The following is a 243,793-nucleotide window of genomic DNA, read 5'->3' on the forward strand; positions in this document are numbered from 1 at the left end:
TTTTTACGTTTCAGCTATTTTTTTGGGGTAATAACATAGTTTTAACCTAAAATATACCTTTTATTTGTGTTCGTCATTGTCTACCGTAAATTTTAATATATTACATGTCTATATTAGGGTAATTGGGTCAGCGCTAGCGTTACAACAATGATTGGCGGGGGGAACATGTTTTTTTGGGGTGGGTATTTTATGTGTATTTATTATTTAATTTTTTTTTGCACTTTACTTTATTATTTTTTTATTACTATGGTCTGTCCCCCAAAGGTCAAAAAAGACCTTTGGGGAACTTTATATATATTTTTTCTTTCTTTTACACCATCTTTTCCACTGTAACTGGAGCTGCACAGCAGCCCCAGTTACAGGGGAAATCAGCCCTCTCATAGTGACGATTGTCACTAATAGGGCTGTGCTGGGTCTTGTAAGACCCAGCAGCAGTCTGTCACTAACGGGACCCGGCGATCATGTGACCTGTCACATGATCACCGGGAGGAATAGAGACAGCGCCGCTGCTGCTGTCTCTATTCCTATACACAGCGTTCATTGAACGCTGTGTAAAAACACATCGGAGAAGACAGAAGCAGTGAAAGCTGCTTCTATCCTCTCCTCAGGGTCCACGGCAGTCACTGACAGCCGGAGACCCGACATTCAGCTGCCCGATCGCGCGGGCAGCAAGTTAAAACCCGAGCCGTGAAAAGTCTATGGCTCGGGTTTTAAGGACTCTGACCGCAGGCCGTAAATATACAGCCAGCGGTCGGGAACCAGTTAAACCCTCAAACACACTGGAGCCCGCGATTACCGCACCAAAAACTCCTAATGCTCAGGTACACAACAATGCCACTGTCTCCTACGCTCTAATTCCTCACTTGAAACCAACCCTACGCGTTTCAATATACTTATCATCAGGGGTCTGTAGCTTGATAAGTCTGGCCAGGATGCCAGCGATATTACTTCAACAGCAGATATTCTGCTGTACACCACGGAAGCATGCTCGCATAGATATCAGCGGCATGCTTCCCTACGGGACTCTGAGTTACTATGAACACATAACTCCTCCCCCCGGCCTCGGCGGCGCACTCCATTCCAGCCAATCACACTCACCCACCAGATTCGTGACGCCTGACCATGTGACCACCGGCCGTCACTGACATACCCGGAAGCCACATCGACAGCATCAAAACGAACACCTCATTGCCGCACAGGAGCTCATTTTAATCGAGGATGGAGTTAAGCAATAATAATGGGTTTGGGTATGTATTGCGGGTCAGCTCAGGACCGCAATTGGACTACCATCGATAAAACACCATCCCTGATCTAGTTACCATTATTACTACATTCGTAGGGTGTGAACTGTGATTCAATAGAAATGCCATATTGGAGAATATTAGGGCTTCAGGGTATGTGCACACGACAACTCTAATTACGTCTGAAATTACGGAGCTGTTTTCAGGAGAAAACAGCTCCTGAATTTCAGACGTAATTGCATGTACTCGCGTTTTGCGGGGTGTCTTTTACGGACGTAATTTGGAGCTGTTCTTCATTGGAGTCAATGAAAAACGGCTCTAATTACATCCCAAGAAGTGTCCTGCACTTCTTTTGACGAGGCTGTAATTTTACGCGCCGTCATTTGACAGCGACGCGTAAAATGACAGGTCGTCGGCACAGTACTTCGTAAAGCCCATTGAAAGTAATGGGCAGATGTTTGCCGACGTATTGGAGCCGTTTTTTCAGACGTAATTCGATGCGTAAAACGCCTCCATTACATCTGAAAATAGGTCGTGTGAACCCAGCCTTATTGTAACTAAGATGGGAAACATTTCTATCAGTTACTTCTTGGAGGACAATTAACTTGACCATTTTAAAAACAGTACAATGAACATAACAGATTGAACTGTCACAGATTTGCCATGCAGGTCAATTTGACACCCTGGTTCCAGTTTGTTTTGGTGCATACCATGCTTGGCCATTATGCTGGGTGGGACCATTTCATAGGGTCCTGTCTAACATATGCCCCAGATGTATACAACTGTATGCTTTTACAGTTGCATAATGTGCGGTATTTGTATTTTGTATACACTTGTATTAAAAAGCATAGTCAAATACACTTTCAAAATAGTTGGGGCTGCAGGATGCCAATGTATACCACATGTATGTGAAATAGACAACCGTTTGGCAGTAGTTTCTAAATCAAAGTCAATGGGCACATCGGCTTATAAGTGAAGGTTCACATTGGAAAATATATTTTGGCGTCTCAATTTTAAATATATTTTTAATACTGCCTTTAGTATTCAATTGTATTTGCGTCCTGAGGACTCCACTGGTCCAGACAACTGGCATCCGTGGTCCACCAGTTGTGGTCCGTGGTCCAACAGCCTGTGGCCTACAAGAGTAAGCTGCGGGGCAGGGAGCCAATTGCTCTCTGCTCTGCCACCGGAGAGACGCATATCTCGGCCCACCAGAGGATCCTCCAGTCCTCTGGTGGGCCAGTCCCACACTGCATGTAGAAGATTTTTCTTAATCTTATTTACTTATACAAATAAGAACCCTTTATCTCTGGTTCTAGCATGTTCCTGATACATTTTTTTTATATAAGTGACTATTATTAGCAACTGATGTACAAAAAAAAAAAGAAAATCAACAGTAAAATACCAGTTAGAACATTTTTCTATGGACCATATATTTGCTTCCTAGGTCCTTTACATGCTTCTTTAAAGTATTCTAAGGTCACAGCAAAGATCTCTCAGGCATTCCAAGGAACTCACAGGTAGGTAAAGAAAACACAGCTTGTTTCACATATTATATTTTAGTCTGATATGACCTCAATTCTTCGTCTGTTTCCCAAGCTTCTGAGAGAGGACAAGTTCTATGTGCTCTGTTGACACAGTGCATTGGATTGTAAATTCCACAAGTAAATAATACATATGGTATATTGTTACTGGGTGAAATACATTTATTGATCTTCTTCAACCCCCCCCCCCCCCCTCATCCTCCAGTCTCTGTTAAATCAGAAGGTACAAAATTCCATTGTAAAGAGAAGATTTTCAAAGCACATATTTGGAATTCTTGATTTTTTTGGCACGGTTCTTGCTGAATTTAGCGGACAGCGTGATAGTGATTGCAATGTTAGGAACTTCCGGTGCTAGATCTCGGAGTTTGTCATTTCCATATTAGTCCCTTCAATAAAAGAAGAAAACCACTGAATTGACTTGCAGTTTGAATTCTTTTAGGCGACAGTCTATATGAACTCGGCCAAGAAATGAATATTTCATCTGGTTTGCTTTTAATAATTTGCTGAATATTTACCCAGCAACTGGTGCAATGTACATTTTCTATAAATTGCTGTGGAGGTGTCTCCTGACTGTCTGACAAGCCTTCCTCAGTCTGCATGTAGGTTGATAGTTTTACATTGCAGTACTGAGGATTCCTGATTTTGTTTCTACCAGGGTAAAAGGGTCTAAGAGCTCATTTACATGGCAGAGCTGTGTGAACAAAGCCTGTAATGCAGTGCACAGAGGCTGTATGGCTCCAAGGTACGGACCTGTACGACCTCCTTGTTCTACTTAACAGACTGTCAGACACCGGCCGATGGAACATGGCACAATTTTTTTCAGTCAGATTAATATGTATTCCAACAGACAAAAAACTCTGTATTAGTCTGTATGAAACTGGAGGCATATGGAGGTACAATATAGGCCTCATGCACATCTAAGACAGAATTTTTACACGTCTGTAAAAAACAGAGCCATAATACAGGCGAAAATCATTGTACAAAGAATGTTTTTGCCTACAAACTACTGCAGATTTGCTGCAGATTTGATGTATTTTTTTAAGCCCAAACCAGGAACGGAACCTAAACTGAAGATATATAAAGGAGAGGCTTATAGGTCTGCTCTCCTGGATCCATTTTTGGTTTTGTCGTAAAACAAAATGCTTGTAAAATATGCAGCAAATCTGCACTGTGTGAAAGACCAGATGGGTTACACCCTAGAATTCTTAAAGAGCTTAGTTCAGTTATTTCTGTCCCCCTTTTCATAATATTCAGAGAATCTCTAGTGACTGGTATAGTGCCAAGGGACTGGCGCAGGGCAAATGTGGTGCCTATTTTCAAAAAGGGCCCTAGGTCTTCCCCGGGTAATTATAGACCAGTAAGCTTAACATCCATCGTGGGGAAAATGTTTGAGGGGCTATTGAGGGACTATATACAGGATTATGTGACAATAAATAGCATTATAAGTGACAGCCAGCACGGTTTTACTAAGGACAGAAGTTGTCAAACTAACCTAATCTGTTTTTATGAAGAGGTGAGCAGAAGTCTAGACAGAGGGGCCGCTGTGGATTTAGTGTTTTTGGACTTTGCAAAGGCATTTGACACTGTCCCCCATAGACGCCTAATGGGTAAATTAAGGACTATAGGTTTAGAAAATATAGTTTGTAATTGGATTGAGAATTGGCTCAAGGACCGTATCCAGAGAGTTGTGGTCAATGATTCCTTCTCTGAATGGTCACCGGTTATAAGTGGTGTACCCCAGGGTTCAGTGCTGGGACCACTATTATTCAACTTATTTATTAATGATATAGAGGATGGGATTAATAGCACTATTTCTATTTTTGCAGATGACACCAAGCTATGTAATATAGTTCAGACTATGGAAGATGTTCATGAATTACAGGCAGATTGAAACAAACTAAGTGTTTGGGCGTCCACTTGGCAAATGAAGTTTAATGTAGATAAATGTAAAGTTATGCATCTGGGTACCAACAACCTGCATGCATCATATGTCCTAGGGGGCGCTACACTGGCGGATTCACTTGTTGAGAAGGATCTGGGTGTACTTGTAAATCATAAACTCAATAACAGCATGCAGTGTCAATCAGCTGCTTCAAAGGCCAGCAGGATATTGTCGTGTATTAAAAGAGGCATGGACTCGCGGGACAGGGATGTAATAATGCCACTTTACAAAGCATTAGTGAGGCCTCATCTAGAATATGCAGTTCAGTTCTGGGCTCCAGTTCATAGAAAGGATGCCCTGGAGTTGGAAAAAATACAAAGAAGAGCAACGAAGCTAATAAGGGGCATGGAGAATTTAAGTTATGAGGAAAGATTGAAAGAATTAAACCTATTTAGCCTTGAAAAAAGACGACTAAGGGGGGACATGATTAACTTATATAAATATATTAATGGCACATACAAAAAATATGGTGATATCCTGTTCCTTGTAAAACCCGCTCAAAAAACAAGGGGGCACTCCCTCCGTCTGGAGAAAAAAAGGTTCAAGCTGCAGAGGCGACAAGGCTTCTTTACAGTAAGAACGGTGAATTTATGGAATAGCCTACCGCAGGAGCTGGTCACAGCAGTGACAGTAGATGGCTTTAAAAAAGGGTTAGATAATTTCCTAGAACAAAAAAATATTAGCTCCTATGTGTAGAAATTTTTCCTTCCCTTTTCCCTTCCCTTGGTTGAACTTGATGGACATGTGTCTTTTTTCAGCCGTACTAACTATGTAACTATGTAACTATGTAATGTGAACCCACTGAAAAAGTCTCCTATTTACAAACCACAATCACTACAAAGGGGCCTGTCTGATGACATATATTTTTGCATGTCAGCTTACTCACTAAGGCATAGTTAGGGGATTCCTAAAGCATCAACGAGTATAACACTTTACTTAAATTATCACTTATAATCATGGAGTTCATTTTCTAAAGGTGGACAAACATCTCCAATAAATGTCAATTGACAGCTATTCCTCCTGACCTCCCCATACTGAGTGCAATGGATCGGATATGTTGAAATTCAACATGATCAATCCTTCTTTTCCCCTACATCTGCCGAAGGAACGTTGACCAAACATCTAAAACAGTGGTTGGCGGGTGTGGCTGATATTGGTCCAATGTGCATGGTAGATAATCATTCAGATTCAAATTCTAACGAGCGAGCGCGCACAGTAAATGCTTCATGTAAATACCGTATTTTTCGGTCTATAAGAGGAAGTTTTTAGCAAGAATAAATCTTGCTTAAAAAGTCCCTGCGTCTTATAGTCGGCAGTCAAGGGACCCAGCAGCGCCGCGTCCCCTGACCGCTTCTTACTTAACCCCTTCCAGACCCGTGATGTGCCGGCACATCATGGAGAGGGTAGGGGATGATGTTTGGAGCGGAGCGGGCTCATGTACTGAGCTCGCTTCATACACTGCAGGTGTCAGCTGTGTTCTACAGCTGACACGCTGCTCTAACGGCCAGGAACAGCGATCGCGCTGTTCCTGGCCGTTTAACTAGTTATATTTATAGAGGTCTTCCCATGAAGGACATTTATAACATATCCACAGGATATGTCATAAATGTCAGATAGATGTGGGTACCACCTCTGGGACCCGCACCTATCTCTAGAACAAGGCCACCTAAATCCCGTTCTATCTTACCTGGCTCCGCTGTCTCCCGGCCACTTCCTGGTCGAGTTACGGAAACAGCTAAGTGCTCGATGAGCTACTCTGTTTCCGTAACTCCCATAGAACTGAATAGTAGGTACGGAAACAGCGTAGCATGCTATGCTGCCTCTGTAACTGCCATTCACTACTATGGGTGTTACGGAAACAGCGTAGCTCAGCGAGTTACGCTGTTTCCGTAACTCATCCATTTATTGCAGTGTACTGTACCCTACGGGAACTAATAAAATGTGTAAAAGTTTTAAAAAAAAAACCTTTTCCCATTTTTCCCCAAGCACAATGTAAAAATAAAAAAATAATAAAAATTTGGTATCGCTGCGTCCATAAAAGTCAGAAACTATTACACTATAGCATTATTTGACTCGGAATTTTTTTTATTTTAAAACCCCAGAACCATTGTTTTTTGGTCACCATAGCGCTAAAAAGAATTAAATAAAAAGTGATAAAAAAATTGTATGTACCATAAAAATTGTGCTAATAAAAACTAATCCGCAAAAAATAAGCCCTCACACCACTCAAACGATGGAAATATATAAGTTATGGCTCTCAGAATGTGGTGAAATCAAACAAATTTTTTTTTTTAGCCAATAGTTTTTTCTTTGTATAAGTAGTAAAATATGTCATTTTTTCCTATTTTCTGTTGTCTAAAACCTGGGTGCGCCTTATTATCAGGTGCGTCTTATAGTCCGAAAAATATGGTAGGTGTAGCGGCTGAACAACTAGCGATAAAATGCTTGTTGATCCTGCAAATAATAGTTATGTGTAAAACATAAAAATAATTGTTGGTCGTTTTGACATTGTGATATACACAGTTGAGTCACATTATTATGACCCCCAGCTAATATCCAGAGTAACCGCCATGTGCAGCACGGACAGCAGCTAGACGGGCTGGGAGTGACTCAATAAGGTGCTGGTCGGTTGTCTCAGGTTTCCGGAGCCATGCTGACTGCAGTGCATCCCACATTTGCTGGAGGGTGCGTGGGGGAGGATCCACAGAGCGAACGAGATAATCAGGGTGGTCCTACATATGCTCAATTGGGTTCAAGTCTGGCAAATTAGGGGGCCAGGGAAGTATTTGGAAGTCTAGGTCGTGCTTTTCCAACCACTGTCGGACATTTCTAGCCGAGTGACATGTCGCATTGTCTTGCTGGAAGATTCCATCTGCCCCAGGGAAGACAAACAGCATGTACCCAAATCTGTTCAGAATGCCTTCCACATGGATGAGTGGCCCAGAGAATTCCGTGAAAAAATTCCCAAGACCATAACGCTGCCGCCACCAGCTTGTGTTCTTCCAGCAATGGTTGCAGGGTGTTTGTTCTCTGATGTTTCTCGTCTGACGCGCCAACGTCCATCCGTTCGATGAAGCAGAAAACGTGACTCATCGGAGAAGGCAACCCTTTGCCAATCATCGGTGGTCCAATTCCGATACTGCCGTGCAAATTGAAGTGTTTTTTCCAATGCACCTTTGTTGGCATAGGGGCAGTGACCATCCATGTGCTTCGGAGCCCCATACGCAGTAGGGTTCGCTGAACTGTTGTTTTAGACACACGTCTGGTAGCCCCCAAGTTGATTTTCACGGTGAATTGCTCCACTGTAGCGTGTCGTTCCCTCGCGCACCTTCATAGCTGACGTTCACCTCTCATATCAATGACACGTGGTGCTCCGACATTTTCGCGGAGTCGGTTATTCCCAATGGTGCCATTTGTCCACTCACGACACACTTTCACCACAGCAGCACGCGAACAGTTCACAAGCTGCGCTGTTTGAGAAATACTGCCACCCATAGCCCGAAAGTCAATAATCATCCCTTTTTGCAGCTTTGATAAATTGCCCCTTTTACCCATGGCAATAACGAGTGATATGTGTTCAGACAGCCTATCGCACAACTCATATACCCACCAAGCCATCCCACGACACATCACTTCCTTCATGGGCTACGCACTGCTGACGTCGAAAGTAGGAGGTGGACATAATAATGTGACTCGACTGTTTATAAACATGACCTTTTTTTTATTGCTAGCTGACATGGCATTTTTGAATAGGTGATAAAGCTGAATTATTTTATGATTATTGAGACAATAATATTGTGTGTTATACTTGTCAGAAATCATTATTCGATAATACCAATATCAGCTCATGTGATTGGACCTTAACCCCTTGAGGAAGCAAATATTTTAAGCCATGAGAACGCATCGATTATTTTAGTTTTTTCATCACTGCATCAGGTTTTATATTTTCTATCGACGTAGCCATTTGAGGGCTTGTTTTTTGCAGGACGAGTTATATTTTTTAATAGTACCATTGTGGGGTACATATAATGCATTAAAAAGCTTATTAGCTTTCCTGAGGGATTGAAAAAATACAATAATGCCGCCATAGTTTTTTGAGGTTTGTTTTTATGTTGTTCACTTGGCGGTAAAAATGACATGTTAACTTTATTCTGCAGGTTGTTATGATTATAGCAAAAGCAAATGCATATTGTTTTTTATGTTTTGCTACTTTTGCACATAAAAAAACATTTTTTTTTAATGAATTTGTTTTTGTGATGCCACATTCTGAGAGCCGTAACTTTTTTTTTCATACTGTCAACGGAACTGTATGAGGGCTTGTTTTTTGCAGGACAAGTTGTATTATTTGGCGTACAAATAACATATTGATTAACATTTATTTACTTTTTTGAGGGGGGGGGATTGAAATAAAAACAGCAATTCCACCGTAGTCTTTTTAGTTTAAAATTTACGCCAATCACCGTGCAGCATATATAACATGTTACCTTTAATCTATGGGTCGGTAAAATTACGGCGATATCAAATATGTATAGTTTATTTTTATGTTTTACTACTTTTGCACAATAATAGCATATTTCATGGAAGAAAAAAAAGTTTTTATGTCGCCACATTCCAAGAGCCATAACTTTTTTTTTTTGTCAATGTAGTTATATGAGGGCTTGTTTTTTGCAGGACAAGTCATATTTTTTAATAGAACCATTGTGTGTGTGGTGCATAGCATTTATTGATTAACCTTTGTAAAAAAAAATTGGGGGTGAATGAAAAAGAAAAAGCAATTCCGCCGTTTTTTTTGCACGGTGCTCACTGTTTCACTACAAGCTACAAGGGGGAGGAAATCAAAACAAGAAGACCATGCTAAACCATACATTGTATAAATTAAATTATTATGCAATTATAGTAGTCATAGTCATGGTGCCAAGCCAAGAGTGTCCCAATGTGACTCTGTTGTCTAAGGCTGGGTTCACACGACCTATTTTCAGGCGTAAATGAGGCGTATTATGCCTCGATTTACGCCTGAAAATACAGCTCCAATACGTCGGCAAACATCTGCCCATTCATTTGAATGGGTTTGCCGACGTACTGTGCCGACGACCTGTAATTTACGCGTCATCGTTTGACAGCTGTCAAACGACGCCGCGTAAAATGACTGCCTTGTCAAAGAAGTGCAGGACACTTCTTTGGACGTAAATTGAGCCGTTTTTCATTGAATTCAATGAAGAACAGCTCTAAATTACGGCCGTCAATGACGCCTCGCAAAATGTGAGGACGAGCAATTACGTCTGAATTTACGGAGCTGTTTTCTCCTGAAAACAGCTCCGTAATTTCAGACGTAAAATGCAGTTTACATGTGCACATACCCTTAGGGCTCACATGCACCTGGAGCAAACCCTGTAGGAAGTATTCATGACAGCACGTTATAGTAGGGATACAAAGCCTTCACGAAAAAAAAAATCCTCAGAAATGTTCCATAAAAAAAAAAAAAGAATTTTAACGGTCGAAAATGTGCACATGTGGGACTAATAAAACAAACATTATTTAAGGTATTGGATGTTGCGGTCTTTTTTTTTTTTTTATTGTGTACATGAACATATTCTTACAGCATGACTTTTCTGTATTGGTAGAGGATCTTTTATTTTGTGCATGAATTTCATCCAAGACAAGAAAGACGTAAAAGATTGGGAATTTATGGTCAAAAATATAAATGGTTTATGCAAAAAGCTGGCACCTTGAAAACATTATTATAGAAAACTCTTGTATTCATTTACAGACATTCAATAGTGAAACAGACATAGGCATTTATTCAAAGGAGAGCTCGATTTATGTGGAATATTCCTTATTATGAGTATAGAAGAAGCTTTCTCAAACTGCCCATACAGTATAACAATAGTTTGCAAGCTAAGGCTGTGTTCAGACGTGGTGAAAATGTTACACTGCAAAATCTGCATGGGTTACATATGATATTTGCCATGGATTTCGCCTTTTTTTTTTTTTTTTTAATCCTGAAGAAATATATAACGTATACTACATGCTTTAGACTTGAAAATCTGCAGCATACCCTAAATATTTTTTGTTATGTGTGAATGTAGACACATTTTAAGATAGAAGCCATCAAATAAAAACATGCCGGGCTGAGATGTCTAAAGATGGTCATAGAAGCAGCATATCTCATCATCTCACTTGACCAATGAGAAACATTTATGGTTCCAGACCAATTACATACAATTTAGTTGAAATCCTTTACAGAGTTAGGATATTTTTTATTTCTATTGATTGTTCGGTAATAGTGATGTTTATTTAGTTGTGAACAGTAATTCAGTATGAGGCACACTAAACATAAAAGTCATTGATATTCAACAGCAAAACATATTCTCCAGTACTGTACACCACTTGTATCCACTTACAAGCAGGCCAAAGTACACTGGGGCTGAATTAGTTGATCGTAGGGGTGCCAGGAGCAGGACCCCCACTGATTTATTTATTGATAATCTATCCTAAGGAGAGGTATTCAATATCAAAATTCCGGTAAAACCCCTGAAGGGTAACTAAACTTCTTTTAAACTTTTGACATGTCATATCAAAAGTTTTGATCGGTGGGAGTCCAAGCGGGCAGTGTACAGGCTCTTAGACTTTTTATTGAGCCTGTACACCCAGGTGGCGACCTGCTGCCTCTTTGAGGGGGCGGCGGTGCCACTGAAACCAGCCGCCGCCACCCCCTCAAGAAGAGAGCAGGTCTGCATTGCCACCAGACGGAATGGGAATGGGATTAAGGTGAGTTTGTAAAGTTGTTTTTTTTCTAATAAAAATGTGAGTGGCATTATCTACAGGGGGAGCTATATTTAGGCCACTATATATAGGGGTGGGCTATATGTGGGGCACTATATACAGGGGTGGGCTATATGTGGAGCATTATTTTCAGGGGGAGCTATATGTGGGCACTATCTACAGGGGTAGGCTATTTGTGGGGCACTATATACAGGGATGGGCTATATGTGGGGCACTATATACAGGGGTGATTTATATGTGGGGCACTATATACAGGGTTGGGCTATATGTGGGGCACTGTATACAGGTGTGGGCTATATGTGGAGCAGTATCTATAGGGGGAGCTATATGTAGGGCACTATCTACAGGGGTGGGCTATATTGTGGGGCACTATATACAGGGGAGCTATATGTTGCCAGCATCTACGAGGGGGCTATAAGTGCGTCACTATCTAAAGGGGGCTGTATGTGGGGCACTATCTACAGGGGGCTGTATGTGGGGCACTATCTACAGGGGGCTTTATGTGGGGCACTATCTACAGGGGGATCTATGTGGGGCACTAACTGCAGGGGGCTCTATGGGGGGCACTATCCACAGGGAGCACTTTGTGTGTGTGTGGGAGGGGACACAGTGTATAGTGCTATTATAATCAGGGACACAGTGTATGTTGCTATTATAATCAGGGACAGTGTATGGTGCTATTATAATCAGGGACACAGTGTATGGTGCTATTATAATTAGAGGTGCAGTGTATGGTGCTATTATATTTCGTTGCATAGTGTGTGGCACCATGGGAAATTTATCTTTGTTTATAGGTGCAGAAATGTTTGAAAAGTGAGAAGCTGAAGACATCTGAGCGGCAAACTGCAGAATTGGGTTTTGGCCAGGAGAAGTCATCATAGAGGTCTGGACCAGATGGAGAAGAAAAAGAGAAAAAGAACTAGAATCTGAAACGTCACTGGTGAGTCACTTAACGTAAATTTTTATTCTGCCTCTAATCAGCACTGTAGTCACTGTATGATCTGAAGCGAGATGATGGGTGGTATGATTGTTTTTTTGTGAAACAGCAACTCATAGCATATCCTTACCATTGGTCGGTCATGCTGGGAGCTGTAGTTTTATGCCGTACAAACCGTTTGGTTCTGGTGCTGTACATATGTGTAGCGCCCATGGCCACGGACTGTGTGGTTGTGTTCAGATGGCACTGGTTTCTTTTGGGTGCTCGAGGTAGGGTCCCAACCCGGGTATAGGTTAAGAATTTGTAGTCGGCACACCTTGCTTGTGTTACAAAAATATATATCTTTATTGGATGCGCTGCTATAGTGAGTACTGGGTGGCTTACCGCTCTAGATGGAGCGCCCATCTAGAGCGGTAAGCCGCCCAGTACTCACTATAGCAGCGCTACATACGCATTATATTTTGCACCGATCCAGTCCCCAGCACGGCTCAGTGCCCGACGAAGGTCTTATCGACCGAAACGTCGACGTCGCACATGTAGCCTCTGGCATCCATCCAATAAAGATATATATTTTTGTAACACAAGCAAGGTGTGCCGACTACAAATTCTTAACCATGGCCACGGACTGTCGGGATTACTCACCTCCTGACGGCCACAGCCATGGATCTGTGAGTGCTGGCCCGCATCTCCTCCTCAGGAGACGCCAGCGCTCACTTCCGCTTCACTCTGCTGTGTCCCGTAGAGTGCACCTGAAAAGTATGTGAAATTAGCCCATGATCACCCTGGACTATAAGAAGGGCCCTGCCCCTTCCTTCATTGCCTGAGCATTGTTGTGTTTACACGTGTCAGCCTTTGCAAATGGTCCCTTAGTGTTTTCCAGTTCCCAGTGTTCCTGTACCTGCTACCTGTATCCTGTATCCCGTGCTACCTTGTTCTTGTGCCATAGAGAGTTGGAGTCGTGTTGTGCTCTATACTACGCTTGCTGTGTTACACCGCACCTGGTGTCTGCCTGCTGCCAAGGTCCCATCCGAGCCTAACCATCGCTACTGTCTGAATTTCCACGGGTACCCTTATTCGAACTATAGACATTGACTTGGTATCCTGTTGGCCAGCTGCTATCCCGCTGTGGCGGTACGGCCCAGTGGGTCCAAACACCCACCGTTACAATATGTACTGTGCTTTGTTCTGGTGCTGTATATATATGTACTCAGCTTTGTTCTGGTGCTGTATTTATGTACTGAGCTTGGTTCTGGTGCTGTATTTATATACTGAGCTTGGTTCTGATGCTGTATATATGTTATGATCTTGGCTCTGGTGCTGTATATATGTTATGAGCTTTGTTCTTGAACTGTATTTATGTTTTGAGCTTTGTTCTGGCACTGTATATATGTATGAGCTTTGTTCTGGTGCTGTATTTATGTACTGAGTTTGGTTGTGTTGCTGTATTTATGTACTGTGCTTGGTTATGGTACTGTGTATATATATACTGAACTTTGCTCTGGTGTTGTATATATGTACTGAGCTTGGTTCTGGCGATGTATATATGTATGAGCTTGGTTCTGGTCTGTCTATATTTATGAGCTTTGTTCTGGTGCTGTATATATGTACTGATCTTTGTTCTGGTGTTGTATATATGTACTGAGCTTGGTTCTGGCAATGTATATATGTATGAGCTTTGTTTTGGTGCTGTATTTATGTATTGAGCTTTGTTCTGGTGCTGTATTTATGTACTGAGCTTAGTTGTGGTACTGTATATATGTATGAGCTTGTTTCTGGAGCTGTAATTATATAGGATATATTTATAATAACAAAATTGGAGGGCAGATAGAATTGTTTTTAGTTCTTAGCAAATTTAATGGGAATCTGTCAGGTATTTTTAACCCCTTGAAACGCCACCATGCGGTAATACATGACCTGACCATACTTCCAAACATTCACTTGTAGGTTTTTTTCAGATGCAGCAAAATCTATAAAATCAACTTTTAAACTGGCGTACACTATATGCTAATTACTCATTAAAGGGTCATGGGGCAGTGCCACTATCCTGAAGAGTCACATAGTCCTGCCCTAAACCTACCTTTCCATTTGTGATTGACATCCCCCTGGCTATTATACATCACTACCAGTCTCCTCCAACTTTCTCGGATGTGCCATTGCCTTGTACTCCGTGGGCACACACCGAGCAGCGAGGTTTACTCTGCCAGGCTGCACCGCGCATGCTAGGGGAGTACAAGGCAATGGTGCTTCCAAAAGAGTTGGAGGTGGGTGATGTAGAACAGCCAGGGAGATGTCAATCAAAATCTGGGGGGCGCCATTCCAATTCTCGCCTCAGTCAGCATAAAGAATAAAAGTACACCGATCACTAGGCTTTCCGAGAAAAGTCGCTCAGAAACAAAGCGGCACATCGCTCACCGAGCGCTTCTGCCACTTTGTTTTAGTGATCGTGGGGGTCTCAGTGGGGGTCTCAGTGCTCGGATCCTCACCAATCAAAACTTCTGACACATCTACTGTGATATGTCAAAAGTTTTTTAAAAAGCTTAGTTACCTTTTAAAAAGTCATAACACTGTAGTCTCATTGGAAGGTTTAAGGTGGGAGAATAATGTAAAACGATTTACTTTTCCCATCCCAATCTTAAAAAGTAATCGGACAAAGAAAGTGATTACTTTAACATTTTTCATTTGTTCTTCCTACGGTTTTATCTTTTTCAACCTAAAAAGTCTAACGTGTCAACGAACACAGTTAATCTGACAATCTCAAGACAGTGGTGGAAATAAATAGCTTATTTTGGCCAACCGACCAGAGTAGATGTTTTACGGATTAGCGTGATATAGCAAAAATGCATGCCAACCTTAAACATTCTATTGATTAAATTTTTTCCCTTTATGGATGTCCAGAAGATGACTGAAATAGTGAGAAAATGTTCTACATTGTTATTATTATAGCGGATGAAAATATAAGATATTCTGCCCAGCATGATTTATTTATATTATCTTTGAAAACTGGCATGGTTTAAGGACATTTAAAATACTTAGGAACTACAGCAAGATAACTGTTCTTTTTCCCAGGATGTCTGCTGCTGCATTCTTGAAATCCTTTCGCCTGCGTTATGTAATTCAGACATGTTTCATAGAAACATATGGTGATCGGAAAATGTCTGTCACTAAATTTTGTGGTCTTTATTCACTACTGGGAAACTTGGGCTTATCTAACTATAAAAAGAGCAGTGAGATAATACATCAGAAAATGGCATTAAAGATAACAAAGTTGTTTGGGTAGTGGTCTTCACAGGAATACAGGCAGGGTGGGCCCAGCATGAGAAATCACACTTGGTTTACAGGCGGTTTGGTCTTAGACTTTCTTTCCCCATAAGCCCCTGAATCAATATCATGGCCTACCTCTTTTGTAGATATGGCACTGGCAACATACAGTTATATTCTAATGAAAAATAGCTCTTCATGTCTAAGAACATTTCTAGTCAATTATATTCGTGACAATTAACAGGTATATTAACTACCCGATATTATGTGAGCAGGGGTGTAATACTAGAAGATCTAATGGCTTCTGAGCCCGTATGCATGTAACCCCATGTCACAGAGGCACCATGATATACCATTCTAATTCCACAATGATGTAGTAATGCTAATTAAACTCTTCAACTGTAGAAATTAATCATTTTACATAAGTTTATTTATTGATTAGATATGGGGGTACTCAAGGTCGGATTGCGGTTCCTTGGGCTTACCTGAGGAAAAGAACCTTAAAGAGGCTCTGTCACCAGATTTTGCAACCCCTATCTGCTATTGCAGCAGATAGGCGCTGCAATGTAGATTACAGTAACGTTTTTATTTTTTAAAAACGAGCATTTTTGGCCAAGTTATGACCATTTTTGTATTTATGCAAATGAGGCTTGCAAAAGTCCAACTGGGCGTGTTTACAGTAAAAGTCCAACTGGGCGTGTATTATGTGTGTTACATCTGGGCGTGTTTACTTCTTTTACTAGCTGGGCGTTCTGACGAGAAGTATCATCCACTTCTCTTCAGAACGCCCAGCTTCTGGCAGTGCAGACACAGCCGTGTTCTCGAGAGATCACGCTGTGACGTCACTCACTTCCTGCCCCAGGTCCTGCATCATGTCGGACGAGCGAGGACACATCGGCACCAGAGGCTACAGTTGATTCTGCAGCAGCATCGGCGTTTGCAGGTAAGTCGATGTAGCTACTTACCTGCAAACGCTGATGCTGCTGCAGAATCAACTGTAGCCTATGGTGCCGATGTGGCCGACACGATGCAGGACCTGGGGCAGGAAGTGAGTGACGTCACAGCGTGATCTCTCATCTACAGGACATGTGCAAGTCCTCTTGTAATTTCATTCTAAATGGTTGTATCATTGCCCACACAGGACATATCATCAATAAGGTAAATTAAGTTAATAGCCTAGTTTTAAGTGATTGGTTCCAAAGTTAGATCTTAATGGGTTGTCTTCTGCTGGACTTTTGGAATCCACTAGAGCAGGGTTACCCAACCTGGAGTGCCTGCATTACCAGGGTGTGCGAGATATTGGGATTGATTTTACTGTCAACAATTTTCTCTAAATAAATGAGAATCTAATTGCACATTTATATTTGCATTTTAAAATTAAAAGCCTATTTTTTTAAATTCAATTTGTTCATCCACAATGCTGTATGTGGTTCAATTTGTGGTCCAATAATTAGAAATTAGGCTTAGTTCCTTCCATCGTACATATATGTCAGGAAAACTCCAGTCGTATACCTCCAATGGAGGGCTGCAACGTATACCCCAGTATAGAGGCATTCAGTGGGATATATCGCGCAAACCCCCCCAGGCAGAGCACTACCTGAAGCTCTGTGCTCTAGGAAGCTCCTGACGTAATTGTGCATATTTGAACAGTGTTGTCGTGAGGTTTGTAATGCCGAAGTCCCCGGCTAGAGCATCAGAAGTGCTCTCTCCAGGGACTCCAGACACCACCCGCATGGCAGCCCTAAATCCCTCGCAACCGCAAGAACTTTAAAGCAACCAGAGTCCCCGTCTGCATTCAAAGGAGCCAAAGTCCCTGGCTGTTATCTCTTCCCGGGGAAGCTACGTCACTGAAGCTTCCTTGAAGTAGCCCCGGTGTTGTAACTGGCTGTAAAGGTCTTGCGGTCATAGGGCATCCATCAACCATAGGCTCCAATGTTAAAAAAGTATACCACGTAGTCTATTACGCTATATCATCCTTTAAAATAAAAGGTATACTTAACTATACCAGGCCGACAGAGGTAAAAATAACACTCTTTTGGCCCCCTTTGGGCAAATGGAATCCTATGGACACATACATGCTAAACATAGGGCCAAAACGTGATGTGAATTAGGCCTTAGACTTCTTCAACTTCAAATGGGATATTACTTTTGTAGGTGGTGCGAACATCAATCAAACATTCTCTTGGGGTTTGTAGCATAGAAAAGGTTGAGAACAACTGCATTAGAACCTAGGCCCAATGAAAGATCCTTAAGGTCTGGTGGGCCAGTCCAACCCTCGTGGTACGGTTTGCAAGAAGTGCATTTATTACCACAAGTTTCACATCTCTTCATTTTGCTCAATGCAAATTACCTATAAATTAATGCTTAGTGATGTCTTTAACTAAGCTAAACATTCATATAAGGGGATCAGGAGAATTACTTCTGATTCTTAGGCCTTTCTTCACATGGCCGTAGCTGTGTGCATGGTCCGTGATTACGCACGAAGCGTCACCAGCGGGCCACACGCAATCACAGACAGTGAACACACAAGATGTGCATTCATGTTAATGAGCCCTATTTTTTTTAGGTCTGGGCTCCGGGCAATGCAAGTGCGCAATGGCTCATAGGTTAGCATGTGTTTTATACTATTGGCAATTGCGGATAGTATACGGTCGTGTGGCTGACACCTTACTCAAGTTTATGGAAGAAGCAACAACCCTCCACATTTATGGCCTTATGCAATGATCAAGTCATGCAGCCTCTCCGAGTCTTTGCTAGATTTTTGTGAATTGTTAAACTACTATCATCACTAATATTTTTATTTTATCTTTTCTGCCGAGATTCCAACCTGTTGGCCCCTCTTCACTCACACATTATTTAGGAACAGTAAGTATTTTGAAAGAAAGACTGCAGAGTCTAGACAGTTGGATACCTGTTGATAACTGAGCATGTTGAATGAGCTGCGAAGTCATCACTACCATCAGTCTACTCCTGTTATAAAGGCTAAGATTCCTATTATATTATATTACTATTGAAAATGCTATTTCTAGAATGTTGGTAAGAACAAGGTTTGACCTTTATTTTATACAGTACTTAGGCTTCGTTCACATCTGCGTTGGGGTCCCGTTCTGACGTTCCGTCTGAGCTTTCCGTCAGAACGGGACCCTAAACAGACACAAACTGACACAAATGGAAACCAGAGGTTACCGTTTCCATCACCATTGACTTCAATGGTGACGGATCCTGTGCCCATGGTTTCCGTTTGTCTCTGTTGTGCACTGGACCCGTCGTTATGCCAGAAGTCATAGCGTAGTCGACTACGCTAGTACTTCCGGCAAAAGTATGGATCCGGTGCACAACAGAGACAAACGGAAACCATGGGCACCAGATCCGTCACCATTGAAATCAATGGTGATGGAAACGGTAACCTCTGGTTTCCGTTTGTGTCAGTTTGTGTCTGTTCAGGGTCCCGTTCTGACGGAAAGCTCAGACGGAACGTCAGAACGGGACCCCAACGTAGATGTGAACGAAGCCTTACAAGTATGTGATAACGAATAAACAAATCATACTAAAGGCAGACTATTCTTCCGTTACTTTATCCTATAATAATTGTTGTCTTATAAACAAAGAGATATACATGGAGTCTTGTACTCTGTCTCTTCACAACTTGATACTGTTACCATGTGAAACATAAACACCTGTACCATACCATTTTTTTTCAGATTTGCTGCTGCAAAGAAGAAGAGGACAGCAGAGGAGATTAAAAAAAAAAAAAAGACCAAACTCACCTCCCCTGGCAATGCTATGGGAGAGCCATGGGAGGTGTGTATTCTTTTTTACTTTAAAGTTGAAAAATGTTTGTTTTTTTTTGTCTAGTTGCAATTTTTGCTGCAGCAATGTAGCTATTCCGCAGCAGAAAATGCAACATTTGTCATTTGTAGCAGGCATTTTCTGCAACATGTAGATGAGATTTGTTAAATCTCATACCCTTTGCCGCTACTGTAAATCGCTGCAGATTTTCCTCTTGCAAATCCAGATTGAAAATCCACGGCAATTACATACCGTAACTGTGTACATTTTTTCTTTTGGATGCTCAGTTGTTTGTGTTCCAGACTTTTCCTTCTGGACAGGAAGAAGCTGTCTAACAGCTACCATGTCCATATTTACCCTCATGGAGTCTGTCTTCTGTTACCTGGTCACACAGAGAGACCTTTCCTAGGTCTCCCTGGTTGTTAATTACAGTAAAAAAAACAAAAAAAACCTCACATTTCATTTCACTGTGTAGAAACATCATCTAGTATTAGTGATCAAATATTTGTATATCAGGTTTGTGTCAGACAGACTAAAACCTTCAGCTTAATTTATAGCCTGTAGGGCTACCAAGTTTTTGACTTTTTTTGAACAAGTAAAAAGAACAATGATTATTGGAAATTATAGTTAAAACGTAATATAATTAAAGGAAGAAGTAGCTTGTTTTTTTCTTTTTTGGGATTAATAGTAATCAATATAGCAGTCAACTTAGAACATAACTACATTAAAATTAAAGGAAGCCATAGGCTACTGGTTAATTTCTGTTCTTCACATAATATGAGCTCGGTGGTATTAGAATCACCACTTATCACAAGTCACTAATGTGTGGACCCTGCTAAACATCGTATAAAATCTCAGCTATCTGAATTCCTGTCCTGGGAAACCAACAGGGAAAATTGGGGTAAACTGGAGTCAAATGAGAATTATCATGTTAAATCCTTCCGTGATATGGTGGGATAGATTCTGTGGGCCCTCTGATAGATGACTGGAGGAAGAATGGAGTATGAGGATAATAAAGTCATGACACTTTCTAAACAGGAAAAGACAAAATATATGTGAAGAGGCAAATAAGATTTATGGAAAAGTTGTGTGATCTCATTTCTAGTTGACAGCTAATAGTGTTGCCGCTCTTCATGAAAGTCTGGAAAGTAGGTTACGAACATTTCTTTCCAACAAATTCCACAAATAGCAATAGTTCCTTCTTGTGTCTCCTTCCTGGACTGAGCAAATATATTGAAACAATGTTAATTCGGTTATTTTTATCACACTTAACCATTCTGAAACTTAAGAACCACAGTGAACCTAGTTAAATATTTACATAATACATTATTTTATAATAGTACAAAACTCAGTTTCAGAACACTTGTTATAACACTATATCAAACTACACTATTGATGTAACACCAATTGATCCAAATTGGTGGTGTTATTGGATATAGTCTGAAAGTTGAACTTCAAACTTACAACAGGCAAAATAGTGTGACTGAAAAAAAAAATAAATCTCCGGCTCACAACCGCTGACACTGTACAATGGAGTGGCTACAGTGCTACCCCGTTACAAATAAGCAAAGCAGGTGCATGAAATGTTAATCAGCAGCTGCAAAAGCAAATAAGGTTTTAGGGCATATAAAAAGAGAAATAAAACCTGTGATTGAATTGTAATATTACCACTCTATAAATCCCTTGTACGGCCACATCTTGAATATGGAATTCAGTTTTGGGCTCCACATTGTAAAAAGCATTTAGAAGAACTGGAGAGGGTTCTAAGACGGGTGACTAAATTATTAAATGGGATGGGAGGTGTAATTTACAATGACTAGAGAAATTGGGCTTGTTCAGCTTGGAAAAAAGAAGTCAGGCCTCATGCACACGACTGTATTTTTGTCCACCCGTAAATACTGGCGTAACTACAGGTCCTTGGTCACACGTATTCGACCCGTATTGCACCAGTATTTACGGGCACCTTTTTGGCTGCAAAATTGCACTGCACTAATCGGCAGCCCTTCTCTCTATCAGTGCAGGATAGAGAGAAGGGACAGCCCTTTCCATAATAATAGTAAAAGAAGTTCATACTTACCCGTCCGTTGTCTTGGTGACGCGTCCCTCTCTTGACATCCAGTCCGACCTCCCTGGATGACGCGGCAGTCCATGTGACCGCTGCAGCCAGTGATTGGCCTGTGATTGGCTGCAGCGGTCACATGGGCTCTAACGTCATCCCAGGAGGCCGGACTGGAGGAAGAAGCAGGGAGTTCTGGGTAAGTATGAATGTCTTTTTTTTTTACAGCTTTATCTATATTCTGATTGGTAGCCACTGTCCAGGGTGCTGAAACAGTTACTGGACAGTGACTATTTACTGACGTCGTCTAGCAACGCTCCCGTAATTACGGGTGCACACACGTAGTCACCCGTAATTACGGGAGCCCCATAGACTTCTATGGGCTGCCCGTGCCGTAATTACGGCCTGAAATAGGACATGTTCTATCTTTTTCAACGACACAGGCACCTTCCCGTAAGCATACGGGGAGGTACCCGTGGCCAATAGAAGTCTATGGGCCCGTAATTACGGCCCTTAATTACGGGAGTTTTTACGGTCGTGTGCATGGGGCCTTAGAGGGGATCTTATTAACATATAAATTATCATAGTATAAATATATGTGTGGTCAATACAAAGAACTGGCACATAATCTGTTCTTTCCAAGGACTCTACATAGGACATGGGGACATTCATTGTGTGTGGAAGAAAGACGTTTCAGACATCAATAAAGGAAAGGGTTCTTTACAGTTAGAGTAGTCAAACGATGGAATGCCCTACCCCAATAGGTTGTAATGGCAGATACTATGTCATCATTTAAAAAAGGATAGATGATTATTTACTGACAAATGGCATTGGGGTCACCCAGACAATTTTGTGTTTTCCATGAAAACTCACACTTATATTTGTCAAATGAGTTGCAAAATGACTAGAAAATATAGTCAAGACATTGACAAGGTTAGAAATAATTATTTTTATTTGAAATAATAATTTTCTCCTTCAAACTTTGCTTTCGTCAAAGAATGCTCCATTTGCAGCAATTACAGCATTGCAGACCTTTGGCATTCTAGCTGTTAATTTGCTGAGGTAATCGGGAGAAATTTCACCCCATGCTTCCAGAAGGCCCTTCCACAAGTTGGATTGGCTTGATGGGCACTTCTTGCGTACCATACGGTCAAGCTGCTCCCACAACAGCTCGATGGGGTTGAGATCTGGTAACTGCGCTAGCCACTCTATTACAGATAGAATTCCAGCTGCCTGCTTCTTCCCTAAATAGTTCTTGCATAATTTGGAGGTGTGCTTTGGGTCATTGTCCTGTTGTAGGATGAAATTGGCTCCAATCAAGCGCTGGCCACCGGGTATGGCATGGCGTTGCAAAATGGAGTGATAGCCTTTCTTATTCAAAATCCCTTTTACCTTGTACAAATCTCCCACTTTACCAGCACCAAAGCAACCCCAGACCATCACATTACCTCCACCATGCTTGACAGATGGCGTCAGGCACTCTTCTAGCATCTTTTCAGTTGTTCTGCGTCTCACAAATGTTCTTCTGTGTGATCCAAACACCTCAAACTTCGATTCGTCTGTCCATAACACTTTTTTCCAATCTTCCTCTGTCCAATGTCTGTGTGCTTTTGCCCATATTAATCTTTTCCTTTTATTAGCCAGTCTCAGATATTGCTTTTTCTTTGCCACTCTGCCCTGAATGCCAGCATCCCGGAATCGCCTCTTCACTGTAGACATTGACACTGGCGTTTTGCGGGTACTATTTAATGAAGCTGCCAGTTGAGGACCTGTGAGGCGTCTATTTCTCAAACTAGAGACTCTAATGTACTTGTCTTGTTGCTCAGTTGTGCAGCGGGGCCTCCCATTTCTCTTTCTACTCTGGTTAGAGCCTGTGTGTGCTGTCCTCTGAAGGGAGTAGTACACACCGTTGTAGGAAATCTTTCTTGGCAATTTCTCGCATGGAAAAGCCTTCATTTCTAAGAACAAGAATAGACTGTCGAGTTTCACATGAACGCTCTCTTTTTCTAGCCATTTTGAGAGTTTAATCAAACCCACAAATGTAATGCTCCAGATTCTCAACTAGCTCAAAGGAATGTCAGTTTTATAGCGCCTTTAAACAGCAAAACTATTTACAGCGGTGCTAACATAATTGCACAAGGGTTTTCAAGTGTTTTCTAATCATCGATTAGCCTTCTAACACAGTTAGCAAACACAATGTACCATTAGAACACCGGAGTGATGGTTGCTGGAAATGGGCCTCTATACACCTATGTAGATATTGCATTAAAAACCAGACGTTTGCAGCTAGAATAGTCATTTAGCACATTAACAATGTATAGAGTGTATTTCTGATTAATTTAATGTTACCTTCATTGAAAAAAACTGTGCTTTTCTTTCAAAAATAAGGACATTTCTAAGTGACCCTAAACTTTTGAACGGTAGTGTATATATATATATATATATATATATATATATATATATATATATATATATAACCCACTACAACATCTCTATTTTGTTCAAGTCATGTATTTTACTAGACCAATCCAAAACTTTAATTTTGCATCTCCTACACCATTCTGATGTAGATTTTTGTATGTTGGATTATTGATATGCTGCATAACCCAATTATGTTTCATCTTGAGTTCACAGACAGATTATAGAACACTTTCCTAGTACAGTGCACCATTCGTGATTTCATAAACTGTGGCAAGTCGTCCAGTGTCTTAAGGCAGCATAGCCTCCCAATACCATTAGACCAGCACCACCATGTTTAACTTGTGTGATGTTTCTCACTGTGGAGTGCTTCATTTTTCCCATTCCCATTATTATCTTACAAGGTTTAAGGATCATCCAGGAGCTTAGGCAGGCATTCTGTTTTACTACTCTCCAATGAATCCCAGTTTGAGCAGTTTTCTCATTGTAGAGTCATGAACATTGACCACAGTAGAGGCTACAAAGATCGGTAGTTATTTTGATGTTTTACTTGAGGGTTTTGTAACTTCCTGGATGAGTGCGTGCTATACAACTAAAGTTAATCTTCTAGGAACATTCACCACTATTCCAAATCTTTTGAATTTGTTGATTAATGTTTCTCACTGTGGTTTTATGGAATCCCAGAGGCTTAAAATGGCTTTGTGCCTTTTTTTCAGACTGACGTAATTCAACAACTTTTTTTCCTGATCACTTTGTGAATTTCCTTTGGATATGACATAGTGTTTTAAATTTATAAAGCTTGTGCAAGACCCATAGCAAGCAAGTAGCATTTGATAGCAATTACTACTACCAAAAGATGATGCAACCAGTTAGTTAGTTTTAGGCTGTTTTCAGATCAGCGTTCCTTTCCGTTGAGAGGTTCCATCGGAGATTTCCATCAGGTTAACCCCTCAATGGAAAGGCAAACTGAAACCTTAGCTTCCGTTTTCCTCACCATTGATCTCAATGGTGACGAAACATAGCTAATGGTTTCCATTTGTCTCCGTTGTGACAGGGTTCCGTCGTTTTGACATAATCAATAGCGCAGTCGACTGCGCTATTGGTTCTGTCAAGAACAACGCGACGCTGTCACAACGGTGACAAACGGAAACCATTAGCTAGGTTTCCATCAAAATTTAGATCAATGGTGAGGAAAACGGAAGCTAAGGTTTCAGTTTTCCTTTCCGTTGAGGGGTTGACCAGACGGAAACCTCAGACGGAACCCCTCAACGGAAGGGCAACGCTGATGTGAATAGACCCTAAGGTGGCAGCCACTTATTCTCTTTTGCGCAGGTGTTGGATATCTTGTTCCTTAAAGGTATTGTCTCATGTAGATACCTTTTCAGATTGAAGCTGGCAAAGCACTCAGCTGATTGACACTGGACTAGCTTCAGAAAACTCTGTAGATCATCTAACGTCATCATTACATTGACCGGTCAGGTCTATCAAAGCAAGAACAGCTCTTTGATAGTGGATCTCTCTCCCCTTAAGTGATTGTCTTGATGAATTAACGTCTTTAAATTATAAACCTTATAGTGTCACGAAAATGCAATAATAAGCAATATCTGGAAGGGTCAAAACATTATACGTCTCTTATTTTTTAATCAATTTCCAATCTTAGATAAAATGAAACAGTACCAAAGTGCAAAGTGTGAACACAGTGAACATATATTATTGTGTGGTACAAAGTTCAAATTTATTCATGAGTCTCACTTGGGTTGTCAGATCCAACCTAGACAGACTGCTGAAATTCCAATGTATTTTAAAGTACACAGAGGCAGAACATGAGACATACAGACACTCTGTTCTATTGACAAGCCACATGGTAACCAAACTCTGCTTATTTATATACAGTCTGAGATCACAACTACAACACAGAAGCCAATGTAAAAAGTTTCACCACACATGAAAATGAATGGGTAAATAGTGAAACTGTAGTCCGGTAAATGCTAAGCTTAACACTTAGTCCTTCGATCCTCCTGTAGAATTTGGTCTTGATTGCTATTTACTAAGGTACATGATGTTACTTAGTAAAGAGCTATGTTATAGGATGGTAGAAGCCACTTTCAACACGCGTCAGTCCGAAAAACCAAAATGCACTATGTCACTGACACCACTTCCTGCTGTAAGAGTGATTATTTGAGGTGTAAATTAACTATGTTACTTATAAGCATAGGGGGAAAGCTTGTATTACTTTGTAATATCAAGAACATGTCAAGCGGCATACATTACTGTTTATATTGTGAAACTTCCTCCACAGTAGAGAAGCATACTCTAATGTACAAAAGTGGACATGACATCAGCACTTACGTAAACTAGCAAAATATGAGCAGAAACAGGTATATTTTTATTTTATTTTTTCACCCCTTCAAGACCCAGCCTGTTTTGGCCTTCAGGACCCAGCCAATTTTTTCAAATCTGACATGTGTCACTTTATGTGGTAATAACGTTGGAATGCTTTTACCTATCCAAGCGATTCTGAGATTCTTTTCTCGTGACATGTTGTACTTTATGTTAGTGAAAAAATTTTGTCGATAATTTTGGTATTTATATCTGAAAACCACCACAATTTAGAAAAAAATTTAAAAAATTAGCATTTTTCTAAATTTAAACGTATCTGCTTGTAAAACAGATAGTAAGGGCATGACCACACATGGCGGAATTCCTCCGCAACTGTCCGCATCAATGCCGCACAGAATCTGCGTTGCAGATTCTGCAGCGGATCTGCACAAAATGTGCAGAAAATTGATGCGGACTGGCCGCTGCGGACTGCAGGAAAAGTGCTTCTCTTCTCCCTATTCAGTGCAGGATAGAGAGAAGGGACAGCACTTTCCCTAGTGAAAGTCAAAGAAATTCATACTTACCGCCCGTTGTCTTGGTGACGCGTCCCTCTTTCGGCATCCAGCCCGACCTCCCTGGATGACGCGCCAGTCCATGTGACCGCTGCAGCCTGTGCTTTGCCTGTGATTGGCTGCAGCCGTCACTTACACTGAAACGTCATCCTGGGAGGCCGGACTGGAGACAGAAACAGGGAGTTCTCGGTAAGTATGAACTTATATGTTTTTTTACAGATACATGTATATTGGGATCGGTAGTCACTGTCCCGGGTGCAGAAACAGTTACTGCCGATCGCTTAACTCTTTCAGCACCCTGGACAGTGACTATTTACTGACGTCTCCTAGCAACGCTCCCGTCATTACGGGAGCCCCATTGACTTCCTCAGTCTGGCTGTAGACCTAGAAATACATAGGTCCAGCCAGAATGAAGAAATGTCAAGTTAAAAAAGCAAGACGTATCCGCAGCACACATAACATGTGCATGACAGCTGCGGACTTCATTGCGGAACTTTGAATCTCCATTGAAGTCAATGGAGAAATTCCGCCATGAGTCCGCCACTGCTCCGCAACAGACAGAGCATGCTGCGGACACCAAATTCCGCTCCGCAGCCTATGCTCCGCAGCGGAATTGTACGCATCGTGTAAACGAACACTGCTAATTTAAAGTGAAAGTCAATGGAGAAACGGCTCCGCTGCGGATTAACGCTGCGGAGTGTCCGCAGCGGAATTTAAGTGGAATTCCGCCATGTGTGAACCCGCCCTAATACCACACAAAATAGTTACCAGTTAACATTTCCCATATGTCTACTTTATGTTTGCATAGTTTTTTGAACATCCTTTTATTTTTCTAGGACGTTACAAGGCTTAGAACTTTAGCAGCAATTTCTCATATTTTCAAGAAAATTTCAAAAGGCTATTTTTTCAGGGACCAGTTCAGTTCTGAGGTGGCTTTGAGGGCCTTATATATTAGAAAATCGCCAGAAGTCACCCCATTTTGAAAACTGCACCCCTCAAGGTATTCGAATCAGCATTCACAAAGTGTTTTAACCCTTTAGGCGTTTCACAGGAATTAAAGCAAAGCAGAGGTGAAATTTACAAATTAAATTTTTTTGCCGAAATTCATTTCTAATAAAAAAAAAATTGTAACACAGAAGGTTTTACCAGAGAAATGCAACTCAATATTTATTACCAAGATTCTGCAGTTTTTAGAAATATCCCACATGTGGCCCTAGTGTGATAATGGACTGAAGCACCGGCCTCAGAAGCAAAGGAGCACCTAGTGGATTTTGGGCCTCCTTTTTTTTAGAATATATTTTAGGCACCTTGTCAGGTTTTAAGAGGTCTTGTGGTGCCAAAACAGTGGAAACACCCCAAAAGTTACCCCATTTTGGAAACTACACCCCTCAAGGAATTTATCTAGGTGTATAGTTAGCATTTTGACCACACAGGTTTTTCGGTAAATTTATCAGAATTAGTCTGTAAAAATGAAAATCTACTTTTTTCTGAAAAAACATAGAAATTTTTAATATTTACAAGAGATAATATAGAAAATGCACCCAACATATGTAAAGCAATGTCTCCCGATTACGGCAATATCCCATAAGTGGTAATAAACTGCTGATTGGACCCACAGCAAGGCTCAGAAGGGAAGGAGCGCCATTTGGATTTTGGAGCACGGATTTTGCTGGATTGGTTTTCGGTTCCATGTCGCGTTTGCAACCCCCTGGAGGGACCAAAACAGGGGAAGCCCTCCAAAAGTGACCCCATTTTGGAAACTACACCTATCAAGGAATTTATCTAGGGGTATAGTTAGCATTTTGACCACACAGGTTTTTCGCTAAATATATTGGAATTAGTCTGTAAAAATGAAAATCTACTTTTTTTCTGAAAAAGCATAGAAATGTTACATTTTTACAAGGAATAAAGGAAAAAAGAACCACAACATTTGTAAAGCAATGTCTGCTGATTACAGCAATATCCCATATGTGGTAATAAACTGCTGATTGGACCCATGGCAGCGCTCAGAAGGGAAGTAGCGCCATTTGGATTTTGGAGCACGGATTTTGATGGATTGTTTTTCGGTGCCATGCCGCCTTTGCAACGCCCTGGAGGGACCAAAACAGTGGAAGCCCCCCAAGTTTCCCCATTTTGGAAACACCCCTCAAGGAATTTTTCTAGGGGTACAGTGAGCATTTAGACTCCACGGGTCTTTTGCAGAATTTATTAGAATTAGGCGGAGAGAATTAATATCACAATTTTTTTCCACTAAAATGTTGAATTTTCACAAGGGATAAAGGAGAAATAAACAACCAATTTTTGAAAAGCTATTTCTCCCGGGTACGGAAATACCCCACATGGGGTCATACATTTTTTTCATTAGAAATGAATTAACCCTTTCAGGACTGATCCATTTTTTGCTTTCTTATTTTCGTTTTTCACTACCTGCCTTGCAAGAGCCATAACTTTTTTCTTTTTTCGTCAGTAAAGTGATGTGAGGGCTTATTTCTTGCGGGAGGAATTGTAGTTTCTATTGATACCATTTAAAGTGCCATAAAAAGTACTGGGAAACTGAAAAAAAAATAGGAAAATATAGGAATATAGGAAAAAAATCTGATTCCATTTTTTGGGGTTTTCGTTTTTACAGCTTTCGCCGTGCGGTAAAAACGAAAACTACAGCGATTTTGATGGTTTCAATTATTTAAGTTTTTTACGGTGTTCACCGTGTGAGTTAAATAATGGCATATTGTAATAGTTCGGCCTTTTACGGACATAGCGATAACAATTCTGTTTATTGTTTTACATTACTTTTGAAGAAAAATGGGAAAAGGTTTTTTTTTTAACTAAACTTTTTTCTTTCTCACTACTAATAACGTTAATTCTTCTACACATTTTATTAGTCCCCTTAGGGGACTTGTACCAGCGATCATTGGATCGCGTGCACAATATGCTGCGATACTAATGTATTGCAGTATATTGTTATTTTTACAGACTCCTGTAACCGCACGATCGCTGTTCCTGTCCGTTAGTCCCGGGTGTCAGCTGTAATACACAGCCGACACCCGCAGCGTATGGAGCGGGCTCAGCACGTGAGCCCGCTCCATACATCAACCCCCGCACCATGACGTGCTATTAAGTCATAGTGCTCAAAGGGGTTAATGCACAGCGGATGGTGTGAATATTGCAATTTTCCACTGATATGCCATTTTAGTGCATATGTCGTGCCCAGTTTGTGCCCCTGAAGACAAATACCTCATAAAGCTTTAAGCGGGTTCTCCCGGGTATGGCGATGCCATATATGTGGACGCAAACTGCTGTTTGGGCACGCTGCAGGGCTCTCAAGGTAGGGACGTCATTTTGCTTTTGGAGCGCAGATTTTGCTTGGTAGTTTTTCTGTTTTGGGTTTCGCTGGTATTTCAGTTTATAATGTGGGGGCATATGTAATCTGTGCAGAGAACATCATGGCATAATAAGAGGGTATAATAATGCGATAAATAAATAATAATTCATAGATGTGTGGCCGGTGTCGCACTGATAAATGGTGTCGGATGTTACCCGCTTTTAGAAAACACTGCACATTTTGCATCGCCATATTCCTGGGAGCCAGAACGTCTTTATTTTTTCACCACCGGAGCTGCGTGAGGGCTTATTTGTTGCGGGACAATCTGTCGTTTTCATTGGTACCATTTTGGGATACATGCGATTTTTTTGATCACTTTTTATTAAATTTTTTTGCAAGCCGGGTGACCAAAAACAAGCAATTCTGACAATGTTTTTTAGTTTATTTTTTGCGGCGTTCACCGTGCACTATAAATGACCATTATATTTTATTCTGCGGGTCGGTACGATTACGGCGATACCATATGTATATAGGAATTTTTAAGTTTTGCAGCGTTTGCGCAATAAAATCACTTTTTTATAAAATAATTTATTTTCTGTGTCACAATATTCTGAGAGCCGTAACTTTTTTATTTTTCAGTCAAAAAAGCGGTGTAAGAGCTTGTATTTTGCGGGACGGGTTGTAGTTTTTATCGGTATTATTTTCGGGTACATGCGACTTTTTGATCACTTTTTATTCTCTATTTTGTGAGGGGTGGTGACCAAAAAATAGTGATTCTGGTGTAGTTTTTTATAGATTTTTTTTGCGGTGTTCATCGTGCGGGAAAAAGAACATTATAGTTTTATAGTTTGGGTCGTTACGAACGCGGGGATATCAAATATGTGTAATTTTTTTAACGTGTTCATTTTTTTCCTATAATGAAAGACTTATTATAGGAAAAAAATGCAGTGTTTGTTTATATAACTTATAACTTTTATTTTTACACTTTTTTTAAAACATTTTTACTCTTTTTTTTACTTTTTTCACTTGTCCCACTAGGGGACACTTAGACTTGCAGCTTTGATCGCTGCTAGAGTACATTACACTACACACGTAGTGTAATGTACTCCAACTGTCATTGTGATGTGACAGTCACACTGACAGGAAGCCTCGGAGGACCGGTGGAGGCTGCTCCTCCGAGGCTTCCGTACATGGCAACCCATTGTCTGACCTCCGATTGCCGTGACAAGCATCGGTAGCCCCCACGATCACTTCGTGGGGGCTGCCGATGTGCTTCAAACCACTTAAATGCGGCGACGGCAATCCGTCGCCGCATTTATGGGGTTAATTGCCAAAATCAGCGGCGATGGTCCGCTGACCGGCAAGGCTGGAGTGTCAGCTGTCAGGGACAGCTGACCTCCCGATGCACCGGGAACTACTCCGCAATAGTACGTCCTGATGACGGAACTAAGGCTGTGTTCACACAGAGTTTTTTGCAGGAGGAAAATTCCTCCTGTAAAAACTGACCCTGGAGGTTTTCATGTTTGATGTGGTTTTTGACGTGGTTTTTGACGTGGTTTTTGAGGCGGTTTTCCAGGTGTTTTTTCAGGCTGTTTTTGCCGAGGTTTTCACATGCATGACATCCTTCTGGGGGTTGTACTTCCTATGAAAACTCCACCCATCCTCCTGCTACATGCCATTTTCTTGAGAAATCTGCTAGACATGGAGCTAAATCAAGAGCAGGGCAGCAGTGGGGTCGCAGTATTGCCCAGAATAAAGGTGAGGAGGCGTCAGATGTGCCTCCTCATGAAGGTGCTTGTTAATGTTGTTCGTCGGCGCAGGTGGCGAGAGGTAAGTTTTGACACACCGTTTTTCTACCCTCCATTACCGCAATGTAGACAAAGAATTAATTTCTGTTCAATACTTTTTTTTTCACAGGAGGAAGAACGGAGAAAACACCACCGCCGTTACTGGGTGCACCCCATTAACGAACTGTGGCCACAGAGGGGACACATTGGACAGCTGTATGCCGAACTGCGATGGTGAGTTGTTGTTTTTTTCTTATTGCAACTGTATAAAAATGTGAATACAGAGAAGTATGACCCTGTGTATTTAACCACTAAATGCCATAATTTTTGGCATCCACGGCATCCAGGCCGTTGGTAGGGGTGTCACTACCGCTGTAGAAACCATACCACCTGCTACGACATCAGGGTGCCTGTGCCGGCCACCAACACAGGCCCCCCCCCCATGCCTGGAGATGCCGCTAGCAGATGATATGGCTGTGCTATGCTACATTGAATAGTATCTGTGTGCTTGGACGCAGATCCTATTGAACAGTATGGCATAGCAGGGAGGAATCTCCTTGCTCTGCCATAGGCTGGTGGCCATGTTTGTAATGCATTTTTTATCATGTACACAGACAGTATCCCTGCGCAGGCTGGCATGATGACGTCGCTGCATCACGCCGGTCTATGCAAGGATCCCGTTGAGGTTGTGGATCAGCTCATTTCATTGCCTAGGTGAGTATAATGTTTTTTTGTTTTATATGGGGTGCGCTATGTACAAATGGCTTCTGACACTATGTACAGGGGGGCTGTTATGGTTGTTTGATGGCGGCGAATGAAAATCAAACATGTAACTAATAATACACAAGTGGCTAAACCATTTTGATGTTTCTTTACAGCTATCCTGACAAGTTTTCCGATTTCTGTCGAATGTCTGTCAGCGCCTTTGATCAGCTGGATGTGATCCTGGCAAGCCATCTGATCCGTGAGGATACCAACATGAGGAGAGCTATCAGTCCTACGGAGAGGCTGCTAATCACGTTGCGGTGAGTTTATTTTACATGTCTTTTGTGTGTGTTTTGCCTTCTTGACCATGTACTAAAACTATATGAAAAATATTACTGGTTATGGTCAAGATAGGCATGTGGTGAAGATAGTCATGTATAGCTCCTTGTACAAATTTTTTCTTTTTCTCTATCTCTTTCAGATTTTTGGCAACTTGGGAGAGTTACGCATCTCTGCACCTCCAATTCCGGGTTGGTAAATCTACCATCTCCGGAATTGTGAGGAGTACATGCCACGTGATCTGGCAGCACTTACAGCCCATTTCGATGCCCAGTCCGACCCAGGAGACTTGGTTGCAGGCAGCAGCAGGCTTTCAGTCTGTGGCCAATTTCCCAAACTGCATAGGCGCCGTCGACGGGAAGCACATACGTGTGCAGCAGCCACCGCAATCGGGATCACATTACTTCAATTACAAGAAGTACTTTTCTGTGGTCCTGATGGCAGTGGCTGATGCCTCGTACAAGTTTGTTGCTATCGAAGTCGGCGCTTATGGCAGTACTGGGGACTCCCGGGCGCTACTGACATCGACATTCGGCCAGCGAGTGCTGGTAGATCAGGTGACTCTGCCCCCTCCAAGACCTCTTCCGGGTACCACGCATCCATTCCCTTTCGTCATGGTGGGGGATGAGGCTTTTCCGCTGATGACCAACCTGCTGCGCCCATACCCACGGAGGGCACTGGATGCCCGGAAGAGAGTCTTCAACATGAGGCTGAGCCGGGCACGACGCTTCGTGGAGTGCACCTTCGGGATCATGAGTAGTAAGTGGAGGGTCTTCACCTGTGCAATGCAGTTGGATCCAGGCACAGTTGACATGGTCATTAAAGCTGCCTGTGTGCTCCACAACTATGTTCGCGACTATGAAAGTTTGGACATGGGTGTGGATCAACAGGCAGCTTTTAGTGACCTACCTGCCAGTTGTTTTTTTGGCCGTGCATCCAACCGTGCTGTACAGGTGAGAGATGCCTTTGTGGACTACTTCATGAGTCCCGAAGGTGCCGTACCTCGGCAATTTGCATGCCTCAGTGAACAGCAGCCATTCCAGGACTGATGTTTCTCCTCGTGGGTCCCATCCAACTTTGATCCACCATCCTGTTATCAGATTTCCGCTAATGGATTTATGTTAAAAATGAAATTTGTTTTGAAAGACATTGTATGTCTTTAATAAATTTTTACAGTTGCAAAAGTTGTGTTGGCTTTTTTTTCTACTTAGAATGTGTAAGGTCTTGTCCACACGTAACGTATTTTCTTGAGCAATTTTGGTGAAAGTAACAGACTTTCCACTGCTGAAACAACATTCAAATTCAGTCCACTTTCTGCAGCAGGAATTGACACCAATGGTGATGGAAACGGAAAACTGTACTTTCCGTTTGTGTCAGTCACGGATCTGTTTCGACAGAGTGCGTCGCAGCGGACACCTGGCGCAGATGTGAACAAAGCCCGATGGTCTGTTGACATCAGCGTTGGCTTTGCATTCAGGGGTTCCATCGGAGGTTTCTGTCGTGGAACCCCTCAATGAAAAGTCAACGGGTAACCTCTTCCATTGATATAAATGGGGACGGAAGCATTGCTAATGGTTTCCGTTTGTCACCGTTACGTCCGGTTTCTGTTTTTTGACAGAATCAATAGCGCTAAGGTTTCAGTTTGACTTTACGTTGAGGGGTTCACCCGATGGAAACCTCCGACGGAACCCCTGATGTGAACAGGCCCTGACTTAAGTCCAATAAAATTAAGGTCCTGTTCACATCAGCATTGGCTTTCCGTGTGAGTGCTAATGTTTTCCATTCGTCACCATTCACCAGTCGACTGCGCTATTCATTCTGTCGTTAAACCGGCAGCATGCCAGAATGGTGACGAAGGGAAACCATTAGCAATGTTTCCGTCACCATTGATATCATGGCTTCACCAGACGTAAACCTCCGACGGAACCCCAGAACGGAAAGGCAACGCTAATGTGAACAGGCCCTAACAGTAAAAAATATACACACACACACAATGCAAATAAATGTTAAATACATTATTTATTAAATTATAACATTAACAGTTTTACAACATATCTGTAAATTACACAACCAACAATACTATACAACATACAGGAAAACAGTGTCCACCTCCACCCACAGCTCAATTAATGAAAGTTATGGTAACGAGGGGGGGTGGAGGGTGTTGAGGCAGTAGGCTGTGGCCCACTGCTGGTAGGGGGGGCACGGGAGAAAAGATTGCACAAATTGTGTTCCAGCAGTGGGCAAATAAGGAGCGGGGTAAGGGGCAGGATTGCTTAAAGTTTGTCTCTGGGTGGCGGGGAAGACTGCGCCAGAAAATTGACCACGACGGGGACCTAAAGCCTGTCGGAAATGGGTGAGAAGTTCACCCACTGCCGGCAGGGCAAGGGTGTGATGGAAGTCTGCCACCGCGCCGAAACTGAAACATATAAAATCATCTTGCCTTTCCGTTGGCAACTGGCGGCAGGAAGATGCCAACGCGTGACCAAAAAGGTCAAATTGGTCATCGGCGCCCACCCTCTGTATAAAGGACAAGGTCTCAGTCTCCACCTGTAGTTGCCTGTCCGTTACCCGGGGGGTCCTTCTACGCCCCCACGTGGAAGAGGTGCAGGTAGGGGGGGCGGGATCACTGACCTGGGTGGCCACAGGGGGGGCACCGTCATGTTGGAGTGGCACTGGTGAGGAGACGTGTGTCTCCTCCCCCAGTGACATTTCAGTGGCCAACAAGCATCCCGTCAGTTCTTCTTCCCCCTCCGCTTCATAATGGGTCGAAGTAGAAGGAGTGGGTTCCCTCTCCATCTGCTGCTGTTCATCTTGGGTGGCAGGGCCCTCATCCTCTTGATAGTTGCCTTCAGTTCTGTGGAAAAAAATACATTAAGTACATAGGAAAACTCCTTTTTAAAATTCAAACATAGGCATCAACAGGGTCATAGCTAAAGACTCATGGGCCGCGAAGCAAAAGTTCTTATTAGGCACCCTCCCTCGCAAACTTCTCATGGCCAACGGTCCGCAGCTGTCAGCTGCATCGCTGGGTCTCTTAAGTGACCCAACAATGCAGCAGTAGCAGCCGGGGCATCACTAAGGGCTTAAAATGTCAGGGCAAATAGCCCCAATACATATGTGTCCGCCCCCCCAAAAAAATGTGTGTATAGGAGACAGCATAGCATATCTATAGCACTATGACCCTATAAACTATGAATAGGATTAAATACATTGGCTCAGCAGACAGTATCACACATGATCGGATTAGCTATAGGGCCCAGCTCGCTGACATTGCGTCTCCAGCGCTGGACCCAGGAAAGGTAAGAATAATAATTTTGCTTATTTATGTGTTACGGATTCCTTTTGTGTGTTTGTGGTTTTTTTACAGGTTCGGTTGATGGACTACGTCGGATTCGAAGACTTCAATGATGGCGTGTTTTTATTCTCAATAAAATGGTTAATGAGGGTTGTGTTTTTTTATTTCTATAAAATATTTTTTCGATGTGCTTGTATTTTTTTAAACTTTATTATCACCGCCTTAGTAATGGCCGCTGGCTGATTGACAACCTCCATTACTAAGGCGAGGCTTAATGTTAGCAGGTGCAGAGGCTACACTAACCCCCATTATTACCCCGATACCCACCGCCACCAGGGGTACTGGGAAGAGCCGGGTACGAACCAGTACCCGACCATCTGTAGTGACGGGCAGGCACCGGGGTGGCCGCAGGCTGGTAGTATTAGGCTGGGGAAGGCCAAAACAGTGGCAACTACCACCCTGGTAATGCTGCCTGCTGCTGTGTTGTATCTGGCTGGTTATGAAAATAGGGGGGGACCCAGACATCGTTCTTTCCAATTGTTTTTTAGTTTATTTTTTTTAAATGACGTGGGGTCCCCCCCATTTTTCATAACCAGCCAGATACAATAAAGCAGCAGCAGCCTAGCATTACCAGGGTGGGAAGGGCCACTGTTTTTGGCCTTTCCCCTCCTGATAATACCAGCCTGCGGCCACCCCAGTGGCCGACCATCACTACAGATGGTCAGGTACTGGATCGTACCCGGCTCTTCCCAGCACCCCTGGTGGCGGTGGGTACCGGGGTAATAAAGGGGGTTAGTGTTAGCCTCTGCACCGGCTAACACTAAGCCCCGCCTTAGTAATGGACGCTGTCAATCAGCCGGCGGCCATTACTAAGGCGGTAGTAATATAGTTTAAAAAAAAAAACACAAAGACATAGAAAAAATATTTTATTGAAAGAAAAAAAAACACACAGCCCTCATTAACCATTTTATTAATAAAAAAAAAAAAAAAAAGCCGTCATGGAAGTATTCCTGAAATCCGACGTAGTCCAACGACCGAACCTGTAAGAAAACACACACAAAAAACCTATTAGTAACACATGTTAGGCTTCGATTCAGGGCCCATGTGTGATACTGTCTGTGGGACCCTGTATCTAAGCCTACCACAAGGTAGGCTTAGATACAGGGTCCAGCAGACAGTAATCTTATACAGTATAAGATTACTGTGTGCTGGGGCCCTGTATCTAAGCCTACAGTGTGGTAGGCTTATATACAGGGCCCATCAGACTGGATCACACATGGGCCCTGTATCTAAGCCTACCATGTGATTGGCTTAGATACGGGGCCCAGCAGACAGGATCACACAATCTGTGTCCCTGTCTCATGGGCCCTCTGAGCCTGCTACATCGTAGGCTTAAAGGGGTTGTGCAGTCCCTAAACATTGATGGCCTATCCTCAGGATAGGCCATCAATAGCTGATGTGTCGGGGTCCGTCTCCCGGGACCCGCCAATCAGCTGTTTTGAAAAGGGCCGCAGCACTCGTACGAGAGCTGCTTCCCCTTCATTTCACTACTCGCTCACACTGTGAATCGCCGACACCGATTCACAGTGTGACCAGAATGAAGGTGAAGCAGCTCTCGTACGAGTGCTGCAGCCCCTTCAAAACAGCTGATTGGCGGGTGCCAGGAGTCGGACCCCGCCAGTCAGGGCTACTAATCTTACCTTTCTCTTCAGCCGTGGCGGTAGTTCTGTCGTCTCGATGCTGTGCGCGGCGCATAGCGCTGTGACGTCATGCGCTGCGCACATCGCTTGATATCAGGAACTCCGCTGCGATCCGGAACCAGGAAGGTAAGTACAGTCTGTTACTATAGTAACAGGGGTCCGTGGACCGAGTTACTATAGTAACTTTTTATTGATGTGGTGCGGGGGGCCATGGGCGCCCCTGGCTTCGGGGCCCGGTCGCAATTGCGACCGCAGCGACCCCTATAGCTACGCCAGTGGGCATCAATACTTACGGCCGTTGTCCCCTGTTAGGCAAGATGAACAGCAGCTCATCATGGTGAGGGACCTTGACTCTTTTAGATGGAGAGCCCCCACTCCTCTCGGTCTTTCGCAACACCTTCAGGAAGCGGTCCCGCACGCTCTTCCACCTTTTTTTCACATCCTCCTCTGCAAATTCAAAACTAAGTTACTTTTTAAAATACTAAAAAACAAACATGTTGATAAAGATTTTTAAATTAAAATGAATGGAATGAAAAAAGTGACATACTCACCAATACGCCTTTGTTCAGAGGCAGAAAGGCTATTCCAGGCCGGGTACAGGGCCTTGCATATGTTCAGCCAGCTGTTTCCGCGAGCATAACAGTCACTGTACCCAGTTGCGCCTTTGTCCCATAGATTGGGATGTGTCTGTACCTGTAATAAATTACAATAGAAAGGTCACTTAAAATTACTCTACTAAACCTTGTCCTGCATTTCCTAGCGGAAAATATGCAGCGTACAGTACAAGCAGAGTGGATGAGATTTTAAAAAATTTCATCCACACGTTGAATAAAATTCAGAAAAAACGTATGTTCACACTGGATAAGGGCCGGATAACTGTATACTACGCTATTGCTTCCAGCAAAAAGACGGATCTAGTCCACACAAGAGACAAACGTAAACCACGGTCAGCGGCTCCATCACCATTAAAATCTATAGTGATGGAGACGAAAACCTCTGGTTTCAGTTTGTGTCTGCTCAGGGTCCCATTCAGACGGAAAGCTCCGATGGAACTTCAGAACGGGACCCCAACGCAGATGTCAACAAAGCCTAACCTACTTAAATAGTTTCCATCTGCCACCGTTGTGACAGGGTTTTGTCGTCTTTGATGTATTAGTTGACTGCGCCATTCATTCCGTAAAACGACAGAACCCTTTGCACAACGGGGACAAACAGAAACCATTAGCAACGGATCTGTCACCATTGAAATGAATGGTGATGCAAACGGAACTTACTTCACACTTGCCTTTCCATTGAGGGGTTCCCCTGACTGAAAGCACGGACGGAACCCCTCAGCGGAAACCACGCTGATGTGAACAGGCCCACATTAAAAAAAACATTGTTTTCTGTTTGCATCATCATTGACTTCAATGCTGATGGATCCGTTGCTAATGGGATTCCCTACACTGCGGTATTGGTTCCGTCAAAACGACAGAACCCTTTGCACAACGGGGACAAACAGAAACCATTAGCAACGGATCTGTCACCATTGAAATGAATGGTGATGCAAACGGAACTTACTTCACACTTGCCTTTCCGTTGAGGGGTTCCCCTGACTGAAAGCACGGACGGAACCCCTCAGCGGAAACCACGCTGATGTGAACAGGCCCACATTAGAAAAAACATTGTTTTCTGTTTGCATCATCATTGACTTCAATGCTGATGGATCCGTTGCTAATGGGATTCCCTACACTGCGGTATTGGTTCCGTCAAAACGACAGAACCCTTTGCACAACGGGGACAAACAGAAACCATTAGCAACGGATCTGTCACCATTGAAATGAATGGTGATGCAAACGGAACTTCACACTTGCCTTTCCGTTGAGGGGTTCCCCTGACTGAAAGCACGGACGGAACCCCTCAGCGGAAACCAAGCTGATGTGAACAGGCCCACATTAAAAAAAAAAAGTATACTTACTTCTTGAATCAATTTGCCAACATCAATGTCCATTCGGTGGTACACCTCTGCTATCCTCATTTCTGTTCTAGAAATGTAAAAAAAAAAAAAAAAAGAGATGACATACATGAACAACTGCATAACAAAATGAATAAATGTAAAAAAAAAATTGAAACATTTTTAAAAAAAAAAAAATTTAAAAAAAAATTACAAAAAAATAAATGCACAGCTCCATACATGTATGGAACATAGGAGCAATTGCACTTACTTGTATTTGATTTGGATGCAGTACTTTGGTTTTCTGTATCCCTCAGGGGAGTTCTGTCCACGATGTTTTTCAGCCTCCACGAGCAGACAGGAAATGACAGCCCCTTTCTGGGCTGGACTAGCAGCAGGAGACGACTCCTGCAAAAAACTCCTCCAAAACACTCGGCAATATACTCGTCAGAAAACACCTCACTAGTTCGAGGTGTTTTTTGACGTGTCCCCATTGATTTCAATGCGGTTTTGGACGCGGAAACCGCATCAAGAAGGGTCATGTCCCTTCTTTTTGCCGCGAGGCTTTTTTTTACTCGCGGTAAAAAAACGCCTCCGTCTCCCATTGAAATCAATGGGAGTCATTTTGGGTCGTTTTGGCGCGTTTTCCGACGCGTTTTCTGCGTCAAAAAACGTGTCAAAAAACTCAGTGTGAACACAGCCTAACCCCTCTGCAGGACGTACTATTGCGGCGCAGCGCGGGAAGAGGTTAAATTTAGCATTACGTTGTGTTTATGGGAAATTCTGATAATAATAAAGCTTTTTTAAAATTAAAAGAAAAACACATATTCTACATCACTCCATAATGTAAATAATATATTCCAAAAAACATACATTGACAGCAGGAGGCTTAGACTACCTTTACACATGCAGTAATGGTGCCCATTACCGTACCACAAAAACTGTGATTGTGGATTTACTTAATAAACTGTTTTAGGAATATTTTGTTAGAACTATTTCTATGGAAAACATTTGTACACATGTATAAACCAATATAGATCCCTTCAACTATTTCCACTTGATGAGAATGGAAAAAGTTACACCTACATGTACACCGCCAAAGGAGAAGACAGTTCATAATTCATAGATAAGGGATAGCAGGAGAAAGATAGAGAAGAATAATACAAGGTTAAAAAATTATAAAATAATTAAAAAAACATTTAATATTAAAGAAACAGTTGTAGGAACATTTTTCCAGAACTGTGTCCATGACAAACCATGTTTCAGTGCTATTTGCATATATGGGATTTTCAATGCTGCCGTTTTCCCTGTTTAAATCAATGGGGAAAACCAGAGCAAAGAAATGACAAAAACAGTACCATCAAATCTAAAGCCAAGGAATGGGTAAGTGGAAGGACAAGGGTATTTTACAACAGTGATTTAGTAACATACCAATAAATAAGAATATAGATTATGTACGAATGTAACTAGTGGACCAGCCATTCAATACAGTACTGTGTAAATAGAAGATGGAAGGAAATTATAATAAAGATAAAGGAATAAGGACTAAAAGACCATATTAATAACTCAGTTGAAGGGGTTTTCCCATGAGGGACAATTTTGACATATCCACAGGATATGTCATAAATGTCAGATGCCACCTCTGGCACCTATCTCTAGAACGGGACCCCCTAAACCCCGTTCTAGCTTTTTGTGCTCAATCTGACTCCCGTTCACTTCCTGATTACATGGTCGGGGCATGGTCGGGAGTTACGGAAACAGCGTAACTCGCTGAGCTACGCTCTTTCCGTAACTCCCATAGCTGTGAATGGCAGTTACGGAAGCAACTTAGCATGTGAGCTACGCTGTTTCTGTAACTACTATTCAGTTCTATAGGAGTCAGTGTGATTTTGGCACTCAGGGACTCACATACACCTGGCTTTGGGCTAGTGGCTTATTTTATACTTAAAGCTTTAACCTTTTTGCAGAAAGCCCCATTCTAATCCCCTGAGGACGCTGTGTTTACAGCGAAACATGTCGGGGGGGCTAAGATACTTTTAATAGCTAAGCCAGACTAGGCTCTATATCTGGTTTCATCAACATACTCACGCATTATCAAGCAGTCTGCAGCTGCTGCCCTATGCAGTTATATCGTTGTATTCACGACATTCTATCCTGTCACAGACCGGACATAACAGATATAGAGTCAGTGCCAGCTGGCTTTGGCCAAATTTTTAACCACAATGCGACTGTTGCTGTCCCCACATGGACATTTTAAAGCATACTAGTAAAAGTTATATTTTATTGTTGGTTAAATAGTAGTTGGGAAATTGGGTGCCTATGTGCCTCCAGCACAACACATTTTTTTGTATTTTAACCTTTTTGCAGACTCAACTGCTCAGGGTGTTGACATTATCTTGAAAAAGATTTTGGTAGTTCAATGTCATAAATCCATAACTAATTTACAAAAATTGATGTCAAGAACTTCTTCAAATCTTGTGTGCAAATGGCAAGTTATACATATTCTAATATAGAACTGAAAATATTTATCATGAAGCTAATGCTCTAGACAAAATCATGTGGTTAAGGATAAAGGCCGAGCGGATTGTGTTATTAACTTGTACTGACCCCCTTTTCTGTAAAACTGGTTTTGTTCACAGGTACATGTCTGGCCCCAGGATGTGGACACATAGTTACTATTTCTAATCACATTGGTGCCTGGAGAACTACAAATTTAAGAATTCAAATACAGAAATCGATAGAGCAGTAGTAAATTTAATTATTCTAAATTATTTAACATAAAGATTCTCCCAGGGCAAACAGAATTGGAAAAAAGAAGATATTGTAAAGTACCAAACAAGCATGTTATAGGAACCTCACAATCCAGGAGAAGTTCGGCCTCATAAGAATTACGGCTGTGCAAGAACATTCGGCAAAGGGTTGTCCAAAATTAGACTGGTTGAACTACTCAAAGACTAAGGCCTAAAGTCACAAAGACTTAAAAGGCTTCATTTCACATGCAGCGATGGGAAACATCCCTAGTGGTCTAGGGTAGTCAAGGGTTAATGACAACATCCACTGGTATCTAGGACAGTGCAGGGGTTAATAGTAACATCGATTCTGATTTAGGGCAATGAAGGGGTTAATAACAACATCCATGGTGGTCCAGGTAAGTAAAGGGGTTAGGCTATGTTCACACTGCCATCAGAGGCTTAGTTCAAAGCCTTTATTGGCAATTCCGGCAACTTTGATATGAAGATAAGTGGTCAATGCAGCCCTATTCTTCCCGTCAAACTGACGGAAACTACGCCGGAACCTAGTGAGTGATATCTTTTGTACAGCGGATCCATTATGAATAGAAGCCACAACACAAATGTGAACACAGCCTTACCTCTATGTACTGAAAGCTGCAAGACTCCTATCTCTTGCTCCTCTATCTATATCTGTAGACTGCTCAGACACCCAGATACTTCGTCATCAGCTATTAGCCAATCACAGCTGATAAGAGTAGAGTCTCCGTGATTGACTGACTTAGATGATGAAGATGATGTGTCTGGGTAAACTATGAGATACCTGTTGAGAGTGTGAGCAAAGCGAGGAGACAGGAGAAGAAGGACATTTGTTTTAACCCCTTGTGACCAAAGTGTTTCCCCTCCTACCTCTGGGTCCCTGTGCAGCTGAACATGCTGCATATGCTATATTTCTGCTCTGAAAAGGTCAAGATCTAGAATAAGGTATTATCACAAGAACACAAATAGTAACTAATATATGTTATATCAAGAGCTTCGGTTACTGACCGCCCATGTGGAACATCAAGCTTCTGAACATGTGCCACCTAACAAACTACACAGCTACAGCCACGGTTCCGGCTTGGCCCTATAAATGACAATGAACCATGGAAATATAAGCTTATTGCAGAAAAATGTTAGGTATGCATGGAAATACCAAACCTGTAGATGAAAGCTTTCTCACCTAGATGTTCCTTGTAACCCTAGGGAAGCTGTAAGGCAGTATTTTCCCATAAGGGTTGTGTGGAACCCTTGTGTTACTTGGCACTTGTTATGGTTCCCCAGAGGATAAGTTAATTGTAGGGGCTACCCTGAATTTTTTTTAGGGGTTCCCTCAAAGTAAAAAGGTTTGGAAATATTGCTGTACGGGAACACCATGGGTTTTATCAACAGAGGAAATGCTATTGTTCTCTTATATAATATGTGTTTGTATTTGTTTGTGAAGTAGGGACAACCGGTAACAAGATGGATGGATACTACCAAGGTAATCTGAAACATACCATTTAGATAACTTAGGACCCCAACTCGCCAACACTTAATAATCATATTTTTTTGTGTAAGTGGCAACAATTTACTCCTGCGTCAAGTAATGACATGTTATTAAACTGTATATATTTACTTTAGGTTTCATAAAAAATAAGACTGTCCATTCAGTTTTCTATTATTCTGTCTTGAATAAGGTAGTTCCAGTAGATATCCACCATGGAAAACATGCTATATAATATATATACCCATTTACCTGTTTAAATGAATTGTGGGATTTCCAGGAAAGAACTGGTCACCAAGTATTCATCCCTAACAGAACACCAAACTAATTTCTATGAGACACTTGTGAATCTAAAGCCCACACTGTGAAAAAAAGCATAACTGACCAGAGGTATACAGGATTTGGTGATGTCTGAAGAGGTTAAGTAAATTTTCTAGTTCCCAGATTTGACAATTTAGTTTAATTTCCCAGATTTGATAATTATCACCTATACACAGGATAGGTGATAATTGTCTGATCGCTAGGGGCCCCACTGTTGGAACCCCAACTGATTGCGAGAACAGTGGTCCCAAACCCACTGTTCCTACTCACCATCTGTCCAAAATCTATGGGAATAATGGAAACAGACGAGTACAGCTCTTGGCTGTTTTCGTCATTCCCATAGACATTGAAAGAAGCATTGAGCGCATGCTCAACCACCGCTCCTTTCAAGCTCCTTCCTCACTGTGGCAGGTGCAGTAAGAAGGATCTGAGCATTTGAGACCCCCGTTCTCACAATCAGTGGGGGTCCCATCTGTGGGACCATCAGCGATCAGACAATTATCACCTATCCTGTGGATAGGTGATAATTGTTGATTCTAGGACAATCCTTTTAAAAGCTTATACATTAAAAACATATTTATGAATCTAACTTTTCTTCAGCATAAGTAATAAAAACTATCCTTGAGAAAGCTAGTATTCAAATAAAGCAATTTCATGTTTCCTTAACACTTCAAATTACTAATGTTTCACTACTAAGCAAATTGCCCATAAATTACTACTTCACACTTCACCGTATACAGGTTTCTGGTTATAAATACCTTACAAATACGTCTAACAAAGGAAAGATGACTTTATAAACAATTAGGAAAACAAGGTTGTATAATGCAGCTGGTTGTCATCAACATATTTCTACCCCGGATAAACTGGGAAACTGGTTTACAACCTGGCACAGCCTCTATTGTGTGCCTATGACTGTCTACATGCAAACATCAGGCTATTTTAGAGCAGTGGTTTACTGAAGACTACAGTAATATCCTTTGTATGTTTATCGTTCATGGTCCAACCCCGTGGGAAACACAGTAGTGAATTCTAGCTTACTAGTGACATGGTTTTCCTAAATGGTCTTTATCTAGGTCATTGGGCTACCTAAAATACATACATTATATTTATTTGTATAAAAGTGTACTACATTATCTGCTTGCTAAATGCCATATTTGTAGTCAGTGCCTCCTTGCCAATGGTGTGCCAAGACAGTCTGATGGCTAGGACATCATGTATATATGAGTTGTGTGAGCTTTTAACAACTAGTATTGAATGGTTTAAATATTTTATACATCTTCTAACTTCTGCATGAAGAAAACCGGCATGTTTAATGGAATTCCCTTTATTTTGTAGGCCTTTAGATCTTCGTGCCAACGACAGCTGTTAGAGATTGCCTTTTTATAGGCACACCCCTGGCTTCAACATTCATTTCTAGGCTGTCCTTCATTATTTTAGGGTTCTTTAATACTTTTATAAAGTATTAACTGATATAATTATTTTTGTTATAAGATTCTCTTTAATATATGACCTCTACTTTTTATACTTTTGTTTAACCCCTTGCCATTTTCGCTTTTTCCTCCCCGCCTCCCAAAAGTCATAACTTTTTTATTTTTGCATCAACATAGCTGTATCAGGGCGTTTTTTGTGTGGGATGAGTTGTAATTTTTAATGGTACCATTAATTCCTTCCTGACATTGGACGTATCCATACGCCAAAGTCGGGTAGGGGAAGTATGGAACGGGCTTACAGAGTGAACCCGCTCCATACAATGCCGGTGTCGGCTGTTTGTTACAGCCGACACTTCGGAGTAACTAGCGGGATCGCGCTCGAGCGCAATCCCGCTCGTTTAACTCGTTAAATGCTGTGGTCAATAGCGACCGCAGCATTTAAATCGTTAGAAAGATGGGGCGACCCCCTCTAACAGCTCATCGCGCCCCCCGCAACGCAATCGTGGGGGGGGGGTGATGGTTGCTATGGCTGCCATCTTTGTGCACCTATTATATTAACTATATTGTTCTTACTTTTCTTGTACAATATATCTTTAGGGATTGCAGGGTATTCAGACCTGCTTACTATTATTATGTGACACTTATATTAGTCTGTATCATGTGATTCCACGTTGATTATTTTGCTATGTCCTGCCCACCTCTTGGGGGTATATTTTACTTGTGTTTTGAGTACCTGTCTTTTTATTGTGGGCGGTATATCCGCACCAGTTTATAATGAAGATTTTGTATTTTGACTAATTAATTTTAAGAAAGCCAATTTCCCCAGGATGAGGGCTGCAATTCAGGATATGGACTGGGAAGAACTAATGTCAAATAATGGAACAAATGATAAATGGGAGATTTTCAAATCTACTTTGAGTTATTATAGTGCAAAATTTATTCCTATAGGTAACAAGTATAAACGACCCAAATTAAACCCCACATGGCTTACACCTTCTGTGAAAGGGGCAATACACGACAAAAAAAGGGCATTTAAAAAATACAAATCTGAGGGTACAGCTGTAGCCTTTGTAAAATATAAAGATCTTAATAAAATCTGTAAAAAGGTAATAAAATTAGCAAAAATACAAAATGAAAGGCAGGTGGCCAAGGATAGTAAAACAAATCCCAAAAAATTCTTCAAGTATATAAATGCTAAAAAGCCAAGGTCTGAACATGTAGGACCCCTAGATAATGGTAATGGGGAGTTGATCACAGGGGATCAAGAGAAGGCAGAGTTACTAAATGGGTTATTTAGCTCTGTATATACATCAGAAGAAAGAGCAGCTGATGTAGCCGGTGCCAGTGCTGTTAATATATCAGTTGATATACTGAATTGGATGAATGTAGATATGGTCCAAGCTAAATTAAATAAAATAAATGTGCACAAGGCCCCGGGACCAGATGGGTTACACCCTAGAATTCTTAAAGAGCTTAGTTCAGTTATTTCTGTCCCCCTTTTCATAATATTCAGAGAATCTCTAGTGACTGGTATAGTGCCAAGGGACTGGCGCAGCGCAAATGTGGTGCCGATTTTCAAAAAGGGCTCTAGGTCTTCCCCGGGTAATTATAGACCAGTGAGCTTAACATCCATCGTGGGGAAAATGTTTGAGGGGCTATTGAGGGACTATATACAGGATTATGTGACAATAAATAGCATTATAAGTGACAGCCAGCACAGTTTTACTAAGGACAGAAGTTGTCAAACTAACCTGATCTGTTTTTATGAAGAGGTGAGCAGAAGTCTAGACAGAGGGGCCGCTGTGGATTTAGTGTTTTTGGACTTTGCAAAGGCATTTGACACTGTCCCCCATAGACGCCTAATGGGTAAATTAACGACTATAGGTTTAGAAAATATAGTTTGTAATTGGATTGAGAATTGGCTCAAGGACCGTATCCAGAGAGTTGTGGTCAATGATTCCTACTCTGAATGGTCCCCGGTAATAAGTGGTGTACCCCAGGGTTCAGTGCTGGGACCACTATTATTCAACTTATTTATTAATGATATAGAAGATGGGATTAATAGCACTATTTCTATTTTTGCAGATGACACCAAGCTATGTAATATAGTTCAGTCTATGGAAGATGTTCATGAATTGCAGGCAGATTTAAACAAACTAAGTGTTTGGGCGTCCACTTGGCAGATGAAGTTTAATGTAGATAAATGTAAAGTTATGCATCTGGGTACGAACAACCTACATGCATCATATGTCCTAGGGGGAGCTACACTGGCGGATTCACTTGTTGAGAAGGATCTGGGTGTACTTGTAAATCATAAACTCAATAACAGCATGCAATGTCAATCAGCTGCTTCAAAGGCCAGCAGGATATTGTCGTGTATTAAAAGAGGCATGGACTCACGGGACAGGGATGTAATATTGCCACTTTACAAAGCATTAGTGAGGCCTCATCTAGAATATGCAGTTCAGTTCTGGGCTCCAGTTCATAGAAAGGATGCCCTGGAGTTGGAAAAAATACAAAGAAGAGCAACGAAGCTAATTAGGGGCATGGAGAATTTAATTTATGAGGAAAGATTGAAAGAATTAAACCTATTTAGCCTTGAAAAAAGACGACTAAGGGGGGGACATGATTAACTTATATAAATATATGAATGGCACATACAAAACATATGGTGAAATCCTGTTCCTTGTAAAACCCCCTCAAAAAACAAGGGGGCACTCCCTCTGTCTGGAGAAAAAAAGGTTCAAGCTGCAGAGGCGACAAGCCTTCTTTACCGTGAGAACTGTGAATCTATGGAATAGCCTACCGCAGGAGCTGGTCACAGCAGGGACAGTAGATGGCTTTAAAAAAGGGTTAGATAATTTCCTAGAACAAAAAAATATTAGCTCCTATGTGTAGAAATTTTTCCTTCCCTTTTCCCGTCCCTTGGTTGAACTTGATGGACATGTGTCTTTTTTCAGCCGTACTAACTATGTAACTATGTAACTATGTAAAATATTTGGCTTTGGCTAATTGTTGATATCTTCCTATTGGTTTATATAAACTTTTACACAGTCTGAACCGAACGCTGATGTGAACAGGCCCTTAGCAAAAAGTGGGGACAGATGGAAAGCAGTTTGACTGCAGGATCACACAACACAAAGGCGTTTTTGTGGTTTGTAACCATGCAGACACATAGGTCTGCTTAGGAGCTGTATACACAAAACGATAGCAGATTTTTAATCAAGACCATTTGCAAAGCTGCTTAATTTTTTATTTCAGATGCATATTTATTTAGAAACTGGCTTCACTATACGCCTGGAAAGGGCTTCAACAGTTAACTATCTAAAATATGTTTTGGCTGCTGTTTTGTTGTTCGGGGAGTCACAGTCATTATCTAAGGGAGATTTTACTAAGGAATATTTAGTACAGGTTCCTTCGTAAAATTTGGACTTTAGGAAGAAGTGAGAGCATTTCACCATAGTAATTTGGCTGTTTTCAGCAGCACATAAGGCTTCGCATAACAGACAGAACATTTTTTACTGATAATAAAAATGGAAAAGAACATTCTTAGCTACACAAATTGTGAAAAGGCCGACAAAGAAAATCTGTTTTCTAATAATCCTCCTTATACAGTAAAATTATGATTTGTTATTTCCTGAAAAGAAGCTCTTGCCATAAATAGAGTGATGACATATACCGTCTGAACAGCTCGGGGGCCAGAAAACTAAATGTGAGCAGTCTGGTTTGAATTAATGCAAACTCCCTCCATGTTTGTACATATACAAGGAAATTCACACAATGGAATAGTGAAAAAACGTATGTAGAAATATTAAGGACATCTAAAATTAGAATGCTTCATTATCATTAGAACCATCTGCAATTAAAAATGTATATTGATGGGACTAATGCTAATTTTATGTAAATAAGGCTAAGGCTACACTGCGAGTTTGACCAAAGATTGCTGGGTGGTGCTGCCGGCTTTGCAGGTAACAAAAGTAAATTTTGTGACCCACTAGAAGAGGCTGGACGCAGCCTGCAGGGCTTAGGAGGGAAGCCTCCATGACAGACCTAGTAGGGAAAGTGTTAACGGTGAGGGAGAGGTAGGGGGTGGAGGACGAGAGGAGGGAGGAGTTAGGGGGCCGTTACCAGGCTTCCCGCTGCTTTCGGCATTGAGCCGGAAGCAGCGGGAGGAGTAACACACATTAGTATAAGCTCCTCCGCTGTCCCGCTCTGTCTATGTCGGAGGCCGACATACTTGCGCGGCTGCGAGCCGCAGCTGTGCACCACGGTCCTGGATGGTTGGAGGAGACCGTGGCGGCACTCACCGCGATCCCGGACGCCGAATCGTCGCCACGTCAGGCACGGCACCCGAGGTCTGTGGCTGAAGGGGACAGGCTCCCCTCCCACGGCCTCCTTCCTAGCTGTAATATGGCGGCGGGGGGGGAGTCGGCAACCCCCGCTCCTAATCAGGCCGGGTCTACCCGTCGCTCCCGGCGGTCTCGCCCTCCTGAACGCCTCAGCCCTGAGGTGGTCCCGCGGACACGGCGTCGCAGAGGGAGCCCTACAAAGTACGCTGCAGGCCAGGCAGCTGGGGGGGCCGCCTCTTCCCAGGCCCTGCGTCCTGGCAGGAATCCCCGGCCGCGACAGGGTCCGGCGGCAATCAGGGAGTCGCAGGCCGGGCTCCCTGTCACCCCTCCCCATCGGATGGAAGATTTGGAGGACAATCTACGGCCGCCCCGCCTGGTGATGCTCCGGCCAGGGGGCAGGCTTCATCAGGATCGTCTAGACGGACGCCTAGAGCTGCAGCAACGACGAGGCAACAGGTCCGGTCGGAAGTCTGGGTCCCAGCGGTCGGGCGGCAGGTTGCCGGCCCATCTGTCAGCGCGTCGTCGTCACCGTGTAGGAGATGTCGGTGGGATGGCCAGTCGCCTGCGAGAGAGGAGCTGGAGGAAGGTGAACTGGACGTTTATCGGCGAGGTCAGGATGGTGCGGCTGACGGGAACACAGCGCCTGTGCAGCCCGGTGAGTGCATAACTCCGTCTTTGCCATATCCTGCGATTTTTATGTCGGGTGTCGGCGGGGGGGCTGCTAGCGTAGCGTCGGCGGCTGGTAGCGACGCGGTCGGGCGCGACGGCGCAGGTCTAGCGGATTTAGTGGGTTGCTTGCGGGAGCTGGTCGGGCGTTTAGATAAGGCGGCGGCTCCAGTAGTTACGGAGGTGTCCCCGGCGGTAGTTTGGGAAGGCCCCCGGGACGGGGGATCGTTACAGGCGCGGCCAGGGATGGCGGCGAAAGAGGCGGTCGCGGTGTCAGTACAGACCGAGGCGCAAAAGGAAGGCGATAGGGTGCGTATTGATGATCGTGCTCGTGGGGAGGTGTATGTTTGCTTCGAGGGTCCGTTGGGGGCGCATTTAAAGCAGGAGGTGCGCGAGCGAATATGGAAGGACGAATACGTCGAAATTTTTTCTCTCCTGCCGCTTGCTAAATTTAATTTGGATAAGAGCAAGCGGGACGAGAGTAAGAAGGATGAGGAGGAACGTCGGCGGAATAGGCTTATCCCGCAGACGTTTGTCAATTGGTCGCAGGCGTTTGCAATATTAGCCAGTGTGATAGGGGAAAAGGCGCCGGAAAATTGTTCGGCGTTGTTTTGCTATTTTTATGCCATTGGGGAGGCTCATAGGGTGTACGGGGGGCAGGCGTGGCTAAGATACGACGAGCAATTCCGTCAGCGGAAAGCGGTTCGGCCGGCGATTCGGTGGGACCAGAAGGATATTGCTCTCTGGTTAAGGGTTACGGCTCCGGTTAGGCAGTCCTTTCCCGGGAGCGTCGGCCAGGGAGGCCAGTCCAGTCAGGTCGGGCAAGGCGCCGGGGCAAAGTTGGGATTCTGCTGGCAATTTAACGATGGCCAGTGTAAGTTCGGGGCCACGTGCAAGTTCAAGCACGTGTGTTCAGAATGTAATGGTGCATCCCACGGCGCTGCAAAATGTATGCGAAAAAAGAAGTCAGGGAACCAGTCCTCCTCGGTTAGTCAAGGGGTCGTCACCGGTGAGGGTGGAAAGGATGGTCCCTTATCTAAATGAGTATCCGGATAGGGCGGCGGCCAAGTTACTTTACGAAGGGTTTTGTGTTGGTTTTATTATTCCTCCGCCTCCTTATGAGGTCCCGGTTACGCGCAGGAATCTTAAATCGGCCTACTTGCATGCCGAGGTCGTGTCGGAAAAATTGTTTAAAGAAGTTTCGTTGGGTCGCATGGCGGGGCCTTTTGTTGATCCGCCAATAAAAGATTTAGTGGTGTCCCCATTGGGTATTGTTCCAAAGCGCGAGCCCCGTTTGATTCAGCATTTATCGTTTCCCAAGGGTTCGTCGGTAAATGACGGGATTGATCACGAGTTGTGCTCCGTAGTGTATACCTCATTCGATAAGGCGGTGGGGTTAGTTCGTACTGCGGGTCCAGGCGCGCTGCTAGCAAAAACCGACACCGAGGCGGCGTTCAGGTTGTTGCCAGTTCATCCAGAAAGCCAACGGCTGTTGGGTTGTTTTTGGAATGGGGCTTTTTACGTGGATCGGTGCCTTCCGATGGGGTGTTCCCTTTCTTGCGCATACTTCGAGGCGTTTAGTAGCTTCGTGGAGTGGGTGACGAAGGGAGTAGCCGGGGTCGACTCGGTGATACATTACTTAGACGATTTCTTGTGCGTCGGCCCGGGGGGTTCGCCGGTTTGCGGTAATCTGCTTCATGCACTGCAGAAGGTTGCGAGGGATTTTGGGATCCCTTTGGCGCCAGAAAAGACTGAGGGCCCGGTACCGACGATTTGTTTTTTGGGAATTGAAATAGATTCGGATGGCAATGGAGTGTCGTCTTCCTGCGGATAAGTTGGGGGCTTTGATTCAGGAGGTACGTCGGGCTTGTAGGTTAAAGAAAATTACGCTGTGTGAGCTTCAGTCGTTGCTGGGGAAGTTGAATTTCGCCTGCCGGATTATGCCAATGGGGAGGGTGTTTGGTAGACGGTTGGCGGCGGCAACGGCGGGAGTGCGTGCGCCACATCATTTTGTGCGGCTCAAGGAGGAGCATCGGGCTGATCTGCAGGTATGGGATGACTTCTTGGGCCAGTATAACGGTCGCTCGCTATGGATGGCTCCAGCGCAGGATACGAGTGATTTAAATATTTTTACGGATGCGGCTGGGGCGGGCGGTTTTGGAGCTTACGGGGGGGGTCCGTGGTGCGCAGGTCAATGGCCGGCTAGCTGGGTGTCCAGTGGACTCACGTGGAATCTGGCCCTGCTCGAGCTGTTCCCTATCGTGGTTGCGGCGACCATCTGGGGGGACAGGCTCAGGGATAAGAAGGTTCGTTTTTACTGTGACAACATGGGGGTGGTGCTGGCCATTAATAACATCACGGCGTCCTCTCCTCCGGTAGTTCAGTTGTTGCGACATTTAGTGTTGGTGTGCTTGTCGTTGAACACGTGGGTGGTGGCGGTGCATGTGCCGGGGGTACGGAATTGTATCGCTGATGCTCTTTCTCGCTCGCAGTGGGACCGGTTTCGGCAATTGGCACCGGGAGCGGAACGTCTCGGTTTGGCTTGTCCGGAACATCTTTGGGATCTGGTCTCGGTCCCGTAGAACGATTGGTGGAAAGGTCTTTGGCGCGCACGACGTGGAGTGCTTATTCTGCTTGTTGGAGGCAGTGGGAGGAGTGGGTAAGAGAGTTGGGTAACGTCAACACGGATAGAGACAGGTTGGTGGCACTTTTGTACTGGTTAGGGGACGCCTGGGAGGCGGGGTTTTCATTGGCAAAGGTTAACCGTTTCATGTCTGCGGTGGCGTTTGGTTTTAAGTTGCGAGGCTTTCGGGATGTATCTGTAAAGGATCTGCCAGGCACAGCTTCGGGGTTAACTCCCTTAATTAATCAGTCAGCACCTGAATCTACATCCCTGAGACTGACTCCAGCTTCCACCACTCAGGCTGGCAGGCTTAGGAGTGGGAGAGCCTATCGCAGCCTGGCCAGACTCAGCTAGCTCCCGCCCTCTGTCTATTTATACCTGCATTTCCTGTTCCTCCTTGCTTGTTATTCTTTTTCGTGTGGTTTCCTGGCCCAGCTACAGCTCCTTCTATTTTGTTCCTGCTCCATACAGACCCTGGCTTACTGACTATTCTTCTGCTCTTCGTTTGGTACCTCGCACACTCCTGGCTTGACTCGGCTCTTTCACCACTCTGGTTGCTCACGGAGTTGCCGTGGGCAACTGCCCCTTTCCCTTGCTTGTATTCCCTTGTATGTTTGTCGTGTTTGTCGTGCACTTACTGAGTGCAGGGAACGCCGCCCAGTTGTACCCCGTTGCCTAGGGCGGGTCGTTGCAAGTAGGCAGGGACAGAGTGGCGGGTAGATTAGGGCTCACTTGTCCGTTTCCCTACCCCCCAGTCATTACATAATAACAAGCCCATACCTAGTCTACCCTGGTCCCTGACACCACTATGGACCCCCGTGAGACCCTGGCTCAGCAAATGCAGGGTCTCTCCCTACAGGTCCAGGCCCTGGCTCAGAGGGTCAACCAGCCTGATGCTACCTTGGTAGTTCCCCTCACCGCACCTCTTGAACCCCACCTCAAGTTGCCCGACCGGTTCTCAGGGGACCGGAGGGCTTTTCTCTCCTTTCGGGAGAGTTGTAGGCTTTACTTTCGTTTAAAGCCTCATTCCTCAGGTTCTGAGAGCCAGCGGGTGGGTATAATTATGTCCCGGCTCCAGGAAGGGCCCCAAGAGTGGGCCTTCTCCTTGGCTCCTGACGCCCCTGAACTTTCCTCCGTTGATCTTTTCTTTTCCGCTCTCGGACTTATTTATGACGAGACTGACAGGACTGCCTTTGCCGAGAGTCAGCTGGTGACCTTACGTCAGGGTAAGAGACCTGTTGAGGAGTATTGCTCTGACTTTAGGAAGTGGTGCGTAGCTTCTCGGTGGAATGACCCTGCCTTAAGGTGCCAGTTTAGGTTGGGTCTGTCGAATGCCCTGAAAGACCTGCTAGTTAGTTATCCCTCTTCTGACTCTCTAGACCAGGCTATGGCTTTAGCGGTACGACTTGACCGACGTCTCAGGGAACGACAACATGAACGTTTATGTGTTTTCTCCTCCGACTCCCCCATGATGCCTCCCGAAGTTCCGTTGCTTCGTTCCTCCAGGAAAGACTCAGAGATACCTATGCAACTCGGGGCCTCCGTGTCCCCCCAACAACGTAGAGAGTTCCGCAGGAAGAATGGTCTCTGCTTCTACTGTGGGGATGACAAGCATCAAGTGAACAACTGTCCTAAGCGTAAGAATGCAGCCAGAGAACTTCCGCGCCTAAGTGATCATCGGGGAGGTCACTTGGGCGCACAGGTATTTCCAGTGATTGGAAACGTACTAAGATCTTGCTTCCCTTTCAGGTCTCTTTTGGTGGTAGGTCTGCTACCGGCAGTGCCTTCGTGGATTCAGGGTCCTCTACTAATATTATGTCTGTGGAATTTGCTATGTCTCTTGCTATGCCTCTGATTGATTTGCCTAAACTTGTCCCGGTAGTGGGTATCGACTCCACTCCTCTTGCTAATGGTTATTTTACACAGCATACCCCTGTTTTTGAACTCCTTGTTGGCTCCATGCATTTGGAACAATGCTCTGTACTGTTGATGCAGGGATTATCGTACGATTTGGTTCTAGGCCTTCCCTGGTTGCAGTTGAATAATCCCACGTTTGACTGGAATACTGGGGAGCTAACCAAATGGGGTAATGAATGTTGTACGTCATGTTTTTCTGTTAATTCTATTTCTCCCCCTGAGGAGGCGAATACGCTACCCGAGTTTGTTCAGGACTTCGCTGATGTTTTCTCTAGGGAGGCCTCCGAAGTGTTACCTCCTCATAGAGAATACGATTGCGCTATCGAATTGGTACCAGGAGCTAAGCTTCCTAAGGGTAGGATATTTAATCTTTCTTGTCCCGAACGTGAAGCCATGAGAGAGTATATCCAGGAATCCCTGGCCAAGGGTTACATTCGCCCCTCTTCTTCTCCGGTAGGTGCTGGCTTCTTCTTCGTGGGGAAGAAGGATGGTGGTCTTAGGCCATGCATTGACTACCGTAACTTGAATAAGGTCACTGTAAGGAACCAGTATCCCCTTCCTTTGATTCCTGATCTCTTTAATCAGATTCAGGGGGCCCAATGGTTCTCTAAATTGGATCTACGGGGGGCGTATAACCTTATTCGCATCAAAGAGGGGGATGAGTGGAAGACTGCGTTTAACACGCCCGAAGGCCATTTCGAATACCTCGTCATGCCCTTTGGGTTGTGTAATGCCCCTGCGGTCTTCCAGAATTTCATAAATGAGATTTTGAGAAATTACCTGGGGATATTTCTTGTAGTGTACCTTGATGACATACTGGTGTTTTCCAAGGACTGGTCCTCCCACATTGAGCATGTCAGGAAGGTGCTCCAGGTCCTTCGGGAAAACAAACTGTTTGCCAAAACCGAAAAATGTGTGTTTGGGGTACAGGAGATACCATTTTTGGGTCAAATCCTCACTCCTCATGAATTCCGCATGGAACCCGCCAAGGTTCAGGCTGTGGCGGAATGGGTCCAACCTGCCTCCCTGAAGGCGTTACAGTGTTTTTTGGGGTTCGCTAATTATTACAGGAGATTTATTGGTAACTTCTCGGTCATCGCTAAGCCTCTTACGGACCTCACTCGCAAAGGTGCTGATCTCCTCCACTGGCCTCCTGAGGCTGTCCAGGCTTTTGAGGTCCTTAAGAAGTGCTTTATCTCGGCCCCGGTGCTGGTTCAGCCCAACCAAATGGAGCCATTTATCGTGGAAGTTGACGCATCTGAGGTGGGAGTGGGGGCTGTCTTGTCCCAGGGTACCAGGTCCCTCACCCATCTCCGCCCCTGTGCCTACTTCTCCAGGAAGTTTTCGCCAACTGAGAGTAACTATGATATTGGCAACCGCGAACTCTTAGCCATTAAATGGGCATTTGAAGAGTGGCGCCACTTCCTGGAGGGGGCTAGACACCAGGTAACGGTCCTTACCGACCACAAGAATCTGGTTTTCCTAGAATCTGCCCGGAGGCTAAACCCGAGACAAGCTCGATGGGCGTTATTTTTTACCAGATTCAATTTTTTGGTTACCTATAGGGCTGGGTCTAAAAATATTAAGGCTGATGCACTGTCGCGTAGCTTCATGGCCAGCCCTCCTTCGGAGGAAGATCCTGCTTGTATTTTGCCTCCAGGTATAATCATTTCCTCGATCGATTCTGATTTAGTCTCTGAAATTGCTGCTGATCAAGGTTCAGCTCCCGGGAACCTTCCTGAGAACAAGCTGTTTGTTCCCCTGCAATTCCGGCTAAGGGTACTTAGGGAAAATCATGACTCCGCACTATCTGGTCATCCAGGCATCCTGGGTACCAAACACCTCATTACCAGAAATTATTGGTGGCCTGGGTTGCCTAAAGACGTTAAGGCCTACGTCGCCGCTTGTGAGGTTTGTGCTAGGTCCAAGACTCCCAGGTCCCGACCAGCGGGCTTACTGCGTTCATTGCCCATTCCCCAGAGACCTTGGACACATATCTCCATGGATTTTATCACCGATTTGCCTCCATCCCAAGGCAAGTCGGTGGTGTGGGTGGTGGTAGACCGCTTCAGTAAGATGTGCCACTTTGTGCCCCCAAGACGTTGGCTACCTTGTTTGTCAAACACATCCTGCGTCTCCATGGGGTCCCTGTCAATATTGTTTCGGACAGAGGGGTACAATTTGTTTCATTGTTTTGGAGAGCCTTCTGTATGAAGTTGGGGATTGATCTGTCCTTCTCCTCTGCCTTCCATCCTGAAACCAATGGTCAAACGGAGAGGACTAATCAATCTCTAGAACAATACTTAAGGTGTTTTGTCTCTGACTGTCAATATGATTGGGTCTCATTCATTCCCCTCGCCGAATTTTCCCTTAATAACCGGGTCAGTAACTCGTCAGGGGTCTCCCCCTTTTTCTGTAATTTTGGGTTTAATCCACGGTTCTCCTCCGTTTCACCTGGTAGTTCCAACAATCCCGAGGTAGAGGTCGTTCATCGGGAACTGTGCACAGTCTGGGCCCAGGTTCAGAAGAACCTAGAGGCATCCCAGAGCGTACAAAAAACTCAGGCTGATAGAAAACGTTCGGCTAACCCCCTGTTTATGGTCGGGGATCTGGTGTGGTTGTCGTCTAGGAACTTGCGTCTCAAGGTTCCGTCCAAGAAGTTTGCTCCCCGGTTTATTGGGCCGTATAAGGTCATTGAGGTCCTCAATCCTGTCTCCTTCCGGCTGGAGTTACCCCCGTCTTTTCGTATACACGACGTGTTTCATGCCTCCCTCCTTAAACGCTGCTCCCCGTCCTTGGCTCCCTCGAGGAGACCTCCTGTTCCCGTCCTCACCCCTGAGGGGGTGGAATTCGAGGTGGCCAGGATTGTGGACAGCAAGATGGTCCAAGGCTCCCTCCAGTACCTGGTCCATTGGAGAGGTTACGGGCCCGAGGAGAGGACTTGGGTACCCGCCCGGGATGTTCACGCTGGGGTATTGGTCAGGAGGTTCCACCTGCGTTTCCCCAGTAAGCCAGGTCCACTTAGAAAGGGTCCGGTGGCCCCTCATAAAAGGGGGGGTACTGTAAAGGATCTGCCAGGCACAGCTTCGGGGTTAACTCCCTTAATTAATCAGTCAGCACCTGAATCTACATCCCTGAGACTGACTCCAGCTTCCACCACTCAGGCTGGCAGGCTTAGGAGTGGGAGAGCCTATCGCAGCCTGGCCAGACTCAGCTAGCTCCCGCCCTCTGTCTATTTATACCTGCATTTCCTGTTCCTCCTTGCTTGTTATTCTTTTTCGTGTGGTTTCCTGGCCCAGCTACAGCTCCTTCTATTTTGTTCCTGCTCCATACAGACCCTGGCTTACTGACTATTCTTCTGCTCTTCGTTTGGTACCTCGCACACTCCTGGCTTGACTCGGCTCGTTCACCACTCTGGTTGCTCACGGTGTTGCCGTGGGCAACTGCCCCTTTCCCTTGCTTGTATTCCCTTGTATGTTTGTCGTGTTTGTCGTGCACTTACTGAGTGCAGGGAACGCCGCCCAGTTGTACCCCGTCGCCTAGGGCGGGTCGTTGCAAGTAGGCAGGGACAGAGTGGCAGGTAGATTAGGGCTCACTTGTCCGTTTCCCTACCCCCCGGTCATTACAGTATCTAAGGAATTTCTAGTGGGACAGGCTTTGAAGGGTTTGCGCCGAGGTAGGGTCGAGGCAGATCGTAGAAGGCCTGTGTCGTTTTCTCTGCTTAGCTCTTTGGGCGGATCATTAGCATCGGTCTGTCGTTCTTCGGCCGAGATGGAGTTGTTTCGGTTAGCCTTTTCTTTGGCGTTCTTTGGGGCATTTAGGATTGGCGAGTTTGTGTCACCGAGTACCAAGCAGGCAGGGGGGTTGAGACTGGGGGAGGTGAGCCTATATGCAGATCGGCTTGAGGTATGGTTGCGTCGGTCAAAAACTGACCAATTAGGGAAGGGGAAGCTGATAGTTTTGTTCGCCCTCCCGGGTTCGGCTATGTGCCCGGTAGCATGCATGCAGGGTTTTAAGCCACAAGTGGGGTCTCCAGAGTTGCCATTGCTATGTCACGAGGACGGGTCATTTTTGTCCAGATTTCAATTTGGGGCTGTATTTAAAAAATGTTTGGCGGCGGTCGGTGTCGCGGCGGGCTCGTATTCATCTCATTCCTTCAGGATTGGCGCAGCAACAGAAGCAGGGCGCTGGGGGTTGGATGATGAAGGGGTGCAGCGCATCGGTCGTTGGGAGTCCAACAGATTTAGGTCTTATGTCCGCCCTCATCTGTTATGAGTCTTGTTGTTAGCGCTTAAAAAATGTTTGTGTGGTGGTATCTAACTTTCTTTTCCGTTTCAGATCCGCCTCCGTGTTTGGTGTGGTTGCTGGGCCACTCTTACGTGCATTGGGGGGCTTTGAGGGCGGACGTCCGCCCGGACAGTCGCCAGTTGCGCATTCCGCGACAGGATGCGGTTTTGCATTGGCTGGGATTTAGAGGTATGTCATGGAACAGGGTGTTAGCAGAATTCCAGACATATGCCCGGCTTGATAGGGTCCCAGAGGTCTTGGTATTGCACGTGGGTGGGAATGACTTTGGAGTCCGCCCCTTTCGTGAGTTGGTGCGGGATATTAAACACGATATGTTGTGTTTGTGGGTTTCTTATCCCAGGTTGGTGATAGTGTGGTCGGACATTGTCCCAAGGAAACATTGGCGGCTGGCTAGGTCAGTGGAAAGAGTCAATAAGGCTCGCATTAAAGTTAATCGGGCGGTGTCCCGTTTTGTAGCCAAAAACGGGGGCATTTGCGTGCGGCACAGGGATTTGGAGTCAGGAGTGGGGAACTACTGGAGGAGCGATGGGGTTCATTTGACCGAGGTTGGTATTGATCTGTGGAGCTTGGCAATAGCAGAGGGAATTGAAAGGGCGGTGGTGGTGTGGCGGAACTCACAGGCTTAAGGTGGTCAAGGCCTGTTTCGCTGTGGCGGGGGGAGTCCTTGAGGTCAGTCAGTACAAAATGGTGGGGGGGTCGCATCGGGGGTATGCGTCCCCCAAAAAAGGTACATGGTTGAAGACTTCATCGGGTGTTATCCCTTTGAAGTGGTCTTCTGGTGGTTGGAGCCATCTGCAGAGGTGAGCGGTGCCTCCGAGCTGGTTTACGGCTGGAGGTAATTGGTTGGTGGTGGTTGCAGATGGCTAACTCGGGTGTTTAAAAAGTAATATCAAAAATGGCTTCAAGGACTTCCCCTGCTCGGATTAATGTTAACGTTAAAATTGTTATTTATGATTCTGACCCATGTTGGGTCATGTGGATTATTAGAAGGAATTCTCTGGTTGGATTCCTAATTAGTTATCCGAATGTTTCGGATTTAAATGGTATTTTATAAACTGTGAAATTAATAAACGGCTGCTGTGGCCATTTCACATCCAACCTCGGTGTCACGTGTTTTTCTGAATGATGGGGGTGGAGGGATAGGAAGGGATAAGTGAAGGTTCACTAACACACGACTCTACTTAGGCAGGTCAAGAAGAGGCTGGACGCAGCCTGCAGGGCTTAGGAGGGAAGCCTCCATGACAGACCTAGTAGGGAAAGTGTTAACGGTGAGGGAGAGGTAGGGGGTGGAGGACGAGAGGAGGGAGGAGTTAGGGGGCCGTTACCAGGCTTCCCGCTGCTTTCGGCATTGAGCCGGAAGCAGCGGGAGGAGTAACACACATTAGTATAAGCTCCCACCCTCCCGCCCTTTGTGTGTTGATCCCCTGTGGTCTTTATGTGAGTCCGTCTATGAGTGTTGTGCTTTTACTGTGTGCTTATCTAACATGTTGTTTTTTATTTTCATTCGGAGTAGGTCCAGGTGTCATAGTAGCTGGCGGGGGGAGTCCTTGAGGTCAGTCAGTACAAAATGGTGGGGGGGTCGCATCGGGGGTATGCGTCCCCCAAAAAAGGTACATGGTTGAAGACTTCATCGGGTGTTATCCCTTTGAAGTGGTCTTCTGGTGGTTGGAGCCATCTGCAGAGGTGAGCGGTGCCTCCGAGCTGGTTTACGGCTGGAGGTAATTGGTTGGTGGTGGTTGCAGATGGCTAACTCGGGTGTTTAAAAAGTAATATCAAAAATGGCTTCAAGGACTTCCCCTGCTCGGATTAATGTTAACGTTAAAATTGTTATTTATGATTCTGACCCATGTTGGGTCATGTGGATTATTAGAAGGAATTCTCTGGTTGGATTCCTAATTAGTTATCCGAATGTTTCGGATTTAAATGGTATTTTATAAACTGTGAAATTAATAAACGGCTGCTGTGGCCATTTCACATTCAACCTCGGTGTCACGTGTTTTTCTGAATGGTGGGGGTGGAGGGATACGAAGGGATAAGTGAAGGTTCACTAACACACGACTCTACTTAGGCAGGTCAAGACTTTTTACGACTGTGGTATTGAGGTTGCAATCACTTTGACTTTCATTATCTGCGATGCAGGCAGCGCGACTCAGCGATCTTTAGTAATGCGACCTTTGTTGTGGTGAAAGTCGCCTTGTAGCCCTAGCCTAAGATGGTTTTCTGGAAAAATAAAGACGTACTGTATATGTGGTTTCATTCACACAGTTGTATTTGAGATCCATATTCTTTATGTGTAGAATAGGCCCCCAATATAGAATCATTGTTATTGTAAGGAGGTATTCACACATTCATATTTCTATACATATTCTGTATTTCTCAATATACAGCATACTCCTACTCAACTGCTTTATCAATGCCATATTCTCCCCATTAAAGCCAAGAGAGTCTAAAAATACAGATCTGTAATACAGATCCATATTTTACATTTGAAACTCCTCAATACCCATGACATATGAAAATACAGGAAACACAACACAGAGGAAACACAGAGTTTTCTGCTGCTGGGACCACCAAGGATCAGCAAGGGTTTCGTTTCCATTCAGCGCCACCACAGGAAAATAAAGAAATACATGGCAGCCATTGAAGTAAATTGGACTGTCTGTGTAAGGCCTCATGAACATGACCATAGCCATGTGCACAGCCGTGATTTTCGGGTTGGCCGGCTGCCCGCCCGCAAATCGTGGGCCGTGCACATGGCCGCATGCATTATTTTCTATGTGCCTGGACCGCAAACACGGCCGTAATAAGACATGTCCATGGGCCCATTGAAATGAATGGGGCCGCAATTCACCCATGGATTTTTTGGGGAATTGTGGCCGCAAAAGCACGTTCGTGTGCATGGGGCCTAATGCATGGACATGCCGGGTCTTCTAGAGACAGACACAGCTCTTCAATCCGACTAATGGCCTGTCCACATCAGCGTTCGGTTTCCGTTAATCCGTTGATAGGTTCCATCAGACCTTTCTGTCGGAGGAACCCATTAACGGAAAGAAAAACGGTCACCATCGTTTCCGTTTGCATTACCAATGATTTCAATAGTAATGCTTCCATGGATTCAGTTTGTCTCCATTCTGTAAGGTTTCAGTTTTTTGGGCGGAAACAATAGCACAGACAACTGGATGGAATGGTCTGGCGGAACAAATCAACGGAAACCGAACGCTGATCTGAACACACCCTAATTCATGGCCATTCCAAATGAGTAATTTGCCTCTATTATTTCACACTGTCCTAATAGGAGAATTTGAAAATAGATTTGAAAATAGAAAATGAACAAACCTTTTAAAGGACTCCCACTACTGATATAAATGCTGAGCTAAATGCAGATAAAGCGAATGGCATTTCATGTTTTCACCTTTCAGAACACTCATGTTTAGGAGGCCATATAAGCCATAAGCTTTATCCTTCGCGCACCCCTTCTTGCCACTAGTCTTAAAAAAAATGCAAACATAAAAATGAAAAATTGCAATGTGAAAATCATGAATAAATGCAAAATGTGAAGAAGTCCAAGGAGAAAAAGGAAATTCTGGTGCCCAGATACATTTATTTAACTTGGATTGCATCATCACATGAGAGCGGTAGCTAGGCTTTCCTTCATCCGGGTCAAAGGTTCAGTCTGCCCCATCTCTGTATTTAAATATCCTGGGCAAGGCAAAGTTGCTTGTTGGCACTCCCCCCGGCATGCCCCAGCAGCCTCCTCGTGAGCTTCAACCCGATCATATTTTGGCCATAACCTGGCTACTGGCATGGAAATTTGAAACTACCCATAGCTTTAACAACAAAGCTGATAAATAAGGAAAATTAGAAACATTTATTGAACATATATTACAATTTTAAATAGATTGTTAATCATAATATCTATGTTTTTGATGTCACATTGAACATACTGGTCATGGATTTTCAGCATAAAATAAACATTTTTTCACATCATTATGTTTATATGAAATGAGGCTAATTGAAAATCCTTTTGAAATTATCAGATTAAAACCAAACTCTACTCGTTGGCATACAACCTCTCCCAGCGGGCATAGCTGCCAGGTTACCTTTGATACACACTGTACAGTTCTTGAATCTCCACACTTCTGTGCACCTTCTTCTGCTGCTGGTTTTGCTGGGTCTACCCATAGGGCGAGCGCACTCTCACTTCCTGCATTTCGTAGGGCCAGCGCGGACACCCAAATGCTTCCCCAGCTAATTCCTGTCAATTACCAGGTATATTAGTCTGCTTCACTAAACGTACCCGGTCCAAACAACATTGGTGCAACCTAGTTGTGTCCTGCAAAGGTTCCTGTTTACATACTGATTCCAGTCCGCATCTGCTCTCTGTTATGAGCCAGTATCCAACTATCCACTATCAGCCTGTGTCCAGCTCTCTGTTGTCAGCCTGTATCCATGTATCCATCACCAGCCTGTATCCAGCTCTCTGCTATCAGCCTGTATCCAGCTATCTGCTACCAGCCTGTATCCATCTCTCTGTTATCAGCCTGTATCCATCTACCCGCTACGGTCGGTGTACTTTTACCCGCTGCCAGCCGCTACTCTAACCGGTGGAGTAGCCAAGTGGGTCAGTAACCCGCTGGTTGTAACAAAAACTCTGGTGAAGTCATGTCATACTCTCAGGGGTCCATCTGAGATAAAAATAATTGTTTGGTGGGATACCCACACTGAACAGCTGCTTTAGGTGTCCCTATACAAGGCTGTCTCCTTAATGCAGAGCTGAATGGCCTCCGTGTGCTGCCAAACAGACTACGTCAGGTGCCGTGTGTACATAGATATTCTCACCTAGAAGTAATGCTTCCAACCTCTGTACATAGAGCAACTGATAGTGAATGCCATGCCTTTTTTTCTGTCGGATTCATACAGAAAAAAAAGGTTGTATGTCGAGGTATGAAATTGTATGTATGAGCCCTTGAGCTGTAAAAAAAATGTTTCCACAGACCGGCAGAGCCAAAATTGTCTTAGTTGGGGAAAGTGAATCAGTATAGGCGCGGTGGCAGCTGAAGCAGCTCTAAAGTATGAGCATGTCCCAAACAACTCTGCATGTCTCAACTTTTTGGGTCCCTGTCAATTTGACTTAGAAGGAGTGATATTTGGTTTTATCGGCATTGAAACGTGAATTTTCGGGTATGAGTTTGGATTTAACAGTAGTAATCATTTACTTGGTCAGCATGATAATGGTAAACAATTCTGTATTGTTCAGAATTTCATCCTTCAAATATTAGGACTAAAAATAATTTTGGTCCATGCACCTATTTCTGTAGGTCACAGAAGATGTTTCCAACTCTCCAAATGTGGCTTTTTTGGGCAAAAATCCCTGTACATAAATACTCGTGGCTGGGGCTGGAGTCTTATGTCACTGTTGATTTACAAACATGTTTAATTTATGTTTAAAGTTTGTTTTCTTTTTGAATTAAGAAATGGACAATCAACAAAAGTAAAATTACTGGCCCAGTCTTGTAAATAGATCGAAGAGCCAAAAACCAAGATAATTTAGATCCTATTGGATAAATACATCTACAGTAAAAAAAACTTCCTGCTTGATGATTTCACCAATATGGCCCCACAGCTTTTTTTGTGTATAACATTTTCTTTCTGTATGGAGGACATTTAGGGTATATTTACATGAAGTAGATTTTACATTGTTACATACCATAGGTTGAAAAAAGACACAGGTCCATCAAGTCCAACCTTTCTCAATACATAAATTGTCATTTATTGCTTGATTAATTATAACCCTCAATGCCATTTGTAAGTAAATAATTATCTAGCTTTTTTAAATGCTGACATAGTATCTGCCATCAATACCTCTTGGGGGAGGGCAATCCATAACTCGACTCTAACTGTAAAGAACCCTTTCCTATATTGATGTCTAAAACCTCTTTCTTCCACAAACAATGAATGTCCCCTGGTCCTTTGTAAGTCTTTGGAAAGAATAGATTTGTTTCAGAAATTTCTGCCACTGAGAATCTATTTTATATATCTAAATAGAGTTGTTTCTGCAGCGTGAGTATTACAGTCTGGTTTCTAAGACATCCAGAGAAAGAACAAACCGGGCAGCATAATTTACCTATAGAACCCTCCTTTCCCCAGGACTCGGTTACGCCGAGTGTTCACGGACCCGATTCACCCGCTAAAGTGAATGGGTCAGTGAAGACGATCGGGTGCCCCTCAGATGCCGACAAAAACGCCCCGAGTGGCACAACGGTCGTGTGCATGAGGCATTGGAGTCAAAGGTACTCGGCTAGCCCAAGGACTTTGGTGCCTCTAGCTAGCTTGGTGGTTTATTCTCTGGATAACATTAGCGAAATGGGAACCAGAAAAATGAATGGGAGGTAGGAGATACGGTCAAACTGTTCAGGGTTCTGGTTGGCTGAATGTAGCAGAGTCGGGTTGGTAGTACAAAAGCCGCAGTCAGGAGAGTTTTTAGGCAATCCAGGGTTCAATAACAATAATGTAACAGACCTGAGTATGCAGTACAAGGGCTATTCTGACAGAGAAGTCAAGGGCAGAAAACAGGTCACAAAACAAAGTTCAAGTTCAGGATCTAAAAACCAGGTTGGGGAAACGAATCACTATAACTGGCACTGGGGCAAGCATGTTTGAGATCTCAATAGAGCGCTTAGGGGGTGGCCGTGTGCTCTGTGCACGTGCTGCCCGACGTCCCTGCCAGCTCCGTCAAGAGATTCATTGCGGCAGTGGCTGGCAGCCCTGGACTATGATGAGGTATGTATATTACTGTGTGTATAGATTTTTGCAAGCCCCATTTAGATAAAACTAACAGTTGCAGAAATTTCATTGAGATCAGCTTTTCAAAAAATATTTTGTTCACATTCATTTAGGTTTTTATTTCCCTACCACAAATCAATAGTTTCATGTAATAATCACAGATGTAGCTGAAGTTCCTCAGGCCTTTGACAAAAATGAGCCAAACCAGTCCTTCCCATTATATCCTCATTTACAAATTCCTTTGGCTACGACCTTCCTTCCGGCTGGAAATTCCTCAAAGTGATGTGGACATTCCATGCATCTATAGATAGAATAGATGGGTGAGTATGTCTGCTCATAGATCACAATTGAGGATGCTCAGATAGACCCCCACATAAGCACATGAGAACTTTATAAGAAACCACTGCTACTAAGGTTGAGATGGTGGAACCAGTTATTATTGGTGTGGTATAGGAACAATTGTTAACAGCCCCAATCACCTGATATCATTGGGTAATACTGCCATCAGTGACCACTGAACAATATTTATATATACTTCCCCCTACATTACTAATAAAAAACATGACTAGATTAGGTTCAAGCCTCATCACCATGGTACACATATTCTCTACCCCTTCCTTGGAAAGCCCCTTCAACATCTGAGAATCAAGACTTTCTTACACAAATGCAGACACATTTAAGTGTGGTTCCTACTTCTCTGGTAGCAATGCAAAGTCCTAAAAGTAAAAAAACAACTAATAATATCTGCACATGATGTAATTCTTGTTTTTCAACCTAAAACCTACAAAGAATTATGTTAAAGAATTTGATCATTTATCAAAACAATAGTAGTACAATTCATCACGAAATGAACAATTGTGTATCTGACCCTCAAAGTTCAACAGAATACATCATGATAGTAGTATGTTCCCATGTTGCTCTATTTATTACTGTCTGCTGCTACGATTTTCTCTCCTTTCCAGACTCTGCTATCCATTGCTATGATTGACTAATTAAGTGAGTATGACACAGAGAGATGATGATAGATAGATAGATAGATAGATAGATAGATAGATAGATAGATAGATAGATAGATAGATAGATAGATAGATAGATAGATAGATAGATAGATAGATAGATAGATAGATAGATCATACCTCCCAACTTTTGAATTCGGAAAAGAGGGACATTTTAAGCCCCGCCCCTAACCACGCCCAATATCCCGCATAAACACATCAAATCACGGCCAGATCCTTCTGCAAATAACACGCGCAAATTCTCACTGCGGATCTACAAACTGTCTGGATATCACCAATATTATGGATCAGGTTATGTTGTCTTTATGTTACTTTTCCTATTTTGGGTATAACATTTGCTCATCACGGCGGCAGCAGCTCCAGGACAAACCAAAAGGCTGAGAACAAAGAAAGTCCAGAGGGAGACCCTGAGTTTGATGACTTTTCAATTGACTGGTAGCAGAGTTACATGATGGGGATTTTTTTTTTCCAGTTGTGTAACTCTGCAACCTGTCAATGGAAAAATCATCCACCAGAGCCCCCCTGTAGATAGCTCCAGATACAGCCCCCCTATAGATAGCTCCAGACACAGCCCCCCTGTACATAGCGCCAGATACAGCCCCCTGTAGCTACAAATGAGATTTGCACAACATTGTGGAGGAATATTGGACCATTTCTGCCTGCAAATGTGTTTCAGTTCACCATTATTTCCAAGATGCATTGCATGCACAGCCCTTTTCAGGTCATGAAACAGAACCCTGATAGGGTTAAAGGGGTTGTCCCAAGTTGATAAATGGAGCTATAAAGCTCCCCCATGTAAAAATAAGAAGAATTCTAATTACCTGTCCGTCGTCCAGCGATGTCGTTTTCTTGATATCGTTGATTGAAGTTGCGGTCGGTCCCTCTTTGTATCCTGCTCGTTGCCTAGGTTCCCGGCCACCGCTATTTACATTTAGCGGTGGCCGCGCATGCGTAATGACATCCTCTGCGTCAGGAGCAGAGGATGTCATTTACTCATGAACGCGCATCTCGGCGCATCTCGGCGCATGCGATGCAAGGAGATGAAGTGGAAGGCACCCGTCGCGAGAAGTCTGCGCTCCGCTAAAGGTAAGTGTGTGTGTGTGTGTGTGTGTCTGTGTTTGTGTATATATGGGTGTGTTTGTGTATATGTGTGTGTGTTTATGTGTGAGTGTATATATGGGTGTATTTGTGTGTATATGTTTGTGTATATTTTTGTGTTTGTGTATATTTGTGTGTGTGTATATATGGGTGTGTTTGTGTATATGTTTGTGTGTGTGTTTTTGTATATGTGTGGGTTTGTGTATGTGTTTGTGTATATATGGGTGTGTTTGTGTACATATGTTTGTGTGTATATGTGTATATGTTTGTGTGTATATGTGTGTGTGCTTTTTTGGTGTGTTTATGTGTGTGTGTTTGTGTATATATGGGTGTGTTTGTGTATATGTGTGTGTGTGTGTATATATGGGTGTGTTTGTGTATATATGTATATGTTTGTGTATATGTGGGTTTGTTTGTGTACATGTGTTTGTGTATATGTTTGTGTGTATATGTGTGTTTGTGTATATGTTTGTGTGTGTGTTTGTGTGTTTATGTGTGTGTGTGTTTGTGTATGTGGGTGTGTTTGTGCATATGTTTGTGTGTATATGTTTGTGTGTTTTTGTATATGTATGTGTGTATATGTGTGTGTTTGTGTATATATGGGTGTGTTTGTGCATATGTGTATATGTATGCATATGTGTGTGTGTATATGTGTGTGTGTGTGTTTGTGTATATATGGGTGTGTTTGTGCATATGTGTATAGGTTTGTGTGTATATGTTTGTGTGTGTTTTTGTATACGTGTGTGTTTGTGTATATGTGTGTGTGTTTGTGTATATATGTGTGTGTGTGTATATGTTTGTGTATATGTTTGTGTATATATGGGTGTGTTTGTGTACATGTGTTTGTGTATATGTGTGTGTGTATATGTGTGTGTATATGTGTTTATGTGTGTGTTTGTGTAATATATGGGTGTGTGTTTATATGTGTTTGTGTATATGTTTGTGTGTGGTTGTTTGTGTGTGTGTGTAGGTGAGTATAAGTATCGGTATTGTTCACATTGCTAACTTTTTTTTAATGTTGTTGCAGATTTTGATGTACCGATTGGACTACATCTTCGATTCGTTGGACTACTGCGTAGATCTACGTTTTTTGAAAATTTTAATAAAATGGTTAACGAGGGTTTTGTTGGGGATTTCTTATTTCAATAAAAAAAAATTGTCTTTGTGTTTTTTTTTCAAACTTTATTAGTGCCTAGATAATGGCAGTTGGCTGATTGACAGCGTCCATTATTAAGGCGGTACTTAGTGTTAGCCGGTGCAGAGGCTAGCACTAACCACCAATTATTACCCCGGTACCCACCACCACCAGGGGTGCCGGGAAGAGCTTGGTACGATCCAGTACCCGACCATCTGTTGTGATGGTCGGGTACTGGGGCGGCCGTAGGCTGGTATTATGAGGCTGGGAAGGGCCAAAAACAGTGGACCTTCCCACCCTTGTAATGCTAGGCTGCTGCTGCTGTGTTGTATCGGGCTGGTTATAAAAATGGGGGGGACCCCACGTCGTTTTTTTGTAAAATGTAACAATAGACGTTGGGTCCCCCACATTTTTAATAACCAGCCATATACAAGGCCGCAGCAGTCTGGCATTACACGGGTGGGAAGGGCCACTGGTTTAGTACATTCCCAGGCTAATAACACTGTGTTGTTTGTGGCTGGTTATGATAAATTGGGTGGAACCCCATGTCTTTTTAATAAAAATAATAAATAAATAATAAAAAAAAATGACGTGGGGTCCCCCCCCATTTTTATAACCAGCCAGATACAACACAGCAGCAGCAGCCTAGCATTACAAGGGTGGGAAGGTCCACTGTTTTTGGCCCTTCCCAGCCTCATAATACCAGCCTGCGGCCGCCCCAGAGCCCGACCATCACAACAGGTGGTCGGGTACTGGATCGTACCTGGCTCTTCCCGGCACCCCTGGTGGTGGTGGGTACCGGGGTAATAATGGTGGTTAGTGTTAGCCTCTGTACCGGCTAACACTAAGCCTCCCCTTAGTAATGGATGTTGTCACTCAGACAGCGGCCATTACTAAAGTGATAGTAATAAAACTTGAAAAGAAAAGACAAAGATATAGATAAAATATTTTATTGAAATAAAGCACCCCCAACACAACCCTCATTAACCATTTTATTGATGAAAAAAAAAGCGTCATCTAAGTAGTCCTCGAAACCGACGTAGTCCAAACACCAAACCTGTAAAAAATCTAAAATATAAAAAAAAAAAAATGAAATAAAACATGTCGTAGGCTTACTTTAACTTTCATGTGTGATACTGACTATTATACCATGTATAGAAGCCTACGGCAAAGTTGGCTTAGATACAGGGCGCCAGCAGACAGTATCATACATGGCCATACAGACATATATACAAACAAACATACATGCAAACATACATGCACGTATACACATACAAACATGAAAACATACATACAAACATACATACATGCAAACATACCTACATGAAAACACATACATGAAAACATACACACATACAAACATGACAACATACATACATACATACATGCAAACATACATACATGAAAACATACATACATGCAAACATACATGCACATATACACATACAAACATGACAACATACATACATGAAAACACATACATGAAAACATACAAACATGACAACATACATACAAGAAAACATACATACAAGAAAACATACATACATGCAAACATACATACATGAAAACATACATACATGAAAACATACATACATGAAAACATACATGCACATATACACATACATGCACATACAAACATACATACAAGCAAACATACATACAAGCAAACATACAAGCAAACATACTTACATGCAAACATACATACATACAAGCAAGCAAGCATACATACATACATACAAGCAAACATACATACAAGCAAACATACATGCACATATACACATACATGCACATATACACATACAAACATGCAAACATACATACATACTTACATACAAGCAAACATACATAAAAGCAAACATACGTATATGCAAACATACATACATGCAAACATACATACAAGCAAACATACATACAAGCAAACATACAAGCAAACATACATACATACATGCAAACATACATGCATGAAAACATATACATACATACATACATACATACAAGCAAACATACATACCTACAAGCAAACATACATACAAGCAAACATACATACAAGCAAACATACAAGCAAACATACATACATGCAAACATACATGCATGAAAACATATACATACATACATACATACAAGCAAACATACATACCTACAAGCAAACATACATACAAGCAAACATACATACAAGCAAACATACATACAAGCAAACATACAAGCAAACATATATACATGCAAACATACATACATACATACAAGCAAGCATACATACATACATACAAGCAAACATACATACAAGGAAAAATACATGCACATATACACATACATGCACATATACACATACAAATATGCAAACATACATACAAGCAAACATACATACAAGCAAACATACATACAAGCAAACATACATACAAGCAAACATACATATATGCAAACATACATACATGCAAACATACATACATGCAAACATACATGCACATATACACATACAAACATGACAACATACATACAAGAAAACATATACATACATACATACATACATACCAACATACATAACAACATACATACAAAAATAAACTCACCTAAGACGTTCCCACGAAGAGCTGAACGGTCCCGTCACTTTTCTTCTCCCATTCACAATAACAGAGCGGTGGGCGCAGATGAAGTAATCACGTGTGCCTGATATGATTACGTCATCTGCGCCACAACGCATTGTTACTATGAATGCGAGCGGTGCCAAGAAGAAGGAAGATGGCAAGTGACAGGACCGTTCAGAGCGCCGTTAGAACGTCTTAGGTGATTATTATTTTATTTTATATATTTTTAGTTGTTCGCCGGGTGCTGATGAAGCACCGATGCGGCGGGTACAAAAATGTAGTGACAGGGTGGGGGAGGGAAAAGTGGCTAGCCGAAACGGGGTGAATGTAGTGTAGTGTAGTGTAGTGTAGTGTAATGTAGTATAGTGTATTGTAGGGTTGATGACATTCACGGTAAGTTCGTCTCAATCGGGCTTACCATGCCCGCTTGAGACGAACATTCTCCCGATGTTGCTAGAACTACAGTATCTAGCAACATCGGGAGCGCGCACACTGCAGAGCAGAGCGGCTTGAGTGACATCGAGCCGCTCATGCCCCTTTTTAGAAAAGATAACCAGCACTTGCTGAGTTATCAAGTGTAAAAAAAAGGCACTTAGGAAATGAATTTTTTTTTTAACACCAAATGTTTTAAAATTCATTTCCTGCTTAGAATGTATAAAAAAAAAAAATTTGAGTCAACTTGGGACAACCCCTTTAAGGTCAGGACCGTGACTTAGCCATTCTTACAACACAAATCGTATACACCCATGCTTTAGTTGATTTATTTGTGTGCTTTGCGTCACTATCCTAATACATCACCCATACCTCCCAACTTTCAAGTATTCCATTTTTTTCCCTTTCCACACCTCTAACCCCACCCATACACAACCGATTCATCACACACAATATCATGCTCCCATAGTGCCTCCCCACAGTATAATGCCCCCATAGAACCCCCCACAGAGTATAAACTGCCTATAGCTGTCCCCTACACAGTATAATGCCCCATTGTGCCTCCCATACAGTATAATAGCAAATAGCTGCCCCCATACAATATAATGCCTCCATAGCTATCCCATACAGTATAATGCCCACACAGATGCCCCCATACAGTATAATTCCCATACAAATGCCCCCATGCAGTATAATGACCCCATAGTTGCCCCCGTACAGTATGATGCCCAATAGCTGCCCCATACAGTATAATGCCCCCACAGCTGCTCCATACAGTATAATGCCCCTATAGCTGCCCCCATGCAGTATAATGCCCCCATAGCTGTCCCCATATATTATAATGCCCCCTTAGCTGCCCCATACCGTATAATGCCCCATAGCTGCCCCATATAGTATAATGCCGCCTTAGCTGCCCCATACAGTATAATGCCCTCTTAGCTGCCCCTAGTGCCAGTGCCCACATATAAAGTGCCAGTACCCACATACATAGTGCCACAGTGTTCCCTGTAGATAGTGCCCATATATTGCTACAGTGTCCATGTAGATAATGCCACAACCCCCTTCCCTCTAGGAGCAGAAGCCCCAGCCAGAGCATCGTCCATGCTGGGGCCGGAGATTCCACTCCAGGAGGATCCCCTGGCGTTACTGTCCCTCTTGGAGCGGAATTCCCAGCCAGAGCGTCAGCCATGCTGTGGCTGTGGATTCCGCTTCAGAAGGAGCCCCTGAACTCACTGTCCCTATATAAATTACGCTCCTTCAAGAGCGGAATCCTTGGCCAGAGCATCGGCCACGCTCTGACAGGGGATTACGCTCCAGGAGGAGCCCCTGACGTCACTGTCCATATATGGAAAGCAACATCAGGGGTTCCCTGTAGGAACGGAATCCTGGCCATAGTGTCAGCAACGCTCTGGCATTGGATTCCGCTCCATGAGTAGCCCCTGACATCACTGTCCTTATATTGGGGAGTGACGCCAGGGGTTTCATCTAGGAACGGAATCCTAGGCCAGAGCTCTGGCAGGGGATTCCGCTCCAGGAGGTGCTCCTGATGTCACTGTCCATATATGGACGCTCTGGCAAGGGATTCTGCTCCATTAATAGCCCCTGATGTCACTGTCCATATATGGACAATGACATCAGGGGTTCCCTCTAGGAACGGAATCCCTCTAGTTCCTGTTCCTTGCATTTCCATACCATCCTGGTCGAGCACTGTGCTGTGCCAAAGTTGTGTCGTGCTGTATCCACGTCTGACCTGTTTCACCTCGCCTGACGTCTACCTGCGGCCTTGTCCAAGCCGAGCCTGCCCTGCTGCAGTCTGAGCTGCCACAGGTACCTATATGAACTATAGACATTCACCTGCTCCCTGTTGGCCAGCTGCCTTACCAACAAGGCGGTATGGGCCAGCGGGACCACAGACCCTTCGTGACAATTAGGCAGCCCCTTTTTAGATCATGGCACAGAGCCCTCTATAGATGCTGCCACAGTGCTTTCTATATATACTGCTACAGTGCCCTCTGTAGATAATGCCACAGTGCCCTCTGTAGATAATGCCACAGTGCCCTCTGTAGATAATGCCACAGTACCCTCCATAGATAATGCCACAGTGCCCTCTGTAGATAATGCCACAGTACCCTCTGTAGATAATGCCACACACCCCAAGATAATGCCACAGTGTCCTGTGTAGATACTCCCACACACCCACCCATAGATAATGCCACAGTGCCCTCTGTAGATAATGCCACATTACCCTCTGTAAATAATGCCACAGTGCCCTCTGTAGATAATGCCACAGTGTCTTCTGTAGATAATGCCACAGTGCCCTCTGTAGATAATGCCACAGTACCCTCTGTAGATAATGCCACAGTGCCCTCTGTAGATAATTCCACAGACCCCTCTGTAGATAATTCCTCAGTGCCCTCTGTAGATAATTCCATAGTGGCCTCTGTAGATGCTGCCACAGTGGCCTCTGTAAATGCGGCCACAGTGCCCTCTGTAGATGCTGCCACAGTGCCCTCTGTAGATAATGCCACAGTGCTCTCTGTAGATGCTGCCACAGTGCCCTCTGTAGATAATTCCACAGAGCCCTCTGTAGGTAATTCCTCAGTGCCCTCTGTAGATAATTCCATAGTGGCCTCTGTAAATGCGGCCACAGTGCCCTATGTAGATGCTGACACAGTGCCCTCTGTAGATGCTGCCACAGTGCCCTCTGTAGATGCTGCCACAGTGCCCTCTGTAGATGCTGCCACAGTGCCCTCTGCAGATAATGCCACACACACTCCTTGTACATAGTGCCACAGACACCCCCTGTAGATAGCTCCATTGGGGCTCCCTGTAGGAGTGGAATCCCCAGCCAGAGCGTTGCCAACGCTTTGGCCAGGGATTCCTCTGCTGGAGAAGCCCCTGATGTCACTGTCCATACACAGTGATGTCAGGAGATCCTCCTGGACTGGAATGTGATGTCAGGGGCAACCCCAGAGCCGGTGTCCCAGAGCGGAGCACTAGTATAGGCTCTGCTCCGGAACTCTTGGGAAGTAACTGACATCAGTGTCCATATATGAACAGTGATGTAAGGGGCTTGCCCAGACCTGGAGTCCCAGAGCAGAGCCGCTTCGAGCACTCTGCCTCAGATTCCAGCTCTGCTCCTGACATCACTGTTCATATATGGACAAAGATGTAAGGGGCAACCCCAGAGCTGTAGTCCCGGGTAGAGCGCTACTCGCGATCCTACTGGGACTCCAGCCGTGCTCCTGACATCACTTTCCAGCTCTGGGGAAGCCCTAGACATCGCTGTCCATATGTGGACAGCGATGTCAAGGGATTCCACAGAGTCCTGGAGCACAACCTATACTAGCGCTCTGCCCGGGACTCCGGCTCTGGAGAAGCACCAGACATCGCGTGTCCGTATATGGACAGCGATGTCAGGGAATTCCACAGAGTCCCGGAGCAGAGCCTATACTAGCGCTCTGCCCAGGACTCCGCTCTGGGGAAGACCCTGACAAAACTGTCCATATATGGACAGCGATGTCAGGGAATTCCACAGAGTCCCGGAGCAGAGCCTATATTAGTGCTCTCCCGGGACTCAGGCTCTGGGGAAGCCCCAGACATCGCGTGTCTATTCATGGACAGTGATGTCAGGGGATTCCACAGAGTCCCAAAGCAGAGTCTATGCTAGGGCTCTGCCCGGAACTCCGCTCTGGGGAATACCCAGACAACACTGTCCATATATGGACAGCGATGTCGGGGAATTCCGCAGAATCCCAGAGCAGAGCCTATACTAGCACTCTGCTCGGGACTCCACTCTGGGGAAGACCCTGACAAAACTGTCCATATATGGACAGCAATTTCAGGGAATTCCACAGAGTCCCGAAGCAGAGCCTATACTAGTGGCTCTGTGTCCCACGGGCCGCAGATGACAGCCTCAGGGGCGGCATGCAAACCGCGGGCAGCGTGCTTGAGACCCCTGCTCTAGAGGCATGGTTTAATAGGAGCACAAAGATGGCAGATGGCAGACATCATTACTGTGAAGTGTCAGCCTGTGAGCCCGCTCCATACTTCTGCTACCCGGCTATGACGTAGCTATACATCAAATGTAGGGAAGGGGTTAAAAAGACATTGACTGCTGCCCTTTACATTCTCCTATATAATGTTTTGACACCTTTCATTTCATTGTTCCCTCAATGATCACAAGGCATCTAGCTCCCTGAGGAAACGTAGCAGCCCCAAACCATGATGCTCCCACCACCATGCTTTACAGTTGGGATGAGGTTTTGGTGTTGGTGTGTAGTGTTTTTTATACTCCAAAAATAGCATTGTGCATTTGTGCAAAAAAGTTAATCTGTTGTCTAATCTGTCAATAGAACTTTTTCCCAGGATTGTGAAACATCTGGGCAAACTTGTCTTGGGCAAACTTGAAACAGGCTGCAACTATTTTGGACAGCATCCTTCACTACATAACGCCACAGAAAAATAAGCAGCTCGCTGTGGGAGCACGGCTAAGTGACTTTCAGGTTTTTTAATTTTTATTGATGCAAATGGAGTAACTGTTAATTGAGGAGTAACTACTATATCGGACCTAACTACTGTAGGGGGACCCCTAACTACTATACAGGGGCACCAACCTACTATATGGGGAGGCCGAACTACTATATGGGGGCACTTAATTAGTTTGTGGGGCACCTTACTACTATATGTGGGCACCTAACTACTAGATGGGGGCACCTAAGTACTATATGAGGGGTACATTTAGAGAGGGATGGTGGAGGGGGTTGGGAAAAGAGGGTATAACATTAAAATACACCTTTTATTCAGTTGACTAAGATACTGCAGGGTGCACAAAATAAATAATATGGAGTGATATTCTCACTCTAAGGGCTTATTCAGACGAACGTGATATACGTCCGTGCAACGCGCATGATTTTCACGGGCCTCGCACGGACCTATGTTAGTCAATGGGGCCGTTCAGACAGTCATTGATTTTTACGCAGCATGTGTCCGCTGCATAAAACTCACGACATGTCCCATATCTGTGCGTTTCTCGCGCATCACGCACCCATTGAAGTCAATGGGTGCGTGAAAACCACGCACGGCACATGGACGCACTTCCGTGTGACGTGCATGATTCGCGCAACAGCAGTAAAAAGTATGAATGAAAACAGAAAAGCACCACATGCTTTTCTGTTTACAAACATACAAACAGAGTGTCAATGATGGCGGCTGTGCGAAAATCACGCAGCCACGCATCATACGCTGCTGACACACGGAGCTGTTATGTACCTTTTGCGCGTGCAAAATGGCGCATTTTTTTGCGCGCGCAAAAAATGCGGAGTTTTGTGCGCGCAAAAGGTACTTAACAGCTCCGTGTGTCAGCCGCATATGATGCGTGGCTGCGTGATTTTCGCACAGCCGCCATCATTATGACACTCTGTTTGTATGTTTGTAAACAGAAAGCACGTGGTGCTTTTCTGTTTTCATTCATACCTTTTACTGCTGTTGCGCGAATCACGCGCGTCACATGGAAGTGCTTTCAATGGGTGCGTGATGCGCGAACAACGCACAAATATAGAACACGTCGTGAGTTTTACGCAGCGGACACACGCTGCGTGAAACTCACGGCCAGTCTGCACAGCCCCATAGACTAACATAGGTCCGTGCGAGGCGCATGAAAATCACGCACGTTGCACGGACCTATTATACGTTCGTCTGAATAAGCCCTTAGGGATTAAAGGTTGGATATCCCCAGTTTAACAACCAACCAACCTAATTTGAAAAAGCCTCTTTTTGGGATCCAAGAATTCTTATTAATTATTTTGGCCCAAATGTATACCACTTATAGTGGATTATTTTTAGAAGAAAGGGGAACATTGTGGCAAGAACTATAGGATCAGATATGCTAGTAGCCTGGCTATAGTAGGTATAGTATACCATACAGGAATATGGTGAGTCGTTCCTTTAAAAACACCCTATCTAACTTGTCAGATCCCACTTGAATTGTTATATTATTTTGGAAAAAGTATATTTTTGAAACAAACTTTTTGATAACTTAATAAGTGGGAATGAGGAGGGATAGTGAATTAAATGGGCCTAAATTAGAGACTCAGTTGTGCAGACAGCAACTTTTCATTTACGTGCTGTAAAAAGAGAGCTAGAATATGCACTGACGATTTACAATAAAGTGGACTTCAATGATTAGTTGAAATGTCAGATAGTATTGAATTGAACTTCCAACAGAGGGTACAGCACATTGTATAGGTTTATTGCTTTCATACACTTTTATCCACTCTTGGAATCAGATGTTAATTATATTGGAACTTAAATATTGTCAGCATTGATGTTTGTAACTTAAGATTAGTGAAGTGACTATTTGGTTTGAAATGTTTCTTGCCTGTATTTCAACCACAGTCCTTCAGCTTTTTGATTACCGGAATGATACGAGACACTAAATTTGGTCACTATCGTTCATCACTTAAGGTGCTGCTGAGGGCGGGCTCATTAAAGCCTACCTGTGTGCTAGGTAGCACTCACGGCAAATCCGCTTCTCTTTAGTGGGAGCAGTGGTAGGTCAAACCACTTTCTCCCTGTGCATGATATGAGTTTGCCGATTGTCTACCGTGTTGACATGCAACTAGAAGAAGCCGAGACATACTCGGCGAAACGGGCCCCGGCTGTAGAACAGGGACAGATCTATTCAGGGATAGCTTAGAATTTGCTATATGGTTGTACCTAAGTACTATTCGGGTGCCTAACTACTATATGCGGGCACCTAACTACATTATGGGGGCACCTAACTTCTATATGGGGACCAAAAGAGCACTACTACTGTGTTGGCCCACAAAGAGGGACATTACTACTTTGGGGAATTATTACTGTTAGGACTTAAATGAGCCACTATTGCTGTTTAGGGGGCACTATTACTGTTTGAAACAGAAAAAGTGGTTACTATTACCGTGTGAGGTACCAAGATGGGCATTATCCCATCTAAGGTACTATGGATGTCGAGTTTGTGTAGAGGGTTGGAAATAGGTAGGGTGGATGCTGAAAAATCAAGGAGGAAAAGATGTCTGTGCTGAAAATTCTGCAGAGACAAGTCATGGCTGTAAGAGGTTGTCAGGGTGGTCTGTGCCAGATGAAGGAGAAAAGGGACAGTGAGTGACTCCAATCTGAGAAGATGTTTACTGTGAGTCACTGGATGTACTGTAACTACTATATTCACTTATATGGTCTGCAGAGCATCTGTGTAAAACTAGTACAGTATCTACAGATGTAGCCGTCTTTATCTTGACTTTCAACTAATTAAATACACAGTGGCAAGATCTTTTATCTTGACTTTCTCAATGACTTTTCAATGGCTTTTGTTGTGTGATATCATGCTGCAGCAAGTTATCAGAGTCAAGAAAAGATGGCTACATCCATGCCACTATATGGTCACTGTATTAATGGTAATATTGGTCTTTGAACAGTGGTTTTTATTCAGTAACAGTTTGGTGGATTCAGACAATATGTGGTGGTAATATGTGGTCATGGTGTGGTGGTTTTATTCAGTAACAGTATGGTGGTATTATTCAGTCACTATGTGGTAGTAATATGTGATTACCAGGTGGCGGTATTATTCAGTAACAGTATGGTAGTATTATTCAGTCACTATGTGGTGGGAATATGTGAACATGGTGTGACTGATTAATACCACCACATTGTTACTGAATAAAACAGTCGTCATGTGGAAGTAATATGTGGTTATGATGTGGATGTATTATTCAGTAACAGTACGGTGGTATTATTCAGTCATTATGTGATAGTAAATTATTATCACATAATGACTGAATAATATGTGGTTATGATGTGGAGTTATTATTCAGGAACAGTATGGTAATATTATGCAGTCACTAAGTGATGGTAGTATGTGGTCATGGTGTGGCAGTACTGTTTGTCCCTTGTAAAGTAGTAATATTGGTATACTGGGTTTTTGATATTTGTTCCTTGTATAGTGGATAGTAGTTTTATTTGGTGACTTAATGACTTTATTCACTGTGCAATAGTAAATATACGTGGTTTTTCCCTTGAGAAATATATGTGTTTCACTGGAGTGGTGACTTAATGACTGTATAATTTAGAGGTATATTATCATATATAGAAAATTGTCTTTTAGACTAGAAATGCCACTGGGGCCCTCGCATCCGAGCAACAGGCAGAAAGGTGGGCCGGGCAAGTGCAAAATTTGACCTGGGGCCCATAGGACTGTAGTTAAGCCCCTGATCAGTTAACAGCAACTTTTGGCTTTATTATTGTTGAATTACAACAAAATATTCCATACTACATAACAAAAAAAGAAAATCTCCCAAGTTAACATTATATTAACACGTTAGTCACTGCCCATAGTTGTTTCTACAGTGGCCACTAACGGGATTTATTTCGATGCAGTAGCCTTTTATGCATTAGAATAAATAATGCGGGGAGCAATTAAATCTCCCTGCTCTCAGCTACTGGAGGTAGCTGAGGGCTGGGAGCAGACATGTATGAACGGGCGAGATCGATATCAGTATCGATCCCGCTCGTTTAACCCCTGAGATGCGGCGCTCAATAGCGAGCACCGCATCTGAGTGGTTTTGGAGGGAGGGAGGGGGCTCCCTCTCTCACCCCACCGGCACCCTGCTATGTGATCGCAGGGGGCCGGTGTCTTCTATGGCAGCCAGGGGCGTAACTAGGAAACACTGGGCTCCATAGCAAACTTTTGACTGGGCCCCCCTCCCCTGGGTGCCTCACACAGCCCCCCTTGTAGAAAGTGCCCACCTGTAGATAGTCCAATACAGCACCCCCCCTGTATATTGTGCTATACAGCCCACCTGTAGATTGTGCCATACAGCCCCCCTGTAGATTGTGCCATATAGCCCCCAGTAGACAGTGCTACACAGCCCCCTCTAGACGTGCTATAAAGCTCCCCCTGTAAACCGTTCTATACAGCCCGCCCTCCGTAGACAGTTCTATATAGCCCGCCCCAGTAGACAGTGCTTTACAGCCCACCAGTAGACAGTGCTATACAGCTCCCCTGTAGACAGAGCAATACAGCCCCCCTGTAAACAGTGCTATACAACCCCCCCTGTAGACAGTGCTATTCAACCCCCCCCCCTGTAGACAGTGCTATACAGCCCCCTGTAGACAGTGCTATACAGCCCCCCTGTAGACAGCACTATATAGCCCCCCTGCAGATAGTGCTATACAGCCCCTTGTAGACAATGCTATAAAGCCCCCCCTGTAGACTGTGCTATAAAGCCCCCCTGTAGCTAGTGCTATAAAGCCCCCCTGTAGACAGCGCTATACAGCCCCCCTGTAGACAGTTCAATACAGCCCCCTCGTAGAAAGTTCTATACAGCCCCACCTGTAGACAGTTCTATACAGCCCCCTGTAGAGAGTTCTATACAGCCCACCCTGTAGACAGTCCTATAGAGCCCCCCGTAAGCAGTGCTATACAGTCCCCCTGAAGGCAGTGCTATATAGCCCCCCTGTAGCCAGTGCTATATAGCCCCCCTATAAAGAGTGCTATTACAGATGCCCATACAGTGCTATACAGCCCCCCTTCTAGATAGCGTTCCCACCTCCCTTGTATATAGTATGATCTATCGCCCGCAAACAAAAAAATAATTATACACACCTAGGCCCTGGTCCCCTGACGAACAGAGCAGCTCCTCAATGCCGACGGGATCCTTGTGTAGGCCGGTGTGACCCAGTGATGTCATCATGCCGGCCTGCGCAGGAATCCTGACCCTGCGCCTGATAGGCTGCAGACCGAACATGGCCTGTAGCCTATGGTATCTCCCTGATCTGTCATAGTGTTTAATAGTATCTGCGTCCTAACGACGCAGATACTATTGAATTTGGAGTCGCTACCGCTCTAGCAGCCATAGTAGCTGCTAGCGGTGCCACCGGGAATGGGGGGTCGTCTCGGCAGGCGTCACGGGTCCCCTCACGCCACGGGCCCTATAGCAGCCGCTATGGCTGCTACAGTGGTAAATCTACTACATTATTTAACCCGCTCGGCGAACGCCGTAAAAAAATGAAACACCAAAAAATTTAAAAAAAACATTACTCAAACAACTAACAACCAGCTCTAAGGTCTTTTTCTGTTTGAGGGATAGTTCCTCTATCCATCTGTTCCAGTTCTAACAAAAAAAAAAATCCCCTTCCCCTTTACTTTGCGTCTAGTAATACGATCTTTCTAAAAGAATCACTCTATTCACAATATGGTGCCATTCTACTTCCCGTTGGAAATCTTTTGAGATCCATTCATGAATGATAACCAATCTTGCCAGAAACAAAATCTTTCTAATTAGTTTGCTACAACCACAGTCTTTCAGAAGACCGGAGATGCCAAAAAGAAATAGTGTCGGTTCTATTTGAACCTCTTTCTGAATTAATTTAGAAATAGATGCGGCTACTACACTCCAGTATCTACACCGCGTTCCAAATTATTATGCAAATGTTATTTTTCACTGATTTTCCTAAATAGTCGATGCAAATGACAGTCAGTATAATCTTCAAGCCATCAACCGTTGGAGTATAATGCAAATTTTATTGAACAAATCTCCTAATGATAACAGATTTTTTTTAGAAGTAAAAAACTCAAAATGCACTGTTTCACATTATTATGCACAACGGAGATCAAGAGAACTAAAATGGTCATTTGTTGAATTTGCAGCATCAGGAGGTCATATTTACAGAAATCAAAAGCTCTTTCAATAAAAAAAAACGTAACAGGCCAAGTTACATGTTAACATAGGACCCCTTCTTTGATATCACCTTCACAATTCTTACATCCATTGAATTTGTGAGTATTTGGACAGTTTCTGCTTGAATGTCTTTTCAGGATGTCAGAATAGCCTCCCAGAGCTTCTGTTTCGATGTGAACTGCCTCCCACCCTCATAGATATTTTGCTTGAGGATGCTCCAAACGTTCTCAATAGGGTTGAGGTCAGGGGAACATGGGGGCCACACCATGAGTTTCTCTCCTTTTATGCCCAGAGCAGCCAATTACACAGAGGTATTATTTGCAGCATGAGATGGTGCATTGTCATGCATGAAGATAATTTTGTTACGGAAGGCACGGTTCTTCTTTTTGTACCCCGGAAGAAAGTGGTCAGTCATAAACTCTACGTACTTTGCAGAGGTCATTTTCACACCGTCAGGGACCCTAAAGGGGCCTACCAGCTCTCTCCCCATGATTCCAGCCCAAAACATGACTCTGCCACCTCCTTGCTGACATCGCAGCCTTGTTGGGACATGGTGGCCATTCACCAACCATCCACTACTCCATCCATCTGGACCATCAGGGGGTTGCACGGCACTCATCAGTAAACAACACGGTTTGAAAATTAGTCTTCATGTATTTCTGAGCCCACTGCAACCGTTTCTGCTTGTGAGCATTGTTTAGGGGTGGCCGAATAATAGCTTTATGCACACTTGCAAACCTCTGGAGGATCCTACACCTTGAGGTTCGTGGGACTCCAGAGGCACCAGCGGCTTCAAATACCTGTTTGCTGCTTTGCAATGGCATTTTAGCAGCTGCTCTCCTAATCCTATTAATTTGTCTGGCAGAAACCTTCCTCATTATGCTTTTATCTGAACGAACCCGTCTGTGTTCTGAATCAGCCACAAATCTTTCCACAGTACGATGATCACGCCTACGTTTTCTTGAAATATCCAATGTTTTCATACCTTGTCCAAGGTATTGCACTATTTCACGCTTTTCGGCAGCAGAGAGATCCTTTTTCTTTCACATATTGCTTGAAACCTGTGGCCTGCTTAATAATGTGGAACGTCCTTCTTCAGTAGTTTTCCTTTGAATGGGAACACCTGGCAAACTAATTATCACAGGTGTCTGAGATTGATTACAATGATCCAAAGAGCCCTAAGACACAATACCATCCATGAGTTTGATTGAAAAACTAATAATTAAATGTTTATTACACTTAAATCCAATGTGCATAGTAATTTGGAACACGGTGTATGTAGCTTGGGACAACTCCACAACAAGTGGATGAGATCCGCTTGATGTATACCACATTACTGACAATTATCATTATTCCTTAACCCCATAACCTTTAAAAACTTCGGTGAATAATAAAGTCTATGATTGATCATAAAACAAATAAATCGGTGATCGTGATTTAATGATGCTTCTCCAATATGTTTATAAACTAACCCCCAATCGATCCTTATCCCTTGTGATTTAATATTATTTCCTTCATCCCCTAAAATAAATATTTAATATAGTGAGGACAAAAATCCTTTCTTACTTTTTAAACATTCTAGTGATTGAAAATCTCTAAGAACGAACCGTGATTTATATTTAATGGCCAAAAAGGCCTATTTAATTTAAAAATATCTAAACAGACCGTAATCAGGGACCTTGTACAGTCTGTGCAGTTTCACAAAAGTTTTTAGTTTGTGATATCCTTGTGATGTGATGCTTTTTCGAAAACCACTCTAATGTGCAAGTTAAAGAAGTGCTTAATGGGCATACAACACAAATTTCCCAGCCAAACAATTTATCTTAAAGGGTTATTCCCAAGTTGAGTCTTTTTTTTCTTAATACATTCTAAACATAAATAAAAATTTAAATATATTGCTCTAAAAAATTTTAATATTAATTTCCTAACTCCCTTTTTTCTCAACTAGATAATGCAGCTACTGCTGGTTATGTTTTCTAAAAGGGGGCGTGAGCGGCTTGATCTCAATCAAGCCGCTCTACCCCTTTAGTGCGCGCTCCCGGCGTCGTTTGATAATGTCGCTTTTGCTACACCCCCCACCATCCCTGTAGCTAACTCCATTGGGACTCCTTCTAGTGTAGTTTCCGACGCTCTGGCCGGGAATTCCTGTCCTGGAGAAGCCCCTGACTGTCGGGTCCGTGGTGCAAGCTGCACATAAATCATCTGTATGAGACGGCGTTCTGCTCGGTCTCCTGTGCTCCTGTTGGCAGTACAGAAGCCCGCACTCATACAGGGCTGGCTTCCTTACAGCAGATGGGAGCATAGGAGACCGAGCAGGACGTTGTCTCATACAGCTGATTTATGCGCAGCTTATACCACGGACAGCGGCCAGTCCATGTTACATACCAGTTCTGATAAGGACTCAGCTAAATCGGCTGGCCTTTACTGATTTGACGAGTACTGGACGGCTCCAGGGATACTGTGCATGCCTGGGGGCCGTCCTATAGACTTAAATAGAACTCAAAAGAGGTGGTCGGGCAGGGAGCTACTGCACATGCTCTAGTGCGTTCCCGAGATCCCCGCCATCCTCACTGCAAAATAAAGAGGTAGAACAGCGTAAGCGCGGCCACCGCTAGAGCAAAGCGGTGGTGGCCGGATCCCTAGGCAACCAGCAATAAACAAAGAGGGTCTGTCAGTAAGATGGAGCCAGGATATCACGTAAAGTACAGCATTTAAAAAAAAGAAGGTATTTACAAAAATGCCTAATTTTATGTTTTTAAGCTTTATAGGTATATTTATCAAGATGGGAACACCCCTTTAAAGTCTATCTTAAAGTGGACAAAGTGTGGCACCTCTCATGATATGGGGCAGTATGCCTGGTACAGCAAATACAGTATGAACAAAACATTCCAAGGTCTCATAGTAATTATACCAAACAATAAGATCAGTTTAAGACATGTTAGTAAATGCAGTAGGATGGTGACAGCAGTAAGACCTCACCTGGAGCCGCAGTGCAAAGACAGGTGGGCGCTGTTTCTGAAAAAAACGGATTCTTTTTTTTCTAATCCCGGACAACCACTTTGAGTTGCAGGACTGGGACTTGTATTGTGAACCTGTGTATTGATAACCTGTGTTATCACAAAATGCCAATTATATTCCACCTTATTCTTACCTACAGCTTCAAGCAGACGTTAGATGTTCTCCATGTTCATTAGCAAATTGCAAATATCCAATATCTATATCTGCATGTGCAGGCCATTGTATAGCCAGACTTTTCGGATTGTACCCTAGATATTGTCACAGGTCATACTGTATTTGGGGTTTATAACTTTCTTTTAAAAAAAAGAAAAAAAAACACTGCAAAAGGCACAACACAAACTGACTGGTAAAGGGGTATAACCATCTTAGGAAGTGATGGCACATCCCTAGGATACTTCCCAATTCTAAGAATGCACTGCAGATCCTTCACAGTTCTTCCCTCTATAATGGACTATAATGGACTGTTAGAGAGCACAGGGACCATATACCGTTCTTGCATGGTTGCCCTCTGCTGTCTATATGCCTCTGCACTAAATGTTCGGTTCTGTTCACATCTGCCTCATTCTTCCCGTTTATAATGGAAACCCTGATGCTCTGCTGGAACCTTCATACAACGGATACTAATGGTGCCCAACAGACCCCCATTGACTTTAATGTAGTCCATTGGGGGTTACACCGTGGTGTCTGTAGACTTGATGGCAAGAATAGCTTTGTATGCTGCATTCTTCTTGCCATTGAATTTGAGGGAGGCTCTGTGTGTGTTTTGCCGCACACATGCTTACCCCTATGGATAAGTCACATACATTGATCAATTGGAAGTACAAGCAAAATACATAGAGATCAATGTAGGTGTTTTGTCCAAAGACTCAGCAGTGTGGGAAAGCAAGCGAGAAACACGCTGCCCAAATAGCGTTGATCTCCAAGAACTCTGAGACTTTGACATTTTCTGACATTTTTGGCGTGATTTCCACGTCAAAAACAGTGCCAAATAACTCAGTGTGAACAGGGCCTTATGGTTTCAGAAAATAAAGCCTTTAAAGTTACGTAATTTTACAATATATTTTCTGTATCAATTTCTCACAGAGATCTGTTTGCTGTCATTCAATAGAAACCTACATTGTTTACTTCCAGTGCGTAAAAATCTATCCTCGACATGGATACACAGGTCCACGGCTCGTAACAAGACACATCTCTGATACAAGTGCTGTAAGGGTATGTTCACACGCACTGTTTTCAGGCGTAATTCGGGCGTTTTACGCCTCGAATTACGCCTGAAAAGACGGCTCCATTACGCCTGCAAACATCTGCCCATTGCTTGCAATGGGTTTTACGATGTTCTGTTCAGACAAGGTGTAATTTTACGCGTCGCTGTCAAAAGATGGTGCGTAAAAATACGCCCGCGTCAAAGAAGTGCAGGACACTTCTCGGGACGTTTTTGGAGCCATTTTTCATTGACTCCATTGAAAAACAGCTCCAATAACGTCCGTAAAAGATGCTGCGAAAAACGCTAGTACTTGCAAGAACGTCTGAAATTCAGGAGCTGTTTTCGCCTGAAAACAGCTCCGTAATTTCAGACGTATTTTGCTACAGCGTGTGAACATACCCTAAGGGTATGTTCACACGGCGAGGGTCCGTAACGGCTGAAATTACGGGGATGTTTCAGCCTGAAAACATCCCCGTAATTTCAGCCGTACCGGCATGTGCAGGCGCTTGAACGCCGCGTCAATTACGGCCGTAATTAGCGCTGCTATTCATTGGAGTCAATGAATAGCGGCTCCAATTACGGCCAAAGAAGTGACAGGTCACTTCTTTGACGCGGGCGTCTATTTGCGCGCCGTCATTTGACAGCGGCGCGTAAATATACGCCTCGTGTGAACAGACAAACGTCTGCCCATTGCTTTCAATGGGCAGATGTTTGTCAGCGCTATTGAGGCGCTATTTTCGGGCGTAATTCGGGGCAAAAACGCCCGATTTACGTCCGTAAATAGGCCGTGTGAACATAGCCTTAGGGTATGTTCACACGGCGAGGGTCCGTAACGGCTGAAATTACGGGGATGTTTCAGCCTGAAAACATCCCCGTAATTTCAGCCGTACCGGCATGTGCAGGCGCTTGAACGCCGCGTCAATTACGGCCGTAATTAGCGCTGCTATTCATTGGAGTCAATGAATAGCGGCTCCAATTACGGCCAAAGAAGTGACAGGTCACTTCTTTGACGCGGGCGTCTATTTGCGCGCCGTCATTTGACAGCGGCGCGTAAATATACGCCTCGTGTGAACAGACAAACGTCTGCCCATTGCTTTCAATGGGCAGATGTTTGTCAGCGCTATTGAGGCGCTATTTTCGGGCGTAATTCGGGGCAAAAACGCCCGATTTACGTCCGTAAATAGGCCGTGTGAACATACCCTTACTGTAACTAGTTGAGAATCTGTGTCCATCACATGACCAGAACAGGAGTAAATGTTGAAGGTTCCTATCAAATGACAGCAGGCAGAGATCTCAAAAACCGCAAGGAATCGATACAGAAAGTATATTGGAAAACTATTTACAATGAATAAGCTTTATTTGCTGAAGCCATAACCCCCTTTGGTACATAGTTTGTAGCAGACATTTTAGCAGCACTTCTCAGAAATACTAAAACTATTAGGCCCTGTTTACACGGAGGTGTTTGCAGGCAGATTTTGATCTGCCTGCATGCCTTTTGCCACGTTTTTCACAGCGTTTTTCGCTCGCGCCCATTGAGTGCCACGGGCAAAAACGCAGCGAAATATGCTTTCTCTGCCTCCCATTGATGTAAACGCCCGAAGAAAGGGCATGTCGCTTCTTTTTACCGTGAGCATTTTTTACCTCTCGCAGTAAAAAAACGTGTCCGCCTCTCAATGGGAGGCATTTTCTGCCATTTTTTGGCACGTTTTCCGTCAAGAAAGGTGTCAAAAAAACTCAGTGTGAACAGGGCCTTACACAATAAAAATCAATAAAGTTAATTTCGCTCAGGAAATAAAAAATAATTAATAATAATTATAAAGAATTAAATAATAATTGATACATTAAGTTCATATAAATTGTCAACTTTCCAGGCTCCAATTAGTCATCCAATTCTCTAACATTCAGACATCCAAGTGGGTGCAAGACAATATTTTCTATTATAAAATAAGAAATTCTGACCATATTAAAAATGATCCACTGCTAAGCGAAACCATGTGGTCCCCACGTTTGAGCGAACAATATACCACAGACAATTTAATAAAAGCAAGAACACAACCATCCCAGTCACTGCATGGGAAAAGCACTTTTAAGAAATGATGGGTTTAATTGGAAATTAAAGGGGTTATTCGGGTTCAGATTTTTTTTCCAATCGCTGCAAATGAGATAAAATAACAAAAGACGTAGTACTTACTTTTTCTTTCCCCCGGCGATCCAGCGCTGACGCTCCCGCTGCACTCCTGGTAATTGTTAACGGGTTAAACGAGTGCGATCCCGCTCGTTACTGTGATGTGTCGGCCATAACATACAGCTGACACCCGCATCGTATGGAGTGGGTTCACTCCGCGAGCCCGTTCCATACTTCCCCTACCCGGCTATGACGCATGTAAACGTCAAATGTCGGGAAGGGGTTAAGTAACGTCTTCACAGACATAGGATCGGAAAGACGAGACATATCAAGTGACACCAGAGAACTGCAGTTGACATTTAGAGAAGAATAATCAGCAATAAATATATTTGTTAAGATTATCACTCCATTACGTAATGACTCCCATAAACATTCAGAGTGGCTCTTGGATGGATGTAGCTTTGACTGTATATATGATAAGAATATTTTTCCTAGAAAAGGAGGATTCCAGATACGACGTAAACACCCTTACCTAATGATATTGCCAAGAACTTTTTACAAATGTGCGCAGTGGGAGCAGTAGAGGGATTACTTGAAATTCTTAATAAGTATTATTATTAAATATATCATGTCTGTGTCAAAAAGAAACATATGTGGTATTTAAATGAGACATGTACTTTATGGAATATAATCTGTGTATTAAATAATATAATCATCATTAGTAAATCATTATTGACACACACATCATTCGCTTTACTTATGCAGAAAGTATATCTATTCAAATACTTTACAGAAAAAAATGTACAGATGTTTTCAGAATTCAGGTGGGCCCACGAAATCTTCTATGTGGCCCCCATTTATTCTCAGAATACTGTCCAATTGCGAGTCATGCAGAGGGTTTAGAGGTAGTTGTTGTTGCCAGAAGACTATGGACATGTCCAATACAAAGTGCAATAATTTGGCTTGCACAAAAACAAGAACGGCACAACGAAGAGTTCCAAGACAAGATGCTCCAGAATTGTTATTTTTCAGGGAACGCAAGTATTTACTAAAATAGGCACGTCTGGAAATCTGACAGCTCATCTTAAAGCAGGTGATGTTGGTATACATCATAGTCTTTCAGCGAAGGATTTTTTTGGGCACTTCCATACCAGCCTAATTGTACCTATTATCCTGTCTTCAAGAAGAATAAAATATTTCAGACACCTTCAAAAAAAAAGATATGACTTTAGATAATGGTTTATAACCTGCTAGGGCATCTACCTAAAGCCGTTCAATTTTTCTTTAATAGAGACATGACAAGGTGAGATGTAGCAGTCAAGTTAATCATCATGGAAAATTACCCATTACATATTTTTCTCTGAAAAAAAGATTAATTTGAATTACAAAGCCAAGATCTGTGCCGCCTGGCAAAGTTTTAATTTGGTGCCGAGGAGATTTCATTCTTAAAGTCGAAAGTATGCATGTGTTTAATAGAAGTCAATCTCTTGGCAGCTAATAACAAATAGAATTTCTGTCAAATATGTCCGGCATGTTTGCTAGGTGCCAAATATTCATGAGACCCAATTTATTAATGTTGGAAAAAATTGCCATGCAATGTAAAACTATGGGCTAATTTGTCAAAGTTCTCTTATGAAACCCATGATCATTATGGAACGTACCAGAACTGCCATAATGTTCCTTTATGATTTATGTATGTCCCTCTCTTATAAACTGACCCTAAAAGGCATTCATATACAGCTAGACTCAGTAATGCACTTAAAAACGTAATATTATACAACAGATCTAAAAGGAACAGCCGTTTTCAGCAGAGAAACATTGAATGATACAAAATGTGGCAGATCCACCCTCCTATTTTCATAAGAGACTAATACAAATATAATGTGTTATCATGTAGGAAGAATGTATGGAAATGGCTTATATAATGGAGATGTTGTTGACCCACAAGACGAGCTGCGGGTAGAATGATGTAGATGAGTAATAAAGTCCAGGCCACATACAAGAGCTTCAGATCTATCTCTCGCTCTCTTGAATATTTGGCAGCATACCTTGTGGGATTCATAGAGAAAATAATTTTATGACCCTAAGGTCGGATTTACACAAGCGTGTGCTTTTTGCATGCGCAAAAAACGCAGCGTTTTGCAAGCGCAAAAGGTACTTAACAGCTCCGTGTGTCATCCCTGTATGATGCGCGGCTGCGTGATTTTAGCGCAGCCGCCATCATTATGACACTCTGTTTGTAGCACGTGGTGCTTTTCTGTTTTCATTCATACTTTTAACTGCTGTTGCGCGAATCACACGCGTCACACAGAAGTGCTTCCGTGTGCTGTGCGTGATTTTCACTCACCCATTGACTTCAATGTGTGCGTGATGCGCGAACAATGCACAAATATAGGACATGTCGTGAGTTTTACGCAGCGGACACACGCTGCGTAAAAATCATGGACAGTCTGCACGGCCCCATAGACTAATATAGGTCCGTGCGAGGCACTTGAAAATCACGCGCGTTGCATGGACGTATTACACGTTCGTCTAAATAAGCCCTTAGGGCTTATTCAGACCGACATGATATACGTCCGTGCAACGCGCATGATTTTCACGCGCCTCGCACGGACCTATGTTAGTCTATGGGGCCGTGCAGACTGTCCGTGAGTTTCACGCAGCGTGTGTCTGCTGCGTAAATCTCACGACATGTCCGTTATGTGTGCGTTGTTCGTGCATCACGCACCCACTGAAGTCAATGGGTGCGTGAAAATTACGCGCAGCACACGGAAGCACTTCAGTGTGACGCGCGTGATTCGCGCAACAGCAGTAAAAAGTATGAATGAAAACAGAAAAGCACCACCAGAGTGTCATAATGATGGCGGCTGCGCGAAAATCACGCAGCCACGCATCAAACGCTGCTGACACACGGAGCTGTCACGTACCTTTTGCGCGTGCAAAACGCCACGTTTTTTGCTCGCGCAAAACGCACACGCTTGTGTAAATCCGGCCTATGCTAGTCTATGGGGCAGTGCAGACTGTCAGTGATTTTTGCGCAGCATGAGTCCGCTGCGTAAAACTCACGAGAGGACTTATATTTGTGCGTTGTTCGCGCATCACACACCCATTGAAGTCAATGGGTGCGTGAAAATCACGCACACCACACGGAAGCACTTCCGTGGGACGCGCGTGATTCGCGCAACAGCAGTCAAAAGTATGGATGAAAACAGAAAAGCACCACGTGCTTTTCTGTTTACAAACATCCAAACGGAGTGTCATGATGATGGTGGCTGCATGAAAATCCTGCAGCCGTACATCCTATGTGATGAAATACAGAGCTGTTAAGTGCCTTCTGCGCACGCAAAACGCCGCGTTTTTTGCGTGCGCAAAACGCACACGCTCGTGTAAATCCCCCCTTAAAGTGAAGACTTGAAATTGCCATTATAAAAGACAAGGATAAAATGTCTGATATAAAACAGGTATAGAACTACAGATATTTAGGTGAATATTGCATCAACATATATATAGTAATAATCAATGCTCGGAAATAAACATCTGCCAAGAGGGTAATGTTAGTCTGAGGCCTAAGACAGTATTACAATACATGCAAAACTATCTTAATGCAAAATCTGTAACAGGGCCCCCACCTACCATGTACCATTTATAATACTTGTGTCTCCCTATGTGGTAGAGTGGCCCTCGCTCCCCGTTAGGCACCAGGGCTTAGCTGCGACTGCTACCGCTGCGCCCCTAGAGCTACACCCCCTGGTGTTTTTTGATTAGGGCATCCTGAGCTTAAACAGGGGATCTCATTGTCCAGTGCGGATAAGAGCTCTGGATGACCATAGTTTTTCATTGAAAATAGTAAAAAACAAATTCATTTTACCACGTGACCTGCAATGTTTGGGTTTGCTTGCAGCCTCATTGCATCCATTGTTCTGCCCTGGCCATAGGAGGAATTTCACCAGCAGGGTCCCCTATGATCGATGATCTTGTCTCTGGGGGACCTGTAAGATGAAAAGTGGTTGCCCAGTAAACCAGGACCCCAGTACTGCAAGGCAAAAGTTCTGACTGTTTGAATCAGAGTCCAACTTTTTGACGGGATAAACAGAGCTGCTTGCCAGACTATTTTTCCCGTCAAACGACAGACACATCGGCAGAACCCTGCGGACCCTCTTATAAGTTAATAGGGCTCCGTTGGGTGCCACTGGTGTCCGTTATGGCCACAATACAGATGTAAACAGAACTTAATAAGCATATAATCCAATCTGGTAACAATTTAGCAAATACATACCCTGATCTAGTGTTTAAAGGGGTTTTCCCTTCTCATAAAATTATGGCGTATTGCTAAGATATGCCTTCACTTACTGATAGGTGGGGGTCCCGGCATTTTTGACCCTCACCGATCATCAAGTGATGGTATATCTTAGCAATATGCCATGACTTTATGAGATGGGAAAGCCCTTTTAACTAATCACCCCAATCACATTTGCATTCTCTAACAAATGTCTTCTTAGAACTATCTGGTACATTGCAGCTGTTTCCAGCCCCTCCGATTTGATTGTACGTATTGCCTTTTCATTTGAATACATTCATGGGGAACACATAGCTTTGCCAAATTGGGTGTGAGAAGTGGTATGAAAATTTTCGATTCACTTCTCACCCCATTTTATCCTTACCATAAAAAGACACAAAAACACCATTCACTGTAAGATGGCAGAGGAAACTATCATAATTCTTTTTTTATCATATTTTGTCACTTTTATTCTTCTTTATTATGTTATTAGGGGAGAGAAAAAGTTAAAATAAAGCTTTGGTATGCATTGATGGCTGTCTGTGTATGACAAAGCACAGTATGTAGTAAGAGAAGTCTAACGTTACATTGGCAGAGATTCAGCAAGAGGTTGAAATTACGGCACTGATGTTCCCTAATTCTTTTACATATCGTATATAAAGCATATTGGAAAATGTCATAACTTTTCATTATACAAAGAATAAGCTTTATTTGCTGAAACCGGAATACCCCTTTAATTACTGATAGGGGCAGAGTCATCAGCTGTCACAAATGTGTTTTTTGGATAACATGATAGACTGTTTGAAGTACATTTGTCCTGTCTCCCCCTTACCTTTGTCTGTCCACCATGTGTGTGTGTGATGCTCCTTGTTTCCCCCTGTCAGCCTCCACCAAGTGTTATATGTAGCTAGGTACCAAGGTTCCCTTGGCGACGGGACCACTAAGGAGGAGTCGAGCATCAGGTGACCATAACAGTTGATGCTGATTGGTGCTGTGCCAAAGGGACGCAGGGGATAAGTAGAGGAGGAGGCCAGGAGGCAGTTAGTTGTCCATTAGTGTGTCTGAAGTGTAGGAGTCTCAGAGGGAGCCGTGCTCCTTGATATACCAGTTTGGCAGCCATAATGTTTCACTCCAGTAGACCCGGTGTAAAAAGTGGGTCAGTACCAGGGACTGCGCGTGGACGCGCAGTCCAGTCTCTGTGTGAGGGACTCTGATATATTAGTGGTTTTCGTCCTACTGTTTGGTGAACTTTACCTCATTCTCCTGAATAGCTGGGACAAGTTTATAAAGAGTTAACATTGTAATCTGCAAGTGTTCATCACCTTGTTATTAGAAATTACTTTTATATTGCAACTGCAGTTATTAGTAAGTGGACCTTAAACATACAGTAGCCCATAGGTAAAAACTTGGACTAGAACTGTATTTTGCCACTGTTTGGCCTAGGACTGTTTCTTTTGTTGCTGCGCAGAGAAATATGTGACATGCACACTGCACATTCACGGCCAAGAGAAGTCGGGATTCATGGAAGGCAGTGGCGTAGTGGCCGCCGTAACCCATGGAGGTGCAGAGCGATTCCGCTACTAAGTGACTGGTGCAACGCGGCGGTAGGTGTATTGGCGGGGCAGGCTGCGGTAGAGGGTAGCCTCTTAAAGACCCATAGCAACACAGTAGGACAGGCTGCAGAGCCGACAGTCACTTTGGAACACCTGGCTTGGCAAGAATTACTGCATTGTCAAAATCCCTGGTTTAAGCTCTACGTTAATGAAGAAATGTATTCAATTGCACAATCTGTGTCACACTGGATAACCACCCTTACACTTGCATCACTCACTGTAGTTGAATCCAAAGTAGCTATATCATCTATCTACCTTTGTGTCTAAATAGGAGAGAAAGGCAAAAATAAATCTTTAACTTCCCCAATGAATCCATCAAACAGTTACCAACTGTATACTAACTATATCACATGGCGTAAATAGTGCCTTACTGCAGACCAGTCAACCAACCGAGCAAACAATCTAACCTGTCAATCTACAAATACAGGGCTTGAGTGTTGGCAGGCTAGACATACCTGGGTTGAACCTGTATCACAATTTTTAGGGGATCCAGTATTTCCAGATTGCAAATGGAAACAGGTTTCATCTTGTTTATAGAACTATATACCAATCAGTGTTAGATTTTCATCTTTTCGTGTAGTGGTACCCATCAATCCCACTATGGCTTTTTCCTCAGACCAGCCCTCTGAGTATTTTTATCTGAGCTTCATCCCTTATCAAGAGCTGTTAATAATCAATGAAGAGATATAGGACTGGCCCGCCAGAGCACTAGAAGATACTTTAGTGGCCCCGAGTTCTGACACAACAATGGGCGCCTAATACAACTGGACCCTAAAGGTTTAGCCAGCAATCCCATTTGAAGCTGATTTTACAGATAATCCCTTGTCTCTCGGGTCTATTTTTTTTTGGGGAGGTGATTCCCAAATAATCAATTCAACCTTTCTGGTATGACCTGTGTGTGCTATTGATAACGTAAAAACAGACCAAAAAATAAATAATTAGATAGTGAATATGTCTAGAGGGATAACTGTTTACATTTCCACTTGCAAAATCTATACGTGGAGATGGGATGCTTTCTAATTGTACCTTTGGTCTGTGTCTAGAAACAATTATATTATAGCATTAGATACAATGAGTAATCCAGGCAGTCAATTACTTGCCAAGAAGATTACAAATATGACTGAAGGTCGACCAAAAAATCATTACCGCCAGACCAAAACATTAACCACATTTCAGCTGTTACTCTATAGCTCTTGAAAACTTGCAATTGCTTTGACACTATTTTAATGGTGCCTATATTTACATAGATTTCTCCACAGAACTATAATTGGCATGGATGACTTTTAATGACGCCATTGTTAAAACTTGAGGGTTTGGAACACTTTGAGCAGATTTAGGATGTCTTAAGAGTATCGAAAAAAATAAATATTTCATACAATGGAACTAGTAAGGAGAGAAGGGCATCACAGATTATAGCGCTGTGGGATATGCATACCTGAAATACATGGCCTGGATATAGAACAGACTTTAGGAATACAGTAAGTGCCAATTTTACTCTTATTCTTCACAAAGACACACAATAGAAGATGGGTTAGCATTTTTGTAAACACTACAATTACTATTCAAAACACAATAAATAATTATTTCACACACACAGTTAAAGTATGATGTCCCGTGTTAATACTCCTACACCTTTGTTATCAAGAATTTTTTTTGTCACTTTATGATAGCAGGTCACATAAAACTTGAAATACAGAAAAATGTTGCTGATATAAGACAAAAAGTGCATAGCAATGCAGGTGTCAAACATTTGGGGTTTCTATGTTGTAATATTAATTATGATATTTATCATGACATTGATATTATACTGTATACACAATACAACTTAGCATCTTCTGACATGGCGATCAAAAATGTCAGTAGGTGTGATTGGTGGAGGTCCTAGAACAATTTTGTAAGGTATGAAACTATTCCTGTAGTAAAAATCAATCTGGTTATATATTGGTTATATCCTGGTTAAATCCTAAAAGGACCTGGCCATGGTTTCAAGACCACTGGTTAAGGCCTAATTACCATTTATTTCTGATCGACCAAATGGATAGCAAATTACTGCTAAGGCTCTGTTCATACTTGCCCTTAGGAGTTCCATTTGACTTTCCAGTATTTTTGACGGCAAGAATATTGCAATATGTATTAAAAAATAACAGAGCCTTAATGGACTACATGGGATCCGTGAAGATTTGTTTGGTTCTATCAGAAAATCAATCGGTCACAACGGTCATGACACCATTATAAACGGAAGTCATGACGCCAGTGTGAACAGAATGTAACAAAAACATTGCTATTGCCCATCTTAAGCAATTCGATTTAGAATTGAATTTAGATTTTGAATTTTCAAACATTTTCGGAAATATACAACAAAACTACAAAATATTTTCTACATATTGTAACAATTTTCCAAATAATGTATCCTTCATTTTTTAACAGAGAAAGAAAGAAAATGCTTTCTTGAGGATCCAACATAAAGGTGGCCATACAGTTCCACCGACAGTTATTTCTCTTGACTCATTATTATTATTCATATGATTTCAATGAGTAGAGGGGAGTAAGCCACTGCCAAATACCTCTGGAAACGGCTTATCTCCCTTGAGAACGAAAGGATCGGGCGTTAAAATTCAATATCCCTGATCATTCTTTCCCTCAGCATCATCTGTAGTGGGAAATTTGTGAGGCCGCAATACATGTTAGGTGGTCGGTGCTGAAATTAACGAGTTGACCAACTTTAACCGAATGTGTAGGGGGGCTTAAAAGATAGCAGCCAGGGTGTAAGGAGGTTGTAGATGGCAGATCAGAGTCTGGAGAGAGGAGAAAGCATCTGTCACGATCTATGGGTATGTGGACCCACTAGGCCACTCAGCCATTGCGGAGAGGCAGATGGCCAACTCACAGTCTATGCAAAATCTATGGAAGAGGTTCATAGCACAAGGGTACCTGAGATAGTCCAGACGGCAGCAGAGGCACTGTCAAAGATGGGGCTAGATGTGGCAGGTTGCGCCTGACGTGGCGGATGGCACCAGGAGTGGCAGATGACACCAGACGTGGTGTATTCCAGCAGGCATGACAACACGACTCTGACACTAGACAGGCTCAGGAATGAAACACAGCACGGGATACAGGAGACAGGTAGCAGGGCACGGGAACACTGGGAGCTGGAAAACACTAAGGGACCATTTGCAATACAAACATGGGAAAACAATGCTCAGGCAAGTGGAAGGGCAGAGCCCTTTTTATAGTCCAGGGTGCTCTGGGGATAGGTTAGGGAACTTTTTAGAGAGTGCATGCGCTAGCCCTTTAAAGAAGCTCTGTCACCGCATTCTAAGTGCCCTATCTCCTATATAAGAAGATCGGCGCTGTAATGTAGGTGACAGTAATGCTTTTTATTTAAAAAAACGATCTTTTTTCACAACGTTAGGAGCGATTTTGGTTTATGCTAATGAGCTTTCTTAATGCCCAAGTGGGCGTACTTTTACTTTCAACCAAGTAGGCGTTGTACAGAGGAGTGCATGACGCTGACCAATAAAGATCATGCACTCCTCTCCATTCATTTACACTGCACGAGCGATATAGTTATATCACTATGTGCAGCCACATACACAAGCCCTAACATTACTAGTGTCCTGATAATGAATACACATGACCATCCAGCCTGGACGTCATGTGTACTCAGAATCCTGACACTTCTGAATCTTTTTTTGTGAGATTCCGGCAAGTGAAACCAAATCTCGTTTAGCTCCGTAATCTCGCGAGATTTGGTTTCACTTGTCGGAATCTCACAAAAAAAGATTCAGAAGTGTCAGGATTCTGAGTACACATGACGTCCAGGCTGGATGGTCATGTGTATTCATTATCAGGACACTGTAGTAATGTTAGGGCTTGTGTATGTAGCTGCACATAGTGAAATAACTATATCGCTAGTGCAGTGTAAATGAATGGAGAGGAGTGCATGATGCAGATTGGTCAGCGTCATGCACTCCTCTGTACAACGCCCACTTGGTCGAAAGTAAAAGTACGCCCACTTGGGCATTAAGAAAGCTCATTAGCATAAACCAAAATCGCTCCTAACGTTGTGAAAAAAGATCGTTTTTTTTAAATAAAAAGCATTACTGTCACCTACATTATAGCGCCCATCTCCTTATATAGGAGACAGGGCACTTATAATGTGGTGACAGAGTCTCTTTAAGACCAGGGACGAGCGCACACCCTATCACACAGTCCAGGACAGAAAATCTGTGCCAGCTGGCGTCTCCGGGGAGGGAGACCGCAGATTACCCAAGTCTTTAGGTAGGGCATATAACACAGACTGTCAGTAGCAGAGTATAGATAGGGAGGAAAGAACAGGGGATACACACAATTTGCACCCATGGCAAAATGTGCATGGGAAGGAAGGGGGAATCACACACTCCTCAGCATCAGTGTCTATTATAAGTAAAAATCAGTACAAGAATGAAACTGTGCTGATACATGAGATCTAATGTAGACAGCAGCATCCTGGGGTCAGAGACCTTACATCCAGCATGTATTACTGAGAGGGATATGCCTACAGGATAAAAGTCTAAAACTAGGAGCAGTTTGCAAATTGAATATCAGGGGGTCTGAAAAAGGAATGAAATTTGCCCCGTCAAACTTAGTGCATTTTTTTTTTAACTCCAGGTAGCCACATCATGTCTATTGCCCTATAAAGTAAAAAAGTTAAATAATTATATGAAGTTAATTCAAAAAGTCCATTTAATTTTATGTCACAGGCGAACTAAATTATAGGAAAAGAGGTAAAGTTACAGAGAAAATAACTATACATTCATTCCTACAGTAAATGCTCAGATTGCTTTGGTTTTATGTTTTTATACCATCATGCAATTAAAGGTGTAAAACTTCAGAGAGTTTTATGAAACTTTGAGGAATAGCAAATGAATATATTAATGGTAGAATAGCATGCTCAGCCATGTACCAAGTATGCCGTGAGTTTGTAGCTTAGAAATAATACACAGCTGTACAAACAAACATATTTTTATAGACTTAAGTTATTTTCAGAAAAAGGGGCAGTGAGTAACACATAAAGTGATCTTATATTTTCAAAGTGGTGATTTTAAGATTGTTTAAGAATTTCTATTTATTTAGCATAACTCTTTTTTACAATGGTCCTACTATTCAAGTAGTAATCTAAGTGTGCTGTCTGGTTGCATATTGATTTATTATGTGTATATACAGTAAATGTATTAATTTTGTCTAGACTGATTTTTTTGGTCATTAATGTCCTCTGTACGTCTGTGGAACCCAGTCCCCCCCCCCCCCATATATTTGTTAAACTGAACTTAGATTACCACAGAACCCTATTGTGATTTAAGTTTGGTTCAGCAGAATCGTTGAGCAATATTGGACTGATGTGCCTTGGCCACTCCAGAGGAAACGATTCTGAGGGTCCACCCTCCATCTATACAGGATTAAACGTGCGTCCACTTTTAATTGCTTTATAAATTATGCTGTTATTATTCTTCACACAGGTCATACCATAAAAAAATTACTTGTGAATAAAGTTTATAAGAACTGTCCCTAGCCAAATGATTGGCTTACAATCAGCTTTAATTTGGGTTGTCTTCTGCTGGACCTTTGAGGTCCATTGTTGTGTCAGAACGTGGGACTACCAGAAGATTCTCCAGTACGCAGGAGGACCAGTCTAGTCCTGCCATGGGGGCTCCAGGTTTTGTAATATAGATATTAAAATGTGACAATATTACAGTCTTAATAGACATTATGAAACTCCAGTTTACCTAAATTACCTGGTGCAATATACATTAGTAGAGGATCTAGTCAATATACAATAGAAACCTATACTGATATTCACTGATCTTACAATGATTATTGTGCTGATAATGGAAAATTACTATGTAAAGTGTAAAGTCCATGTATACCTTTGTAACCAATTTTTTTTATTGCTCAAGTCAATCTAAAATGAAAAAAAAATTAAGCAGCTTTGCAAATCTTGACTAGTAGCATTAATACTTGATTAAATTCCAGTGTGAGCTGTTATACCAGGTGTGCATCACCTTTAGGGCATGCCCACACGTGGCGGATTCTGTGGCGGATCTGCCCAAAATGTGCAGTAAATTGATGCGGATTAGCTGCTGCGTACTGCGGTAAAAGTGCTTCCCTTCTCTCTATCAGTGCAGGATAGAGAGAAGGGACAGCACTTTCCCTAGTGAAAGTAAACGAATTTCATACTTACCGGCCGTTGTCTTGGTGACGCGTCCCTCTTTCGGCATCCAGACCGACCTCCCTGGATGACGCGGCAGTCCATGTGACCGCTGCAGCCTGTGATTGGCTGCAGCCGTCACTTAGACTGAAACGTCATCCTGGGAAGCCGGACTGGAGACAGAAGCAGGGAGTTCTCGGTAAGTATGAACTTCTATTTTTTTTACAGGTTGCTGTATATTGGGATCGGTAGTCACTGTCCAGGGTGCAGAAACAGTTACTGCCGATCGCTTAACTCTTTCAGCACCCTGGACAGTGACTATTTACTGACGTCTCCTAGCAACGCTCCCGTAATTACGGGAGCCCCATTGACTTCCTCAGTCTGGCTGTAGACCTAGAAATACATAGGTCCAGCCAGAATGAAGAAATGTCATGTCAAAAAAGCAAGACGCATCCGCAGCACACATAACATGTGCATGACAGCTGCGGACTTCATTGCGGAATTTAGAATCTCCATTGAAGTCAATGGAGAACTTCCGCAATGAGTCCGCAACCAGTCCGCCACTGGTCCGCAACATCCATTGTATGCTGCGGACACCAAATTCCGCACCGCAGCCTATGCTCCGCAGCGGAATTTTCAGCCTCGTCTAAACGAAGCCTACTAAAAAGAAGTGGAAGGCAATGGAGAAACGGCTCCGCTGCGGATTAACGCTGCGGAGTGTCCGCAGCGGAATTCAAGAGCAATTCCGCCACGTGTGGCTTTGCCCTTAGGGTAAGTTCACACAGAGTTTTTTTAAACTTTTTTTTTTACGCGGAAACCATGTCGGAAAACGCACCAAAAAATGGCTGAAAATGCCTCCCATTGATTTCAATGGTAGCCGGAGGCGTTTTTTTCCCGCGAGCGGATATACCATCTCGCAGGAAAAAGAAGCGACATACCCTGTCTTCGGGCGTTTACGTCTCTGACCTCCCATTGACATCAATGGGAGACAGAGAAAGTGTATTTAGCGGCGTCTTTTGCCCGCGGTGCTCAATGGCCGCGGGCAAAAAACGCTATGAAAAACGCTGCGAAATTCGGCGAGCAGGCAGAGCAAAATCTGCCTCAAAATTCCAAACTGAATTTTGAGGCAGATTTTCTGCCTGCAAAAAACTCTGTGAACCCAGCCTAAAGTTAGAACAAGTCGAGAAGGAATAAGAGAAGGGGTTGGGCGAAGCAGGTATAACGTTAAAATTTTACTTTTATTAAATATGGTTATGATGCTGCAGAGTACACCATAAAAAGGAGTAATATTATTACCCTACGAAGTTTATAGATTGGATATCCCTAATTTATATACCAAACTAATTAGATCTCTATAAAGATCCCAACTTTTTATATATGGTTGTCCCAATGTATACCACCACTAGTGGATCATTTTAAAGAGAAGGGGGAACATTGGGGAAAGAAGTGTGGGATCAAGATTAATTAGTAGCCCGGCTGTAGTGGATATAGTTTTCCATACAGGAGTGGGGTGAATGGACCCTTTACAAGTACCCCATCAAAATTGGAGTCTAACTTAATTAATGTATTTTTAGTTGAAAATAATTCATTAGTGACTAGCCAAGTAGGAATAAGGAGGGATAAAGAAAAGATCTATATTGTGGACTAGGTTATTTAGACAGCAAGTTTGGATTAAAGTGCTGTGGTTGAAAAAACTGTAATATACATTGGAGGTTCACATAATTCAACTTAAGCCTCCAGCAGATACACCAGTGCAATTGTCAGTAATGTCTTACATGCACTTTTATTCTTGGAAATAGGAGCTGATTTTGTTAACCCAAAAATCAAGGAAACCCATTATTTTCATTCGTTAAACCAAATTGTAGATTTCAAATTTAGCTAAAAAACAAATTTTAGCAATATTAGCAGGGATATAGAAGAAAACTAAAAACAATCAATGAATAATCTCATTATCCCATTCTAATTGGACTAGATGTAAAAGAACACATGCTTTATGTTCTCTTACAAAGGCAAAAATAATTTAACATTAAATGGCCGACATATGCCAAAAACTCCAGCGGTCAACTAATCTTCAAGAAAAATTTTTTATATTTATGAGGAGTAAATACATAATTTCATCAGCTGAGATGGAACAGGTCCAACCCACCCCCAAAAATACAGATAAATATAAAATGCTCTGATGAAGTCATACTCTTGGGGCTCCAGAAAGCTAAGATCTTGGGTGCTCTTCTATGGAAACCACATATATCATAATAAACTATGTAAAGTGCAAAATCAGCTCAACATGTATATGAAAATATGAAATAATAAATATGTTTTAATTCATTTGATTTAATCCTCATCTCATATCCCCATCTGTTAGCCAGAGGAGAGAGCAGCTACATAGAGTGTCTTACACGCTGAAAGATCCAGCATGGTCATGGACGGCTCAGTGATATCAGTAGGAACTATGTAATGCTCCATTTCTCCTGTGGTGGCGCTACACTCAGATTACAGCCAATCACTGGAGCTCCCAGTAGCGGGATTCCTTGTTACGAGCTTATTTCCGGTTAATCCTACTAACAAAATTATCCAAAGAGGGAAAAGCCCTTTAAGTTTTATATGGAACAATATTCAGCAAACACTTATTGGATATTATTTTATCTAGGGTTTAGGATTTAATGCTGGAATTATGCATGCAATTCTTGTGGCAGTTTTTTAGAGACATATACATGAGTGAATGAGAAAAGACATATCAGTCTTTCCTTTATATTTTCCTGTTTTTTTTTATCCACTCCTGTGTTTGGTTAAATAAACAAATGGCACAGAAAAACTGTATGTGTGATTCCAGTCTAATGTTGAAGTAAAGGGGTTCTCCACTTTGGACAATCCCTACTGGTTAAAAACGGTGCCTTCACAATAAGCTGATCACAAAGTGTCCCCCTGCTGTAATCTGTAGGGAAACCTGGCAGTTAGGGTATGTGCACACCCACTAATTACGTCCGTAATTGACGGACGTATTTCGGCCGCAAGTACCGGACCAAACACAGTGCAGGGGGCCGGGCTCCTAGCATCATAGTTATGTACGACGGTAGGAGTCCCTGCCTCGCTGCAGGACAACTGTCCCGTACTGTAATCATGATTACAGTATGGGACAGTAGTTCCACGCAGAGGCAGGGACTCCTAGCGTCGTACATCACTATGATGCTAGGAGCCCGGCTCCCTGCAGTGTGTTCGGTCCGGGTCTTCCGGCCGAAATACGTTCCGTACATTACGGACGTAACATGGTCGTGTGAACCCAGCCTAAGTGTTCAGTTTACCTGCAACGTCACCACAGGTGAAATTAAGCATTACACAGTGCTCAATCATATCAATGGGTTGTCTGTGTGTCTCAAGAGCAAGAGGCACTCTTTGTAGCTGCTCTTCATTCTGGCCAAGTGATAAGCATCCTGAACATGGGACTCCCCTCTATTACTGTAGCGTCCATGGCCACGGGCCGTCGGGTTTACTTACCTCCCGACACCCGCAGCCATGGATCCGTGAGCGCTGGTCCCCATCTCCTTCCTAGGAGACGCCAGCGCTCACTTCCGCTCTGGTCTGCTGTGTCCCGTAGGCTGCGCGCGCACGCTCGTGCCCGGCCTTAAAGGGCCAGCACGCGCACAGAGGAATTTGTCATCATCATCAACTGCCATGATTTTCTGGTCTATAACAAGGCCCCAGGCCTTCTGATCCTTGCCTGAGCATTGTTAGTTTTCCCAGTCTGTCTTGCAAATGGTTCCTTAGTGTTTCCCGTTCCAGTTGTTACCCTTGCCTTGTTACCTGTTTCTGTATCCCGTGCTGTTCTATTCCCTGTGCCTATTAGTGTCGGAGTCGTGTCACGTCCTGTGTCATATGCCACGTCCTGAGGAATTCGCCATGTCTGGCGCAACCTGCAGAATCTGTGTCATCCGCCACATCCTGTGTCTTCTGCCACGTCCGGAGGAATTCGCAATGTCTGGCGCAACCTGCGGCACCTGTGACATCCGCCACGTTTGGCGATACCTGCTGCACCCATCTCCATCAGTGCCAGAGCTGCGGCCACTGTCTGGACTATCCAGGTACCCTTGTGCGGGACTTTGTATTCTGGGGTTCCTGTTGTGTGTCCAGCTGCCTCCCTGCTACGGCGGTGCGGCCTAGTGGGTCCACTGACCTGCTACGTGACAATTACCTCAAAGTTCCCTAATAGGGTATATGAAAATACATTTTCTAAACTGAACAATCCCTTTAAAGAGCAAGAGACATAATGAACATTTTTGCTATTCGCACTGCATGATCTGCACAGTTAGTGCTTTGCTAAATTGTATCATGGTGCTGAATTATGACCTCAATATGAATCATGAAAAAGACATTTGGAGTGTTTTCAATTGCCCTACATGAACGCTAATTGTATAATTTTGGTGAGAAAGATACTATACGTCCTAGTGTAACCTGCATAGTAGAGGTGCTACCTATCCCTGTTAATGAATGATGTACTGTAATACTGTTATAAACCCTGACAAACAAGACTGTGCATGTTTAATAGACAAGCATAGAGTTGAGGGCAAGTATTCGCTTTTCCGTCTAATTGAATTGTTTGTATGTTTTCTCAGTAAACCTCTAAGAAAGCATATTTATTCTGCTGGTAAACTAGCAGTCCAATGAAAATAAGCAAATCCAGATGGGAAAACAACACCAATGTCACAAACTACTGCAGAGTATGGTCAATGTGTCCCGAAAGCTAAATAAATGGCATCAATCACAGAGAGTAAAAATGTAAATGATCTGCAAGTCAGAATAGCCTGATGGTTTATTATTCAATAGGGCTATTGACAAGCCACTGTAAACCTGGACTTGCAATGCTTTTCTTCCCTGTCATATTCATGTAGCTCACTGAAAAGTATATAAATCTCTCTCTCTCTCACTCTCTCTCTCTCTCTCTCTTTCTCTCTCTCTCTCTGTCTCTCTCTCTCTCTCTCTGTCTCTCTATCTCTCTCTATATATATATACATATATAACAAGCAAAGCAAAAGCAGCACCGTTCTTCCAGTGTAGGGTGCACAAGTCCCTGTTCAGACACACGACCAGTGTCCCAAATCCACAGCAAAATCCAATACACAGGTCAGCACTCCAGGTTTAAGTCAAAGAAGGATCTGTTTATTCACCACATGCAACGTTTCAGCCCTGCTCAATGGGGCCTTTCTCAAGCAAGAGAAAGGCCCCATTGAGCAGGGCTGAAACGTTGCATGCGGTGAATAAACAGATCCTTCTTTCACTTAAACCTGGAGTGCTGACCTGTGTATTGGATTTTGGATTTTGTATTGGATTTTGCTATATATATATATATATATATATATATATATATATATATATATATATATATATATATAGTGTGCTGCATATACAGTAGTTAGGGAGAACTGATTTGGAGATTCCTCCAGTGCTATCCAGAATCGTATCTTTAAGATTCTGGGACCATATGCAAAATCTGTAACAGGGTCTACAACTTTTTGTGTAATTATTCGCAGTACTGGCTACTCTTCATATATGACAGGTACATTTATGCTCTAGGGCCTGGGTGCGACCGCAAACCCTGCACCCCCGATAGTAACACCACGAATGCTTTCTACTGACATATGGGATGGGCTAGACATATCATTTCACTATATGCTTCAGACAACAAAAAGGCTAAAATCACCCCAGGGACCACCAAGACAGTTATTATTAGCGAGGGAACCTACTGTAGGGTATTATGTGACACCCATTCAAGTCAAGGCATGATCTTGTGATACATGGATATGACGAGCCCATCATAGTGGGAGCCTTTCTGCAGCAGCACAGCTCTCTGGTTAAAAGATTGGGTACAAAGCCCCCAGGGCTGTCCTGAGCTACTCCCTGTTAGGGCATACATGAGGTATTTAATGCATTATAAGAAGCAAAAAGAAAATGCTAATGTAAAAGTTCAGTTTAAATACAGTTGAATTAAATAATTCATTAAAAAACAATGGCTTAAGAAAAAGGACAATTAAAGGGACATAACATCTTCAAGTCATATTTTAGTAGATGCCTCATCTTTATAAGATGTAAGAAATATCCTATACAGTTTTTCATTGACTATATATAAAGTATTTCCTATAAGAAAATTTAGCTATCAATCATATTGAATAGCTCAGAGCCTGAGCATGTCATCCAATCAATGCTGACCTGTTACTGATAGAATATTTAAAGGGATTTTCCCACAAAACACATGTATCCCCTTTCTCCAGCAGCTCCATAGAAATAAATGGAGCGGTAGCCGAGCATGCGCACCAGTGCTCCATTCTGATGGAGCACTTCAGGGGATTTTCGGTCCTCCGTTCTCCTCATCGCTGGGGTCCCAATGGTTAGACGCCCAGCGATCACACATGTATCCCCTATCCTGTGGATAGAGGATTCATGTGTTTGTGGGAAAACCTCCTTAAGGAGGCAGCAATTTTGGTCCTTAAAGGGGTTTTCCCACGAACAACACTTATCACCTATCCACAGTCCCATAAAGTTAAATGGAGTATCAGCGCGCATGTAGATCGCTGCTCTATTCAAATGGGGGACATGGGACCTCCATTTTTGTCATGTATCTTGTGGACAAGGGATAAGTGTCATTTGTGATAAAAAACCCTTTAAGGACACAGGGAAATTTTTATATTTTTTATCTTCTCTTCCTGAAAGTCAGAACTTTTTGGAGTAAGTATTGAATAACTATTATTAATTTTTGGAACGGAAAAATATGTAGTATTGAATAACTATTATTAATTTGTTGGAATGGAAAAAACAGAAAATCTGCCAGTTCCTTGGAATTTGTTTTTACATTGTTCACAGTGCGTAATAAATAACATGTTAACTTTATTCTGCGTGTCGTTACGATTTCGGCGATACCAAATTTATATATACTTTTTTTATGTTTTACTACATCTGCACAAAATAAACTTTTTTATCAATTGTTTTTTTTTCTGTTACAGCATTTCAAGAGCCATAACTTTTTGATTTTTCTGGCGATGTAGTTTTTTAATAGCTTCATTGTAATGGCGTTCACTGTTACGGATAAATAAGATGTTTATTTTATAGTACAGGTTGTTACGGTTGAAATTATACCAATTATGTCTAGGTATTTTTTATTATTTTTTTGTTTTGGACTAAATAATTTCATATATAGAGGACTGAAGCTTCTTCAGGTTCTACTACAGTACAAACAGTGTAGAGCAGGGGTCTAAAGCACGTGGCCCGGGGGCCGCATGTGGCCCCTGTGGCTGTCATCTACGGCCCGCGGGACACAGAGCCGCTAGTACAGAATCTGCTCCGAGACTCTGGAATTCCCTGACATCGTTGTCCACATATGGACAGCGATGTCTGGGGCTTCCCCAGCGCCAGAGTCCCGTGCAGGGCGCTAGTATAGGCTCTGCTCCGGGACTCTGTGGAATTCCCTGACATCGCTGTCCATATATGGACAGTGTGTCAGGGTCTTCCCCAGAACGGAGTCCCGGGTAGAGCGCTAGTATCTGCTCTGCTCCGGGACTCTGTGGAATTCCTTGACATCGCTGTCCATGTATGGACACACAATTTCTGGGGCTTCCCCAGATCCAGAGTCCCGGGCAGAGCGGTAGTATAGGCTCTGCTCCGGGACTCCATGGAATCTTCTGACATAGCTGTCCACATAAGGACAGCGATGTCTGGGGCTTCCCCAGAGCTGGAGTCCCGGGCAGAGCGCCAGTATAGGTTCTGCTCTGGGACTCTGGGGAAGCCTTTGACATTGATGTCCATACATCGACAGTGATGTTAGGGGCTTCCCCAGAGCAGCAGTCCCAGTGATGTCAGGACACAGCAGGAGTCCCAGGAAGAGCCTACTAGCACTCTGCCCAGGACTCCAGCTCTGGGGTTGCCCCTGACATCCATATCCATATATGGACAGTGATGTCAGGAGCAGAGCTGGAATCCCAGACAGAGTGCTAGAAGCAGCTCTTCTCCGGGACTCCAGCTCTGGGCAAGCCCCTGACATCACTGCGGCAGCATCTGCGGAGGGCACTGAAGCTATCTACTTGGGGTGTGTGTGGCATTATCTGCAGAGGGCACTGTGGCAGCATCTACAGAGGGCACTGTGACAGCATCTACAGAGGGCACTGTGGCAGCATCTACAGAGGGCATTGTGGCAGCATCCACAGAGGGCATTGTGGCAGCATCCACAGAGGGCACTGTGGCACTATCTAAAAATGGGCTGCCCAATCTTGACAAGTGTGTCTGCCAAACACTGCTACCTGAGCTGCCGGACTGCATTTAGCGACACTTAAACTGGAAAACTGGATTGTTAAAATAAGCACGTGGATAAATATCTAAAATTTAAACCTAGCGGTATTATTATAGTAATGTAGTATTATTATTAAGTAATATAGTGTTATAGTAGATCAAATAACTAATTGATTAACAATAATTTTGTATTGTATCAAATTTGAAAGTAATGCGGCCCGTCAACTTACCATTTTTTCTATATGTGGCCCTCTTACCCGGCCGAGTTTGAGACCCCTGGTGTAGAGCAATAAAATAGGGCAAGAAGAGAGCAGTACAGTACATGTAGCACTGGACTGTATATAGCAAATCAGAGCTTACACGTTATATAATATCGCACCTGCTGATTGCCCCTACTTTCCTCTAATGTGATGCACTAATTTACAGGCGTTTATTGGTGAAATGCCAGCACTGATCGGCTGGATCTTCCTTCCAGTTGCATGTGCCACGGATCTGCACTGCCTTGTAAGTTACAGTATGATGGCCCAGGAAAAGCCATAGTGATTTGTAAATATTATAATCCTGAAGCACCACTTTATTATTCTCAAAACTGTGAAGTAATTGAAGAGTATCCTAAAGTAGTTATATAATGCTAATTATTATACAAAAAAAGTGCTGAACTTTGTAAATGTTTGCTATTAAGAGATATTTTTCCTTATTCCAATTATTTGCGCTATATTGGGTATTCAGTAGACTTCCTTAGTGCATGTCAGCATGTACTTCATAGAAGGAAACATATGAATCTATGTTTTGATGTATAAATATAAATTTCATCGATGACGTGAACGTTTATCTTCCCGTTTTTATGGTTCCTTGGAGATTTTTATCTGTTTTTTTCCATAATAATCCCTCACATTTTGGAAGGTAACCTGTGTTCTACATGGCAAACATAAATACAATTTACAAGAGAGAAATGAAGTGAGAGAAGTGTGTTGACTGTTGCCATTTTAGAGCCCTGGGAGATTTTTGGGCTTATTTATGAAAGAAGGTTTATTTTAGTGGTAAAATCTGCAGGAAAAGGATTTGATTGATGATTTATTCACGTTAGCGAAAAACATTTTTTGTGAATTTAGTAATAGGAAAGATCTTGGGATTTCTCCATCTTTATGAATGGGAAATCCAAATTTAAAATAACAAATACTAAGTCATAGTCACAAAGAATGAAATTTAACTCTATAAGGAAACAGACTATTTCGAGCCTTCAGGAACAAATCTTTAGTTTTCCAAGGAGCGATAATGTTTTTATTTTGCCATTGATGTAGCTGTATAAGGACTTGTTTTTGCAGGACAAGTTGTAGTTTTTGGCACCATTTGGGATACATATAATTGATTAGCTTCTATTAATTTTTTAGGGAAGATGTTTTTGGTTTTTGATTTTTTTATGGTTTCTACCATGCGGTATATACAACATGTCAGCGTCATTCTACAGGAGGGTACAATTACAGCGAGACCAAAGATGTATAGTTTTTATGCTTTTGTATTTTTGCATAAAAGCATGTTTTATAGGACAAAATTTGTTCTTGCGAGCCCTAATGTTTTTATTTTTCTATCAACGTAACCGTATGAGGGCTTGTTTCTTGCGGGATGAGTTATAGTTTTATACTGGCATCATTTTGGGGTACATATAGCTAATGTTTATAAAAATCATAATTGGCAGGAATGGGATAACACAGCAAATCTACCTTCGTTTTTATCTGTGACCTTTTTTTTTTTTGTCCCACTAGGGGACTTGACGCTGCTATTGTTTTATTGCTATGTAATACTTTGGAATACTTCGTTTGTCAAAGCATTATTGCCTGGCATCGCCTAATAGGCCTGTACCCATGGCGGATCTGGCAAGCTTCTTAGATGCTGTTGTCACTGTTGATCAACGCATTTAAATGGTTATACTGCGGGATCAGAGCCTGTTGATCACACGAGCACAACTGCTGTGCCTGCGCAATCTACCTAACTTAAACGTTGTACGGCAATCACAAATGAATACTTATGTGATGGAGCGATAAGGGATTAATTTCAACAATTTCAAGTCTTTACTTTTCTGAATATTTTTGATTACTTTTGATGTTTCCTTGGTGCATATAACACAGCTAAGTTGCTCTCAAGTGTGACAACCCCGCTGCCCCTTTGTAAATAGCGCCACACTCCCCCCCTTGTAAATAGCGCCACATTCCCCCCCTTTTAAATAGCGCCACACTCCCACCCCTTGTACTTAGCGCCACACTGTGAACAGACCGGTGAGCGGTAGCCTACCGCTACCACTCTCCGCTCTGCCTGGTGTGACTTACCGGAGGAGCCGAGGAGGTCATGTGGCGCAGGCAGCGGCGGAGTTCCTTCTGACTAGGGTTGGTGACAGCCAGGGCCGGCCTTAGCTTGGATAGCGTCCTGTGCGGGACTCTCTATTACCGCCCCCTACACAAACCAAAAATGAACCACATATATAGACACGCTGGAACATATATACTGTACATACATAAAGACAGATATTTAGATATACAGGCAAATATACATACACACATTCTGGAATATATACATACAGGTAACTATATAGACGTACAGACACATATACACACACACACACACACACACACACACACACACACACACACACACACACAAACACACACACGCAGATAAATACACAGACAGGGACATATACAAATACATAAAAGGCACAAATATACAAGCACAAAGACACATTCACAAACAGACCCATATACAAATGTTGGGGTGTGTTTTTTCATTAGTTCTTGTGGAAATGAAAAACAATTAGCAAAACCTACATTTTATTGAAAAAATTGTAGATTTTTATTTTCACGGCCTACTTCCAATAATTGCTGTAAAAAAACAGTGGGGTTAAAATGCTCACTATACCTTTAGATAAGTTCCTTGAGGGGGTTTAGTTTCCTAAATGGGGTCACTTTTGGGGTGTTTCCACTGTTTTGGCACCACAAGACCTCTTCAAACCTGACATGATGCCTAAAATATATTTTAATAAAAAGGAGGCCCCAAAATTCACTAGGTGCTCCTTTGCTTCGGAGGCCTGTATTTCAGTCCATTACCACTCTAGGGCCACATGCGAGATATTTCTAAAAACTGCAGAACCTGGGCAATAAATATTGAGTTGCATTTCTCTGGTTAAACCTTCTGTGTTACAGAAAAAAATGGATTAAAACTGAGTTTCTGCAAAAAAAATGAAATTTGTAAATTTTACCTCCACTTTGCTGAAATTCCTTTGAAGTACCTAAAAAGTTAATAAACTTTCTAAAAGCTGTTTTTAATACTTTGAGGGGTGCCGTTTTTAAAATGGGATAATTTATGGGGAGTCTCTAATATATAAGGCCCTCAAAGTCACTTTACAACTGATCTAGTCCCTTAAAATACAGCCTTTTTAAATTTTCTTGAAAATGTGAGGAATTGTTGCTAAAGTTCTAAGCATTGTAACGACCTAGAAAAAGCATGTTCAAAAAACAATGCCAACATAAAGTAGACATATGGTATATGTGAACTATTTTGTGTGGTATTAATATCTATCTTACACGCAGATACATTTAAATTTAGAAAAATGCTAATTTTTACACATTTTCGAAAAGTTTTGGTGTTCTTTACAAATAAACACTGAATGTATCAACAAACTTTTACCACTAACTTAAAGTCCAATATCTCAGGAGAAAACAGTCTCAGAATCGCTTGGATAGGTGAAAGCATTGTAAAGTTATTACCACATAAATTGACACATGTCAGTTTTGAAAAAAATGGCCTGGTCCATAAGGCAAAAAACAGGCTGTGTCCTTAAGGGGTTAAGGATCTACAAGCACTGTTGTTTATCTACAAACCCTGATTGTGTTACTATTGGATTCCCTTAATTATAAATAGCAGGCCTTTAACAAGATCCCACGCAAGGGTAGGATGGGCTAGGCCTTGCGTCTTCTGCAGGTTGTGACCCTCAGTTTTGCAATTTGGTATATCCAAGCAAATGAAAACTTCTTACAAACTTACAGCAAAAATACATATTTTGAGGTTCCAGGGGTTGCTGGAAAGAGATGCACTGATAGATCCAGGCCCTGTAGAAATCCTTTATCTTTACCACCAGATGTGCCAGCTGCATTCCATTGCAAATAAGGTACCCCCTTTTGTACTCAGTAACTTGCAGGAAATATTCTGAATATGCAACACCCATGCACTAACTATAAAGTAAACACTGTCTCATGACTTTCCCCTCTAATTGTCTGGATTCCATTATTATTATTATTATGGCGAATGCTCATACCATTTAACAATATATATGCAAGTAAGCGAAAGCTGATAAAAATTTATTATTAACAAAAAAAAAATTGTCTGAAACGTTCACACTAAGGGTATGTTCACATGGCAGCCTCCGTTACGGCTGAAATTATGGAGCTGTTTCCATGGAGTCAATTTACGTCTCAAGAAGTGACAGGCACTTCTTTGACGCGGGCGTCTTTTTTACGAATGACCGTCGGCACAGAACATCGTAAAGCCCATTCTAATGAATGGGCAGATGTTTGCCCACGCTTTGGAGCCGTATTTTCGGACGTAATTCGAGGCTAAAACGCCTGAATTACGTCCGTAAATAGGGTGTGTGAACCCAGCCTAAAACTAGCTTAAAATTCAGTAAAAAGCCTACAATGAGCAGACAATGGAATTTGCTTGGAGTTACACAGAAACTTTGAAAAGTTCAGCTTTATTTTTCCTTTTTTGGTTACTATGATAACTAATTGTCTTCACCATTTACGATGACGCTATTAAAGCGGATCTCCAGGTTCCCTCTCTAAAGCGTCTCATTTAGCACTCTCTCTATCTATCTATCTATATATATATATATATATATATATATATATATATATATATATATATATATATATATATATATATGGCAAATACCTAATCGTCTTCATCTTACTCACTAGTGGTTTAGTTGCTTGTAGTTTATACTCATTCTGGAATTGTTGCAATGAATTTCTTTTCCCCATGCACTGACTTCCTGATCAGAGCTGCAGTGTAATGCATGGGGGAAGGATAGAGCAGCAGCCTAAGCCACTGACGTGTTTATTACTACCTGAAACTAAATTTGAAGCTTCGACTACCATGCAGATAAGTTGTAGTCACTGATCATAGCTGTGCCCAAATGGAGCCAAAAGCCACCAAAATTGTAAGTAAACATTACTGATGAGGTTGTGTTTTAAATGCCATTTTTGGAAAAAAAATTAGACTGGAATTACCCTTTAAATTCTAAAAATTCTACATACATACCTTTGTGATGTTAAAAGGATCTTTTAAAAGAAACAAAACATTTATTACCTATCTATTGGAAAGGTGTTAAATATTAGGTCAAAGGGGATCTGATCACTATGACCCCTATCGATCACTAGAACAGATGACTTCTACTCCACGGGAGGTTTCTGTCCTCCCTGAGCTCGTCTTAGGACATCTGTGTTATGGTTTGACGGGTGTACCGTCCCAGTCAAACTCCCCACCTGCCAGTGACCCCCATCCTCCTGATGTGGTTGGTTGCTAATCAGAGGAGATGTATGGAGATGTCTATGGGAAAATACAGAAATATAAACTTGCATGGAGTTGGCTATGCGAATGCTCGACCAACACATATTCTCTCATACATTGCTGACCATATTAGAGTGAATGGGGACTGGGGTATAGATTTTACCTATAAATAGGTGATTAATGTTATTAAATGGGAAAACCCCTTTCTCTTCTTTATTGAAGTTTACCTTATGTCATATATACATGCAGAAGATATGTCCCTCTGTGGTAATGGGCTGAAATGGCATATAACACATGCATTGTAATAGATGAAATCTGCAACATATCCAAAATCCCAAAATTTTTAAAACCTGCAGAATACACACACGTGTTTTGTAAACTGCCATTCACATGCATTCTACTGTATAACCAGAATGCGCAACAAATACAACAAGTTTGCTCGTTGCTTAAGAGGATAAGGAATTTTAATAATATGATCGCACTTACTATCACAGTAAGCGTTCTTCACAAATATCAGATATTCCAAAAAGTCAAAATTTCAAGAGTGCCTGCATGGAAGTCACTCACTAATTGGGTGAAAGTATGCTCCCCTCCCCCCACTGCATCTGGTACCTGATAGTAACAATATAAAGGCTGCACCACTGAACTGTAGGGAAATAAATCAATACGAAAAAAAGTTTGGGCTTGCCACACGCTGCGGAGTTGCCGCGTTTTTTCTGTCCGGAATCTCGGCCGGAAAAAACACAGCAGAATATAGTAGCAGCAGAGTGGTGAGATTTAACAAATCTCATCCACGCGCGGTGTAAAAATTCACACATTGACCTGCGGTGCTGATTTTTCAGACCGCAGCATGTCAATTCCTGCTGCAGAAAGTGGCCAGAATTGCTGCGTTTTTCAGAGGAGACGTCTCCACCTCCTAACATTGTGAGAAACTGAGGAAATTCTGCCGTACAAAACCACAGTAAATGGTGCGTTTTTGTCGCAGCGGAAAGTCTACGTTTTTCAACAGAATTGCTGCAGAAATTTTCTGCAGCAATTCCGTTGTGTGTGGACAAGCCCTACAGTGCACCCTTAGCAGCCGCCTGTCCTCCAGTGTAATCCATATATTATTTTTTTTCCTGGATACGTTATAGATGGCACAGACCAGTTTATCCTGACCTGTGTTTTTTTTTTTTTTTTCTTATATAATAATAATAATAACAATAATAATAATAATAATAATAACAATAAAAATAATAATAATAATAATAATAATAATAATAATAATAATAATAATAATAAATATATAACTCTAGTATGCTGAATATACAATCTGGTCAAACCCATCACAGTATAATAAACTGTACTTTGTAGCTTTGTCCTTCCTCATTTTGCTTACAGACTTGCATATTTGAAGTGTTTGCGGAGTTATGAGATGACAAAGTGTTCCAGGGGATGGATGAATATTACATGCATTTTCTTCCACTTCCAAATTCTTTTTCTTCTTCCGCAGCACATATGACTTTGCTTTTTCCCTTTCTCATTTGCTCCCGGGTAAACAGACTGCTGGGTGAATGTGCCTGCCCGTCTGAATGCTACATTCTCAGCCCACCTACTATAGGAGAACTCTCCTCCCACCTGCAGATAAAAGCCAAGTGAATGTTAACGGCAGCTGATCAGAGAACTTTCTCAGTCCCTCACTGTCACATGCCTGCATCATACCTTTCTCTTGGATCTTGCATAACTAAGGTAAGATAATGGAAACCTTTCCTTGTCTTATATCTACCTGCTCACTAAGACCTGCTCATTCAAAATGTGCAAAGTTACTAAGTAAGTTAGTAAAGCTGAAAGAAGACCATCAATTGGGCAGCAAAAATATCAGTAAATATTTCCCATGGTTTTGATGTTGCTTATATTATTGCATTTAATTAAGCGCCATAAGCCCAGGATTCTGATAAAGCTATTTTGTAATAGATATGTGTTTGTTGCTATTGCTGGAGTGTGAATTGCAGTGAAATTCTTAGAAGGTGCAATGAATAGATGCCAAATTCTGCACTTTGATGTGGGACAAACTTTCACTGCGGAGACTGGCAGCAGGTGTACATGAGCTTTCTAAGCAGCAGCAATGTGTGAAGCTTCATCTTCCCTGCAGGGATGTGTAGAAGCTCAGCAAAGTCAGAACGCAGGTGGACAGTAACTCTAGAACTTGTATTCTACTCCCCCTTGGCTGCTAAGCATCTGGCACCCCAAAACTGGGACACTCTGTTGTTCAGGAAAGCAATAACCTGTTGGAAAAATCCTGGTTATTAAAACTAAGAAGCAGCTAAATTATTATCGCAGATGTGTGAAAGAAATTAGTGAAATGTAGGAAAAAAGAACAGGATTTTGCTGACAAGATGACAAGTTCTGCTGAATTTTTGCATGAATCGTCTATAGGAGTAGATCCACCATGGGTACAGCCTTGTGTAAATATATGTATCTCTGTGAATGGCATGGTCCAGTGTAATGTAGATAGTGTGATAGATAGATAGATAGATAGATAGATAGATAGATTATACAGATGTAGCAAAGTTTATCTTGACTGATAACTTGCTGCAGCGTGATATCACACAACAAATGCCATTGAAAGGCCGTTGAAAAAGTCAAGTTAAAGTTTCTTTCCACTGTCTATATAATGCGTTAAAAGTTAAAGTTAAAGATGACTACATCTGTATATATATAATGCTTATACAGATGTAGCAAAGTTTATCTTGACTGATAACTTGCTGCAGCGTGATATCACAACAAAAGCCATTAAAAAAAAGTCAAGTTAAAGTTTCCTGCTAACAGGTTAAGAGTCAAGTAAAAGATGACTACATCTGTAAATGGTTTCTGGGAATTCCTAATGTACATGATTTTCTTCTCATTAACGAAAACTGTAATTAAAAGCTCCTGCAGTACAAACATGGGGATTATTATAGTCCCATCACATTCAGAAACGTCCTCATTTTCAAATCGTTTTTCTTTGTATAAATGTATTATTAATTACCATCATATCTTCAATTTTCTTTTAATGGGAGTTGCTTAACATAGAGTGTACTTTGCTGTATTGAATTCTTTGGATAGTCCATTAGGATGGATCATGTCAAATTTAATGGTTGATATTAATTTTCCTCAAAGCGATTGAAGAGGTTTCTGTGGCACTATAGAAGGTCGCATGGATACTTACTTTGATCATTTAAAACATATATTTAAGACACTAAAGTAATATATGGGATGGAGAAACATATGTGACCACATTTATATTATATCCTCTATAGTTTATGGGCTACCTGTAGTTTACTGCTATTCATGGCGCACATGCAACTGTCCTTTCCTTTTGTCCTTGACAACCTCTGTGATACACTCAATATCATTGTTCAGAATTTAGGTTAGCAACCAAGACTACTACTAGCCTCATCAGCCGTAGTCATTTTATAATAGGTATGAAGTCATCTGGTGCATTCCCACTCACAGCTTGAAGAGGGTGGTCTTGGGGTCCACATATGTGTTTCTCAAGAAGCACTTGTTCAGAGGTATACATAGAGGAGAGGTGACCCATAGCAAAGATTACAATGGGGCCCCCTTCTAGTCCTGGTCACAATACCACACCCTTAGCCACCTGGCACAGGAGTACTTTCCATGACCCTTGGTTACCCCACCGCTCTGTTTGTAAGGCCTTCAGAGGGGGGTCCCTGTGCAAGCCCTAACCACCTATTGAGATAAGAGATGCAGCCAAACTGGTCTGGTGCCCCTCTCATTTTAGGGGCCCCATAGCAGCCACATGGGCTGCTTCTATAGTACGTACAATCTTGCACCTGTTATAGCCTAACATTTATAAAAGTTTAGTATTGATACACATATCCAATTAGTCACTTTTTTCTCTTTCAAACATTTTTTACGTAGTTTTGCAAAGAAAACAATTTGTTGTTTTTTTTTTCTACATGACATTGCTTAATATCATGTAAATATGCATCAATGAAATAGACTATGTTTATATAACAAATACTTATTGGATGAATCCTCTTTTTAGCCATATTTTTTATTGGGGCGGTCCAGCAGTTGGACTTGACCGATCCTTCCTGCTATCTATATTTTCACAAGAAAAGGTTCCATCCTCTTATAATTCAGCAAACCTGTTCGTTATTTATTGGAAGAGCATATAATAAACACCAAAAAAAAGCACACATAAGAAGAATTACATGAAAAGAACAAAAACGACCTGATTCAAAAACGTAAAACTTGTTTTAAACTAGACCTCTTTTTTTTAAAACCCCCTCCATGTAGGAGCTCTACCCCATCCCTTTATGCTTGTCATGTATTATATTAATATGTACATTATGTTTTTTGACACGTTGTCAAATCAAAGCATCTCATGGAAAAAAAAGGACTTTTTCTTTTGATGTTATCTGATTGCCCTTTCATTTCTTATATAAACACTGATGTTGATATTTTCCTCAGTCTCAGGAGTTCTGGCAGTGAATTGGGTCTAACCTCTGTTTTTTATTAGTGTGTTACGTTTCTATAGAGCATTTATATAACATTCAGCTCTTGACATTAAATCAAAACCGTAACAACATTTAGCTTTGGGGCACCGCAGCATTAAGAATCTCCCACAAAAAAATAATACAACGGAAATTTCCTACAATATCTGTGCTAGAGAACATTGAAATTTCAGATTTCAGCTACTGTAACAAATCCCCATCTTCTAACCCATCTCTTATTGATGTACTGTTAAAATCCAATATTGTCATTCCAATAAAAAGACAACATTTATTTTAATATCAAAGGCCTGTTTTTATATTCAGAATATAATTGACTATTTTATAGATAGTAAAAATAAATGCATTTTACTCCCAATTTGTTAATATCTGTGGCCTAATGCCAAATATACATCTTGTTATGTTATATCTGTGACACTAGCCTTGAAGAAAGTATAATACATTTTTATAGTATGTCATTCAATAGAATATATGGCTTGCAAACATTTCCAGTATAATACTAGGGGTGTAGCTATAGGACTGCGGAGGTAGCAGTCCTACTGGTGCCCTGGTGCCTGAGGGGACCCTAATGTCCCTCTGTCATATCAGAAGACTTCAATATTACAAATGCCACATGGTAGGGGATCCTGTTACGGGTTTGAATTGGGGCCCATGAGCTTTAAGTTACGCCTCTGATGCTATTATTCCTTATTTGAGATATATAAAGCTATCACCTGCTTCATTCATGTCCCCTTTTTCTGTAAGTTTGATACTAGAAGTAAAAAGGTTAAAGTTAGATGAAATTTATGGCCAAGCCTGAATGTTAGGAACCAATATTTTTGGGACAATGTCCACAAATCTTCAGATGACGTAAAGTTTAACCAATATTTGATCAGATCTCTAATTCAGATTTGGGACTGGTGGTCTTATGGACCCACACATGGATTTGTCTAGTCAATGGCGGGACCAGCAAAGGCTTGTGATTAAACTTTATGTTAAAGGGGTTGTCCACTTTCTGAAAACTGATGACCTATCCACCACATAGGTCATCAGTATATGATCGGTGCGTGTCCGACATCCGGACCTCACACCGATCCGCAGCTCCAGCTGCCCCCCGTGCATCGGATGTTTGGAACGGGATGCACTAGTTGGAAGCAGACTGCAGCTCGGCAGCTATTCTTTAACCGGAGCCATCTGATTTCGTCAACATCGTCCAGCGCCAGAGGCAGCCAAAGTGTTGGATCGGTGCGGGGTCCGGGTTTCGGACATGCACTAATCATATACGGATGACTTTATCCAGTGGATAGGTCATCAGTTGTCAGAAAGTGGAAAACCCCTTTAAAGTTGCCTCTTGTTTCTGCACTTAGGAACAATTATTTATTTGTTCATATTAAATATAATATGTCTGTGATCTTCTTGCATTACTCACACATTATATTGTTATATTCTAGGGCTTATTATAATATTATTATTATCATTATTATTATTATTATTATTATTATTATTATTAAGCATCTACGGAAGTTTAGTTGTAGCGTAAATTTGGAATGCTGCCTTTTTAGCACAACTTAATATCATTGTTAGCAGAATTTGGATGAGAGTAAGGCCCCATGCCAAAGGCTTTAGTGAAATAAAATGCTAAATAAATGTGTTTCAATGTTTTTTCTTTGTATTTTCATGTATTTTTTTCATTTCTATCACATCCCATATTGAAGATACAAATAATGATCAGTAAATACGGATGTCGTATAACGGATACCTTTATTTAGGCTCTATTGACTTCCAATGAGATAATTTTTCTGTTATACGGTATGTGATAGAGCATGTTACATACTGAGTTATACAAAATCTGTATGGAAATACAGAAATAAATAAAACATACAATGGTGTATTGACTAACATTGACTACTTATTACAGAACAAAACAAACTGCAAACAAAAATGCATGAGGCCACAGATCAAATTCAGACTGAGAATCTGTATAAAGTAGGCTCCCCCTAGTGGCAGCTACAGGCAGCCAGAAGTGTATCTCTCTAACTTTGTGAAGGGAGCCAGAATAGTCTAAGCTCCACCCACAAAAAAGGAGCTCCAACCCCAATAAAGATATGTTATCCAATTAAAAACTAAATTCTGGATTAATTTGATTAAATCAAATGATAGGAACACTTTAAAGTGGTGGTGGGCCTTTTGTCTACCGGACTCTTGTGCAATTTCACAGGCTACACATATGGTATGTCTGCCTCTGACTAAACTCAAAAACACCTGATGGTGAATTACTAATCCAATACTTTTTGGACTATGTTAATGTCTGATTGCATAGTAACCTTGGCAAGACTAAAAAGCTAAGATCTCTTGTGTGCATGATGTTAATAAGCACTGTATTCAGGATAATAAGACTTTTATTTTGGCTCTTTTTGCTTTTGTGGCTTCCTAAGTTGGAGTTCCTGGTATGTTTCAGGCCATGTAGCAAGTCTTGGAGCGATCTTTTTTTATTATTTATATCACAATAAGGGCCGACTTTACGCTCTTTCCCGCTTTGGAAACATTCACTGCTGCTTGCAGGATTGTGCTATTACAACCTGCATAAAATATGTCTGTTGATAGCATTATAACTCTGCTGCTTTTCCAATAATAGCACATTTTTGACACTACACTATAGTAAGTTCAACTCCTGTTTAAGCCATTTAAGCCAAAAATCTGTCGCTTGTTGCAGGACTGCACTTATCGTGCCAATACGAGGAAGGCACATTCTCATTGTACTATGGAGATTTCCACCTGTTCTGTTGTACCAGTCATAATAAATGCTCCTGTACATTTTATACATATGTAGCAAAATTTTCTGGTTTCCTACTCTTAGCGATGTCAATGTATTCAAGGCAGAGAATATATAGCGAAACGCAGCTTTTCCATAATAGTGTCAGCATTTTATAAAGTAATTAATTCTACAGCATTACATAATGTTTCAAGATTTTTAGCGCCTGATTATTTGTATGCTTAAAATATTTTTCCTTTACAATCCAATAGATGCAAAATTATATGTAAAATCTCCACCATATTCAATTCAATGCATGACATTTTATTATTTTAGATTAGATAGCATCAGGTCATTTTGTACACTCTTGAATTACAGTGAATGTCCACACTTAAACACTTTTTTTATTATTTAAATAAGTCCAAAATTCTGTGATGATTTTTATTTCTTAATGTATCTTTCTTATACAAAGCTTAAAATCCTTTGCATAGAACGTGAGTCAAAAGATACAATTCTGTCTGTCTGCTACCAGCACTAGGAGAAGTTTAGGAGAATACAGCATACAGTTTAAACTTTGGAATAATAAGATAACACAGTATGCATTGATCTCCTAAGCTCCCTCTACTGGTCGGAGAGACTGCAGGAGATCTGGAGCTCTGTTTCAGAAAACGGATTTCAAAGTGTTATAAAGATACAATGTCAGGCAGCAGCTGCAAAAGCAAATAGGATTTTAGGGTGTATAAAAAGATAGATAAAACGCTGTGATTCAAATGTAATATTACCACTCTATAAATCCCTTGTAAAGCCACATCTTGAATTTGGAATTCCGTTTTGGGCTCCACTTTGTAAAAATGATATAGGAGAACTGGAGAGGGTTCGAAGGCGGGCGACTAGATTATTAAAAGGGATAGGAGGTGTCGGTTACAATGAAAGACTAGAGAAATTGGGCTTGTTCAGCTTGGAAAACATATAACAATATATTAACATATATAAATATATGTGTAGTCAATACAAAGAACTAGCACATGATCTGTTCTTTCCAAGGACTCTACATAGGACCAGGGGACATTCATTGCGTGTGGAAGAAAGATGTTTCAGACATCAATATAGGAAAGGGTTCTTTACAGTCAAACGATGGAATGCCCTACCCCAAGAGGTAGTGATGGCAGATACTATGTCAGCATTTAAAAATTTCATTGAGGGTTATAACTAATCAAGCAATAAATGGCGTGTAATTTATTGAGAAAGGTTGGACTTAATGGAACTGTGTCTTTTAATAAATTTTGTAACTATGTAACTATCTACATGTTGAAATTAATCAGCACATCATGGTCGAACTAAATGCAATATAATGTTAAGAAGTGGACATTCACATGTAGAATTCTTTACCAGGGTTGTCCTAGGAGAATAGTAAATCAAGGGAAGGGGGTAATAATGCACAATGAGAAGCAAGGTGGATGAAAAAGTGGGAGGCTTGGCTATTTTCCAAGTCCACCAGTTTACCTTTATATAGTAAAGCTCTGGAGTTATGAGCAGATAGACTTTCATAAACATTCTATCAATGCCCCGCGTTTCTAAATTTTGTCCAAGGAAAGTGAGAAAAGTGGTCCATGTCATTAGCTAAAGTAGAATATTAGTTTCTTGTTTTTGGGGGCCACATTAAACCAACTTGTTCAAAAGGTGCGACCAAATGTGAGCATCTCATTCTATTCGGCAGAAGTATAGCCAATTAGGCGGAATTAATTTTCTTGTTTCTATAGAGAGATGAATGGTGGCTTGAGAGGTCCTGAACTTCTTATTTTGCCATATGAATTTATTTACATTTTTTTTCATAAGGTTGTGTTAAACCAATAGCAAGTCGTATACCTAGTTGAGCGTATAATATTCATGTGCTTGAAACTGGTCAGCAGCTTCCTTAGAGGTCCACACAGAAGCAGCAGTTGCATGCCATGAGGGGAATCAGGCAGCTGTTGAAGCATATTTCTAGCCATAGATCAACGTTTGAGGTAACAAAAAAAGTACAGACCAAAGATTTGGTACTGTAGGTAAAGGTACAATTCTAGTATAATGTGCTGCTCATGAGGATACTTCTGACTTTACCCTCAACTTCCAGATCCAAAATGCTTTCAGGAGATTGTGTATAAGGGTACACAACCTCATGTTCACACGCTTAACAAAATACGGCTGAAACTACGGAGCTGTTTTCAAGGCAAAACAGCTCCTGATTTTCAGCCGTTTTTTAAGCAACTAGCGTTTTTTTGCAGCCGTTTTTGGAGCTGTTTTTCTACTGAGTCAATGAAAAAACGACTCAAGAAGTGACATGCACTTCTTTTTACGGAGCATTTTTATATGAAAATGAGGCGTAAAATAACGCCCTGTCGGAACAGAATGCCGTATTTCCCATTTAAATCAATGGGCAGATATTTGTAGCCCCCGCATTTTATGCCGCTTTTCTGGGTGTTTACAGCCCGAAAATCGGCTGAAAATAACCCGTGTGAACATACCCTAAGGGTTATTGCTGAGGAGGTTCCTGTGGCCTTAAGGACATTGCTTTATCTCTCTTCGTTTTTGTTTTTGTCTACCTCTCTGACCGCGCGTTCAGTTTGCTGAGGTTGGGGTTCCTCAGGGTTTAGTAGTTGGTCCACTTTTTTTCTCTCTCTACCTTTTAAACAATCTATCAGTAGATTTGTATTTCAGTATCAACTTGATGATACCAAATTATATACCTTTTCCCATGACATCACCCCTGCTCTAATACAAAACTCCAGTGCTTGTCTTTCCGTTCTAACATATTGTCCTCTCTCTATCTAAAGCTTTTTGTGTTCCCTCCAGCTATTAACCTACCTAAACCTGATGTCTTCCTTTGTCTGTGTGGTACTACCATAACTCCTGGGCAGCACGCCCACTGTTTTAGAGTTATGTTGGAATCCGATCTTTTCTTTACAAATTATCGTCAATCACTTCCACACTCATGTCATCTGCACCTCAAAAACATCTTAAGGATATGACCTTTCCTCACTATGGAACAAACCAAAACTGTATTTGCATCTCTATTTCATTCTCGACTTCCGCCACCAAACTCTCCCTCTCTCCAATCTATTCTGAATGTAGCAACCAGGCTGATCTTTCTGTCCTACACCAATGCGTCTACACTGTGCCAGTCACTGCACTGGTCACCCATTCCCTTTAGAACTTAATTACAAATTTTGACTCTAGTCCATAAATCTCTCCAAAGTGATGCAACTCATTAAATATTAAATATTTTCCATCATCTTTGTCTACTGCCAACGATCTAAGATTAACATCTTACATAATCTTAGCCTCGCACTACCAGCTCCTGAAATTTCCTTGTGCTGCACTAGTTCTCTGGAATGTTGTACCCTGGACCAAAGGCATGGCAAGTAACCATGGGGGCCTCGTAGCAAAATTCAGAATGGGTTCAACTTTACCAAGGCTACTTTAAAAAGCAAGTTCAGTGCATTAAAAGCTTATCATTATTTTGGTCTCCTCTCTGTGACATTCCTAAAATACTCAGGGATAATCAGATTCAATACTTGGGGGAGGGAGGGATGTTGGGGAATGTGCCCTGTGTGCAGTAATGTCACAGCAAAGGGATAATTCACTTGATGATGAAGCACAGGAATGATGTGCACAGTGATGTCATAATATAGGGATATTGCACACAGTGATGTTACAGTACAGGGATAATGCACACAGTGATGTCACGGTGCAAAGCTTAACTACTAGGGAAGTTTTAGCACAAGAATTATAAAAACAATCTTGTTACAACACAGGAAAAAATGAAAAAGTTCCTCACTAACTGCACTTTACTTCTGTGTGGAGATGGGCCCCCTTAGCTGTTGGGCACCATAGCAGTTGCTATGTCTGCTATCCTGGTAGTTACGCGTATCTCCAGACAATCAAATTAATTCCCAACATTCACATTTTTAAGTGTGCCCTAAAACAAAATTTTTATCAAAATTCCAAATAGAACTTTAGAAATGAGAAAACAATGAATCAAACATTACATAGTAGCTAAAGTTTTTTTTCTCTTTCTTTCTTTTAAACAATACTTGTATTCATAGTTGTAGATATGAATCATTTCTGAAATATATTTGAAGGATTTAAACTGAGAAAAGATAAACTCATCCCTGATCTCTAATAAACCTATTCTGGGTGGGGAACGCAAGGCTATATTCCCAAATATGGAAGGTTTTGTGTTTGTTCAGATTTCATACGCCACTGTGAAATACTGTGGAAATAGCTGAAAAATACGAAAAAATAATAATATGAAGCAGGTAATTCAATATTTATTTACCTACTTATTTATTAGACTCCAGTAGCTTGTTTTTCAGCACTCGTTTTATCACTTGATCGTTCTATTTATTTCACAAAGAGTGATTTTATTTGACCATCTTTTCATATTTTGATGTGTTCAAATTGTTACCAGAAAACAATCTACGACGTGAAATATGTAAGATATTTGTTTTTATAGACCAAAATGCAAACACAATGATGCATTTGCCAAATACATTGCAATATCAAGGTGGAGATGCAATTATTAAACTCAATCTCTAAGCATAAACTGCTTTTGGCTGCTGCATTGGCCAATCCCCTACCCCAAAAAGTCCTACTTATCTACAGAACTGATATAGGGTGAACTCTAGTACTATGCACAGCTACATGTATGGAAGCACCAGTGTCCGAAAACTACTTTATTGTCTGTTCACATCAGCGTCGGGCTTCAATTCATGGGTTCCATTCGACCTTTCCGTTGGAGGGACCGATGAACAATATCGTAATAGACTACACTATAGTTTTCGCTACGAATACTGAAACCTTACGGAACGGAAACAAACGGAAACCAATTGCAATGGAAACATTACTATTGAAATCAACGGTAATGCAAACAGAAGCTATGGTAAGCTACAAAAAGGTCGAACGGAACCGATGAACGGAAACTCAACATTGATGTGAACACAGCCTAAGTAAAGCAATGTTCACATTGCATCCGGTGGGCGCTTTCAACGTATATGCTGACAAATACAGAACATATCCATAGGGTTTAATGGTCCGAATATTTTGGTATACATCTGGCTGTTATGCGTCATCACAAGGGCATTGTGCAATGTATGTTTTTTTTTACAATGGGAGTCTACATCAGACATATGCAACAATTGCTGTATATAATTGATGTCTAGTCCAGTATATACCTCGATAAGACGTAGATCAGAACAAAGTGAGTAACAGTAAATTTCAGTATTATTTTGTTGGTCAAAGTACAATATAACAGTGATGATTGCTCCAGCAAGTACTTGGACAAGCCACATGAGAGCCACTTGTGACTCCTGAGCCACTGGTTATTATAGTATTACAGAGGCGGTAGGGTTCGGACAACCCTTTCTTGTTAAAAGGTTTCCGAAGATAAGATGATCACTTGGATTTCTGATAGCTGGTCAGCTGATGGTCATTGAGTCTTCATTTAAATAAATAAAGTATTACATTTAAATCCGTGGGCATGGATGTGCCAAGTCCTACTTTTTTTAACCCTTGCTCAGGCTGAAAGAAAAGAATCCTAAACATGGACTCTACTGACTCAGGAAAGTCTTGTTGGGCAAATCAAGCAAACTTTTTGTGTGCTGATAGATTCGTAAGGTAGGAAAAAGGAATGAAAGTTGTTGTCTCATGATAGGTGAACCTTTTAATGTGGTAGCCGCTACAACGATCAGCTCCTGAGAAGAGACAGCCATAGCTGATAGCCATTTCGATTAGCCTAAGTTGACCAGATCGAAAGCTGCTGCTTGTTAGAAGCTCTCCGCTCTGGCTCATACACGGGAGTCCGAAAACATGGGGGGTCCCCTCTATGACAGCCATATGCCATATGATGGGACAACTCCTTAAAAATTTAGCACAACCCTATATGTAAAGTACAGAACAGTGTAGATTCAAAGAGAAATATTTTTTTTAAAACCGTTGTAGATACTTATTCCGATGGCAGCTTTTCATGTGTTTCAAGACTTTGCAACACCGCAAGACTACCACAAAACAGAAGATATTGACCCAACAGACGTTTCTATAGTGAACCATTATTATAATAATATTTTTTGCTCCCTATAGTAGTATTTTGTTATGCTTAGTACAACCATATTAATAAAGGTTGACATAAAGTCAACTGTCTTCTGTTATTTATTGCCCCATTGAAGTTAAAGTCATAATTTACTATGGTGCATTTCTTCTATCCAAGACATTAAAATGTTTGCTAACCTCCCTGACCTTAGTAAATAATAAATCCGACCTTAAGGCCAGTCCTCATAAACCATTTTACTTGATAAAGCCCTTGTCAAATACCCTTTTTCAAAGGTGCAGAATTTGAAACTCTGGTGTGGTCTTCCAGCAGATGTACTGTCTGGGGAGTCAATTTCCTTTGGAATTTTGCAGTTAAGCTCCTACATCTGCCGTGTGTGAATTTGGAACCTTCCTTGACCACAAGTCCACAGATACCAGTATGTGAGAAATGAAAGCATTGTCCCAGAGCATGATTCAAATGCCAAGTTTACAAACTGCTCTTTTTCTTACATTAAAAGTGATTTTTTTGCTTAAGAGTCTAGGATAATATTTGTTTAAACCTAAAATATATTATGACGCCTTCTAGTAATACAGAGGACAAAAGATTGTGTTATTTTTTTAACCTAAGAGGTTCTGGATTATCAAATATTCTGTTTTATTCAATCAAAGAAAAGTATGTGAAACTTCCTTTATATTGATACTAATATACTTATATGCTTAAAATAATATATTAGCACAAAATCTGCTTCTGTGTTTTTTTTAACTCCTTCCCACAAAAGAACGTACTATTACGTCCTAATTACAGCGTTCTTATCATCAGCAGGTGCCGGCTGTAATATACAGCCCACATCCCACTGAAACGGACGTAACTGGAGCTGGTTTTCCATGGAGTCCATGGAAAACGGCTCCATTTACGTCTGAAGAAGTGACATGACACTTCTTTGGCACGGGCGTCTATTTAAGCGCCGTAATTTGACAGCGACGCGTAAATATACGCCTCGTGTGAACAGACAAACGTCAGCCCATTGCTTTCAATGGGCAGATGTTTGTCAACGCTTTCAAGCCGTAATTTCGGACGTAATTCGGGGGTTAAAACGCCCGAATTACGGCCGTAAATAGGCCGTGTGAACATACCCTTACACTGACAGGCAAATATGCTTCAGAATACCAAGTATTTCAAAGGATCATACCGGCGATCAAACGATCACAGCTTCTAGTCACCTAGTGGGTCAAAAACTCTAGGAAGTGTACATACAATGTGTACACATCCCCGATACAACCCTATTTTTAAATATATCTGTTACCATTTTTACTAATATGCAAACTCCTAAAGCATATCTATTTAGGGCTGGGTAATGTTTAACTAAACACCCTCCCATCATTAATTAACAGACCACTCCATATATATACTTGTAACATACCAAAAGAAAGCAGTGGAGTAGCCATCTACAGTATTTATAAAAATATTTTAAAAAATTATTATTCATACATATATACGACAAACAGTATTAAAAAGTGATACAACAAGGCAAAAGACTAGTAATTATACACGGTATAGCAGGAAAAACCATAGATGGTGGAAAAGATGAAATTCTAATATAACCCCAAAGTGACTCTATAAACAATATTCCTATTCCTATTTAGGAGTATCTATCAATGGGATGAATGAAAGTGCCAGTGCATAGTCATATTTTGAATAAATCAGAATCCAGCCTTACCCATCTCAGGAATAAAGTGGTCCTGCCCAACCAGTATGTACCCCGTTTTTGCGGCTATACCATGTATATTTACTAGAGTCTTTTGCCTTGTTGTATTCACTTCTTAATATTGTTTCTCGTATATGTATGAATAATAAAATGTGTTATATTCTTATAAATAGATGGCTATATACGCCTTTCTTTTGGTATGTTACCATTTTTACTATATTTTTATGTGAGGAAATAGGAGTGACCACCACATTAATGCTTAAAAATTAGAGCCATGTAAAGTCACAGAAAAACCGACTGATCAAAAACACTACACAATAAAACTTAACTTTTACTTATTATAGATAAAAAAGGAGGTAGTCCTTTAAAAAAGACGGTCGGTCAATAAATGCTATAGGGAAAATAAACTGACCCTGTTAAACCCTATCAAGCCACCCTGCCTAAACAGGGCAATACCCCTATTGAAGGAACGGCCCCGACCTCCAACCTATACCCTAGATGCCCTGTTATTGGCCTATCCGATTTAATAGTCTAAAGAATTAGTTGGGTTGTAAACACACAGTGAGATTTGGTATGATACCAAGAAAAAAAAAAAGGAGAAAAAACCAGCAGTGCAGTATTCAGATAACTAACATACTGGCCTATATCCCTCCAGGATGGAAAAGGCATATTGTAAAAAGTAATAATATACACGTTACATTCCAGATCTCATTGGCCTTATGCGTCTCTAATAGAGGGAGATACTGCACATAAAAAAAGAAACAAAATAGGTTCAGATAATAGACACAGTTTTACTACTGCCCCCCTTGACTTAAAAATTAGAGCCATCACGATTCCTCTAGACACTTTTCAAGAATGTCGAGGGAGGCACAAAAAGTCTCTAAAACACATTTTGCACTTTTTTAGTGCAATATGTGTCAGAATTATGGAAAATCTTGCTTAGTAAATCTTCCCTATTATTGTTTACATTCACAGACCTCCAACCGTCACAGTTCCACAGCTCGTTACAATGTATCAGCGCTCCCTCTTGTAATGAACTGTACACCAGTGTCAGGAATAGATTATAAACTACGTCTGTTGTTTTTTATACACTATATTATGGTAGGTTTTCTACTAGCCTCCTTTTCTTTCCACCCAACAAGGTTACGACACTCTAATGCCGAAACTTTTGATATCCATGTCAGGAGACCAATATTGGTCCTTAGTTACATCGAACTAAAAACTGACCTGGAACCTAATGAATTTCTACTTCTATAGAAACTTTATTGAAATATAGTGTTTTGCTTCCCACGGTAGAGATGACTACAATATCCCACTATTGTCTTTAATCATAAATGAGTATTTCATCTTATTAAATTGCTAGAAATTGCTATTTTAGTAAAATTTTAGTGTCTTTCTGAGATTTCCTGTTTTGGCCTACTAAGATTAGTTAAGTGGGTTCCAGTATTGTGTATCCCGACTCTACAGTCTTTGAGTGATAATTAGGTTATTGAAAATAAGCTAAATATTGCCCCCCATTTCTTATTTTTTACTGCACCCTGGTCTGCCGAAACCACTCAGATTTATAGAAGTAGGGTCTTAATTACCGGTGTACCTAGAATAAACATAACAACCATACATTGTACCATGGATTCTGGTCTACTGCATCTCAATAATGACCAGACTGATTAAACTGTACAGTCCACATAGTAAATTTTGTGATTTTATATCTAATGTTTTGCAGACAGGATAAATGAGCAAATTTTCCCCTAGTTTTGGCAGGTTCTGAAGACATTGTATTTCCTCGTTCCAAAGGGTGGATCCTGTTTCGTTGAAAGTTCTTTGCTAAATCCTATTAACAAAGTAGATGTACTTGGTTGTGGTTTTGGAATGCTTCACTTAGAAATTGACATTAAAAGCAGGATTAAGGCAGAAATGTAAACCATTTTTGTATGAACATAGATGGCTGTGGAATGCAGGGCTGAGCCAGATGTCAGCATCGTCTTATTGTGTTGGAAATGACAAAGTAAAATTGGATGCATGTTGTAAATCATTATATTTTACGGGAGCCAACTGGCTAAAGATGATTTTATCAAAGGTCTTGATGTGGACAAATTTGAAACATCTACCTGTGGGCTGAATGAAGCAATTCATATTTAGCTCTTCTGTAGCCGGTCAAAAGCTCAGTGAACTTGTAGGCCTCATGGACCCTCTCATTATGCTTCTGCACCTATAGTATGAGACCATCACAACTACAACTGCTAAAATACATAATTCTTGCTAATCGCGTGTCGGGTGAGGTGGACTACCTCACACACTCTCCTTTGTGCCTTTACTTCCATCTTGGCCTATTTTGGTATTGTCAAGGCATTATATTTATTTACCTATATAGTACATCTTCTTTGTTCGTAGGCTCTCTTGTGTGTTCATGCTATCCCTTACCCATTTTGGGTATTACTTGGTTACTATAGCGGAACACTATTGTATCTCTAGTGCATACTACACTTATTAAGTATTTACTCATTTTTATACATATAATTATTAATTTTTGTGGGGTCTCTTTTTGTGTGTGGTAGTCCGCCCTTGTCTTTTTTGCATTTTTCTCTTGTCTGAGTTTTCATGACATTTTTGTATGTAGTTGGGTTTTATCCTTTTTTAATTGACAATCAATAAACATTGGATTTAACTATGTTAGTACTTTATGACCTGTATGAATTTTTTCTAATTGGTTTTGCTGAAATACATATTGGTAGTTCCCTGTCTTAAAAGGGTATTCCGACCAACAACATTTACGGCATAATCACAGGGTAGGTGGGGACTTGAGACTCCCACCCATCAGACATTGTTGACATATTCTGTGAATATGGCATAAATGCCATTGCTCAGAATACCCCTTTTAAGATGACCATATGAAGCCAGATGTCTCTCTGATGTGCTCAGCGCCCTTTGAGAAAGGATCATTTATGTTGTCCAGAAATTTACAACAATATTGTACATCTCTTTTTAACAATGAGGAATACTTCAGATTGTTCGTTTAGGACCCATTTAAATTTGGGCAAGTTTGTGCCACTCTAAATATCTTACACAATGTTAGTCTGAGAATAGATAATAAAGTGGGTGTAATTTAGTTCCCAGACTCTACATATCATAAACAATCTCTTTGAGCTAAGTTTTTGGGTGGAACTTTGGCACTGCAATCCATCTGGCACTAAGTAAAGTAAAGTATAGAGTCTAAGGGATCCTCCTGTTCGGACTTAACGGTCTGGATCCTCAGGTTGAGGTCTTCAGAGTAGTCACCGATTGGCAGTGAGACGTGATAGCCATGGCAGCACCAAGGGTAGACAGACGGCAAAAGTGGGTCAGAACCAGATGGTCTGGCTGTCGAACAGTGGGCGACAAAACCCAAACACAACTCCAAACACCAAAAACTAGGACAAACACAGGCAGGCAATAGAAGAATATATGAAGACCAGAGGCAGGATCCAGGAACAGGAACAGATACTCAGGCAAAGGTCATGACGACCTTGCCTGCTTTAAATAGGCTCCCAAGATTGACTTAAATGGGCTTACATCACTTCTCGCAGTGGGGCTAGGCTTACAATTCTGAGGCCTTACTTGCCACCTGTAACTGCTCCTAAAGGACATATTATGTTCTATTTTTGCATGTGTTTTTAAAGAGCATATTTTGAGGGTAAACCTGTTAAAAGTGATGATATTTTAATGCTGCTGGTTATAGGTTAAAGTACAATTACAGTAGTACTCTACACAGGAAACGTTAGGATTTAGTTATGGCAGCAGTATTACTATGGTCATTTCGTGACTTGCAATGTTATGGGAGCAAACAGATGACCTTCCATTCCTTCGGGTATTCCAGTGCTTCTTTTAGGTTAAGATGCAAAATGGTGTTCGCCCATTTCATTATTATATCAGACACCGAAGCCACCAACCTGATGCCAGACTAAAAAGATGTTTCTGTAAGGTGGGTTCAAACGTGGTAGAGATTTTCCACTGCGGATTTTGTTTCACAATTACCGTAAAAGCTGTATGTGCTGCATGCAGATTTTGCTGTGGATTTGCTATAGATTTTACCCGTTGTATTGCGAAGGGTGAAATCCTTTGGTGAAAATCCACAAAATTTCAATACCATAATGGGCATGCTATGGATTTTAAAATCTGCCGCATACCATGAAATCCGTGTTTTGTGGATTTGTAAATTAATTGTGGTAAATTGTTGTGGATTTGGAAGAGAAATCGAGGAATCTGTAAGAGATGCGTGCCATGTAAATGTGCTCTTACTTTTTAACTACAATCAGATGAACATGTAATGAAACATATGGAAAGTATTTAAGGCACATCTGTCATTACAAAAGAAAATTTAAAAGTCTCCTTAAACTGCATTCGATTTGTATTACATGTAGACTGAGATTTTGTCTCTAACATGAATAATTTTGGTCTTTTTTTTTATCTCTTACTTGACTTCTGTAAATATATTGTTTTTACTTACATTCTTGCTGAGTAGGCAGGCTCTTCAGATGTGACATTTTCCCTTACTTAGTTGTTTTTTTTTCCTGCTGCCCATACATCCCATAGTGTTGTGCACAGCACTCCGAGGCACTTCCCTTAAATCTGCTGCCCCTCCCCTCTCACAGCATGCCAATTCACAGACACAGAGAGAGAGAAACTGCAGCTGCGCCCCCTCCCCTCTCCATATCTGCTATTGACTGTATTACTGCAGATTAAATTTTTGGGAACTGAGGAGGTTTTTAGGCAGGAAAAGGGGATTATAGGCTTATAAACGGAAGATGCTATTTTATATTACAGAGTTTCATATATTCACGTGTACTACCTATTAATGCAAAAACATTTAAAAAATAATAACGATAGGTACGCTTTAAAAATATTGGAATGAGTTTCAAATTTAAACTAACAAAAAATTTGAAATTAATTTTAAATGAAAAATTTACTGACAATTATGTTTGTATTCAACTAACCATCAATTAATCAATTTTTAAAGCCAGTATTGTGTACTGATGAGAGATTAAAAGTTTTCTTTGATAGAGAAGCAAAAACATGTTTTTTTCTGATCTGATTTATGATACAGTTATTATTGTGCGGCTGCAATGTCCAAAAAAATGTTCATTTGGTCCTTCATGTTCTACCTGTTAATTGAACTGTCTTACAATATGTCAAAATTAATTTATCATTAAAGGGATTGTGTAACATTTTTTCCGAGAAACAACAGCACTCTTATCCATGGGTTTGACTAATATTACAGCTCAGACCCCATAAATGTGGATGAGATGCAATACTAGAGATAGCCCATGGATATTTTTTCTAAAATAAAAAAAAGCAGACCCTTTTTGTCTTCTATACCTACCTAAGTTAGCCATTGTATTGACTGAACCATCAAACCTAATCAGTTGGGTAGGAGCAGACCATACATTACAGTATGGTCTGAAACAGCCCAACCTTTGCTACTAACATCACAAAGTGACGTCATATAAATTCATTACCAATAACAACAAATGTAAAATCAAACCATATTTCTATGTACAAATGATATTTTTTGGTTATTTTATTATATCTATAAAACAACAACAATAACAAAAAAATGGAATGAAACTTTATTTTGGGTCAAAATATCCTTTCAAACAAATTACTTTAATTCACAAGTCTGGTTAGTGGGGGTCCAAACTTTGGAATTCCCATCAAACACAAGAATGTGGATGTTATCCCCCACTCTTGGCGGAGAAGTGGACCACGCTAGTGAACTCTTCCATATTGTACATGAGAGGTACGCAAACAGCTGAATGAGCATACTTATGTTTTACTATTGATCCCTCTAAGCGTCTGTGCACACTGCTTTGAGATGTTCATGAGCTTCAACCAGTTATGTGCAGTATGTATATGTATGTATAATATATACACTACCGTTCAAAAGTTTAGGGTCACTTAGAAATTTCCTTATTTTTGAAAGAAAAGCACAGTTTTTTTTCAATGAAGATAACATTAAATTAATCAGAAACACACTCTATACATTGTTAATGTGCTAAATGACTATTATAGCTGCAAACGTCTGGTTTTTAATGCAATATCTACATAGGTGTATAGAGGCCCATCTCCAGCAACCATCACTCCAGTGTTCTAATGGTACATTTTGTTTGCTAACTGTGTTAGAAGTCTAATGGATGATTAGAAAACACTTGAAAACCCTTGTGCAATTATGTTAGCACCGCTGTAAACAGTTTTGCTGTTTAGAGGAGCTATAAAACTGACCTTCCTTTGAGCTAGTTGAGAATCTGGAGCATTACATTTGTGGGTTCGATTAAACTCTCCAAATGGCTATAAAAAGAGAGCTTTCATGTGAAACTCGACAGTCTATTCTTGTTCTTAGAAATGAAGGCTATTCCATGCGAGAAATTGCCAAGAAACTGAAGATTTCCTACAACGGTGTGTACTACTCCCTTCAGAGGACAGTACAACCAGGCTCTAACCAGAGTAGAAAGAGAAGTGGGAGGCCCCGCTGCACAACTGAGCAACAAGACAAGTACATTAGAGTCTCTAGTTTGAGAAATAGACACCTCACAGGTCCTCAACTGGCAGCTTCATTAAATAGTACCCGCAAAACTCCAGTGTCAACGTCTACAGTGAAGAGGCGACTCCGGGATGCTGGCCTTCAGGGCGGAGTGGCAAAGAAAAAGCCATATCTGAGACTGGCTAATAAAAGGAAAAGATTAATATGGGTAAAAGCACACAGACATTGGACAGAGGAAGATTGTAAAAAAAGTGTTATGGACAGGCGAATCGACGTTTGAGGTGTTTGGATCACACAGAAGAACATTTGTGAGACGCAGAACAACTGAAAAGATGCTGGAAGAGTGCCTGACGCCATCTGTCAAGCATGGTGGAGGTAATGTGATGGTCTGGGGTTGCTTTGGTGCTGGTAAAGTGGGAGATTTGTACAAGGTAAAAGGGATTTTGAATAAGGAAGGCTATCACTCCATTTTGCAACGCCATGCCATACCCTGTGGACAGCGCTTGATTGGAGCCAATTTCATCCTACAACAGTACAATGACCCAAAGCACACCTCCAAATTATGCAAGAACTATTTAGGGAAGAAGCAGGCAGCTGGTATTCTATCTATAATGGAGTTGCCAGCGCAGTCACCAGATCTCAACCCCATAGAGCTGTTGTGGGAGCAGCTTGACCGTATGGTACGCAGGAAGTGCACATCAAGCCAATCCAACTTGTGGGAGGGGCTTCTGGAAGCATGGGGTGAAATTTCTCCCGATTACCTCAGCAAATTAACAGCTAGAATGCCAAAGGTCTGCAATGCTGTAATTGCTGCAAATGGAGCATTCTTTGACGAAAGCAAAGTTTGAAGGAGAAAATTATTATTTCAAATAAAAATCATTATTTCTAACCTTGTCAATGTCTTGACTATATTTTCTAGTCATTTTGCAACTCAATTGATAAATATAAGTGTGAGTTTTCATGGAAAACACAAAATTGTCTGGGTGACCCCAAACTTTTGAATGGTAGTGTATATATATATCTATTGTTGTTGTCTATATATATATATATATATATATATATATATATATATATTTATTTTTAAAAATCTATTTGGAGGTTTGAGACAATCTAGTATCACAGCAGGGGATGACTTCTCAACGAAAAGTGAAAAGAAAACAAAAACACTTGTTGAACTACTAGAACCGACTCACTAAGTTCAAGATTCTTGTAGAAATATATAGAATCAGTGGATGATGAAGAAGCTCGTAGGGTTTCCATACATATATTCCATATATTCTTACATGACAATGTTCACAGAATGTGTATCACATAAGGCAATCCAAAATCATTGAAGGATATGTTAGCTTATATAATGTATTGTTTTATATAAAGTGATTGTCCGATGATATAAAACAGGGAGTATTATATCAATACAGATAATTGAACATAATTATAAAGGCCACATGTCTGGGATTTTTCAGTATATCCATTCATAGCTTGAGTTCAAAATAGCAGCGCTAGATTAATGAGACAAAATATGCATGACTTTTGATGTCATATTAGTTACATTCTCCAAATACCTTGGCACATTTGTCTAACTCATTTCCTAATCACAGGAACTACAACATCTTAGAGCTGATTGCTGGGTTGGATCATACCTTCTGCCTGAAATACTTCTTACTTTGATGCCAAGCAGAACTGTTCATGACAAGGCAAAGGATGTAGACGTGCAATAAGTCTGACAATGACTATTGGGATTATCGGAAGGGTCTTCTGTAGGAGCTGTGTTCCTTTTATAGACTGCATATTAGTTTCTAAAGTGGTGTTCGTGACTAAAGAATCAGGCGCACTTACAGTATCAGCCTATTGTCATATGAGATATTGTCCTGTTGAAGTTTATTATAGCATGTATTGGAGCATGCCAGGATTTTTAGTTGTGTGCCCTTTACATTAAATTGAGGACAAAAGGACACACAGTATGGTCCCATAGCAGGTGTCCATACAACACGGATCCGTATTAAAGCCGTGTGCATGAGCTCTTTTAGTTAACAAGGTTTTCCGAGCTTTTGAAAAACACCCATTAGTACCTACATGTGTCTGAATTGTCACCAGATGATGCCACCACAGCTGAGGAGTAGTTATCTTTTCATTATGTTACCCAGCTCTGTATAGCACTGTTGTTTTTATTTCGCTGGTGGACGGGATTACTATGTAAAATACTACAGTTCCCATGATTCCTTTCTCCCCACAGATATTGCCACTATTTACAGCTGCTTGCATGCCCCTCTATTATAAAGTGTAAGGTAGTGCTATAAGTACTAACTTCCTGCTGCTGAGACACAGCTCTGCTGTTCTGCTGCTATACTCTGCACTATCTGCTTTCCAGCATGTGAAACACAATCCCTCCATAAACAGGGAGGGTGGATGGAGATAATGGAGTAGTGGAAATAAAATGATGTGTGACATCCCATACTGCAGGGAGGGGGAGATCCACATATTCAGTCTTAGAGACGTCACGCAAGCAGGAGATAAACCCCAGGAACATGGTCATGTGAATGCATGGGAGACTGGCTTACAGAGGCATCTCAGCTACAGACAGCTTATTAGTAAATGACTAATCTTACCGCAGTTACACTACCTGCAAACTATTTTTAAAGACCGGAATAGCCCTTTAACCTAACTAAATTACAGAGTAAATAAATTACTTTCTCTTCCATTACAGATAACTAAAGCTTGTTCTACACCTTTACTACAGTGTTCTATTAAAATCCCATTTCGATCAAAAAGATTACATTTGCATAGTATGACACTAATTGAATAACTGCAATCAACCAAGCAAGTCTGCACACCTACAACAGGAAGAACCTGCTTGAAAATGTGCATATACAGAAAAGCTTAAAAGAGTTTTTTATTAAAAAAGGTCTACATTTATTTTTAAACAGCACCACTCAATGGCTGTGTCTGGTATTGCAGCTCAACCCCATTCACTTGAACGAGGCAAAGCTGCAATACCAGAAACAGCACATGTATTAGAGTGGTGTTCTTTCAAGTAAAAAAAATGTCCCCTTTTTCTAATCTCATAAGAGTTCTTAAACCCTGCAGTTTTTTTAATTTATATTATTCATTTGATATATGTGTCCTTTAAAATAAGTGTCCCCCAATATTTGGGGAATATAGTTTACCACTGAGGTTTTCAGGATTTTTTTACCTGATTTAATACGAATCAGATTTTATGTAGCAGACAGAATGTTAAAACAGTCAAGATAGTGGTTTTACTTTGGAAGCATTCATATGAATACTAAAAGGGACAGTCTGAAAACTTTAATAATAAGAGGAAAAATGTCAAACATTCTTTATTTCCTCTTACATTTGTGTTTTTCAGAAACATAGGTATTGCTATTGGAATGCTGGTTGCTTGCAGAAATAATGCTACTTTCTTATTTTGGCAGCTCATCACTTCTAGACTTATTTTCATGAGAAAATAATACTGAGGGGATTTTGTCAAGTTTTTCCTGGCATATTGCCAACATGATGCCTCTCTGCACCCAGTTCAAACCTCACGAGTAATACCCACAAATACAATAATGACAGTAACAGAAGGGGGGGGTCCTGCTCCAGAAATCGCACACTTCCATCACCGTTTTATCGGCCGTTTTTGACGGATCCGTGTGTCCGTTTTTGTTTCCGTGTGGTTTCCGTGTGCACTCCGTTTCGGTTCCCTGTTTCCGTTTTACACGGACTTTGTGCTTCTGTTTCGCTTCTGTTTTTCCGTTGAAAAAACGGAGGGTAAACTTCATTTGAACTTGTCACATGTCCCAGGAAACACCCATAGAAAGGTTACAAGAAGTTTTTGGTGCTGTTTTCTGTAGCTTTCAGAGCATAGAGAACAGTTTGAGATTACTCTGCTTGGCTTGCTTTGTTTTTTTGGTATTTTTGGAATGAAATGTGTGCACTTACTTATTTTGTGACGCTGGGCACTAGTTCCCTGCTGCCATCTGTGCGTCAAAAGCTCCTTTGCAAGTTCCTCCCATGCGGCGTCCTTTTTATAGTGGTCGTGGTAGCATTCTGCCCGTGTATCCCACAGTTCTGGGTGATCATGCACCAATGCTATGAGTCTCTCCACATCCATCTTCAGGAATGAATGTGTACAGTAGTCTGTGAACTTTGGCTCACCCAGCCGTTGCTATGGCAACGGATCTGTCAAAAACGGACGGCACACGGAAGCCTTCCATGTGCCATCCCTTTTTTTGACTGACCCATTGACTTCTATGGGCCACACGGTCACTGAATCACTGGCCAAAGTAGGACATGCTCTACTTTTGACGGAACGGAACAACGGATCCGTTTAAATAACTGAAGTGTGCATGGGGCCATTGAAATGAATGAGTTCAGGGTGCTATCAGTGACAAAAATGGATAGCACCCTGAAGGAAAAGACTGAAGTGGGCATGAAGCCTTATAAGTTACCAATGAGGGATTAATAAACATCAGTCCTCATAAAAAAAATTTAGTACCACCACTTTACCGTTAAAGTACACGGCTCATTCATAACTTTTAGAAGGACAAGGGGAAATTAAAGAGATGAGCGGATGGGGGGAGAGCTTAGTTGTGATTTATTCTATTGTACAATTGCAAACAGTGATCAGATGCATGCTAGTGTCTGAAATGGCTAAAAAAACATGTTTTTTTCTTTGCAAATGACATGTCTTTAACATTTACGTATTTTATGGTGTCCGGTTAATCATCTGTAGACATCATTGGTAGAAAATTTTAAGTGCCTCTAAAATAAACTGAAAGTATTCTCAATATATGAAAGTCATTGTTTTTGTAAATGCTTGAAATTAGCAAAAAGTGAAGTTAATTTCTGCAGATCCGGCTGCTGAAATGCCCAGTGGTTGATTAATATCGTTGGGGGAAGCTGCGAATAGCCACACATTCAAGCAAATGGACGACCATGTAATACATGGTCATCCTAAGTCCTCCATATGAATACACATGGGAAGATCCCCTAATGAGGGAAATAGTGCATAAAAAGGGACTAAAAAGGGACTGTCTTTATTAGATAACCCCTTTACTGCCTAATTCCAACCAATTGTGTTATGAGGGTGGGTCTTAAATTACCCATCTGCAAAATGCCATCTTTCCTGATTGTAGTCGTCTATACTATAGCAAAAAAACTTGCACTGGACCACCAGAATACCAGAGAATTTTCTGGTGGACCCATGTACTGATACTAATTGGCCCCAAAAGGTAAAAAAAAAGGCAACTCCATTTGGAGCTGATTCTGCAGCCGATAACTTGTCATTAGGGTCTACAGTTAGGCCCAGAATTACTTGGACAGTGACACAATCTTCATGATTTGGGCTCTGCATGCAACCACATTGGATTTAAAATGAAACAACTGAGATCAGGGGCGTAACTAGGAAAGACTGGGCCCCATAGCAAACTTTTGACAGGGGCCCCCCTCCGCTGGGTGTCACACAACCCCCCCTTGTAGATAGTGCCTTTTTTACAGGCCCCCCCTGTAGATAACGCCATACAGCCCCCCCTGTAGATAGCGCCATACAGCCCCCCCCTGTAGATAGCACCATACAGCCCCCCTGTAGATAGCGCCATACATCCCCCCCTGTAGATAGCGCTATACATCCCCCCTGTAGATAACGTCATACAGCCCCCCTGTAGATAACGCCATACAGCCCCCCTGTAGATAACGCCATATAGCCCCCCCTGTAGGTAACGCCATACAGCCCCCTGTATATAGCATCATACAGCCCCCCTGTAGATAACGCCATACAGCCCCCTGTAGGTAACGCCATACAGCCCCCTGTATATAGCGTCATACAGCCCCCTGTAGATAACGTCATACAGCCCCCCCTGTAGATAACGCCAAACAGCCCCCTGTATATAGCGTCATATAGACCCCCCTGTAGGTAACGCCATACAGCCCCCTGTAGATAGCGCCATACATCCCCCCTGTAGATAACGCCATACCTCCCCCTGTAGATAACGCCATACAGCCCCCCCTGTAGATAGCGCCATACAGCCCCCCTGTAGATAGCGCCATACAGCCCCCCCTGTAGATAGCGCCATACAGCCCCCCCTGTAGATAGCGCCATACAGCCCCCCTGTAGATAGCGCCATACAGCCCCCCCTGTAGATAGTGCCATACAGCCTCCCTGTAGATAATGCTATACAGCCCCCCTGTAGATAGTGCCATACAGCCCCCTCTGTAGATAGCACCATACAGACCCCTCTGCAGATAACTCCATACAGCCCCCCTGTAGATAGCACCATACAGACCCCTCTGCAGATAATGCCATACAGTTCCCCCCTGTAGATAATGCCATACAGTCCCCTCTGTAGATATCTACAAAGGGGGCTGTATGGCGCTATCTACAGAGGGGGCTGTATGGCGTTATCTACACTACAGGGGGGACTGTATGGCATTATCTACAGGGGAGACTGTATGGCGTTCTCTACAGAGGGGGCTGTATGGCGCTAACGCCATACAGCCCCCCCTGTAGGGAACGCTATTCACAGCCCCCCCGTAGGGAACACTATTCACAGCCCCCCCCTGTAGGGAACGCAATACAGCCCCCCCCTGTAGGGAACGCTATTCACAGCCCCCCTGTAGGGAACACCATACAGCCCCCCACCTGTAGGGAACGCCATACAGCCCCCCCCTGTAGGGAACGCCATACAGCCCCCCCCTGTAGGGAACGCTATTCACAGCCCCCACCTGTAGGGAACGCTATTCACAGCCCCCCCTGTAGGGAACGCCATACAGCCCCCCCAGTAGGGAACGCTATTCACAGCCCCCCCCTGTAGGGAACGCCATACAGCCCCCCACCTGTAGGGAACACCATACAGCCCCCCCCTGTAGGGAACGCCATACAGCCCCCCCCCTGTAGGGAACGCCATACAGCCCCCCTGTCATGCAGCCCCAACCCTCCAAAAAAATGCGACCTACAGTGTGTCCTACAAAAGACATGTATCCCCTATCCACAGGATCGCTGTGATCGCTGGCAGCGATAGGGAGAACGGGGGACCGAAAGTCTCCTGAAGTTCTCCTTGACTAACCTCTGACTTCCGGCGTATGCGCAGCTCAATAAAAATGAAAGGAGCGCTATGTTTTGGGTCATTGTCCATCTGTACTGTGAAGTGACGACCAATCAACCTTGCTACATTTGGTTGAATCTGAGCAGAAAGTATATCCATGAACACTTCAGAATTCATCCAGCTGCTTTTGTCTTCAGTTACATAATCAATAAACACTAGTGACCCAGTGCCTTTGGCAGCCATGCATGCCCATGCCATCACACTGCCTCCACCATGTTTTACAGAGGATGTGGCGTGCTTTGAATCATGAGTCGTTCCAAGCCTTCTCCATACTTTCTTCCTCCCATCATTCTGGTACAGGTTGATCTTAGATTCATGCTGTTCCAGAACTGGGCTGGCTTCTGTAGATGTTGTTTGGCAAAGTCTAATCTGGCCTTTCTATTTTTGAGGCTGATTAATGGTTTGCCCCTTATGGTAGACTTAGATACTGATACACCTACTTCCAGGAGAGTGTGCTTCACTTGGGTAGATATTGTGAAGGGGTTTTTCTTCACCATGGAAAGGATTTTGTGATCATCCACCACTATTCTCTTTAGTAGACGTCCAGGACTTTTGTAGTTCACGAGATCACCAGTGCGCTCTCTTTTTTTTCAATAATGTACCAAACTGTTGATTTGGCCACTCCTAACATTTGTGCTATCTCTCTGATGGATTTCTTCATTTTTTTTTCAGCCTAACGATGGTCTGTTTCACTTGCATTGAGAGCTCCTTTGACCTCATGTTGTGGGTTCACAGCAACAGCTTCCAAATGCAAACGCCACACCTGGAATCAACTCCAGACCTTTTACCTGCTTAATCGATGATGGATTAACAAGGGTATAGCCCATGCAGCCCATTAAATAGCTTTTGAGATAATTGTCCAATTACCTTTGGTCCCTTGAAAAAGAGGCAGCTACATATTAACCCCTTCCCGACATTTGTCGTAAGTATACGTCATGGAAAGATAGTGCTTCCCTCAAAATGTCATATACTTACGACAAATGGATGGCACCGGCTCAGAAGCTGAGTCGGTGCCATCATGCCTGGATGTCAGCTGTATCTTACCCTGCTGTAATGGTGGGGACCGAAGTAAACTTCAATCCCCGCCATTAACTCCTTAAATGCAGCGGTCAAAAGCGGTCGCTGCATTTAAGGTGTTTGCCGCTCATCGGCACCCCAGCAATGATATCGCAATGGCAACCGGAGGCCTAATAGTGGCCTCCCGGTCTGCCTAGTACGGAAAACTTCCAGGCCCTGCCCGTAGGCGGGGCCTGAAAGGCTTCCGTAGCCGTCGGCAAGATGCCGCCGGCTCAGGAGATGATCAGCTGTATGTTACAGGTGACATCCACCTGTAACGGCAGGAACCGGAGCTAGCTCCGATCCCTGCCATTAACCCCTTAGATGCAACGATCGAAAGCGATCGTTGCATCTTTGTGGTTGTCAAATCGGCATCTCTGCCCTGCAATTGCAGGGCTGCCGACTGCTACTATGGCAACAGGAGACCTCACAATGGCCTCCTGTCTGCCATTACGGAAGCCAATTACACCCCGCCCAGAGGCGAAGCCTGATCGGCTTGCTGTCAGTGAATGACTGACAGATCTAATACATTGCACTACATAGGTAGTGCAATGTATTAGAAAAAAAAATCTGACAGTTGGATCTTCAAGTCCCCTAGTGGGACTAAAAAAAAGCGTAAATAAAGTGGAAAAAAAAGTTTCAAGTAATAAAATAATACACAATTGCCCTTTTTCCCTTACTAAGTTCTTTATTATTGAAAAAAAAAAAAAAACACACATATGTGGTAGTGCCGTAACAGCCTAAACTATAAAAATATTATGTTATTTATTCCATGCGGTAAACGGCGTAAAACAAAACGTAAAAAACAATGCCAGAGTTTCTGTTTTTTGGTCACATTGCCCTACAAAAATTGAAATAAAAAGTGATCAAAAAGTCGCATGTATCCAAAAGTGGTACCATTAAAAACTATAGCTCGTCTCGCAAAAAATAAGCCCTCATACAGGTCCGTCGACGAAAAAATTAAAACGTCATTTTATTGTGAAAAAAGTTGTAAAACATAAAAAAATTCTATAAATTTGGTATTGCCGGAAACAAACTGACCCGAAGAATAAAGTTAACATATAATTTATAATGCATGGTGAATACTGTATAAAAAAACGATGCCAGAATTGCTGTTTTTTGGTCACCTTGCCTCCCAAAATATAGGACAAAAAGTGATCAAAAAGTCGCATGAACCCCAAAATGGTACACAATAATAACTACAGCTCATCCCGCAAAAACACAGCCCTCATACCACTATGACTATGAAAAAATAAAATTAGATAAGGCTCCAATAAGTCAGAAAATAAAAATATGCGGTTGTGCAGACCCGAGGGGAACATTTCTTCTGTTTCAAGAGGCAATTTATCGAGGCCCTAAAATTAGGGAACCAGGAATGGGAGGGCCCAAACATATCTGCTGGAAGCGACGGTGCACATATTATACCAGGACAACACTTCCCAGGAAAATTCCCCAAACTGCAAGGGTGCAGAATGAGGACCAAAAGAGAGATAAGAAACGACACCATTTATCACTACGACACTGGCCTGTGCAGAAAGGATGCTTCACAGCGTAACACACATCTATGGATTATTTTATTGGGGGTTTTTTACCCCATTATTATACCACCTGACTAAGCCCCTAATATACTCTGCCCAGCTTAAATATGCCCCCACATTATAAACTGAAATACCAGTAAATCTCCAAACAAAACTACTACCACGCAAAATCCACACTCCAAAAGCCAAATGGTGCTCTCTCCCTTCTGAGCCCTACCCTTTTATCCATTTTTGGGGTGTATATCTCCAGTGGCACAAGCTGGGCATGACATATTTGCCACTGAAATGGCATATCTAGGAAAAAAATTAAAATTTTTACTTTGCAGCATCCGTAGAAGAATCATTTATGGAAAAGACCTGTGGGGTGAAAATGTTCACTACACCCTTTAATAAATGCCTTGAGGGGTGTAGTTTCCAAAATGGGATCACTTCTCAGGGGTTTCTTTTATTATTTCACAGCAGAGCTTCTGCAATTGTGAACCAATACTTTGTAAGTTGCCAATTAGACCTCAATTTCGCATGGTACTCTTTCACTCCTGAGCCGTCGAATGTCCAGGCAAAAGATTAAGGCCCCATGTAGGGTGATTCTAAAACCAGGAAACACAGCATAATAATTAGTGAGCTGTCTTGTTATGGTGGCACAAGCTGGGCACCACATGGCAAATCTATGGAAAAAATCCAATTTTCACTCTGCAACATCGAGTGCACGCTAAGGCCTCATTCACACGGCAGGGTTTCCCGGCCGGGTGCCGGCCGTTCATAAATCGGCCGGCACCCGGCTGCATTAGGAATAATAGACCCCTAATGGGGCTATTCACACGACCGATTTTTTGACGGCCGGGAAAACCGCCAGTCAAAAAATAGGACATGCTCTATTTTCGCCCGGGTACCCGGCCGCCTGGCTCCCATAGAAGTCTATGGGGCCGGGTAATACCCGGCCATCACCGGGATGTGTCCCGAGTGACGGCCGGGTTTTCCGGCTCTTGCGCTCTATCTCCTCCTCCTCACAGCGCAGAGTGCATGTGAGGAGGAGGAGTTGATGCCATTCTGACGAATGGCATCGCTGTACACGGTGTGGCAGGGCCGGGGTGTACAGCAGGTGGAAGGGAGCGCTGCGCTTGCTCCCTTCTCCTGCTTGTTTTAAAAGCGCCCTGGCCCGGCGACACCTTTGATGGCGCCGCTAGCAGCTGCAGCAGCTGCTGCTGCTGCTACTACTGTAGCGACGCCACTATAGCAGAGCGGGGAGGTATCTCCCCGCTCTGCTATGTGCTAGCCGCACTTTAGCTCCTTGAAGGAGCGGAATCCCCGTGTGTTCGGGGATTCCGCTCCTGGACAGAGCGCTTGATGTCTCTGTCCATATCTGGGCAGTGACATCAGGGGAAACTCCTGAAGCGGAATCCCCAAACACATGGCTATTCCCCTTCAGGAGTTGCCGCTGATGTCACTGTCCGGATCTGCCCGGCCCGGCACGGATGCATAACTTTATGCAAACCGGCCGGGCAGAATGGCCGATTTTACCGGCCGGCACTCGGGCTCGGACGCGACCCGGTCGTGTGAATCCCGCCTAATTTCTGCAAAACACCTGCAGAGTTAACATGCTCACTACATGCCTAGGTGAATACCTTGAGCGATGTAGTTTCAAAAATAGGGTCACTTTTGGGGGGTTTCCAATGTGTTGGCTCCACAGGGATGTTACAAATGCTACATAGCGACCAGAAACCAATCCAGCAAACTCTGCATTCCAAAAGCCAAATGGCGCTCCTTCCTTTCTGAGCCTTGTCGTGTGCTCAAACAGCAGTTTATGACCACATATGGGGTATTGCCGTACACTGGAAAAATTGCTTTACAAATGTTGGTTAGCTTTTTCTCCTTTCGTTTTTTGAGAAAATGAAAAATTTTGAGCTAAAGCTACACCTTATTAGAAAAAAAATTAATTTTTATTTTCACTGCCCAATTATAATAAAATCTATGAAACACCTGTGGGGTCAAAATGCTCACTACACCCCTAGATTAATTCCTCAAGGGGTGTAGGGGTATTGGGGTTCTTTTTTTCCATTAATTGTTGCAAAATGAACAATTTTCAGCTAAACTACGTTTTATGGAAGAAAAAGGATTGTTTTTATTTTCACTGCCCAATTCTAATAAAATCTTTGAAACACCTGTGGGGTCAAAATGTTCACTACACCCCTAGATGAATTCCTCAAGGGGTGTAGTTTCCTAAATGGAGTCACTTTTTGGGTGTTTTCACTGTTTTGGTCCATCAGGGGCTTTACAAATGCGACATGGCCTCCGCAAACCATTCCTGCTAAATTTGAGCTCCAAAAGCCAAATGGTGCTCATTTTCACGGCCTACTTCCAATAATTTCTGCAATAAACCTGTAGGGTCAAAATGCTCACTGTACCCCGAGATAATTTCCTTGAGGGGTGTAGTTTCCAAAATGGGGTCACTTTTTGGGGATTTCCACTGTTTTGGCACTGCAAGAGCCTTTCAAACCTGACATGGTGCCTAAAATATATTGTAATAAAAAGGAGGCCCAAAATCCACTAGGTGCTCCTTTGCTTCTGAGGACAGTGCTTCAGTCCATAAGCACACTAGGGCCACATGTGGGATATTTCCTAAAACTGCAGAACCTGGGCAATAAATATTGAGTTGTGTTTCTCTGGTAAAACTTTCTGTGTTACAAAACAAATGGATTAAAAATTTATTTCTGCAAAGAAAAATGAAATTTGTAAATTTCACCTCTACTTTACTTTAATTCCTGTGAAACTTCTAAAGGATTAAGAAACTTTCTAAATGCTGTTTTGAATACTTTGAGGCTGAAGTTTTTAAAATGGGGTGACTTTTTGGCGGTTCCTAATATATAAGACCCTAAAAGCCACTTCACAAGTGAACTGGTCCCTGAAAAAATAACCTTTTGACATTTTCTTGAAAATGTGAGAAATTGCTGCTAAAGTTCTAAGCCTTGTAACGTCATAGAAAAATAAAAGGATGTTCAAAAAATGATGCCAATCTAAAGCAGGCATATGGGGGATGTTAATTAGCAACTATTTTGTGTGATATAACTGCCTGTCTTACAAGCAGATACATTTAAATTTAGAAAATGCTAATTTTTGCAATTTTTCACTAAATTGTGGTGTTTTTCACAATTAAATACTAAATGTACCGAGCAAATTTTAACAGTCACATAAAGTCCAATTTGTCACGAGAAAACGATCTCAGAATCGCTTGGATAGGTAAAAGTATTCCAAAGTTATTACCACATAAAGTGAAACATGTCAGATTTGAAAAATGAGGCTCTGTCAGGAAGGTCAAAAGTGGTCAAAGCGGGAAGGGGTTAAAGAGCTGTAATTCCTAAACCCTTCCTCAAATAAGGATGTGAATACCCTCAAATTAAAGCTGAGAGTCTGCACTTTAAGCTCATATTGATTATATAACTGTATATTCAATATGTTTTGGTAAACAGCTAAAATGCCAAAACTTGTGTCACTGTCCAAATAATTATGGACCTAACTGTATTCCTTATTAAATCATTCACAAATAACCTACTGTATTAGTGCTTATTAATACTACGGTATGTCCTGTGTATGCTATGGACCACAAGTTTATGATGCAAATAAAGGGAATGTATCATCAGAAAGGGACATATTATTTAAATCAGGCTTATAGTGCTATTTTTAAAAAATGTTAGTGATTTTTTAAAATAAATCTTGAAATATTCCAGTTTTCTTACTGGAGCAAAAACAATAAGCTGATATTACTTGTCTTCTTTTTGTCCGTTTTGCTGTGTGTGCAGTATACAGGAACAGGATGGGTTGAATCATCTCATTATCATTAGAGGGTGGGTGATCTAGTGACAGCTCTGTTGTTGTAATGTCTATGGCCGAGGGCCATCGTTCAGACTTATCCTCCGACGGCCCCGGCCATGGACGTCTGTGTTCTCGGCGGCATCTCCCTCCAGGGAGACGCCGTCACTCACTTCCGGGTTCTGGGACTGTTTCCCGCAGGGCGCGCGCGCCCGTGCGTGCATGGCCTTAAAGATCCAGTACGCGTCCAGTTGTCATTAATCAGTAATTAGCCCAGAATGCTGCTGGACTATAAAAAGGGCTCTGCCCACTTGATCCTTGCCTGAGCGTTGTTGTATACCTAAAGTTTGTCTTGCAAATGGTCTCCCAGTGTTTTCCAGTTCCCAGTGTAACCCGTTCCTGCTGCCTGTACCCTGTATCCCGTGCTACAGTGCCTCTGTGCCTTCTTCAGTGAAAATCAAGTCGTGTCTTCTGCTGAATCTACTGTGCCACCTATAGTGAAAGTCAAGTTGTGTCACCGCTACTGTCTACCCATTCAGGTACCCATTCTGGACTATTGACATTGTTCTGTACCTAGTTGGCCAGCTGCTATCCCGCTACGCAGTATGGCCCAGTGGGTCCACACCCCGCGCCGTGACAGTTGTATTATTAAATGCCAAGATAGGGCAGAATAACACAATACACTAGATATAGAGATAAGGCTCTGTATCCAGTTCCTCTGTCACTACCTTATCTCTGGTCCAGGAGGCTGTACTCCATCAATTCCTGGAGACTGTAATAATCTATGACATTTCGAATCCCCAGCGATCGCACATGTATCCCCCTATGCTGTGGGAAACCCCGTTTAACATACAGCATGCGCCACAGTGATAAAACTTGGCACATTTTCTGCCTGTTTTGTCTAGTTTTATGCTGTTTAAATTTAGGGCAGTATTAATAAATCTGCCCCCTTATAGTACATGTTTAGTAAAGATGGCGAGTCAGCCATTAAAATAATGAAACAGGTTCACAAAAGGATTGCCACCAGAAAGGCATTTTAGTAAAGTCACTGTCAATTGTCTGATAATAGCATGTCATACTAGAGGTCAACTAAATGATTTGTTGAGTTCAAGTATCAGGAGTATCTTAATTTCAGCCGTTTAGAGAAGACTGGGTGAATCACGCCTTCATATGAGAATTGCTGCAAAGAAGCTATTACTGAAGGAGAAAACAAGAAGTAGACACTTTATTGGGCCAAGAAACACATTGGACATTAGGCCAGTGGAAGACTGTTTTTAGTCCAAATTTGATATTATTGTTTCCAATCTCTGTATCATCGTGAGATGCAGAGAAAGTGAGAGGATGATGTCCCATCGGAAAACATTAGGGAAGATGATGGCATGAGAATGCTTTGCCAGTGAAACTGTTGTTAATGCCTGTTTATAATTAAAGCATTCATAACCATCATGGACACTACCACATTCTGCAGCAATATGTCGTCCCATCTATAAAAGTAGAAGAGTGATTGAGTTCTGCATTGAAAACCTGGCCTCCACAGTCGCCTGACCTAGCCCCAATACAGATGAGTTGGATCAGTTGGGTAAAGAAAAGCTACTAACAAGTGCTCAGCATATATAGGAAGTCCTTTAAGAGCATTCCAGGTGACTATCTCATGACGTCTGTTGAGAGAAAGTTAAATGGGTATTCCTATCTCAGACATTTATGGCAGAGAATGAATGGAGCGGTGGCTCTCTTCCTTCACTTCTATTGGAGTTACGGAAACAGCAGGGCAAGTGGTGCAACCCGAAATTTATGGCGTATCCTGTGGATCCCTAGAAAATAGCAGCAATACCTGCCACTTTTACTGTAGACATAGCAAACTGATTTCAAGCTTTTCAAAGATGGTTGGTAAAATAGCCAACACATTTAAAGGAACGCTAAACATAGAAATTAATGATAAAAGTAAACAAGAGATAAAATTGCTTATACTGTTTGTCAGTCTGAAGGATTTTCCGCATGTTCTTGAAATTAACATTCTTGTAGAAATCCTGCAGAGAATACAGGGCTTAATTTCCTGCTGATCTGTTCCATTTTCGGCTGAGCTGAGATCGGGCATTGCAAAGAGGTGACGTTTACTGATCTGTCTGTCCTACTTGAGACAGGGCAGAGGGTGGAGGCTCCTGCTGCAGCCAGTAGTCTTACAGCCAGACACAAGATTTTTTTTAAATATATTTCTGGGTATTAATTTCAATATGAGACAAAATAGGATCCAAGGAAGGCAGGAAATGAGTACAGGAATTGCTGGGATATTTTGTTTTTGTGCATCTTGCATGTTTAGTGTTACTTTAAGCCAGAATTTAGTGCAAAGCAATAATTATAAAATGCTTTACCCGGCCCTACACCAAGATTCCTTAAAGTAGGAATAAGAGAAAGGGATCTCTGGGAGGGAAAAAATGTGCAGAGCATAAGATTGGGAATCACTGGAACAGTGTTAAAAATGTACTGTGGGTCTGATTAAATTTCTAAATTACCTCCACAGCGCTGATGATTCACACATGTATCTAATGTACAGTGAAGGAAATAAGTATTTGATCCCTTGCTGATTTTGTACGTTTGCCCACTGTCAAAGACATGAACAGTCTAGAATTTTTAGGCTAGGTTAATTTTACCAGTGAGAGATAGATTATATTTAAAAAAAAAGAAAAGAAAATCACATAGTCAAAATTATATATATTTATTTGCATTGTGCACAGAGAAATAAGTATTTGATCCCCTACCAACCATTAAGAGTACAGCCTCCTCCAGACCAGTTACATGCTCCAAATCAACTTGGTGCTTGCATTAAAGACAGCTGTCTTAACCCCTTTAGGACACAGCCTGTTTTGGCCTTGTGGACACAGCCTATTTTTTAAAATCTGACATGTGTCACTTTATGTGGTAATAACTCCGGAATGCTTTTACCTATCCAAGCGATTCTGAGATTGTTTTCTCGTGACATATTGTACTTTATGTTAGTGAAAAAATTTGGTCGATAAATTCAATATTTATTTGTGAAAAACTTCAAATTTTAGCAAAAATGTGCAAAAATTTGCATTTTTCTAAATTTAAATGTATTTGCTTGTGAAACAGATAGTAATACCACACAAAATAGTTACTAGTTAACATCCCCTATATGTCTACTTTATGTTTGCATCATTTTTTTTCACGTACTTTTATTTTTCTAGGACGTTACAAGGCTTAGAACTTTAGCAGCAATTTCTCATATTTTCAATAAAATTTCAAAAGGCTATTTTTTCAGGGACCAGTTCAGTTCTGAAGTGGCTTTGAGGGCCTTATATATTAGAAAGTCCCCATAAATCACCCCATTTTGAAAACTGCACCCCTCAAGGTATTCAAAACCACATTCAGAAAATATTTTAACCCTTTAGGCGTTTCACAGGAATTAAGGCAAAGTAGAGGTGAAATTTACAAATTTCATTTTTTTTGCCGAAATTCATTTGTAATAAAAAAAAATCTGTAACACAGAAGGTTTTACCAGGGAAACGCAACTCAATATTTATTGCCCAGATTCTGCAGATTTTAGAAATATCCAACATGTGGCCCTAGTGTCCTAATGGACTGAAACACAGGCCTCAGAAGCAAAGGAGCAGCTAGTGGATTTCGGGGCCTCCTTTTTTTAGGAATATATTTTAGGCACCATGTCAGGTTTGAGGCGGTCTTGTGGTACCTAAACAGCCGAAACCCCTCCAAAGTGACCCCATTTTGGAAACTACACCCCTCAAGGCATTTTTCTAGGGGTATAGATAGCATATTGACCCCACAGTTTTTTTGCAGAATTTAGTGGAATTAGTCTGTGAAGATGAAAATCACCTATTTTTCTGTGGAAACATAGAATTTTTTCATTTTTACAAGGAATAAAGGAGAAAAAGCACCCCAAAATTTGTAAAGCAATTTCTCCCGATTACGGCAATACCCCATATGTGGTCGTAAACTGATGTTTGGACCCACAGCAGGGCTCAGGAGGGAAGGAGCGCCTTTTGGATTTTGGAGCGCAGATTTTGCTGGATTGGTTTTCAGTGCCATGTCGGGTTTGCAACGCCCCGGAGGGACCAAAACAGTGTAAACCCCCCAAAAGTGACCCCATTTTGGAATCTACACCCCTCAAGGAATTTTTCTAGGGGTATAGTGAGATTTTGGCCCCTCAGGATCTTTTTTAGAGCTAAGGTGACCAAAAAACAGCGATTTTGGCGCTTTAAATTCTTTATTTATTACAGCGTTCACCGTGCGCAATAAATTACGTTTTAATTTATTCTGCCGGTCGGTACGATTATGGCGATACCATATGTGTATAGATTTTTTTACGTTTTGCAGCGTTTGCACAATAAAATTAAGTTTCTATAAAATAATTTATTTTCTGGGACACGCTATTTTGAGCCGTAACGTTTTTATTTTTTCGTCAAAAAAGCTGTGGGAGGTCTTGTTTTTTGCGGGACGGGTTGTAGTTTTTATTGGTACCATTTTGGGGTAAATGCGACTTTTTGATCACTTTTTATTCTATATCTTGGGAGGGGTGGTGACTAAAAAATAGCGATGCTGACAGTTTTCCGTTTATTTTGTTTGCGGCGTTCACCGTGCGGAAAAATTAACATTATAGTTTCATAGATTGGGTCGTTACGAACGCGGCGATACCAAATATGTGTACTTTTTTTTTAACGTTTTCATTTTTTCCCTATAATAAATGACTTATTATAGGAAAACAAAACCTTTTATTTTTACACTTTTATAAAAAAAATTTATTAACTTTTTTTTACTTTTTACACTTTATATTTTTGTTTATTAACTTTTCTTTTACTTTTTACACTTTCTTTTTTTGACCTGCAGCTCTGATCGCTGCTAGAATACATTACACTACCTAGGTAGTGTAATGTATTCCAACTGTCAGTGTGACGTCACAGTCACTCTGACAGTTGGTCTACGAGGATCAACAGAGGCTGATCCTCATAGGCTGACATACATGGCAGACCTGGGGGCCGTTGTCTGGCCCCCGGGTGCCATCACAAGCATCAGAAGCCCCCACGATTGCATGGGGGCTGCTGATGCGCTACAAACTCGCTACATGCGGAGATCGCAATCGAGCCCCGCATGTAACGGGTTAATTGCCGAAATCAGCGGCGATGAGCCGCTGATCGGCAACACTGGAGAGTGTCAGCTGTCGGGGACAGCTGATCTCCAAGTTCCCGATGCACACTGTCGCCGACAGTGTGCATCGGGAACGGCACAGTGACTTTCTGTCACTCTGACAGGAAGCCTATCAGGACCAGCCGAAGGTTGGTCCTGATGGGCTTCTGTCCATGGCAGACCCGGAAGCCATTGTTTGGCTTCCGTTTGCCATACTAACTATCGGCAGACCCCGCGATTTCGGACGGGGGTCTGCCGATATGTTAGAAACCCCTAAAATTCGGCGATTGCACCCGATCGCCGAATTTAAGGGGTTAATGCGCCGAAATCAGCGGCAAAGGACCGCTGGCCGGCAAGAGGGGAGTGTCAGCTGTCGGCGACAGCTGACCTCCTGGTTCCCGGTGCACACTGTCGCCGACAGTGTGCACCGGGATTAACTCAGTAACTGTACGTCCTCGTGCGGGAAGTAACTTCCCGCAACGACGTACAGTTACGTCCTGGTGCGGGTAGGGGTTAAATGGTCACCTGTATAAAAGACTCCTGTCCACAGACTCAATTAATCAGTCTGACTCTAACCTCTACAACCTGGGCAAGACCAAAGAGCTTTCTAAGGATGTCAGGGAAAAGATCATAGACCTGCACAAGGCTGGAATGGGCTACAAAACCATAAGAAAGACGCTGGGTGAGAAGGAGACAACTGTTGGTGCAATAGTAAGAAAATGGAAGACATACAAAATGACTGTCAATCAACATCGATCTCGGGCTCCATGCAAAATCTCACCTCGTGGGGTATCCTTGATCCTGAGGAAGGTGAGAGCTCAGCCGAAAGCTACACGGGGGGAACTTGTTAATGATCTCAAGGCAGCTGGGACCACAGTCACCAAGAAAACCATTGGTAACACATTACGCCATAATGGATTAAAATCCTGCAGTGCCCGCAAGGTCCCCCTGCTCAAGAAGGCACATGTACAGGCCCGTCTGAAGTTTGCAAATGAACATCTGGATGATTCTGAGAGTGATTGGGAGAAGGTGCTGTGGTCAGATGAGACTAAAATTGAGCTCTTTGGCATTAACTCAACTCGCCGTGTTTGGAGGAAGAGAAATGCTGCCTATGACCCAAAGAACACCGTCCCCACTGTCAAGCATGGAGGTGGAAACATTATGTTTTGGGGGTGTTTCTCTGCTAAGGGCACAGGACTACTTCGCCGCATCAATGGGAGAATGGATGGAGCCATGTACCGTCAAATCCTGAGTGACAACCTCCTTCCCTCCACCAGGACATTAAAAATGGATCGTGGCTGGGTCTTCCAGCATGACAATGACCCGAAACATACAGGCAAGGCAACAAAGGAGTGGCTCAAAAAGAAGCACATTAAGGTCATGGAGTGGCCTAGCCAGTCTCCAGACCTTAATCCCATCGAAAACTTATGGAGGGAGCTGAAGATCCTAGTTGCCAAGCGACAGCCTCGAAATCTTAATGATTTACAGATGATCTCCAAAGAGGAGTGGGCCAAAATTCCATCTAACATGTGTGCAAACCTCATCATCAACTACAAAAAACGTCTGACTGCTGTGCTTGCCAACAAGGGTTTTGCCACCAAGTATTAAGTCTTGTTTGCCAAAGGGATCAAATACTTATTTCTCTGTGCACAATGCAAATAAATATATATCATTTTGACTATGTGATTTTCTTTTTTTTTTATATATATAATCTATCTCTCACTGGTAAAATTAACCTAGCCTAAAAATTCTAGACTGTTCATGTCTTTGACAGTGGGCAAACTTACAAAATCAGCAAGGGATCAAATACTTATTTCCTTCACTGTAACTATGAACTATTCATGTCTTAAACAGAATATTTGGAGGTTCATACCAATGAGAATTAGGTGTTCATACCATCGTATACCAAAATGACCTTGATTTTCTTACAAGATCTAAAAAGCAATTACAGCTAGCTTGCTTGTTGGTGGTTTCCAAATAGCAAAAAATTTTAATACTAAATCAATATGAAAATATGTGAAAAAAGCAAAAAGATAGTTGACATGTTTCCTAAATAATACAGATATGCAACATTTTACACATGTTCATTTTATAGCCACCAGCTCATAGAAAATCATAGGTTGCATGCACCTAAATATTATTTCATGTGTTGGAATGGATATATTGTAGGAACAAGGTCTCTTGCAGTTATTATGAGGGCGCACCAGGGGTGTAGCTATAGGGGGTGCAGAGGTAGCAGTCGCGTGCGGGGACTGGAGCCTGATGAGGCCCAAAAGCCCTTGCAAATGAAGACACCAGTATTATATATAATATATGGTAGGTAGGAGCCCTGTTATAGATTTTGCATTGGGTCCCCGGAGCTACAAGTTATGCCTCTGGGTAGCACATTTTGAATGATACAAAACAGACAATTGTTATTCTGGTTGTGGGGTGTGTTCTAACCAGACAAACGGTTTAAAGCTGAGAATATGGATACTTACCAAGTCATTGTTCCAAATTATAGCACTGTTCTCCATTAAGCAGAGTTGCCATAATAACCTCTTATTTATACTGGTGGGATGCTGTAATGTGGGGATTTGTTCTTCCAGGTGCACGAATTGGCCATCTAGGACAATGTCTTTCTTAGTTCATCTTAGATTCATGACTTAACATAAAAATGTATTAGCACATTAAGGTCAATATGCTTCATTATTGGATTCATGTCCACATTTTTTACTTTCATATTTCAGTAATCCCAATTATTTGATTTCTTGGTCCTTAATCTCCATTAATGCCCTTGTTTCCATTCTTGAATGGAAATTAGATTGAAGAGTTTACTTTGGAATAAAGGAGGTTTGCTTTACTTCGGCACTGGATTTGCAAGCCACTGTTGGAAAGACAATGCCACCTAATGAGAACTTTGAACTGAATGCAATTTTGCAATGTAGAAAAAGAATAACACCAGAAACTGACTTAAGACTTCCGGTTCCGGCGCTGACATGTGAGGAAGGTGCAGAGAACGCTCCGTGCTACACTAACTAAAGAGACCGACTTCCACATCGTCCACGACCAAAATCATACCTCAATTTGCTGGGAAGTGCTGGGCAGACGGGTGAGCACCAGAACGGGGTTTAGACGAGACCAACGGAATCGCGGTATCAGCCCTACACTCCCGCGTGATTACTCCCGACATTGCCGAACACTGCACGGGGAGGAGAGAAGACACAGGCGCAATATCATTACCTAAATCGAAGGTACAGCACCGGAGAGCAGCAACAGAGAATAAATCTCTGCATGAAAGCTGGCACAGGACGGCTCTGTTGAGAACCGCGGATATGAGAGGCTTATCTGAGGGGGACAGACAACATTTTGCAGCACGGCTGACGCCTACTGCAGCCTGTTTGGGAGTACGGGATAGACACATGTCCAGGGTCTGGGGGAGATCGGCGGAAAAGCAGCAACAGCCCCGTGGTACCGCGTGAGTACTCCCGACATTGGATGACATAGACAGGGGAGGAGAGAAAACGCGAGCGGACACAACATTATTGGCAAAACTAGGTACGAATTCAGAGAGCAGCAACAGAGAAGGAACGACATCACATAAACAGACACATATTGACGCTGCTGAAAACCGCAGACACAAGATATCTACTGGGAAGTGACAGACGCCATTTTACGACACGGTCCCGGCTCTCAATACGCCTGCAGTGGCTGCCCTGACCGTTTCAAGGGACAACACGCAAGCAGACATCCTTGGTAACAATATGCCGCCTGTGACCCGCAAGGAGAAACAGACCACAGGTCAGTCCTCCTCAGACCATGAGGACCAACTCTCTGACGACGACGGGATGGGATCAGCTTCTGGCGCGACAATGACAACAGTAATTGACTACAAAAAATTGGCCATGGAAGTGGCTAAGCGCATAACGCCAGATATACAGGACACTCTAGCGACCACTATATCGGCCTCATTACAACAATTTCAAAGTGAACTTACTCAACATGGAGCGCGTCTAGACGAAATGGAACAACGCATCTCAATGTTAGAAGATGACACCGCCGATACCCATGGGACACTTCAGGAACTGCTGGACGAGAAGCAAAAGATGTCACTTAAAATTGACGACTTGGAAAATCGGTCCCGAAGAAACAATCTACGCATAGTAGGCCTTCCGGAAAACATACCGGCTCTACATTTGAAACGCATATGCGAATATGATTTGCCAAAAGTGCTAAACATGAACAGTCCTTGTAAAGTTGAAAGAGCGCATAGAGTGGGCCCAGATCGTCAGCACTTACAATCGCAATCGGGAGCTGGTAAGAGAGCCAGACAAGTTATAGTAAGATATCTGGATTACTCCGACAAGGAAGCCCTACTGCGATCCTACAAAATACGACAGGGACCGACAAAGCTAAATGGAGTATCAGTCATGATGTTTGGGCACTACTCAGCTGACGTTTCCAAAAAGCGCAAGCAATTCAGCAAGATCTGCACTGCTTTCCACAATAGAGGGCTAAAGTTTCAGCTACAATATCCAGCGATATTAAAGGTCACGACACCAAGTGGCACCTTGCAGATATACACAGATCATCGGGAGGCGGAGGAAGTGTTTAAAGATTTGCTCCAGGAGAGTCTTCCGCCGACAGGTGCAAGAACAGTACCAGAAAAGGAGGTGCCCATGCAGTCCCAAACCCCTGCGGTGAAGAGTCAACCACCAAAGGAAAAAAGAGTGCCACAGACTCCGCGAGCGGGGAAGTAAGGACTCTGGAATCCAAATAACTGGGACTTTTGAAGTCAACCTGAGAATGTGATATGGGTGGACAATGGGTAAGCACACATGATGATCCATTTGATTATACCCGCATGATATGATAATAATATTGTACAACAGACACACTATAAAAGTTATATGCTGATGTAGGATAAAGAGATATGAAAGATACTGGGGGAATGACTAAAGGTTGTGAGGTTGATATAGAATTTTGTTAATTGGTCGGAGGATTTGCCCTATTTAGTTAGGAAAGCGGGAGATAGCACCATGTCAGAAAAAAGTGAAGTGCTGAAAATTACGGGTTTGGAGATACAGGGGGCCCTTGAGGATAAAAGGGAAAGTTATGTAATTGTTAAAAGTTTTGGTTTTCCATTAAAAGACAGAAGAATCGTGACATATAACGCTGTTATAAAGGGGCTAATTAGTCATGAAACTATCTTCCCAGCCTGCTGGATTTGGTCAAGCTTAGGAACATGTATGAGATACTCATCTTGCCATCATAGCCCAATACTGTTAACTGTTTTATGAAAATAGTAACGTGGAATGTTAAAGGTCTACTATCCCCTCACAAGAGATCCCTGGTTCTGCGACATTTACATGCGCTGAAGGCTGATATAGTCTTACTTCAGGAGACTCATATGGTAGATAAAGATTTTTTTCGTATGCGGAAGTGGTGGGTAGGGGAAGTCTATGGATCATCGGCAGATCACAAGAAAAACGGAGTGATGATCCTAATTCATAAAAATTTGGTATCCACGGTACACACGCAACATGTAGACACTGAGGGACGCCTTATACAGCTTTTACTAGATACTCCGATGGGGGAAGTAAGCATATATAATGTATACGCATCCAACTCAAGCAATCGCACATTCTTTCAAGACCTGCAAGTGAAAATTCTGGCAGACACAAATGTATTGAAAATAGTGGGGGGAGACTTTAATTCGGTAATGGACCCGGCTGAAGACAGGCAGCGCAATCTTCCTACACAACCCCTTGCAACAGACGGCATATTGCCGATTTTTTCACAAGCCACATTGTTGGGGGATAGTTGGCGACACATGAATCCAGATGGTAGGGAATACACCTACTTTTCGCCACAGCACAAATCATGGTCCAGATTGGACTATGTTTTTCTGAGCTCACACTTAATTCAGAGACTGGAACAGGTTGACATCAACAATATGGTCATCTCTGACCATGCCCCAGTAAGCTTACTGCTGACTGACGCATATCCTAAAGGGGGGGACTTCATTTGGAGATTTCCGACCTTGCTAGCAAATGATGAAGGCTTTCAAGATCTACTGAGAGGATGGTGGTTAGAATACGATGGGGATAACGCGGCCCACAGAACAGACTATGCGTTATATTGGGAAACAGCTAAAGCGGTATTGAGAGGGAAGATCATTGCTTATGCGGCATTCAAAAAAAAGCAGACGTTTCAGAAGTATAAGGAATATAGTGAGGGGCTTAGGGGGGCATACTCTAATTTTCAGGCGGATCCGACACCGGATAAACAGAATCAATGGGTGGAAGCCAAACGACTGTTCGAGGAGTGGATGGATAGGAAGGAGAAATATGGCAGATCGGTATATGAAGCGGAACTTTTTAGGTTCGGGAATAAGGCGGGGAGGATGTTAGCAGGATTATCAAGAGGCTATCGACCCCGCTCGCATATCACAAAATTAAAGGGCCAAACCGGCCATTTACAGATGGACCCTAGGAAGATAAATGACATTTTGAAACTTTACTATCAGAAATTGTATAAGGAAGGACAGGCGCCGGACACCGCGCAGGGAAGTCAATTTCTTTCCAGAATATCTATGCCAACATTGACCACAGATCAATTAGACAGTCTTAATGCACCAATTGACATGGAAGAATTGCAGATGGCAATTAGGGTGTTACCAACAGGCGGGACCAGATGGTTATCCGGCAGAGTTTTATAAAATACTGCTGGAGCAGATAACTCCAACGCTGTTGTCGTACTTCAACTCGTTGATGCAGGAAACTCACATACCAACAGCGGCAAACCTGGCGTACATAAAGGTATTGCCCAAGGCAGGAAAAGATCTCTCGCAGCCGGGCTCTTACAGACCCATATCACTAATAAACCAGGATATTAAATTGGTATCGAAGATAATGGCAAATAGATTGGCAGCCCTGATGCCTCAGTTAGTGGGACCCTCCCAAGTGGGTTTTATCAAAGGTAGAGCGGCAGTCATCAATATCAGGAAGGTCCTGGGGGTAATGGATGAGATTAAAGCTTGGCCGTCATCATCCGACCAACCAGCCCTGGTGGTTTTAGATGCAGAGAAAGCCTTTCATAATGTTGAATGGCGATGGCTAAACATGGTTCTGGACAAGTTCAATATGCAGGGGAACTTTAGGCAGTATTTGAGAACGCTATACACGGATCCCACGGCGGCCGTCTGTACGCCGGGATTTAGGTCTCCGACATTCGCGCTGCATAGGGGTACACGACAGGGATGCCCCCTGTCGCCTTTACTATTTGACCTTGCGCTGGAACCTCTTATCCATGCTTTAGAAAGAGACGGGCTGTACTCGGGTATACATATAGGTGATAGGGAGGTGAAGTCAGCAGTATTCGCAGATGATATTCTCCTATTTATGTCGCATCCCACACAACACCTACAGAAGGTTTTTGAACTGATTCGACACTATGGCTCCTTTGCAGGGCTTAAGATTAATCCGACGAAGTGCGAATTACTAAGACTATCCCCACATGATCATAGGGGCGACATAGAAATTCAATGGACAGGTATTAAAATAGCGACATCACACATAACATATCTAGGGATTCAGATAGGGCAAACGTCGGAAACTCTATATAAACTAAATTATAAACCGATCTTCCAGAAGATAAAAACTGAACTTGCTAGATGGGCGAATCTGCCACTTTCATTATTTGGTAGATGTCATCTAGTCAAGATGATATCGTTTGCGAGACTACTATACCCGCTTCAGACCTTGCCCATTCTATTAAAACATAAGGATGTTAAAGACTTTAATACTGCCATTTTAAAGTTTATTTGGGCAAATAAAAGGCCCCGAATCGCAATGGCCAAGCTTCAGGGCTACCAATGGCAAGGTGGAGTAAATGTACCTCATCTGAGGGGATTATATATAGCCAGCCTGTTTCGACATGTGGCGGATTGGCTGCATCGTTCCAGTCATTACTCAAATTATGAATTGGATAGGGCATTAGCGGGATCTCATGATCTCATCTCACTGTTACATACCAGACTGGCATCGCTCCCTAGCCATGTAAAGGGATCGGTGGTACTGCGCGACACTATTATGTGTTGGAAGGAGGTGAGGAAAAAGATGGGGCTTTCATTTCAATTATCCAAATACTTACAATTATGGTCGCACATAGACTTTCCAGCGGGGCACTCTAGCTCTTTATTCACAGCATGGAAACAGCGGGGAATAGCGACAGTGGGCCACTTACTCCATGCCTCAGAACCCCGATTGAACACACTGCCGGAGTTGGTGGAGAAATTTGGGATCTCTCCGAATCATTTCCTCCAATATTTACAAGTTAAATCGTTTTGCACAAAGTTAGTGAGGAATTTGGAACCAGAAACGATAGACAATGTCTTTGATGAAGTAATTGGAGATGAGCCACATAGAACATCATTGTCCATGTTATATAAAACACTGCGAGATCTGTACATTCGGGTAGAGCCGAGGGCTCAGTTTGCGTATTGGAGACGCACTCTGAATATACAAGACATTAAAACCCCTCTCTTGGAGGGCTGGAAGATAGTGCGGAAATGTGTAGTGAATGAGGTATGGAGGGAATCGCACTTTAAACTTATCCATGCGGCAATATATGCTTTCAATATTCCCTCAACGACGGCCAACCCGCAGAGATTGCATGCTTGTCCAAAATGTAACCAAGTGGGCACTGATCTATACCATGGCATATGGTCATGCCCAGAGACACAAAAATTTTGTAAGGAAATTTTGGACTACGTGCAGTCACTCTGGGCCAAAGTGTTACCAGCGGATCCTATGCTGCTGCTTTTTCACTCCATGAGCTCAATCAATGAAGAAGCGACAGAATCTCCAATACATGTTCCCTCCCTGATGCATATAATATTTCTCGTTGCCAAAAGATGCTTGTTGAAATGTTGGCTGGAAAACAACACTCCTTCACTACAACATGTAACCCAACAAATGAGAGTCTGCATGCTTTCAGACAAAATAGAAGCGACAAAACATAAGAAACAAAAGACCTCAGGATTTTTTAAACGGTGGAGACCATTTATAGAGCAATTGCCTGCAAGGGAAATAAGGGAAATGATGGAGAATTTCAAATACACATCCTGGTACCTCACAGAAGACATTAAAGGGAATTTGGAAAATTTAAAAGTACATCGATAAGGATGGAGTGGAACGCATAGTGGCTAGGCGAGGATAATGGTATTAAGGAAGTAACATATATGGGTCAATGTAACACGGTCATGAGTTCAAGGAGATAGTAATGCAACAAATGTTGATCTTTCGAACTTACACCTACTCCAGTATTACCAAGGAAGGGAGACAGAATAAATGCACCACTGTTATGCTGATGAGTGACAATGTTTCAAATATTACAGTGTATACGCTCCTGCGTGAGTTGATGATGTCATCTGTCTGATTGTTAATATACAGTTTTGTTTAACTTGTACGATGCTTGTTGGAAAACCAATAAAAAATGTTTTAAAAAAAAAAAAAGAAACTGACTTAAGAACAAAGCAAAATAATTTCGGAACGCCTAGCCATCATTTTGCCTGATTTGATACATCAGGATCAGGTGGGATTTGTAAAGGGGAGGTTCTCATCTGATAGCACAAGGCGTTTTGTGGACTTGTTGGGCCTGGTGGAGCGAGATCGGACGCCTTCTCTGCTTCTTTCCTTGGACGCGGAGAAGGCCTTCGATCGGGTCCATTGGGGATATTTGCGGTTACTTCTGGAGGCATTTGGAATTCATGGTACGGCGCATCATAGTATAATGGCCCTATATTCTTCTCCCTCTGCATTGGTATTTACCTCTGGATGTACATCAAAAATTTTTAACATAACCAATGGGACTCGACAAGGGTGTCCTTTATCTCCACTCATCTTTACCTTGGTGATGGAGCCGTTGGCTACTTCCATTAGGTCATCTGTTGCTATTAGTGGGATAACGGTGGGGGATATATCTCATAAAATTGGCTTATTTACGGATGATGTGCTCATTGCTATATCTGACCCTGAGACATCTCTATTAGAGGTCACTAAGATATTGGAGGCTTTTAGTGCAATTTCGTATTATAAGCTTAATGTTACTAAGTCTATGGTTTGGAGTATGAATATTTCTCATCTTCTTTTGGACTCTCTCCGTAAGAAATTTCCGTTTGTTTGGGTTGAGCACTCTTTTTCATACTTAGAAATACAACTTATCTACCCCGCCTCTTTTTTATATAAATATAATTATATACCATTGGTATCTGCGATAGAAGCAGACTTATCCAAGTACATGAAGTATGAGGCATCATGGGTAGGGAGAATCTCTGCGGTTAAGATGATGATCCTCCCCAAAATACTATATCTATTTAGAAATTTACCTATTCTGCTATCGGTATCTTATCTTAAAAGACTCCAAGGTATAATTAATAAATATATATGGAAAAACTCCCGCCCTAGAGTAGCTGCGGAGGTATTATACCAGCCAATTGGTAAAGGGGGTGTGGGTCTCCCGAACTTGGCTCATTATTATTATGCAGCAATTTTGGATCAAGCCAGAATGTGGAAGACTAAAGTTCCTATGAAACATTGGATTTCTATGGAAAAGGAATTACTTGATGGATCTTCTGTAGAAGCGCGCATGTGGCTATTGTCCACTGGTGCTAAAATATCTAAATCTTCTTTTTTAACGATTGATGCAAGGCTCCAGGTCTGGAAAAAATTTACTGTTATTCACCCTATAATCCCGGTGAGATTTTCTGATCTTCCTCTTCGACTGCTTCCGCTTCTGATACCTGATATTGCTATCCAAAATTGGCTGTTGTCCGGCATTGAGTGTATTTCTGACATTATGGAGCAAACTCATCTAATGGCATTTAATGATATATCAATACCTATACCAGACTGTGAAGACTACTAGTATATCCAGAAAATGAAACACACATAGCACAAGTCATGTACCATGACAATATAAAATAAAGTTTATTGAAATATACATAACACATTGGCCATCAAAATATAAAAACAATATAGCACACAGTTAAAAAGGAGAGTATGGAGGAGCTGCGTGAATAATCCAATAATACCATACTAAAAACATCCTGTGATGTGGTAACAAATGCAGATATCTATAGAAAAGATAATCATATAGATCAAGTATTTGGACAACAGAAGCACATAAATATATTTAGCACCTGACAGAAGAGCACACAATTGTGCATGCATATAAAAGTATACAGCTAAAGCTCCAAGTTGCACCCAAAACAAAGACCATGCTTTATAAATAAAGGATATTGCACAAACCCATGGACTGCATGATAGGAAGCACGCAGGAACACTCCACACTGACCGCCCCCGACGCACGTTTCGCCGTCAGCTTTCTCAAGGGGTACTGACTGATGGGATAGTGGTTGTTTTAAATATAAAATGCAGAGGGAGGGGACTACACGAATAGCCAAACACTAAGCAGTGTTCACAGCATATGGAGATCTGCAATCACAGATCAAATTACACCTACCATGCTGCAGGCACCATTAGGCTATGTTCACACAGGGCACTTTTGCAGGAGGAACATCCGCCTAAAAATTCTGTTAGGAAGTCCGAGGCAGATATTCCTCTGCCTGCACGCCGATTTACGCTGCAATTCTCGCGCCGCTCTTCGCCCGTGGCCATTGAGCGCCGCGGGCAAAAAACAGCACGAGACACGCTTTCTCTGCCTCCCATTGAAGTCAATGGGAGGTCAGAGGCGGAAGCGCCCGAGGATAGGGCATGTCGCTTCCACTTCCCGCGAGGAGGCGTTTTCGGGCCGTTTTTGCCGAGTCTTGCGACGCGGTTTCCGCATAAAAAAACTCGCCAAAATACTCCGTGCGAATACAGCCTCAATGTGCACGGACGACGGAAGCCACATTTGTCTCTGCGGACGCCATCATACCTGCTTGGCGCATGCGCACCGGCACTGATCCGGATGTCGGAAACTGTGCCATGGACTTAAACTACAAACTGCGCATGCACGCTGCAAAAAGACTAAAGGGAGGGGCTGGCATTATACAGGGAAGGGTTAGTGGCCATTTTAGAGCCTGGCAGTTATGCCAGAAACCCAAACATGGGATAAAGGTCATGTACTGACCAGGAGTGCCGTATATAGCACTAAAACAATCTACCCCGGGAAAACATAAATAGTGAAAGCATAGTTACTACATTAGTCGGTACTCCCGAGTACCTGGGTATCTCTCAAGGTAGTTGAGACATTATCACTGGACAGCTGGAGCACGCACATAAAAATCCCATATACATAGACGTGAATGAATATACATACATACACACATACATACATAAATACACAACAATATCAATATTCTTCACATATTAGTACATCACTGTAAAAAATAAAAAATTAAAAATGTCCACTTTATTTTACATTAAATACCATCGTAAAAAAAATATATATATATATTTTTTTTTTAATTATTTTTTATTTATTTTTTTTTATTTTTTTACATATATAAATATTAATGATATATGTCTGAAGTACAACATACCCCGTAGGGACTTCTATAAATCCCTTAGAATACGTCATTTGTTGAGTACATTTCCTCCTCTGATTGATTCCCCTAAAACGCCTTTTGAATTGTCATTCACTAATCTGGATAAAACATGCAAAGGGATATCAAAAATTTATAAGGTATTGTGTGAGGGTTTGCTTCGGGAGGAATTTCCTTGTCTGGGGCATTGGGAGAGAGATCTGGGAATCCCTATAAGTACGCAGGATTGGGAAGCCACTTTCAATCTAGTTTGCTCTCTCTCTAAGTGCGCTACACATTTGGAAGCATCTAGGAAAATAATGTATAGGTGGTATTACACTCCTAGTCGTTTGTCGCGAATATATCCAACATCATCAGATAGGTGCTGGAGGTGCCTCACTTCTAAGGGTACCATCCTCCATATTTTCTGGGAGTGTACAATATTGTCCAGCTTTTGGCAGCAAGTAGAAGATTTCTTACGATCTCTATTAGGGGTTGATATTCAGCTCGCCCCTGCTCTAGCCCTACTGCATGTGGGATTGGTGGATTTCTCTCCGGGTGTCAGAAACGTACTTTTTCATGTATTGCTGTCTGCAAAAATATTGATTGCAAAATACTGGAAATCTACAAAAAGTGCCTAGTATGAGTGAAGTGATTTTATATGTTAACAATAATTATGTTATGGAACGCGCTTTAGCCTCTATTCAAGGGTCCTACGCTTGTACTTCCTTATGGGATCAATGGACTGAATCTACTTACTCCGACATACTCTTATGATTACCTTAGTCAAATACGTGGTCAATTTGCCGTGTCTGGATCGGGAGTTTTGTTTGTTTGTTTCTTTTTTGTTTTTCTGTAAAAGAAAATGTGATCCTTATCCCAATGCTTTGTTTGTAATGTTTAATTGCTGTATGTAATGATTAGATGTATACTGGATCAATAAAAATCTGTTTATTAAAAAGAATAAATCTAAATATTAATGCTAAAAGAAAGACATAGATGTGTTCTAGACAATACCTCCAATATGTGTTCTTAATCTTTTTTACCGTAACCTCACCTGCCAGAAGATGGTGATGCCTGGCAGCCTGGGCTTCATCAGCGCTCGTAGTCCATATACCTCAATATATTTTTGTCTCCTGAATCCAGTAGAACATTAAAATAAGCACAAAGTAAATTCTGTAGCTAAACCAGAGCTTGCTGCAGCCAGAGAGAGCTCTGTGTAGAGTATGACCATTTCTGTTAAAACTGCCTGTCCATCGGCACCTCACCAACAATGAGGGCATCGCCCCAGTGAGAACCACGTCAGTCTGAGAAGCACTGATCTAGACTACTAAGATTTTCCTGGGATCTCTTTTTCATCCACTGAATAACACAACCTCTGTGAGTAATATGCATGAGATATTTTGTGTTAGTTTTGTAATTGCTCTTGTATACGTAGACAATACACAATTGCAGCCAATCTACCGGGTAACACAGTGCGCATTGGGTTTTCTGATAATAATCCTATTGAAATGTAGCAACTCCAAGTTGTGATTGTCAGCAACAATAATACATGGACTATAATGGTAATTTATATAAGAAACTGCCAGACAGGTGGTTTCTTGACTTATTGCCCCCCGTGTTTGCGTTCATATTCCTGCAGATGTACGGATCCTGCTTATCTGAACAATAAGACCCGGTTCACATTTCCTAAATATTATGCTGTTTAACCAGCCTTAAAATCCACACCAAATGCGGATTTAGCTGTGGATTTCACCCATTGTATTGCCATCCGTAGAGGAATTCCACAGCATTTCCGCTATCGATAGTGTATGCTGCGGATTTGAAAATCCGCATAATGTCTAGAATACGCTGCTGATTTTTTACGCTGTAAGTGAATGGGGTATGTTATTGTATTCTACTTTGTTACTGTACTTTGTTGCGGCATTTCAATGTGGTTCCGCAACCACAATTCTGCAACAAATATGTGACAGGTGAACCCGGACTATCTGTCCACCATATACATAGGATCGGAAGTCGGCTTCATTAAGACATTCATCCATTAACATGACCTTCAGATTGGCCAATTACAGCAGTTAATCGTTGACAGTAAATGTCTGAACTTTACTTCAAATCTTATAGTATATCCAGACATATACATTTATATACAGGAAAAAGTTGCGCCCAAACCTCCCTTTGAAGTGAATGGGAGGAGGAATCAAAATCCAAGCAAAATCCACCGTGTGAATTGACCCTTTCAATGGTTCAAGAAGCTGAGATATTGGGCAATTAGTTTGTAGGCTCCTTACATTGGGGAACTGCTATACATGGTAATCTGTGATATTCTTTCCATGAATAAATACACACAAAAGACCAAGTAAAATTAGTCAAAATTAGATTTCCTATGACCCAACAAATCCAGTCTTTCAGTCAGGGAAAGAAAATGATTGGTTACCAAATTTTTTTCCATAGTATCACAGACAGGCACAGGGTGAACCCAACAAATAAATTCCCCATACCTCAACTTTCTAGACATATGACTTGGGGCAAATGGGATATTGGAGGTAACTGAACAAATGAGTCTTCAGATTTTGAGTAAAAAAAAGCCCGGCTATAGATATAACAGAATTTATTAGACATCCAAACAATTTTATAATTGTCATGTCTATTGTACTATAAATTATCAGTTCAGACTGACCTGCTCCATTTTTTGCAACACTTAACGCTCATGCTCCAACATTTCTCACAGTTATTAAAGGTAAACCCTACAAAAAAATAATTATTCATATCATGGGAAATATCTTTTCTATAACACTGTTTTTATTGTGGGCAAACCTTTACATTTAGGAGCAGCAAATATTGAAGGCCCCCTCCATTGAAGTGTATAGGAGTTACATAAAGATCCGAGCAAGCAGCCCCAATCTCCCAATGGGACCCGCACCTATCACGCACTTATAACATATCTTGTGAATATGCCATAACTGTATATGATGTGAAAACTCCTTTAAATAAGACTTTTTTTTTTTTAATGTACATTGAAGGGCAATTTTTTTATTTTATTTTGGTATGTCTCGTGTAAGTGTCATTCTGCCAGTAGAGTTAGGTCATTTCTTTAAATCGTAACTATCCAAAAAACTTCAGGGCTCCAACACTGACTTTTACTGGCACAGAGCCTGAAGAAACAGAAGTAAACTAGACGAGGGTGTCATTGTCTTCTTTCCCCCCATGTTGCATGTAGAACATTCCTTTAAGGCCAATGAATCCAATTATGAAAACATTTCTTGGAAGAAAGTAAGGTCCTGTTTTCCCATCTTTAGCAAGCTTAGCCTGTGGCCAAATAGTCTACATCATTATTGATGAAATCTGTTTATTTTCCAAAGCTAAAAATTGCTATTCTCTCTTCCCAACACTTTAATCTATTTTCTTACATCTACATCAAATCTTGTTTATTAACATGCAAAATCGACATAGTCAAAACAGCTCAGATTTGGATTAATGGTCCAAACAGCCAGAGAAAAATCCAGCCTCGTAATTAAAGACAGAGTGTAACTGATTAGCTTGTCTGGGATTATTGTCATTGATTTCCAGCATTCTTTACTCCTGCGGCTTTCAAGCATTTGGTGATATTTATGAACATCTGTAAACCTCATGTCAGTTCTCTGCTCCAAGCTGACGGTCATCCAGTCTGGTTTCTTTCTTTGCCAGAGAAAATTAAGATCAGAAATTACTTTAAAGCTGAATTGATTGATAGATATCTAACACTGACTCACTTATTTTTATGTTGTGCACATTTTTTTTTTAGGATTCCTCAGGGTAAATAAACATGTCTAAATATCCTGCACACCCCATAAAAATACAAGCTGTACTTTCGGTAACTACTAGGCCCTTTGTAAACAACCGGTACATGACGGTAGTTCCGAATTGTAAGCCAAGGTGGACTGGAGGATACGACAGTCTTGTCAGCTTTCTTTTTAAAATAAAACAAACCAACAAGAGAGTGAAAAAGTAAATGAATACAATGCCAATAAAACAATTATCTGGCGAGAATCGCCATTGCCCCTTATTTTGCTGCAGGAAATCCTGAATAGTATGCCCACTGGCACCACTAGATAGCAACGGTATGGTAGTGGTACGGTAGTCCTGTCCCTGATTGTTATTATTCTTCGGTGATGCTCCACATTTCCAGTTCACCATGGAGAAACCATCATGAACATCCCACTGTTCAGTCATGGCCTCTCTAGTGTTGATGTCAATATGTCCTCCCCTGTCAGTCATGTGCCAAAATCTCCCGATTGACAGCATCACTAACTCTGGAGGCTCCAGGTAAACCTACAAATTAAGCAAAAGTGTGTAATAAACTAGAGCAACTAATTACAGACAATACACGCATGTATTTGATTGGATATTCTTGATCACATCTTTACACATTTATACTTTAAGCACATCTCCACCTAAACACTAAAAAACATGATTTGACTATGCTCAATATCCAACTCTCCCGAAGTTTTACACACAGAGGTACAGGAAGCAGAGATCTGGGATGCTGTATGTGCAGGGTCGATGGACTGTAGGACTGATTTAGCTGTCCCTCTGCCTGTCTATGAAATAGATCAAATAGTCCCTATTGGGACTAATGAGGAAGTTTTGTTTATCCTTCAGAGACACTTATTTGTTAGTCGGGTAAAGAATTCACCAGTGACTACCTGCTTTCCTACTAGTTCCGAAATCAACACAACCAATTTAATAGCAAGGACTTTGTATACAACAATACAATTCTCTTTTTTCTGGACTATTTTTGAGAAGTGGACAATACTTTCAATGCGCTCTAAATTATCGTTTCAGCATCTTCTGAAAACATCAAATTTCAGCCAGAGCTTTTTAAGTCCAGAAGTTCTAATAGTTTTCAGCAGATTTTGCTGTAAGTGTCAGATGTAAGCGCTCTGCCAGACTGCTGAAGTAAATGGTCACCTAATTCTCAACTAAATAAAAGGTGTTATTGTTTCATAAGCAGCTACTGTGGTAGATTTGCAGATATTTTAAGAGCATTAGTTGATGTAGATTTTCAGAAAGGGGGTAAAGACAATAATTCAACACAGGCTTTCAAGGGAAACGATATTACAAAAAGGATTACATAGCACAGGCCTGGTCTATTTATTTCTATGTCTCATTTAACTAATGATGTGATCAGATTTAGTCAGTTTTGCACTTTGTTGCTTTTAACTTAATGTTTATACGTTGCATATACTGTACCATTTTTTTTAACTTTTTTGCAAGCTGAATGTTTATATGAAACAAATGTTCTAATATACTACTAGCAGACATGCTGCATTTCAGGAATGGAGCAATCTGACATAACTGAGCTGGTGGCTGCCAAAAAATATTATACCGTCATATACAGGCAGAGTTTTACATCAGCCTGCAGTTGGATAATGGAGTTGTAATTGCAGAATATGATAACTTTAAAGTTTAGAATTTGTTACCTAAACAGATGGGCAGCCATAAGAATATATCCACATCTGCTGGCTCTGTAGCTTTATTAAAACAGTACCTGCTAATGCTAATATAAGAAAATTGCTGTAAACTTTTTGTTCCAACATTTTATGTAAACCGTAGTTCAGTGTTCCCCAACCAGTGCCTCCGAAGCCATATGTGGCTCTCAGGCCACTTGAATGTGGCTACACAGGTGTTGGCAGCTGCAGACACTACTCTGCACTAGTGGCACCAGCGAGGTCATAGCTTTAGTAGAACTTGGTGCTATGGTCAAAACCATATCACTGCCAGTTATACCTAGGGTGAAAGCCATTTCATTTGGTACCCAAATGAATAGGATTTTTGGCTTTATCCTTTTATTACTCAGCATAGCTCAACACTATCTACTGTATTTAAAAGTGGCTTGTGACCTACATAAAGTTGGATGCATGGCGGAACTAGCAGCACCTATCCTCTAATAGATTACCATGATTAATACTCCTGTACATAAACCTACATAAATCCTCAACAAGCCAAAGAAAAAAGGTTTCTCCACAATCAAAGTAGACAACCTATAAGCAAAAAGCACAGGGAACATAGCACCCAAAGATATATATATAACTCCCAAGTATTGTAAAAAATATAGAAAACTTTATTACATGATAAATATCAACAATACATGGCATCAAAAAATATATATAGAAAAGAATGATAAAAAAAGGTCATATACGGAGAAAATATCAGTTAGGTAAGATGTTGAAATACCTAAAGGTTAACCGAACAACCCATCACAAAATAGCGTAACCACCCCATACAAGACCCTAGCACTAATGCATCAAAGAGCAAAAATGCTGCAATGTAAAGTGCACAGTTACCAGATAATATCAATGCATAAATATAGGTACATGGTCAGGAGACTCCTGGCAAAGCCGATCTCAGACGAAACGCGCGTCGAGGCGGTCCTTTGCTACATCTCATATGGCCATTCCCTCTTTTCTCCACCATGACTTCGGGTACGTTTCTCCAATATCTCTCTGGTTGTCTGCCCTGACATTATTTGGTTGGGTGCCAGATTCGATTCTATCTAGTATTTGTGATTATGAATACATACTACTAGTTGGCATTCATTTATATGCACCTATATTTATGCACTGATATTATCTGGTAACTGTGCACTTTACATTGCAGCATTTTTGCTCTTTTGATGCATTAGTGGTGGTCTTGTATGGGGTAGATACGCTATTTTGAGATGGGTTGGTTCTGTTAACCCTTAGGTATTTCAACATCTTACCTAACTGATATTTTCTCCGTATAGTACCTTTTTTATCAGTTTTTTCTATATATATTTTTTTATACCATGTATTGTTGATATTTATCATGTAATAAAGATTATAATTATTATAATATTAAGAAATATTTTTTACAATACTTGGGAATTTTAGATATTTCTTTGGGTGCTATGTTCCCTGTGCTTTTTGCTTATCGGTTGTAATGCTCCTATACAGCCATAAATAGCTGGCTGTCTTATCCATAAATATGTTTTTATCCTTCTACTCAAACAAAAAACTAGCAAAAAAATGTTCCTGCATCTTTGTCACCCATGACCAGGGCCTATGAGACTTTTGCACAATTAAGTCATGCACATTTTAACCTTAGGTGGAGGGTCATGAGAGTTTACACTGAAAATGTCACTATGATTAGGTCATTTCTTAATGATTACAAAGATAGCAACACATACGTCTGGCCTCCCCAATGATCGTTCTGATGGAAACGTCCATAAGACACTCAGAAATAGTTTTAAACCACCGATCATTCAAACTGTAAATGAGCCTATATGATATATTATTATCTATTACATGTAAAGCAACAATTTTGAATTCTAAGTATCACTCTGAAATGTTTTAATAATTTCTCATGGTTTCTATTGTTGTGTGACTAAAGAAGAAATCTTGAATAATTCCACAGTTGTCTCTACTTGACAGTAATATGACTATCTAGCTCCAGCAAATGTGGCCTTGCTTAGGGCCTAACAGTATTAAATACACTTAGAATGCACCAATCATGCAAATTATGAGTATGGATATAAGCTGAGAAATAAGATATTTATTCCACTTTTTCCTCTTTTTTTACAGCCTAGACCTCCGCCATCTCCTGTATACAGTACATTGCAGGTCTGCATCATAAGCACGTGAGGATATATGATCTTTAATCCAAGAAAACTGTAAATCTCACCGCAGTCTGTGTATAATGATACGTTTGTATTTGGCTCTGATCATCACTTGAAAAGGTAACATACTTACAGTCACTCTGCAGCAAATTCAATTGTTTCCACCTTAAAAGGATCTGTCACCAGATTTCACAATATGAATTACATACATACAGTACGTAAATCGATCTCTTATACCTGATGGGACTGATTTACTTACTTTGAAAATCCATGTATATTCATGGCTGCATATTCCCCTTCTAAAGATTTCCTGCCTGATATTAAAGAGGCTCTGTCCCCACATTATAAGTGCCCTATCTCCTACATAATCTGATCTGCGCTGTAATGTAGATAACAGCAGTGGTTTTTAATTTGAAAAACAATCATTTTTGAGCAAGTTATGAGCGATTTTAGATTTATGCTAATTTGTTTCTTAATGCCCAACTGGGCAATTTTTAACTTTTGACCAAGTGGGCATTGTAAAGAGAAGTGTATGACGCTGACCAATCAGCATCATACACTTCTCTCCATTCATGTCCATTTGTACTCAGCACAGCGTGATCTCACTCCCTGGCTCTCACACATGCTCAGTACAAGCTGCAATCTCACTGACTCACACATGCTCAGTGCAAGCTACAGTTTCCCTGGCTGTGCAGTGAGAGAACCTGTCTTCCAGCAGCAGTTTTAGTGTAGAATTACAGCTTCTAACCCCATCTGCGACCATATTTTGAGGCAAAGCACGGAAAACTGCAGCTTGTACTGAGCATGTGCAAGATTTCAGCATGGTGTAAGGAAGGAGGAACACTGATAGAAACTTGTCAGCTCTAGATGAGATTGAGATTACATCAAACTTTGACAAAAAAATTATACAGCCTTTCTTATGAGAATTTTGAAAGTAAGCACACCAGATTCACCTGGTCTAAGAGATTTATTCAATAATGTATGCCCTTTATATTGTGAAATCTGGTGACAGATAATCTTTAATATAATAATATACAGTTAGATATAGCTGAAATGCTTTTATGCTTTTAGTGATACTACACTTTAGGGCAACTTTTTAAAAATGTATTGGACCAGAAACTTGCAGTGAAAAACTGTTCGCATATAAGTAGATTTTATCAGCAAGCACTATAGATACAGTTCTACTAATTCTACTAATGCTAGCAGGACAGAGTGCAAACAACGGCACCTTACAGAGCGTTAAAAATCTGTGCCATACCAAAAATATCATAACATAATATACATAACAGAGCTATGCTACGGTTGTCAGAACCATAAAGCACCAACATACTGTCATGCACTTTCTCACTGTGACACTCTTGGCCAAGGGTATGCTTGCTAGTGTTGACACCATATCCTCCCAAAAATACCAGCCAGATCAGTGTGCATGTGTTCGTCTGTTAAATGTAAGGCCTAGCAAAGGAGGATTATCCAAACCAAATCGGAAGTAATCTGACTGCACAAGCACTCCTTATTATACAAAAATATCAGCACTTACTATTGACGATAAAACATCTTTACTAGAACCGGTCTCCCAGTGTAAATACCGGCTCGGCTGGTGCTTTACTGGCCTTGTGGCAACCGTAATGCCTGCTCACTCATCCAGCGCCTGCCACAGGCAGAAACTGTTCATTTTTCCCTGGAGTTATGACATACAGCTCCCAGCAGTCATGAAAAGTTAAAGCATACTTTCTGAATCTTGTAAGTTGAGCTATTCTCTTTCATGTTCTGCCATCGTGAGCATAAAGGGGTGCTCTGGGTGGAGGCTTAAGATATGAGGTGCAGCAGGTAGGTAACAGCAGCCGATCAGCTTTAGGCTGGATTCACACGAGGTCATTACGTCCGTAATTGACGGACGTATTTCGTCCGCAAGTCCTGGACCGAACACAGTGCAGGGAGCCGGGCTCCTAGCATCATACTTATGTACGATGCTAGGAGTCCCTGCCTCGCTGCCGGACAACTGTCCCGTACTGAAAACATAATTACAGTACGGGACAGTTGTCCGGCACGAGGCAGGGACTCCTAGCGTCGTACATAACTATGATGCTAGGAGCCCGGCTCCCTGCACTGTGTTCGGTCTGGGACTTCCGGCCGAAATACGTCCGTCAATTACGGACGTAATGTGCTTGTGTGAATCCAGCCTTAGGGTGTAGCCACATAAGAAGTCACCAGTATTATAAATGGCACATCATAGGTAATGCGCCGTCTGGGTAACAGCTTTTACTAACTGTGGCATAAAGGGGCATTGTGTAGGTTGCTCAGGGCAGGGTTATAGGCTGAAAGATGGAATGACCCATTGGACGACTTGGCGAGAATGCAGTCTATGTTGTGCGGTGGGCCAACATGTTCTGGGCTGGGCGACTGCCTCTACTTACATCCATTTAAACGAATTGTCAGATTTCAGCAAATTAATGTTATTTATTTTATATAATTAAAAGTTATACAGTTTTCCAATAAACGTATTGTATTAGTTCTTCCGATTTTTCAAGATCTCTGCTTGTTGTTATTCAGTCGGAACATTCATTGTTTACTTCCAGTGGATAAAATTCTGTCCATGATCATGTGATGGACACACAGGTGCTGGGATCGTTACAAATCATAGTTCTGATACACATACCGTCTGGCCCTGTCCACACGTAGGAATTTTTGTGGCGGACTCTGCCGCAAAATTCCGCCTCCCATTCATTTCACTGCTGGTCAGATGCTTCTTTTCCCTGCTAGGTAATTTTTTCCGGCAGCAGGAAAAAGAAGCGTCCTGCCCGATCTTTGGCTAGATCCTGCTCGAACCTCTCATTGAAGACAATGGGAGGGGAAATCTTCCTGCCGACGGCAGGAATAACTCCGCGGCAGTGATTCCACCGTGTGAACTAACCTTAACTGTAACGAGCAGTGCACCTGTGTGTCCATCACATGGCCTTGGACAGAATTTTATACAATGGAAGTAAACAATTAATGTTCCTACTGAATAACAACAAGCAGAGATCTTGAAAACCATGAAGAATTAATACAGAAAGTATTAAATACTTTTTAATAATACAAAAAATAACATTAATTTGCTGAAACCAGACAACTCCTTTAAGGTATTTTATTTAGCTGTGCTTTATCCTTTAGTCTAGAGTGAATATTATTGCTAATACCCATTTATCAACTTATAATAATGGATGACTATAACCTCCTTTGTTGTAGGTGCTGATTGGCGACAAAGATTTCTATCTACATTTATATGAAAAAGAGGATTTTCCACGGCACCTCAAAGCTTGAATGTAAGCGATGGAAAAGATTGTGAATATATAGCAGTATGTAACCTATGTACAGCTTGTATTGTATGGATGCTTAGTAGGGGTAAGAAAATCGCTCATGATTTACATGAGCTCCGTGTAATGCATCCCTGAGAAAAATATGCATTTATATTGTATTTCCAACATTGCTAACAGCTGGTTATGAGGGATCCCTGCAGAGAGAGCTTTAGGAGGGGCGCAAATATGACAAGGAGTTGCCAAACTGGATAAAAGCTCTTGTTTTAAGATGATTTTAAGAATATTTTAGGGATTTGCATAAATGGCATTATTGATGGAAATGCTCACTTTACCTGCCAGACTAAACTATAGGCTGGTAAGGGAACTAATCCCTTAATGACCACGTCTGTTTGGGCCATAACAATGCAGTACAATTTTTAGTTTTTTCCTTTTCGCATTTAGACAACCGTAATTTTAATTTTTTTTCATTGACGTGGCTGAATGAAGCCTTGTTTTATGCGGGAGAAATCATATTCTTTAAGCCACATTTGGGGGCACATAAACATTAGTGCATAATATATACATTCAAATATTTCTTTGGGGCACAGGTACAAAAAAAAAAAATGTAGTCATTTTTTTTGTTTGTTTGTTTTTATATCTTTTATGATTCACACAAAATAACCTGGTAAATCACTCATTTAGGTTATTACATTGGTGGGGATATCTAAAACTACAAAGGATTTTTGTTTTTGTGTAAGGGAAGCATAACTATTTTTTTTTATATTACTTAATCGCGTTCATTTTTTCATACATTTTTATTCCCATTAAGGGATTACTATATAACTTTAATTCAAACATATTCTTTATGTCATTATGACACATGCTGTTACTGGGGCAATACAAGAGTGCCCTAATAACAGGCTGAGTGTACAGACAGCCCTGTGGTCCTTTTAAGGTGCCCAGGGCTGACTGTACAGGGGCATCCCAGTGCCCGATCGCATCACAAATAAGACCGATAACCGATCAAAGGAGGGAGATATCTTTGATCATGTCACTATTTACTGCTGCAATGTACAATGTCAAAGAGTAGTGCTGTTTCTGGAAGAAAGCAGCCATATTTTTCTACCCTATACAACCCCTTCAAATTCTGCAGGAAAACTAAGCCAACACAAGCTGTTTTATGAATTTGTTAATCCCCGCAGCCCCATGGGTTATTGTCAGAATGCTGTTTTGAAACTTATCTTCCAAACACAATTATTTACACAGGATCTAGATGAGTCTAAATGCCCAATTAGCATTGTGAGACTAGACATGGACGGAACATCCACTACATACCTTGATCTAAGCCGCTAGGCATAATTTATAAACCTGAACATGAGGTCCTTTGTAAACATTTTGATCAAACTGTATAAGCCCACTTGCCACTTCACACAACCTCTTTCAAAGTGGGTCCCTACTCTGTCGGTTGCAGCACCGCATGGCGGCCACCGCCACCGCAGCACGACTCCTGCTGAGGAAGCAACCCAGAGGTCCAAAACCACCGATGCTATCAGGCCATGCCAAGCCTCCTTGGCTCTGGGCCACATCCTCCCACAAGTGCAGCACCACAGTAACAGATGCCACCCCACAGTACCACAACATGTGAACAAATGGAATAAGCTCAGCTTACCATGCGTTGCCAGTGAAAAACTGAGAGCACAAGCAAGGGCAGAAACACTTATGAGGTCATTCCTAAATTAAAATCAGCTGGGCCAAAATGTGTGGAGTGCTGGTGCCAAGTTAAAACAAAAAAAATGAGGGGGATAGACTATATGATAACATCAGCATTGTGAGACTGGACATGGACAGCACATCAACTATATACCTTAACCTAAGCCGCTAGGCATAATTTATAAACATGAACATGAGGTCCTTTGTTGACATTTTGATCAAACTGTATAAACCCACTATAGTGGATGTACGGTCCATGTCTAGTCTCACAATGCCGACTAAATGCCCAATTACTTCAGGAAAATAACACTTTTTAAGAAAAGTTGAGATAATGAAGCAAAACTAATAAAGTTCTTACTTCAACACAGGCCCCCTAATAATTTTAGTGGGTCATGATGAAAAATGTGGGAATGCTTTTCTTACAATATGCTGTATATGTTTTATGCGTGACTAGAAAAGCCTAGTGCTACCACTTATTTTACCAATGACCTTGAAATGACCTTTTAATACATCATAACCTTGCTTCTTTTTCCGGCAGCTTAGAAGTAGAAAACAAAGATGTCATTTGTCATATCATTGGTGGTGATTTAAGGCTCATGCCGTAAACTAAAGAATGATTTCAAATCTGTGTGCCCTTTACTTGTGGAAATGTTTCTATAAGATGTCTATGATGCTATGGGTGGGAACTCGCCTTCATGAAGGTGTCATGAAATAATGGTGAAATCGACACAATACGATGACTACTTACATAGTGGGGAACATCCTTATTCTGGACAAGTAGCCTTACCCATTGCCTTTACATGTTACTGAATGTTTTTGCTAGTGTGGCATGCTTGTAGAATTGAGGGCATGACATCATCACAACCACATGTAGGCACTTTAGCTACTCTTCTGCACATAGTAACTGGCTTTTCAGAGGACACAATTGTTCATCATTGTTCAAGTTTCAAGCGCTATGAACATAAAGGAGTATTATGGTTTCGGCAAATGAAGCATATTCATTGTATAATGAGAGATTATACAATGTTATTTTTATACTTTTTGTATCAATTCATCATCAATTTCAAGATCTCTACTTGCAGTCATTCAATAGGAACCTTCATTGGTTACTTTCAGGTATACCTGTGTAATTATCACATGATTCGTATCTGTCCACAATAAATATATTAGAATTTTATTGTTTGACTGCCGACTTTAGAGGGGTTGTCTCCTCAGAGACAATCCTTTTCAGATTGGAGCCACAGCAGTTATCAGCTGATCACTAAAGGTTCCAGGTCAAGGTTCCAGGTCCCTGTAAACTTTTTTCTTCCAGGGGAAGCCGCAGCCAGACATTTCCCCTGCAGCGATCACTGCAGTAGAAATGTTTTATTACATGGCGGTCATGCAGATGAATGGCCGTCCCTGTAGATCATAGACTACCTGCCCGTTTTGGCTCACAGAAGGGATGCCTCTATGATGTCCACATGCCACAATAGTTCATATAGACAGGGATTGTCTTCATGAGACAATCACTTTAATAAGTAGCTGAACAAAATAAGTATCTAGAAAGGATCTGCCCCAGTGGATGTGTATATTCATGGATGACTTTTTGAGTAGAAGATGTATTAAAGCCAATAAAGAGCCAATAAATCTAAGAACAAAATGGGCCATCACATTGCTGGTGGATTAATATGAGAATAGTCTGGCAGCAACTTTCCTAATGCATCTGCAGCTGTGAAGTCAATAACCTGGACAATAACAAGTACGTTATGTACAAAGAACATTAGACACGAGATCAAGCTGCTGAGATGTTTGGCCAGTTTGATGTTCCTCACCCTTAACCTTGAATTATTCAGAAACAGTAGATATATGGGTAATGTCCTACCATTTACTGATGATATCAAGCTAGAACAGTTATTTATTAGTATGCTTGTATGCTAAGTAAAGAACAAGTGAGAACGTACCCTTCATAACTTCTGTCTGCTTTCCCATTGGGAGATCATGGGAAACAGCTTCTGCCAATGTCATGAGAGGGCGACTCACAGCTTATTAAATAGCTAAGATGATGTCATTAGATAACATAGCTCCTACTAAGAATCCTCAGAGGAGATATTAATAGCTGAAGTCCCGCTGTCTGAATAAAAACGTATCATTATAATACTTTTTTACATTTATGTAAATTTAAAGGCGCACTTTACTACAAAAAATATTAAATGTGTGAATATAAATTCTACATCAGTCAATAGTACTCTGATTTTTCACTGCCGGGTTGGTAAACAAGGACGTTTTAAGTGTGGTTTAAAGTGTGAATCTTAACCCTTCTATTAGTAAAAGCTACCGACATCCCCAGCTCTCAGACAGTGTTTAGGACCCTGTTAAGAAAGTCTATCCATTTTTTAGGCAGAGCAGAGAGTGGCTACAAAGAGTTCTGGAGGACCCAGTATGACTGTGTATTACATGGGCAACCCATTTCATTGAGAATTGTGTAATGCATTATTTCCCCTGCGGTGAAGCTGCAATAAAACAGAACACTTGCTGACAGATACCCACACAATTCATAGCTGATCACTGGGGTCCTAGCGATGGGACACCTGTACTAGGTATGTTGTTAGGGGACTCTTCTAACAAAAAGAACACCCTTTTAAGGGGGCTAGATTTCAAAAATAGTTGTTAGAACGTAGTGTAGCATTTAGATTTGGACTTCATAGAAGGTATTCCTCAAGCTTAGGATCCCACCTCTGTGAACCAGCTCTGTAAGAATAGCCGCCAAAAAAGGTTGCAGGGAAATAAGTGGTGCTAGCTTTGTTTTAAAAAGAGGTTGTCTTGGTGATACAGAAGGATGGGGTCCTACCAGCCAGACCCCCACTATCGTGACCATTCTGATCAGTTAGACTGAAATATTAGTAGGTGGTCTGATGGAAAATCCTTCCTACGATCGGTAAATAAATGCTTAGTCATGCATTTCGAGCATAGCCTTCCTTATGTGGGAAAGCTGCCGCATCTGCTCTTATTGATCCGCCTGAATACATTCAGCCTTAACATTCACAACAATATCTCTAAGGAACAAAACTATAAAATGTTCCTGTTAAAAATTACTATATAGAAACAAAAACTGCTACATTCCCGAAATGAAAGACAAATATCAAATGTGCATGATTTGTTTTTATTTAACACCTTAGGAATATATTCTGTCGGCCATAAAGCTCTACTTACATATATCTTGGAGTGTTATACGTATAAACACATCTTACTCGTATATGTTCTATAGCATTCTTAAAATATTAGCAACGTGTGTCAAGAGTCTTACTTTAAAGGAGGCCATAAATGTCTTCTTCGAATGATGGAGATGGTGTTTCTTTGATTATGTCTGCAAACTATGGTGTAAACTCCAGGAATTTTTACATTCCCGCTAGTCTTTCAGCACACACTGTGAAGTTTGCTTTGCTAGGGCAAGGTGAATTTTGCATTCCTAAAGCCTGAGACCCATTCCTGAGTTTATGGCTGTATTTATTTTGACAATGTTTCCCATGAACAGTGGCCTCCAATGCTCCAGTGACATTGGATAAGGAATGGGCTAGTATTAAAGAAATCCATAGATCAGAAGTACAGAGTATAAATATGTCCCCCAGTCTGAAAAAAGTCAAGTGTCATTAGTATGGCCTATATGTCACCCATGGCTACATTATTTATATGAGGGCATATTTTGGGAACTGGGCACAGGGGGGAAAGATCCATAATTTGTTTATAAGGCTGAATTGGTGTATGTGACAGAATTTATGTAAAGCAGCAGATTTATATATAAAATTAAGAAGAAACATTAATATTCCCAGAAAACCCATTTCATATAATTCCCTCATCACATTTTATTCCACTAAACTGTTAAACCGAAAAATATTTTTCCCGCCAAAAAGCGGCACTTTTATATATATATATATATATAGTTACATAGTTAATAAGGTTGGAAAAAGACACAGGTCCCTCAAGTCCATTCCTACCGTGTTGATCCAGAGGAAGGCATTGAATTGACATGTTTTTATGCATTCCACGTCTTGCTTTCACCCTTGTTTTTATTGGTTATTCTTTGGCAGGAAATCACTAATGTCATTTACTAAAATATGTCACTAATTAAGTTGATTCGTGTTCATTAGAAAGAACTGGAATGTTTAAGGACTGGAGGATCTAGTTTCATCAGCATATACGTGAATACTTTTTAATTATGATTGTTCAGATCAAACTGATCAAAGAGTTGGCGTGACTGTTCTGGCTCTTCTACTTAAAGAGGTTTTCCGTAAAGAGAAAATAGATTGCCTATCCTCCGAATAGGCCATCAATATCTGATTGGTGGGGGTCTGACTCTTGGCATCTTCGCCGATCAGCTTTTTTCAATGAGTGCTTTCCCTTCATTCCCTTTACTGATCAATGCTGTCAAAAGCCGACATATGTGTAGTGGCTGTCCACAGTATAAAAGCCTTCTCCCATTCAAGTGAATAGGAGAAGACTGTAGTACTGTGAACCGCCACTACAAGGGTGTCGGCATTTGACAGTATTGAGCAGTAATGTGTTAATATTGCTATTCTAAGTTATAGACATGTATTACTTATAATCTTTATGATTCATTATGGTTTTGTAATTTGTTCGTAACAAATGTTGGCTGTGATTTTTGGATAAATTTCCTAAAAAATGAAAAAATCAGGTTGGCAACTCTGACCTCTACCGATCAGATATTGATGCCCTATTATGAGAATAGGCCATTAATTTTTATCTCTCTGAAACACTCCTTAAAGTTTGACTTACAATATAGTGCAATACCATTAAAGGGCTCCAAACAGGAGGTTCAGAAAATCTCTGCCCCCCATTATCACTACTTTATCTCACATATAAGTTCTGCATTAATCTACAGATACATTTACTAACATGATATTAGCAGCAATCATTATAAGGTTTCCTTCTATATGCTTTTCTTGTTTTTTTGGGGCTTTTTAAAGTTCACCCTTGAATACAATTTTTTTAACTAAACAGGCTCCAAATTCTGTGCAGTTTAATATTTTAATATATCTTTATAGTAGTCGGATGTTTTGCTTTTTATATATACAGAGCTCCAAATCCCATGAATAGACAAATATTTAATCATAACATGTTGGCAGCCTATAGCCACCACTAGAGGGAGCTTAGAAGCTAAATGCATACTGTTCATACCTTAAACTCAATAATAAAACAGTACACAGTAAGCTCCCTCTAGTGGTCGCTGCAGGCTGCCAGAATGTTATCTTTTAAATTGATGCATGTGCACAGCATTTGCAGAGCTCTGTAACAGAAAAAAATGGAGCATCATCCACTATGAGGGTATGTTCACACGCACTATTTTCAGGCGTAATTTGGGCGTTTTACGCCTCGAATTACGCCTGAAAAAATGGCTCCATTATGCCTACAAACATCTGCCCATTGCTTACAATGGGTTTTACAATGTTCTGTTCCCACGAGGTGTAATTTTACGCGTCGCTGTCAAAGAAGTGCATGTCACTTCTTGGGACATTTTTGGAGCCGTTTTTCATTGACTCCATTGAAAAACAGCTCCAATAACGTCCGTAAAAGACGCCGCAAAAAATGTGAGTACTTTCAAAAACGGCTGAAATTCAGGAGCTGTTTTCGCCTTAAAAAAAACTCCGTAATTTCAGACGTATTTTGCTACTGCGTGTGAACATACCCTAAAGGTTATTAGGAAATTAATCAGCATAGAATTGTATACCTAAAAACGACATGATGATCAAATGTGAAACAGGAAGACATTTATTTTGTAATCAAATAGTTTGTTGTTGTGCATCTCCTATTTTTATGGCTTTTTTTGTCTAAGATTTCATTCTTGTTATTGTCAAAGCACTAATTTGCTGCCTGAAGTTACCAGGTTGGTAAATTATCCTGCTATAAAAGAAGCTTGAAAACAGGGAGCCTTATGAAATACCAGGTTGTTAAAGGGATGTGCAGTGGCTCAGTGGTTAGCAATGTTTTTGTATAGTACTGGGGTCCTGGGTTTCAATCCCTAAGGTGTACGCGCCTCAGATCAAGGGGGTATGTGGCAGGCACCCAGTGTGTTTGTCAGTCTGCCTCCACAAATCACGATTTTAGTGCATTTTTTCCCACGATTAGCATGACAAAAACATTATAAAACGGTGTGTAAATAGACAGGCTCCAAAAACATTACTGTTATAGGCTGAGTGATGTTTTAGAAACCAACATCCCCCCATATTTTACCCTGTAGGCTGCTCCATAGCCATTTGAACCATACTAGAAAAAAATATAGAGCTTATAGCCAGAATTATATAAGAATATAACAATTTTATTACAGAAATATAACATACATTTAAAAAAACATGTAAATACAAGACTCTAGTACAAACAATGTGGTATTGTAGAGCTCAACATGGAAGTTACTGAATGAAAATGTAATGAATTATAGAGACTGTACTGACTGACCGCAAAAAATATATATTCTAGGCCACAATAGTTTCTATCCTGATACACCCTAAAATCCTCTAGTATCCCATACACATTATAGACTAGTAGGAGCAGGGAAGAGGCAAAGGGAGGTATCAATATCTGCAGTAGACAGTCAGAAAAACAGCCTTACCCATTACAGCAAAAGGGTATCCAAACCCGTGTTGGCTCTGCAACGTTTCAATTTGAGTGCTTCCTCAGGGGGTATATCAAACTGTGATTAGTGGAGTCAACCAGAATATGCTGCAAAACTCCGCCTCTCCCCCCAGCATAACGTGTACAGATAGTCTTTTGACCCCCTGTAGCTGGTCTAAAACCCATCACTTTAGTCTCATGCATACATGTGGAGTAAAAAAAAAGTGGAGCGACAGTGTTTCATCATTCCTCATTCACTTCAATGTGGAATCACCATACACATGTGTGCAAAAGTGTCAATAGACCCTGGTTTGACAATTTTGAGGTTTCCGCATCGGACCCCCACCGATTAGAAATTGATGACATACTGCGTCATGGGGCCTGTAGAGGTAGTCACTGTGACGGGGCCTACAGAGGATGGTGAGGACCCACTGTGGTGCCATAACATTTGGTGTAGGGCTAAAGAGGGGACCAGAATCTACGGGATAGCTAACCTTTGTCTGGAGATGTGGACTTGGTGTCTAGTATCCCCAGGTCGCTAACCGAGAGCAGTCTCCAGCCACCGACAAGTTCAGGTGAGGTAAAATAACAGCAGTCAATATAGAGGGTCCGTTATTAGTGTAAGTCAGGGTTCACTCACGGTTAGCAAAGCCAGGGGTTAAGACAGGCAATCATGTCGGAAGACAGACAAAAAGGTCAGGGCAGGCGGCAGACAGGAATAGTCAAGTTCCAGCATGTTCAGTAACAGTAAATCCAAAAATAATCGCAGGAGAGCTGACCTAGCAAGCTAAACAAGGAAGCGGAATTGCTCAGGCATAGAGCAAAGTTGGAGGTACCCTTTTATACACAGGAAAGTTGGGTGGAATTTGGCACACACTGGCCCTTTAGGAGAAGAGTTGACGGACGGACTAGAGGAAGCTGCAGGAGAGCCAGTAAGAGAGATCAGAAGCAAGGAAAACCACCAGCAGTGTGGGATGAAGGCAGAGGCGTAGCTAGGTTCTCCTGCACCCGGGGCAAAGATTCAGTTTGGCACACCCCCCCCCCCCCCCCCCAACTTATCTCCCGACATCTCCTTCCCCCTCGCCATGTTTTCTTTCCCTAGAAATGAGGTGTAATTTTTTTTCACGATTTTTTTAATGTAACGCGAGTATAAAAGCATTTCTACATTTTACAAGCGATATAGTTCTATAATGTAATTAACATAAAAATAAATTAAAAGAAAATAAATTAAAGAGGCCACACACAGCCCCCCTTGTAGATAGCGCCACACACAGCCCACTTCCCCCCTAGTAGATAGCGCCACACTCCCACCCCTTGTACTTAGCGCCACACTGTGAACAGACCAGTGAGCGGTAGCCTACCGCTACCACTCTCCGCTCTGCCTGGTGTGACTTACCGGAGAAGCCGAGGAGGTCATGCGGCGCAGGCAGCGGTGGAGTTCCTTCTGACTAGGGTTGGTGACAGCCAGGGCCGGCCTTCGCTTGGATGGCGCCCTGTGCGGGACTCTCTATTGCCGCCCCCTACACAAACCAAAAATTAACCACATATATGGACACGCTGGAACATATATACTGTACATACATAAAGATAGATATTTAGACATACAGGCAAATATACATACACACATCAGGAATATATACAAACAGGTAAATATATAGACGTACAAACACATATACACATATACACACACACACACACACACACAAATACATAAAAGGCACAAATATACAAGCACAAAGACACACAGACCCATATATACCCACACAGGCACATATGTACACAGCACAGATAATGTAATAGATGTTACCTGCGGTCCTATGTAACACTACAGATAGCACCAGGGGCGTAACTAGGAAAGACTGGGCCCCATAGCAAACTTTTGACTGGGGTCCCCCCTCCCCTGGGTGTCACACAACCCCCCCCCCCTTGTAGATAGTGCCTTTTTTACAGCCCCCCCTGTAGATATCTACAAAGGGGGCTGTATGGCGTTATCTACAGGGGGGGCTGTATGGCGTTATCTACAGGGGGGGCTGTATGGCGTTATCTACAAGGGGGGCTGTATGGCGTTATCTACAGGGGGGCTGTATGGCGTTATCTACAGGGGGCTGTATGGCGTTCCCTACAGGGGGGCTGTATGGCGTTCTCTACAGGGGGGGCTGTATGGCGTTCCCTGCAGGGGGGAGGCTGTATGGCGTTCTCTACAGGGGGGCTGTATGGCGTTCCCTACAAGGGAGGGGGCAGTATGGCATTCCCTGCAGGGGGGGGCTGTATGGCGTTCCCTACAGGGGGGGCTGTATGGCGTTCTCTACAGGGGGCTGTATGGCGTTCTCTACAGGGGGGCTGTATGGCGTTATCTACAGGGGGGCTGTATGGCGTTATCTACAGAGGGGGCTGTATGGCACTAACGCCATACAGCCCCCCTGTAGGGAACGCCATACAGCCCCCCCTGCAGGGCACACCATACAGCCCCCCTGTAGAGAACGCCATACAGCCCCCCTGTAGAGAACGCCATACAGCCCCCCCTGCAGGGAACACCATACAGCCCCCCTGTAGAGAACGCCATACAGCCCCCCCTGTAGGGGACGCCATACAGCCCCCCCCCTGCAGGGAATGCCATACTGCCCCCTCCCTTGTAGGGAACGCCATACAACCCCCCCCTGTAGAGATCTCCACACAGCCCCCCGCCTGCAGGGCACACCATACAGCCCCCCTGTAGAGAACGCCATACAGCGTCCCCCCTCCCAAAAAAATCCGACCTATAGTGTGTCCTACAAAAGACATGTATCCCCTCTCCACAGGATCTCCACAGGATAGGGGATACATGTGTGATCGCTGGCATTGATAGGGAGAACGGGGGACTGAAAGTCCCCTGAAGTTCTCCATAACTAACCTCTGACTTCCGGCGTCTGTGTCGGCAGCTCAATAAAAATGAAAGGAGCGCTGGTCACGCATGCACACAAGCGCGACCGGCGCTCCATTCATTTCTACGGAGCTGCCGACACAGACCCCGGAAGTCCGAGGTTTGTGATGGAGAACTTCAGGGGACTTTCAGTCCCCCGTTCTCCCTATCAATGCCAGCGATCACACATGTATCCCCTGTCCTGTGGATAGGGGATACATGTCTTTTGTTTAATGGCAGAGCGGGGAGATACCTCCCTGCTCTGCCGTAGTGTTCAGTGGCGTCGCGCTGTAGCAGCCATAGCGGCAGCTAGCGGAGCCTCCGGCCATGGGGGGGCCGTGCCGGCGGGCGACACAGGCCCCCTCATGCCGCGGGCCCCGTAGCGGTCGCTACGGCTGCTACGGCGGTAGTTACGCCACTGGATAGCACACTGATAACTCTCTGAGTACTGATAATGTAGTTGTGTCCCCTGCAGACCTATGTAAAATCACAGATAACACATTGTGCTAAATTACAATCTCAGCTCTGCTACACAGTACAGATAATGTAGTAGATAAGAGACAAACACATGCAGACACAGACAGACAGACAGAGACACACACACACACACAGACACAGACAGACAGACACACACACACACACACACACACACAGACAGACACAGACAGACATACACACACACACACAGACACTCACCATGTCTCCTTGGTGACAGGTCAGGACGGGCTGTGGGCGGAGCTTCCTCTCTGCTTCTCGGCAGAGCACAGATCACAGAGTGGAGGCAGATGCAGGGAGGCTGCAGCAAGGGAGTGGACCTGTCCCCTGACCTGAGTTCATCTGACCTCATGTCACTGACGTGAGGTCAGGTGACTGGACTGGTCCACTCCATGGCTGTCACAGACCCCAGTCAGAACGCCCTATATTTCCTAGCTCTTCCTAAGCTGCTGCAGGTGTCCGACATACGGGGCGCCTGTCAGCAGCGATCAGCTGCTCTTCGGCGCCCCCCCCCCCTTCCCTTGCGACGGGGCAAATGCCCCGCCTGCCCCCCCCCCCCCTAGCTACGCCTCTGGATGAAGGAGATAGAATAATGGATTGCACTCCTTGCTAGAATGTATAGGTGCTCTGAGGGTTCGGGTCATGTCAACCCACCATATAATCAGAAGCCAAAATAACCCAAGCACTCAAATATGTAAATATATTCGAAGAAAATCTCTCCTTGATGGAAGGTTTCCAAAATAATTTTTATTTTTATTTTTTTCTCACAAATCAAATTATGTTATAATAGACGTTTTGGCCTATCCCAGGCCTTTGTCCCAATCACACTGGTGTACAAAAAAGAAAAAGAAAAAAAAGGCCTGGGATTATAACATCGCAAGCCTTTTTCTACTATTGATTGTACCAAGATAATACATAATTTGATTTGTGAGAAGAAAAGAAAAATTTAAATTCTTTTGGAAACCTTCCATCAAGGAGAGATTTTCTTTGAATATATTTACATATTTGAGTGCTTGGGATGAAGGAGAGACGCTGGCTGGGAGTCAGAAGACACTGTGGATTGGTTGGCGGCAGGAGCGGGCAGAGGCCATTACATGCTATGGATTAATTGTATTGTTTGTTGCTGCATCAATTGTACTGGGGGGGTGGGGGGGGTATAAATTGTACTGTGTGTGTGGCAGCATTAATTGTATTGGGGTGGATGGTGGCATTGATTGTACTGTGTGTGGCTGCATTAATTGCGCTAGGGCTTAGGGGTAGCAATAATTGTACTGTGGGTGGATGGCTGCATTACATGTACGTCTGTGTGAATGGCGACATTAATTGTATGGGGGGTCGCGATATTCAATTTACTGGTGGTGGATGGCGACATTGTACTGTGTATTATTCTTACCAGGGCAGAGTAGCCACACTAATTTTACATCTGTGGATGGTGGCATTGTTTGTACTAAGGGTGGGTCATGGTATTAATTGTACTCGGGGTGGATGACTGTATTAATTTTACTGGTGTTGGATGGTAGCTTTATTGTGGGTGGCACATTAATTGACCACTAAATAGTCGCATTATTTGTACTGTTGATGGCATTAAATAAGAACTGATGGGCCGAAATATGGCATTAATTGGACAATAGATGGCGGCATTAATTTAATAATTATATGGGGATATTAACTGGGCACTGTAGTAGGGTACTAAATATGCATTGTATAGCAATAATAATTAGTGGGAAAACTGAACCTTCACAATGACTGACAAATATGTTATCAGCTGAGAACATTTGATGAAGATCGCAAAGTGGATTTGGGGCTATTTGGTTCAAATTTCTTTGACTAGGGGGTACTAGACTATGGAAGGTGGAGAAACATCCATACAGACTAATTCCAGTGCCATCCTGTAAGATACAGCAAATAATATTCTCCCGGCTCTTAGAGGGGTCATGTCGGGCTTTATATCTGCTGCATTTTTGTCTGCATAGTGTCAGGAATAACTTAGTATTATAACATCCAAACTACACACATGTGGTAGAAATGACATCTACGTGATACAACTCACAAGTTTCTGGTTCATCCCTATGTTTGCCGACGACTTTCCTAGCTTTTCCCCATATCTTATTTGTGTTCGACATATTTCATGATTTCATTTAAACTCATATTGCCGGGTTTATCAATAATGTTAATAACGTAAAAATTGGCATTCATTTGATTAAATGGAGCCCCTGTTCACAAACGGCAGATCTAAGTACTTGCCCATCTCTTCACACCTAGTGGATTGGCAATGAATAAGTTAGAGCTAAGCTTTTAGACCACATTCCTGCGGTGGAGAAAAAAAAATATGAAAAAACTAACTATAATTAATCCCCAAAAAAGTAAGGCAAAGAATATTGCTATTGGGATTGTTGATAATGTAGTATGCAGTTTAATGTCGCCACCTAGTGCCAGTGTAATAAATTACACATATATAACTATAGCTTCATTGTATTCTCATATGCCATGACATAATATGTGATTATTTTATGAACTTATAACTTTTTTACAGTTAACATGCTAATTATTTTTTTAAATGTAAGCTGCTCTTAGAGCCAGAGTTACCAGAAAACAATGTACAGTAAATCTACTATTACATATGTAGAGATGTTATTAAACACTATGTCATCCAGATCTTGTGTAACATTATCTCAGAGTACCAGGCTTTACTTGTCAGTTTCCAAATATATACTCACATTTTAATATATACTAAAGGGACATGGCCTGCTGACTTAGGGATCATGCACGCTGTCATGTTACACATCCTATTTGTACAGATCCGTAATTCAGCACCAATAGAAATCTAGGGGGCCATATTGTACCTCTTGCCAGCAGGACTTCACAGGAGACTGTCAGTATAACGATAAACTGCAATACATTAGTATTACAGTATAACATGCAAGCGATCCAACAATCACTGGTTCAAGTCCCCTAGGGACTAGTAAAAAAGTTAAATAAAGTTTTTTTAATATATAAAAAAATATATATATATATATTCCCATTTTTTCCCCAATGTAAAAAAAAATAAAAAATTTACATAACTGGTATCACTGCATCCGTAAAAGTCCAAACTATTACAATACAACATTATTTAACCCGCTGTAAAAAAAAAAAAAAACATACCTCTCAATCGAAGTTATGGCTCTCAGAATATGGAGACAAAACACCAATTTTCTTTTTAACAATTTTTTCCTTGTAAACCATAGAAATTTGCTATTGCCGTAATCGTATTAATCCGCAGAATAAATAATTAACATGCTGTTTTTACTGCACGATGAACACCGTAAAAACAAAACTCCCCAAAAAATTAAGAAATCGCCGTTTTTTTCCCATTCCACCTCACAAAGAATTTTTTCCCAGTTTCCCACTACATTATGTGGTAGAACAAATCTGCAATAAATCTAAATTTACAACTCGTCCCGCAAAAATCAAGCCCTTAAACGGCTATATCAATGGAAAAATACAAAGACATTATGGCTTTTGGAAGGTGGGGAGGAAAAAACGAAAGTGAAAATCCGAAAAATGGCTGCGGTGGAAAGGTGTTAATGTACCATCATGTGCATTTATTTGATGAAATAATGGCTATCTTATGCATAAAAGTTAGTCTTGCCCATTGCAGACAATTAGATTCCAGATTTGCGTGCGCTGCTATTATGGTGGGTTCGCCATTGTATTCAATATTTCCCTTTTTTAGACCAATACCTGTTGTGGCTAAGGCTTCGTTTCACAGTAGCATCATGACTTTCAGTTCTTAACAGAGCCAAGACAGCCATGACAGATCAGTTTTCAAGCAGATCCAAACATATTCTGATGGAGACACTTATTATGGGGTCCGTAAGGTTTCTGTCAGTGTTCTGACATTTTTGATGGTGAGAATAGCGCTGCAGAGAAGATATTCTTGTTGTCAAAAAAACACTTTGGCAGCCAAAAATATTTTATTTAAAACGATAACATCTCATTTACTATAATACAAACATATTACAAAGTATATAAACACCCAATATACAGGAAGCTGTCAATGCAAATAAGGGGAAACAAGATGATACCTTTGGAAGCCAGTGGCAGAATATATTTAAATTCGTAAATTACATTTATTGCCAGCCTTAAAGGGGTATTCCCATCTCGGCTATTTATGGCATGTTCACTGGATATGTTTCCATATCTCTTGAAGTGAATGGAGTATACAGAAACAGCGTAGCACAGCGAGCTTTGCTGTTTCCAGAACTCAGGAGCGACAAAAACAGCGTAGCCCATAAAGGCCAATTGTTTTCATACAGATGTAGCCGTCTTTATCTTGACGTTTGACGCATTAAATACACAGTGGCAAGATCCTTTATCTTGACTTTTTCAATGGCTTTTGTTGCGTTATATCACACTGCGGCAAGTTATCAAATCAAGATAAAGATGGCTACATCCGTACTCAGGGACAACATTTTCGTGCATACTTTCTTTAGTGTGCAGTTCCTTCGAGAAACACTTGGGAAATATTGTTCGTGGAAAATATTCTGCTTGTACATTTTCATTAATAATAATGGTCGTTACAGCTGCTTCTTAGTAAAGGCATTTTTGGAAGGATAAATCAAAGTTTCTAGACTCTGAAATCTAGTATTCTGAACTCTTTAGATCAAGTGCAAAACTCACTTAGCTTAGGGCAAACAGATGCATTGAAGAATATTATCCACTGCAGAATAAATGTTGTACAAGTTAGTCCCAATGCACCCAGCAGAGCCAAAGACGAGGTAAGTAGTGATTCTTTTTTTGCTTAATTACATTTGCAGATGTTTTAAAAAAATGTTCACAAGTCAGATAACCCCTTTAATTCCTTATTAGTCCAGTCACTGTGGGGAACCTACCCATCCAGCCCATGCTAATATTATGAAGTCTCTGGAGGGGGTTTCTCCTCCTTATTCTGTTTTTACTTCGATTTACTACTAGTGGCAGGAAGTGATTTTCTTGGCTTTTCAATTGATGGCCTACCAATGTATGATTGATGGGAATGACCTCCGGGTCGTCAGGCTAAAGAAGGGGCTGCAGCATTTGATGGATTGCCACGCTCCCTTCTTTCGAGATACAGCGATATCCATACGACTGTGGCTGAGACTAGAACTGCATATCAGCCCATTCAAGCGAACGGACTGAGCTATGTCATGTGGCTTCACTACTTTTCAGATTACTTAAAGAGGGTTGTCCACTTTGGCAATCTTTTTGTGTTAGAATGGTACCTTGGAAATAAGCTTACAGGTTATCCCGCAGCTGGTACCCCAAAGAATCAATAATAATCTGTGGGGGAACTCAGCATCAAGTGCCCATTTTCCTTGTACTGCCACCACAGGAGAAATGAAGCATTTCACAGTTCCCATTCAAATTAATGGGCTCTCCGTGCAATATATAGACATGCTGGGTCCTCCAGAACGAAAGACACGCTTTATAGCCAATATGCTCTGGCTATTAGATTAAGCTGGCTATAGACATAACATAATGATCATTTGATCAACAGCAATGTTACCTGACACAGCCATTGGCCAATGGACATGAGGTCTCATTGCAGGAGGCAGAAGTGTACACAGGGGGAGGTTCCTGCTCATAATCATGGACACACAAGCACACAAATGCATTGACACAGGCACACATAAATACGCAGTTGCCGATCACAGGTAATGGCCGCAATATCAAAGCCCTTTTTAAAACGGTCATGACCAACGCCCCATATCCATGCCAACTACATGCATAGACTGTAAAAGTATTGTCTCATATAACTGCAAACCATAGGCTCCTTTCAAAGTTTCAGCCACGTCCCCCATAACAGTGAAACATACGTGCCCTATAACCGTACCAGACACATCCCCCATAACAGTGAATTGATCAGGATTCGCCAACAAAAATCTTGTGCCTATAGCCTGCTTTACAGGTCCAAAAACTGTAAACTACAAGGAACAGATGTTACACATGTCATAATACAAGCTCAGTGTTATCAAATCAGCCCAAGCGTTGTCATGTGCAGCTGCGTGCCCTCATGAACAAGAATAATTCCCAAGCAACAGTCATTTACTTTGCTATTTATCACGGGAAACTGGGAACCATCAAACAGGTTTCTGGTGAAGACAGCATGACAAAGTCTGGGAGATCAGGATCATTCCTACAATATTTTATTGTGGAATTATTTACACTGGGCTTATCAGAAGTTGGAGAGGTCTGCAGTTCTTTGAATTTTATTTTGGGATAGTTTGTCACTTCTTGGAGAAGTTGTCACTGCACCTTCTCAGTCATTTTAGCAAGTCGGCTCTTTCCTGGAAGATTTAGCACTGATCCAAGGTGTCCCCATTTGGAGATAATTTGGTTTGATGGAGTCCCACAGCCTTAAAGGGGTTTTCCCATGAGGGACATTTATGACATATCCACAGGATATGTCATAAATGTCAGATTGATGCGGGTCCCACCTCTGGGACCCGCACCTATCTCTCGAACGGGACCCCCTAAACCCCATTCTAGCTTTTTGTGCTCACGCTGCCTCCCGGCCACATACTGATTACATGGTTGGGAGTTACGGAAACAGCGTAACTCCCTGAGCTACGCTGTTTCTGTAACTCCCATAGTAGTGAATGGCGGTTACGGAAGCAACGTAGCATGCGAGCTATGCTGTTTCTGTAACTACTATTCAGTTCTATGGGAGTTACAGAAACAGCGTAGCTCAGGGAGTTACGCTGTTTCCGTAACTCCCAACCATGTAATCAGTATGTGGCCGGGAGGCAGCGTGAGCACAAAAAGCTAGAATGCGGTTTAAGGGGTACCGTTCTAGAGATAGGTGGGACCCGCATCGATCTGACATTTAAGACCTATCCTGTGGCTATGTCATAAATGTCCCTCATGGGAAAACCCCTTAAATAATGTCTTTATTCCTTTTCTAAATTGATATATGTAGACAAACTTGTTCTCATCCCATCTGGACTTGAAACCAGAATGTATCTGAATCACAGCAGTTCTGCTAAGAAGAGTGCAGTATTTGTTCTTCTCGGTGCAGAATCATGTCTATGTGTTTCATTCCGATTATTACTGCAATCTTAAGTTAACTGGTTCATGACCGCTGGCTGTGTTTTTACGGCCAGTGGTCAGGGTCCTTAAAAACCGAGCCATAGACTTTTTACGGCAGTGACTGCCAGGGACCCTGAGGAGAAGATAGGAGCAGCTTTCGCTGCTTCTGTCTTCTCCGATTTATTTTACACAGCGCTCAATGAACGCTGTGTATATGAATAGAGGCAGCGGCCGCGCCGCTGTCTCTATTCCTCCCGGTGTTCATGTGACTGGTCACATGATTGCCGGGTGCCATTACTGACGGACTGCTGCTGGGTCTAACAAGAACCAGCACAGCCTTATTAGTGACAATCGTCACTATGAGAGGGCTGATCTCCCTGCTGTGCAGCCCCAGTTACAGTGGAAAAGCATGGTGTAAAAGAAAGAAAAAAATATATAAAGTTCCCCAAAGGTCTTTTCTGACCTTTGGGGGACAGACCATAGTAATAAAAAAATAGTAAAGTCAAGTGCAAAAAAATAAATAAATAAATACACATAAAATACCCACCCCAAAAAAAAAAACGTTCCCCCCCAGCCAATCATTGTTGTAACGCTAGCGCTGACCCAATTACCCTAATATAGACATGTAATATATTAAACTTTACAGTAGACAATGACGATCACAAATAAAAGGTATATTTTAGGGTAAAACTATATTATTACCAAAAAAAAATAGCTGAAACATAAAAAAGGTTATTTTTTTACTATTATTTTCAAACTTTATGAATACAAATTCTAAAATAGCAAAAAGGATGTGTATAAAAACCATAAAAAAAGAAACCTGCATTGTCTACGGAAAAAACATCGCAAAAATCACGTCGTTAGCCCAACAAATAAAAAAATGATAGCCATTTAACGAACGCGTGCTAAAAAGGGCTAAATGGTGTCTGGTCCTGAAGGCGCAAAATAGCCCGGTCCTGAACTGGTTAAGTTTAAGGAGACAATTATTTTTTGGACAACTTTGTTACATGAAAGGGTATTCCCAACTGAGACATTTATAGCATATCAACAGAATATGCCATAAATGTCTGATAGATGTGTGTCCCAGCTCTGGGTGGGACCCGCACCTATATGGAATAACGGGGGTCCCAGGCAGGAACTAGGGGAGAGAGGGTTATGTATGCGTGCAGTTCTCTCTATTATATTCTATGGGAGTTACGCAAACAGGTGAGCAAACGCTGCTTGGCTTTTTCCTTAACTCCCATAGAACAGAATAGAGAGAGCCTCGCAGCCCCCTCTCCACTAGTTCCCACCTAGAATCTGGGGGCCAATGGCAAAGTGGGGGTCAGATGACCCAGATTCTTGATATAGGTGCGGATCTATCAAAAACATTTATGGCATGTCCTGTGGATATGCTATAAATGTCTAAGTTGGGAATAACCCTTTAAAGTGAATGTCTTCCCCCGCATCATTTCGTGGTATATATTTATAGAGCTCCAAATAGACACAGATTTAAATAATAACAATCTGGCTGCCTGCATACTGCTATACATTGAACTCAATAATAACACAGTATGCACTAAGCTCTTAACCTCCCCCTAGTGGTGGCTGCGAACATCCGGAATGTGAGTTTTCAAATCGATGTTTATGAATTTGGAGCTCTGTACCAAAAAAACAATGCTTTGACTGCTATAAAGATTTATTAAACATTAAGGTGGAGATTAACTTTAAATAAATATAGTAAATGTTCAAAACCAGTATTATTATGATATTATGCTTAGAATTTCCGTTATCTAATATTGCACTCTGTTTAAAGAGCATCTCTCACCAGAGATCTTTATTTTAGTGCATCTATAGGATGCCCTCCATATAATTCAACATGTCTGAACAGGAGATAGGGTATGTTCACACGCAAACTCAAAAACGTCTCAAAATACGGAGCTGTTTTCAAGGAAAAACAGCTCCTGATTTTCAGACATTTTTTAAGCCACTCGAGATTTTCGCAGCGTTTATTACGGCCGTTTTTGGAGCTTTTTTCAATAGAGTCCATGAAAAACGGCTCCAAAAAATTTCCAAGAAGTGACCTGCACTTCTTTTCCACGGCCGTTTTTTTACGCGTAAAAAAACGCAGTGAAAAACCCTCCGTCGGAACAGAATGCCGTTTTCCCATTGTAATCAATGGGCAGATGTTTGGAGGCGTTCTGCTTCCGACTTTTCGGGCGTTTACGGCCCGAAAAACGGCCGAAAATAGGCCGTGTGAACATACCCTAAGGAGTCCTCACGTGAATCTCTTCCGTCAGTAAGAAGCGGTGAGATTGCTCATATACCACAAAAACATACAGCATTGGTCTTCTTTTGCCCCCATAGCTTTTGATGTATTCACAGTCTTTCCTTTAGCAGGTCACCTTATATATGCCCTAAAATAAAGAGCACTGTCTGGTGATAGATAAAAAATGATTCAATGTGCTAAAATAGAGGAAAAAGGGCAAATATTTTTATACAACTCTGAATAATAACTCATAAATTTAAGGTTTGTCTGGCTTAGAAACCCCTATTCGGACATGAGGTTTTCTTTTGCTGGAGCTTTGGGCCCATTATTATATCAAATCCTAGGCCTGCCGGAGTGTCCCCTGGTACTCAGATGAACCAGTTCTGCTCTGTTACATTAGGTACGAGGGCCTGATGCTTGCACAATGTACCTATGTACTGCAGACCAATTTCATGTCATGGTAGAACACATATTTTGTATTGTGAACAGTGCACATCTGATCTAACAATAGGCAGTGTAAGGGTATGTGCACACACACTAATTACGTCCGTAATTGACGGACGTATTTCGGCCGCAAGTCCCGGACCGAACACCGTGCAGGGAGCCGGGCTCCTAGCATCATACTTATGTACGATGCTAGGAGTCCCTGCCTCGCTGCAGGACAACTGTCCCGTACTGTAATCATGTTTTCAGTACGGGACAGTAGTTCCACGGAGAGGCAGGGACTCCTAGCATCGTACATAAGTATGATGCTAGGAGCCCGGCTCCCTGCACTGTGTTCGGTCCGGGACTTGCGGCCGAAATACGTCCGTCAATTACGGACGTAATTAGTGTGTGTGCACATACCCTAAGACGTAGTTCACACAGTTTTTTGCAGGCGGAAAAATCTGCCGTAAGCAGATTTTGACCTGCCGGCAGAACACTTGCCGCGTTTTTTGCACCGTTTTTCAGCCACGCTTTCTCTGCCTGATGCCAATGGGAGGTCAGAAACGGAAACGGCTGAAGAAAGGGCATAACGCTTCTTTTTCCCGCAAGCTTTTTTTCTCCGATCGCGGTTTCCGCATAAAATACAGCCCAACAAAAGTCCGTGTGAACATACCCTAATTGTTGAGCATCTGTACTGTTACTAGATGTCTAGTTCTAAACCTAACGTGGTTTTCCCACAATGAACATTTATCACCTGATAGGTGATAAATGTATGATCGCTAGAGGTCCCACCACTGTGACCTTCACGGATCACTAGAACGGGGGTCCCAATCCCATTTCTCCTTACTTGCACAATAGCAGTAAAGGGGATTTTAAATGGAGCAGCAGTCATGCATGTGTACAACCACTCGATTCAATGTCTATGGGGCTGACAGCGACAGCCGAGTACATCGCTCAGCTGTTTCTGTCTTTCCCCAAATCCTTCTCACTGCGATCGTGCAGAGGAGAAATGGGGCTCGGGTCCCCTGTTCTAAAGATCTGTTGGGATACCAGTGTAGGGCCCCTAGCGATTATTCATATATATATATATATATATATATATATATATATATAATTGAGTGCTGACCAAAAGTTCCGGAACACCATCATAACTTCTGAACGGCTCGAGGTAGAGGGTTGAAATTTGGTGGGATTTGATGGGGTCATAAAATCTACCAGTTAACGCCCCAAAAAAATACCCCCACCCCCTAGGGGGCGGTGGTGTGGATTGGGGCAGAAAAATAATAAATGTCATGGGGGGGTCAAGTGAGGGCTCATTTGAAAGCTCTTTTCAATACAAAAACGATGCTGCAAACGATTTTGAGATAGGATTTTTTTTTTGCTGAGATATTTAACCCCTTCCCCCTGCTGCCATTCTGGGCCCTAATGTCCAAGCCATTTTTTAGATTTTTCCATTGTCACATTCGAAGAGCTGTAACTTTTTTATTTTTGCGTCGGCATAGCTGTATAAGGTCTTCTTTTTTGCGGGACGACTTGCAGTTTTTATTGGTACCATTTGAGAGTAGATGCGACTTTTTGATCACTTTCTATCACATTTTTTTTAAGTCAGGATTAACAGAAAACAGCAATTTTTCCATTGTTTTTTATTTTATTTTTTACGGCGTTCACAGTGCGGGTTAAATAATGTAACAGCTTTATAGTCGGGGTCGTTACGGACGCGGCGATACCAAATATGTGTAACTTTTTTGCTTTATTGTAGTTTTTTTTAATAGTAAAGCATTTTGTAAGGGGAAAAGCTGGGTTTTTAATTTTTTTTTTTTCACTTTTTTTTTAAATTAACTTTATTCAACTTTTTTTACTTTTTTACTAGTCCCACTAGGGGACTTCACTATCCTCCGATCGCTATTATAATACACTGCAATACTTTTGTATTGCAGTGTATTACTGCCTGTCCGTTTAACACGGACAGGCATCTGCTAGGTCATGCCTGCGGCATGATCTAGCAGGCATTCGCTGCAGGTAGACCTGGGGGTCTTTATTAGACCCCCGGCTGCCATAGAAGACACAGACACTCGGCGATTTTATCGCCGGGTGTCAGTGAGATGAGAGGGAGCTCCCTCCCTCTCTCCAAAACCATTCAGATGCGGTGCTCGCTATTGTGCACCGCATCTGAAGGGTTAAACAGGTGAGATCGATACTAATATCGATCTCACCCGGCAGAGCAGGGACGCCCCCAGCCCTCAGCTGCTTCTGGCAGCTGAGAGCAGGGAGATTTCACGGCTCCCTGCTCTGTTTACTTTATTCTACAGCAGCGACGTAGTTTGGCGGCGCTCTAGAATAAAGCCCACTAATGACCGCCGTAAAAAGACGTATCGGCGGTCATTGAGGGGTTAATGTTAAAGTTATCATCTTCATTATCGGCTACCGTCGGTGTTAGCATTATCCAAAATGTACCGCGAGCGTGAAATCCTAAACGTGTGTGTGTGCGTGTGAGCTTGGGAATGTCACATCAAGGTGACTTTAAATTACGTATTATTACAGTCGGCCTCGGCGATACAAAATGGACCTTGTCTACGATTGTAACATGATTTCATGTGTACACATTTCGGTAGTCGAGACAGATGTATGAGGATTATCATTTCCAGTGAGCAGAACATCTAAAGCTTTTTCGTCATTACCAGCATGTTTGTTTCTTCCGGATCTGGGTGCGTCTTTAATTGAACCGGTTATTTAGAAACGATGAACAGTTCTTTTAACCGTTGACAATGAAATTGTATCACGGATAGGATAAGTGGCATTGAATAAAGCCGCTACTTCTCGATAGGATCTTATTTTTTCTTCGCCATTCCCTCTCATCATCAATAAAGTGATCCTTTCCGTTTCGGTCAAATGCATTTTGTGATATGACTATAGAAATGTACAAAAATAAAAATTACTCTCGAATTAGCGCTCTCTGAAATTCACAAGTGACTACCGAAATGTGTACATATGAAATCATGTTACAATCGTAGACAAGGTCAATTTTGTATCGCCGAGGCCGATTGTAATAATACGTAATTTAAAGTCACCTTGATGTGACATTCCCAAGCTCACACACACACACGCGCGCCCACACACATTTAGGATTTTACCTGCACGGTACATTTTGGGTAATGCTAACACCGGCGGTAGCCGATAATGAAGATGATAACTTTAAAGTTAAATATCTCAGTGAAAAAAAATCTCAAAATTGATTGTGGCATTGTTTTCGTATTGAAAAGAGCTTTCAAATGACCCCCTGTGCATTTCATATTTTGCTGCCCATCCCACCGCCCCCAAGTCCCTAAGTCAGATAAGGATCCTACGTCTCCAGCCAATTTCCGACCTATCTCCCTTTTAAACTCGGATATAAAAATATATGCAAAAATTATTTCGAAAAGATTGTTTCATATTATTCCTCAATTAGTTATGTACACAAGCGTAGTTCACGTCCGTGATACACGCGTGAAAATCACGCACGTCGCACGGACCTATGCTAGTCAATGGGGCTGTTCAGACATTCCGTGTTTTTCACGCATCTATTGAAGTCAATGGGTGCGTGAAAACCGCCCACGGCACATGGACGCACTTCCGTGTTCCGCGCATGATTCGCACTATAGTTTTTGAAGAAATGAAGGGAATAATAAAACTACCTCCTTCATTTCTGTTTATAAACATAAAAACCACGTGTCATAACGATGCCATACACGCAAAAAACACGCAGCCACGCACCAAACACTGATGCCACATGGAACTGCAAAACGCACACGTTCGTGTAAATAAGGCCTTACACAGGATTTTGAAACACAGGCGGCCTTTTGAAAGGAAAGATTGACAAACAGTTGTTGGACAAGGCGTTAGAAAAAGTAGAAATAATAGATCAAGAGAACTAATCGGAAAAAAGCCTCCAAGAATCAAAAAAGAAGCAGGTAAAAATGATACCTTCTTACCACATTTCATCACTGATCTTTCTAGAGATGGAATTGCAGTGAAAAAAATATTTGGAAAGTATTGGCATGTTTAAAAAAATTATTGTATTCTTGCCCCATATATACCGAATAAACCGAAAGTTGTATATAGGAGAGTTAGAATCATCAGAGATAGACTAGCAAAGAGTCACTTGTAGGTGACCCATCAGAGAAATGGAGAAGGAATAAAAGCTTTTATTCCTTGCAAAAGATGCAAGGCATGTAAAACCCTAAGGCCTCATGCACACGAACGTGCTTTTGCGGCTGCAATTCCCCCGAAAATCCACGGGAGAATTGCAGCCCCATTTATTCCTATGGGGCCATGCACACGACCATGGTTTTCACGGTCCGTGCATGGCCCAGGAGCCCGCACCGCAGAAAGAACGGGCATGTCTTATTGCGGCCGTGTTCTGCGGTCCGGGCTCATTGAAAATAATGGCCGTGACCATGCGCACGGCCCGCGATTTGCGGGTGGCTCGCAACTGTCACTCCGTGGCTGGCCAACCCGGAAATCACGGCCGTGCACATGGCTACGGTCATGTGCATGAGGCCTAAGATCTTTAAAGAAAACACATTTCTTTAACACTAATAAAAAAAAAACATTTTAACCAATAAAAGTGATGATAGACTGCAATAGTCAAAATGTTGTGAGCCTGCTGCAATGTAGTTACAGTTTGCCGTACGTAGGCCGTACTGGCAGGAAATGAAAGACTCGTCTAATTGAGCATCGTAAAGGAGCACTCAGTGTTTTTTTTTTTGCACATTTCACGCTAACTCACCTGCAATATTTTACCAGTATTGTTTGTTTCTTCCCAGCTCAGATGCATCTCTTCATTTTGAACCATTTTATTATGGGCAGCTGTGTCATGTGATCTCAGTCTCACAACCAAGTAGACCATGCTCCCATGTGTAGACAGGAGGTCAGTTTTTCCTGTGTGTCTGAGTTCCTGTGAACTACAGGATTACATCATCACCAATCAAATCCCTTCTGGCAGCACTGTGACACCTCCCACCCACAAGCCAGCTCCACCCTCCTTGTTCTTATGTTTGTCCCCCATAGAATTGTAGTGCTACTGAAGAGTCATTTCTGCCCTAACTAAAGGACCAGGACTGTAATGATATAATTGGGGAGTCCAGGGGCGTAACTGGGAAAGACTAGGCCCCATAGCAAACTTTTGACTGGGGGCCCCACTCCCATGTGTATCACACAACCCCCCCTTGTAGATAGTGCCTCCCTATAGATTCCACCACACAGCGCCCCCCTATAGATAGCACCATACAGCCCACTGTAGATAGCGCCATACACATCCCCCTGTAGATAATGCAATACAGCCCCCTGTAGATAACGCCATACAACCCCCCTGTAGATAATGGCATACAGCCCCCCCTGTAGATAACGCCATACAAACCCCCCTGTAGATAACGCCATACAACCGCCCCTGTAGATAACGCCATACAGACCCCCTGTAGATTACACCATACAGACCCCCCTGTAGATTACGCCATACAGCCCCCCCTGTAGATAACGCCATACAGCCCCCCCTGTAGATAACACCATACAGCCCCCCCTGTAGATAACACCATGCAGCCCCCCCTGTAGATAACACCATACAGCCCCCTGTAGATAACACCATACAGCCCCCCTGTAGATAACCCCATACAGCCCCCCTGTAGATAACGCCATATAGACCCCCTCACTCCCCCCCAAAAAAACAGCCTATAGTTTGTCCTACAAAAGAGATGTATCCCCTATCCACAGGATAGGGGATACATGTGTGATCGCTGGCAGATAAGGAGAACGGTGGACCAAAAGTCCCCCGAAGTTCTCCATGACAAACCTCTGACTTCCAGGGTCTGCGCAGTTCAATAAAAATGAAATGAGCGCTGGTCATGCATGCGCACAAGCGCGACCTGTGCACAAGTAATTTCAATGGATCTACCGACAGACCCCAGAAGTCCGAGGTTTGTCATGGAGAATTCGGGGGACTTTCGGTCCACCGTTCTCCTTATCGCTGGGCGTCCCAGTGATCCCACATGTATCCCCTATCCTGTGGATAGGGGATGCATGTCTTTTGTAGGAACAACCCCTTCAGTGGCGTCGCGCTGTAGCAGCCATAGCAGCTGATATCGGAGCCTCCGGCCATGGGGGGGGCAGTGCCGGTGGGTGGCAGGGGGCCCCTCATGCTGTGGGCCTCGTAGCCGCCGTTATGGCTGCTATAGCAGTAGTTACGCCACTGGGTGAGTCCATACAATGGTTATGTAATGGCAGGAAGGAGGTGAAGGGAAAGTGAGCCCTAATCTACCCACCGCCCTGTCCCTGCCTACTTGCAACGACCCGCCCTAGGCGACGAGGTACAACTGGGCGGCGGTCCCTACGCTGGCTAAGTGCACTGGAAGACAAACGGGGAACACGCAAGGGAAGGGGCAGTAGCCACGGAACGCCACGAGGAAACGGGGCGGCGAACGAACAGTCAGGACCAGGACGAAGTGAGTACACCCGAGCGGGCACGGAGACAGAAGCAAGCCAGGGCAAGCAAGCAGGTCAAGCAGAACTGCAGCAAGGCAGAAGCACGGCAGAAGCAGGCTGGAGCAAGCAGCAGTGGGGCCAGGAATCCAAAAGAATTACAAGCACTGAGGGAGAGCACAGGGCAGGTAATAAAGGGCAGGGGGCGGAGCTAACTCCGAGAGACCAGGCCGCGATAGGCTCTCCCACTCCTGAGCCTGCCACCCTGGTTGGTGGGAGATGGTGTCAGTCGAACAGGTCTGGCCTCAGGTGTGGATTGATTAATCCCAGGAGTATAGCTAGATGAAGTACCTGGCAGATCCCTAACAGTACTCCCCCTTTTATGAGGGGCCACCGGACCCTTACTAAGGGGACCCGGTTTAGTGGGGAAGAGGAGGTGGAACCTCCTGATCAATACCCCAGCGTGAACATCACGGGCAGGTACCCAAGTCCTCTCCTCCGGCCCGTATCCTTTCCAATGGACCAGGTACTGGAGGGAGCCCTGGACCATCCTACTGTCCATAATCTTGGCCACCTCGAATTCCACCCCCTCAGGGGTGAGAACGGGAACAGGAGGTATCCTCGAGGGGGACCAGGACGGGGAGCAGCGTTTAAGGAGGGAGGCATGGAAGACGTCATGTATGCGAAAGGATGGGGGGAGCTCCAGACGGAAGGATACAGGGTTGAGGACTTCAATGATCTTATAAGGTCCAATGAATCGGGGAGCAAACTTCCTGGACGGGACCTTAAGGCGCAAGTTCCTGGACGACAACCAGACCAAATCCCCGACGACAAACCGGGGGTTAGCAGAACGTCTACTATCCGCCTGAATCTTTTGTGCGCTCTGGGACGCCTCTAGGTTCTTCTGAACCTGGGCCCAGACAGTGCACAGTTCCCGATGAACCTCCTCTACCTCAGGATTATTGGAACAACCAGGGGAGACGGAGGAGAACCTTGGGTTAAACCCGAAATTACAGAAAAACGGGGAGACCCCTGACGAGTTACTGACCCGGTTATTCAGGGAAAATTCAGCAAGGGGAAGGAATGAGACCCAATCGAATTGACAGTCCGAGATGAAACACCTTAAATATTGTTCCAGGGATTGGTTGGTCCTTTCCGTTTGGCCATTAGTTTCGGGATGGAAGGCGGAGGAGAAGGACAGATCAATCTCCAACTTTTTACAAAAAGCTCTCCAAAATAAGGAAACAAATTGTACCCCTCTGTCAGAAACGATATTGACTGGGGCCCCATGGAGACGCAGGATGTGTTTCACGAACAAAGAAGCTAACGTCTTGGCGTTAGGTAGCTTCTTAAGGGGCACAAAGTGGCACATCTTGCTGAAGCGGTCGACTACCACCCACACCACCGACTTGCCCTGAGATGGAGGCAAATCGGTGATAAAATCCATGGAGATATGGGTCCAAGGTCTCTGGGGAATGGGCAAGGAACGTAGTAGGCCCGCAGGTCGGGACCTAGGGGTTTTGGACCTAGCGCAAACCTCACAAGCGGCGACGTAAGCCCTAACATCTTTAGGCAACCCAGGCCACCAATAGTTTCTGGTAATGAGGTGTTTGGTGCCCAAGATGCCAGGATGACCAGATAGAGCGGAGTCATGGTTTTCCCTGAGTACCCTCAGCCGGTATTGCAGGGGAACAAACAGTTTGTCCCCAGGGACGTTCCCGGGAGCTGCACCCTGATCAGCCGCGATATCAGAAGCTAAATCAGAATCCGTGGCAGAGACGATTATACCAGGGGGTAAAATACAAGCGGGATCCTTCTCGGAAGGAGGATTGGCCATGAAACTACGTGACAGAGCGTCAGCCTTAATATTCTTGGACCCAGCCCTATAGGTAACCAAGAAATTAAATCTGGTAAAGAATAGTGCCCACCGAGCTTGTCTAGGATTAAGCCTCCGGGCCGATTCTAGGAAAACCAGATTCTTGTGATCCGTAAGGACCGTTACCTGGTGTCTGGCCCCCTCCAGGAAGTGCCGCCACTCCTCAAACGCCCATTTAATGGCTAGAAGTTCGCGGTTGCCAATATCATAATTACTCTCCGTGGGCGAAAACTTCCTAGAGAAGTAAGCACAGGGGCGGAGATGGGTGAGGGAGCTGGTACCCTGGGACAAGACGGCCCCCACTCCCACCTCGGAAGCGTCAACCTCCACAATAAATGGCTCCTCTTGGTTGGGCTGAATCAGCACGGGGGCCGAGATAAAGCACTTCTTGAGAGTCTCAAAGGCCTGGACGGCCTCAGGGGGCCAATGGAGGACATCGGCACCCTTGCGGGTGAGGTCCGTAAGAGGCTTAGCGACGACCGAGAAGTTGGCAATAAATCTCCTGTAATAGTTGGCGAACCCTAAAAAACACTGTAACGCCTTAAGGGAGGCAGGTTGGACCCATTCCGCCACAGCTTGAACCTTGGCAGGGTCCATGCGGAATTCATGAGGAGTGAGGATTTGCCCTAAAAATGGTATCTCCTGTACCCCAAAGACACATTTTTCAGTCTTAGCAAACAGATTATTCTCCCGAAGGACCTGGAGCACCTTCCTGACATGCTCCACGTGGGAGGACCAGTCCTTGGAAAACACCAGTATGTCATCAAGGTACACAACAAGAAATATCCCCAGGTAATCTCTCAGGATTTCATTAATAAAATTCTGGAAGACAGCAGGGGCATTACACAACCCAAAGGGCATGACCAGGTATTCGAAATGACCCTCGGGTGTGTTGAACGCAGTTTTCCACTCATCCCCCTCTTTGATGCGGATAAGGTTATATGCCCCCCGTAGATCGAACTTAGAAAACCACTGGGCTCCCTGAACCTGATTAAAAAGATCCGGAATCAAAGGAAGTGGGTACTGGTTCCTTACGGTAACCTTATTCAGGTTACGATAATCAATGCACGGCCTAAGACCACCATCCTTCTTCCCCACGAAGAAGAAGCCAGCACCTACAGGAGAAGTCGAGGGGCGAATGAAACCCTTGGCCAGGCATTCTTGGATATATACCCTCATCGCTTCACGTTCAGGACATGAAAGATTAAATATCCTACCCTTAGGAAGCTTGGCACCAGGCACCAAATCGATGGCGCAATCGTAATCTCTATGGGGGGGCAACACCTCAGAGGCCTCCTTGGAAAACACATCGGCGAAGTCCTGAACAAACTCAGGAAGCGTGTTTACCTCCTCCCGGGGAGAAATAGAGTTAACAGAAAGACATGACATAAGACATTCATTACCCCATTTGGTGAGATCCCCAGTATTCCAATCAAACGTGGGATTATGCAACTGCAACCAGGGAAGACCTAATACCAGATCAGACGATAATCCCTGCATCACCAGTACAGAGCACTGCTCCAAATGCATGGAGCCAACCAGGAGTTCAAAAACAGGAGTATGCTGAGTAAAATAACCATTAGCAAGGGGGGTTGAGTCGATTCCTACTACAGGGATAGGATAAGGTAAATCAATACAAGGCATCTTTAGAGACATAGCAAATTCCACAGACATGATATTAGCAGATGAGCCAGAATCCACGAAAGCACTGCCCGTGGCAGACCGGCCAGCAAACGAGACCTGAAAGGGAAGCAAAATTTTATTGCGTTTCACATTAGCGGGAAATACCTGTGCGCCCAAGTGACCTCCCCGATGATCACTTAGGCGCGGAAGTTTTCCGGCTTCTTATTCTTGCGCCTGGGACAGGTGTTCAGTAGATGCTTGTCGTCCCCACAGTAGAAGCAGAGACCATTCATTCTGCGAAACTCCCTACGTTGTCGAGGGGACATGGAGGCCCCGAGTTGCATAGGTACCTCCGAGTCCTCCGTGGAGGGGCGAGGAGACGGGACCTCGGGGGGAATCGCAGAAAAGTCAGAGGGGAGCACACTGAAGCGTTTAAGCTGACGTTCCCTGAGACGTCGGTCAAGTCGTACTGCTAGGGCCATAACCTGGTCAAGGGAGTCAGGCGAGGGGTAGCTAACCAGCAGATCCTTCAGGGCGTCAGATAATCCTAACCTAAACTGGCACCTTAGGGCCGGATCGTTCCACTGAGAAGCTACGCACCACTTCCTAAAATCAGAACAGTATTCCTCAACCGGTCTCCTACCCTGACGTAAGGTCACCAGCTGACTCTCGGCTAAAGCAGTCCTGTCAGTCTCGTCGTAAATGAGTCCGAGGGCAGAGAAAAAACGATCAACAGAGGAAAGTTCAGGGGCGTCAGGAGCCAAGGAGAAGGCCCACTCTTGGGGCCCTTCCTGGAGTCGGGATATGATGATACCCACCCGCTGGTTCTCGGAACCTGAGGAGTGGGGCTTTAGGCGGAAATACAGTCTGCAACTCTCCCGGAAGGAGAGAAACGTCTTACGGTCCCCTGAAAACCGGTCAGGTAACTTGAGGTCGGGTTCTAGAGGTGAGGTGAGGGGTACTACTAAAGCAGCGTCACCCTGATTGACCCTTTGGGCCAGGGCCTGGACCTGTAGGGAGAGGCCCTGCATCTGCTGGGTCAGGGTCTCAAGGGGGTCCATGATAGCGTCAGCGTAGGAGAAAGGGTAGACTAGGTAAGGGCTTGTAATTATGTAATGGCAGGAAGGAGGTGAAGGGAAAGTGAGCCCTAATCTACCCACCGCCCTGTCCCTGCCTACTTGCAACGACCCGCCCTAGGCGACGAGGTACAACTGGGCGGCGGTCCCTACGCTGGCTAAGTGCACTGGAAGACAAACGGGGAACACGCAAGGGAAGGGGCAGTAGCCACGGAACGCCACGAGGAAACGGGGCGGCGAACGAACAGTCAGGACCAGGACGAAGTGAGTACACCCGAGCGGGCACGGAGACAGAAGCAAGCCAGGGCAAGCAAGCAGGTCAAGCAGAACTGCAGCAAGGCAGAAGCACGGCAGAAGCAGGCTGGAGCAAGCAGCAGTGGGGCCAGGAATCCAAAAGAATTACAAGCACTGAGGGAGAGCACAGGGCAGGTAATAAAGGGCAGGGGGCGGAGCTAACTCCGAGAGACCAGGCCGCGATAGGCTCTCCCACTCCTGAGCCTGCCACCCTGGTTGGTGGGAGATGGTGTCAGTCGAACAGGTCTGGCCTCAGGTGTGGATTGATTAATCCCAGGAGTATAGCTAGATGAAGTACCTGGCAGATCCCTAACAGGTTAGCTGCAGAGTTATAAAAACCTCCCTAACTCACACTGACTGTCTATACCATCTGTGAGTGCTGTGTGCAGGGTCCAGTGTATTTCTATGAGATCCGGCTCCTCATTTCTTTAAAAACTGACAGAGGGAAATCTATCACTACAGGAGGCAGGGGAGACAGGCTGAAACTGCATTACATAGGATACGCTAAGACTCTGCCGTTAGGGACAGATGTTCTATAACACTTTCTGCACTTAGATAGGACACAGAGCAAGTGCAGTGTGATGAGACTCCACCCCTTCTGCAAAGCCAGAAGCATTATGGGAAATGTAGGCTGCATTAGGGAAACCATATCAGAGCTGAAGAAGGAACCAACATAACATACAACCCATAAATGGCAGATCAACTAAAATAGATATTCACAAGGCATACATAAAAGCCTCTACATTATTCTTTGCTTTTAGCCTATGCTGCACTATATAGGCAAACAAAAAAAATTGCTGAAGTGCTTCTTTAACCCCTTCCCCGACATTTGCCGTATGGGTACGCCATGGAAAGCTATGACTTCCCGCAAATTGCCGTATCCATACGCCAAATGTTTGGCACCGGATCAGAAGCTGAGCCAGTGCCATCATCGCCGGATCTCAGCTGTATCTTACAGATGACATCCGGCTGTAATGGTGGGGACCGAAATTAGCTTTGATCCCCCCATTAACCCCTTAAGTGCAGCGCTCAAACGCGAGTGCTGCACTTAAGGTGTTTGCAGCTCATCGGAACCGGTTCCGGTGGCTGCAATGGCAACTGGAGGCCTAATACTGGCCTCCCGGTCTGCCTAGCACGGAAGCCGGTCAAGATCCGCCCGGCGGCGGAGCCTGATCGGCTTCCGTAGCTGCCGGCAAGATGGCGCCGGCTCAGGAGCTGATCCGGCGTCATTAGCGGTGGAAGTCAGCTGTATATTACAGCTGACATCCACCTGTAATGTGAGGAACCGGAGCTAGCTCCGCTCCCTGCCATTAACCCCTTCGATGCAGCAATCGACAGGCAATCAGGACTGGCGACTGCTGCTATGGCAACAGGAGACACAATGGTCTCCTTCTCTGCCATTCTGGAAGCCGATTAGGCCCCGCCGGGAGGCAAAGCCTAATCGGCTTGCTGTCAGTGAATAACTGACAGATCTAATACATTGCACTACGTAGGTAGTGCAATGTATTAGAAAAAAAACATCAGACAGTTGGAACTTCAAGTCCCCTAGTGGGACTTGGAAAAAAAGTGTAAAAAAAAAAGTATAAAAAAAGTGTAAAAAAAAAGTGAAAAGTTTGAAAACAATAAAAGTGCAAGTAATAAAATAAAACACAATCGCCCTTTTTCCCTTATCAAGTCCTTTATTATTGAAAAATAATAATAAACCATATGTATTTGGTATCGCCGCGACCGTAACGACCAGAGGTATCATAACATTATATTATTTATTGCACGCGGTGAACAGCGTAAAAAAACGTAAAAAACTATACCAGAGTTTCTGTTTTTTGGTCACTTTGTCCTACAACTATTGGAATAAAAAGTGATCAAAAAGTCGCACGTATCCAAAAACGGTACCTATAAAAACTATAGCTCGTCTCGCAAAAAACAAGCCCTCATACAGCTCCATCGACAAAAAAATTAAAAAGTTATGGTTCTCACAACTTGGCGACAGAAAAAATACATTCTTTTTACAAAAGTAATTTTATTGTGCAAAAAGTTGTAAAACATAAAAAAGTTCTATATATTAGGTATCGCCGGAATCGTACTGACCCGCAGAATAAAGTTAACATGTAATTTATAACGCATGGTGAACGCTGTATAAAAAAAAACTAAAAAAGCTATGCCAGAATTGCGTTTTTTTGTTTACCTGGCCTCCCAAAAAATAGGATAAAAGATGATCAAAAAGTCGCATGTACCCCAAAATGGTACCAATAATAACTACAGCTCGTCCCACAAAAAAAGCCCTCATACCACTACGTCTATGAAAAAATAAAATTAGTTATGGCTCCAATAAGTCAGGAAATAAAAAATATGCAGTTGTCCCTGAGGGGAACATTTCTTCTGCTTCAAGAGGCGATTTATCAAGGACCTAAAATTAGGGAACCAGGAAGGAGAGGGCCCAAACATATCTGCTGGAAGTGAGGGCACCCGTATTATACCAGGACAACACTTTCCCAGCAAAATTCCCCAAACTGCAAAGGTGCGGAGTGTGGACCAAAAGGGGCATAAGAAAGGACGCCATATATCAGGGCGACTCCGGCCTGTGCAGAAAGGATTGCTTGACAGCGTAACACACATCTATGGATTATTTTATTGTTTTTTTACCCCATTATTATACCACCTGACTATGCCCCTGATGTACTCTGCCCAGCTTACATGTACCCGGGAGAACCCTTTTAACAATTTTTGGGATGGGTGTCTCCAGTGGCATAAGCTGGGCACGACATATTTGCCACTGAAATGGCACATCTAGGGAAAAATATAAATTTTTAATTTGCACCATCCGCAGCGCATTCATTTATGGAAAAGACCTGTGGGGTGAAAATGCTCACTACACCCCTTTAATAAATGCCTTGAGTGTTGTAGTTTCCAAATGGGGTCACTTCTCAGGGGTTTCTTTTTATTATTTTACATCTGAGCCTCTGCAATTGTGAACCAATACTTTGTAAATCGCCAAATTAGGCCTCAATTTCGCATGGTACGCTTTCACTCCTGAGCCTGGTTGAATGCCCAGGCAAAAGATTAGGGCCACATTTAGGGTGTTTCTAAAACCGGGAAACACCGCATAATAATTAGAGAGCTGTCTTGTTATGGTGGCACAAGCTGGGCACCACATATTGGCATATCTATGGAAAAAATCCCATTTTCACTCTGCAACATCAAGTGCACACTAATTTCTACAAAACACCTGCAGGGTTAACATGCTCACTACACCACTAGGTAAATGCATTGAGGGGTGTGGTTTCCAAAATGGGGTCACTTCTGGGGGGTTTCCACTGTTTTGGTCCCACAGGCGCCCAGAAACCAATCCAGCAAAATCTGCAATCCAAATGGCACTCCTTCCCTTCTGAGCCCTGCCGTGTGCCCAAACAGCAGTTTATAACCACATATGGGGTATTGCCGTACTCGGGACAAATTGCTTTACAAATCTTGGGTTCTTTTTTTTCCTATATTTGTTGAGAAAACGAAAAATTTTGCGCTAAAGCTACGTCTTATTGAAGAAAAAGGATTGCTTTTATTTTCACTGCCCAATTCTAATAAATTCTATGAAACATCTATGGGGTCAAAATGCTTATTACCCCCCTAGATTAATTCCTCAAGGGGTGTAGTTTCCTAAATGTAGTCACTTTTTGGGCGTTTTCATTGTTTTGTCCCCTCAGGGGCTTTGTAAATGTGACATGGCCTCCGCAAACCATTCCTGCTAAATGTGAACTCCAAAAGCCAAATGGTGCTCCACCCTTTCTAAGCCCCGCCGTGTGTCCAAACAGCAATTTATTACCACATGTGGGGTACGGTTTTACTCGGGAGAAATTGCTTTACAAATTTTGTGGTGCTTTTTCTCCTTTAGTCCTTGTGGAAATGAGAAAAAATTAGCTAAACCTACATTTTCTTTGAAAAAATTTCGATTTTAATTTTCACGGCCTACTTCCAATAAATTCTGTAATAAACCTGTGCAGTCAAAATGCTCAATATACCCCTAGATAATTTCCTTGAGGTGTGTAGTTTCCCAAATGGGATCACTTTTGGTGGATTTCCACTGTTTTGGCACCACAAGAGCCCTTCAAACCTGACATGGTGCCTAAAATATATTCGAATAAAAATAAGGCCCCAAAATCCACTAGGGGCTCCTTTGCTTCTGAGGCTGGTGCTTCAGTCCAGTAGCACGCTACTGCCACATGTGGGATATTTCCTAAAACTGCAGAACCTGGGCAATAAATATTCAGTTGTATTTCTCTGGTAAAACTTCCTGTGTTATAAAGAAAATTGGATTAAAAATTAATTTCTGCAAAAAAATATGAAATTTGTCAATTTCACCCCTACTTTGCTTTAATTCCTGTGAAAAGTTTAAAGGGTTAAGACATTTTCTAAATGCTGTTTTGAATACTTTGAGGGGTGAAGTTTTTAAAATGGGGTGATTTTTTTTGGGTTTCTAATATATAAGGCCCTCAAAGCCACTTCACAACTGAACTGGCCGCTGTAAAAATAGCCTTTTTAAATTTAAAGTTGAAAGCCTTGTAACGTCCTATAAAAATAAAAGGATGTTCAAAAATCGATGCCAATCTAAAGTAGACATATGAGGGATGTTAGTTAGCAACAATATTGTGTGTTATAACTGCTTGTCTTACAAGCAGATACATTTAAGTTGGGAAAAATGCAAATTTTTGCAATTTTTCGCTAAATTTTGGTGTTTTTCACAATTAAATACTGAACATATCAAGCAAATTTTGCCAGTAACATAAAGTCCAATGTGTCACGAGAAATCAATCTCAGAATCACTTGGATAGGTAAAAGCATTCCGAAGTTATTACCACATAAAGTGAAACATGTCAGATTTGAAAAATGAGGCTCTGTCAGGAAGGTCAAAAGTGGCCAAAGAGGGAAGGGGTTAATAATATTCGTAAGGGTTTGTTAATTCATAATGTATCAGCACGTTTTGCTAATTCCCCCAAAAAAGATGGAGGTGGAACAGGAGGGGAATGGATTTCATATGTTCACTATCCCAAAAAAAAAACTGAATATATTTTCTTATTAAATATGATGTTACCAGGCTTAATATAGAATTAAACTGTTTTATTGGAAATTAAGAAAGAAACCAGCATCGACTCCTTTTATTCTATTTCATTCTGGTTTTTACTTTTTATATCACTTAATGTTTGTATATGTGTTTCTTCGACCTGGAAGTGTTTCCAGTCAAGGCTTTTTATTTAGTTACTTTTAATCATACTTCTGAAGGAGCAGGAATGGGCGACACTATTCGGGTTTGATCTTTGAGTCTGTATTGTCGTGTGAGATGCTTTAAAACAAGTGGTTATCTTGTACGTTTTAGTCAATAAATGTGCAACGATACCTTTCATACAGATTCCACACAGTAGCCTTTTTCTTTCTTTCTTTTAAATTCCTTCCTCACAGCAACACCAAACAAAACCTCCATTAGAGGTTGTAATCAAAATTCAAAAAAGTATTACTTCTGGGCACATGACCCGATGCTTAGCAGTGGTCCGAAGCTTGGGCTCTACAAAAACACTACTAGTTGGCTATTAATATACTTTAATTAAATGTGGAACTGTCTTTGATGTTTGCCAGCACTGCATGTATTGTGGACCATCAGGTGCCAGATTAGAGAATTGAGTAAGGCTCCATTAACCCTATGTTTGTAGTGTAAGTCTCAAGTGTGTGGAAATGCTCCTGTTGCACATGTCCGACACATGCCTCTGACGTATGCCAGTATTACAGTTACTTAGGTTGAGATAAGACACAGGTCCATCAAGTTCAATATCTCCCAATATATTACACGTTATTCATTGCTAGCTTAGTTATAACCGTCTACACCATTTGTCATTATATAAACATCTAGCCCATTTTGAATGCTATATCTGAAGGAGAAAAAGGAACATAGGGCACCACGTCGTGCGGTATATTAAGTAGGGGGGATACGTGGGGGAGCGTTAGGGGTAAAAGCGCTCACCTTGTTTGGTTGTACAGTCCAAGTACAACTCTGGTGTGTGCGTGTCGACAGTTAGATGTCAGCTGCTGCCGTCCCCAACCGGTGGGTGAGTTCCACCTCCACTTTAATATACATACAATTTCCAGGGAAGGAAAAATAAAACATGGTGATTCCAAAGAGGCACTGCTAACATCCAGAAGTTGTGATAAAAGAAGGTCATTTATTAATATAAATCGTGGCTACAAGTTTCAACGCCGGTCCGGTGTCTGAGGAAGATGCCGGACCAGCGTTGAAATGCGTAGCCAAGATAACTATTAACCCCGTCAGGACACAGCCTGTTTTGGCCCTGTGGACACACATGATTTTTTTTTAAATCTGACATGTTACTTTATGTGGTAATAACTTGGGAATGCTTTTACCTATCCAAGCAATTCTGAGATTGATTTCTCGTGACATATTGAACTTTATGTTAGTGAAAAAATGTGGTCGATAAAATCAATATTTATTTGTGAAAAATAGCAAAATTTTGAGAAAATTAAAAATTTTGGACATTTTTCTAAATGTAAACGTATTTGCTTGTAAAACAGATAGTAATACCACCCCAAATAGTTACTAATTAACATTTCCCATATGTCTACTTTATCTTTGCATAGTTTTTTGAACATCCTTTTATTTTTCTAGAACGTTACAAGGCTTAGAACTTTAGCAGCAATTTCTCACATTTTCAACCAAATCTGTCGTTTTTATTGGTTCCAATTTTTGGTCCATACAACTTTTTGATCACTTTTATTCCATTTTTTTTTATTTTTTGAGAGCTAAGGTGACCAAAAAACAGTGAATTTGGCGTTTTAAATGCTTTATTTTTTACAGCGTTCACTGTGCGCTATAAATGACAATTTTACTTCATTCTGCGGGCTGATACGATTACGACGATACTATAGGTATATACTTTTTTATTTTTTGCGGCGTTTGCACAATAAAACCATTTTTTTTTATAAAATAATCATTTTTTTGTGTTAATGTATTCTAAAAGCCATAACTTTTTTATTTTTCAGTCAAAAAAGCTGTGTAAGGACTTTTTTTTTGCAGGACGGTTTGTAGTTTTTATTGGTACTATTTATGGGGAAATGTAACTTTTGATCACTTTTTATTCTATACTTTGTGAAGGGTGGTGACCAAAAAATAGCCATTCTGGTATTGTTTTTTATTTATTATTTTTGCAGTGTTCACCGTGTGGGAAAAATAACATTATAGTTTTACAGTTTGGATCTTTATGAATGCGGTGATACCAAATATGTGTACTTTTTTTAACGTTTTCATTTTTTTCATATAATAAAAGACTTATTATAAGAAAAAAAGCCAGGTTGCTTTTTTTTAACTTATAAATTAGATTTTTACACTTTTATAAAACATTTTTATTACCTTTTTTTAAACTCTTTTTTTGTCCCACTAGGGGACTTGAAGACTTGCAGCACTGATTGTAGTACTACCTATGTAGTGTAATGTGTTATAACTGTCAGTGTGACGCTGACAGTCACTCTGACAGGAAGCCTATGAGGACCAACCTCCGGCTGGTCCTCGTAGGCTTCCATGCATGGCAGTCCGGAAGGCCATTGTATGGCCTTTGGTTGCCATGACAACCAGTGGCAACACCCGCGATCGAGCCTGGGAAAGTTTGTTGCTACAACAAACTTTCCCTGCAATGTCACAATCAGGTCCCGATCATGTCTCCGGTACCAGAGGCAGGTGTTAACAGCGTGATCCGGGTCTCAGCACCACTCTGAGACACCCGATCGCTCTGTTAAAGGGTTATTCCCAACATAAAGATCAATGTTCCAAGCCCTAGAAATGTAAAAACAAACATATTTCTAAATACCTTGTTTTCTGTAGTGCAGCGTTTGTAACATATTCCTTCCTCTGAATTGCGTCTGATGTATTTTGTTGTGCTGGTCATTTCCATGGAAACGACCACCGCCGGTGTTTCCTTCATTATGTCGCACCTGCGCACTTCTCCTTTTTCTCCTTCCTATTTTGTAGCATGAGCGCGCATAACACGGACACCCTTTATGCTGAGGACACCGTATCGATATATTGGAGATATTTAGTAAACAAAAAAATTTAAATGTACTTACAACAAAAATATGTAGGGGAAAATTATTATTTTTAAATAATTAAAAAATGTATACATTTTTTACAATTTGAGTGAAATTGGGAATAACCATTTACCACCCACTATGAATTCACGTCAGCGCTGCACATAGCCCAGCAAGCGCCGACGTGAATTTACAGTGAGCAGTCGGGAAGCAGTTAATAAATTACCTTCTTTTATCACAATTTCGGGATATTAGCATCGCCTCTTTGGAATCCCTATTTTTAATTTTTTCTTGCCTGGAAATCGGATGCATTTTGAATGCTGACGTAGTATCTGCCTTTACTACCTCTTGGAGTCGTGCATTTCATAATTTGACTTCTCTAACTGTAGAGAACCCTTTCTTATATTGATTTCTGCATTGCCTTTCCTCCACATGTAATGAATGTCTTATAATTAGTCAAAGATTATGCAAATGAGTGTAGCATCCATGATTTATAAGAGGAAAAATGACTTTATGATGCTGAATCCATTTTAGTGGTAACACTCCACAGTTACACATTACATCTTCTTGGCTCCTTGACTCACAGCAATTGTGGTCTCCAGTTACTTTTATTTATAGAGGTCCTATTTGATTACAATTTCAGCCATCTGTTACTAAAATTATTACAATGTATTAAGTGTAGCATTAAAAAAATAATTAAATACTTCATGGTTAAAGTTATATAACATTATATCAATATACTCAGATTCAGGCTTTTAACCAATAGTTACATTTAAGGGGAATTATAAAAGTATGTGACTATATCAGTAAGGGTATGTTCACACTATTCTATTCCTATTCTCGGTCATTTTCGGGCCGTAAACGCCTGAAAAACGGCCGAAAAATCTGAAGCAGAACGGCAACAAACATCTGCCCATTGATTTCAATGGGAAAACGGCGTTCTGTTCCAAATGAGCGTTTTTTGCTGCATTTTTTTACGTGCAGGTCACTTCTTGGGACGTTTTGGAGACGTTTTTCATTGACTCTATCGAAAAAAGCTCCAAAAACGGCCGTAAAAAACGCCACGAAAAACGCCGCAAAAATCGTGAGTGGCTTCAAAGACGTCTGAAAATTCCCTTGTAAACAGCTCCGTATTTTGAGACGTTTTTGAGTTTGCGTGTGAACATACCCTGATGGTATGTTCACACGACAACGCCAAATACGACTGAAATTAATGAGCTGTTTTTAGGAGAAAACAGCTCCAGAATTTCAGACATTTTTACAAGTGCACGCGTTTTTCGCGGCGTCTTTTACGGACCTAATTGGAGCTGGTTTTCATTGGAGTCAATGAAAAACGGATCCAATTTCGTCCCAAGAAGTGTCCTGCACTTCTTTGACGCGGCCGTAATTTTACGTGCCGTCTTTTGACAGCGACGCGTAAAATGACAACTCGTCTGCACAGAACATCGTAAGACCCATTGCAAGCAATGGGCAGATGTTTGCCGACGTATTGGAGCCGTCTTTTCAGGCGTAATTCGAGGCGTAAAACGCCTCCATTACGTCTGAAAAGAGGTTGTGTGCACATACCCTAAAAGTACTTGCAGAGCTCCAATTCCCATGCATAGATCTAGAGTTAAATTCTAAAATTCTAGATGCCTATAGCCACCACTAGGGGGAGTTTAGGAGCTTGCAGCATATTGGGGAAGATTTACTAAGACTTGAATTTCATAAGCCAGTCTTAGCTTAAAGGGGTTTCCGACATTCCAAAATGTAGGCAAGGAAAAAGGCTTTCAGTGCTGCCATTCCGGTCCTTCCCAGCACTGTTTATTGATATGGCTGCAGCGATGACGTGCCCGTATACCCATGTGATCGCTGCAGCCAATTACTGGCCTCAGCGGTCCTTTGCGGTATACCCACTAAGACCTGTGATTGGCTGCAGCGATCACGTGGGCATACAAGCACATCATAACTGGAGACATATCAATAAACAGTGGCGAGGAGGACTAGAGAGATGGTGCTGGAACGTCGGGGGATCTGTGAGGTAAGTATGCTTCTTTTTTTTATTGCATCCCTTCTTCCTTGGCCCCTTTTTTGAATAAGTCGGAAAACCTCTTTAAAGCCTGCACGAGTAAGATGCAAAAAAGTGACGGAAACAGCTCAAAAGTTGCAATTTGTGTGACTTTTGAGCCTTTTGTGACCTTAGTTTGCTAGAAAACTGGCATACAAAAGTTGGTAAGTTTTGTTTTTGAGTTCAATAAATAAAGTGTATGCCTTTTGGCACCCCCTAGTGGTTGCTGCAAGCAGCCAGTAATCTAACACTATATCTAAGCAAAATATATATATATATATATATATATATATATATATATATATATATATATATATAATTTTTATTTAATTGATTTTTATTTTTTATTTGTTTGTTTTTTTGGTCTGGGGGCATTAATAATTTTTTTATTTTTAAACTGTTTAGATTTTTTTTTTACATGGTATTCGAAGGGTGGACATTCAATGTCAAGGATTTTATAGAAAATCCCAAGGATCAGAAATTGATTTAAAAAAGACCTCCATCTATGGGCATTCTTGTGACTGAAGACTGTATAATGTAAAATTTATGGTATTTATTTCTATTTCCCTGCCCCTTGTAATATCTTCTATCTTCTTGTATTTTAGGTTATGGCGCTCCCACTCAGTCCTGTACAAAGACTCCCATTGTTATCAGTCATACTCCTTAATCTGCTGAGTTATGGCAATGGAGGTGCCTATTATGGAATGAAACAATTACCTCCACAGATTCCGCAATACCAGCCTATGGGACAGCAAATGCATCATATGCCAATGGGAAAAGATGGCATGCAAATGGGACACATCGGAAAGGAGAAAGCTCACATGCCACATTATGGCAAGGACATACCACAGATGCCAATGTTTGGCAAAGACATGATGCCAAGAAAAGATGGAAAAGGTAGAAATTCTCAAAGTTAAGTGAATGTTTGTGATTTCCCTGCACTCTCCATGTCACACACAATCCTTCATAGAGAGATTCTACTGATGACCTGACTTTGCATATAGCTCATAGAATCATGCTGTAAATGTCTGCACACCTCCGCATCGATACAAGGAATGAATCGCAAATGTTTAAAGGGGTCTTCCAGCCAATAAAAATTGATGGCCTATCCTCAGGATAAGCCATCAATAACTGATGGTTCAGGGTCCCACTCCCGGGAGCCCCACCGATCAGCTGTTTTGAAGGGGCTGCAGCGATGATACGAGCGCTGCTTCCCCTTCATTTCTACTTGCTCACTGTAAATCTTCAACACGCTTTTAGCGGTCATTCACAGGTATTGCAGTCTTTTCTCTCATCCACTTCAATGGGAGAAAAGGCTGTAATACACGTGAATCACCGCTAAATGTGTGTCGGAGATTCACAGTGAGCTAAAAGAAATGAAGGGGAAGCAGCGCCTTGGCCCCTTCAAAACAGCTGATTGGCGGGGGTCCTGGGAGTCGGACCCTGACCTATCAGCTATTGATGACCTATCCGGAGGATAGGCCATCAATTTTTATTGACTGTAAAATCCCTTTAAACCCTCATCGTGCTTGGACTATTTACTTATAATCTTAACTCCTGGACGACCCTTTAATTTAAACCTATAAACACTTTTTCAAAAAAAATAAAAAATGTAACATTGTATCATGGGGTTTAATGCAACTTTTTAATTGTTTTTTATTAAAAGAACATGTTTTGAGATACAGCTTCTATTTATTCTTCATAGGGTGTCCTGCTGCTTGGACCCTCAGGGATCAGCTCTAATCTATGAGGGAATCCATCAGCAAGTGTTAATTTTCCTTGTAGCGGCCCCACAGGAGAAATTAAGTATTACATAGCTTTCATTGAAATTAGTGAGTTGTCGTGTATTGGCTGGACATGCTGGGTCTTCCAGAGCAAGAAGCACTCTCCATTCTGGCTGATAGAATTGGGTCCTGGACATAGGACCCTCGTTATAAGCTCAGAATTCTCTAATAGGGTATTTGAAAATGGGTTTTCTAAACCAGACAACCCCTTAAACAGTATATACTAATCCTCGTCAATGAACTAGAATATCATGAAAAAGTTAATTTATTTCAGTAATTCAATTCAAAAAGTGAAACTCATATTATATAGATTCATTACATACAGAGTGATCAATTTCCAGCATTTTTGTATTTTAATGTTGATATTTATGGCTAACAGTTAATGAAAACACAAAATTTAGTCTCCCGTGGAGGGAGACGTCGGCAGGAAGAGGAGGGCCTGCGCGAGGCAGGTAAGAAGAGGTTGCGGTCCGTGACCACACCCGTAACACTACCTAACCCCAACAACAGCAGTCAGCCACCATTCCTAGCTAAGTGCCAACTACCGGATTAACAAGCAACCAGAACGGTACAGTGCCTGATGAAGGTCATTTAGGACCGAAACGTTGCACTAAGCCTCTGGCATTTACAACTACTAAGGGTATGTTCACACGGCCTATTTTCAACCATTTTTCGAGCCGTAAACGGTGGGAAAACAGCCGAAAAATCGGAAGCAGAACGCCTCCATACATCTGCCCATTGATTTCAATGGGAAAAACGGCGTTCTGTTCTGATGGAACCGGTTTTCATAGACTCTATAGAAAAACAGCTCCAAAAGCAGTAAGATTTCTTCAAAAACGACAGACCTGTGTGCCGAATACTTGTTTTTCACTACGATTGGGTTGGATCCGTACACGTGCACCTACTAAGTCTAGTGCGTTCTGAACCACTACGCGACTACCTAACCCAATGTCAAGCAAATGCCCAGGATTCAATGAGACCGTCCAGGACTGGCAGAACAGTTTTATAATGCAATACATCTGTGGTCCTTTCTACCTGACTTGACTTCTTCAGCACATTTAAAGGGGTTGTCTGATTGTCTCTTGGAACAATAAAGAAGGTGTAAATGTCACCATTGATCAAAATCCTGGTAACGCATATAATGGATCCAATTGGGTGAAACAAAATACAACGTTGAGACTGCATTAAAGGCTATGTAAACCTTTGAAAGGCAAACCGTTTTTTTATATAAAGGTGTATCAGTGTGTTTTGTGTAAGCTTGTAAATACTTTTTATTTAAAATTTGTTTTACTTTTTTAGATAAAGCTGCTCTGTATTCTCTATACAGAGCAGCTGTATCTAGCGCTATTCACTGAATCCGTCAGTCCCCCGGACCTGACAGGTTCAGTGTTGGCACTATCACATTTAAGTTATGAACTTAGTTTATGATAGTTTATGTGATAGTGATAGTGTGATAGTTTAGATGTGATAGTTTACAGGTGAATCCTGCGTGTCAGATACACAGGACCTGCCGACACTGAACTCTTCAGTCGCGTGGGACTGACGGAGTCGGGGAATAGCGATAGATAGAGTTGCTCTATATATAGAATACAGAGCAGCTGTATCTAAAAAAGTAAAATCAAATTTTAATAACTATTTCCAAAGTTACAAAAAACATATTGATACACCTTATTGTTTAAAAATGTTTTAAAAAAAATTGCTTTTCAAAAGTTTACACAGCCTTTAACAGTTGAGGACAGGGCTATTTTGAGCCTTCAGAACCAGATACCGTTCAGCCATTTTTAGCACGCATTAGTTAAACGGCTATAACTTTTTTTTTATTTATTGAGCTAGCGACATGATTTTTGTAAAGTTTTTTTGTAGACAATGCAGACTTCTTTTTTCATCATTTTTTTAGACATCCTTTTTAATATTTTAGAATCTTCAGGCTTATAGTTTGAAAATAATAGTGAAAAAAGATACTTTTTTTTACATTCCAGCTAATTTTTTTCTGGTAATGATATAGTTTTACCCTAACATAGACCTTTTATTTGTGATCGTCATTGTCTACCGTAACTTTTGATATATTACATGTCTATTTTAGGGTAATTGGGCCAGGACGATCATTATGACAATGTAGAGGCGTAGCTAGGTTCACAGCACCCGGGGCAAAGATTCAGTTTGGCTTACCCCCCTGGGGCTTTTTACCAACATCTCCTTCCCCCTCACCATGTTTGTTTTCTCTACCAAGCTCAGTACATATATGCAGCATCAGAACAAAGCTCAGTACATAAATACAGCACCAGAACAAAGCTCAGTACATAAATACAGCACCAGAACCAAGCTCAATATATATATACAGCACCGGAATAAAGCTCGATATATGTATATGTATATATATATATATATATATATATATATATATATAGCAGATATAAAAAAATGGCGACAGCACCCTGCAACACTAATGCCACCTAAACCACTAAATATAAATAGATATGCACTAAAGCTAAATCTACCTACAAATAGGGAGGTTCTTAGTGCACATTTTGATCAAAAAGTGTTAGCCCACCTGCCACGACAAGGCGACCTCTGTAAGGTGGGAACCTACGCTGCACATACACCCAGAACTGGGACTAAGCCTACATATATACCTGGGGATGGTAGGATCCAGCATTGAACTGATTAAAATCACCCAGGGCAGAGTGGGAGGAGTGCAAGAACAACAAGTGGAGGCAGTCACTAACCCCACATATATGGATACCATAAACACAACAAAAATTGAACAGCACATTCCAACTAAATGATACAAAATACGCAGGTGCAAGAACACCTATGACTGCAGATATACAGCAGATATAAAAAAAATATATATATATAAAGCACCAGAACAAAGCACAATATATATATATATATACATACACACAGTACTAAAACCAAGCTCAGTACATATATACAACCCCAGAACCAAGCTCAGTACAAAAATACAGCAGAAGAACCAAGCTCAATATATATACATACACAGAACCAGATCCAAGCTCAGTACATAATTACAACACTAGATCCAAGCTCAGTACATAAATACAACACCAGCACAAATACAGCTCAAGTTAGTGCAACCCCTGCCATATAGATTTGCACTAAATTGTATGCAGCTCCCAGCATGGCCCGAACAATGGTAAGGATATGCTGGGAGATGCAGTTTCACAAAAAAAAAATCTGATTAGAGGCAGAATAAACATTTATATTAAGTGACTCACAGGTGACGTCAGATTCTAGTTGTTCTTTTTCTCCTTTTTTCTCCTTCCGGTACAGACCTCTATGATGACTTCTCCCGGCCACAGCCCATTTATGCAGTTTTCCCTTTTCAAACATTTTTGCACCTATAAACGAAGAAAAAGTTCTCATGGTGCCACACACTACGCCCCTAAATATATTAGCACAATACACTGTGTCCCTGATTATAATCGCACAATAACTGTCCCTGATTATAATGGCACAATACAATGTGTCCCTGATTATAATAGCCCCATACACTGTGTCCCACACACACACACACAGACACATAGATCCCCCTGTAGATAGTGACCTCCATAAGGCCCCTGTAGATAGTGCCCCACATACAGCACTCTGTAGATAATGCCCCACATATAGCCACCCCTGTAGAAAGTTCCAACATATAGCCACCTGTAGATAGAGTTGACACCTGAAGATAGCGCCCCCCTGTAGATAATACAACTCACATTTTTATAAAGATTATTAGGATAATTATTATTTTTTTTAACATACTTACCTTAATCCCTTTCCCATGCCGTCCGGTGGCAATGCAGACCTGCTCTCTTCTGAGCAGCTCTGCTTGGGTTGAACAACGCAAGCGGCGCGATAACGTCATCGTGCCGCTTGCGTTGTTGAAAGGCGCTGATTGACAGGGCAAGTCATTCTGCCCTGTCAATCAGCGCCTTTCAGCAGAGCAAGTGGCGCAAAGAAGTAATCACAGCGCTTGGGTGTTGAAATACGCAGGTACAATTAAATTTCAGGAGGGGGTGGCGGCGGCTGGTTTCTGTGGCGGTGCCGCCCCGTCAGAGAGGCAGCAAGCTGCCGTCATGCACGGCGCAGCCCTGGCAACCCTCACCTTCACTCTTAGTTGCCTGCCCACCTAGCTACGCCCCTGCGACAATGATTGGCGTGGGGAATGTTTTTTTTGGATGGATATTTTATGTGTAATTATTATTTAGTTTATTTTTACTTTCTTTTGCTTTTAGTTTTTTATTATTATGGTCTGTTCCTCAAAGTTCAGAAAAGACCTTTGGGGAACTTTATGTATTTATTTTTTTTCTTATTTCTTTTACAACACAGTGGAAATCAGCCCTCTGAGGCCCCATGCACACGACCGTAGAATTCATCCGTAATTACAGACCCATTCACTTTAACCACAGACACTTTCCCTTATATTTATGGGAAGGTGTCCCTGCCATAGAAAGGCTCCACAAAAGATAGGACACGTCCTATATTTTGCTTTTTATGGACCGTGCTCCCATACTTTATATGGGAGCACGGCCCGCAAATGCAGGTGGCTGTCCGTGGCCATCCGTGCCCGTACTCACGGACTGTGATTACGGGCACGGTCGTGTGCAGGGGGCCTTAGGGTCGGTTCACATGTAGACTAAATACTGCAGATTTTCCGCAATGGATTTTGTTGCGGAAAATCCACAGCATAATACAGTAGCAGCAAAGTGGATGAGATAGAACAAATCTCATCCACACACTGCGTAAATGCGGAGCAAAAAACACTCAGAAATTGACCTATAGTGCGGTTTTATAATCCGCAGCATGTCAATTGTATTTGCATAAACGCTACTTATTTGTTGTGGGATTTCCCCATTGAATTCAATGGGGAGAAAAAACCTGCAATAAATAGCAGATGTTGTGTTTTTTGAGGCAGAATCAGAAACACAACAAAAAAAAAATCTTATACTTATCCAGAAGTCTATGTATGTTTCTTCCTCCAGGCCGGACCCCTGGGATGACGTTTCATCCCATGTGACCGATACATCCAATCACAGGCTGCTGCGGTCACATGGGATGAATTGTCATCCCAGGGCTGCAGATGTCAGGAGGTACATGTCAATTTTTGTGCCCTACTTTCTCTGGTAGCTTTAGTTGTTTGTTCTAGGGCATAGACTTTGCACTCCATAGATAGGCGGTGTGCCCGCCCATTCTTTGTTTTTCATCTATTTTATACACAGCGCTCATTAAGCTGTGTAGAAGCGGTCAGAGAAGATAGAATCAGCGAAAGCTGCTTCTATCTTCTGTTCAGGATCCGATCGCTTGGGCAGCCAGCTAAAACCCGTGCTGTAAACACACTAGGATGTGGGTTTTAAGGACCTCAAACCCTGGCCCATTTATATATATATATATCCGGCGGTCGCAATGCAATCGGTTAAAGGATTTGTGACACAAACGAAAGTGAACCTAGAAGTAGTCCTTATTTGAAGCTAATACTTTTCCCCATAGAAGTATTTTTAAAAAAAAGTTATGCATCCCGAGTTATTGAATTTACAAGCTCCGAATAGCGCCCCCTGCTGTTTCTTCATGTGGGTCTATTCACGTCATTTTAGTGATGCTTTCAAGAGGACACGCATGCACAGTAAAATATACTGTGTCGCCGGATCTATCTTTGAACTATCGGCGCACTGAATCCACTACTGTTATAAGGTTCTCTCTTGTACTCGGATTTTCCACTGCCGAGAAAGCAGAGAATGCACAGGAGAGCCGGGGAAATGCAAACAGTATCGCACAAGTACAATATTGTCCGTAGGTGATGTTGCCCAACTTGTTACAGTATAGCCTGTCACTTCTCTGTGCCCTTTGGCCGCTATGGTCTTCCCTGCAAGTAGTACACTCTGTGCATAGGCAGATAATCTAAGTTATGAACTTAGGCTTCGTTCATGTCTGCGTCAGGACTCCATTCATCGGATCTTTCTGTCAGGGAGACCCATAAACAGAATCCAAACCGAAACTAACGGAAACCATAGGTTTGCATCACTATTGAATTCAATGGTGACCGATCCGGTGCAATTAGTTTCCGTTTGTCACCGTTGTTTAAGGGTTCCGTTGTTTTGTTTTGACGGAATTAATAGCGTAATTGACTACAGTATTGATTTAGTCAAAGCAATGGAACCCTTAAACAACGGTGACAAACGGAAACCATTTGCACCGGATCCGTCACCATTGAAATCAATGTTTTAGTTCAGATTCCATTCATGGGAGAGACATGCAGGACCCGCGTACACTAAACCTGTCAGTCCCGCTGATACAGGATACAGAGCAGCTGTATCTCAAAAAGTTAAAATAATTTTTAATAAAAACTAATTTGAAAGTTGCACCAAAACACACTACCTGACATTTTAATTGTAAAAAAAAATCACTTTCAAAGGTTTACATAACCTTTAAGCTTCACTTGTTCACAATATGTTTAAACACATTATTACACACATCATTATTCGACACAGTATTATTACACACAATATTATTACACACATTATTATTACTACACACGTTATTACCCACATCGTTATTACACACATTATTACACATATCACTAGTACACACATTAGACTCATTATTATTACACATATTACATAGTTACATAGTTAGTACGGATGAAAAAAGACACATGTCCATCAAGTTCAATCAAGGGACGGGAAAAGGGAAGGTAAAAATTTCTACACATAGGAGCTAATATTTTTTTGTTCTAGGAAATTATCTTTGCCTTTTTTAAAGCCATCTACTGTCCCTGCTGTGACGGCTCCTGCGGTAGGCTATTCCATAAATTCACCGTTCTCACAGTAAAGAAGACTTGTCGTCTCTGCAGGTTGAACCTTTTTTTCTCCAGACGGAGGGAGTGCCCCCTGTTTTTTGAGGGGGTTTTACATGGAACAGGATTTCACCACATTTTTTGTATGTGCCATTCAAGTTAATCATGTCCCCCCTTTAGTAGTCTTTTTTCAAGGCTAAATAGGCTTAATTCTTTTAATCTTTCCTCATAACTTAGATTCTCCATGCCCCTTATTAGCTCTGTTGCTCTTCTTTGTATGTTTTCCAACTCCAGGGCATCCTTTCTATGAACTGGAGCCCAGAACTGAACTGCATATTCTAGATGAGGCCTCACTAATGCTTTGTAAAGTGGCAATATTACATCCCTGTCCCGTGAGTCCATGCCTCTTTAATACACAACAATTTCTTGCTGGCCTTTGAAGCAGCTGATTGACATTGCATGCTGTTATTGAGTTTATGATTTACAAGTACACCCAGACCCTTATCAACAAGTGACTCCGCCAGTGTAGCTCCCCCTAGGACATATGATGCATGCAGGTTGTTGGTACCCAGATCCATAACTTTACATTTATCTACATTAAACTTAATTTGCCAACTGGATGCCCAAACACTTAGTTTGTTTAAATCCGCTTGCAATTCACGAACATCTTCCATAGACTGAACTAAATTACATAGCTTGGTGTCATCTGCAAAAATAGAAATAGTGCTATTAATCCCATCCTTCTTTATCATTAATAAATAAGTTGAATAATAGTGGTCCCAGCACTGACTACTGGGGTCACCACTTATTACCGGGGACCATTCAGAGTAGGAATCATTGACCACAACTCTCCGGATACGATCCTTGAGTCAATTCTCAATACAATTGGAAACTTTATTTTCTAAACCTACAGTCCTTAATTTACCCATTAGACATCTATGAGGGACAGTGTCAAATGCCTTTGTAAAGTCCAAAACCACTATATCCACAGCGGCCCCTCTGTCTAGGCTTCTGCTCACCTCTTCATAAAAACAGATCAGGTTAGTTTGACAACTTCTGTCCTTAGTAAAACCGTGCTGGCTGTCACTTATAATACTATTTATTGTCACATAATTCTGTATATAGTCCCTCAATAGCCCCTCAAACATTTTCCCCACGATGGATGTTAAGCTTACTGGTCTATAATTACCCGGGGAAGACCTAGAGCCCTTTATGAAAATAGGCACCACATTTGCGCTGCGCCAGTCCCTTGGCACTATACCAGTCACTAGAGAATCTCTGAATATTATGAAAATGGGGAAAGAAATAACTGAATTAAGCTCTTTAAGAATTCTAGGGTGTAACCCATCTGGTCCCGGGGACTTGTGCACATTTATTTTATTTAATTTAGCTTGCACCATATCTACATTCAGCCAATTCAGTATATCAAATGATATATTAACAGCACTGGCACCGGCTACATCAGCTGCTCTTTCCTCTGTTGTATATACAGAGTGGAAGAACCCATTTAGTAACTCTGCCTTCTCTTGATCCCCTGTGACCAACTCCCCATTACCATTATCTAGGGGTCCTACATGTTCAGACTTTGGCTTTTTTGCATTTATATACATGAAGATTTTTTGGGGATTTGTTTAACTATCCTTCGCCACCTGCCTTTCATTTTGTATTTTTGCTAATTTTATCAAATTTTTACAGATTTTATTAAGCTCGTTATAATTTAAAAAGGCTACAGCTGTACCCTCAGATTGGTATTTTTTAAATGCCCTTTTTTTCATGTATTGCCCTTTTTACAGAAGGTGTAAGCCATGTGGGGTTTAATTTTATTCTTACACACATTATTATTACACACATTATTACGTTTACTATTACACTCATTATAATTACACACATTCTTACACACATTATTCTTACGCTTACTATTACACTCATTTTAATTACACACATCGTTATTACACACCTTATTCTTACACACATAATTACACACACTACCACACACATTCTTAAACACGTTATTACACACATTATTATTACACACATCACATTATTTTTTTTAAAAGGTTTTCTTTATTAACTTTTTCTCAAAATACAAATGTACAAAAGCGCAAAATTACGCACAAAAACATACATAACATACTGACCAACCGCACTAGTTGGCAATGACAATCCTCATATAGAACACACATCACATTATTAAACACAGTATTACTACACACTATTATCTCACACATTATTACTACACACATCATTACTACACACATTATTACATGTTATTACACACATTACTCTGTGTTAATTAAAAGAATAAAACATAGCACAATACCTGATTTAAACCAGTTTAAACAGGTTTATAATGCTCACATTTTGGGGGTTATTTAGTAAGGCTGGCATCTGATACGCGAGTCTTAATAAACAGTTTGCTGGGGTAAGATGGGACACATTTAGTGAAAGGTAAATGCCTCGTAATAAATTAGTTGCATCTTTCGACTGGCCGCAGCTCTATACCCCACCCTCGATGGGACATAAAATAAAAAATATGTGTGTTCACCTCACCACACTGCTCCTCCCCACCGGGTCCCCTCAGGCTCTCTCACAAGGTACTGACGCCAAGCGACGCCATCGCAACATCCTGTGTGTTGCATCTCATGCAATGTCCTGACACTGCCCGGCATCAGAACCTTGTATGAAATGCGGCCTGCAGTGAGAGCCTAAGGGGACCTGGTGAGGAGAAGCGAAGTGGAGCGGTGAGGTTAGTACTTTCATTTTTCTTATTTTATGTTTTGATCAGGAAGGGGTTCGGGCAGTCTGATGGGGGGGGGGCAAAGGTAGAGGGCCCAGCACGGGCCTCTACCTTTCTACGCCCCACAAAGTGAAAGAAACAACAGCTAGGGGCTAACGTATATTTCCGCTATAATTTACACCATTTTTCATGCGTAAATTATAGTAAATTTGTCAGACAATGGTCGCCCGCCCCATTTCGTTAAGCCCATTTCGTTAAGCCCATTTCGTTAAGCCCAGCCCCCTTTTCCCAAAGGTGGCAAGGGGCTTTTTGCGACATTTCTACACCAGAAAACTTGCGTACAAAAGGTTAATAAATTCCCCTAGTATTTCTTAAGAACTAGACATTATACAAAATCATAAGCAAACCCTGGCTTCTAGTGGTTTTAGTGGTTTCTTCCGGTGTACTTACCATCTCAAAACTTCCTCGGTTAGCCACCGCTGGTCTCAGTCGCACTCAGTATTTCCTTCAGCCTCTATGATGCATCCAGTGGCAGATTAAGTAGACCATGGGCCCTGGGCTGTTACCCAAACTTGGGCCCCCCTTCTCCACCGCCACCCTGCCGCACCGTAACTATTGCTAACACTACCTTTTTGTACAAGCATTAACAAATGGGTGTTACGATTCCCCTTTCACAGGGCTGTGTCCCTACATACTGACAGTATCACACTGTGCAGGGACAAAGCGCCAACCCCCCATGTAGACAGCGCCACACACACACTCCCCTGTAGATAGATCCACACACACCCCCCTGTAGATAGCGCCCCACACACACACACCCCTGTAGATAGAGCCACACACACACACACACCCCCCTGTAGATAGCGCCACACACACCCCCTGTAGATAGCTCCACACACACCCCCCCTGTAGATAGCGCCACACACACACATAACCCCCTGTAGAGAGCGTCACACAGCCCCCTATAGATAGCATCACACAGCCCCCTATAGATAGTATCACACAGCCCCCTATAGATAGCATCACACAGCACTCCCTTTTATATATAGTGCCACACAGCGCTCTCCCCCCCCCCCCCTTGGATATAGTGCTACACAGCGTCGCTATACTGCAGCCCTGCGATGACATTTTATCCCATATGACTGCTGTAGCCTGTGATTGGCTGCAGCGGTCACATGGGGTGAAACGTCATCCCAGGAGGCCGGCCCGGACGAAGAAACAGAATTCTGGGCAAGTATAAGATTTTTATTTTTTCTAATTGCGTTTTTACATAACATCTGCTATCTGTTGCAGGTTTTACCTCTCCATTGAATTAAATGGGGAAAACCCGAAACAAATGAGCAGCGTTTACGCAAATACAATTGACATGCTGCGGAATAAAAAAACGCACCGCTGGTCAATTTCTGAGCTTTTTTTTTTCCCCACTTATCATTTACGCAGCGTGTGATGAGAATTGTTCACATCTAATCTACTCTGCTGCTACTGTATTAGGGCTTGTCTACACTGAGGGTATGTTCACACGCTAGCTGGCTTTTACGGCTGAAATGACAGACTGTTTTCAGGAGAAAACAGCTACCTCGTTTCAGCCGTAAAAGCTCCTCCTCGTATTATGCGAGGTGTCTGAGACGCTCGTAAAACTTGAGCTGCTCTTCATTGAGTTCAATGAAGAACGGCTCAAATTACGTTGCAAAGAAGTGCCCTGCACTTCTTTGCCGAGGCAGTCAATTTACGCGTCGTCGTTTGACAGCTGTCAAACGACGACGCGTAAATTACAGGTCGTCTGCACAATACGTCGGCAAACCCATTCAAATGAATGGGCAGATGTTTGCCGACGTATTGTAGCCCTATTTTCAGGCGTAAAACGAGGCATAATACGCCTCGTTTACGCCTGAAAATAGGTCGTGTGAACCCAGCCTTAACGGAATTGCTGCGTATTTTCCGCCCGGAAAATACGCAGAATACGGTAGCAGCAAAGTGAGTGAGATTTACCAAATCTCATCCAGACGCTGCGTAAAATTTCCGACCAGACATTTTGTTCTGCGGTGCGTATTTCTCGTACTGCAGCATTTCAATTCCTGCTGCGGAAAGTGACTGAATTGCTGCGTTTTTTCAGAGGAGACGTCACCATCTCCCAACATTGAGAAAAACGAAGCAAAATATGCACCATTTGCTGCAGCAAAAATGCAGGAAATGGTGCTTTTTTTCTGCAGCAAAATGTCTGCTAGTTTCTGCGGAATTGCTGCAGAAATATATATATATATATATATATATATATATACATACATACATATACATACATGCATACATACATGAGTATGCACATTATACACATCACAGACACACATGAGTATGCACATTATACACATAAAGTACACATGAGTATGCACATTATACACATCACAGACACACATGAGTATGCACATTATACAAATATAAAGTACACATGAGTATGCACATTATACACATAAAGTAAACATGAGTATGCACATTATACACATATAAAGTACACATGAGTATGAACATTATACACATATAAAGTACACATGAGTATGCACATTATACACATATAAAGTACACATGAGTATGCACATTATACACATATAAAGTACACGAGTATGCACATTATACACATATAAAGTACACGAGTATGCACATTATACACATATAAAGTACACGAGTATACACATTATACACATATAAAGTACACATGAGTATGCACATTATACACATATAAAGTACACATTGTAAACACACGAGTATGCACATTATACACATATAAAGTACACATTGTAAACACACATGCACTTTCCTTTTATGTAGGATATTTAATTGTGAGTCATCACTGCAGCTCTTCTCCTGCTCACAGCCCGACACAGAGCCCGCCGACAGTCTCCCCTCCCCCATGTCCCGACAGCTAGCAGCAGGAGGAGAGATGTTTAGAGCAGGGAAGGGGGGCTGGAGGTGGAGCTTCTAAAGCAGCAGAGACCAGGGCTGCTAAGTAGGAGCGAAGCTCCCCTCATCTCATGACAGGTGCGGTCCTGGCACCGGGGCTCCCTCCAGTGCTAGCGATGCCACTGGGCATGAGGGGGTTCGGGTGGCTATGGGCCCCCTGGGAGCCTTGGGCCCCGGGCGGCCGCCCGAACCGCCCTGATGATAATCCTTCACTGGATGCATCGTTGTATCGGAGGCTGAAGTAGTGCCTGGGACCAACAGAGACCAGTGGCAGGGGACAGAGGAAGTTCACAGGAGGTTAATTCCCAGTCCTTAGTGAATGATACATTTCGTGGTACAGACTTTGACTTATGCTCATTTCCCTCACTTTTTGTTTTGCTATGTATGTTTAATGTTATTATGTGTCTTCATTACGTGCCACATTTGTACTGCTGGCTATTGGACAGAATATTTATTAAAGATTATATTTCTCTAGATACATAATATGGCCATGTTCATGAGGCCATACACTTATATTCATAATTGAAAGAGATTTTCCTTTAGGGTAATGTAGTATTGTAAAGGGCTGAATCCAGTGGCATACAAGCAGACTCAGAATGGGGCTTAATTTCATCAGACCGCAACATCCATATACAGAATAAGGCCTCATTTACACGAGCGTATTATACGCGCGTGCGACGCGCGTGCTTTTCACGCGTGTCGTACGCACCTATAATAGTCTATGGGGCTGTTTAGACGATGCGTGAATTTTGCGCAGCGTGAGTGCGTTGCGTAAAACTCACGACATGTTCTATATTCTTGCGTTTTTCACGCAACACGCACCCATTGACTTCAATGGGTGCGTGAAAACAACGCATGCCACACTGACGGTCCTGCGTTGCATGCGCGAAAATCACGCAAGAGCTGTCAAAAGGATGAATGTAAACAGAAAAGCACCACGTGCTTTTCTGGTTACAAACATCCAAACGGAGTGTCAAATTAGAGATGAGCGCACCGAACTTCACCGGGTTCGGCCGAACTCGTTTTAACCGAACCCGGCAAAAAATGTTCAGGTACGCGACGTCAGGAGACAGTCACTGCCCACGGTGCTGAAAGACTTAAACTGTTTCAGCACCATGGACAGTGACTTTCGATCACAATATACATATACGTGTAAAAAAAAAAAGAAGTTCTGACTTACCGATAACTCCCGGCTTCTTCCTCCAGTCCGACCTCCCGGGATGACAATTCAGGCCAAGTGACAGCTGCAGCCAATCACAGGCCAAGCACAGGCTGCAGCCAATCACAGGCTGCAGCGGTCTCATGGCCTGCCGCGTCATCCTGGGAGGTGGGGCCGGATGACAAGAGAGGGACGCGTCACCAGGGCAACGGCCGGGAGACCGGACTGGAGGAAGCAGGCAGTTCATGGTAAGTGTGAACGTCTTTTTTTATTCACAGGTTGGTGTAGATTGTGATCGGCATTCACTGTCGAGGGTGCTGAAAGAGTTACTGCCGATCAGTTAGCTCTTTCAGCACCTTGGACAGTGACGGGCGTCGACTACCTCATCTCTATGATGGCGGCTGCGCGAAAATCACGCAGCCGCGCATCATACACGGATGACACACGGAGCTGTCAATTGCCTTTTGCGCACGCAAAACGCAGCGTTTTTTTGCGTGCGCAAAACGCACACGCTCGTGTAAATGAGGCCTAAGGGTTGTTTCTCCTTTTCTTATTACTTGTAGGAGAATAGGGTAACATCAGCTGCTGGCTTTTCCCCAGATTTGTTAAAATTGGTGAATAGGAGGTGCCCTGTGTAGATTCACACAAGAAAGGAGTATAGTACCCATAGGAAAGCGTGAGTGGGTTCTCCTCTTCTCATGGGACCTATATCAGCTGAATCGTCCTCTTCTATGGAACGTACACCTTTAGCTATAGTTATTTCAAAGGCAGTAAATGCAATTTATTCACAACACGTTGGGGATGCATAGTCCACAAATATATTTGATGCTGCATATATGTTCTGTATGTTAACCTGTTAGGTAGAGATTGTATGTGTAGCTCAGAACAGGAAAAAAAAACTGGAGCAAAAATGATTCCATTTGCAGCAAAAATATTTTGCTGGACTATTTCAAGATCCTTTTTGTTTTGCTCATTCATTCAGTATTTGTTCATTTAGCAACTAGATTGCAAAACTATTTTTTTTCATATGAGGATGATATGTTTAATCCCATTGATTACATTCTTACCTTCTTGACAGATATCAAACCATTGTCATAAAGGAAATATAAAAGTTTCTTTCTTTTTTAACAGAACTTCCATTATCTGCACGAAGAGGTGATCAAGGCCCACACGGTGAACCTGGACCAAGAGGACCACCAGGGCCTTCTGGACCACCAGGACAAGGACTGCTAGGGCCTAAAGGAAACCCAGGCCCAGCTGGTCCACAAGGATATCCCGGAATTGGTAAGCCAGGAATGCCAGGCATGCCAGGAAAACCAGGAGGTATTGGAATACCAGGCCCAAAAGGAGATCATGGTCCAAAAGGAGAATTTGGACAAACCGGACAGCCAGGGCCCCAGGGGGCACCTGGGCCTTCTGGACTAGCTGGTAATGGAAAACCAGGTGAACCAGGTTTACCAGGACATCCAGGACCTAAAGGTGAACCAGGATTTAAAGGACCTCCAGGATATCCTGGCATTTCAGGCCTAAAAGGAGAAAAGGGAATCGGTGTGCCAGGATTACCTGGACTTAAAGGTCCTCCAGGATTACAAGGGCCACCAGGCCAACCTGGCTTGCCTGGTATTGGGAAACCTGGTATGAACGGCTTCCCAGGACCAAAGGGGCATCTGGGTAATCCTGGGTTACAAGGGCAACCAGGACCAGAAGGACCTGCTGGTCCACCTGGGCTTCAGGGTCCACCAGGAATTCCAGGTGTTGGAAAACCAGGCCAAGATGGTCTTCCTGGTGAAATTGGAGTACCTGGTGGCAAAGGTGATCAAGGACTTCCTGGTTTACCTGGAGCTCCAGGTCTTCCAGGTATAGGTAAACCAGGTTTTCCTGGACTTAAAGGTGACCGTGGTTTCAGTGGTCCACCAGGCCCCATTGGACCAAAAGGTGAGAAAGGCCACATTGGTGACCCAGGTATAGGAGGCCAGCCAGGTGAGCCAGGACCAGCAGGTTTGCCAGGACCTATGGGACCTCCAGGTGTTGCTGGATTTCCAGGGCCCAAAGGTGATCATGGTATTGGAGGCCCTGAGGGACCAACAGGATCGAAAGGAGAGCCAGGAATTCAAGGTCTTCCAGGCAAACAAGGTTTTCCAGGTGAAGTGGGGCCTCAAGGTCTAAGAGGTTTGCCAGGACCAATTGGTCCTAAAGGAGAAGCTGGACACAAAGGTTTAACTGGACCACCTGGTGCCCCTGGATTGCCTGGACCTAAAGGAGAAGCTGGAATTCCAGGTCAACAAGGTTTTCAAGGACCAACTGGAATACCTGGTCTTGCAGGGCCAAGCGGTCCAATTGGTCCTCCTGGACTTCCAGGGCCAAAGGGCGACCAAGGGTCACCAGGTGCACCTGGCCTACCTGGTGTTGGCAAAGCTGGTTTGACAGGACCACAAGGTCCAGTAGGGCCACCTGGAGCAATAGGACCCACTGGACAGCGTGGCTTACCTGGTCCTCCTGGTCCACCAGGTGCACCTGGACTACCAGCAGAAATACCACCAACACCACCAGGAATGGGACAGTATTTACCAAATATGGGACCTGCAATTGATGGAGTAAAAACGCCACATGGTTACACAGGGAAAAAAGGAGGCACAGTTCCAGATCATGAGATGCCAGCCTTTACAGCTGAACTAACCACTGCCTTTCCACCCATAGGCGAACCTATAAAGTTTGAAAGGTTACTGTATAATGGCAGACAAGGTTACAACCCACTCACAGGCATATTCACTTGTGAAATACCTGGAATCTACTACTTTTCCTACCATGTCCATTGTAAAGGAGCAAATGTTTGGGTGGCGTTGTATAAGAATAACGAACCATTGATGTACACATATGATGAGTATAAAAAGGGCTACCTGGACCAAGCTTCAGGTAGTGCAGTGGTCCCACTGATGCACGGAGACAAAGTATATATTCAAATGCCCTCAGATCAAGCATCCGGACTGTACGCTGGACAGTATGTCCACTCATCATTTTCTGGATATTTATTGTATCCAATGTGAACAAAAATTTAGCAAAAACTCTTAAATTAAATTTGCTTTTACTTTTTTATATTGGTAATAACTGCCTTAAAAATACTGCTACCAGTGGCAAAATGTTGCTTATCAGTATGTCTCTGGCCTGAAGGCATCAACTAATGTTGACTGAATGACCCATCCTTTACCACAGCTAAATCTTCTATTGTACTATGCACATTATTTACAGAGTGAAGACTTTATTTACACCGAATTAAGGTCTGGTGCTACCCTCTATGGAAATAGTGTCCTGGCACATATTGCACATACAGATCAAAAAAGTTATATCTGAACTCTGACATTATTTCAACTACAGTATTATTTGAAATTAATATATTGTATTACAGGTACATTTCTAAAAATAACAAAATAAAAAATAATAAAAAAAGCAAAAACAAGGTTATTGTGGGTCCAAAGATTTAAGATCTGTGTTCATTCAAATGTAATACCCATATCTGATCATCTTAGAAGGGTATAGAAAACCCTGGTTAATATGTTTTAGTATTGGGTAGAGAATGCACGATTTCTTTTATAACTTGATCAATAACCTTAAAGGGCTTCTTTCCAGAAACAGTGCCTCTCTTGTCCATGGGTTGTATCTGGTATTGCAGTTCATTATTTAAATGAATTGATATGAGCTGCAATATTAGACACAACCAAAACTAAAGATTGGCGCTGCTTCTGTGGGAAAAAAAGCACATCGTTTTTTCTAAACCCCTTTAATTCTCTTTATTTTTCTGATATACACATAAATAATTGGGAAAATAATTGTTTTGGAAGGCAAGTGATCCACAGTGTATTGTCAGATTGTATCCGGCAAATGAGGTGCCGATTTATTTTTCTTAGTGCACACACAGCTCCAGAATATGTATTTCTGTCTAATTCCCTTTTGACTCATGGCTTGCCAGAAAATGTTAATTTTTTTTCTGTTTTATACAAATCAAAGCTCAAAGTAAATTTAAAAGCACCAATATACTTATTATGCGGAGTCACAAAATAGAATTTCATGTATATCTAGTAATTCCGCCCTACTATCCATTGTTCTGTGAGCCTGCCCTAATTTAACTATGACTTGAGAGTCCTCAAGTGTATCTTTGTACAGGATTTACCGTATAAATGTGCAAATTCAGTATTAGTTTTACTTGTGGATGTATTTAATATACGTGTTTTATTTCTCTGAAGCTTCTTGTTAATTAAAGGCTATTTCCACCTTCACAATATTTTTTTTATTATTGTTCAAATGTATCTAAAATTAAAAATGAGGCAACTGTGCCAGTAGTCTTTATTTAAAAAAAAATCCTATCGTTTTAGGCTCACAACTCCTATGCAGACTGATGTGTCTTCATGTTGACAGACTATAAACAAATCCGGTGTAGCCTGATCCTGTGGTCATACTCTCTTCCATCTGCTCCCTACTTTTTACCAACCTACTCAAATTATGTTAGCAGGAAGTAGGAGACAGATGGAATAGATTATGCCTGAAGGATCAGACTACACGTTATTTGTTTGCGGTCTGTTACCATGGAGACGCATTGGTTTGTATCAGAGCTCTATATACACAATGGTCTGGTATTTTCAAATCAAGAAAACTTACAAAGTTGCTTCATTCTTAATTTTAGATACTTTGGGACAATAAAAAAAAAAGTTGTGAAGGTAGACTTACCTTAAGCTCACCTTTAAAAAAAAAACCTCTGTGGCATGTACAGTTAGATATAAAGTGCACTGCTGAGGAGTTTAGTAATTAAGGAGTGTTTTTTATGTACTGTGTATGCTGCAGAAATATTTTTCAAATTTGATATAAGATTTAGATATTTGCTATAGAAATGCTGCTAGCAAATGATCACTAACCTCAAGTAGACAATGAACATCCTACCAGGTTATTATACTACAGCACACATCAACATATGCAATAGACTTAGAGAACAGAGAGTATCTTTGTTTGAACATGGTTTCACTAAATCACTATACCTATAGCTTAAATAAACAGTTCTATATTTGGGCAAAACAATTTTAAAGTAAGAAAAAAAATGAAAAATGAAAAAAAAAAATGCAAAAACATTTTTTTTGATGCAAAGATTTTTACTATGCTTTAATATATACAATCGTTGACAGATTTTCGAGTATTGATTTGAATTCTTAATTTTACAACAAATAGAATAGATTCATTGTAAACATATATACATACAGCTTGATGGTTACTTCTATACTATTACAATATCTATGCAATTACATAAGGTAAATTATTTTTGTTTAAAAAAAAAACTAAAACAAATTGCAATATTTCACACACAGGTCTCTGATTTCCTAACTAAATGCATAAATATGAAATACTGTGTTTCAAATGGTGCTAAACATATAAAAGTGAATTCTGTTTAATTTCATGTAAAAAGAAAACTGAAAAAATATTGTTTCTTGAAATGATTTGTCCCTGCGAATGATCTGAGGCAATAAAGTGAACGTTGCTGTTCTATTGGTAATAAAAGCAATGCACACATGGATACTGCTGTTCTTGAGCTCTAGCACAGAAATAAGATGCTGATTGGAATGTGAAACTGATAAATCTTTAAGCAAAATGTTGTTCAACAATAAAGTTATTTTCCCCAAACATGTGGTAATGCTACTTTATTTCCACTTACATGTTAACAAGGAAAGAAGAGGATAGATAGGTAGATAGAGAGAGAGGGAGAGAGAGAGAGAGAGAGGAGAAACACACCGACGTTCTGCAGCTGCTCATAGTAAGGGTATGTTCACACGGCCTATTTACGGACGTAATTCGGGTGTTTTTGCCACGAATTACGTCCGAAAATAACGCCTCAATAGCGCTGACAAACATCTGCCCATTGCCCATTTGTCTGTTCACACGAGGCGTATATTTACGCGCCGCTGTCAAATGACGGTGCGTAAATAGACGCCCGCGTCAAAGAAGTGACCTGTCACTTCTTTGGCCGTAATTGGAGCCGTTATTCATTGACTCCATTGAATAGCAGCGCTAATTACGCCCATAATGGACGCGGCGTTCAAGCGCCTGCACATGCCGTTACG

At 42.1% G+C, this 243,793-nt stretch overlaps 1 protein-coding gene and 2 long non-coding RNA genes across 3 annotated transcripts; 1 reads left to right on the forward strand and 2 right to left on the reverse strand.

Moving 5' to 3' along the window:
- Positions 1–66,722: 66,722 nt before the first annotated feature.
- LOC142741523 (uncharacterized) lies at positions 66,723–86,622 on the reverse strand. The gene is made up of 3 exons (XR_012881172.1): positions 86,552–86,622; positions 67,255–67,310; positions 66,723–66,895 (listed from the first exon to the last, which is right to left on the reverse strand). It is a non-coding gene; the product is annotated as an uncharacterized LOC142741523 (long non-coding RNA).
- Positions 86,623–90,663: 4,041 nt separating this feature from the next.
- LOC142741522 (uncharacterized) lies at positions 90,664–95,116 on the reverse strand. Its single transcript, XR_012881171.1, has 3 exons — positions 95,028–95,116; positions 93,788–93,908; positions 90,664–91,125 (listed from the first exon to the last, which is right to left on the reverse strand). It is a non-coding gene; the product is annotated as an uncharacterized LOC142741522 (long non-coding RNA).
- Positions 95,117–117,400: 22,284 nt separating this feature from the next.
- On the forward strand, positions 117,401–242,222 carry COL8A1 (collagen type VIII alpha 1 chain). The gene is made up of 5 exons (XM_075854442.1): positions 117,401–117,550; positions 176,082–176,236; positions 179,342–179,418; positions 222,873–223,164; positions 238,827–242,222. Exons 4-5 carry the CDS (start codon positions 222,876–222,878, stop codon positions 240,737–240,739), a joined length of 2,202 nt encoding a protein of 733 aa, XP_075710557.1. The 5' UTR covers positions 117,401–117,550; positions 176,082–176,236; positions 179,342–179,418; positions 222,873–222,875; the 3' UTR covers positions 240,740–242,222.
- The last annotated feature ends 1,571 nt before the right edge of the window (positions 242,223–243,793 follow it).

Source organism: Rhinoderma darwinii, chromosome 2 (assembly GCF_050947455.1).
Source record: "Rhinoderma darwinii isolate aRhiDar2 chromosome 2, aRhiDar2.hap1, whole genome shotgun sequence".
Lineage (NCBI taxonomy): Eukaryota > Metazoa > Chordata > Amphibia > Anura > Rhinodermatidae > Rhinoderma > Rhinoderma darwinii.

What these genes read in the sequence shown, in the direction of transcription:
- COL8A1 (XM_075854442.1), top strand. Translation starts at nt 222,876, where the DNA reads ATGGCGCTCCCACTCAGTCCTGTACAAAGACTCCCATTGTTATCAGTC. An exon ending in GCCAAGAAAAGATGGAAAAG is followed by an intron (nt 223,165 to 238,826) that starts GTAGAAATTCTC and finishes CTTTTTTAACAG; the next exon opens with AACTTCCATTATCTGCACGA.